The 238843-nt window shown below is 42.0% G+C and overlaps 8 protein-coding genes across 9 annotated transcripts; 5 read left to right on the plus strand and 3 right to left on the minus strand.

Annotated features, from left to right (window-relative positions):
• Positions 1–1527: 1527 nt before the first annotated feature.
• On the minus strand, positions 1528–3737 carry MRPL30 (mitochondrial ribosomal protein L30). The gene is made up of 5 exons (XM_088520124.1): positions 3682–3737; positions 3182–3262; positions 2650–2796; positions 1762–1835; positions 1528–1677 (listed from the first exon to the last, which is right to left on the minus strand). Exons 1-5 carry the CDS (start codon positions 3709–3711, stop codon positions 1545–1547), a joined length of 465 nt encoding a protein of 154 aa, XP_088376250.1. The 5' UTR covers positions 3712–3737; the 3' UTR covers positions 1528–1544.
• Positions 3738–3902: 165 nt separating this feature from the next.
• Positions 3903–6663, plus strand: MITD1 (microtubule interacting and trafficking domain containing 1). 2 transcript variants are annotated; one of them, XM_010217822.2, is made up of 7 exons: positions 3903–4069; positions 4630–4731; positions 4857–4993; positions 5080–5166; positions 5936–6051; positions 6412–6472; positions 6560–6663. In XM_010217822.2, the coding sequence occupies exons 1-7, from the start codon at positions 3916–3918 to the stop codon at positions 6653–6655; spliced, it is 753 nt and encodes a 250-aa protein (XP_010216124.2). In that variant the 5' UTR covers positions 3903–3915; the 3' UTR covers positions 6656–6663. The 2 variants fall into 2 exon arrangements, with proteins under 2 accessions (XP_010216124.2, XP_088380254.1); XM_088524128.1 differs by lacking the exon at positions 5080–5166.
• Positions 6664–10583: 3920 nt separating this feature from the next.
• LIPT1 (lipoyltransferase 1) lies at positions 10584–11738 on the minus strand. The gene has a single exon (XM_088525058.1). The coding sequence runs from the start codon at positions 11730–11732 to the stop codon at positions 10611–10613; it is 1122 nt and encodes a 373-aa protein (XP_088381184.1). The 5' UTR covers positions 11733–11738; the 3' UTR covers positions 10584–10610.
• A 9616-nt stretch (positions 11739–21354) lies between these two features.
• On the plus strand, positions 21355–38441 carry TSGA10 (testis specific 10). The gene is made up of 17 exons (XM_010217830.2): positions 21355–21950; positions 22569–22790; positions 23252–23407; positions 24042–24215; positions 24383–24460; positions 26256–26407; positions 27726–27841; positions 28626–28780; positions 29536–29591; positions 29837–30005; positions 31692–31802; positions 32361–32546; positions 34079–34288; positions 34907–35109; positions 35472–35576; positions 36653–36787; positions 38417–38441. Exons 1-17 carry the CDS (start codon positions 21789–21791, stop codon positions 38439–38441), a joined length of 2415 nt encoding a protein of 804 aa, XP_010216132.2. The 5' UTR covers positions 21355–21788.
• Positions 38442–42533: 4092 nt separating this feature from the next.
• Positions 42534–96834, plus strand: CRACDL (CRACD like). The gene is made up of 11 exons (XM_088522213.1): positions 42534–42621; positions 71644–71720; positions 72681–72849; positions 75738–75873; positions 76238–76399; positions 77039–77107; positions 80376–80603; positions 82626–84261; positions 93758–93957; positions 95760–95927; positions 96718–96834. The coding sequence occupies exons 1-11, from the start codon at positions 42563–42565 to the stop codon at positions 96832–96834; spliced, it is 3021 nt and encodes a 1006-aa protein (XP_088378339.1). The 5' UTR covers positions 42534–42562.
• Positions 96835–114137: 17303 nt separating this feature from the next.
• Positions 114138–173814, plus strand: MGAT4A (alpha-1,3-mannosyl-glycoprotein 4-beta-N-acetylglucosaminyltransferase A). Its single transcript, XM_010217824.2, has 15 exons — positions 114138–114420; positions 137718–137885; positions 140139–140279; positions 142324–142457; positions 151472–151518; positions 151954–152067; positions 152744–152819; positions 154209–154323; positions 159441–159571; positions 160180–160287; positions 160673–160866; positions 170658–170736; positions 172449–172515; positions 173237–173349; positions 173482–173814. Exons 1-15 carry the CDS (start codon positions 114327–114329, stop codon positions 173506–173508), a joined length of 1608 nt encoding a protein of 535 aa, XP_010216126.2. The 5' UTR covers positions 114138–114326; the 3' UTR covers positions 173509–173814.
• Positions 173815–178480: 4666 nt separating this feature from the next.
• On the minus strand, positions 178481–181247 carry UNC50 (unc-50 inner nuclear membrane RNA binding protein). The gene is made up of 5 exons (XM_010217831.2): positions 180968–181247; positions 180688–180808; positions 179095–179234; positions 178917–179018; positions 178481–178793 (listed from the first exon to the last, which is right to left on the minus strand). The coding sequence occupies exons 1-5, from the start codon at positions 181245–181247 to the stop codon at positions 178657–178659; spliced, it is 780 nt and encodes a 259-aa protein (XP_010216133.2). The 3' UTR covers positions 178481–178656.
• Positions 181248–181523: 276 nt separating this feature from the next.
• COA5 (cytochrome c oxidase assembly factor 5) lies at positions 181524–184235 on the plus strand. Its single transcript, XM_010217827.2, has 3 exons — positions 181524–181689; positions 182125–182208; positions 183689–184235. Exons 1-3 carry the CDS (start codon positions 181588–181590, stop codon positions 183728–183730), a joined length of 228 nt encoding a protein of 75 aa, XP_010216129.1. The 5' UTR covers positions 181524–181587; the 3' UTR covers positions 183731–184235.
• Positions 184236–238843: the final 54608 nt, after the last annotated feature.

Consider the following 238843-nt stretch of genomic DNA (forward strand, 5'->3'; position numbering starts at 1 on the left):
GGAAAATACGGAAAATACTTGGAAAATACAGTCATGATGGATTGACTGTAAGATAGTCCTGGGAGAGGAGTACACAGAAACTAAAACACCCAAGCTTACAAACACATTAAGAATCTTAAGAAAACACAATTTCATTTTTTTTCATGAAATCTGCCAGCTTGTCAATGTAAGATAATGTGTCTCATAGCTAATCTTACCCAGAAATACAGACACCATCTGAAGCATTTTCCATTCTCTGTACTTTAGGATTAGCTCTAACCGGACAGATAATGACACCCATTTTAAATTGTGCACAGCACCAAGCTTCCCCCTAATTTTCTCTTCATTAATAATGCTTTTCAGTTCATATGGCCGTGTTGTGGTAGCCTGTGGCACCCACAGGGAGTCAGATCTCCTACCTGCACACATACTGGGTATGACAGCACTGGGGATTCACCAGGCTGCAGTGAGGGGGACCCAACTACTGACTGCAGCTTGTTGAGAAACTGAGATTTTTTTCACTAAACTTTGCATTTCTGCCTTTGGCCTGCGTGTAAGACCCACAAAATTCTTCAATGCCAGGTCTGTAGCTTATTCTTCTTTTCTCCTACACAGAGAAACTCTAATATTTATGTCCCTGTACTGAAATCACTGTTTCTGTGAACTCTTACTGATGATTACTCTTCCCTGCAAGCAAGCAGACAGGATAAACTTTCATTTCAGCCACTGTATTTCTCTGATCTTCTTACAACATACACTCATTAAGATTAACTCCCCTAGAGCTTCTAGTGTGGGAGAGGCTCGCGGCTCAGTAACTCAGACCTGACACTCGCTGGAATGAAAACTACTTTATCATTCGATAACAGCAGCAGCTTTCAGATTTTGACCACAATTCTAAATTGTAAATATTCTTGGAATCTCTGCACACTGTACTATTCAAGATCCTTCAGTGAAAGGCCATACTTTATGCGCTTAGGGCCCATACTTATTAACTTAAAACAAATATGTAATACTTCAGGGTCTCCAGCTTTCTGAAGCCTCCAGCGTAAGCATAGGAAAAGCACTAATTTCCACACAGACTATAGCTCTTAGGCTATTATTAGGAAACAAGTATGTATGCAGTAACAGAACATCTTTCCCAAAAGACAAGTTATATAACCTACCAAAATTTGAACCACTCCTGCTGCTGCTCCCAAAGAGAGTTCAGATATAGCCTCTTAGGCTGCAGAAGAGGCCAGCTGACAGACTTTTGGCTCCATGATTGCCTCCAGCAACGATTGCCAATCCTTTCTTAGGGGAGAAAAGGTGAAATCATGCACCTTCATTTTAAATCTTTACTGTTAACAGCGAAATGCACTACCTAGGAAAGAAAGCCTGGGCAAAGATAAACAACACTTAAATTTAATACTTGTTCACAAGTATTTTTTTATAAGCCTTTTAAACATCTGCATCACTTTTGCCATTTGTAGCAGTCAGGCTAATAACTAAGTTAACATATGCACAATTCAGGAGCTCTAATTTGGGAATTAGATTATTTTATAATATTTAAGTGCAGCCAGCACATCTCATGACTCAGTTACTTTCTGTTCCACAGGTTTCAGGCGCCGCTTAATTACAAGTTCTCCCTTGCTCGTGAGAAAGGTGTCCGACATCTCCTCTTCAGTTGGCAACCCGTGAGGAAGCTTCAGTGGCTGCACTCTATGGGCAAAAGAGTTTGCTAAGTAAAGTTTTGCGACAAAAAAGTTGCATTAAATGTTCCGAATTAAACAATCGTTAACAAACCTTATCAGATGTTTAACAATCTTTAGTTTGGAATTCACAGAAGGGATATTTTTGTGCAGTCTTGGCTGATGTGCCTGTTAAAAAGAAAAACAAACAAAAAGCATAAATTGGCTTTTCACATGGTATTTTCAAAAACCAAATGTCTGTTCACTGAACTTGCCATACCAGCAGTAAAAAAATAAACCACATATGCAAACGTAAAATTTACAGAGATAGCACTATTGTATAAAGAACATACCTTAAAAACATGAAATCAAAAGTGATCAAACTACTAGTTCCAATAAAATGTAAATTCAGCTCTATTCTCATTATATTATAAATAGGTTCAGACTTTTTCCAACTGTTAAAAGTATCTGTATAATAGTAAATAAGTAGTAAATATAATAGTTTAGAAGTGAAACTGTTTACTTCAATTAGATTTTAGATTAAGTGCACTATTTTTCTTCCTAATGTACTTATTAGAATAATCTTCGCACAAAGTGAATAATGGTTTGCACAAGCTCTTACAGTTTGTCCTAAATTTAATTGTACCTTTTGGATTTGTAAGTCTTTTCATTTATACACGAGGCCTATTTACTAACTTGCAATATCCAAATAACATTACCTACAGAGAAAACAGAATTGAAAATTCTTGCAAATCTCTTTTTATTATTTAAGAGGAGCTCTCAAGGTATAGATCTTTTCACATAGAAATGTCATACAACGATATTCTGAGTTCCTAATAAACGATCATTTGCCATTAATGTTCCTCTCAGCTCCTAAACACAGAATCAATTTCTCAGTTATTTTACAGCTGCACTAAAGTAAACCAAGTTTGGAAAAAAAGTCTCTGCTTTGCTGACATACATCAGAAACAAAAGCAAACAGACAACCATCACTCTCACATACTTTATCTAGTCCAAGATCATGTATTATCTTCTTTTCCCAATATGGGCGGCCAATTACACTTTTTATTCTAGTAATAAGGTGGATTTTATGCGGCTGCTCAGGGTCACCTCCATACTTTTCATGATCTTCAGGTCGCGGCTGAAATACCTAGATTAAGAAGTTCACAAGAACACAGGTTTGTTTTTCAAATATTTGAATTATTATTATACACAACTAAATAACTCAATTTGCATCGACATGTAAGAACAGCACACTATACCTATGCAGTATTTAATCCACATGCATCTAGCGCAAGCACCTGTTTAATCTATGATTTCCCCCCCCTAATGATTTCAGGAAAAAAAAATGTGTATATATATATATATTTTTTTTTTCAGAAAAACAAGCCAAACTACACATTTAAGCAAAGCTCCCAGTCTCTTTGGCTGTATAAACTCCTCTGTATTTACAGCCATCTATAGAAAGCTGTTGTGCCAAAGAAAGGCTGGAGCCTCACATCTGTTTTCAGTTTCCCAACCACAGCAGCACATACCGAGTCAGGAATCCTTGACCTGGTAAAGATCGGGCGAAGCCACACAGCACCTGGCCCTCTGTCCACGCTCCTCCACAGCAGCTACAAAAAGGGAAGAAAAGAAAAGCACAGGTTTTCTGGAATGTACTTTAGATTTCTTAGTGTTTGCTAAGGGATTCGACAAACACTCCAACCAAGACTGGGCACGTTCAAGCCCGGTGTTTATTGTACTTTGTGGGGACTGAAGTGTGTGTGTGGGGCGGGGCGGGGGGGGTGTGACGAGGCGGGTGACAGTGGCGCCCCGGCCCCCCCAATGGCCGCTTTGACCCCTAACCCGACCTGTAACCGCCCCTGCCGCCACCAGCACCACGGTGCCCGCAGGGAGACGGTTGCGGAGCGCCCCTCTCTACCGCCCCGCGGCGCCGCTTTGTCTCAGCCTCCCGCTGCTGCGGACGGAGCGCGGGCGGCGAGAGACACAGCCCGGGGCCGCGTAACGCCCGAACCGCCCGCCCAGCCGCTACCTGCCGCAGCGCGCCTCGCCCCGCCGCCATCCTGGCGCGCAGCCTTCCGGCGGGGCGCAGACACCGCGGTACTTCAGTTCCGCACCGAAGCCGGGCGGGGGAGGAGAAAAGCGGAACACCGCGCGGCGCTTCTGTTTCTATTTCCCAGCGGCGGGGGACGGGACGGGGTGCGCATGCGCGCACGGGCGGGCGGTGGGCGCCCCCGCGCGGCCGTTGGCGCGGCCGTTGGCGCCCATGTCGCGGGCCGGGGGCGATGCCGCCGCCGCGCTGGAGCGCGCCGGGGCCGAGACGGTGAGGCGGGCGGTGGAGCTGGACGCCGCCTCCCGCTTCCAGGAGTCGCTCGTGTGCTACCAGGAGGGCATCGACCTGCTGCTGCAGGTGGTGAAAGGTACCGCGCGGGGCAGGCCCCCTCAGGGGCCCTGAGGGGTGAGGGGGAGGCGAAACCTGCGGTTTTACTGGAGTGTGACCGCTGGGAAGAGCTCGGCTTCTGTGTGTTTCCCCTCGAGGAGAGCTTGCTTAAGTGAAGAGGCTGAAGCACAGAGCTTACGAGGGGAGGCTGAAGAAGTGGGCGTTATTTAGTGTGAAGAAGAGGAGACTCGAGGGGAGACCTTACCGCTCTCTACAACTACCTGAAAGGAGGCTGTAGTGAGGTGGGGGTCGGTCTCCAGAATAACAAGAGGAAATGCCCTCAAGTTGCACCAGGGGAGGTTCAAGTTAGACATTAGGAAGAATTTCTACACGGAAGGAGTGGTGAAGCATTGGAACACGCTGCCCAGAGAAGTGTTGGAGTCACCGTCCCACACAGTGTTCCAGAAACATGTAGGATGAGGCACCTAGGGACGTGGTTTAGCAGGCAGGGTGTTAAGAGCTTACGGTTGGACTCGATGATCTTGAAGGTCTTTTCCCACCATAATGATTCTATGATTTTAAATGCTTTTTTTCCCCCAGCTATAAAAGATGAGGTGAAAAAGCAGCATTACCGGCAGAAAATATCTGAGTACATGACCCGAGCTGAAGACATTAAAAAATATATTGAAAAAGAGAAGCAAGGTATGCAGCTGTGACTTACCTGTTTGGATTTATGTTCTTGTCCGTACATAAGTGCTTTATGTGCAAGATAGTTGACACTGAAATTATGTAGTGATGTTTACTGAGAAAGACACTTTTTTTTTTAGATGGCAAATACCATAAGCAAATCAAGATAGATGAAAATGCAACAGGTTTCAGCTATGAAAACCTTTTTCGAGAATACCTTAATGAGATTGTTACTGAAGTTTGGGTGGAGGACCCTTACATTAGGCATGTTCATCAGGCAAGTAGACAGAGGATGCAACTTACAGCTGTAACTGCTAACAAAATTCCTAACAAAAGTTACTGAATAAAATGTGACTTTTACAGTTGTATAACTTCCTACGGTTCTGTGAGATGCTAGTTAAGGGACCCTGCAAAGTGAAAACAATTCACCTCCTCACTTCCTGTGACGAAGTAAGTGTCTAATTTTTTTTATTTCCCCGAGGCCCAGGAGATGCTGTGCATATACATGTATAAATATAGTATGCATATATATATATATATATAGAAATACACGTGCATGTTCTGTGTGTGTGTGTATGCATATATATATATGCATACACACACACACAGAACATGCACGTGTATTTCTATGCACACACACATTTTTATGTACCAGTATTTGATACACTGAGGTTCTGATGTCCTGACACAGATGGAGAATTATGAGATAATTGAACATAAATCATTTTTTAAATCTAGATGGTTTTACTAACTCTTTAACAGATTCCTTTTAAGAATGCTAAATGGAAAAGGATTTTAAGAATGCTAAATGGAAAAGATGCTTTTGTGAAAGTATTGCAAAAATGTCATCAAAACCAACACATCTATTGAGTTGCATTCATTCTCCCACCAGCTGTATACACCTGTCATTTACAGGCTTTCATGAGTTAAAAGATTTCATTCTGTCACCGTGTTTATTTTGATTCAAAAGAAACCTGTATCTACTTCAGGGGGACTGGGAGTAAGCAGTTCCTCTGGGCCCCTTTGTAAGTGGACTTGTAATTTGTCTGCTCTTTATCATGGCCCCAGAAACATAGATCTGTCCTCATCCAATCGACTCTTGGGGCTTAAATTATTATTAAAAAGATTTTATGGGTGAGTTATGGAAGAAGTGACCATATATAGTGAAAGTAGAAATTTTGGTAAAAGGGAAAAACATAATTATTTTTACTTTTAACAGGGCAGTGGAAAAGCTCAACAGATAAGTGGTTTGGAAGAAATAAAACAATCATTGAGGAACCATGGAGTAACACTGAACATCTCTTTTTCATCTTCAATTCATGATCGAGAAATTAGGTGGGTGATGCAAATATCAGTGGATATCAGTTATGGAAATCAAGCTATTTATCCCTAACATTTTTTTGCAGTTTGTAATAATAGTTGAAGTTCACAAAGTGGAAGGCGGTGGCCGTCCCTGAATAAAGTCAGCCCAGCATCGTGTTGTACAGTCTAACTGTGAACCTGCCATAATATTGGGTGTCTATTTCAGAACAGTGTGTTGCATGTTTCATACAGGTAACAGCTGCAGCTGCAATAGGAAATAATTCTGATTAAAACAAGGAGCTTGTTTGTCTTGTGGTACCACTTTTCTGTTTAATGTATTTGTGATTTTAAGATTTGCAAAGGTGAGCTAATGTGCATTTTTTAAAAAAATAGATTCAACAGTGGCTGGATGATCAAGATTGGAAGGGGACTTGATTATTTTAAGAAACCAAAGGTAAGAATGTTCTGACTTCGTTAATTCACTTAAACTGCGAAATAGCTCGTTTTGGGTTATCCATATTAATGCTGTTAATTTCTGTAGGGTCGTTTCAGCATTGGATACTGCGACTTCGACTTGCGACCTTGTCATGAAACAACAGTGGACGTCTTTCATACTAAGCACACAAAGAAGACATGATCATTACTTTTAGTAGTGTTTTTAGTAAATTAAAGATACAAGACTGTAAGGAACTACTTGAACCCACTTTCCACCATCAGAGGCAACTCCCTAATACCTACTTAGTCCTGCACTGACTGACCAGAGAGCTTTTATAATGTGTGTTTTTAAGAATGTTTGAGCCTTTTCCAGACTGAGAAATTACAAGAGCTTGTGGGGAAGGAGTTTTATAACTGATCCTTAATACAGTCTCTGAAAAGCCTTTCTTACTATTATTTCTATTTTTACTATTAATTTTTACTTCTGCATTTTTTTCTTAATTTCTTTAATTAATCACCTCATGAACATATGAGATTGGGCTGTAACTTCAGCCCCTGTTTCATAACTGGCCTTTTTATTTCCTTTAATTCCTGGATTTTAATCATCACTACAGTTCTCCTCTGTTTTGGTTGATCCTGTAATACCGAAATTCGCACCCTACCAGGAATCCTAATTCTGACGCTGATTTGTCCAAGCTCTTTGCATACAAACATGTAGTGTTCAATATACAGGCAGGTTAGGGTCTTTTTCTGCATCTCTGAGTCTTTCTGGCTGGAGAGAGTACAAACTACTCCTTTTTCTATTTTTTTCCCCTTTTTCCCTCTTGTTCTCGTATGTTTGTTCCCTACTAAAATGTCATCACCTGATTTGCATCCTTCACATCAAGCATGGAGAGGTTATTTGAGCCTCTACCCATCTTTTTCTCTGACTTCTGACTAATCATGCCAGTTTCAATTGCGATAAGCTATTTGCTATAAGATAGCCCCCTTAAAAACATTTTTAAATTAAAATTAATAGTTGTGGGGTTTTTTTTAATCCAGGAGGCAGATACCCTGAAACTTACTTCTCAAAAAAGATCATAAACTAAATGCCAATTAAAAATCAAAAAGCTTTTCTTGTGTTCCCTCATCGCCTGGAAACAGCAAGGTGTCATCTAAATTGCCACCTTTCTTACCTGATACAAGGTTTCTTCATCGCTGTCAGCAAGAATTGGGCAAAGTGGTATATTCTGACGTGGAAAACAGGCAGTAACATCTCATCCAGGTATTTCAGCCTCAGGTCTGATAAGTGCCTTATGCTTTCTGCAGCTTGTAATAACAATATGCTTATCTGTCCTCATAAAAAGCCCCCGTGATGTGCTCTCGTACCTGGTGTTCCCTCTCTTGCTTGTTCATCGCCAGACCTGTGCATGTCTTCTGTGCTTCCCTGTGCTGATGGCTGGTGAAATCCCTGACCTGTTCCTCCTGGGCTTGCTTTATTCCTCCTTCAGCTCCCATGGGCTGATGCTGCTGCTGTTTTAGGGTTACTTCTAACACAAATCTGTTCCATAGCTATGAAGAAGCAGAGCTGGTCTTTGCCTTGTTCTGCAGGGCACAGTTTGCTAGTGGCCTGCCATCTTTATCCATCTACATATTAATGTCTCAGCTTTCCAGTCTTAGGTCTTCTTTTCCTCCTCCATAATATTCAGACCTCTATTTGAAGGACCTAAGTGTTTTAATTTCCAGTCCACTGATATCTTTTATAGAGGTTTTATCAGGCAACATTTTATTAACATTTTCCATGAGCAATTTCCTGTGCAAAGCCTCTAGCTGGCTATTTCTTCTGTTAATGCCATGCTTGCAGTTTTCCTTATTATTGCTGTATGTTCAATATCCTTACTAAGGTAAGGGGAGAGAGAACAAAACAAAAAAATACTGTATGTTCCACAGAACTTGTTTGCTACCAGTCTCTCCCTCTAAACATTCCAGAGAAACTCCTCAGTTTTCCAGTCATTGTCATGAGTTTTATTCAGTTGTGTATAATATATGCCTATTTTTTAATGTGCATAAAGGCTATTTTTATTGTTTGTAGTTTTAGTCGTCTGTTTACTTTGCTGTGCTACACAGGGCAACACATAGAAGCTGGGTACTGCATCCCAGATCAACCGTTTGTGGGAGAAGGTTCACTGTATATACAGAGAGAGTGAACCTCCCAGATGTGAAGCTTTAAGTGTTCTTAGTCCAGCAATTTCAAGCATACAGGGGCTAAATAAAAAGTCATCTTAAATATTCTACATCAGTTTTAAATTTTAGTACTTAAATGAAAATATACTGTATTTTACTGTAGTTCAGTTACATAACTAGGGCTACTCATTTCTTTGCAGTATCTGTGCCTGTGTACAGACAAACTTTCAATGAGGAACTAGCTGGAACTGCACTACAGTTTTTATTTTTAAGCCTTTGAATGTGCCTTTCATTATTAGTAGGAGCGGAGTGTGGTGAGAGAAATGGACATTAGTGAGAACATTCTGCATTTTATCAGAGCAATCTAAGGGTACAGTCTCATAATTAGTTTACTAATTTCAGGCCATGTTCTGCTGTGCTGCCACTCACGCTTACATGGTCAGGTGGTCACTTGGAGGAACAGGCAGCCAGCGCTGTGCCCTGTGGCACGGTCATGTGTGGAGGTCACCTAAAACTACCCAGCTGGAGCCAGCTGAGTGTCATTCATTACCCCACTGACTGATCTACTTAGCTAAGGATAAGTTAGAATCATAGAATCATAGAATGCTTAGGGTTGGAAGGGACCTCTAGAGATCATCTAGTCCAACCCCCCTGCATACGCAGGGACACCTAGAGCACGTGGCACAGGACTGCATCCAAGCGGGTTTTGAAGATCTCCAGAGAAGGAGACTCCACAACCTCTCTGGGAAGCCTGTTCCAGTGCTCTGTCACCCTCACTGTTAAGAAATTTTTCCTTAAGTTCCTACGGAATTTTTGATGTTTCAGTTTCCGGCCATTTCCTCTAGTCCTATCAGTGGCCACCACTGAAAAGAGACCATCACCGTCCTCTGCACTCCCTCCCTTGAGGTATTTATATACACTGATTAGATCCCCTCTCAGCCTTCTCTTCTCCAGGCTGAACAGGCCCAGCTCCCTCAGCCTCTCCTCATAGGGCAGATGTTCCAGGCCCCTGATCATCCTTGTGGCCCTGTGCTGGACTCTCTCCAGAAGCTCCACATCCCTCTTGTACTGTGGAGCCCAGAACTGGACACAATACTCCAGATGCGGCCTCCCTAGGGCTGAGTAGAGGGGCAGGATCACTTCCTTCAACCTGCTGGAGATGCTCTTCTTAATGCAGCCCAGGATTCCATTGGCCTTGGGCTGCATTAAGAAGAGCGTCTCCAGCAGGTTGCTTCTACCATGTAGTTTCTATTGGGAGCTGGTCAGCCAGCAATCTTTTAAAGATGACTGTGAAATAAATCTTAAGGCTTTCCTTCATGTTGCTATTATATATATATATATATATATATATATATATATATATATATAAATCTAAAGCCTTTAAGCCTTCCAGTAGCAAATGATCTCCTAGGAGTAACACGAGGAAGCTGTCTCCCCAGCTCTGCGATGCAATTTGCTAATGTAGAACAGGCCTTGCCACTTTTAGCTTGGATACAAGTAGCTATGGCAGCTTTGTGCCAGGCAGGTACAAAGGAGCTTCCTCTGCCCTCATCACGTAACCCACACGCTGCAACTCCTCGGATCCCCTCTCTTTTGCATGGGCATGGGCAAAGCCCTTACCCTGGGAAGGGCCTAGAGGGAGGTGACAGGAATACTGCAGGAAAGGACATTAGGCCAGAAAGGAAGGGAACCACCACCCTCTTCACCCAGTTAATAAGGGTTCGTGCCAGGAGCTGGGACAAGGCCTTTGAGTTACTTCTCTACAGAGAGGGGGGATGCAGGCTAAGAATCCAGTGCAGTCGCACAGTGGCAGGTTTCCCTCTGCCCCATCTTGTCTCCGTCGGTCATTTGTTACCTTCTTTGCTATACAGAATCTATTTGTTACTGGATTAAACAACATTAGTGATTAACAAATGGGAGAGCCCAATGAATTTTAATTTTGTTTGCAATAAATTAGATGAAAAAGCAGCAGAGATTTGACTTTCAAGCAAAAGTCACATTAACATCCTCATGTTCTCACATAAAAGATTCCACTTGTTGCGCAACTCGTCGTCTGGGGGACACGTTCTCAGCACAGTGCTTGCTAGCACAGTGACTTCATCTGGGCAAAACCTGGAGCCAGTGAGGCTCTTTGCCAGCTCCTGGCACAGTCCTGGAGGCAGCCAGTGCTCTGGTGCATTGATGTTACAGACTTCTATTCTTCCATGCTTTACCTCCATATCCACTTTAACCTCAAGAACAGAATCCTCATAGGCCATGTCAAAATACGTGCTAATACTAAACTTTGGTGTCTTTCCATACACCCATTCCCAGGTTTGCAGTTCTTTAGTCTTATTATTGATTCCGGGCAACACAGCCTCATCAGCAGGGTTTATTAAGGTGACGTGATGATCTATTTGGTGCTGCGTAGCATATTCTTCAGCAATGGCCTCCAGGAGCAGCTCACAAGTTAAAGCAGGATCCTCTTCCAAGAGGTTTCTCACCGAGGAAGGCACGCTGGCAGTGGCATTGCTTTTGAGCCCTTTATAAGGGCTTTTCAGCACTGAAGACAACACAGATTTATCTGTGCCACACAGCAAGGTACAGTGGTGATAAGCAGTTGTCCTGCCCAGCTTAGCAGCGGTCCCGGAGATCTTGTAACGCCCGCCCAGCACGATGTCGTACCTGTCTGTAACGTTCACATCCATCTGCGGGCGCAGGGCCTTCAGCACCCTCACAACCAACTTCAGATTGTCCATGCGTTCATATTTTTTCCTGGTTGTGAAGAACGTCAAATTGATATTCCCTAGGTCGTGGTAGACTGTCCCCCCGCCGCTTCTCCTCCTGGCCAGTTTTATGCCTTTCTGCCGCATGAGCCTGAGGTTGCATTCCTGCCAGGGGTTCTGATGTCTCCCTATCACCACAGCAGGCGCATTTCTCCATAGGAACAGCACCTGCCGGTTTTCCAAGCTCACCTGCTCGTGGATCCAGTCTTCCACAGCCAGGTTTTGGTAAACATCGTCCGAAAGGGACTGCAGGATGAGCCCTCCGCCCCCCGCGCCCCCGAGGTGGGCCCTGGGGCTCCGGAGGACGCCCGGGCGCTGCAGGCAGCTCCTCAGCGACCACGGCAGCGCCATGCTCGGGACCACGGCGCGGCGGGCGCCGAGCGCCCGGCCTTCCCCCTTCCCGCACCCCACGGCACGAGCCCCGCGTGCGCTCCCGAACGTCTTCCGGGTCGCGCGAGGCGGGGGAAGGAAAAGCCGGTGGCACACGGGGCTGCAGCGAGTGCCCGCGGGGCGGCGGGCCGGGAAAGGCGCCGCCAGAGCGGCTACAACGGGCAAACGGAACCGCAGGGCGAGCAGCGCACCATGGGTGCAGCTTGTCGCTAAAGGAGGCTGGCGACAGCTTAACTTCGCGCTGGGGTGAACTGCCCTATGATGCATGGGGCACGTTGCTTATAAAAATACCTTCATTTCAGTGTTGCAAGTAGCAGGAAGTCAGGGAGCCGGCGGGGCGCAGGAGTGAGCCTGGATCCTTTCACGCTGTCAGATAAGAGAAATGCACCTTGCGAGATTTCTGATGAAACTAAACTAAATAATAATAATAATAATAATAATAATAAAATGCTAGAGCATTGGTTTACATTTTGCCATTAACTTTTGGAAATTTGCAATATGATGTTTTCCATTTTGCCACGAGGTGTCACTAAAAAGCTTATTCTCGGCTATCATATTGCTTGTTCACAGGCTGGGAGCTGTGCGCTTAACCCAGGGAGTTCTTTCGCTTAAATTAAACTAGAATTTGCTAGAAATGTAAAGTGTGCAGAATAGTAAGTGGACAGTTAAAAATGTCCTGGATCTGCTTCTCACGTGCTGGAGGATAAAATACAAATACTGACAAATACTGTTTCTGAAAAGTGCCTATTGAAGACAAATCCAGCAAAATGGCTAGAAGTATTCTAGCAATAAACACGAAGTATACAGTTATGAACAGGAATAGAAGGAGTATAAGGAAGCAAGAAATCTCCATGCTTGAGTATTTAATCTTTAGGAAGAATATTTTATTTCAGAATATTATGTAAATACCTTAAAATAAATGATGAGAGGTTAATATAGGTTGCTGTAGCAATTTAATGTATGTGGTAAAAACGTGTTGCCAGAGAACTATATAACAGCAAACCTTTATCAATGTTAAAATTGTGTTATAATTGCCAGTTGATAGGTCCTGAAATATAATCCAACAGAATTTCTATTATTAGACTTAGCTTGGTGCACAAAAAGTAACGCAACTGTTTTTCTAACAGCACTAGCCAGCATTAATGCTTACAAGAGAATTCCCCATACATCACTTAGAGAAAAACACAGAGATAAACAGAACTAACTAAACATACATAATTGTTTCACTCCTGAAGTGCATTTAATGGGGAAGAGTTTGGGTAAAGTTATGAAAACTGAAATGCTATCCTTCTTTCAGAGATAAATACTAGATAATGCAGAGATTTGCCCTGATGATTTCCACCATACCAAGGTCAGAAAGTAAGAGCTGCCAGGAACACCAGATGGGGAGAGAGGAAAGAAAAAAAAAAAAACACGTTTATCTTGCTCCTTTTCTTGAAGTTCAAATCTTCCAGTTTCTTCATTGTCTTTGGGTGGAGGTTATGTTTCAAAACACACCTCCAAAAAGGGACGCGCTCTTTCTGCAAATGCTTCATGATAGCAGTTTGCCTAAAAAGCCATTTACCAGGTACCATTCTCCAGAATGTAAAATCTGTGCTAATGCCCATTAGGGAAGGAGAACATTTTTCCTAGTCTCTCAGCTCAACTTTGTCACTACCCAAGGTAATCCCTTGCAAACACTCCTCTGTTTATACCCATGCCAGATACAAAGGAGCAGGCAGTAGGAGTCATAGGATTCAAGCAGCCTGCTTACCCTGTCACTTGTGTTAAAGGGACCAGAGCCTGCTCAGTCCTGTCCATGCTGCTCCAAGAGGGGACATGCAGGAGGTGTTGTGAAGTAGAGCTCCTGTCTTGGGGTATAAGAAAACACAGGAAATCGTTTCTTTCATAAGATGTTGTTAGTGGGATAAAGAAAAAAAAGACATAATTTGCCCTGTTATGCCTTGACTTTTCAACTTTCCAATGCTTGTGAATCAGTTAATAAGTTAGGCTTAGCAGCAAGTACCCTGGAAAGCAGTAATAAGCTCAGTCCGAGGTTTTATCTTATGTGAAAATCTAATGCTTGACATCATAAAATAGGTGTAAAGGTGTCAATAATTTATTTTGGACCATGCAACTTGTATATAAATCTTATAAATGCATATGTGAATTGGATGGGTTTTGTAGGTAAGATTTAATTAAAGAAAGGCTGTTTTCCTGAGATTAAAGTCTTTCTTCTTTAACACTTTTCTAGTTTTCCCAAACCAGCGCAATTGTATGTCATCTGCTAAATTTTAATCAGTTAGAATGTCTACTTGGATATTGCTAAGGAAAAAAATATTAAGCACATACCCTGTAGGTTATTGTACGAAAAGAAAAGAAAAGAAAAGAAAAGAAAAGAAAAGAAAAGAAAAGAAAAGAAAAGAAAAGAAAAGAAAAGAAAAGAAAAGAAAAGAAAAGAAAGAAAAAAGTGATTTTACTTTCATATAACTGCTTAAAAGGATAAATGTGATTAGAGGGATTCGACTGACCTATCTGTGTCTGTGTGTGACTATCTTCCTTTGGTGACCCCCCAGGGGACAGTTTAATAGCAGTCTTTCCTCAGGGGACTGAGCTGACAAGGCATGACTTTGATCTTGGAAATCTTCTAATTTGCCAGATTTGCTCATGTTGCCTTTCAGTGTCTCTCCCTGAGACTTCAGCCTTCATAAAGGGTGAGGACTATGCTGCAGCTGTGCAAATGTGACCAGGCAGGTCTGAGTTAAAACTGGATGATTTAGGGATGATTTAAAGCGAGATTTCCACTCAGACCAATGGCATGAAATACTAGGTGTTTTCGTATGGCAAAACATGCAAATCTGTGATATTCACCCATGTCTCTGTCTCCATTAGCAAATACCTCTGAAGAATGGGATGAGTTTTGGAGCAAGTCATTTTCTTGTCTGTGAAGGTCCGTAGTAGAAGAGTTTGGCTTCCCCTCTCAGTGAGATAGCAAAGTAGCAAGCAGTCAGTCAGAAGTAATGTGCCTGCAAAACTGAAAATAAGCCTGGACACCTTTTTTTGAACTTAATAAAGTTTATTTAGGAAATCTATCATAAATCAGAAACACAGTTTCTTAAAGTTTACTTTTGAAATATACAACTTAAAAACCTGCCAAGGTTAAAAAAAAAAAAAGTATGTTAAAAAACTTATATGAATTCATTATTGATAAATATTCACATGTGTTTATATCAGACTTATCAGAGTAAAATATTGCTCCCATTAATTTCATATAGGAGTTTACAGTGCGTGTGCTCTTACATGTTTTGGCCTCTGAGACAGGTTTTTGTATGATTTTTTTTAAAATTTCTTCTCTCTCGTTTAGCTTTGCTGCCAGCGATTCAGTCGCAGGTGACAACAGGCATCATGATCACCTCTGAGAGCAAGACCAAAGCGAACAGAAACAGCCAGGCTGCTGTGTTACTGTGTCAGCAGTGGAGATGTCCCTCAAAACCGCCTGGCTTCTGCCCCGCACCTGAGGGCGAGGGTAACGAGGCGAGGATTTCACGTTACGCCGAGCTCCCCCTTCCAGCGGCGAATGCCAGGACGGGAAAGCAAGTGGGGATTTCGGGACAGGCGCCTCCCGCGCTCGTGGGGCCGTTAACGGCGCGCGGAGGCAGGGGGCGGGGGGCGGCAGAACGAGCAGCCGTTGGGCGGCGCGCGGCAGCGGACGCGACCGTTGGGGAGCCCCGCCCCCTCCCTGCTCCCCCCGCCCCTATCCCTCCCCCTCGCGGTGGCGGCGGGTGAGTGGCCGCTACCGGCGGGGAAAAAAGGAGGGAGGAAAGGAGGGAAGGAAGGAGGAAAGGAAGGAAGGAGCTGTGGGTGCCTCGGCGGTCCCCGTAGCCTCCGCGAGGAGAACGGTGACGGAGAGGGGCCGCCGGCAGAGCTGCAGGTGGCCTGGTGGGGGCTGAGCTGCCGTAGGAATGGCTTGGAGCGGCCGATGTGCTGCTTGATGCTTAGCTATATGTATCTAGCCTTTTGCAACTGGACTTGCCTTTCCCGCATTCCTCTTTTTAGCCATCAGCGCGTTTGCAGCAAACGTGGGTAAAGCCCTTCCCATATCTTCGTTCGTGAAGCCTAGCCATGATGATGATGATGATATTTCTTTAGGCGTGTTTAGCGTCGTGCTGATGAAATGCATAATATTCAATGAAAAAACATCATTCATCAGTCCTGAGTAAAAATCACCTGCTTACCGTATCACTATACATGTTATTTTTAAGTATATTTATACACCCGTATAAATACACTGTTTTTAAAGGAAAGTATGTTTCGCTGTAGAGAAGCAGGCTTCTCTGGGGCACTGTGAAAAGTACAGTTGTTTTTGTAGGATAAGCCAGGTTCGCTTTAAAGTGTGTAACAGTATTACTCTGAAGAAGAAACAGGACGAGTTAGAGATCAGCATGCAGTTACAACATGTCGATCTCACTGGGATCACAGAGGTGTGGTGGGATAGTTCATACAGCTCATGGGAGGGCTGCAGTGGGTGGAAATGGGCTCCTTAGGGAGGACACACTAGGACAGGGCTCTTTAGGTAGCACCCACCAGGACAATGAGGAGGAGGTGTCCTTCACATGAGAGAGCAACTGCACTGCATGGAGCTTGGCCTAGAGCTTGCTAATGAACCACCTAAGAGCTTATCCATGAGGATTAGCAGGTAGACTAACATGTTGTGGGCATCTGCTACAGACCCCTTGATCAGAAAAGGAAGGAAGCCTCATGTTCACAGACTCTGGGCCTTATGGAGGGCTTTCACCATCTGATGTTTGCTGGAGGGACTACACAGCAAGGCATGAGCAGTTCAGGAGGTTTATGGAATGCATGATGACAGTTTCCTGACACAGGTGTTCAAGGAGTCAGTGAAGGGAGGTGCTCTGTTGGAAACAAGAAAGAAGCAGTTGGAGACAGAGGATGGGGGCAGCTTTGGCTGCAGTGACCCTAAGATGGTGAAGTTCAGGCTCCTGAGAGGAGGGAATAAGGCAGAAAGAATCACACGCCTAGATTACAGGAGAGAAGACTTTGGTCTGTCTAGCAATCTGCTTAGAAGAATTCCACAATAGACCTTCCTGGAAAGAATAGAGGTCCAGGAGAGTTGGTTGATTTTCAAAGATCTTTCTCCAGGCTCAGAAGTCATCCATACCAACGAGGAAGAAATCAAGCAACGGTGGCAGGAGATTCTACGTAGATAAATGAGGAGCTCCTGACACAGCTCAGAGATACAGGAGATGGAAGAAAGATCAGATGCTCAGGAGGAATACAGGAATGTCCAAATGTGCAGGCCTGGGTTTAGAAAAGCCTAAAACCATTTGGAGTAGAGTCAGATGAAGGCCAACAAGAAAGGCGTCTATAGGTACATTGGCACATAAGGAAAATGTGGGCTCACCACTGAATGGGGTGAAAGACCTCATGGCAGAGGACAGAAGAGCCTGAGGAATTCAATGCTGCCTATGCATCAGGAATCCTTTGTCTCTGAGAATACTTGGAAAGGCCTGGAGCATGAAGTGCTTGCCGTTGGAGGAGGAGGATCACATTAGGAAACACTGTCTGGATGCCTGCAAGTCCAAGGGATGAGATGGGATGCACCTGTGAGTGCTGAGGGAGCTGGCCAGAGTCATTGCAAGGCCCTTGGTTATCCTTGAAAGGTCACAGCAGTCACTAAGGTTGCTGAGAACTGGAAGAAAGCGCCTATCATTTGCCTGCAGGAAGGGTGATCCAGGGAACTACAGGCTGGTCAGTCCCAGCTTGATCCCTGGGTAGGTGATGGAGCACACCATCCTGAAACCATTTTGAAGGATATTAAGGACAAAAGGGTAGTTGGGAGAAGTCAGTGGGGATTTATGAAGGGGAAATCATATTTGATCAACCCGATAGTCTTCTCTGATAAATGGTGTGTCTTGTTGAATGAGGCGAGAGCAGTGGATGTTGTTTACCTTGACTTCAGTAGGACTTTCAACACTCTCCTCTAATGTCCTTATAGACAAAGGGATGAAATACAAGCCAGGTAAATGGATAGTGAGATGGACTGAAAGCTAGCTGAACTGCTGGGGTTGGCTGTGAGGGTTGTAATGCACCTCGAGGACAGTGACTAGTGGTGCACTCCAAGGGTCAGTCCTGGGGCCAGGACTGCTTCACTTTTTTATTAATGACATGGATAATGGGACAAAAAGCACTCTCAGCAAGGTGTCAGATTATACGAAGTTGGGAGAAGGGGTTGACATACGAGATGGATGTGCTGCCGTTCAAAGGGACCTTGACAAGGAAAGAACAAGTGTTTCACTGGAGAGGAATAAGCCCATGCACCAATACATGCTGGGGGTGTGAAAAAGCAACTGAAAAATGACTTTGCAGAGAAGCATTTTGGGCTGCATGGTGAAGGGTGTATACTGGAGGATTGTGGTTGTTCTCATCTGTTCTTCACTGGTAAGGCTGCTTGTGGAGTCCTGAGTTGTCCTGTTCTAGGCTCCCCAATACAAGAAGGGCATGAACATACAGGAAAAAGTACAGCAAAGGGCCAGGAATGAAGAGAGTCTGAGAGAGTTGGGACTGTTTAGCCAGGATAGGGGAGGCTCAGGGAGATCATGTACATATGTGATGAGAGGCTGTCAAGAAGACTCTTCTCAGTGGTGGCCAGTGATAGAATGAGAGGCAGTGGGCACAAGAAGTTATATTTGAACAAGGGTGTTGGGCCATTTGTTTTCGAGGTGTTCAGTCTCTGTTGCAAATGATTGTGAGTTAAAAAAAAAAAAAAAAGAAAGAAAGAAAAAAGAAAAAAGGAATGGCTCAGCTTTGGGTGTTTTTTGTTTCATTTTTTTTCTTGCTTCCATATCTGTGGTTGGATCTCACAAGTTTTATCACCGACTTTAGTGGGAGTAGAATTTAACCTTCAGAAATACTTCTGTCTAATAAATGTTAATGTACTAGAAAAAAATGTCACATTCAGTTTAGTGATTTTTCTTTAAGTGGGTTCTTTTTTGTATGTGTGTGTATATGTCTTTTGGTTGTTTGAACATATTATTTAATGCAAGTGCGGTCTTTTGAGGTGCCTGATAAAAGTTCTATTAAATTTGCCAGAGGCAGGATTTTACCTCTGAAATTCTAATCATTTTCTATGTAGGATTTTAGAGGAAAAGGTTTGTGTGAATCCAATATTTAAAATGATTTTTTTTTTTTGTATTCTAGAGTCTAACTACACTGTCTGACAGCATTGATCAGAAGCATAGCACACAGGAAACATTTCCTGTCCAGGAAGGTCCAAGTTTGCAAATACTTGTATGCAGTGAAGCTAAGGGTATTAAGTTACAGTACGTCAAAAGCATATAATACTTTGCTTTAAAAGTATTATACCAAATTATATTGCCAAAACACTTGAAGTAATTACACTGATTTTTATTCTTTCAAAAGGTAACAATAAAAGAAGACAACCGGGGTTTGGGAGAGCCATTTCTGAAAGTGAGAAATCTTCTAAATTGGAATGCTGGATTAAGAACAAAAACAAAACAATCCATAAACCGAATTTGAAGGTTCTGCTATACTTTTTTTTTTCTTCCTTTTTTTTTTTTTGGTCTGAATTCTGAAAATCTTCTGAAGAAAAGGGGTATCTTAAATGATTAATCTCAGAAATACTTAGGACCCCAATACAGTGCTGGCTACTAAATCAATCTAAAAAAGCTACTAGCTGTTAAATCTTTTGGTCACGCTAAAAAGCCTGCAAAGGCCATGTAGTGCTATGGGAAGCTTAGAGTTGTCTTAATGTAAAATTTCATCCTGTTGGACTTGGTTGCATTATTATAGTTCAGAGGGTGATGGCTAAATGTGTTACTTGTCGCAGATAAATCCACTTTATGCCAAGCATAAAAATAATTATTTTAGAAAGTATAAATATTATCATGTCTTTCAAAAAAGTTCTCTTTCACTAGGTGAGTAAAAATTGTATTTTGAGGGAACACTTCTCTGTCTGTGAATCTGAGTTCTTAATGCTCAGTGAGATACTGAAGGTCTTAAAAGCTTAAAGCTTGCAATTCTCTTTGATCTGTTCTGTTTCCTTCCTGGGAAGGCTACAGAGATGCGCATAACTGCAGAAAGTTGTCAGCTTGTCTTTCAAGGATAGTAAAATATTAGGCTGAGGTTCGCCTCATCTAATTTGTTGCAGGAACAGTGATGATGTGTATCCCTAGAGGTAACTAGGCTGTCTTTACTGGCAGAGGAAAGAAATAGGTATTTCTGTGGCATGGTTCATTTTAGAGTATGTATCTCAAAAGGATCATGTGAATCACATTCTGGAAATGCTTCTTATAGATACTAAAAATCAAGTCAGCTGAATGTTACTCCTAAAGAATGCTGTCATATATGTGGATGCTTAAAAGCCTTGAGGCTTAGTGACTGAGAGGTGATTCAGATGAGGTTAAATGTGGTAGTGGTGTGACTCAGTGCCCTAAATTTCCTGGAAACCTTGGAATATGACTGTGGAGGAGAGCTGTTGTGGCCATGCTGGTGATGATGCAGAGCTTCAGTTGGTAGAAAATTGAGTGTTCATATTTTCTTTTTAGATCTGTTGCCTATATTCTATATTCTAATACCAGTAGCAGACTGACCCAAGCGTTAGGCCTGTGAAAAGTGTGGTAAAAAGCGGTCAAGGCATCTGTGCTTGTATGACTAGTGTAGCAGAGGTGCACTTAGCATTCACCCTGTCTCACTTTGGCTCTTTCATTCTTTACTGTGGGATTCACTGCTGTGACCTAATTTTGCCATAGTTATTCTTAGCAGCCACAGAGCACTAAATTTTACCTTGCATTTTTATTTCAAAGTCTTTGTGGAGTTGTGATGAAGCATAGGCAGTAGTACTAGGAGCTAGTGATAATCAGCTTCATATCCCTATCTTAAGTTGGATACTGCTGTCTAACTCTGGAGGTTGAATGGAATTTGGGCATACAATTTTTTTTCTGGCCTTATTTTCTATTTGAATGCATCCTGATAGATGGAGATAATTTTACAAATTCTGTACTTGTGACTTATTGATATATATTTTTTTACTTTTAGTCCTGTGCTGCTACTGAGTGATACAACAAAAAAGAAAGGAATGCTGTCAATAGTATCATTCTCTTTCCCAGTTTATATTGCTGGAACAGGCTTTCATGAGCTAGACAGAGTGCAAAGACATGACAGGAGCAAAGGTTATTTGTACTTCATGGTTTCTGTTAGTTATGTATTTTTTGGATAATATGGTGCTAGTTTTTGAGTCTATAGAGCCTTAAGTGATTTGTAATTTTTGTCTGCTTAGACACAATGTGTAATCTAATATTAAGGCATGTAATTAGTTAAGGAGTTCAAGCTGAAATTCCTGTTGGTATGAAGGAGAATAAATTGCTAAGAGAGTTGCTGAACAATTTTGTGAAGAACAATTAATTTGTCAGTAGTCTAAATATGGTAACTCTGACACTCCTAACAGTCATAGTTATGGTATTGCTATATTGCTGTAATAGTATTGATAGTATTGTTCTAGTAACAGAACTGTAGTGAATAAGGCCTTGAGAGACATTTCCTCTCCCAGTACTATCATAGAAAAACTGTAGCGACAGCTCAGCTTCAGAAAATGACTGTCAGTCTGCAATATTGAAAGCTATATCACACCTGAGTCCAAATGGGAGCTTATGCTGCATGTAGAGGGGACACTGAAGAAAGCTGCTGATCAAAGCCTAAAAAGAATAATAAGTTACTTAATTTTTTGTCCTGAAGATAAAGGATCTGACTCTCCAGTGTCTGGGTCACTTCAAAGTTAATCTATTCAAAATAATGCTAGCAGTGCATATATTTTTGATTTGTTAATATTCTGTACTGATTTTTTTCAGTAAGTTAAAACAGACAACCAGTAAGTCTAAATTAGTTTTCATTATGAAATATTACCTGCAAATCCCTCATGATGAAATATAATTCTTTATTCCTCCTGGTCCCAGTAGACTGAAAAACTGAAGAAGAAAATACATGATGTAAGGACAATACGTCATGCAACTGCATGATTGGAAGCAGGTGGCTCCAAGTCAAGTGGACAGTTTGACATGTAAAAATGGCCATCTACATAAAGAATTTGCTGTAACTGACACACACTCTGAGCAGCTGGAAAAACAACTCCTGTTCACTCCCACTGATAAGATTGAGGAAGAAAAGGTATCTATTCATTAGGATTAATATTGTGGAGTAGACCCTTGGGGCTGAATTTCTAAAATTCATCTCTACTTTCAGGATTATTTACTGGGAGGAAGGAAATGTAAGTTCTGGACTTTTTTTTTAATAAAGAATGTTTGAAAGATGAAAATCTCATTTGTGTTTAGAAGAATGTAATTTCAGTCACAGCTGATTTTGATTTCATGGTATAATGGAAAATTGCATTTTATGCACATATAATTACATGATTTACTTGCAATATTTGGATGGAAGAAAGGATGTTCTTTGTTTGCCATTAATGCAACTACATACTTATTTCTTTATTCCCTAGCTGTAGTCAGGCTGTCCAATTTTCAAGTTTCCTGGTAAAACAAATCTGGTGAAAGTTATCCTTTTCTTCCTTTTCTTTCACTCACCTGAGTATAACTCATCATACTCTTTTTTCTTGGATCTGGACTGTATCTGAAGACAAAAATCAAATGATCAATTAAGTTTGCTCTTGCTAAATAGCATGTTTTCAGCCTGGCCAAACTAGAAAATATGTCCAATTTTTTTCCTTCAGACTAGAATGATTAAGCTAATTATATAAAAAAATGCATCTTTCTCTCAATTTTTTGCTAGATTCAGGTTATTTTAGAAACAGAAGCTGAAAAAAAGCAAGGGGAATCACCTTCAGGGTTTGATGCCTTAAGTAAGACACTGCAAGAGGACAGAGACCACTGTAAAAGTGAGGTGGAGAGTTTGCAGAAGAAACACATCTTCAAGACACTTAGAAACACATCTTCAAGTCTTAAACAGAAGCCTAATTGTGGCAGAATGTCAAAAAGATTTTCAGCCATCCAGGTGAGTTTCGAAAACACTGTAGGACAGGGCTGCCTTTTTTTTTTTTTTTAAGATTCCTTTACATCATGCCAAACTACCACAAGTACAATGCCAGTAAGAAAAACTAACTGACAGAAGGTTACATATGATAGGAAACAGCCAATAATATGTAGCTAATTGCTGCTTCACTGGGAAAAGTATATATATATATCTATGTATGTGTATCATTTATATTTTAAATATTTAAGATGATAGGACAATTTTGTGATGACCTTTTGCTCTTCAAAATAAATATATATTTTAGAAAATGGTAAAATGTTTTATATATCTGCACTCCAATACTAAGAAAGATGTATGTACAGCCTTGATTGTCTTTAATTTTTTAAGTTGTAGGATCATTAAATTCCAAACCAGAAATACTAAATAAGCGTATCTCATTTTGTTTTTCTCTACTTTAACCTTACATAAAATTATTCTTTAAGGGAGCAAGTTCTGATCCAGAAATTTTGAAAATATTGAGAGAGTGTGAAGAACATAAGTCAATACTGGAAAAATATGAGCGCCATGTGGCAGAAATTCAGGGTAACATCAAGGTTTTAACAGCTGAAAGAGACAAAATTGTCAATCTTTATGAACGGGTAATTTTATTTATATTAGTGTGACTAATGAAATAACTTAAGGTGATGTACAAAAAATCTTTTTTTTTTAATAGACTGCAAGGCATTTCTATTAAAAAAGTTTTGAAAATTCTGTGATTTAAGTCTCACTTAAATACAATTTTATAAGATTTGAGTAAGAATTATTTCCTGAATCAAAGAATGTATGCTTTTACTTTGTTTTGCTACTCTTCAATTTCCGAGATGCTCTGCATTATCAGATGTGTATTTCATTACTAATTCCAGTTATAATTTTTCCCCATACCAGAACATTTTACAATAGTGAAGTTCAAAACAAAAATATTTCTACCAACCACCTGAAACGGTGCTTGGTACTGAACAGTCTCATGAATACTACAGGTTAAGTTTTTTGCTCTTTTTCTCTGCTGCAAACCTATTTCATTGTTAAAAATGAAATCTTTTGTGATGTGAATTAAAAAGATAATGAGCATTTTCCTCCCTGATGATTGCTTTTTGCAAGCTTTCTGGAATGAAAAGAAGTACTGAGTAGTTCACATAGGAATTCTGTAACCAATCCTGTCTGTAGTTTATGTATGCATTAACACCTTTCAATGGCTACTGCTTATTTCCAGTATACTGTTGTTTTTAATAACAGGCACAGGAAGAGATATCTCGCCTTCGTCGGGAAGTTATCAAATGCCCCAAGAGTACTAAAAACCCGGTGACAGCTCAAGCTATCCTAAGGCGTGTGGAGACAGAAAGGGATACGGCGCTGTCTGATTTCCGAAGAATGACTACGGAACGCGACAGCCTCAGGGAGCAGTTAAAGGTTTTTTTTCACTCAAGCTTATTTTAACATGAAAGTTATTTAGCAGTGTAATTAGAAATAGTAAAGATTTCTATTCTAATATTGAGATGTAATTACATTATGTGTCTGTGGTGAGTTCTGACTTTTTCTGTGTTTTTTTTGTTGTTGTTTTAAATGGGTACTTGCAGATTTCTCAAGAGATTGCATTTAACGAGAAGGCTCACTTGGAACAGAGAATTGAAGAGCTGGAAACAACAGTTCAGAATGTAAGGGAAAGTGGTTATTTATGAAACTGTAAATGGAATCCAGATGATATTTGTGGTTAATCTTGGAGAACCAAACTGTTCAGCAGCACAAACAGCACAAACTGATGTTGTGATCTGGATGAGTGGACAAACGGATGGGGAAAAAAACTTGGTTGGCTCAGCAGGTTAATGGTGTGGATCATATTTTGCCTGGATGCTGGTAATGTGGAGTACCCGAGGGTTCTGTCCACAGGCCTGTCCTGTTAATGTCTGTATCAATGCCCTGAAGGAGGCAAGGGACTGTGTGCTTGCAAAACTTGCAGATGACACTCAGTTAAGGAAGTCAATCAGTGCACTCAAGAACTGAGTTGCCATCCAGAGGTACCCAGGCAGGTGGGCAGAATGCCCTAATAGCAACCTCATGAAATTCAACAAGAACAAATGCCACGTTGAACGTCTGAGGAGGAAGAGCCTCTGTCACCAGTACATGCACAGAATAGATGGTTGGAGAAGAGCTCTTCCAAGCAGCTCTGGGTATCCTGGTGGACAGTGAGCTTTGTATGAAGCCAGCAGTGTGCCCTAGTAGCAAAGAAGTCCTAGAGAACACTGGGCTATATCAACAGGACAGTAGATTGAGTGAAGCGATTGTCTCTCTTTCCCCTATACTTACTGTACCACATCTAGAATTCTGCATTCAGTTTTGTTACCTACAGTACTAAAAAGACATTGCCAAGTTGCAGTGAATTAAGGGAAGGACCCCCTGCGTGGAAGGGGCTGGAGTCCCTTTTGAGCCTCGTGAGAAGAAGCTCAGAGAAATGGGCTTGTACAGCCTAGGGAAGAGGTGGTTACAGGGGCATCTAAGAGCCAGCTGTCAGTACTAGTCTGTCAAGAAGACAGAGCTCTAGCCTTGCAGGTTTTCAAGACTCCTGTGGATTAAGTTGTGAGCAACCTGGTCAGACCTCAGAGCTGGCCTTGCCTTGAGCAGGAGGTTGGATTAGAGTCCTGTAGTGGCACCTTCCTACTTGAACTAGTTTATGATCCTGTGTTGTGAAGACCAGATCTGTAATTGTACAGTACTGCTAAGTCATTTTTAAGTAAATATGGTTTAAGTTACTTATAGGTGCAAGTAGAAAATAAAGGTATTAATAAAATACATCTACATATTAAGTGTATATACAATCTCTAGATTTTAATTTTAAAAAAGATGAACAGTGATTTTTTTTGTAGCGTATCTTTCTCTTAGATCATGTGCTTAGAAAGTGATCACCTTTGTCTTTCCCTTTCAGCCTGTTAAATACTACCACGCTTAAAAATGTAGCTCAGAGATTATAATATTAAACTGTCTGCATCCATAATGAAGAATATATTGTAGGTTTAAATAGTTCCGAGTGTTCTGAGCAGTAAATTAGGTTAAATCATGTACTTCACATACGGTGTGTGGTGTATTTTGGAAAAAGTCCTGTTTTAGCTACATTGTTTTCTGCCTTCAGTTCATTTGGTAACATTTGAGGCTGGTACTTCAATACTGATGAATGCCAGACCTTTTTGTACTTGGGCATAGTTACAAATCTACATGAATAAACCTAAATATTATAGAGATCTAAAAGCTATAGGCAATGGTTCTACTTGAGGGCAAAGCAGGAATCACATTTGGGTTCTTGGTCACCTGCCTTCATCGGGCCCTCTGAATAAGGGAAGCACCTGTAGAGCTGTCCTTCAGGAAAACATTTGTGGTAAAATAGAAGTTGAATTAATAGAAGAAATGCTTTATAGAAATCATCTTTTTGCAACTATTAATATTTAATTATATTTATAGCTAGATAGGGAACGGCTAGAACAAATGTCCAGACTGGCGTTAATGAAAGACACTGTGGAGTCTTTGGAAACAGAGATGAAAACGTTGTCAGGAAGAGCACTAGACTTGGAAACGGAATTGAGCCGACAGAAAGTTGAATATGTCTCACTTAGGTAAGTAAAGATATATAATTACCTCAGTTTAATGAATAACATGAGCTTGTTGGGTTTTGTAGCTGTTATTTAGGTCAAAGCAAAAGGAACTGATGTTGGTTGTTCTTATGAGCCATCCCAATTGAAATGGACTTGCTTTCCTTATGCCTTATTTGCATGTAAAATCTCTTGGCTTTCTTATATTCAAGACATGCTGAAAAACACCTTTAAGTATAAAAATAAAATTCACGCTAACATAGCTTTAGGAACTCTGTTACAGGCTTAACTTAGTGGGTTTTTTGATATTATTGAGTAGGCATCTAACTTCTTAATATAAATTTCTTTCAGTATTTTTGTCTGTTTTACAGAAGCAGGCAAACATAATCAAACTAACAGCTTACATGTTTAGTTAGCTTCAAATGTCCTTTTCTCGGTCTCAGATTGTTTTCAAGAAGATGAAATTAATAGAAGTCTTCCACAAGGTTTGCCTTTAGAGAAGGTAGTCAGTAAGTGCAAGTTAGAAAGGAGAATTTACTTAGTGGAGGTGAAGATCAAGCGTTTGTGAAACTTGTGCAGAGAGAAGAGGACCAGGTCTTAGAAGCATCTGTGAGCTAGAGTGTGACCAGATTGCAAGAAAAGATGTGTTTCTGAATCTCTTTAAATATAATTCAAACAAATATTTTTCAAATCCACTCTTTCCTTACATTTCCTTACATGGATGTAGTTGTTTCATGGCTATTGTAGCTTTTTGTTGGACTTTAATTGTCAGGAAAGCTGGATCCTAGAGTGTGATATGATGGAACCTAGTGGTGCTGGCCCACAGCATTTCATTAAGGATGCTATGATTTCTAAAACAACATGAGATCCTTTGAAAAATCCAGTTCTAAGTTATTGTTGCTTTCTAACAAGTTCTTCTTGAGATTAATTGCTGCTAGTAAATTAACTTTTTCCTCAACACCATGTTCAATATTTCTCATCATTTACTTAAATGGTCTGAGAAGGCATTAACATTGCTACGTGGAATTCACACACACCTCAAGCATAACTTGAAACAGGTCAAGCACTCCAGAGAATGAACAAGTAAAATTTTTCTTTTTTTTTGGATATGTTTAGAACAGGTGGACCAAAAGAACAAATATTACTTTTTTTTTTTTGTCATCCATTGCAGAAATATTCAGACTTTAATATTAAGGGATTAAGGTTAAACACTAGTGAAATATCCTAAGTAATATAAAATATATAGAAGAATCTTGCTTTTTCTTAACTTTTGCAGTTTTAGTGCCAAAAAGGAAATCATATGTGAATGGCTGGATTCTATTTAATACTTTTGCTTTTCCAGTTTATTGAAAGAAAAGACAGAACAGAGTCTTTCAGAGTCTCAGCAAAGTCTTGCTAAGAAAAAATATGAATTACAACTTACCCAAGAAAAAATTATGCTTTTGGATGAAAAAATTGGTGAGTGTCAGATGCAATTGTTTTAATAAGATTATTTAAACTAATTGCTGTGTGTGTGTATATATATATATATATATATGTTTTTTTTCTTTCACTTCTTGTGGGCTGAATAAAAATGTGCTCTGTGGAAAAAAAAAAGCGGAATATATGCTGTATATTATGCTCCTGCATGACAGAGAGATAGGTGATTTGACTTTGGTTGTTTTATCTCCTGAAAGGGGTTAATAAGTATCATTTGATAAGCCTAATTACACTGAAGTCTTTACATTTTTTTTAAGAGATGATTAATTTTATTTTAAAAGTCATGCTTATTTTTGTATGAAATTCAGTGGAATCAGTTTCTGGAAAAACAGGAAAGCATCAGGATAGCCATCTCTAAATATTCATGTCAGTCATTACAGGATGAGATTTATATGTTGCTACTGGCTCTTGCAAATCTGTTCATTAAGTCCTTTGTTGTTATAACACCCGAGAAAATTGTTTTTAATAATGTGAACATTTGTTGTTTAAATCAAGATAGATTATCTTGAGTCAAATAGTTTAAGGCATTGATGAAATAAAGAATGCAGTTCTGTAAATATCAGTAGGTTTATTTATATATTTATGCAAAAATATATGCTTCAGTGTTTTCTTGAAGGGCAGCTTTTTTGGTAGGTCTTTTTTTGTGTGTGTGTGTGTGTGTTTTTTTTGGCATCATCTTTGCTTTAGAAGTATATCATATAATTTTTATTTCCAAGAGGTTGAACTGAGTTAATAAAAATGAGTCCTTTCTGCTTGTGTCCAGATAACTTTTCAAAACAAAGTCTTATACAAGAAGAGGAAATTGGTGCTTTGAAAGCAACAATTGCACAACTTGATAAAGAAAAGGAAACTTTGCAAGACTGTGTCAAAGAAGGAAAAAAAATGATCGCTGCTCTTGAAGAAAGCCTGACAATTAAAGTACGTTCTAACATAGAAGTAACACATAAACAAGTTATGGCATTACAAAAAATCTCGACTCCTCTGGGTGTTGGGTTAAGCTAAACTAAATATGGTATTTTTTACCTTGTATAATTGTTAACGATCTGCATTGGTTTTAACAAAGTTACGTAAAGAAACCATTTTGCAGGGTTGGCCATAATCATCTTGACATTAGCATCAAGTTTGCATTTTTAAATTGTAAAGTGGTGGCCACTTTAGGGAAGAGATAGCTATATGTCCAATATTTCTTTTGTTGACAATGAAAGACATTTCTTTGTCTCTTTTTCTTTCAATATTTTTATCCAAAGACAGTGGAGAAAAGTGATACACTTTGTGCTAGCATCCTTATGAAAATATAATGATGAATTTTTTGTTTTATAAATTAAAAACTCATGGTTTATTCATTATAGAAAAGCCATAGTGACTTATCTGATAGAAGATACCATTTAGTTTTGGGACAGTGATCCAAATACTAGCTTTAGAACTACAAAGGATAAAGAAAATTTAATTTAGGAGGGTTATAATTTGGAAAAGTTACAGTACTTTTTCCTTTATTTGCCAAAGTAGATTATCAGAATTTTCAACTCTAAGTGTAATAAAGCTTGGAAAAGGGGAATCCTTTTTGCATTAAGTAGTTAAGCTGAAAAATAAAAGTTAACAGAAGGAAAATATATTTAGACATTTATATTTATTAACTGCAGATTTTTTTTAAAAAAAAATGTTTCTTTTTTAAGGAAAAAAACATTTCAGATTTCAAGATTCTGATTTCCGAAATGGAGCGTTCTGCAAAGTAAGGCTAACATTTCAAGTACATTTAAAATTGTAATTAATTTATGACATCTATAAAAGTACTAACTCAAAAATTGAATCATAGAATGTGCTAATTATGTGCTAGAATGTGCTATTTTACTCTAAAATATTAAAATGTTAAAACTTTGTTTCCTTTTTTTGAAAACTTAACTGCTGGAAAAGCTGTCATTTGTATTAGGTTGGGCGATATTGTTGTACCTGAAATATTTATTATTTCCTGCATAGAAAATCTGCTGAAGCTCTCTGTATCTGTGAGCAAGATATCACCAGTTTGCACCGACAGCTAGAAGAAGCCAATGATGAACTTGCACAGAGTAAGAAGAACAGAGAATCACTAGCTCAGGAGAATGACAGGTTACAAGAGCATCTTTCTAATATTAAGCAGGAAAATCAGGTATATCTGTATTAAAAATAAACTTGCCTAAAAAGGAAAACTGTGTATTGTTCAAGTGATGCATAGAACATGTGGGCTGTCATGTGAAAATATACCTGCAATCTAGTTTTAATCTCATTTTTTCATACTCTGATTTACCTTATTTTTCAGCTCAATTGTATAAATAACTGTTTTTATGTAATGGTATTAATATTTATCTTGAGGATCAGCTAATTAATCTTTACATAAAAATCACTGTGGCAGTTATGTCTGCTACTTATATGAAAAGCACTGTAAAGAGGCAGAAGGTGTATGTGCCTGTCCCGGAGCATTTCCCAGCTTATAAATTTGACTCATTAGTAATTTTAACACCGTATGTATTTATGATGGCTCAAAAATTTATTGACAGGGTTGTGTTTACTTTCCTTTGAAGTTCCTGTTCGATAAAACAGAAGAACTATTTAATTATAACACAACAGCCATTATATAATATTTATCTGTTATTTATGTTATTAATGACAGTTGTTAAACTAAAACGCCACCGCATGCACATAGATTGCTTGTGCATCAGTGTGTTTTCAAGGCAGCTGGAACTTGAGTTTAGGACTTGTGATAGGTCATCACCCTATGATACTCTGATTCTTTTTTTTCCTTCTCTTTGTTCAACTTTTTTCCTAGATTTGTGGTTTTTCTGATGCATTTTCTTTTGCCTTAACACTTGTTTCACTGTTTCTCCTTGAAAGTATTTTCCTCTCTCCTGCTTTTTCTCATCTTCTGGAATTACCTCCTGCTATTGAAGGACCGGTTTCACCTTTATACAGTTTTAGCTATATAAAATTCTTAAGTCATTAAGGCTATATTTTTGAGTTAAGAAAAGTTCTCCAAATAGAAGTTCGTCCCATCCAGGTATTTGAAGTAGCTCATTCTACCTCTCTCTCTTCCTCCATTTGTTATAGAGGAAGCGTAACTAGTTTAGATCAGATGTCTGATTCTACATCACAAAAATTAGGTGCAACAACTCCTGTTCTCAGTAACTCTTCTCTCGCACATATTAGTGTGTTTCCTCTAGAGCCCCTCCTTAAGTACTCCAGGGAGCTCCAGGTCTCTAGGATCTTTAGTTACTGAAGGTAGGTAGTATCTTTGCAGACATGAGTTGCTGAAGGAAATTACTTCAATGACTTACTCTTCTGAACCTTCTCTCCTAGAGCCCAGTTATTACTTGTGATCAGCAGGTTACAAAACAAAGGACTTGTGGCTTTGTTTATCCTGATTAAGATTATCTAGTTGTTATCTAGTTGTTGTCTAGCTGGTTATCTAGTTGTCCTCTGCTTTCTGAAGGCCGGATTTTTAAGAAGGACCTGTCTCTGAGTCCTGATCCTTGAAGGGGGCAGGCCATTCTCTCAGCCTAAATACATGAATACTAAATACATGATCCATCTTCTGGGTGAATACATTTTACGAAAGTTTTTTTCTTCTTTTTAAGAATACTAATATGTTCTAAAAAAGTGAATATTTTTCATAAATGCAAAATTTTGTTTGTAGACACATACATGATTTGGATTTCATTTAGCCCTTAAAAATCTAGCTAATAAAGCCATAAAATATGCACTAATGAGTTAATGGATTATGCATAAATTATGCACAAATTCAGCTTTTTATAAAGATACCAGCTGTGCTTTAACCCTCAAAACAAATCTTTCTTTACAGGTGCTATATAAAAAACTAGCAAAGTACCAAAATGAGCTTGATGATGTGAAGATGAAAGTCCAGGATTCAAACAAAGATATTGTCAGGCTGAAGGGTATGCTGAAGTCTAAAGTGAGTATGTAGATCTAACATGTTAATAAAAGCTATTGTTTTAACAAAAATTGAAATTCTAACTATATTTTCATGGAAGATTTTGCTTCTTAACTGAAACTTATTTGAGTTCTGCAAGTAAAGAACACATTTTATCTGACTGTTTTTGCAAAGCACTAATGAAGTGTATTTCACAGATTTTTCTTTTTCTTTTTTTCTTTGTGCACATGTGTGTATTTGTTCTAAATTTTAAAAGTTAAACATTTGGAAATGTTTCATCTTTTTTACCATGTGGCATCAATAATAAATAAAGTATTTCTGCAATATATTGCTATACCTTCCATTTTTATGTTAATTTAGCCATTTTTAACAGATGTCTTGAGCATCAAAATGTGACTGTCATGAATAAAACACTGATTCCTGAGAAGTCTTAGATATTGTATTAGATTTGCCATTTAGCCAGAATTTTTCAATAGAGAGAGATAAAATCTAATACAATCTCCTACCTACAGATCTATGAATATTCCAATTTAGTGAAGCTTATTAGGAATAATTAAACAAACAAACTTTATGTTTTAGGAGAGAGAGAACTGCGAGCTTTTGGAGAAATACCACAAAGCCTGTGAAGAAGGAGAAAGCTGGGAAACCAAATGCCATCAAGCAGAAGCCGATTGTAGCTCTGTTAGACTGGCGTTAATCAGTGCAGAATCTGAGAACCGCAGGTTGAAAGAAAGAATTGAGTCCCTTGAAATAGATATGGAACAAGTATGTTGAGATCATTATTTCCATAGGTCACACTAGAAATGGTCTGGTATATTTTAAGACTGCAACTGTTTAAAATTAGGTAGGCTTAAAACCACTTCTACTCATACTTTAGAGATAGTTGCTAAAATGCACTGTATGTAGTTTGTGTTGATAATATAAACTAGAATTCCACTAGTCACACTGGTAGGGGGAAAACACATACACAAAACCCCCAAACAAACCTTAAAAATAATACCATACTTAAAAAAAAAATAAAAAAGGTATTCTCTCATATTTGAAAGGAGTAGGAGGATCCTCTTCCTACTTGAAAATCTGAAGAAAGACAAGAGAAATGTACAGCATGACTTTGAAAATACGTGATAGATATAAAACTCATTTGAGGTTGTTACAGATTTTGCAGCAGATTGTATCTGCTGTCTGAATATTGTATATGTTGAGAATTAGCCATGCACATCAGATACTCAAGAACCAACATGCTGTTATTCAGAAAAGGGATGGAGACATAGCAGTAGCAAAGCAGCACAGGAAGATTTTATTGGAGTCCAATTGTCTTTTAGAGTCTAATAGAACTGGTACATAATTCTGTTTTGTCTAGGTAGAAGTCAGAAGTCTAGGTAGAGTTGTCAGGCACGTTTCTTGGAAGCAAAAGATTTTATTATATATTTTTTATAAAAAAAATGATATTGATATGGAGTTGGTATTGTACATGCTTAGCACTGCCCTGCACAATTTGTACTTTTTTATGGTATGAGTTTAGTTTCCAAAACTTTGAACATTGGTAACACAGAAAGCTGGAATTGAGAAGATGCTCCCTGCACGATCATTCCGTTTTGACCTTGCTCCTAAGAAATCCTTTAAGGAAGACACTGTGCTTTACCTCTCTCTTAGCTTTTGTCAGTCTTCCAGACTCATTCTGCCAACTGAAAATTAAGAGGTGCAGAGTAACCAGAAATGCAAGTCAGATGTTGCTGGAAAAGTTTAGGCAATTTTTGAAAAGCCTTTGTTAATATAAATATAGAAAAACCTAAATTCGTCTAGACAGAACTATTGCTGCTACTTTGTCAAGTTCTTTAGTGTGACTTCTGTCATCTCTTAATTATGCCTGATTTTATGTATGGCAGCAGTATAAGTATTACTGTCAGGATCTCTATATTCATTGCTTTTCTACATGCAAGAATTAATTTTATTGTTTGAATAAGAGAGTCTATTTTGAAACTAAAAAGGGAGCCATAAGCAGGGCCTTTGAACCTTATTAGACTCTGCAGAGAAAGCAGAATCCTAGGAAGGGAGATGGAAATATCAGAAGCTAATTTTGCTGTCAGAAGCAAAAATTCTTGTTTTCTAGTCATTTTTTTGTTTTTTGTTTTTTGTTTGGGAGTTATTTAAAGAAATAATTTTAAAGTTTAATTCATAATAATTACTTCTGTCTCTTCAAATTTACCACAGCTATATAGACTCTTTTAGGATATGAGGAACGGTTTTGTGTTTTCTTTGATGTACAATTTTAATTATGTGACAATGCTTGTTTACAGAATTTAACAACAGAAAAAGCATACAAGGCTCAGATTTCTACCTTGAAAATGACTCTTCTGAAAATGGAAGGAGAGCTTCAAAACTTACAGCGGGAGAAAGTCTCTATCCTTGCAGATCTCAAATCTACACAAGAACTTTGTATTAAATTGGATGCTGGCAAAGAACTATTAACCCAGGAGTTAACATCCAGAGCAGAGGAAGTAGAAAGGGTACGTGAAATATATTCTAGAAACAGTTCTATGTTGAAGATTATGCATGTGCACCCATAAGGAAGAACTGCCTTTTCAATGGAACGTACTAGTTTTATACGTAATCTTTTTCACATCCCTCAAGAAATATGATTGTTTAACCTTTGTTTTAGAATTTATTCACTGTGAGACTAGTGAGAATTTTCTGTCTTACTGTCTTTTTTCTTGGTGCTCCTTTAAATAAAATAAATATAATATTACCCTGTTGGAGATATAAGTATTGGTTTGTTAGATCAGGTTTCATTTTCTAAGCAACTGGTTAAGCAACCATTTCTCGCATCAGTGAAATGCAATGTTTCCCTCTTCCTCTCTGATAACTCTGTTTTTCACATAAAGTATCTGTGTCTATTGATTCTTGTGTTTCATAGCAGTTTGTAGCAAGTATACTTATAATCATATATATAACTTGGATAAATTAATAAAGCTGATTTTAATTGAGGTCAAATATAACAATGACCAACCATCTAAACATGAGAACAATTTTGGGTCTTTGATCCCAGCCTTTTCTTTAAGGTTACCATGACAAATGGCTGGAAGGCTTAATAGGCGTACATCTAAAAGTTTAAAATTTTTGTTTAGCTGCAGAATGATTGTGAGTCATCCCATTCTGAAATAGAGCTCCTCAGGAAACAACTGACAAATGAAAGAGCATCTCTGAAAAACCTGGAATCTTTGCTTGTGTCCAGTCGAGAGAAAGAATTGCAATCACAGATAGCAGAGCAAGAAAGAGACACTGAAATTCAGCTTCTCAAGGAACAGCTTGTTTTAGCAGAGAATAAGCTGTGAGTAAATGACCAATAGAATACTGAAGTTTTTTGAGCTGAATTTTTTTTTCTTTCTTCCGGTATATGTATACGCATAGATGGTCCATATCGAGATGCATTTGCAACTGGTCAGGTATCTTGGTTATCTTAATAGCAGAAGATTCTAAAAATCTGGTGCTGATTCCTCAGCTACACCATAAAGGTTTTTCCATGGAGAAAAATACATGGGATACTTTACTATGGAGTATATCTTACTCCATAAAATGTTCTTAACATAATTTGCATTCACAGCATACTGCCCTTTTAATTTTGGATAATTTTATTTGGTAACATAGTAAGAGGTTTGTGATTGCTACCTAATTATTATATGGACTTCACAGTGCTGTGCAAAGTCGAGATTTTACTCAGCTCAGAAATACAACAGCTCAGCTAGAGTCAGAACTTGATATCACCAAAAGACAACTGGGAACTGAGCGCTTTGAAAGGCAAGTACATGCTTTTCTATCACACTTCCTGTATCTCATTTGGATGAAATGCAATACTAGTATTAAGATTTAAACTATTTAAAAGGATAAACAGCACACTCCTGAACAGGTTAGAGAATCGGGGTTCTTGCTTGTAGTAAATTACTTTGTTGATGTTCTGTTCTCTTATAAGCAAAAATGAATATTTTGAAGGGTGACATACACCTGAGGTCAAGCCTTTTAAAGATTAATTCCTTAAAGATTACAGTATGTTTTGATTTCAAAGTGTCCTACTTTACTCTGAAGTTATAGCAAATTTGTCAAACTTTTGAGTTAGATTTGCAAGTAACTTTAAAAGTAACAGCATTTTTTGCTTCTTCAGATGTATAAAATATGCCAGACTGTATGCAAATACAAGTGCGGGTCCGGTATCAAGAAATAGGGGCTAAAAGCTCATGGCCAATAGCAATCTTATTGGGTTACTACCTCATTTATAAGCAAACAACGCGATACATGTGTCTTACGTGCGCCCTGATAGCCAATCCAGCCTCGTCTGAGGCTTGCATAAGTTGGGATATCTAATCACAGAAAAGGTCAGCTTTAACGTGGTCTTGTGTCTAGTCAGTAAGCCGCATCCAGCCGGAGCTGGGTTTGGTTGGTTCTTGTTTTTGCCAGTTGGTACCTTTTGCCCTTTTGCCCTCTCCCCTACATACAAGAGCACTTTTGTTTTGAAATAAATTTGGTCTTCAAACTGTGTTTCTCTACTCCTGCTTTGTGAGTACATCCATCTTAGGGTATATAGATTCTTCCAGACAGGTACTGAAAGTGGTTCTCCCTCAAGTGTTCATCAGCCAAAAAGTTGACACACTGTACACACTTAATCTCTTCACCTAGTTAGGGAGCATGAGTAGCTTTCTGTCTTTTATGGAAAATACAGGTAATGGATACACCGAGGAAGACCTGGATAGGAATGATACAGAAAGAGTCATGATAAGCACCTCATATCTTATTTTTTTGATCATCTTTTATTTTTGATAGTGAGCAGGAGATCATTTTTACGAAGTGTTTAGCCTCACTCTAAAATATTTTTTATTTAGGGAACGTGCTGTACAGGAGCTTCGACTCCAGAATCTTACAACATCCTATCAGTTTAGCTCCACATTAAGAGCATCATCACCTGAACGTTGCCACCATCGATCTCCTGACTGGTCTCTGGACCGATCCGTAGAAGGGTACGTAGTTCAACAACTCAGTTCTTAACACAGAAGAAAAATAGACAGATGAAATCTGATAATTTCAACAGGAAATTAAATTGGACTTGAAAACTTGGAAAATTTAAAGAGATTCAGAACTGCAATCTTTTCATGATATTCCTTGTGTTTTATTTTATTTAGCTACATCAGAATTATGTAGTTAATAGCAACTACATGTACTGGAACTGCTGTAGCCGTAATACCTTCTAACAACCATAATGTCTCGGAGAATTCCAACTTTACTTACCACCTTTTTGTCCAATTTTTGGTATACATATTTAGATTGCTCCTACAGAAAAGTTCATAGCTATCCAGCTGTTTTTTCTTGTAGTAATTTTCAAAATGTTTTTTGCTTCAAAATGTTTTTTTTTCTTTAAATATGTATATACCTGCATATTAGCATATTTCTACTGAAAACATAAATGTGTCCTGTACATCATCAAACACATGTAACCCTTAGGATGAACAAGCCCAGCAGTCTTCCTTTTCGGACAGCAAAATGGAGCCTTCACAACATGCTTCCTGGCAGTTTAAATCTTAACTGGTTTTTTTTATTATTATTATTTAAAATAATTCAGATTGAGAGGGAAAAAATCTCAATTCGTGGCTTCCAGGAAATCTTCTCTGCTTATGAGATGATGATGTTTTCTGAGATGAATTTCGTTAATACTGTGCTGAAGATTTTGAACTTGGGCACTTCATTCATCTCCGTTATCAAAGGCATCTCTAAGTACATAGGTCCCATGACTGCTGTGCAACTCTCCCTGGGTCAGAAGCTGGGGCCAGAATGGGAAAAATAAACCATTGTAAAATAAGTGGCCCGGTGAGTAAGGGGGAAGAAACTAAATGCAAATATTTGATGGGTGTATTCATGAGCACAACAGCAGAATTACTTAAGGTGTTCAGATAGATGTTAGGATTTAATGGAACATATTCTAGCTGTAAGCTCCTGTTGGTTTTAAAGTAGAATTATATTAGAAATAGATTTCTAGGAGGTAAAGTTCTATCTATCAGTGGATTGAGGATAGTTTGTCAGTATAACTTGATTGTAACTTGAAAGTAACTTAATGAGAGAGACTGTAAAAATAAGTGCATATTCATAGAGAGACTTCTCAACAGCTAACATCAGATTCGACAGTTCATAAATACACCAAGACAGCAATGCTGGTGTCACCACTGATACACTAAGTCCAATACAGTGTGCTGCTGCTGTTTCACCAGATAGGCTGTTATGGGAGATCAGTCAAGTTATTTGTTTATTGTATAAAGATTGTGATAATCAGAAATAAATTTGACAATAGATTTTCTTATTCTCCCATTTTTTGTCTTTACTGCACAAGACTCCATGTTTCACTACAGTGAAAAGCATGCGCCTTGTCATGCACACCTGGTAGGAAAGACCTTTTTTGTCTGATTTTCATAAGGGATAGCATGCAATAAAAATTATTCCTACAGAGCATCTGATTGACTACGGAAGTGTCTAGGAAGCCTGCTGAGAGTGCCTTCAAAAATAAAACCTTGGGTTTTTTTGCATGTAGAAACATTAGAATGTATTTCTATATTCACTAAATGAGAAGCGCCTAACTTTCCTTCTTTCTTTTTCCCTAGGGATTCTTCTTTCAAAGACTTTTGATATTATATTCCTGATGGCTTATGAAGACCATACACATCATCTGGAGTTTTAGAGTTCAAATATAATTCTGGGCTTGTCATTCTTTCCCGTTTTGATGATACATTTCATTAAATATATTTCATGACTTGCTGGACAATTTTTCAGACAATGTTGTTCAGTGGAAAGAAATCTGTCTAGATAATTTCTCTGCTCAATCTTTTATTACTGGGGGATATGACCCATCTCAGGTAACAGGAAAAAAAAACGCAAGTTTCACGAACTGTACTGATAGTGTGTGACTGTTCCATTATTAAAAATGTATTGATATAACTGGAATAAAGGAATGGATATAACAGTATCAGGGAAAAGAAGTGTCTATATGCAGATGTTATGATCTAAATATATTTTTGCTGGATTACATGAGGATTATGCTTGAGAGAAGATGTTATACTGTCCAATGAAGGCAGGGATTATTTTGTTCTTCAAAACCTCTCATACTTCTCAGTTTGACCAAAAATGGATACTAAAGCCAGGGGATATCAGAGTGTTTTGGTACCCATCTATGTTATGTTATGATGTGGTATGTTTTTGCGTGTTTCCAGTATACATGTTTGAGAGGTATTTAACTTCTAAGAATTGTATTACTTTTTTTTTTTAACAGAAAAATAATTTTATTTACAACAATTTTATTACAACTGCACTAGCTTTCTACTTTTTTTTAAATATAAAAGAGTACTACTTGTATGATAACAAATACTGATATTTTAACTTGCTCAGAATTTCTGCTCTCTAGGTCATAATATTTATCAATGTTACACATTTTTGCACCTTAAATGCAGGAGAAGATATAGCTTTCTCTCTTGCTATAAATCTTCTGGGAAGTCTCTTCTGTACTTGGAGACAGCAAAATAATTAAATAATTTCTGTTTAATTCAGTACATTATTCACTTTTTTAATAGATTCATCCTTGTGCCTTTCTTCATGAAACCTTGCATGTGTTGCATACCCATTCTGTTTATGATAACCTGACTACTGAGCATTCAGATTCCTAACTCAAATAATGAATGAAGATACCAGAATGTGTACAAATGCTGCTTGCCTCCTTTTAAAACCCACTGGTGTGAAGTATAGATATGATTCTGTGTTGCTTTCAGGAACAGATCACCTTAAGAAGCCCTTAAGGTTATTTTAATAAATAAAACCCCCTCCAAAATGATAAAATATAAATATATACTGGTAACAAATTCTAGAATTAGCTTTCCAAAACAACATAGTAGTAGCCTTAGGATTTGAAGTGTTTGTCCGTTGAGAATTGCACAAGCTACTCTTTTAAGAGTATATTCTAAAAACCTTAAAGACCATTGCTGAATAGGAAACTTTTCTTCCTCCTTGAAGTACAAAATAGAAAATGAGCTCAAGTAGCATATTTATAGCTCTCTACTTCTGATTGGAGGCCCTCTAATTTTTAATAACACTTTTTTTTTTTCCCTAAAGCAGGAAGTCCTATTGACTATGCATTGAAACGCATTACAGTCTTTTGGAGCAGCATCTATTTCCTTGCAATGTGGGTTACTGGTGGTAGAATATTTTTCTTTTTGCTTTATTACATAATTTTGTTTGAAAATAAACATATACCTCCCCCATTAACATCATTCATGTTTGCATTTGTGATGCTTATGGACAATACAAAATAATATTCTACTGTATTTAAAATTTATTTTTATATGTTTTTAAATTATCTCTTTATTCACAGTAATATTTGTTACATGTGCAAACCTAAGAATAATGACTTGTGATTTTCTTGTGAAATAAGAGTGTATTAAACTAAATTTCAGCTATTTTGTAAATTTTGTAAAATCTGTTTTGCATAACAAAGAATGCTATGAAATTTTAAAAAGCATCCTTCCTTTTCTGTAGCAATATTTTAATCACTTTTAGCCACTGGTTATGGATTTATGGATTTATTTCAACTGATTTTGCTGACTCAAAGTAGTGGAGACTATCACCATTAACCAATGTAAAGTATTTTACTTGAGCACACATCCTGGTTCCCAGGATTTGTAGAACAAAGAGCACAGTGCCTCTGGTATCTTCCCTTCTTTTTCTTTAGCCCAGAAGAAATAGGAGCTACTATTTATACAGAAGACTGTCTCCACTACTAGTGGTGGAGATACAGTTGTACTAATGAGGAAGAACTCATTAAGTATTTCTGGGTAAAACTGTTTCAGAGCTTTTCAACAGCATTTGGAACTGTTTATCTGTGCTTTTACCCTGCTGTTTCCACTCGAAACCATTCTTTGCCCTTTCAGTCACTAATAAAGCTTGATCTTTAGAAACATGTAATCAGTTAAACTTCTGCTGCCAGTGCTAAGCCAAGTGTTTTTAGCCTTTATCTGTCTTTCACATTACCAGATCTGAAATGATAAAACACATCGAAAGCTAGTATATAAGGAATGTTTAACCTGTCAGTTTTCACTGTTTCCATACGTCTTAGTGATTTCAGTAAGACCGAAGTATACAAATAATTTTGTGCAAGGAACACGTGTTGTGTTGCTGATAGTGGTTGGATTGTCGCTGAAGTGTAATCCCTTAATAAAAGAAGCAGGAGTTTGTTCCATGCATCTTGGGCTTCTTTTGCAACTCATCTTTCCTCGGATCCACTGGATCTTCTCATTCATATCCAGCAGAGGGAGTGTACAAAATGAAAATGAAGGAATTATAGCTGTTGTGGTGTGAACATAATGCAGTTACCTGAATGTGTGGAAAGATAGAAAGATATATCGCAATTGGTTTCAAGTTTTGGACACTTTCCAAACAAAAGAAAAGCATCTTGGTAAGTTGGACAAAATGTTTATGTGACTTTGCTTGACTAGATTGAAACATATATCCTCATTTCATGACAGGGATCAGATCTGTTTTATTAATGGATTTTTGAAGAAAAAGTTTATTTTATGCTGAAACATTATGTATAAGAGACAGCCTGAAATAATGTTTCCTTCCAGCAGGCATTTTTTTTCACTAGGTAGAGAAATCCAAGCTTACTTTCAAGTCTTCTAACTTGTATGTCTCATCTGTATTATTTTCAGAGTTGTTTTTTCATTTCCCTGAGGTGGGGAAAGAACAAACATTTTTTTTTATCTTGAATGCAGCCTACACCCAGGCAATTATGTAGAGTACACAAAGCAGAAAACGTTGCCAGAGCTGCAGCTTCTCAGGTTTGCTTCAGCCACCTCCTCTGCTGCCGGGTGAGTGACGACGAGATCCGCAGAAGGCAGCAAAATAAACACAACACGAGACGAATGGAAGCAGTAAGAGTTTCCAGCACCACTGCTCTTCTCTGTTCTGCGGTAAAACTGTACTTGTTAGTTAATTCAGGTTGCATCTGAATTCTAACACTCGGAATATAACATCAAGAAATGACCATTTTTACATTATTGTTATGACTAATAGAAAGTAGCCTTGCATTCTTGCTGAGTATTTCATTATGCTCTTTATGGTACTGTACTTTAATTTTATTTTTCCAGCAGGCACATTAGGATAAAAGAGGATATGCAGGAAAGTAGGACCTTTTTAACAAACAAAACAAAAAAACTACCTGTCAGAAGTGCATCCATGTTTTAAAAACAATGCTTCTTAGAAATAAACTCTGTAATTTATTTTCTGGCCTGCAGCAACTACTCTAGAAATAATGTTGAAATGATTCTTATTTTAAGACTGAATGTACACTTTTTTTTTTTTCCAATTTCCGCTCCCTTTATTGCTGCAATAAGACATATAAAGCAGGCCCTATGGCATTCTCCCTTCAAAAACTCAATCTGGCGGTTATGTGTTTTTCTTCATTACCTAATATGGCAAGGTTCAAATCCTCTAACTGCTGGGCTCCCTTCCTGACAACTTCTACCTGCCGCGTTCACCAGTTTTTCCAAGTCCAAACTGGGCTGCCAGGGCCAGACAAAAACGTTGTGCCCGCCCCTGCTGCCCCGCGGCCGCCTGCGCTTCTCCACGCACCGCAACCAGGCGCCGCGCACAGCGCCCGCGGGCGCGGGCGGCTCCTTGCGCCGCAGGTGGCGGCTGCGCCCGCCGGGCCGGGGCGGAGCGGGGGCGGAGGCGGAGGCGGCCGCGGGCAGGTGGCTGCGGCGCCCATGGGCCGCTCGCTCCTTCCCGCCTTGCTCGCCGCTGTTGCCGGCCTCGCCGCTCGCAGGTGGGTGAGGGCAGCGCGGCTTCCCGCGGTGCGGAGGCCTCCGCGACTCGTGGCGCTGCCGGCGCTCCCTCTGCCGCGCGCACGGCCCGTAACGGCCGTGGGCGCCGCCCCGGCCGTTGGTGGCGGCCGTTAGTCGCTCGTGGCCTGCGGCAGGAAGGGCGACGTGCGCTGGCGATGGTGGCGACAGGCGTGACCGGCTCGGGGAGCGCCGCATGGCCGGCGGCGGGGAGGGAGGCTTCGCTTGCTCCTGGTCGGGGGCCCGGAAGGCTCACCTGGATGCTCGCCTCGTACTTACGTGTTTTGTTTTTACTTTATTTATTTTATTTATATACGGTGCAGGGAGTTTCTTGTTCTGAATTAAAATAGACGTTAGCTTTTTGAAGTTTATCGAAGGCACGTACGTGTAAGGGTAACTATACTTGGCACTCCTGTCGGCTTAACGTGGCTTTGAAAGAGAGACTTTGTGTTCCTAGGTTTGTTTTGCTGCTGTCTTTTCTGTGGCTTTTCCAGCCTTTCCCCAAGAACCGCTTAGTGCCGGTTGATCTCTTGAGATAACGCACATAGTGCCTGGAGTTATCCCTGAGCGTGGTGGCTGCTTCTCCTCCTCAGTAGGTTGGGGACAGCAGGAGGGCAGCTGCACTAGCCCAACTGTTCGCTGCGTTACTGAGAGGTTGCCTATGTACGTAACCCACGTGCATTGAATTGTAATTGGTCTTTTTATGTGGCTCGTGGCAGATCTTAAGTTTCATGTCCCTTTCTCTATAAAACTTCTGGAGATTTCTATGGATGCCTTATCCCAGTTGTGAACGCGTTATTAGACTGGTTTTGTCATAGAACAAATAGAAAAAAACCACACATTTTAAATATGCAAATGTTTGATGCATTTATGCTGATATTTCACACTAAGTTACATTTTTTTTCCTGTAACTTGTTTTACTATATTTAATTTCCACAGGATCATGAATGGGTTAGGCTTTGCATTAATATAAATTATATTTAAAACAATACAGATATCAATCAGAAGTGTGTAGTGGGCTATATCTTACATCATATGTTCAGAACTAATTTGTTATTTCAGGTTGACATATCCAAGATGTTCCATAAGTTTTTCCCTCTACTGTGTTTCCATTATAAACCTTAGATACTGTAATTACCTTCCATAAATATTTCTTCAGCTGGGCCTTGTGTTCCTTGCTCCTGTGCATGGTGTTCTCCTTATTTGTCAGTATGAGAAACCTCGTTTGCTTTATGACTCGCGTATTGCTGGCTTTCAAAGGCAGTAACTGTGCTTTTAAAGCCCACGGGATGCTGATACAAGGCCGTGCCTTGTTTTGTATGGCAGTAATGTCTCATTGCTTGTATCACCGTGCCACTAACAGTCCTTTTCCATGCAACATGATACGGCTTGTTTTTATGTAAATTTTAAGTGGAGGCGAGCCCTCATCAGCAGTTTCTACGGGGCAAAGATTAGGTTACAGGAGGAAATATGTGACGTTATTGCTGGCACTTGCTCTCAGGCTCTTTAATCATTGAAAGAAGGAGTTGCATGAGTTGCTTTATCTTCACAGGAAGGGGAACAGGTGCAATCAGCTTGATGTGGTGATGAAGCAGGCATTTCTGTGGTTGAGGTGAGGGGAATTAATTTGTTTATAAATAGACATGAGAGTGTATAGGCGGTCTTTCTCCTTTGTTTTCATAAAAACAGTATGAATTTTACTTTTAATGTGCTTCTAATTAAGAGTACTTTCTGTAGCGTGAAGTATGCGTGCAGATATGCAGAATCTGATTCGTCCCTTGGAAAAAAATGTATCCCTGTTGGCTTCAGTAGAGCTGCTTCTGAATTACTGACTGGAAACATGAGTGCCCTGGAGGAAAGGGGCCTTGCTCATGTGCAGCCTGTAGTAGTAGGATGCCTCTTTGCAGTCCCTCTCTTCAGGACCCCATCAGCTGTGGGTTAAATGTGCCTCGGCTGCCAGACACAGTGCTTGTTGTCTTGATCAAAGAGGAGAAAAGGGTGAGCACCATAACAGCAGAGACTAGACACTGAGCTGTAACCAAAGGACGTTAAAAAGCATCAAATTATGGAGATGTCTCAGGCAGGTGTTTATTGCAGTAGCAAAGCTGCTTTTCAGATTCAGCAGGACAGCCCAGCATCACACAGAATCGCAGAATGGTTGAGGTTGGAAGGGACCTCTAGAGATCATCTAGTACAACGCCCCTGCTCCAGCCGGGACACGTAGAGCATGTAGGACAGGGTCTTGTATAGCTGGAGAGCATCAGTTCTCATGAATTGAACATGTTTGTTCTGTATTGAACCAAAGTATTAAAGAGCATTTTTTTAAAACGGAGATTTTTGTTGGAAGACAGCAGAACAAAGTTCATACATTCTGGGGTTTAACATGCTTGTGTAGAAAAACTTCTTCAGCTCCCAGCTCTGCATACTCTGAAATAAAGTTAACAATCACAGGAGAGAGGAAATTAAATCATAAACCACTAAAATGTAATGTGCCCAAGGTATTAAGTCTAAAGTGCTCTCTTCCTGAGAGATTTAAGGTTCTGTATTATTGAAGAGAAAATATGCAAGGAGTCAAGGAGGGAGACCATTTAGTTATGCATTTTGTTGTAGCAAAATATCCATTTGGAGATGAAATTGTCCCTTGAGGAAGATGGCTTCATTTCATTCCCTGACAGTTCTGTGGATTGCTACTCACGTCAGTGCAGCAGAACTCCCTCAGAATTATTATTATTATTTTTTCTCTTTCCTTCAGCTCTGGATTTGACAAGATTGGGTCCTCTCAGTTTACATTTTTTGAATCAGCCAATACTTGCACAACTCCTTCTCATGCTCCCTAGTGCCTCCCCAGTGCTCTACTGGAGCCTCTTCCCCACTCCATCACCCCATAGGGGGAGGGTGTCCTATTCTGGTGTACTCTAGTTAACCAGAATTTGCAGTGTAAAGAATCCTGCGTTTAGTTTGATGAATTGTAACCTCGGAAGTTAGCCCTTGGATCAAGAAGGAATTGTATTTCTTGGCATCTGGGAAAAACTGGACAGCAGTTTTGGAGCATATATAAATGCACCAGATGTTTTCTGCTGAAGAAACTAGCAGTGCAGGTTTTTATGAAGCTGAGATTTAAATAATTGTTGCTTTGATTTGAAGAGTAATCTTCTGTTGTGCTCAAACCTCTTGCAAGGTGCCCATACTCTGTATAGCCTCAGCTGAGACCAGTGTAATTCCCCATGGCAGTCATTGCTTAACCTGTCGTGCTTGGAGGCATTTGACTATCAGGAATACATCTTGGGAGCCTTTAAAGAGCACATGGTGCATCTGCCTTTGTAGAGCATATTGAAAATGCAGCCTGCAGGCCAGTTTTGCAGTGTGTGCTTGAGGTGGCTTAAATTCTGTCAATTTTTGAAATGATTTAAGAGAAAATTTAAACTGAGATATATGAATCAAAACAGGTGCAAGAGAGTTGAATTTTTTTCAGCTGTTTGTTGGCATTGACTCTTAGTGACCTTGAAAAAGTCTATTAAAGAGCATTAGGGTATGCAGGTTTTGAGCATATGTGTTGCTATTTAGAAAGAATGAGGTAAAACTAATTTATTTAGTTTTTCTTCTGTTTGGTTTTGTTTTTCTTGACATTCTCAAGGTAGGTGCACTTTCCCCAAGCTTAATGGGGATGTGTGAAGGATAATTTCTGGGTAAGACAGAAGGGACCTTTAAAAGACTCCTCCAAGGAATGCAGCTTCGCTTTGGTCAAGTATATTTTCCGTTATGGCTGCACTTAGGGGTTTAGATGATGTATATTTAGATGTACATCATCTAAACAGGTATAGATATGCATCTAAATACACATGTAGATATAAATCTAAAAATTGTAGATATACGATTTTAGATGAATTAATCTGTGATGAATTAGTCTGAATTAAAAAAGGAAACTCTAGGGAGTGCATGCAGTTACAAAAAGTATTTTGGCTCTGCACTGCTAAGCTACAACCTCCATAAAGAGTTTATGAAATCCTGTTGATAACAGTATCTATTCATTCCTCTTTTTTTAATCAGCAAAGGAATTTTTTGAAAGTCAGTTTGTTTTGAATTATATTGTTCAATAAAAACTCACTTCACTTTGTTTTCTGATGTGCAATTCATGACATCCCGGGCAAGGATAAAAGTTGCGATATTACCCTATGTATCTGAAAGTGAAAAGTAAGATGGAAAGATTACCAAGTTTCTCTGTCTTCATTTCATTCTTCTTTTATCACATCAGCTTTAGCCTAAACTTTTCTATTAGAGAAAAATAGATAACAAAAGAGCAGCTTCCTTTTCAAAAAACTCGTTGTCTAATACAATGCTATCGGCTTCCTTTATTTTAGAATTATGTGTTTTATTTGATGCTACACATGACTAGATTTCTTTTCTTAAAATATTCTAAAACTGAAGAAGGAAGCTATAAGTACCTTATAGCAGGGAGCTTAAAGGAAGCAGATACACAGATAAAAGGTCAGTACGTGCTATCAAAAATAGTTCTTAAATCCTGAAATCTTAAAATTGTGTCATTCTTTCCTTAATGCCGAAATCAGTATTGCTAAGCTCTTTGCAAGGTATTAAGGATTTTGTGAAGCTTTAAAAATCTCTAATTCTGCTGGCCCCGTGAAACTGAAGCTGCCTCACCACTGCAGTGTGAGCCTATGTTAGCAAAACACAGACTTCCTAAAAATACACCAAGTGACTCTGTACAACCTCTGAGTAGGTGGTTGTAGAGAGTGATGAAGGGAGGCAGGTTCGGTGTTTGTAGCCATCAGTGCCTAGGTGCAGCATATGCCTGGAGTCTTTGGCTTCAGTGTGACTTTGCAGGGAAATTTATATAGTGCAATGCTGTGCTATATATGTGCGAGTTGATGCTCTTTGTTGTCTTATTTCTGTTCTTCTGTGAGTAAAACAAATGTGGTTCCTGAAGGAGTCCTCCCCAGTGCTGAAGGAGAGCAGAGCAGCCTCGGGGCAGCTTCCCAGTACAAGGTTTTCTTCAGAGGGAAAGAGGGAAAGGGCAGAGACACAGGTGCTTGGACAAAGCAGCAGTTTAGGAATGACAGGCATGCTGTCTGTCCACCACTACAGTCAACTGCCAGCTCCTGAAGCTATGGACTTTCTGAGCTGTTCCTCAATATGAAGACATGAAGAGATTTAATGTCATTGCTTAGTGGTAGTAATCAGAGCAGAGGAAGAGAGTGCCAAGGAAATAGAGAAAGCTGCAGCTAGTTGGAGGTCTCTGTGCAGTTTCTCTCACAGAAACTTTGGGTTCTGTTTCTCTCTCTCTCTTGCCTGGCTGTGTTGAAGCTGTTGACAAAGCAGCAAGCTCAGACACTCTCTGATATTTGGAAGTGACCACTCGTGCTGGCTTGGTGAGCACTAGCTTAAGAGTCGTCTGGTTCTTTTCAGACCTGCCGATGACGAAGTGTTTCACAGAAGGAAGACAAGAAGAGCTAATGCCCCCTAAAACCTTTTATTTAACATTTCTCTTTTGGGAGTGCAGAGTTTTATGAGACAGTAAGCATGTCTTTTATAAAGCTAAGCTAGTATCTAAACTATGCAGGAGGAGTGTGGTGTTCAGAAAAACCGTAGGTGGCAGCATCATAATAAAATATGACATTATGGGGTTTCTTTAACCAAACTGAGATCAGTTCTCAGTTGCTTCACCAGTGTGTCATGAAGAAGTATACAAAAGAGTGGGAATAAAAAGGAGCAGAAGGGAAAATTGTTGATCATTGATAAAATAAGCAATTAACATAAGGCAATAATCTCTTAAATCTGTCTGTCCTCAGAGTTGCGAGCCTGAACGAACACGCAGACGTACAGAGATAGTGGTGTGTGTGTCTTGCCTGTGTGTCTGGGCCAGCTGTGGAAGCTGGGTTTTGCTAGCTTGCTGTGTAATCCAAGCATGAAAAAGCAAATGGTGTGCTCGTCATCAGTATTCTTCCGGGATTTTTAGAGGAGCTTTTGAAGAAAGACAGGTTAGAGTATTTGAGTGAGTTAGTGTTTTGAATTTTCATAGTGCTAGTGGTTTGGGGATACTGCATCTGAACTGACTATAGTTGCCTGACCCCCTTTCTTTTTCTTTTTCTTTTTTTTTTTTTTCAAAAAGCATTGCTTAACACTTTCTGAAAAGTAAGCCTATTTCAGCTATCTTAAATTTGACTTCCAAAAATGAATGAATCTCATTTATTTTTGGGGAAAAAATAGACCTTTGTGAATACCCCGTTTACCCTGTCTGTTTGTGCCCCCAAACAATTTCAGTTGAAATTGTTTATGTGAGCTTAAAGACAAATCTGGTTTGGAGGCTTTCTTGCTCCTCACAAACCTACTTAAGAGGAAGATATTGTCCAGTTTGCTGATCTCGTTTATTCACGTCATGTATGCACTTATCTCAAAAGTTTTGTGATTCAAAATAATGGGAGCCAATACATACAATTATTTTTATCTTATAGCCTTGTTTTTTCACATCTTTTTTTTTCTGAGAGAGAAGGAAGTTGGAAGAATGCTGCACCCAGTAAAGTCAGCTTAAGCACTTACTGCTAAATGTATTGATAATGACTGTTTTGTAATCCAAGAGGTGTGATTCTTAGCTTTTTTAAAGAAAAAGAGGTAATCACTGTATACTGTTTCTTTTAAATGGCTTAGATTGCAGAAGTCTGGTTAACATGCACCAGTAGGGGAACACTGGAAAGAAGCTGTGTCACTGTGAAAATTAATCTGGTCTTTATTTTTTTTTGTGACCTGGGTTCCCTTTTGATTGCTTGCTGAAAAGCCCTTCCACGGATGATCATCGTAGCTTGCATTAGGCTGATTAGCTGCTGTCTGTCTTCTAACTAACTGCCTCATGATGTCCGGCAGCGCTGCAGCTGGCTTCAGCAGCTTCCAAGGAAGTCCAGCTTATTTGCTCATGGATAGGCCTGAGCAAGGTCTCCAAGTGGAAATATGCTGGCACTGTTACTTATTTACTTGGGAGAAGAGGGAGACAGAGGAAAACGCTGTTTTTTAGTAGTGTTTTCTTTCTGCCTTTCTTTCATAAAGGAGCAAAATGGATGTGAGGCAGTTTACTTGGGTGCCTAGGAATAACAGAAGCATCTGTCTTTAACAGAGGTGCTTGATGTTTTCAGGAATATAATTCCACTCATCTGCAATGAGATTTAAGCACCTTAACTTCTGAAAATGCACTACATTATATATGTCAGCTATTCGTGTACATTGCAAAGGGTGTTGGCTCCCACCTCCATCCTTAAGCATTTACTGTCTCTGAAAAATTGGTTCTGTAGAACTACATCTAAATAGTCAAAGGTGTTTAACTGAGTGCAGGAAGTTCCAGGCCTGCGTCACAGCTGTGCTGGGCCCCCTTTTACCTGTTTAGATGCCTTGGCTTTCAAGGGAGGGAAATTTCAGCCTGCGAGCCCAAAGCGGGCTGCAGGGCAACCTGGACACGTCCCAGACCTGGATGGTTCGGGCATCTGGACACTGAAGATTTAACCATGCTACTAAGTGGTGCCAGGGTGCCTTCCTGAACGGAATTCCAGATTCAAAGTGGAACTGGATCATCCGTGCTTTTAAATTACTGGAACAGTGCTGAACGAGGCCCTGGAGTTAGCCAGGGTGATGAGTGTTTTCAGCAAGCGATTTGGGTGCGATTTTGGTAGTGGAGACCAGGAGAGTTTAATAGAATGGTGACAAGCCTCAGTGCCATGGGGCTGTCCTGAGAACATTGGATTTACTAGAACAGATGTCGCCCGAGGCACAGAGGCTACCAGATACGGGATAGATTATGTCAATCACAGCAACCAAAGTGATTTTGTTGTCACCCTGACACATGTCAGTAGGTGAGGGCTTCTTATGGGGGGGGAGGGGAAACTGCTGATTATTATTATTTATTTGTATTTTTTCAGTACTGTAGGAGTGATCTGTGTTTGATCGCACAGTAGAACGATCATTTCTGGTCGGTGGGGCAGGAGAGCTCATCTGTGCGCTGCTGTGAGAGGCCGTGCGAGCAAGTGAGGAGCTTCCCACAGTCACAGATAACGCTTCTGAGGTAAAAGCCAGGCCAGCGGGCAGCAGGGAGCTGATAAAGGCAGGAATTCCCCGCCGCAAATGAGTCTTGACGCAGTTAATGCTTATCACAGTGTTATTTTTTTTCCCTGTCAGATTACAGCCCTTTCCCGCAAGTTGTAGCACAACGTTGTTCTGACTGCTGCTGCAAGCAGAAGGTGTTTGGGGTATAATGGGGCTCTGCGCACTGGTCATATGAATCTGATAAATTCTTATGACAGGAATTGTGGCTTTGGGGGTCGTTATGGAAGCCAGATTGTGCCTTGCTTGCTGTTAAGGCATAATGGAAGCGCCCATTGATTTCTCTGCAGCCAGGTCCCTCAAGGGATTTATTCATTCAGGGATTAAAATTGTTCCACGGTTGTCTGATTTGTTTAAAGCTCATGTTTTACTCCTAACTGGAGACAGTGACCTCAGAAATAACTGTAACCTTCCATTATCCTTAATGTGGAAGAAAAAGGTATACAAAAATGAATATTCTACCTATTGGAGGCTTTTATATCCCTGCTTTTATATCTCACCACTTCTGCTTGTCTTGAGTCACAAACGAGTTGAAATATCTGCCTGGTGAGTTAGTTTGGAGTGGAAGGAAGCCAAGAATTATTTTAACAAATGTTGTAGCTTGACACTACGACACTACATGGAGGCTTAGCTTGCCAAGCTGGAAAAGTGAATAAGCAGTTTTTGTGAAGCTTGTCTAGGGTGTGGGTCATCTTAAATGTCAGTCCCAATCAGTGTTACGCATTTGTAGTGGAGCTTATATTGTGGATGAATTGACATTCTCGCCTTTTAAATTTCATATTTCTCGGATACAACTGAATAAGCCTGAGAAACTTGTGGCACATCCTGCAGCCAACTGAGAAGCCGAAGGGACTGCAGAAAATCCAATCTCTTCTCAGCTGGGCAGAGCCTCACATGTAGCTGCTTCCCTTGGATCAGTGCGTGAAGGCCATGCTGGGTGCTGCAATGGGCCCGCAAGAGCTCTGATGGAGGAGCCCCCTGGCTCCTGCCATAAGTAAGGGAACAACAGGGACCCTTCTCACATGGCTCCTGCCAGCGTATAATTAAAGAAACCAAGGCAAGTGACATTATCATCTTGCCTTTAATAAAATCACTGGCTGAATGCAGAAGCCTGAACGGAAGTTAATCAAGAAATAGCAACACTCTGTGTTGCATAAATCAATGTTGGTTTTATATAAAAAGTCAAAGTTGTCAATAGTTTATGTAGAACTGACAAATTCGAGACTTTAAAACCAACATAAATAGAAAACCATACTTTTTCTCGGTTTATATGTCCTTGGAGAAATAAAAAGTATTCAAATCTCTTATCTCGAAGACACCGTAGAATTTAAAAACTTATTCCAGATTAGCAAAACATTTTGCTCTGCTACGTGATCATCAGAACATATATTACTTAGTAACAAGACCATGCCTAATCTACTTTAGAGAAAAATAATTAAAAGAAATATAAGTAAAACATCATTACATTAGAAACAAAACAGTACATTTAGAAAAGCAGAAAGCTTTTCTGATCCATTTTTGATGTTCAGAAAGGTCTTTGGGGTGTGTTTAGGACTTATCAACTCCATTTTGTTTCCTGCCCCTTTCCTTTTTGCCAGAGCTGTTTCTGGCCTCTCGCAGAGTTCAGGGAGAACCTGCACCAGGAATGAGCTGTGGAAGTGGATCGTATGTACAGCGCTGTCAGAATCGCAAACAGAGGGACCTGGAATATGTGGCAGGGGGGAGAGAATAAGAGGCGATTGCTAAAAAGAACCGTATTCGTAGTGATTTTTCACAACGGTGCTTCAGAGGTCCCACAGAGCAGCAGTGCAGATGAGGGATGTTTCCTTGGTTCCCTTCGGCTTCCTGCCCGGTCGTTCGGCACAGCAAGTAGCTGCGTGCGGAGCTGCCGCAGCGCCGCTCTTGCTGGCCTGGAGTGGTGAGGGAAAGCGGCTGCGGGGCACTTCAGCTTCATTGCGGGGAGGGCAGGCCACCAGCCACCAGCACTGGGGGGGCAGCGGGCACACGTGGGACGAGGCAGGTAGTGCTGCTCCCCAGTCGTCCTGCTGTGTTTGCACTTACTTGCTGCTGCTTCCCCTGGACCTTGGCCTTCTGCAGGTTAGGACTTTGATGAGCAATTAGAAGACAGTAAAGATTGCAGAAGTCTGCCTAGATTGGATGCAATTGCATTATCATAAAGGTATCCAGCATATATTCATATGCACCTTGTACTTTTATATCCTGTCTACCGGTAGCTGCACAGCAGGTCAGTGCTTTTTATATTTGATTTTTTTCCAGCACTGTGCATATGTTTATTGGTAATATGACTGGGTAGGTTTGCCTCAGCCTAGCTGGAACAAGTGACAGTAGCAGTGAACATGCAAAGACATGGACCACAGGGCAAGCTCGACAAGCCTTCTGGGGACTGAATATGTTGATGAGCCCGTGTCACTTCTTTTCCTCATTTTTGATGTTATCCATGGTGAGCACAGTCCCAAGCTGTATAATGTTAGAGCTATTTAGCCTTAATGAAAAGGGTGAAAGAATAAAAGTCCTTTGTTCTCCATCTAGCATTCCATTCCCCAAGAGATCCTCTTGTGTTTATCCATGGATAGGTAGACTGGTGGTACAGTCATCCCATCCTTTACTCATTGTGCTCTCTAACACCTGTGCAAATGTAGCTTCAAATGCAGATCCAGCCTGCATTGTATCTGACTAGATCCGGTGTTCTTTTGCATATTTCTGCAGCACATTTTTAGCTGGTTGTTGTTTTCCCTTCTCAAAACAGATGTAGCATTTCAGAATTTGTCACTGAATTTTCATCCTTACATTCACAGTGACAGCAACCAGAAATCTGAGCATTGCTTCTTTTTGAGCCCCTAACATGAAGCACATGAAAGTGGTTTGGGAATTTCGTGATGCATTTCTTGGCTCTGTTCCTTTGAACGCTGGATGTAGGAAGCATCAGGTAGCATTGAGACCCAGGGAAGGTGGGTCAGGACACAGTGGTGAGGGGATTTGCATTGCAGAAGAACTTACACCTCTTGCTCATCTGTTGCACTCTGGTCTAACTGTGCTTCATTTAGCAAACCCTGACTAACCAGGGAATCTTCCTTTTGGCCTCAGTTGGTGTTGAATCAGGGTCAAAGAGCTGACACAAGTTTATTAGTTTCATCGTAAATGTGGTTGGAAGCCCTAGGTAAACTAGGGCCAGCTCTGTAGGGTCAGCATTTGTCTAAATGTTACAAGATTTTGATTCTCACACCTCTTCCTCAGCGATGCGATGCAGAGCTTAGAGCTGGCAGGCTCTTTGGATAGCCTGAGCTGCCAAAAATACAGGAGAAACAGAAAAAGGCAAGTGTGTATGCAAGCTTAAGCAGACAAAAAAGTTTCAAATTGAGAGTTCTTGATTTTTTTTTATTCACTTAGGTGATTTGGATGAACAGTTTGCCTTTTGTGGCATACAAATATGAAGCAAAATGGATATTTGTTCTAGAAGTGAGTGTGCGTGTGTGTGTGTGTTTGTTTTTTTTTTCCTTAGAAGTACCTTTAAGAGAAGGCAACAATAATAATGAGAGGGTTCTCAAGTATATTGGTGAAGAATGTTGCTGTGACTATGGACTGCCCAGAGCTGTGCAGTATCTTCTCGGTATGGATAGCGCTAAACTTTACTCTTCTTGTTATTTAATTGTGTTCGTGTAGCCTTCAGAGGACTTGGCAAGACAAGGTGCTGTTGTGCTTGGAACTGTGCAGATATTCACTTGGGACACCAGGTCTGCTCTGAACATATCTGCATAAATCAGCAACACGGAGAAAGTGTGCACATGCAGGCAGCTTGGAAATACCTGGCTGGTGGGCACTGAGGTGGGGTAATAGCAAGACTGTTTGGCACCTTTCCCGTCATCATCCTCTTCCTCATGTCCTTTCCAGCCACAGTTTTACAGGCTTCTGTCTTGGCTGCCAGGGCTCCGGACTGATGAGCCTTCATTTGCCATCCCCGCTCCCCAGGAAGGGGGACCCTTGTGTCCGTTTGGGCCAAGACGTGTTGTCTGTACGTCATTGCTGAGAAGAGAAAAACAGTTCTCAAAGCCTCTGAAAAGCAATTTGAAAGACCTACGGTCCCCCCACCCTTATTTATTTATTTTTAATAGCGCATTTGTATTTCTTGGAAGTGTTTATGCAATTCTGTACACTATAACACCTTTTCTTTGCGCAAGGCCTCACAATGCCGGTTGCTGGGGCTGCAAATCCCGCTTTGTGGCAATAAATGCTCCGGAGTCCGTTCATTGTTGAGACAATGATGTGGAGTTCACCTCTAGCCATCTTTCATTCTGCCTTTATGCTTCGTTCCCTCTCACAGCTTTACTCCTGCTCTTTGTGAAATGGCTTGTGGAGACCTATAAAAAATAAAATTCCCCTTAGTAAAGTCTGTACCCAGACCTGCCCGTCTGCCTGTCATACTGTTTTGGATGCCGAGTTGACAGCAAAAATGAATCGATACTGTGAGATTGAAAAGGAAGTTTATCATTTAGCTGTTTGGACCAGCAGATGGCAAATGTAGAGGAAAGAAATCAATCTGAGAGGCAATGCAGGGAATATACACTAAATAAAGCCACCTGCCAAACATATGAGGGGAAAGAAGGAGACAAAACCAAGTTCTGCCTTAAATATCTGCTCACAGCTGGGTTGAAGGTGCTGGGAATTTGTGTCAAAGGAGGGCAGGATCTGACCCTGTAGGAGGTTCTTTGACAGTATTGATAAAATAGAAATGAGTTATTAAATTAAGAGAAGACAAAAGAAGCAGTGTTTTGTCATTGGGAGGTCTCAGTGATGCTCCATGTGGAATAGCGTAGCAGCATTGCTTACCCTGCTCTGATACTGAGAAAACCATATCTAAGAATCTGTTTTGTAGAAAAAGGACCAAGAAGAGCAGGGCATAAACAGGGAAGGATGGTCTACCATATTCTAAGTTACAGAAGGCATTGGTAAATCTGTTGTCACGCTAACACCATCACAATTTGTTGCTTTGCTCTGCTGATTTTATTCCTGGGAAAATGTGTGTGGTTTGGCATTAGGCTTCTGCATAAAGTTTCTAAAGAGAAAGACGATTCCTTGAAAAGGGAAGTGGTATCTTATGTAAGTGCTTAGCCTTTCCCTTGGGAACTTGCTTTCAGAGAGTGGGATTTCAGAGCCCAGAAGTCCAGCAGACACGGGCAGAAGTAAGAGTCAATTGTTTGTTATTAGAGAATTGTTATTATTAAAGAACTAGAGAATGCACATAACTGCTGGCCTATCCTTTACATGATGGGGAAAAAAAAAGTAAATTCTGGGTCTTATTCTAAACTCATACACAAGTTTTAATTTTCATTTGGTGGTAGAATGCTGGAACACCTCAAAAACTCAGGTTCTCTAGTAACAGAGTTTTATTGGCAAACTGTGTCATCTCCTTATTCCCCTACAGAGCAATAGTGCATTGTTTTACAATGAATTTTGATCTCGTCTTGATGTCCAGGCCTGTGGCATTAAGTAGGACAGAGACTACTCAGAGTTCAGTTGCAATAAAACAAGATTCAGTACTGTAACCTTAGTCTTCAGTGCTCTTGTTGCGAATAAGGTTCATGTAGAGAACATCATAGTTATATTTCATGTTTTAACTAATAACAGTTTCAGACACTTGCATGCAAAATGGTTGCCAACTCACTTGAAAAATTCTTTAAGTGAATCCCCTTCATTTCCATCTCCTCTGTGTTAGTCCTGATGAGTTATTGTCAGAAAGCTCGGGGAAAGTCCAGTTGTCTTTATTTTCCCTTAGCATCTAGCAAGCAAACTAACAAAAAGCCAGTATTTCCATCCCTCTGCTCAGATGAATAATTCATTACCCTGCAGGTTTTGTGCTGAATGTATTGGAACTAATTCTCCCATAAAGATTCTCTGAGATGGCCATGGACAAACAAGATTTTTTTTTTTTCCCCCCAGCCTTCAGCCATGTCATCGTCTTTTCACTGAGAGGTGGAAACAGTTTATTCCTATTAAATTAGGAGTGAAGGTTTCTAGCGTTTCTAGCAGTAGAGGAGGGCATCCTTTAATTAGGGTGCCCGGTGGCTTTTCAGCGCTAGGACCGGGAGCTGCCGTCTCCTCTCTGGGATTTGTGACAGCCTGGAGCGAGGCTGCCATGTAGCTTGGGTCCAGCTTGGTTCTTGGCACCTGTGGAGTGTTGTTCTAAAGGTGGTTTTATGAGTGTGGGCAAAGTGAGGAACTGCCTCTCTCCTCTTAATAGGAGGTGGCCAGATCTTCAGCTGGTGTAAAATGCAGCCCGTGGAGTTACGCGAGTGTACACAAGAGCAAGATCTGACGGGTTATTTTTAATAAAATGCAGTGGCTTTTCTGTACCCCACCCCAATCCATTTCTGCTGCTCACCCGTTGTTTTTGATCAAGACGTGAGCACAAGAAATGTTGAGAGGGAGGAGAGGTGGCAGATCCAGGCTTGAATCAGCGTTCCCAGCAGCAGTGCTCCTGTATATCGCCTTTTGCTCGCTCCTGTCTACAACCGCTCTGTAAGCCAGCAGGTCTCGCGGTTTCATTGCTTGCTTCCACTCTGTTCTGTACACCACTCCTGCCCGTGGAGAAAAACATAAACTTTACAGTGAGTCTTTACAGGATTTTGGTTATGCTTGAGATAAGTAAAGAAAATTAAGGGTTGCGCCACAATCGGCAGCTTTGCCAGGAGCTCCTGTGCCAGGCCACCCACTGGGCTCACCCCTGGCCAGGACGTTGCTGGGTCCTGGCACCTACCTGAAGCATTTCCTTCAACACCAAACATCTCTCTTGGCTGTCTAGCCCCATAACAGTCCTGGTAAATGCACTTCCGTCTGTATAGAGACTTCTTTTTTACTTTTTAACATTCTGCTCAGTTAGCACCTTGTGTGATTGCATTTTTTTTTTTTTTTTACAGTCTCGCCACTGTTGTAATGTCTCTTTCACACTTGAAATTCCTGGCCCTTGAAAGAGCTTCCCTTTCCCTCTCTCTTCCAGGCTCCCTAGTTCTCCATTACCCATTTCTGTAATTATTTTTCTTTGCCTCTACTAATATCCTCCTTGGTGAGTGCTTGTATTTGCTGCACTTTTTTTTTTTTTTTTTTTTTTTGCCAAGTCTTCCATTTTATTTAATTTCTACTATTTATTATCAGCTTATTGCACTGCAGAATATTAAGGCCATGTTGGAGAATTTGTATGAAAAAAATGCACTGAAGTGATTTCCACTTGATTTCATTTGAAAAAAAAATCCAGAAATCCAGTGCTATCTATAATACAGCTCTTTTTGTGGGCAGGTGCTCTGCATCATTCTGCCCACTGATTGTGGTATCTTTAGGATGGCCTTTCATATAAATCATTGCAGAATGCCTGTACTTAAAATACAGTTGCACTGCACAGAGCAATGATTTCCAAATTGCATTCAGTATTGTGTTACATGATCAACTTTGCCATAGTAGTAGGTCAGTATATGTTTAGCATTTTAAATTTTTGAAGTTTTCTTTTTCTAAATGTTGCTTGGTTATCTGTAGCGATTATTTTCTTTTGCAACCTGACTTATTTCAGTTTTGCTGTTCCCTGAGTCAAGATATCCGTAACATTTGGAAATTTAATTTAATGATATCCATAATATTTGGAAATTCAAGTGCTGTTGGAGTAGGACTCAGCATTGAACTCTTCCTGTTTCTACACGAAGATAAGAGAAGAGAAGAACAGAAGAACTATAATTTTCCTATCACATCTTGGGGCTTTGTCTCTTCTTCAGAAATCATACTTTAAGCGCTGTGAGGTGTAACTACTACTGGGCAGCATTAATTACTGCAGGAATAGACAGATTCCCTGGGCAAATATAGATATTTGTGGGAAAGGGAGAGATTTCAATCATAATTAAGAGAGTGTTTCCTAACCGCGTGCTGAGCGCAGTTTTGCTGGGCCGCTGCATGGGGCTGTACACAGGATCATCCAGGGAGCCATTTTTGGAGAAAAAAATGGGCCATATTTTGCAGAAAGCATTAGGAGTGTAATCGTACAGCTCCCGTGGTCTGACGTTTCTGCAAAGATGTTTGTGTCCATACCTCTCCAACTCAAAACGTTTTTCTTGCTTTTAATGCACAAAATGCCATAGCAAGTTGTAGAATAATTCCTTTTTAAGGCCATAACTGGGCTTTTCTAGACGTGATTTGCCAGGCAGTGTCCCTGTGCCCTAGTCCTCTCGCTAAAAGAGCTTTTTCCCAGATACAATTCATCTCTTTTACTCGGGACTGTTACATTTGACTGCAGTGAGTTGTGCCCAGGAAGTGATTATTTCTCTCCTTTTACTCTAAATTAGGCTCGGTTGCAGCCCATGCCAAGGTGCTGGAGTTTCTTCAGCTTTTCAGGTCTAATTTGGCTCTTATCTGTCATCTTCGAGTAAATGAGTGCTGAGGAGGTTACAAAGTGAATACTAAGGTGTAGCAGTAACTTCAAATCTTAAAAATACAAACAGAAACAAAAGAAAGCAAAGTTGTGCAATATCATTAACTCACCTATTTGCTTCTGCTGAGTTTTCTGCTAAGAGTTTGGCTTTTTAGCATATGCAGAAGTGAGGAGTCTTAGCCAACTTGTTTCACTGGGATGACTTTATTTTTTCAATTTTTGCATGTTTAGTATTCTGTCATTGCATTTCCTAGTGCTCAGGCTGTGAGAGGTGGATGGTTTCTTCTGTGTCTTGTAATGACAAGTGATTAGAGCAATACCGGGATCTTAATGTTCAAACTCTTGTAGCTTTTCTGGAAGCCGAGTAGGAAATCCTCCCTGGTTTGGGGTGTTTTTTTTGGTTTTTTTGTTTTTTTTCTCCCACACTTTGGCTGATGGGTTTTCATGCCAGGTGCCTTTTTGCTGTAAAAGCAGTTTGACCCTGTGTACTGGGTGGCTTTTAGAAACATCTCAGTCCGGAGCCGCTCGCTGCATCCCCGTCTTTCCAAAAAGAGCCGGAGCTTCCCGAGCAGCATCGGCTGCGGCTCAGAATTCAGGTCAGGGACTCCCTGCCTGTTCCCTAGCAACTCGGGGCTAGCGGTGCCTTCCCCCCGCCTGCCACCTTGGGCATTTACCCGTGGGATTGCTCCGTGGCAGGATCGCTCTGTGGCGGGATCGGGGCAGCGCTGGCAGCTCACGCTCTGGGGCACGGAGCCCGGGGTCTGGTGAGATGTAGGGTGAGTTAGACCCCACTGAGGCTTTACGGACACCTCCGTGCAAACTTGGAAGCGCCTTTCTGTGTTTTGTTACTGCCTCATTGTTTGGCAAGGTGAGAGATGCCTGTTGAAACACCGGCTGCCTTTTTGTGTTATGTCAAACCTGTCAAGCAGGAGCGTATGCAGGTAAGCAGCTGAAGAAGGTTCGTGTCTGACTTGCTTTAAAGGTTAGTTTCCTACAGGTGTAATGGGTCTCTTGGTTACATGGGTGCACAATATGAGGCTGTGCAGGTGTTGACCTGTCTTTGTACTTATTAAAGTTTCATCGGATGGTAAGTGAGGAAAGTTAAGCGGAAAGATGAACTGTCTTCCCTTGTTCCTTGCTACTTCCACTTATAAAGCGCTGGAAACAGCCTTTGAACTTCCCTAGTTAATTTATTGTGGAACTGGCTAATGCAAAAGCCGTAGGTAAGCAAGAGCTCCTGGCTGCCACGCGCTCGCTGCAGCAGGCTCCTTGCAGCAGGCTTGCAGGGTGCAAAGGAGCAAGCTCCGCTTGCCCAGGATCCTTTGCAGGGGCTGGCGGTCGTTGCCTGTGCTTTGTACCCCAGGAGGGTTTGGTGCTGCTTTTTGTTTTACTGTAGCAGGTTGCAAGTGGAAAGCCTTTGACAAATGCATAAATTAAAGCACTAGGCTGTTCTAAAAAAAGAGAAAGAATAAAATGGGAGCAGAAGAAGCTGGCGCAATAGCCTGCTTGCTTTATTCACCAGTCCCGGAGGATCATGGTGTGCGTAGCCGGGCGCATTCCTATGCATGTTCATATGCTTGTACAGAGGTAGCTTGGCAGTTTCTAAAGAATTGTTTCCCACAGAAAAGAGTTCCCATGTTTTCAAGAATGTGGAAGTGAATGTCTCCAGGTGTGGGCCACCTAGTTAAGTAGCTTTTTTGCAGAAGTGGGTACACACTATGTTCCAGCTCTTCAGCAGTGTGGCTTGGCACCACTCCAGCTGACTCCAGCCAAGTGGCATCAGGTAAGGACCTGACTACAAATCTCTAGGGCAGATGCACTGCAAGAGCATTTGTAGTTTTGGTTTCTGTGTGTGTGAGAGAGTCTGTAGAAGTGAGTTCTGAATAGAGATGTAAAAGAGCAGAATTTTTTAAGCTGTATTTTTAAATTATTCCTAATATGAAGCTACTTAATTTGAGTGCTGACTTGAAGGCATTCAGGACCCAATTTCTTCAGAGTGACTGAGAAAGTGCAGTTTCAATTGATATTTTCCACTCCCAGTATTCAGAAAAACAATTCCCGGAGTCTCAAATTTCACCCCTGATGCAGTGGCTGCTTTTCAGAGTGGTACTGTGTAATTTGGGATCCCAGGCTTTTTGTCTGTATAATAATACATAAGGGAAAACTCAAGCAGGCACTCTGAGGACCCATGGCACACATGCCTGTTTAAGAAGAAAGAAAAAAGCTTTTATCAAGGAAAGATCTTTGTGCTGGCAGGATGTTCTTTATTGCAGAAGGATACCCTAAGCACGTAACTTCACACTGCTGAGCACTTACGTGATGTAGGGCAGAGGGGGAAGCAATATTTGAGGAGGTGCTTCACATTTCACTTAATTGGTCCTGTCTCATGGACAGCAGCTTTCAGGAGACAGTTACAGTAGAGTCTCTTTAGCCACTTTCATCTACCTGAGGCTGGGTAAAGCAAAACCCCCGGAGCCTGAGACCTGGGATGAGACGTCTCTCCTGGCCCATCTCAGCTCACAAGGACGAGCGTCTCCCTAGCAATCGTCCCTGCCGGAGCTGGGGGGCCCTGCTGCCCTTCTCATTCCCTGTGCACTGACCTGGCTTGCTGCAGTTTAAAATGTCTGAAAAAACATTGAACGGAAAAAGGCCTCTAAGCGTAAGGGATCAGATGTTCCTCAAGATTGAGCCAGCTGCGTATGAAGTGCTAAGTATTTTCCCATTTCGCCTCTGTTGGAGGCATCCTGCAGATGGGCAGCCGCTGCAGTCGCAGGAGTGTGTCCTGGCCCGCAGGGTTTAAAAGGAGTCTGAATGGGCACTGCAGCCAGGTATCAGCAGCCAATGTCAGAAATCTCATGTTTGGATGTGTGAAAGACACGAGTTTAGGTTTTGGAACGTGGGCCTTGCAAGGCATGGTATTTCCCAGCAGTAAACAATCCCCTTCAGAAATACCCTTGGACTCCAAAACACAGAAGAGACAAGAGGTGGAAAGTGGATACTTTCCTCACTGCTGCCTGCTACCAACCTTTGCAAGCCTAAGCTGGAGTCGGAGGGCTTAAAACGCCAAGTGACCTCAGCATCATGTAGCTGTAAAGGCCACCTGGGATTCCATATACAGGTCTGAGCATCTGCCTCCCAGAAAGGGTGAGCTCAGGCTGGGACGGCATGGAGAGGGAGACATCTGGGGAACGCGTCTGGCACTGAGGGGTCTTGCGAAAACATAGAGCTGAAGTGCGCGTGTGGGTGAAACAGCTCATGACTATGCTGTGTGAGGCACTGGGCAGGGAAAAGGAAGCAAATGCTGGCCTCCTGGCTGGCCTGGCCTGCTCGGCTGGGGCTTGGGGCCTGTAAAAGTGATCAAGAAAAGCCAGGAAATGCTGGGGTCCCTCAGGCAGGCCATGAGGCTGGTCGGTTTGGGAATGGGTTTTCATTTGTTGCTATGGCTAGGTTTGTACCTGCCGACTTCTCCCCTGCTGCCCCAGGAGAACAAGCCAAACCCGGCAACTCTACGCGGGAAGCTCCCAAGGCAGGAGCGGCCAGGGCAGCGGGATGCGGCAGCCCTGGAGTGCTGTGCAGTGAGATGCAGGCTGATCTTGAACAAGGTGCTGTGTTCTCTGAGCTTTTCTTAGGCCTGCTGCTCTGCCACCCTCTTATCCAGGGTGTCCCCTTCCCGCTTGACAGGGAGGCTGTGCCCTGCGCCGCTCCTGGGCCTCTGAGAGGAGACCCCGCAGTTTGGCACTCGGCTCTAGAAAACCTGCGTCCTTGAGCAACCCACATGCTCCTGCAAGCCAGGTGGAGCCCAAGGCTTGCAGAGGTGGTGGCAGGTGAGAGCTCTTCATGCCATGCTGGATTTCTGCAGCTCGCGTACATGGTATCTGCCAAATTGGAAGCAGGAAAGTTTTGAATTTATGACAAATGCTTCCCAATGGCAGTTAGTTAAGCGCCTGCGCAAACTCAATTAACCATGATAACCTTGTTGTAGCCATAAATTAATAACCTGCTTCTCACGGGTCTCTGAGGAAACACTTGTGAAGGGTTCAAAGGAAGGAGCTCAGTGGCGCCCAGAATAGGTTTCCCAGACGGATCTTTCCCTTTCTACCTCATGTCAACATGGTTTGCACGTTTGTGTGTAGCCTGTGGGGCTTGCTCAGCACAGGGAGTAAGAGCAAAGTAAGAGCGAAGTGTTGTCGTCATTCCTCCATTGGCTGGTGGGGCAGCCAAGAGTGAACATTGCCCGGAGCTCCCTGCCAAGGGGCAGAAAGGGGTGGTTGGCTGGGCGTTCATGGGAGCCTCGGAGGGGAGTCTGGGGGTTGCCCCCCAACCCCCCTTTTCCGCTGTAGCAGCAGCCGAGGCGCAAGGGGCCATCCTGAACTGAGCTCCGTGTCTGGGCCACGCTTTGTGCGGTCCTGGCGCCGCGTGTCTTAGCGGGCTTCAGAGAAAGCTTGCCATCTGCCCATGTGTTGGCACCAATCTGTTCTACAGAAATAACAGTAAGTCCTTTCCTCCTCTGTCTGAATAAGCGTTTAAAGTTGTCAGCTGGTTATGATCCCCATGTTATATATGTACTGAGTGGCCCAGCATAAACTCATCACGGTAGGTTCTGTAGGGACACGTATGGAAGAAATCTGACTTGAAACAAGAGATGATCTCCAGTGAAACCCCACATTACTCAAGGGCTGCTCCGCATCTCAGCTCTTGAAGAAAACACAATTTGGAGTGAAGCGGGGTCCTTCGTGGTGCACCGAGGGAGCAGGGCAGAGGGAAGCACCGCTCAAAACTGCCTCCGAGATGCACCTCCTACTGCAGCGAACCAGGAGGCCCGCAGGGCTCAGCGGGACGGGAACCTGGAATGTGTTTACAGGATAGAGGTTACTGCTGAAATATGCGAGCTCTGTCGCCCCGGGGGGATTTCGGAGGGCTGAGGTTGCGTTGGCGCTGGCTGTACTTCCTGGACAGCCTGTGCCAGTGTCGGGGAAGATACCGGGCCGTGGTGCCTGCACCAGGACATCGGAGAAGGAGAGCGGCAGGAGAAGATGTTCCCCTTTCCCACTGCCTTCTGGTGCCCTCCCATTGGCATCTCTCTCCATCCTCGCTGCTCCTGCCTAGGATGAGCCAGGAGAGCGGCTGCTCCTTGGCCCGGAGACATGGCCGCTTTTTGCTGGTGCATCCAGGGTGACTCCAGGTTAGCGCGTGGCAGCAGGCGGGTCTGCAGAGCCGCGTGGGCCGAGACGGAGCAAAACGGAGGCAGCGATGGCGGCTCTAATGAGCAGCTCCTGGAAGATAAATCTGCTTACGTCTGGTCGAGGTGCAGGCAGGAGGCTGGTATCTCTGCCAGATGGGCACAGGCTTCTCTTAGAATGTTGAATTCCTTGTCTTTGCATTCCATACTTTCTTCCTCTGCTTTAAATATTCAATATTGGAGTTGTTGGGTGCATAGATGATCAGAATGGTTACTTTGTCTCTCCGCTATAGGAATTTCTGAGGAACCGTGGAAAGAATATCCATTTATTTTGTGCACTTCTCCATCTTATTTTATGTTTGGTGTTACCAGACTCTCTTTTTCAATACATTGTTGGCAAAATATTTGCAAATAGCCCTGGGATATAGCTACATTCTGTGTTTGGACAAATGAGAGGTTTGGAAAGATTTATCATTTAACTTTTAAAGAAGTTAATTAACTATTGACTATGTCACACCTGAGATAGCTGTTAGTAAGTACCTAATGCATGATAGGTGGGTTCAGAATGGATAAAAGCTGGTCCAGATTCAGATCTGATGTAAGCAGTTGTAGTTTACTTCATAGTGTGGTTAACTTGGCCTACTAAGCTTTGTTTTGAATAGCAGATAAACCTAAATGAGGATCTCAGTTTGAGTAGTACTAAGCATTTTCTGCAAACTGCCAAGCACCTTAAACTCCCATGGAACTCGGCACTTTCCAAGATATGTTTGCTTAAGTGATGGGGCACTGTGTGTGCAGTTCATCGGGGCTTTGTGTGGTTACAGGTGAGTCTTAATGCCTTTTTTCACCCAAAGGAAGTGTGTCTGTGTGTATTTATGGACATTTTACTCTATTCATGATTCCATAAAGCATTGAAGGGTCAATGAAAGCCCTGTTATGTTTCCTTGAATTTAAAGCCACTGAGACCATATAAACATCATTGATTCTTGTGCTCGTTTCAAATACCAAAGGAACTTGTATGACTGTTTTCGTACAAGAGCTTCAGGAATGTTCCCAGTGCCGAGTTCAAGGGGAACCGAAGGACTCGCGTAGCTGAGGTGCTCTGTATGTGCGCTTGAACTATGCGGCTCTTTTTAGGGTAAATTTTCAAGTCTTTTGTGTGGCTGTTTTGTTTGCTTTTGTGTCTTGTTTAGAGAAGGGCTTTTCCCTTGAACTAAGTGTGGCAAGAGGGTTGTTACTGAGCAGCAGTGTTACGTGTGTGTGTATGTTTCCAGGAGGAAAAGCCCTGCTTGCCTTTCCAGGGCATGGACTGTTGCCTGCACAACGTGGGAGATGAGACTGGGCGATGGCAGCACTTCCTTCAGCCTCCTGCCTCTGTGTGCTTTGCTTGTGGGAGAGCAAACCCTTGCTCCTCACAAGCTGCTTGGGAGGAAGGCTGAGTTTCGTGGCGTGTTTCTCCCCTTTCCTCTTGCTTGCCTGCAGAAAGGTTGCAGGAAGGGAGGTCTGTCAATTCTTGGAAAACACAGGCAGAGACAGCAGGGCTTTTCGGCATCCCTGGAAACGTGCGGTGTCTGCAATAGGGATAGGAATGTGCCACTGGCAGCGGGCGCTTTGCTGAGGATCCTGCTCGGGAACCTGCACGTGACTTGGAAACAAATAGTGACAAACTCACTGGAGCCAAGCCGGGCGGGCCAGAGGGAGGAAAATCCACACTGCTAAAGAGAAGAGAGAGTATTGGATTCCCAGACAGGGAATGCAGTTGCAGAGGCATTCCTGCCCAGCAGCGGCGGCAGGGGCAGCACCGCACATGTGACCATGCGCAGCGCGACGGGGCTGAGCAGCAGCGGTAGGAAAGTGCTGAGCAACACGAGGGTGTCGCTGCTTACACGCTGCTCCCTGCGCCAGAGTTTCCTGATCCTCCACCTCCGGCACAGGAGGAGAGGAAGCGCTGGTGCAAGGAAACAGAACTTCTCTGGAGAAAAAAAAAAGGTGGGGAAGGTTACCAGGGTCAGTGTGAGACTGATGAGGATGGAAGGCAAACTGTTGTGGTTTAGACAGCAAGCCATTAGTGCAAATATGAAGTATGATATATATCCCTGTGGACAAGGAATAGTTTGGCACTGGCACCTCCTCATTAAATTATAAAACCTGGCAGAGAACACTTAAGTCAGGGACTTTCCAAAATAATGTTTTTAGTATTATTAGATCCAAAATATTGTAGCAAATGGAAGGCTGTGGTCAACTGCCCAGCTTTGAAAAGAGAAGGCAAAATTTTATGTAAAAAGTATCTGAATATCTTTTTTTATCCTTCTATTGGCATAAAGCTTATCTTTGATACTTTATATAGGCCTGCTGGAGGAAACAGTGCAATTTCCCAAAGGCAAGACTCCTTTTGATAAAATATTTCTAATACCCATTTCAGAGGGATGGGAATACAGCTAGGACGTGCAGACATCCTACAAGGGCAGCGGGACAGGAGCAAGGCTGGGTGGCCTTGCGGTCCCACCGAGACCCTCTGGGCTGCTGGTAGAGCTCCTGGGATGATTGTGCGAGTGCACACACATGTGCACGTGTTCCCCTGACCTCAAAGTTGGAAGCTGAATACAAAAAAATGCAATTTTTACCTCTTTGGCATAAGTAGAGCTTTGGAGCAGGAAGATGTATGGCTTCGGAAATGGAGGCGAAGTTGTGATCGGGCCCTTGTGCCCTTTCACTCTGCGCATTTTGGATGTGTTTATACAAGCGCGTTTGTTTGCCTGAGATCTGAACCCCACTCATGTCCATGTTCCTTTCAGTGCTCGTCCCATATGAGCCCCTCTCGCAGAAACAAGGCCTGGCAGAGAGCACTGGAGCAGAGAAGCAAATGATTGGCAACTTTGGGAAAGGTTTTGGTAATCGGTTATGTTTTGACAGGTTTAGTTTTGGGTAGCGGAGGCTGAATAAGAAAAGTGAGATTTCTACCTCTTCCCAGATCTACAGAGATGTGTGATAGACAGATGTTCATGCCATGATATTTGAGAGAGTAGAGGACAGGATTCCTCTTGCTTGGAATGGTTATTTTAATTTCAGATTTTAAAAATCCCCCTCCCCTTTTTTTCTTCTTTGTTTATTGGGAAGAGCATGTTGCGATACAACTCAGGAATAAAAAAGTGTAAATTGACATTGTTCAGTTCAGCTGTGATTTTTGGATATCCATGTCTGGATGTGCTGGCATTTGGGAGAGGTAGGCAAGGGAAGAAACACCTACTTGTTCTGCATCTTCTTCACTCGCGCATTCCCAGATGTATTTCTTGCATCTGAGCTCATTTAGGAAGGGCACTCGAAGGAAGGAGAGGGGAAAATGAGTCTCCGCTGGGAAAAGTCCAATATAGGAAAAACAGTGTTACAATCTTGGGTGGTATTTAGCAATTTATCAGGAGACATTCTGTGCTTATAAAATCTCATAATAAATTGATAAACCAGCTATCTCCAGCACTCTGCTGTGGAAAGAACCGAAGATAAAATGTAAAAGGGGGAAAAAAGGAACAAGAGGAAGAGTGTGGAGCCGCCAGGAGGGCAGTAAATCTCTCTCTCCCTCACAAACGGGAGAAGCGGCAGCGCAGGCTGCTCCCGCAGGACTCGCATCCTGCCCAGTCTTCAGGTTGACATTTGGCCTCCAGGCCCAAACCCCAGCTCATGCCAAATACCACAGGTGCACGTGGGGGAGGATTTTAAGCCGCTAGATTTTCCGTTTTCTGTAGTCAGTGATTTGAGAAGCATTTTGCTGCATGCTTGTTATGCTGGCAGCCTGTTGTAGGTTTGAAGTAAAGCTATGAGGAAGCTAAGTTTTGCTGTAGAGTAAACAATCAAATCTCTGTTTATGTCAGGGGAGCAGCAATCAGTCATAATCATACCCAGATTACACTTCAGCCTCTTTTTTTTTTTTTTTAATTCCTCTTAAATATCTTTGACTAATTGAACCTTTCATATGATGAGTCTATTATTGCCAGAGGGTTTGTTATAGGCACTGAGGAAGAAGCTTGAAAGCTTGAAAATCTGTCTCAATAAATTGTCAAAATAGCTTATACAAAAAGGAAAAGGTGACACACAGATAAAACAGTCTTTTTGCATTCATCTATCTGGGAAAGAAAACAGATTTCTCTGATGTCAGATGCTGAAGGCAGGGGGAAAACAGCACTTATCTGATGCTGTTTCAGTATTCAGAGTTTGGAAGGAAAAACAACTTTTCTCTGTGTCAATAAAAACATCACTGTCAATTTAAAGTAGAAATTCCTGTAATCACCTAAAGTTAGGCTCGGTAGAACATGGAGCTGCGCAGTCCTGCCCTTGCAGAAAAGCGCCAGAGATCTCCAAGAACCACGGAGAGCTGAGCAGAGGCCAGTGCTTCCCATTGCTCTCCTGGGAGCTGGTGCAGCAGGAACCTGCACTTGGGAAAACACTGGAGCGTGTGGCTGATTTTAGCTTAGCACTAAGTGGTCAGGTATTTGCTTCCAAGTCAGGTGTGCTAAGAGGATCTGCCCATTCAGAAAGCGCAGTCACAAAGGAGCCGTCGGTGCTGCTGGCTCCACGACTGCCGCCGTGAGCTCCGCGCGCTGGCCCCAGTGCTGCCGCTCGCCAGGTGTTTCGTCATTCCCTTCCTTTCGAACTGCAGCATGATTTGCCCGAGAGCTCCCGTTCCCAAGGTGAGGAGGAGCAGAGCATGCCCGCTCATACGACTGCGCAAACAAATTTTTCTGTGGTCGTAGCACCATAAAACTCCTCCCTGCGTGTTTGGCACCCGATTGTCACCGGGCAGCCCCAGCTCGTTGTCCTGGGCACAACATGTGTTTTCATAACATAGCAACAGCCCTGCGAGCTCCTGCCTTCTGCCCCACTGCGTCCTCTCCTGTCGACAGATGTAGGCCTGAGAGGATTAAATCCACAGGCTCTCTCAGGATTCAGGCTGCAATCTGGCATCTTGAAACTCCAGCAGATCTGAGATCTGTCCCAGGTTGTGAGGGCTGGAAGATTGAAACAAGCCAATGTTCGCTCTGATTGCATGCCAAGTGTAGATACAGTAGTTTTGCTGAAGCCTTGCGATCATTGAAAAATACTAAATATCTGACCCAACCATCTAGCATTTCTTTAAGAAAATGTAAAGCGCCCCCATCCCAGAGGCTTGGTGGAGCTCTCCAGATGCCCTCACTAGAGTCACAGACTGCATGTGCACAGGCTGCACATGTGGGGTTTCCCTCATTACAAGGAGGTCACTCCGAGTGCCTATGACCCTCATTGCATGCAGACTGAATTCAGCAGCTCTCCACGAATAGGACAGCATGAGGTTTTACCTCCAACCGGACGTGGCAGTCGTCAGGGATTACTCTGCCAGGTGGTGTGGATGGGAGCGGGCCCAGCCTTGCGCCCCCCACCCTGCTCAGTGCCCAATCCCGGCTGGCTGGAGTCGTTCCTCGCGCTGTGACTCGGCAGGAGGCGTCTCCAGCAGGGCACCCGTGTGGTGGGCTGCCTTCACCCATGCTTGGGCGCTCTAGAAAGACACAGCAGTTCCTGAAACAACTGTAGAGAACTAGAAAAATGCTGCAGACCTGAGAAATGTTGTCATGTGGTGTCCACGGGAGAATGAAGCAATAGGCACTTGTGCCTGAGAGAACAGATCTCATCCAGGTTCGGTGTCTTTCCGTGGTGCACGGTGTGGAAACACACTTGATGCCCTCAGGTAGCACGGATTATTTATTCCCTAATGTCTCCCTAATCTTCAGAAATCCTTCCTGACATTACGATGAAGCTAACTTTTATTTTTTAACTTTCGGGGACTTGGCTGCTCAGGGGGTCAGATTAGATAACAGCATGTTTCTAGACTGTTAAAAATACATTATCTTCATTAAATTTGCTAAAGACAATATGTTTACAGCTACCTATGCATTTGAAACAAATGCTTCCATTCCATGTGCTGGTGTTTCTCGCTCTCTGGTCCTGCCTTTCAGAATTGTATAGCATATAAGTATTTGGATTAAAAAAACAAACAAAAACCCCAGACTCTTCCCTGACTTGAATGCATTGGAGCTTTTCCAGTTTGCCACTGCTGGGCATCTGAATTACAGCATCCATAATTTATAGGGAGACCGTAGGATCCTCTTTCTGGATGTGTATTGCTCATAGGTACTACAGCATGTGCATGTAACAGCCGGAGCCTATGGAAGTTTGGATTTGCAGGCCTGTCATTGCTGTTGCAACATAACAGAGTGAGACCCCCAGAGCGTGTTTGATAAGTGACTAGGGGTGCGTATTTGTCTGTCGCTCACCGTGGCCGGTTACGTTTTGGATACCTGCATAATCCCAGTGTGTTGTGACGCGGTTCCTGCCTGCGCCGTGGCGCGCTCCGGCCCGGAGCAGCCCGGCCGTGCCAGCGACCGCGCGCACCGGGGCACCCAGCCCGGCAGCGCCCTCCATGGCTTCAAACCAACTCCTACGGCCTCCCCGGTGAAGGAAGGAGAGCACAGACAGACGTCGGCTCGGAAAATGTGCTTTGGGTTACAGATATTTCATCCTCAAGCTTGAGATGTGCACAATTTTGGAAATGTTTTTAGGCACCTTAATGGGTGAAGTAATATCTTGCTTCTGTCTTTAAAAGTTATTTTATTTTTATCTGTATTTTTTTCTGCTGTCTGTATGAACAAAGAAATAAAATTAGTTGTTACCTTTTCGCAAATTTGTTGAAAAAGAAGAAAAACTGGAATCCAAATACTTCAAGTTAAATGCACTCAAAATACCTTCTGTTCTTTACTAATGTTGCTTGCATATATCAAAAACATACTGTTGTTATCTGCACTGTGTTACTGGCAAAAGCAACCGGTGTGATTTGGATAAGAGCAGAAAAGGAGAGCAAGGGAAGTAAACTTCCTGAAGTTCATTCTTTCAGAAGCGTTGGATAATCCCATTAAATGTACTTTTGAGTCAGGAGATATTACTAGCAGTGCCCTGGTTAACTTAACTGTAACATACCATTCTCTTAGTAAGTGGAAATATTCTATGGAGTTTATTCCATAGTGTCCATAGCCTTCTTTTAGGCTCCATATACTGTAGCCTAAGAAACTTTGTCCTATGGGAAATTGTTACTTTTTAATAAATACTTATTTAAATATAAATACAGTGTATATATATTTATATTACAGTGTATATTTATATACAATTCTTTTACATGTATAATATTCATCTATTTGTGTATTTTAGTATCTTGCCTATATAAGTATACATAGTTAAGTAATATTGTTTCTGTGATATGAAACATGCTTTTTCCACTTCCCATAGTGACTGTCACACAAGTTCCGCCAGGATAATGGACCCTAAGGTGCGAGAGAGTGAAGGATTTGGAGAGGACAATTCAGGTAAAATTGCTGGTTTCCCCAGTGAATGAAGTGTTACGACTTTCTGAGCTTCAATATCTTAGCTTAATCACAGAAATGACTCTTGCTTTTTTTAGAAAATATGTCTTCCCCTTTTATTTTTCTGTTGCCAGGGCTGTTCCATCTTTCACCTTGTCAGCAGCTTAATATAAGATTTTTGTAGCATCTTGTGGCAAAGTTAACTTTTTAAACAGAACAATATGATCCAGCAATGTCTGAAGCGCTGGCAGGGATGTCTTGCATTGCTCTCATGGGCACTTATTTGGGCCATGCACAGGTTATAGGGATGTTTTGTCCAAAATACTGGTTTCATTTTAAATATTTTTCTTCTTGGGTTATGGAACTGTTCCTAATTCGAGTCCTTTCTCAGTGAAGAGACTAGTATTGCCTTTCAAGACTATTGCCTCTTTCCTATTTTAATACTTTGTGATCCATTGAGTCTCATAATTACCATTCAAAATATCCTGGAACATACAATAAAGCTGATATTATAAAAGCATTAGCCTCCTGACACTGTACGTTCCACCTAAGTAAGCCATTTCTACATTTAAATTGGTTTTGGTAACAACATTGTCCTTATCTTTGCTATTTAGCTTGCTGAACAAAGGCAGTGATTCCAAGTTGTAATTTCTTCCCTATATCCCAGGCAGTCAATAACAATTTTTTTTTTGTGACCTAATTATCTCAAGAGGCATGTAGAAACTCTATTAGAAAATATCCTACATTGTACATTACTTCTTATGTGTCATAAGCATTGCAATCCATTCTCTGAGATAACAGTAATTTCATGGTAACTGTACAGACCTGAAAGATTTAATACAACAGTGGAGTGTGTTGCCTCATCCAGAAAAAAATCCACTTATGAATTTATATGAGATTTGTTATTGTTCCTAAAGCTCACAAATGCTACCAGTAGTGTCATCTTTGTGTTTTGTTACTTAGGAAAGAAAAAATCCAAGTTCAAATCTTTCAAAAAGTTTTTTGTTAAAAAGAAAAGGAAAGAGACGTTGTCGCCTACCGAAAACAGCAGCCTGAAGCTCTTCCAGTCCACGAGCGATGTCGCAGCGTCACAAGGGACGCATGTTAGTTACGATTCTGAGGAGGAACTTGAGTAAGTCTTTGAACTGCGTCTGCTAAACCAATGAGGAACCATTAGGGTGTTTATGGATTAAGGAGACCCCCCCCCAAGTTTCTTCCTCTTTTTAATCATATTGACACATTCTTGAACAGTTGTCTACTTAAGGAAAGTACAAATTAAAGTGGCTGATGAGAGACAAATTACAAGTGTGGCGGATGGCTTACAGCAAGAAATAATAATTTAAAAAGCTTTCATTTAAATATAGATAAGCTTTGAGTTATCATTTCAAGAGAACGTAATTCCCCGCTTCAAGTATGGATTCGATACTCAGTTTATGTCTTACCAGAACACTGTTGTGCCTCTGAAGTGCATCTCCTAAGGACGGTTAAAGAAATTTAGAGGTCTAGTGTTTTATGTACGTTTTCAAAAGCAAGGAGGAGATAACGGAGAGAACCCCACAGAAACCAGCAGGAACCACAGCTTGTGTGATCTTTATTTGCTGTATCTGACCAAAGGGTAGATTCTCCATCTGTGTTAGTCACCACAGCTGTCTTTTATAGTCAGCAGAGGGAAATCCGCATTGCTAAGATATAACTCATGTCATTCCTGTGCAGATATCCAAGGTAGGTCAGATGAACTATGCCCTGGAAGTGCCTATTTCTCACCACTGACTGTAAAGAGGGGCCTGGGGTGATGATGTCTGCTATAGATACCTATGTTGCAATATCTGAAGTTAAGTGAGAATAGCAGCCTGGGTACCTGAACGCCTCTGAAAAATCTCGGGCACCTCCAAAAATCTTATCTATAACTTTTCATGTGAAATTTTCGTGTGAGAAATGTGATAAAAAGCTCAAATGTTTTATTGGATGGACAGATGGATAGAAGAGCCCCTCAGCTGCCTAAAAAGAGAGTCATGGCATTAATGGATGCTGGCTCTCTCAAGTGCTGGCATCGGTTTTCTCAGGCACTGGCAACTACTGAAGAGATGCTGTTTTGGGTAGGGACTGGAAAAGGAGCCATCCAGTCCATTAAAAAAGACGTCTTGCAATATGGCCACTAGGCAGCGCCAGACAACTGAAAGAAATCTGTCAACAAATGGGGGTGTGTGTGTTTAGCAGTAATGGCAATAGTAATATTAGTCCAGCCTGATCATTGCTGCTACCCTGGAGTTTGCAGGCTGGTAGCACCAGGTCTCGGGGCAGGCTGTAGCATTTTTCTTCAGCAGCACCTTCTTGGGAACTGCATGGGGAGATCAGCTCTCCTGCACAGGCCGTGCAAAAAGGTCGTGTCCAGCTGCGTGCAGTCCCTGCCTCTCCTGGCCATGTTCCTGAGCCTTATTGGCAGCGTTATTACGTTATTGTTTCTTAATAATTGTTTAAGCAGACAAAGACCAGGAAATACTTTGAAAGAAAGGAAAATGACTTAGAGCACCTGTAATCCGAGGAGGCCTCCAGGGAACCCCCGGGACGCTCTGGGGGATGCGTGTCCTCTAGGAAGAGAGCGGCAGCGGTGGCGTGTGCTGCGCTACATGGGCACGTGCAGCACTGCTTATCTGCCTGCTGGTTCTGGCTGGGTAACATGGTGCATTGAGCAGCCACGGCAGCCCTGATTGGCACTTAGCAAATTGCTATAGATCCCTGTGACCTTGGATGCATTACAGAGATCACATTTTCACTTAGATAAATTGTTCTTCTAATGTCTCTAATGTATTAAACCAAAGCACTAGGCTTTCCTTCCTTCTGCAGCAGGAATACAGATGAACTTTTTCCTCCTGTTCTTTTATTAAGCATATTTATAGTGGCCATTGCAAGGAAAATGTCACTTTCTTCCACGTTTGTTTATGTTTCTGAATGTCCTTATGACAGCAGTACCTCAGATCCAAAAATAGTTTTGCTCTCTCTCTCTCTCTCTTTTTTTTTTTTTTGTCTAAGTAATGTCTTCAATTAACTTGATATTTGCTTGAGTCCAAACAATTTGGTATTTGGATTTGCAATTTCATAGCTGTCTTGTGTAAAAAAATTTAAAAGAGGGGCATTCTGGAAGAAATGCCATGTGCCTACATTTCTGGCCCCTGCTCAGTCAGGCTATGAGCTAAGTGGAGGAAAATGAGCACCACAGATCTCCTAGCATCTCAGTGAGCGCACCGGGATCTCCCCTGGAGAAACCAGATGTTAACCCCCCATGTATGACCTTTTCAGGAGGAGTTACATGGTGCATGTGTCAGAAGTAGGACAGAGACTGCAAAAGGAGCTGCCTCTCCAGTTCCTTTCTCTAGACCACAAAAAATGTCCTGCAAACTCACTAGGGAAAAGCCCCATGGTCTGGATACAGGAGGAACTGGGAAGTGTTATGTGAATGATTCTATCAGATAACTTTATGGCCCTGGGTTGTTTTTGTTAGTGACCAGTATGGCGGGTGTGTATCAAACCCTGTGCCACACTTAGACAAGAGGAGGATTAACGTTCATGGGGAACGTTCAGTCATTTCCAAGGCACGTCCCTACAGCAGCAAGAAGCTGGCCCATCTCAGCTACAGGGCGGCTCACGGGAAGTCGCTCCGCTCCGCGCCGGTGCTCGCCCGTGGCGGTGCCACACGGCGCCAGCGCTGCCTTCTAGCCCAGGGGCAGCAGCTTTCCGTAGAGCACAGCCCAGCTGCTGGCGCCAAACCGTCTCCAACTGCGACTTGGTTTGCTCACCCCACAGGTGCAACGTTGCAGCTGTTGGCCTAGTTTTCATGGCACTACGTAGCCTGGTCAGCATGCCTGTATTGTGTTCAGCGAGGGGTTTGGAATCGCAGGTGTGATGTGTGGGGCGATGCACATTCATCTTGTGCTCCATTTTCAAAAGCCCATCTGAGTTAAGATGGCAAGAGGACTGACTAAATGTGCTTATTTACTTTCACTGTTGGTTGTGTTATTCTAGGACCCACAAAGGCATTATGGGGAGCAGAGCTTTGTCCCATGACAGCATTTTCATCCCAGAGACTGGGCAAGAACCTGCCAGGCCAGTAAGAGTGTTTTCTCAGGAGAACGTTTCTGATCGAATTAGAGCTTTACAGGTAATGGACACCACATACATCTTTTCAATGCAAGAGATGGGATATCTTTCCAGGCTTTTTTTTTTTTCTCATAGCCTTTGTAGTTGAACATTTGATTACTAAGTGATTATCATTTGCAGACTACATTCGATGTTGAGTTTGTTAACTAAAAAGCCATATTATATCTTGGTTCTGCTTAAACAATAAGTATTAATAGATGGGTTGATTGTCTACCTAAGAAAACCCCTAAAGAGAGATTGCCTGTGCTTAGCATCATTCAATTGTAAAGTTAAAATAAAGGTAACTTATTATCATGAACCAAAAAAACGCAGTGGGGACACCTCCATCACTTTCACATGCTAATGTATTTTCTACCATGTGGTAGCTGAAACTACAGCACAACATGAAACTGGGGCCTCCACCCCCATCTGGACTTTATGCAAAGCGCTCGGAGGATGCTGGCGCCAGCTCTGAAGATGATGGATTGCCCAGGAGTCCTCCAGAAACGTCTTTGCTCCATGAAATCCTAAATTCAGGCACGACGAGAGTGAGTAGTTCGAGTATTGACAAAAGTCAGTGTTTAATGGCTTATCTCAGCCATGGATGGAAGGCAGAAAAAGATATTTTGCTTGCTAGACATATTACTGCTTCATTTCTGAGCCATTCATATATATCTTACTCAAAGTGGGAAAGTGGTGTCTCTGGTCTCTGTGCAAACAGCTACTAAAAATCTCTCTTCCTGTTGAAATATGAAGATCATGCCATGCCAGAATATGCAGAAATAGGAAAGAGAGGGTTTGTTTTTGTGCATAGGTTTGGGGGTGATGTGGGTGTTCGGGGACTACAGATCACAGCTCAGCATAAAAAAGGCCAAAAAATCTGTTGTCTCCCTCAGGCATGCTGATTAGAGTCTCTTCCTTAGTATTTTTCTCTACTGCTATGGTAAAAAGAAATATTGAAGAACCTGAACTTTTTTCTTTTAAATTATAGTTTTGTTACAGATTATTTTGTACTTTATCTGCATGTCTTTATACTTTATTTGCAATGTCCTTGCTGGTCCTTAAGACTATAGAGAAAAGCAACTTACATTTGTTGGTATTGTATGCACTTTGTGTAGATGGTTTCTGCTGGTACATCCGACTCATTTGTCATCTTTACTGAATCTCTTCCTCATTCCACCCCACAGTTCTCTGACTCTCACAAGCACCTTAGCTCTTTGAGTTTAGCTGGAACAGGCAGTGAAGAAGAAGAACAGGTAACTTCTGCCAAATGTATTAAGGGCCAAGCAATTATGTATATTAATCTTTTAAAGGAATGTAAGGTATAAATATTACTTCATTGTCTGTCAGCTGCAAAAAATAACCTTCTGTGTATGTAATTGCATGCCTATCTGCTTTGCTGTTTCAATGGCTATCTTTCTAACATTAAAAAGATGTGATTGTTTAGCAACATAGTTCTCCAGCACCAAATAATCTCCTGCTAATAGTAACTGAAACTTCTAACATATCTCATGTCCTTCAGAAAACTTGACAAGTGTGATTTAATCCTCAAAACCAACCAGATTTAGACGCAAAGAGAAGTGGTATCCCTTGTTTAAAATGAGAAACTGCAGTAGAGGGTAGTTAAGTTATGCACACGGGTTGAGGGAGGAAGTTTGCTAAGAAGACATGAACAAAATGTAGATCTTTCGGTATCCTCCCAGACTCTTAAATTAAGTACAGTATTGCCTTGCATTGGTACGGAGACACTTTTCCTGATGACAGAGATTTGATATTGCTGCTCAGGATACTGGGATTCAGGCGTTAGTCAGATTTTGACCACATGGGTCAGTGTGAGCTGTGAATTCTGCTGCAATGATGTTTTCAGGACTAAACAACAACCAAATAGATGTTTTTCTTTAGTCAGCAGTTACACGTGGTGGCTGATTAAAGAGTGGTTTTGAAAGGCTCTGGAGAGTCCCTTTCAGTTGTCTGCAGCTGGAGTCATGGTGGAAACAACACAAGGTATAATGAGAAACATTTTCTAGAAATAGGAGAAGGAATAGAGGAAAAATGCAGAAGGGAAATAAAGAAGCTGGTCCCAAGTTGACCATTTCTTGGTAATTATGTAAAATGCATTTTAATGCCAGCTGCAGCAGGGCTCAGCAAAGATTTCTGGCCCCACTTGTTAGACTTATTTGAAGGTATTTGAAAAGCTGCTTTATACAGTGAAGTCTTTATATATCTTAAAGAAAAAATGGAACATATGAAGAAAGTATTTCTTGAAAATCAGTGTAGGCTTACAGTAAAAATATTTTTCCAGTCCAGATGTGTATTCACTAAAGGAGCATTAATGGCTCCCCATAGCTCCATTAGCATCTCCCTGTGGCTGCGGAGCCGCGGTGGCGACTTTGGTTGCGCAGCTTTTCCACATCCCCCATGAATTAGTTCGGAGCTCCGGACAGCCCAGTCCCATCTGAGAGTAAGCCAGACAGCAGCACCACACGAGCACAGTCCTCCCCAAATGCGGAGCCCAGTGGCATTTTGGAGGGAGCAGACCTCCTTCCCGAGTTAGGAGGAGACACGATGGCCAGCCAGTAGGTGCCTGAAGGGCGCTGCACACATCACAGCTCTGAGGTTTTTCGTGGCAACAAGACCTTCCAGTGCCTTGGAAGCTTTTTTAGTTGGAAGGGAGAAGGGAGGGTTCATGACCATCCACATGCGCGCTCTGGGAACTGGGCTTCCTCTTGGCCCCACACGTGGTGATACCCAGTGCAAGCAGCTGAAGCGGAGGGCAGGGTAGGGGCCCTGCTGGCCATCCCTCTCCCACCAGCCTTAGCCAGAGACAGATTTTATAAGCCAGGCTGTCTCTGCAGCCAGCACAGACCTGGCATTTGCTCAGCCCGCTGAAATTTAACTGGAGTAGCCAACCAGATTCCTGCTTTTCTAGTGTAATGACCAACACTGAGCATTGATAATGAGAAGGGCAAATTCTTAAGGCAAAACGGAAGCCAGGAAAGGGAAAAAAAGAAAAAAAAAAGACAAGTAAATAATAATAGGCCTTGAAAGAGAACATGGGCTGTATCTTTATCAGGCAGCTGAAATGTCAGTGTATTCATTGCTAGGCACTAATGTATAATGCAGCCATGTATCGTTGTTGTACATTAGTCATGTTTGAGTACGACATTGCAGATAGTGCAGAGAAACCCTACCGCAAATTAGCCAGAGCATCCATTATTCAGCATGGCTGAGCAAGGTGCTTTTTGGTGCTGTTGTATCTTTTTCTTCATAGAAAGCTATTGGAAGTTGTGGATCCAGCCTCCATTAAAATCGGTGGGAGTTCTCCGCCGGATGTAGAGGAAGCGGTAGCAGGCCCTGACTATATTCCAGATTATCTTCTGTCTGCAGTGCATGTGCAGAACTCTGCACGCAGAAAACGCTGATGCTTTTTCCTGCCTAAATAAAATAAACACTGTACAGCTCTTGCTTTCCCCCAGCCATTCCCTTCAATAAAATATGACTTCCAGAAGTCTTCTGTCCAGCTGTATGGGGCATGACAAAGAAGGAAAATTTCCATAATGAAAGGCACTGGAATTTCAAGCCTTCAGAGGATTGCTATCAAGAGCTGGCAGAGGTCGTTTTAATATTGTGACAGATGTCTCAAAATAGTACCATTTTACCTACTTGCAAAAACTGAATCAAAGAGAAAAGAAAACTTATTTTTAAAGAGTCATTTTCGTAAGGTTCAATCTTTTTGCATCGGCCCCAGGCTTGGGTGGTTTTGCTGAGGCACTCAGGAAAGGTGAATTTCAGCATCACGAAAGTACAGCTTCCTTTGGGGGCATCCAGAAGTTATTTCTGGATGGGTTACGGGTCAGGTTGGAAGTTCCAGGCCACTAGTAGGAATTGCCCACCATTTCCTTCCCTAAAATAGTCTATACATAAAATATGCTTCAGGGTAAACTCCCTAATAATTTTGCAAATACAAATAAATTATGAAAAAGAGGAAGGTAACTGAACTGTTAATGCCATTGATGTTTTATTCTTTTTCTCGTTAAGAGGATATTGTAGAGTTGGAAGGAAACTGATAAAATGTAGAAAGTTAGAGGTGCTCTGGACCAGTGCAACTCTGGGTAGGAGTCCGGACAAATCCTGTAGGAGAGACCCAGAAAGGAAATTTACCCATTAGGACTGGTACTCTTCATAACTGCATTTGCTAAAAACATGCTGATTGTGTATTTCTATGCTTTAGATCTTTTAGTTAAATGTGACTTGTTCTCTCCTACTGGGATACATAGCGTGGCATTCTTGCTGCTAAAAATGCAAAAATTGCTAACACATTGCTAATATTCCATGTGCAACACTAGGAAATGCAGTGTATTTTAAAAAGAAGTCAGAAAGAAACCAAGGCAATTACAAAATGCCACAAAATAAACCGAACTAAAAACCACAAAATAAACACACCTCCTTCCCGGTCTGTTGTTCTCATGGCTTGTGTTTTTTTTGTCTGATTCTCCATTTGGGGAATCTCTATTTTTGTTTTAGGTCACGCTGAGTCCATCTAGACCTCAATCTACAGCCGACCAGCGGTTCCCTAGGCAGGGAAGTGCTAAAACTGGAGCTCCCCGGATATCTGACAGCAGCATCTCGCCCACAGCCAATTTTGATGCTCCACCTGAGCTCTCCTCTTGCTTGGATAATTCTGCTGCTAAACATAAACTTTTAATAAAACCCCGGAATCAGAGATCCGGTAAAATGAGAAGATTTTCTCAGGTAATTATTAAAAACAACAACAACAACAACAAAAAGCAAGAACAGTGTCATTATTTAAACAAAATCTGGAATTTCTTCCTGGATTTCATATGCAAATTCAGACGGGTTAAGAAAAGTCAGATGGGTGCATGGTTATTTGGTTGGGTTTTAATAGCTTTATTTAATATGTATCTGGAGTAGTCCGTAAGCACAGAATAAATATTATGTGATTACTTGTTACTTCTCTTGATACAGCAGTTTACGTGAATGGTTCTTCATAACATTACTGTGCAGTACAATTTAGTATTTTGGCTGCAATGAAGTTGAGGCTGACTGCTTCTATTCTTTCTTTTTAAATTTTACCTTCTCAAAAATGATCAACTTGTGGACTTTTTCTGTCCTGAAAGATCTTGTAAAATCTTGACACTTTGAGAGACTTTGTATTTCTTTATGGTTTTGTTTGTCTGCCTGTTTTTTTTTTAACTTATCAAACATCATTGGGATTATAGTTTCAAAAATTGCAGAACTAAGTTATGACCTGCACTTGGGACCAAAGAGTGGTCTTTAGGACTTCTGCATTCAGCCTTCTTTCCAAGCTTGTCCTTCTACGTTCTCTACAGACACTTAAAAATATGTCTTCATGGAGGAAAAATGAGTATAGCTGAAACTGTTGGGTTCTAAACAGTCCTTCAAAACACTTCTTATTTGCTTTTTTTTTGCATCTTATGACAAAGATTATTTAATAATTCTTCTTTTTCTCCCGTTTTCCACCTAAAGTTTACAATTCTTACTACAATATTTGCACTTTATTATCTGGGATTTCCTTCAATGTTTTAAACACACTAAAGCCATTAAATTGGCTTGCTTACCGTTAAGAACATCATTCCTTTGTCTATTTTAAACTGCCAGATGATTGAGCCCTCCTGGTTTCCCATAGAGAATGTTTATACCTATTGCTAAAAATTACAATTTTGAAATGTTTCCCTGCCCACTTTCACCTGTGCATTTTGCTCCTGGCTTGCTAACTAACATCATCTGCTTTTGTATTCCCGGATCCTCAGTGGATATGGACTGTGAACAAAGGTGACATTCTAGGGTTGTCTTTGCAATTGTATTTGCAAATCTGGAAATTATGTGAGTCCTAAAAGTGTTTTCAGACTGCAGGTCTTGTGTTCTTAGAACTAGGGCCTGCACCCAAAACACATATTTACCCAACAAACTACAGTGATTCAGTAAGCCAGTAATACAGGCACCATATGAAAATGCATATTCAACAGCTTCATAACATGCCTTGGAATAATCCTGTATATTTAGCAATCCTAAGTACATATTTATAGAGGCTTACCTGAAGCTCAGTCACAAAGATTTCACAGATGACTGTACATGTATTTTAAACTTTGATCAGATAGCCTAACTTTTAAAAAGAAAAAAAAAAAAAAAGGCTTCACACAAAGGAGACATTACTTTAATGCTATGTCAAAGTGACTAGACAATTGCTGTATGGGGATAGATACTCAGCTGGCATAGTGTGTCATAACCTCAAGGACTTATTCAGTAGATTTTTTTTTTTTTGCTCTTTTTTTCTGTGTACACTTGCCTCTTCAAGGTCATATATGGGAAAGAATGGGTAGTTTTATTTTTAATCCTGTAATGGAATGGCAAAATACAAAGGGACAGATTTTTCTCTTTCAAGTGCTGCTTTTTGCCCAAAAGCAACACAACATATCCAGTATGTTCTAGGGCATCAAGTGCCAAGGACAGTCCAGTGGCCATTGTTTTGATGAACTCCCTATCTATAGAGGCATGAAAGCACCAGTTGTGCAGAAGGAAGTGTCGTTGATTGCTTTTATATTCGTTAAATGCATTATACCATGATTTCCTTAGCCAAATAAGCATCCTGTGTGTAGGTTATGAAAACAGCATGCTCATCATGGAAGGCAAGTACTGCCTTTCTAAGATATCAGCTGTAAATACAACAACAGATGGGAAAGAAAAAGTGAATCTGCACGTGGTAATGGTGTTTTCTGAATTTCTTTGTTTCAGAGGACCCAGTCTGAATCTCTGTCTGATTTAAGCTGTACACCAGAGGAAGAGGAGGATGATGGCAAAGAGATGCAGATAGACTTGCCAGATACTCCGCTGAAAACCAGTGAGCAAGAGCTGCCGTGCGGTGCAGCTGCAGCACAGGATGTGGCTTCCTGGCAGAAGCCCAGGGCACCCGAGGACCTTTTCCCTGGTTTGAGACCAGCAGTGACTCATCCTGCTCCTGAGTCTGCTGCTGTGCAGGAAGCCCTGCTACCAGAGAATAAACCAGAGCGCTGCCAACCAATGCAGGAAACTGTGTGCACAAAGCCTGATTCCTCATTGCTGCTGGAAGGTGAAGACCACACAACTTCTCCCTGCTCCAGTCTAGACACAGAAATACAGAAGCGAAAAGATTCCTCGGAAGCACTGTCTCTGTTGTCTGGAGATAAGTGTGATGAGTCAGTTGATACTCTAGATCAAGAACATAAGGAGCTTCCTACTGTATCTTCAGTATGCAAAACAGCATCCGAAGAAGATATTTCCCTTAATAAATATAGTCTTCTCTGTTTGGACAGTTCAGAAGAAGGCAAACAGGAAGATCAGACACATGTGGAAATGCGCTGTAATAATGTGGAAACACCCTGTAATGAAGCAAAGAAAGAGGTTGCTGTGTTATCAGAATCTACCCAGCAGTTTCCCATAGGTTCTTCCCAGAATATGGACTCATTTGCTTTCCCTTCCCATATTCCACATCCTATTTCTTCAACAGAGATGAGATCATCTGCTTCCTGGGATCTAGAGAAAACAAAGAATACACAAGAGGTAGTTCCTTCTGATAAGAACTGTCAGTTATTGGCCCACAAAGAGGAAATTTTGGGGAAGAAAGCGGAAAAAGCAGTCAATGAACTCGATGCCTTGAGAAAATTTTCTGTGTCCTCTGCACGAGAAAGGCCAAGGACCAGAAGCCTACACTTCCCAGAAAGCTCAACAGGTGAGAATCCATTGAATACCAGATTCTTCCTGTCCAAAGCAAAAACATCCTTGAGAAATGAGATGTGGAAAGATTTGCAGGTGCCATCAGATCCGGGGGAGAGGAAAGACAGCGACAAAAACCGGACTTTGCTGCCAGAGGGCAGCAGTGAGAACACAGGCCAATCTGCAGAGACGTGGGCTGGCTGTGTCTCTCAGGCTGTTGATGCGGGTCCAGTCTCAAGTGATTCTTCTGTGGTATCGCAGAGTCAGCCTGACTGTGAAGATAAAAGTCCTTTTCAAGTAAAACTTAGATCCACCTCACTCTCCTTGAAATTTGGAGACAATTCTTCACACGAATCAAAAGGGGTTAAGAGGTACAGTGAAGAGTTTAATTTGGAAAATGAAGGATTGACTTCATTTCCAAAAGGTGAAAAGGCGCAGATCAGAAGGACGAATGATACAAATATTGGTGGTTCTTTAAATGATAACATCAAATCCAAAGCCAAGTCCTCTGATCAGATTAGTGGCAAACCTCCGTTGCCGAAGAAGCCTGTCTTACAAAACATAACTGTTCCAAATACCAATGCAAGCAGGGAGAAACAGGACAAAGTCACTGAGTCTGCTGAACCCAGAAATGAAGAAAGAGACTTGGAGAAAAAGTCAAGTCCTGGTAAAGTGCCTGGTAAGACTCCTGATGCTTTATAAAGCTCTCTTAACTCTTGAGGAATGGCCCTGCTTGTGAGCAAGTGTGAGGCAGCCTGTGGTGTCCAACACAGAGGTGAGGAGTGTGAGTTGGCAGCCCTGCCTCCCGTGATGTTACTGCCTGACTCTCCCTTGCTGAAAAGACCTATCAAAACAACAGCAGGAAAGAAGCAGCAGATGGAATAAGATATTTTAATCAGGATTTTTATGTTTCAGGGCATTGTTCAAATGATATTCAAAGTGACACTTAAATTATCAAGAGTGCATTAGCCAATATTGTAAAACAAAACCACCAAGCTCCCATCAAAACCAGCAGCACTCAGTAAGCATAGTGCTCTGTGTGGGTGGGTGACTCAGGCCTCTAGACCTTCTACACCATGTCACGGAATGAGTGGTGGTGGGGGTGAGTGACACAATGCACTTCACTCGTGGGAAAGAGATAGGAATAGGTTTTATTGGTAATGACAATGATTTCACGAGATTCTATGGGAAGGTCACTTATTAGTTACTGCATGGAGGTTCAAGACACACACAGAATTGTCAAGGATACCCTCCCGTTGTGTTACGAGGTTCAGATTGGACCTCGTTGCTTTCCAAACTCCTTCTGAGAGGAGTCTGGGTGCAGCTGGATCCAGTCCTAGTCCCAGACCCGGTCAATGGTTTATGTCTAAGGGACAAAGTTACAAAGTAAAGTTTACAAATTCAAAAAGAGAAAGGCGCGCTATAGTCACTTACCACGAATCTGTAGTGAGAAGGATCTCTTAACCTCGAGATCCTTGAGTGTCTTTTAGAGGCATCCCTGCTCAAGGGGAGATCCTGGCGTGCAGCCTGCTGCCATGCAAGGAGAGCTCAATGGGCTCTTGGGCTGTCCCCATATTTATGGGATAAGATGATTGATTGATAGTCATTCTTTCAATTCAGAAATGACTGTTGGCTGGTGTACTCACAGTTAGCCTTATCTCCCCATCAGGATAGGGTCATCAGGACTGTTATTGATGGTTAATGTCTGGGTGGGGGAAGAGATCAGGGAGGCAACTACCAGGATCAGATAATGTGGTAGTTAACACCTGAACAGGGCTACGTGTGAGAAGTCAGGATGAGCTGGGGAAGGAGCATATCCGTCACACACTGTAATAGTGAGAGAGAAGTACTACTAGTTGCCCAGCATGCTCAACACACTGTTTATCAACTCCTGTCTGCTTTGCTTACTCGTTTATCTGTCTTTACCATTACTTACTCCCTGTTTAAAGCAGAATTTAGCTACCCTGTGGCTTCTTGGAGGTTAAAGCCAGAAGAGACCATAAGCTCATGTTTACTGTGGAGTGTTAAATTTCACTCCACTGTCCACATTATAAGCCAAAATGTAATTAGGTTAGGGTAAAAAATCCAGTCCTCTGGAGACTAATTTTGTGTGCCACAGGCAGGGAATAGAAAAGACCAAAATGACACCGGTGTCTGAGGTATTTGCAATGTCAAGAACCGAGTTAGGTAGAATACACTCAAACAGTTCTAACAGGAGACCTCTGCTCTTTGCTTCAAAGAAAGGCCAAAAGGCAAAGCGACTCTTCAGATCTTCTGACACGAGGGGGAAGTTTCTGCTCTGCCCTGAGTCCGTCTGGTCACGGGGTGGCTGCCAAGCATCTGAGGCAGAGATGGCAGCCAAGCAAGCAGAGAGGTCTGTGTGCGCCGTGGCGCCGCTGCGCCCCGGTTCCTGCCCTCAGGCTGCAGTCGGGCTCTGAGCACGGTGGGATGAGCCCAGCGTGGAAAGACCTCGGGATGCAGCAGGGCACTTGTCCTGCAGGGTGACAGAAGCCTCTTCCTGGCCCCACAGGCAACTTCCTGAGGCCGCACATGAAAGCTGGCTGTAGCTTTGCAGATGTCTTTGCAGGACTCCCATTTACAAATTCCTGTTCTCCTGGCAGTTGAAGGAGGAGATTCCTCAGCTGCCTGATGGGACTCCATGGCCACCCAGGCAGCCTCCCCACAGGAGAGGAAGTCTCCCTTCATGTAATCGCTACACTGCCTTAAACGCATTTTCCGCACTGCACTGCCTTAAGAACAGTTGGTTATTTATAACGACCCTCAAATCTTGTGCAATCAATGAAGACAGGCTGTGGTCAGGGTTCTTTCATGCTGTTTTTAGGAGTGTCACATTGAGAACAAAGGAGGAAGAGACCTAACACTGTAGGGTCGGGCCTGCTAGAAGATGGAGGGATGGGAACAGACGGCACTGGAGTTGCAAGCGTTTCAGTGTAGTCTGATGTCCCATTTGTCCTGCTGAGTCCCAGGTGCCTGGAGTGAGTCTTGGTGCAGGAGGAGCAGAGGAGACAGCAGGTACTGGAGGATGGGGAAGGTGAAGAAATGGGGCTGGAGGGATTGCTCATTTTTCTTGCGGCTTCTTCAGTGCTTGTGCAGCCCTGGAACTGAGGGTCCTGTCTCCATGTTCAGGGATGTCCTGTGCAAGGTAGTGCCTGACAGCAAGAGCTTGGCAGGGGTGCACGGTCCTGGAGCTTGATGTGGGGCTGCTTGGTGAGAGCCCTGTTTTGAATGTGCTTCTCTCTATCTGACATAATTAAAAGGAATATGTATTTGTAAGGCCTATGATTGCAGTTCAGGCTGATCTCCAATGGTAGTTCATCTTCTTCCTTATGTGCTGCCCCACTGTTGTTACTCCTGAAGAGTAACACCTGAAGCAGAGCTGCTAATTTTCCACATGTTTCCAGCCTGGAATATCTTTGTAATGGATTCTAATATTCTGGAGTGCCTGGGCTAAAAAGGTTTGGTTTGAAGCATGAAACAGACTGCTCCGGGTTGACGCAACTTCCTCTTTACCTCCCTCCAGGGCTTCTCCTCAGACGTGTGATCAAATACCTCATTGTCCTACGTTATTGCATGAGCCTGAGCTGGCTGCCCTCCAGTTGCAGGGGAGTGAGTGGTGCCGTGTCTCTCGTTGCCCTGGTGCAGCAGTAACTTTGGCAGGGCTTTTATACAGCTCCACCTGAGGAGAACTGCCCTGGGGTAGCTCAGCAGCAGCACGAGCACTTCCACGAGGCGTGAGAGTGCCACACGATACAGTGAGGGAAACGATTTATACCCCTGCACTTTAAGCTCCATGAAGCATTTCCCTCAGCCTGGTGGCTCTGGAGCACGTCTTTGTAGCCACAAACAGTGGCCATCAGAAAAGCATGGCCAGCACAGGGCTTCTATGGGGCACGTGGTTTAAGGACAGCCTCTGGCCTCAGGGTTTCCTGAGCCTTCTGAGCCACCCCCGTGTTTTGTTTTGTCGCCCCCTTCACGCTGGCAGCCGGCCCACTCGTCCCCTCCAAGCTGGGAGCCACACGTGGGTCTCTGCCCACCATGCCGGGCGAGAGGACACGCTGGGCGACGGCCACGCAAGGCCCTGCCGCCCCCTTCCCACGCACAGGCACCTCGGAGCAGTCAACGCTCTGCTCACAGGAGAATGGGAGCGATTGGGCTCCTCTACTTCCATCTTGAGCTTGCGGCGCATCTGGAAAACTAACAGCAAAGGCTGCTGGTGTGCCAGCAGGAGCGCGGGCAGCGGCCCTGGTCCACAGTGCTTCCTGTGGCCCTGGCAGGGCTGTGTGGGCGTCCAGGCGCTTTCTCTGAGTGGGGGAGAGCAGGGCCCCGTTATTTTGCAAGAACCAGCAGCTAAAAAGAGTGTGCGGTGCTCTGTGGGGCTGTGTATCTCTGAAGGAGCAGAGCGAAAAGCACAAACTAATGGGTTGTTACAAGAGCAAAGCCATCAGCAGTACCTGTGTGAACGTGCCTGTTAGGACATAAAACGTTCAGGACTGAGGAGCTGCAGCAGGGGGACACTCTTCTAAAGAGAGGAGGAGCTCGGAGAGGGATGGTGAGTGCTAATGGTGAGAGAGGTTAGTGCATGTTGTCCAGCAAATCCAGTCTTTGCAATGACAAGAAAAACATTTCTCTCCACATAAAGGACATTGCTTTAATGCTGTCCTGTGTATGGCTCAAAAGAAGGCTCTCTCTTTTCCAGAAGTTGTTTTTTTTTAAGGCTGTGTCTGGCAACACAGCTGTTTTCTAGCAGTAACATAGCAATTTCTTGTGTTAAAAAGGCTCTGCACATCAGTGTTGTACATCCAGCCGAAAGTCACATCCCTTCTAGGTCAGCCTAGAGGAGAAATAAACATCGGAGATGTTTTGCCACGTGTTTTTAGAATTGCTCTGTTTGAAATTAAGGCTCTGGGTGTGTATACTAAGACAAATACAGTGATTTAGTAAACAGAGGCAAATATTTAGGCTAGGGTATCCTAAATGCCCATATGCATTTTCAAAACCCTGCTTAAAATAACTGATGTTTTATTAGTGTGCAAGGATGCAACAATGTGGAGTGAAATATGCATGAAAAACTAGTGTTAAAAATGATGACACTGTTGTATATAGGGAGTTTTATCTCCTAGTGTAAAGTTGTTTGGATTAGTTCTGAATATGTTTGCTTTTAAAATATGCAGGGAACACAGAAATTAGCTTTGCTTGCTATTAGAGGCATGACTTTCCAAAGGCTCTAATATTCTGCTTCTGACCTTTTGCATGCACAGATGTACAGTAAGAGTACCCACTCTTTGCAGCCCTTGTAGGTGTTAAGATGTTCATTTTCAGATACCAGAAGATTTAAATGTTGAAAAATGTCTCTGCAGTATTTCATGCACATAAAGACTCTCTGATTTAAAGGAAACAGGTCTGGTATCTGAGACCATCTCTGAAAAATCATCCCTAAAGCTCAGGGTAACGTTTAAGATACCTTGGCCATGGCTGTCTATATGTGCTACACATATATACAGGCATACTTATATATCCCTACTCACCCTCCTACACACACTGGAATATACTGGGTGTATCTGTCTGTCAGTAGACAGTTACATATGGATTCCTCTTTCTATACATGTGTGTATATACCAATATACAATAATAAGTTAACCTTATGTCTCCTCTTTTACATAAAAATGAATGTTGTATCTTATTGTCCATGCAACTAGTCAGAAACACATTAAAACATAATATCCCAATAGCATCTGTACATGCTCATTTCTGTGGCCAATGGCCAGGAAAAAGTCCACCTGAAAAATCCGGTCTCTACTCTTTAAGAAAAACCAAATTCGGCTTTAATAAGATTTTGAAGGAAATAGGTATGTGCAGTTAATAGGACTGCTGTGAGATGTTTTCCCCCTTAAAGACCAACAAGCTTGTGGCCAGTCAGCCCAGCTGGTGTCAGATGCAGCAGAGAAGGGGTCTCATCCTTCTTATCCAAGCATGGGAATTAGGAAGGTGGGATACAGCTCATGCTGCTTGAGAGGCTGTCTGTGGTGGCCAGCCCAGAGGCTGCAGGAAGTGAGGGAGAAGCTGGCTTGAAAGAGCTAGGGGAGCTTGGAAGCTCTCGTGCTGGCAACCCGTGCAGCTGGTCCTGTGTTTGGGGACCGAGTGTTGAGAAGAGTTAAAGGAATGGCTTTGGAAGCCTTTGGAGGTGATTTCAAGTGGCAGCAGAAGACCTTAAATAGGCTTGAAATGCTATTTTTAATAAGTGGTGACATGATGCGTGGAGCAGTTTGGCAAGTTCTTACCTGATGTTTTCATGGTTTTTGGTGATTTATCACCATGCTTCATTCCAAGGGGAAGAAGGGAATCTTCTCCCAAAACACCTCAGGCCAAGTTTCAAGGATGCAATCACTAGATTAAAAGTATGAGTGAATGAGAAATAAACTGCCAACAACAATCTTTGTTATTTTAAGTAGTTACAGAGTAATAAGTTGGATAACGTACTGTTTCAAATGTTGTAATAAGAGCTAAAGTACATGACTGAGAGCTCAATTTTAACCAGAAAAAATCTCAATACTGTAACAAGCAAGAAAGGGAGCTGAAACACAGAGCATTAGCCGGGTTAGGGGCATGTGCAGCTCGGACGGCGCTGACCGAGCTCGCCTGGGCCTTGCCATCGGCACCGTGGTGTCCACCTCAGAGCGGCCTGCCCCGGCGGGCAGTCCCGTGGCTCTGGCCCCGAGCCCAGCTGAGCTCCCCGCTCCGCGTGTGCCTCACGCACAGGCGCAGGGATGGGCCTGTGCCCCGAGTGCTTTGGGGCCGCCCCCGTGGGCCCTGCCTTAGCACCGGGCCTTGCCACGCGCTGGCTCCCAGGGGCACCAAGCGCCTCGGGAGTGGTGGAGGTGACATGGGAAGGGCTCCTTCGCCGTGGGCAGCTCACTCAGCAAGACGTGCAAGCAGTCACCTCCTAGGGAAAGTTCCCAGCCTCCTAGGGCTCTTCAGGACTCCATAGGAGTCTTGGAGAACCTTCAACTGCTGATCTGTTTCACCTTCCTAGCTCCTGCGTTACTTCACCCTCTCATATTTCGCATGTACTGGAGCAATCACTCATGTCTGCTCCCAAGCTACCTTCTCTAGTTGGGGATACACCTCCTCCTCTTATGCTGCCCCTGACTGACCACCGAGGCAGTACATCTTGCACAGATATTGGTTGCTTTGTGCTGAAGAAAACACAATTCTTCTCTCTTGCTGGCCTGACTTGCTTTCTCAAGGAAAGACTTTCACAAGAGCAGGTGTAAAACACGATAACCTAGGGGAACAAGGAAGCCTCTCCCATAAGGTAAGCAGAGCAGCTCGTGCTCCTCGGTAGGTATTAGCGCTCTGCTGGCCTGAGTCAGGCCTATGTGGATGTAAATAAACTCCTTAAAGGTGATTATAAAGGCACATTGTGTGTGTCACAGGCACATTCTGAAGCCATCTCTTAAGGCATGATACATGTCTCTAAATTAGCTACCTTTAAATTTGCATGGCTAGGAGATCTGGTTTCTCCTTGGGGAGAACTGTGGGAAGAACCAAGCTGCCTCATGTCTTCCTTTACAATATCTGCCTTATGAAAAGCCTTGCTGTAAAGCGGCCTCCAGTCACGGCACTGTGAGACTGGGAACCCTGTTGTGCCGGGGAATACACATCAGAATAACAGAAAGATGTATCCTGAATACATGAGGAGAACGGATAAATAAGAGCACAGGTTGGCAATAAGCCTGAGCGTAGCAGTCGCTTTGTTGGGATTGCCTTGTGGGAGCTGAGCAAGAACGTGTGGTTCAGCTGGGGTTTGGGGAAAGCTCCCAAGGTTGTGACAGGGAAAATGGGAGAAAACAGAAGAGGTGATTTTGAATCACAAAGACCAGAAAGTAACATCAGGAGCAGAGTCAAGGCAGAAGGCAGGTTCCCAATAGTGTGGAAAAGCTATTGGGTGGATTGAACAGGGTAATGACTCTGGTTTGAGAGCACAAAGGTAGTAGAGGCAGTAAGGAAGGTCAAAATGTGGTGATGGGTGAGGAGAAAGCCCTGATAGGGGCACTGACAGGGCGGTCTTAGGTTTGGCACTGTGTACTTTATATAAGGCTGTGGATGAATACAGCGTGTGCTTGTTACACTTGCAAATGTTAGCGAGCTGGAAAGTATGCGGGCACACTAGAGGATGAGATGAGAAATCAGTTATCTGGAGAAACTGGAAATGTAGTCTGAAAAAGAACATTTTCATTACAGACAAATACCAAGTACCGGTATATGTGAAAAAAAGAATCAGGCTCACAAACAGAAATGGGGACTAGGAGAGGGGAAAAAGCAAGAGTGAAAGCTTATGAAAAATATGAAACAACAGAAACATAGTCCTGAAAAAAAGAAAAGGTCATCCTGCTGAGTGATGTGTAGAGGATACCACCTCCAAGGCACCCGGGGTGATCCTTCCACTTCACCTGATGCTGGCAGCATTTCCTCTTGGATACTATGTCCCAGCTTTGAGCACCAGATTTTGAAGAAGATCTGGGCCAAATTAGGAGCAAAAGTGATTTAGAGAACGCAGCTAATCAGAAAAGGTTAAAGAAAGAGGAAGGACATGTTGTAGGTCTTGAAATGCATTAAAGGCTACTGGGAAAAAAAATGTGAGCAGTTTGTTCATGGACATGTTGGAGGAATTATGAATTTAAACTGAAGCTAAGAAAATTTAGCTTAGCCAGTAGGGAAGACGATTGGTAGGAAAGGACAATCGGGTCCTAGAGTAGATAGTGTGGGGAGACCAAAATCTCTGTCTCTTCTTCAGAGGCTTTTTAAGAGCAGATTAGACACCCATTTGTCAGGGAGCAGTTTACAAAAAAGTGTCTTGCAACTGATATTGCCGTAGAGCTGAAGGATGGCCTGGACGACATCTTGAGATTTTTCCCAGCCTTATTCTCTGTCATCCCGTAAAATGAGACAAAATGAAGCCAGACAGTGTATGGGAGAAGGGGAGAAGGTTCTGAGAGGCTTCCTGGCTTGTTCCTCTCAGAAGTTTGCCTCCTAGATCCCGCGAGGGGAAATGTGTACGCTAGCAAAGCATCTTGCTCTGCTCTTTTGCCATTCTTGCCTCTCTGCCTGCTTGCATCTTGCTCTGCTGTCTTGGCTAACACGTGGAGTTTGTTGTTGTTTTAGATGATTTAGTCCTTACAAAGTTTTCATGCTCAGACAACCAGTCTGTTTCTGGCGAGGTGCAGTAGTAGTGCAGGAAGATGTGGGGCAAACAAAGCCCTTCAGAAATGCCTGTCACCTTGGGGGGTCCTTGCCACCAGCCTCCTCCAAGCACGGCAGAGTAAAAATGGGATCTTTTAATGTCCTTCCTACTTGAGCCCCTCTCATTCCTGCTCCTTGCATAGGCTGCTGACTATGTAACAACGCTTGTAGAGGCAGACTGGGGTGCTTAATGTCTGCTCTGGAATAGTCTCCCATTGGCCTGAGGACATGAGTGACCAGAATTGGATAGAAAAGCTTAAATCACCTTCCCCTAGGACCCTATCATCACTCCGACCACATTGTTTGCCATTGCTCTCATTCCTCTTTTAAGCCATGCAGGCTCCAGCTTAGTTGGGAGACTGAAATTGTGAGTGCAGCGTAAGCCAGGGAGAAAGTGGGGGACGTGGGGCTGGAGCCAGCGGGGAGGTGAGGCTGTTCCCTTGGGCCAACCCTGTGGTCTCTGTGGTGTTTGTGTGTCCAGACGACACGGGTGGCTGTGCTCTGCGGCCTCCTGTGGCTGGGGGCAGCCGGGGCTGCTGCTGCCACCGCCGCCGTGCCCTTGTGTCTGGGGTTGGAGCAGCTCTGCCTGCCGCTACGGCAAAGACTGTGAAAGGGGCAGAAGTGGAGGCTGTGGAAAGGTGGTAGTGTAGTGAGGCTTGGTGGGTGCTTTTGTACCTCCCTCATGTGGTTCTAGCTGAAAAAAAAAAAAAAAAGAGAGAGAGAAATGTTGTTGAACAGTAAAACGGTAACTTAAAGTAATGGAAACAGGAAGCTTGCTTCCTGGAGACCAAATAAAAATTCCTATTTATCTTGGCTTATCACATTTCTTCAAATCATAGCATTGAGCAAGCGAGAGCCGAAGTTAATTGCAACTCTCTCTCAGATAACCATGTATACAAATAATCTGCCGGCAGAGCGAAGCGTGCCTTCCCTGGGGACTGCTGGAGACTCCGGAAGAGAACCCGACATTCCCACAGAGCCAGCCTGGATCTCCATCGCCAGGCAGAAGCAGAGAGGCCCACACCAGGAGCAGGAGCTTAACAGAGAAAAACTGGCACCTCCGGATGTTAAGTCAGATACAGAAAAACACAATAAGGAGAAGGAAAGGACAGAGGTACTTGCGGCATGAGTTTGTGGTGCTTTCTGCATCACATCCCTGCAGTATTCTTTGGATCCACTGCTATTATCCCTGTCAGATGCTGTTATGAGTAGAGATACTTGACAAGCGTAATCATAAGTAACAAACTCTTGCAAATGTGCCCCCTGATTATTCAGATAAGTAACTTCATATCTCCAAGAAATCCTGGAACTATTCCATGGGTGTAAAGTTTCTTGAGTGTCCAATAAATGTTTACCAGATTTAACATAAAAAGAGATATTAAAATAACCAAAATGAGGTGCTAAGCTGTACAATCTCAAGTACCTCTCACTGCAGGAGAATACAGTCTCTTTGATTCTTTTAAGCACATGTTTCACCGTGTCTCCCATTCCTTTTGACGGATATAATACTGAATGAACAGCTTGGTCCTAGAAACTCCTAGGTAACAATTTTTAGAGCCTTGAGAAGTGAAAGAGGATAAAAATAACTTTTTGCACTTGCAGATACTGCCAAGATATAAATTCTGGTTCTTTATATACAGATAACTCAGACACATGTGCTGGCAGGGAAAATGAGCCAATTCCAAGATCCCTTGCACAAGAAGGCTGTAGCAAGTGGTGTTCCCAGGTGGCAAAGCTGTGCGAGCAGCATTGACACGCTTGGCATGAACACGCAGGGCTGGTGCAGGAGCGCGTGTGTCCTGTGCCAGCAGAGCATTCCCAGGGCAAATGGCCTGTTTGCTTACTTAGAGCAGTTCTGCTAGAAAGCCAGAGTGCTGTGTTACATTTTTGAATAAGAAAAGATCTCTAGATGGTGAAAACTGAGCGTGACAGAGCCCTGGAACAGGCTGCCTGGAGAGGTTGTGGAGTCTCCTTCTCTGGAGATCTTCCAAACCCGCCTGGATGCCACCCTGTGCCACGTGCTCTGGGTGTCCCTGCTGGAGCAGGGGAGTTGGACTAGATGATCTCTAGAGGTCCCTTCCAACCTCAACCATTCTGGGATTAAGAAAACCAGCAGCAGTTAGATTAACAAGAAATCCTACCTAATGAAATGCCTAGGCAAGCCTGTAAGCCACAGTAATGCTGAACATCGCCACAGCGCTTAAAACACCAGGCATTTAAGTGATCCCAAAATACAATTCCTGTGTCAGAGCAGGAAATTCCAGATTCTAGCTGGCAGTGTTTCCTGAGCTTCATGCCATGCGTTTCGTTTCCCTCGGTAGCTAAGGGATCAATATGCCGAGCTGCTCCTGCCTGCAGCGCGTGAGGCTGGTGCCATTGCGCAGCTCCCACGTCCTCCCATCTGCCACCAGACACTGCTGCTTCCCAACAGCTTTTGCTGGTGGCAAGAGAACTCCTATGAAAATGTGCTAAATTTCCTTTTTTATTTTAATGGAAATCAGTTTACCTTTGACCCTCCCAAGTCCCAGTGCTCTAAAATACAAACTTCGGGAGGTGGAAGGGAAACATGTGAAGGAACCAGGCTCTTTCCAAATGCCACCTGTGTTAACAGAAGAGTGAGAAGGGCCTGGTAAATGCTTTGCATTGGAGATATAATAATAATGTACTCATAGATGCCATTATGAATAAGGTGAGAGACAGAGGGGCAATTTTAATCTGTCACATTCAGCATCTTGGAAACTATGGGGCTTTCTGAGCAAGTAAGGGGCTCAGGTGAGTGGAGGGGAAGTGATGAGTAGCGAGCACGCTTGGCTTTTGGATGGTGGCAGGCACCACGTCCCCTCCTTTTGCTTGCGTTTTTCCACCACAGTTTCCTTCTGCCTCCATGACCTGCATTTTTTCCCTCTCTGTGCATAGGGGTTGGTGAAGCAGCACCGGAGCAGACCTTCACACATAGCACCTAAAACCTTTTCTGAAGAACTGAGGAACGAGACAAAGTCTGAAAAGAAAGAGCTGCTGCTGAGGACCAACTCGCTGTCTCATTCTGTGCCTGGTAGGAAAGAAAATGCTTTAAATACCGATATAGTCTGTTATCTCGCAGCCTTGTCAGAAGACATCATCGTGCTTGGCTGTGCTGGAAAAGGAATAGGGCCTAGATCCTAATCTCCTCCCTTGTTCAAAACCAACAAGGGCAAAGTGTTTTCTCAGCCCTCATGTCTGCAATTTTGTTTGGTGGAATATTCCTTTTACCACTTTGATTTAAGTTAAAGACCTGTTATATAAGCGTGAATCAAAAATGCAAGGGAATTTCTCAGGACTGGGTCCCAAATGTCCTAGTGTGAAAAGCAGAATGAATGCAAAATTAGCTTCAGTAGCATTCAGTTTGAAAGTGGGTCCCTAAGCAAGGAAGGATGCTGTGATGCAGACTGTCTGCCTATCAGTCCTCTGAGATATCCTTGAATCTACTGGGTGCATTCAAACCTGAAAGCGGGGCACAAGTCTGAAGGGTGATCAAATGCCTCTAGGCTGAAGGCTGGGTAAGGGAGGAAGTCTCACACGAGCGCCCTCGCGGACTGAAAGACTCTTGTTGGGCCCTGGTGCTACCTGGGCGAGGGCAAGAGATGGAGATTATCATATGTTCTGTAGCAAGCTTAAGGGACAAAAGCTGTTAATTAGAACAACAGGTTGTGTTCTCTGATGCACACAAGGGCTAGTCCCTCAATAATAAATCATTAAGGAGACTTTTGTGTGAAAAGTAGAGACTTGCACTGTAGGGCAAGGCCTGGGATGTTCTTGGTAAAAGAGCTAGTGTGTACACCTGCAAGCTGACATCAAGCACCCCTGTATTTTATTCACAGGGGCTCCGGTGGATAAGGAGGAAGCGAGTCAGGTCAAGAAAGCCAGTGCCGCCGTGGCAGCCCAGCCGTCCTGGATGGAGCTCGCCAAGAAGAAGGCGCAAGCGTGGAGCGATATGCCACAGATCATCAAGTAGCAGCGTCCTCTGTAACTGTCAGCTACTCAGTTTGGACTTCTGCACACCAGCTAATCCCAATGAAGAATCGCTGATGCAGGCGAAGGGTTTTCTTACACAGCTGTGGAGACAGCGTGCAATAGGTGCAGTCAGAAAGTTTACCTTACACTTCGTAGCAATCAGGATTGCCATGGCAACGCGTTACTTAAATTATGCTAAGGACATAGACTTGGCACAATAAAAATTCTGCTTTCTGTATTTCATGTGTTTTTTCCTTTTAATGATATTTGCATCAAAACAGTATCTTTGCTGAACTTTTGTTGTTGGTACAAGCTTCTATTTGTTAATTTTTTCCTCTCTTTATAAACTAGGCACTAACATCATGATTCTGTTAATTGCCTGACACTTTTCAGCAAGGTTGTTTGGACGAGAGAAGTGCTCACCAAGAGCCACTAGCAAGTACCCCACTAAAGCGTGTGGCGTGAGGCGAGTGCTTCTCTAGCTGGGTCAAGATACCTCAGCTTCTGGGTTTAGGTTACATTTTATGGGGCGCAAACATGCATGTTTATGCATGACCACGAGTAAATTCCTTAGCTTTTTCTGTGAGCAAACTCGGTTCCACAAGGTTGGCAAGATAAGGAAATGCAATGAGGAAACGGAAGGCAAATTGGCATCTCATTAATGCAGCTGCTGTTACTTTTCTCCAAAAATTTGTCTGGTCATTGCTGTTATTCCTGTGCGTGAGATCATCATTCTCATTTAGGAGCATAATACTAGTAGCAATAGACAATTTATGAATTCAGTTAAAAAAATAAGGACTGGAAAGCCAAACTGAAATGTTGGAAAACTGTGAATTTCACCCTTAGGGTGTCAACTGCAAACATCAGCCCCTACACAATCCTAGTTATTCTCCTTTTAAAAATAATCCCTGTACTTCACTACATTTATGTAATATTCTCATGCCGATGCGACTTGAGTCCAGGATCAGTCTGGGACTCCTACTTTTCTAGGCTCTTCACTTCTTCAGCACCACTGACAAGAGAAATAATTGCTGCTGATTGACCCAAATCACTATGGATTCTGGCCAAAATCACCTCTCAGTAAGGTACAAGATTGCAATTATAGAAGGCAGCATCAAACCCTGCTAGGGAATTGCTTTAAAACTAATGCCCCACTGCTAAGACAAACTCGTCACTGTGTGTGTGAAGCATTAGCTTAACACCAGCTTCCCCAGGGTTCTTCATGTGTACCGTTGTGATCTTGTTCCCATGTCGCATTAACATTCTTTTCCCCCCAAGGAAATGGTGACTGTAGGAAACGCAGGATTTACTAATGTAGAGAGTTGTGCTTTGGAAATCTTGTCTTCCGTGAGGAGGTGGGGGGGAAAACCTGGACCCCTCAGGAAGGACAATTATGTTTTGCCACAAGAAATGAAACAGGGCGCTGGAAGACGTGAACACCTGAGACTCTGATAATGGTTTTCAAACAGGTCATCTCCCGTCACAGGAAATCGAAGGAGGAAAAACGAGTTTTATAGAATTTTTACAAGGCTTTTGGAGAAAGTCTGTAGATCTGCGCTGGCTTCTGAAGGCAGCGCCTGCGCAGACGACGTCTGCTCCCCTCGTGGCCTCAGCTGCCGATGGCCGGCTCTCAGGCTGCCTCTTCCCAGCTGGTCTGGGTGTTTTGTTTTGTTTTGTTCTTAATTCAGATCTATAGGTTCTACGGTAGGAACAGGCATATTTTTGAGGCACAATAAAAATCATCCTTACTCCCCCTCTCTTCAAAAATAAATAATTCATTAGCATAAAGTGTCATTGAAAATATGCTATTATGAACTGTAGCAATTGAAAAAATGGTTTCTATATTAAAGGGATGCACTACATACATAAAAAAACCTTTTTGTATTCTTTTATAGTTATTGTCATTCCCCCCATCCCTGTCCCATGGAAAGAGCACCGTGTTTTCATGAAATGTGCTTGAGCTATGGCTGATGGGCTAGCCTCTTTCCTGAATTCTCTCAATTTTTAAAATTATCACAGTTGAATCGTGCCTGAATTTCTGGAATGCAGACGGCACAATTCTCTTGGCCCAACCCCTCTTTTTTATAGGCAGGTGCTCAGGAATTAAGAGAGGAGAAAGGTGGAGCAGCAGATCTTTGATCTGACCCACTAAGGGAGTTTTTCTTTTCTTACGGCACTACCTGGATCTCTCCATTTCCAGGCAGAGGAGGGTGCTGCCAGCTGCCAAGCAGAGCAGCTGCAGAGCCGGCGTCTCTTCCCTTGGTCAAATGGTTGGTTTCTGGCCATGGCAAGATGCAAATGCAAAAGACCGTCCTCTGCAGTGGGATGTGATTTATGTTTTACTTTTTATATCCCTGTCACAGCCTTTCTGCTCGGCTCATCTTTCCTAGGGATGTCATTGCACTCTCCCAGCTGAGAAGTACTATCACCAGCTCACGCTGATCTGTTTGCTCAGGCAGCTGAAATATATAGCGTAGGTAGAGAGCATCTAGTGCTGAAATAAAGTGCAAGAATTCTGTCTTTGTTCATGACTCATGTGCATAAGGTAACGGAGTTTGAAGTACAGTCAAGGAGCAACAGGAAAACAGGTCTGAAAGACAGAGCCGTTCTTCCCCCAGAAGAGCTGCGTGCTTCGTCGCTGCCTTCCCGCTTAATGAGCAAGGTGACATTTTGGAAGCAGTTGCCCTTCCCAGCAGCAAGGTGCTGCATGCAGCACAAAGGGCATTACGTGGTATATGCCTTTCGGTGCAAAAAAAGCCTAGATTTTGTGGTAAACACTTTACTATTTTGATTATTAGAACTAGCTACCTCCTAATGGTTAGTAGTTACGTGAAAGATGACAATGAAGTGATGTTTGATGTTGTATAGCAAAGAGCAATCATTTTTTTAGGCCAAAACATCCCTCTGGCCTTTACTTTGATATGGTGTCTTGCACTGTAATGCTTCTGACAGTAAGATGTTTACTAAATCTATTGCATTTTTTTCAAAGATGAAGAGGAATATAAAATCATGTTGTCAGTGAAAATATCCAAGAGCAGTTTAGCGAGCAGCTTGCTCTAATTTTGCAACGCCGTTAATACCCTCTTAGTCTAGAGAAGAATAATAAACTTGCCAAAATGTTTGCTTTGTATACATGAGGAGTAGCGCTCTTCTGAGGGCAACAAAGGTTTAATTACAGGATTCTGTGTTGCGGTGGGAAGATAACTCTGTGCTGCTGCAGAGCCAAAAGGAACTGCAGTCATGCAAACACCAGCCAAGGCTCAGTGTATCTCGTAAAACCCAAGGGTGAAATGCAACCCTGGCTGCACTGCTTCTGCACAGGACTCATTCCTGCAAGAGGAGGCACTTCAGCTTGAACCAGGCTTCAGTGTCAGGCTGTCCCTGCACCCACGAGTGAACTTCACCTTTGCTTGAGAGCCCCAAGAGTGCCCCAGCCATTCAGCAGTTCACAGGAACCAGTGTGGTCTGATGGCATGAGATCTGTTCATGCCTCATCACAAAATAAACACTATTATTTGATGAATTTTGCGGATTCTTACTCCCAGATAATCCCTGAATCCTGTCGCTCATTGAGGCTGGAGAGCAATGCGACATGTCGTCACCCCATCCATTCAGATCTTCTTCCTTACAGGTACTTTCCTGCCTCGGCTTCACCCATGCAGTCCAAGTCTCTATGTTCACTGGCTCTATACATGGCAGAAGATTCTCCTAGCTCACCTAAGGCAGCTTAAATAGAGGTAATGCCAGAAAATGTTGAACTAGCTCCTCTCTCCAGGATCCCAAATGTCTCAAGAACTGTTATGAATGCAGGCGTGTATTTTCATGAAGCAAAGTGATCCCGATAACCATTTTCCATCTCATACACCTTTGCATTCTGTACTTTCAGGGTTGATTTCTTTTTAACATCAAAACAGAATTTTATTCCTCATTTTGCAATATTCATTTAAGCTTTTGGTTTGTGAGGCTTTATCCTTTGTTCATGTGAAATAAAACAGTATGTGTGGCTGGTTAATCATCCCCTTGAATCATATTCTGTCCTCTTCAAAACTGCCAAGGCAGGTAAATGGTATTTGAGTGCTTCCTTAGTCTAGCAAGCAGTCCTCATTCCTCCTCAGATATGCTCTGATTTCTGAGGTTTAGATTTAATGTATATTACTTGTAAGTAAACTCTGCCTGCAACAGATCCCAACAAAAGGAAAAGCTGATATCGGACTGCCCAGAGACAAGGCCACATCATCAACCGGTGCAATGACCAACCCAAGAATTTCAACACTGTGTCATGAACTGGAAGTCACTGAGCTGGACATTCAAGTTTGGCCCATCTCGTAGTGTTTCCCAAAGAAACACCTCCCTCCTCACTTTCTTTTTCTTCCCTCTTTTCTTCCCTCTCTTTAATGAGACTATCAGTAAATCCTTCAAAAACATTGCCTGCATCGAAGAACCAACTGGAAAATGCAGAGGAAAATACCCAGTGTTATGAGGAGAACTCAGTTAGCAGCAGCTGTGGAAAACAAAAGCCACCTTTCTCAGCAGGAAGAACAGAAGTTCCCTAATAAGCTGTTGGCTCTTCCTCTTCGTGCTCAGCACAGTAGATGATAATTTTTATGGGCACGTTGCCTGCAAACAGAGTAGAAGAATCATGCCCTGAGCGTGTCCAGACATAAAATGCACTTCCCCAGGTTGGCCACTCCTTTAAAAACAGGTTGACGTTTTATACCACTTTGTGTTGTCTTGTGGTATTTGCCCTACGTTTACCAGAGTGACCATTCTTGGCTTTGTGAAGCCTTTCGGTTGCCACTACACTGGTGCCCTACAAGCTGTTCCCTACACTGGCAGTCCAAAACCCACCGCCCGCCCTCACCGACACTTGGGCTTTGGGTGCTTCAACGATGGATGCAGTAAACGAGGCTCCCAGCAGCAGCCTCGAGATGCGCCGGGTGAGCAGTGCCTGCGCGCGAGGAAAGCCGCGTGAGGCAGCGTGGCCCGAGGTGACGCTCGAGCACGAGGCACAAACTCGCGTTTAGCCGCAGGCTGCCGAGTGCTCTGTCTTTGCTGCCTCCTCTCCCTCCTCAGCGGTTTTCTGCCTGCTTTGCTGGTGAGCTGCCTGCACATCTTCAAAGTCAGGCTCAGCTACTGCGTCTCCTCCGTCGGAGGAGAGCAGGGCACCAAGCGCCTGGGGCAGTGGGTTGCAAGTCACTTTTGATGGCGGATCACGCTGTCAGCTGCTCTCCAGAGGGACACTGAGCTTTTGAACTCTCTTTTCACGCTACATTTTCCCTTTGGATGCCTCGATTAATGCAAGGATATAAGTTATCTTTTACACTGTGATCATGGACTGGAGATCAGGGTGGGCAGATTTGATTTTGACCTACTTCACCAAGGGAGGGTTTTGGCGCAGGAAAACAGCAGTGCTCCCCATCCCGGTTCATTTATGTCGGCCTACCTTTTGGTGTGGCGAAAAGCAGGGGGTGGTTGCCTGGAAAGGTAACCTCAAGCTGCTTCCCCATCCGTTTCTCTCTGTTGCACAGGTAGTTCCCAAATCTGCTTCCCCTGATCAGCTCCTGTTTGACACGACTGCTGGCTTGTGGCTACAAAGCTGTCTTGCTCAGACTGACGCTACAGCAAAGGGAGCTGGAGAGGTGGTTTCTTGGCTGCTTTTACGTGGGTTGATGGACAAAAAGGGCTTCTCTCAACTACAGGCATGTCTCGGGACCTGGCTCCAGACAGGTTTGAAACCTGGGTACGCTCTGATGAGGGTAGAAGGACACAAGGTTGATCTGCTGCATAACACCGCTGAAATACAACTGGAGTAGAAAGTTGAATCAAAAAGACCAGCCTGCCTAAATAAAATGACCTTCAAATAACCTTTATGCTTACCATTTATGCAGGCTAAAAAGTTCAACTCATGGAAACACTTGATTTTAGAGTGGGAAGTTTGCTTCCAGCACCCAAGACAAGCTTCCTCCTAAACTAGTCGCTGGTTACTCCTTTGAAAGCTACCAATTTCTGGTCCCGTGCAAAGGCCCCCGGGAGCTGCCCCTCGAGGAAATTAGGAAAATGTGGAGCTTCTGCACAGAAACTAATGTGGCCAAATCCGAATATTTTATTTGACAACCAGTGTCCTCCTCTCTCTCTGCAGCTGGTGAGTTTTACCTGAAGCCTGTAAGCCCTTGAGTACTGTCTCCCTGAGCTTGCCAAGATACAGCAGCTAAAGTCTTGTATATGTTTAATTCTTGTTTGCTCAGTTGCCTGTAGGAGTTTATGCTGGTATCTGCCATGTTCGGGGAGCTACATTAGAGCAGCATATTTTCATTACTAGAGCTAGCTGTAGTTACTTGTTTGCTTCTGACTAATGTATTTTATGCATTTTCCCTGTTGTTAATAAATGAAGTGGTGTTTAATTATTGAGATGTTTTGTGAAAATGTTTTTGAGCAGAAGACAAATTTTTATGTTCTGACTAAATAATTAAGCACTAGGCAAATGCGAACAACCCCAGCATTCTGATTGTGTGAAACAATACTTGGACCACGACCCCGTTTGCACACAGAATTAGTATTGCTGGGCTGTAATTAGCAGCAAAGTATTATCTCGATTTGAAAATATAAGCTGGTTTGGATAAACCGGAGAGCAGGGCACGGGTTAGGGGATGCGTATGACGCAGGGACATTTCCTTGGAGGACCATCTTCTCATGATCATTCCTGTGGTCCTGGGAGAGCAAGGCCAGGGCTGGGCTCACCCTCCTGCTGCTGGTGCCTGAAACAGGCTGCCCAGGGAGGAGGTGGAGTCACCATCCCTGGCAGTGTCCAAGAAACGTGTAGATGGGGCACTAGGGGACATGGCTTAGCAGGCAGGGTGGTGATGGGTTTACGATTGGACTTCATGATCGTGAAGGTCTGTTCCAACCATAACAACATCTCTATGATTCTGTTCTACCCTCTCCCAAATGCACTGCTGGAGATGAGGTGATCGCTTCCCGCGCTCACCCGCGCCCCAGGGGATGCTCTTTGCTGCGTCCTTGTGTTTTTTCCCCCCACTCAGCACTGGCACTTGGGGATGAAATCAGGTAGTTTTAAGGTTTAATTATCCATAGGCATGCTGGTCTCGGGATGAGTCGTCCCGAGGCCTGGCTTTGAACATGTTAGTGCACATAGGCTGTAATACTATAACCTAGGGTTAAGATGTAATTGCCCTAAAAAACAAAGGACTCTGTAATGTCAGCATCATAATTTGTTACAGCTTTGTTCCTCTCAGGATAGAAGTAACAGCGTGCGTGACACAAAACGTATCCGTGATACAGCTACTGTAGTTATCAAACTTGTCATCTCTGGCGCGTCCCCAGCTTCAGGAACAGTTTATTAATTGCACAGTGAGCACTGGCTGCCAGCAGAACTCACGGCTTTGACTGGTGTCTGCTCCCAAGCCCTGTCCCGGTTACTCTACCTGTGTGTTCGGTGGGTGGGATTTGCATTTGCCCACACGGGCGCACAGCATGTGGCATCACACAGGGAGCTGTCCTTCCAAAAAGCGACCTTCTCACTACAAAACACAGTATCAACACACTGCTCTTCAGCTGCTCCTTTGCATGCTGAGTGATTTTCACAGTATTGAGAGAAAACTGAACACCTCGTTTGCACGTGGAGATGGGAAGCTGGAATTCCTCCTGAAACTGTGGAGAAAGGAACACAACACTTCACTGAAAAATACATCTCCCGTGCCCTTTATAGGGGACGGACACAGAGCTGCTGGAGAGTTATTACTGTCATTTTTGTTGCTTGCTGGTGCTGCGGTAGTGCCTAGCTCGTCACTACTTACATGTTATTCTGTATCTACAGACATAAAGAGAGGGTTCCTGTTTGATTCAGGTTCTTTTGTCTTTCTCCTAAAACCTTGGTCTAAAAAGTCCTAAAAGGCAGGAAATAGCACTCATTCTTTTTAATGCTATGAAGGATACTCCTGTCCTGTCCATGTTTTCCTGTCCATATACCATTCTTTCGAAGCCACATGGATAACTACAGGTTTGCTCTTCCAGGACGAGATGGGATCCTAAACTGAAAGAAAGATAGTCTCCAATGAAAGAGATATCACTAAAGCTCTTAAGGGCAGGCAGAATGACTTAATACAATATATTGAATTCCTGTGGCGGTGGGGTAAAGAATGAGATCTCTTCCTTAGAGCAGAGAAAGAGCTCTGCTACTTTAAACGGAGCGCAGCTCTGATGGGTATTTTCAGTGCTCTGGAGCTCACATGTACCTTCTGCTCATCCTGCCCAAGCTATTTCGGCTACTCGGGATTTACATCAGGTTGCCTCTGGCCCTGCTGCAGAGCTGAGCGAAAGACACTGAGAGGTCCATGTTCAGGGTCACGTCCAGAACGAGCAGATTCCCGTGGAGAGGGGCAGGGCAGAGCTGTGAGCGCAGAGTGTGTCCACCACCAGCATGTCCAAGGAGAGGCAGCTCTGCCTACCCTTGGGAACAGCCCCTGTCTTGCAGCATGCCTGCTCTGCCATCCCCTGCTCTCATCTCCCATTAAGTGAAGGTGCAAGAAAGCAGATGCAGGAGCTTTCCATGCCCAGCTCCTCTGCCTGCAGAGCCGGTGGGGCAGCACAGCCTCGCAGGCTCCTGTTGCCCTTGTGAGCAGCACACAGGGCGCAGCGACTGCCCTATTGCAGCTCGGTCTGCATGGGGACATGCAGAGCCAAGCTTTGCTAGCAAGGGAGTTAAGAGTGGAGCTTTGTGGAGTGCGCATCCCTGGCAGTGTCCAAGAAATGTGTAGATGAGGTGCTTAGGGATGAGGTTAGCAGGCATGGTGGTGAAGGGCGTACGGTTGGACTCAATGGTCTTGAAGGTCTTTTCCAACCACCATGACTCCATGATTCCCAGAGCAGGCAGGGACAGGTGCTGGGCAGAGCAAGCGGCACATCCCCTTGGCCGCGGGGCGAGCGCCGGAAGGAGTTGGTGCCTCGCAGGCGGGTTCAGCAGCCGCTTGGCGGGTGGTTTTGGCTCCGGCAAAGCAGGCTGAGGCGCTGCCCGCACAGCCCTGCCTCGCTGCAGGGAGGACGCTGCAGAGGCAGAGCCAGGCCGGGCTCCACAAGGAGTGCGGCGAGGCCGAGCAAGCAGCGCGAGCGCAGCCAGCCCTGGCGAGGGGGCCCATGCCAGGAGCCCCCCGGAGCTGGCAGTTTTCTTCTGCGCTCTTTAGCAGGCAGAGGGCTAGAAGCTCTGTGGCTTCTGCAAATCTCCACAGTTTTAGGGAATACAATAGAGTCTTAGCTGGGCATGCTGTAAGTGCATACGTGGGCATCTGCAGTGGGCAGAGCTAGAAAATGTTTATAGATTGTAATAGAATCTACAGATTCTATTATGTTTACATCTATGTTTACAGATTCTAATAGAATCTATAGATTCTGTTTATATCTATGTTTATAGATTCTAATATTTCTGCATAAAGTTAAGAGTTACACAGGGGCCAGCACCCTCTCAGCACCTGAGCTATGTGTGTGGCAACATTGCAGATTTTGAGCAACCCTTTCAAACTACCTTATTTTCACCTTTGTAAGTTGATTTAGACTCTTTCCCAGTGCTGTCTGGAATTACATTTATTTTCACTAGAAAAAAAATATCAGTTTCCTACCACTTTCAGAAGCCTATACTCACTGAGGGCCTCATTCAGACCTCCTTTCACCCGCTGATTCCTTAATTCAGCAGATCAACCAGCCACATATGCCAGGATCAGTGAATGGGAACTTCCTCTCAGGGTGTTTTGCCTAGGATGATGTGCAATGCACTAAGCTCAGTCCTCAGTTTCCATGAACTGCACTACGATTACAAATTGGGACAGAGAATAGCATGATACTGGCACATGGCACAAGAGCTGGCAACAAGAACCCTTTATTCTTACCATGGTTTCCTTTTGCTTGAACTATCAGAAATGTCTTTTCAATAGAAAACACCTCTGATGGTTGTTAACGCAGGGATTGGACCTCCTTACTGTCAGCAATTGAAACAAAACAAGGGCCATGGCTTCCAGTTTTATGTTTACGTGACAGCAGGAACACATTTAAAAGTGTCTTATTTCAGAAGATGGATAATGCACAAGCCCATTGCCTGGATCACAGGGCAGAGGGATTTATGACTCACAATGTTACCCCAGTCACAAGTGAAACGGGGAGGCTGGTGCAGAGCAACAAGAGTTTGCAGATCAAGCTGTATCCCCACCTCCCCAGGAGACTTCTTGGACAAACTATTTCATCTCTGCCATCTTGGCTTTAAGTCCATTGGTAATTTGCCTACCGGAAAGGAATCCTCAAGTTTCCTCATGGCACCATCCCACCTGGCTTGCAAGTGAGACGCAGGTCTGTGGGGAGAAGCAGCATGACAGCATGTAACAAGATTATTTCATAATGCATTCCCAGAAAGGCCAGAATAAATGTTTGTTTAAATGTGGTAATTTCCCAGGTACTAAACATTTGTAGCTACAGTGAAATTAATGCAATTTTCTACATGCTTTTTTTGTTGTTGAGTATCAGCGCTGTAATAGGTAACACCCAGGCCACACATTAATACATAACTGCACAACTAGCAGCTTCATGGATAAAAAGTTTACAGCATTACAAAAAAAACCTGTTTTTGCAAAATAGTTCTGTTGCTGAAGTACCCATTTGTTTTGGTTTATGTCTATAAAAACAAGATCTGAATTTGAATGAGCATCAAGCTTGCCTGAGATACAGGCATCAGTTTATCTACTCATCCCGAGGGGATTTTAAAGCCTCCCTTCCCTTTCCCATCAGCTCTGCTCATCTCCTGTTCCAGTGCTAGGTTTGCTCAGTTAAACTAGGTGAGTATCAGGCTGCGAATGCATCCTCTGAGACAGGCAGCAGTTGTCAGTCAGCAGATGGACAATTCAGATCGCCGTTTTTCACTGTGCAACCGTCAAGACTTCCACTGCCCACTGTCAAGGTCCTCAACCTTTTTTTTTTCTTTTTTTTTTCCCCTTGCATCTTCCTTAACATTTAGTAAAACCAGAGGGTTAGCACTGTGAAATGACAAGAATGATACTTTCACTCTTCCAAAAGAGCCAACAGGAGGGTTTAGATTTAAAAAAAAAACAAAAAACAAAAAACAAAAAACTCCAAATTCAATGAGCGGTGACAGTCTTGCAGCTTTGTAACAGCAGAGCGACCAGGTGTGCCAGGAGTCACTGCGACACACATGACAGCATCACAGTGTCTTTCACCATTCTCTCTTAATTCTGATATTTAGGTAATGCCCTGGTGCAAAAAATAAGAATAGATACAAAACAAAGCAAAAATCACAGCATGAAATATTCCCCATGCCAAAACACAACCATACACCACAGTTAGACACTGCTGGTACAGAACAACACGCTCCTTAGGCTTCTTTTCATGAGGAACATTTTAGGGTTTAAGCTTCACAATTTTAGAACAGCTTCTTCTGAAGTCCTTCCACGTTGCCTGTTACAGCATTCACACCTTAACAGTTGCATTTAAACATGAAGCATTGGGAATTAAGTCTCTCCAACTAAATTTCTGCTTGATACTCCCATGGACTCAGGGCGAAAGAACATGCAGCCTGTGGAGATCGGCTGGCACTCAGAGCTGGCCAGGCCCGAAGGAGGGCTGCCATCCCCACAAGTAAGGGAGCAACATTTCAGTGTGTCAGCTGAACTGTCCCCGCTCCTCAGGCAAGTACACATTTTCCCTTCTCCGTGCAATTTTTCTACACATGCAACAGTGGAACCTGCCATGAGACACTTGATTCTTGTTGAAGATGGGCAAGGGTAATGGATTTTTTTCTATCCTGAACTTTGTTTTCCTTCCCATGAAATTAATTTCAGGGCAAGAAGCCAGAGAAACTGAGAAATTCACAAACAATGAAGTGGTATTTCTCTGGGTAAGTTAATAGTTAATAGGATACTGTCAAGGTCCACTTGACAAACATTCCTAATGCAAATTTTTAATCACTGAAAGAAACAGGAAGGATAAGACAGTCATCTCGAAATAACTGCCATTAAATTCATCTCAGCACATTCACTTGAGTAATCTCTCCCGACAAAAACACTTTCAGGTAAAAATATGGTTTTTTTCCCCCCCCAACACAAAAAAATCAAAACAAACAAAAAACCACATCCCTAAGCAACACTAATTTATTGAAGGCAAACAACAACAGCTCTGCTGCTCTTAGCTTCTTGGGACTTTACAGAAGTTCTGTAGAAGATGAATGCATGCATATCTGCGTACACCCATTGTACTTGTTTTTTAAAACAAACAAAACACTTCGCAAAAAGCAGATCTGAAGCACATGCACAATAAATTCTCCCCATTTATTTAACAAAAAAATATGTAGAACAAATTTGATGTCAAGAATTTGCAAATCCTGAGCCCATTTTCATGTGTTCAGTGCGAGTTGCCACAATCTCTTCTTCTCAAGCTTGCAAAATCACCAAGGGTTGCCTGGCAGTTGTCTGAACATGCAAGAATATTATAAAATGTTTTTGTTAAAGAATAAAAAATATTATAGAAACTTTCTAAATGTCACCATTTAAACATAAAGACTTGACAACTGATTATAAAGTTCTGGTGGGGAACTACCATACCATAGCCAAGGTAAGAACCTTAACTGAGAGCAAAAATTTCTGCAACACTTTGTCCAAATCACACAGAAGATAGGGAAGAAAAGGTGGGAGAGGACTGAACAGGGCTGATCAATCAGCACAGGAAGAACATGGTTTTCATGAGAGCATCTCACCCTAACCTGGAGATGCTGCTTAACCTCATCGGGAGCTGGCAGAGCCTGAAAACACTGCCCCAGTCCAGGGCACCTGAGCTAGTGAATGAGACTTCCTGAGCACAACACACACCATGGCAACAAGAACACTCTTCCCACATCCAGATGAGGCAGTGGCGAAGACCAAGCATTTGACTGTTGTGAAGCAACAGGCCAACTCAAGCTGTTTGCCCTGGGAGACATGAGCACCCACAGGGGTGCTTCATGAGCCCCACATGCGCATAAGCGCCTGCTGTATGCTTCACGCAGCAGGAAGCCATGGGCCGAGCTCAACTTCCCCTCAAGAGCACGAAGCGCCCTTTCACTCTCCATCAGTGCCCCAGGCCAAGAGCAGCTACCACCATGTCCTCCTCAGGAGTGAAGCACCCTAAGCAGGTGCCAGGCTGCTAAGCCTTTCCGGGGCTGCCTCCTTCAGGGGGAAGAACCGCAAACAGCGGCCTCACAAGCACAGGCAGGCTTAACAAAATAAAAGAGAACTTAAAAACGAAAGTGCGCACCGCACCCACAGCACCCAACGACCGCAACGACTGAAAGAGGCCTCGCGAGATTGAGCCCTTTTATAGCCATGTCCGGCGAGAGCGACGCGCGGCTCCGCCAATGAGCGCCGCAGCGCGGCGCGGCGCCCCCGCTCCCATTGGCCGCCGGCGGGGGGAGGGGCGGGGCTCGCGCCGCTCCGCGGAGCCGGGCGCGGGGGGCGGTCGCGCGTCGCTGACGAGGGTGGCGGGGAGCGGGAGTTGCCACAGTTGCTCTCGCTGCTGCCGCCGCCGCCCGCGGCTCCCCCTGCCGGAGCGCAGCGCAGCGCGCAGGTGAGTTGGGCAGCGGCGCTGCCAGCGTCCTGCTTCCCGCGGCGCTCGCCGAGCCCTCGGCTGCGGACTCGCAGCCAAGGCGACGCTCTCTCCTTGTGTCACCCTTCCTCCCCCGACTTTTCGGGACCGCACGCCGGGGTGGCCGCGGTGGGGAGGGAGGCGCGGGGCCGTCCCGCTTCCCCGCGCTGCCTTCAACACCCAGCCGCACCTGCGTGGCGTGTCGCGGAGGGTCGCGACTCGTCGCAGGACTTGCTGCCGCCCCCAGGGTGCCCGCGGCCCGCGGCGGGGCGCGCTGCAGGGCGCCGCGGGTGCGGAGCGGCGCCGAGATGCTCGCCCTCCCTCCGTTCCTCCTGCCCGGCCCAGCCGGGGCGCTGGCACAGCGCTGCCCCTTCCCTCCCTCGCCCTTCCCCTCTTGCTGCGCTGCGCGCCCCGAGGGGGGTTATTTTTATTTTAGCAGAGTTTGCAGCTTTCCATTCCCTTTTCCTCTCCCCCCGCCCCGCCGCCCCCACCTTCGCCCCGCTTCCCAAAATCTCCTTCCAGGCGCCGCGCAGGTTCCCAGCGGCGGCGGTGGCGGCGAGACGGGCAGCGCAGATGGCCGGCTCGAGACGCGCCGCGTCTCCGTGTCCCCCCCTCCGCCACGGCGGGGCTCGGCTGCGCGCAGTGGCAGCGCGGCGGTTGGGGCGCGTAACGGCCGCTAACGGTCGGCGGCGGCGCGCGCCGCGCGGATGGGGGGATCTGCTCTCGTCTGAGCGGTGCTTTGTACGTGTCGCAGGAGTGTCTGGGGACACACAGAAACTTCGTAGTTTATTTAAGGCGTGATTCAGTAGGGTGCTGCCTGCGAGATGTCAAGTGCCGTGGCCGTCGGCACCTAGCGCGGCCGTTCCTGGTGGCAGCGGCGAGGCTGAAGCCGTATCTGTGCTGGGAATTTTCACAGGCTTCGTGTATCTAGTTATGCTCTGCTATAACATAGACTTAAAGTGGATTACCCCTCGGCTAAATTAGCCTAGTTTGTGGTGTAAATTATTGAGCAAATCTAAAGTGACCACCTGGGGGTTAAATAATTTATGTGCATCTGCATGTGAGTTTGTGCTGGCTTAGCTAGATCAATTTTTAGAAGCTGAAATGCTTCTAGTACGTGTTGAAATGCTTCTAGTACCAGTATGGCCTTGATGTATGCAGTCTGATGTAGTGAAATACCTGAATAATCATCTAAGTGCTGTTAAACTGTAGCTTTGCTGTTGATGCCTCTGTTAAGAGGAGTAGGTGAAGGGTGCAGAACCAGAAGACTCCTGGCATTGCATAAAATGTACAGAGAATAAGGATAAAAGCATAACCAGCCCACTCAAAACCATGATAATTTTTAATTTGATACAGTTTTGTGCATGCTTGCTTGTAGTTTAGTCATTCTACTACTGGTTTCTTCCTCTTGCTTTTTTTCTCTCTCTCTCTCTTTTTTCTTTTTTTTTTTTCTTTCCCTACAGGTGGTGTTTTTCTGTAGCTTTAGATAGCTGCAGTGAGAAGCCCTGATAACAACTTCTAGATTTTATGGCAGCAAATGTAAAAATGACGCACAGATTTTCTGGCAAGGCAGGAAGTTCACTTTTCTTGCATTATCAGATGGCATTTTTACTTTCTTGGCTGCCCTGCCTGGCTGCATGTTGGACCAGCTGTATGTTTCCCCTGCTGGTATAATCCACCTGGCTTGTATCCTGCTCCTTTGTGTACACTTGAGTTGCTCTGGAGGGATGCGACTGCCGCTAGAGTAAATAGCAGTTAAGGCAGGCTAGAGCTGAGACATCCCTGCTTCAGAGCAGCTGCTAAACTATCAGTGTCACTGGCATTGTCAGTGTCCTAGTCGCTTATTCCAGTAGTCGGGAATGACCTGAGCTGTTTATGCAGCCAGGCTATATGAAGCTTTGGAGCCTTGAGATTCCTTTCTATCCTTGCTATTAAAGTGCATCCAGACTTTTGTCTTCTGACCTAATTACTGTTGTCTACCCCTCTAACTTTTATGGTGTCCAGCTCCTATTCAAAGTGTTTGTGCCTGCTGATATTTCCTGGCATGCTGTGCTTTCTGTGTAAGTTTTCTTTATATCTCTCAGCTGTCTTTATCTTTCGTTGTACTGAATTCAGATTTCCCATTTCGTAAAGCCTTGCACAGTTCTTTCTGCTCCTGCTCATTATTTTGTTTCTTGCTGAATTTCACTGTCTACTTTGTCCACTTCCCACATACACGCATTTATCCTGTACCTCATATGTTCTAGGTGATTCCCAAGTTAATGTTTGAAGTCCAAGTCCTGTGCATAAAATTCCTCAAAGCCCAAAGCTCATTACTAGCACTGTACATGAAGTATGTAAGTAAATCATCATAGTCAGAAGGTAACCCCTTCTTGCAGCCTGGAAGTTGTAAGCAAAATTTGAACACAAAAAAAAATATGGTTCTATAACTTTGTTGATGTCTGCTTTTCTGTTGTGAACCACACTTGTTGTTCATCCTGACTTGTTTCTAGATTCTTTGGTAAAGGTGTACTGTAGTAGCTCAAATTTGACCTGAATATCTTGGTAACAACGTAGTAAAATAAATATATTTCTGCTGTTGTTGTAAATATGCCCAGGGGAAAGATTGACTATTTGTAATGGGAAAATTCTTCGGGAATTTTCCTGAAAATAAAGGCAGTTTATTTCACGAAAAGAAAGGCAAGTCTTTCTTTATTGGTGGGTTGCATACCTGTGTCAGAGGGAACTCGTCATAGGGAAAACAGGCAGCACCCTGAAAGAATGTCAGCTGGTTTGGTTCTTTAAAAGCAGGGCATGGGTTAATTTACTCCCCTATTCTCTTTGTCATCCTTGGTTAGGATAATGGGTTTGGATGCTGACTGCATTGGAACAGTTGGGGATTTCCTAGTTAGGAAATGGAACCTCCATTTGGGACAAACTGGAGCTGTAGGATAACCTTGTACTGTGCCCTTGTTCACGTGTGGTGGGAGGCGGGAGTGATATGGTCATAGTAGGATATTTTCATGCTTTTTGTGCATCGCTGCCAGCTGTTACAGATTGAAGAATGTCTGCATGTGTGACTGTAATCTGTGCTTTAGCTGAAGTTATCTAGGAATTTAGCCAGTTAAATTGGCTGTGGATGGGTCAAATACTTTTTGTACTGAGCAAAGAAAGATAAATGATGTAGATTTAAACATGGTGTTTAAAATGCTAGTCTCTCGATTTACAGTGGGTAGTTCCAGCACTGCACTTGCACTAGGCCTCACTGATTTCTGAGGGATTTTGCCAAAGTGAGGACTTAAAATGGGCCTCCAGTTGTTCGCTTCCTGAAAGTCTTCTCGTATCTGCCAGTGTGGCAACCGATTTTGCCTCGAGGTTATGGTAGAATTGTAATATAGGCCATCTGTGTGTTTGTCCTTTATCAACCAAATACATGTGAAATGCAGTTCTTCCAGATGCAGGCGGTTCTAGAGGAAAAGGACAAACTAATATAACAAGTGCTATTCCCTGAGCTGAGACCAAGGCAGTGTGTGCAGGCCATAGTAATGAGTGTGTAGTAGCATTTCTTTGCTCTATTTTGGTATGTGAGGATCTCAAGTAAATATTGTTTTGTCTTAAACTTTTAACATTTCTGTTTTCTTTAAACAGGACCAGAAGAATACAGAGAAGTTAACTTACCAAAAGTGATTAAAAAAAAAAAAAAAAAAGGCTGAGCAAAAGCTGAGTTAGGAATGGATTGATTTATGAGAAGTTTGATATGTGAGAGCTACGGTTTGTGTTGCTGTGGGCCAGCTGCTGCTGCTGGTGGACTTCAGCTGACTTCATTACAGCAACCCCAGCAGTTCCTCATCGCTAGCAGAAAGTCAACAAGTGTGATGCTGAAATGAGATGAGGCTCCGAAATGGAACTGTGGCCACCGTGTTAGTATTCATCACTACTTTCCTCAGCTTGTCCTGGTATACTGCATGGCAAAATGGGAAAGGTAAGGAAAAAAGGCTATGAAAACAAACTGTGGCTTTGTTTTCAAAAGCCCCAAGCAAGTGTTTGTCACAGGAATAAATGGTACAGCATATTTGTTGTTGCTGTGTGTTAGTAATCTGTAAGCATCTCTGAAGTATCTCTGAAGCAGAGATAGCCAACATACAATTGCCTTAGTGAGGAAATACCCACTAGTGCATTTTGAAAACTAACTGAAGGGAATATTTTTGTTTAAAAATTCTCTGAAGAGTATCAAATCCTGCTGTTTGACTTTGGGTTTGGTTCATACTGAATAGCTCTTTTATCTAGTTTATGGCTTTTGAAGAAACAGACTTTTCTGGGTGTTTTGTTTTTCTTCCTATAACATATGGCCAATGAACTAGGCTGGAGACTTGTTTTTGATGCTGCTTCCTATCTTCCCTAATGATTTGGTAAAGGCAAATGGCCAGTAGACATCGTTGAATGATATTTTTCTTGCTGTCTTTGAATGAAATGTACAATGTTTCTTGTTGGAGTATGATTTAAGGAATGCTGTAACATGAACAAGTTGACCAAGTAATAGGAAATATAATGAGTGATCTTATGAAATAATTGTTATACATGACATTTCTTCATTATTTCCTTTTTATATATGTTTGTTAATCATATTGCACTCCCGATGAACCTTGGAAAATCCTGGTTTTCTGATGGTCAGAACTGTTTATGGTGAATGAGATGTTTTGGGCTTGTCCTTCAGGAAAACAAACAAACTTGTTCAGTAATGGTTTCTAGAAGTAGGATATTTGTTTTATGAAGACTAATCTCTTGAAAATAATAGGCTATGTCCATCAAAGATAAAGTAATTTTAAAATCAGTTCTGTTTTAAATGAGGTCGTTGCATGGTTTGTTCTGCTGAGAACCTTGTCTTCAGCTGTGCTTTGGGTCCAATATGGATAGCGGGCTGCGAGTTTCCAGGAATACCGTCTGTTGTAGCACAACCAGCTTGCAGCCGTTTTTGTAAGTGTAAAAGAAGAATGACAAAGATCCTTTGGGAAGAAGCAGATGAGTTCTGTGGCATATTGACTATTTTTTTCACTGGGCATTTGTAGGAGAAGCAGATGCTGTGTGGTCTGATCTTTGCTGTAACAGTTGGTCAGTAGGCTAGGCGAATGCACAAATCGGTACAAAGAGAAGGTTCTTGAGGTTGTGGTAAGGTACGATGGTAATTTGCAACGGGAAGGTAAAAGTGCCAAAGACTGACAATAAAGGTTTTATTGTCTTTTTTCTTTTTTAAAAAATTTTGGTTAATATCATACACATTCTGTAATTAAACTTCCTGTTACTGATTCTCTTCTCACTTTAAAAAAAGGTCACTGTTGAGACAGTACAGGTCTATATGTTACTTGGCAACAGTCAGTGCATATTTAGGTTTCGGTTGGTCAGACAAGTCTGGCTTTGGTACTTTTTTTTTCTCCATCTGACTGTTCAGAATAAATACTTCCTTTATGGTAGTGTAAAAGTTAGGCTTTTTATCTTTCCCCAGGTCTTCCTGTTGAACGGTAAGATGGTAATTTGTGAAGTAAAAGTCAGTGTAACAAGATGTCAGCAATTTGTTAAGTAATCATGAATTGCAGTTATGTAACTATGATCTATAAGCAATTTAATCTTCAGGTGTTCCTTCAAGTAAAAATTATACTTATAAAAGTGTTTAATTTCATTTCACTTTTTTTGACGTAGACAATCTGTGTGAATTAATAAGAAACTAAGTCTAAGACTAACGTAGTTTTGAGCTGTTTTCAGTACCACATTTTAAACTGGAGACGCTTCCACGCCAATGTGAAAAGCTTTGGAATATCTATATGGGTGTGTGTATATATGTATGCACTTTAAGAATTCATTTTTTTAAGCTTGAAATAATTTTATGTTTATTTAATAAGCCGTATGGGATGATCTTTTCTTTCATTACTCTTTCATTTCACATTGACTCAGTTATAAGCAAATAAGGCAGTTGTTTCTACTCATGAGATGCTCTGAGGTTTTACTACTTTTTTTTTTTTTTTAAAATACATTTGTGTGGTATGTGCTGGACTCCTGTAGGCATTTGTTGGTCTAGGATAGAAAAATATATCTACATTTAAAAAGTGCTAAAAAGGAAATACTATTAGAATTTTAAAAACAAAAAGCAACCCTACAAATTTATAGTTTCTAAGTGGTAACCAAGCAAATTTTGCTTTTTAAAAACAGAAGCACAGGGCCTTACTCCAACAACCTTAAACCATTCTTCGGACGATTCATTTTAACTGAAGAACTAAGAAACCGCTGCATAAAGACCTTGGATGACTGTCATTTAAAAAGCAGAACCATTTGCACAATAGTGATAAGTCTGGATTGATGTGCTATGGTACTTCTGCAGATCTTATCTTTCTGTAATAAATATATGTGGTCCTTGTCTGTGAACATACTTGTACAAAGTAGTGTTCAGGCATCTTAAGCTGGTACAGACTTTGATACTAATTTAAGGAACAAAATTTATCTCTGGAAACCAGTGCTCTACAGACTGTAAGGATATGATGAAAAGTTGTTAGGAGTTGAAGTAAATACTACCTTTGCTAGGAAGAACATGACTCTAGGTTAGTCTGGTGGCCAGGTTATATAAATAGCAATGAACTGTCCTGTGAAAGGTTATTTGGATGAAATGGCCAATTAAATGTTTTTGTGTTTAAAGTTAACTGTGTTCCGAGAAGGTCGACTGAATAAGTTCTTACCTCTGAAGGGTATCTTCAAAATTAGGACAAGATATTTGTCACTTCCTGGACCCCATGTGGTCTGTAGAAATGCTGGAGCAGTAAGAAAGTAGTATAAACCCTGAATATACCTGAGAAAAACACCCTTCTGTGAAAAGGATTTGTAAGGCTGCTTGTCTGCTTTTTTGGTGTTAAAAATAGGCTTGGATGTGGTTAATTGATAAATGAAATACAGAATTTGGAAATCTAGTCTTATCAAAATGGAGATTACTTGGGAGCATTAAAAAAGCACTTTTAAAGAATCTGCGTTGAGGAGTGCCATTCATTTGTTACTTCATATTGACAGATTTTTAGTACAACTTAAAAGGTCCTTGAATACCTCCTAGGACTACTCTCTTCTACAAATAACAATTTTATGCTTAACATCATCTATTGTGACCAGATCATGCTTTCCAGTACTGTTTACCTATGCAGGGTTGCAGGATTTCAACACCTAATTTTTGAGCTACTGAATTATAGTCTTCTTTATCCTAAAGGTATACTGCTCTTAAGAAGATCCAGCTAGTACAAGATATTTCTCTGTACCTATTATACTCCAAAATTTCATCAAAGATGTGATGTTCTGTACAGATGCTCTGTCTTGATGCTTTGTCTTTAATGCAACTAGTAGTCTGAGCTTGAATACATAGTGATCCAGAAGAATTCTGCTGGAGAATCTGCAGGATTCAGCTAAATTAGTGCTGATGACATAGAGGGAACTTTCTCAGCAAATATATATCTACTTTATCACTTGCTTCCCACATGGAAATTCTACCCTGACCCTATTGTCTTTAGTAAAAACTCAGGTTTTTGTTCAAAGCATGCTTGCTTATGCTTGTTGAAAGACAGTAATTGACAGTGCCTTATGCATGGCACTTGTCTGCTGGAAGTAATAAGAACTTGTACAGAATATGTATCCAGAAAATCTGAGGCAACTCATCCCTTCAGGGCTGTCTAAATGATGTGGTTCCCCAAGCAGTCCGGAACTGCCATCATTTTTCCATGCAGAAGAGCCTTTTCTCACATGCAGCTCATGAGATAGTTAGGCAGCTTTCTAGGCTTGCTGAATATTCACTCATGCTTAGGCAATGAGTGGGAGCTACTTTAGTAGCAACCATTGTAGTAAATTTTGGAGTTACTGTTGTCTTCTTGCTATTAATGATTTCATTTTCTCTCCTCTGGAGAGGTTACTAAATGGCCTGATCTGTATAATAAAACTGCTGTGTCTTTCCTCTTCTATTTTCATGAAATTAGAATAACTTTACTGTGATGCTCAGCTGTGGTAATTGTAAGTGCTGAATGATAATTCAAACTTTAACTTAAGTATGGGGGCATCAGTTACGTGAAATTTTGCAGTGAGAACCAGAAATATTCCTTCTTGGAGGAGAAAAGCTCTACAGAACCATAGAGGAAATGGGATAGAGAGGAGAGGAAATAATTATTTTTTTTGGCAATGACTATGCTTATTTTTCTTTAAAAATAGAATAGAAATCTGAGAGATGCATCTAAATGCTTTGCAGCCATAACTCATTGTAATTCATACTTTGATCCTAGAAGAAGTTATTGGAGTAAATGCTGGTTAAAGTCTTCTGGCTGCCCGCTCTCTTGTCAGTGTTTTGTGCCGGTTTCACAATGATGTGCATTAAGACTAATCGGCCAAAAAATATTAAATGGGCAGTGGATGGGGAAGCGTGGAGCTGGAGTAAAGGAAAAGGAAGGAATGGAACGGTAAATTAGAAAGTATGTATAACAGTTCATGTCAATTTGTTTAATGTGAACAAAGTCTATTTCTTTTGCATAGAGAGGAAGTGTTGGTTTCCTTTAGAAATGCTGTTGCAGATCTTCTAAGAGCTGATTTGAAAGGAAATAGTTTCCTTTTTCTTTTTAACACTAGCATTACTGAAGTTTTAGTCTAACATACACTTCAAGTTTGTTTTTTGAAGTTAATAAGTTTGCTTATGTCTTATTAATATTGGAAATATTAATTGAGTTTCATGATGGCCAGTCAGCAATGTACCTTTGACATGGTATCGTGAGTCCCTTGCAGTCAATGAAAGTGCAGAGGAATCAAGTGGAAGAAACAAATGCATCAGCTGCTCAGGCAGGCAGACCACAGCTATCATAGCACTTGTGTAGCACTGCCCCAACCCTTTGTCCTGTATTTCAGTAAGGGGCTAGCTAGATTAGCACAACTTTTTGTGAGTGTCTAAAACTTGCTTGCTCCTACAGTATATAAAGTGTTAGCCACACTATATACTAACAGTTTGAGATGCTGTTTTTGATTGTGGGCCAGCCCTCAGAGTTGTGGAAAGCTGCTGCTTCTGCTCTATGTGAGTTCTTTTAATAGCTGTTTAGCATGAGTCTTTTATGCTTGCCTGACTTCTCCAAAACAGTCTGTTGTCCTCGTGCAGATGATATCGCATGAGTAATTTAGCTTAGCAAGACAGTTGCCTCTGACATAGCTGCTCACACCGAAACAACTTAGCAGCAAAACCTAAGCCATTTGTCCTGAATTGTAAGCCAGCATTTATCTTCTTTCTTTACCTAACACTCCCTTTCTGGAGTAGTTACCAATAGATATACCCTTACATTTTTAACAGTGTGCAAGAGTAGCTCTTCTGTGATCTATTCTGGGTTTTCTGCTTTCTACCACCCAGATTTACTGGTGAAAGCAGCAAGTGCACATTAAATTTCAAGTTGCACCTTGCTTGTAAGAGCAGTAGTGTTTGGCTGAAAGGCTGACATTTACAAATGTTTTCTGCAAATCTGAGGCAGTCAAGAATGGAGATGAATGGAGGATTGGGACAAACTCTGCAGAAGTCAAGTGGACAAGATGCTTCTAATGAAGAGTTTGGTGACATGCTGGAGTATGGTGTTGGAAGGGTTGGGGAATTTGCTCTATAGGAATGTTTAAAAGCAGATTAAAGCAGCAAAGAGAAGTCAGTCACCAATGCCGTGCCTGGTACCAACAGAGACCTGGGCTAACACAGAAAAAGTGAGCTGTACTGTTGTTTTTTTTTGTTTGTTTGTTTTTTTTGTTTGTTTGTTTGTTTTTAGTAAATTTGACACCAGGAAAATCAAAGGTGGGGAAGAGCTACAGCTGAGGTAGATTATATAACTTTGAAGCCAGAATGTCGAAGCTAGTTTTGAGCATGAGGCTGGACTAGATGACTTCTGCACATCTTTTCTAACCCAAGTTATGCTCCGTATTCTTGCCCTGGCCAGGTTTGTCACTTCTTATGGTGAGAGTGACATGTCAGTGCTTTTCATTAGTGACTAATATTCACATTTGAGGAAGATAATTCAGGAGTTGTCCCTTATTATGGTGACCGCTTGGTCTCTTGTATTTTAGCAGCTTAACATATTATTGTTAATGTTCACAGACCTTTCTATGCATAGAAGCCATGAAAATATAATTAGCATAATTTTCAGAAAGTTGCTTGTTTTTAAGTGTCATTTCCTCCCACCTCCTTTCAGAGTAGTATCTCATTCATCAAACCGAATTCTCCCTGTGTAGTCTGAATTTTATTTGCTGTATGGATAACAAAAAAAAGCTTTTTTTTTTTTTTTTACACATAATCCCTTCAATGAGAATTCTGAAAGTTGTTCCTTTTTAGGGCAAAACTTTGGTAAGAGTACAGTGTAGTTTTGCTTGTTTATAATGCACTGTTTTTTCATTTTCCATAAAATGGCAGAAAGTGCTTAGGAGGTGGTTCCTTGCTCACAGTGCAAGGCTTTCTTCCAGCCTTCCTTGTCTAAAAAGTGATTATTCTAGAAAGTCTTCTAGTGCTGTGCTTCCAGCTCTTTTTTTGGGATGTCTCCTTGGCTTTCACATAGCTTTCTGTTATTTTCTGCTGATACTGCCTACAAAAGTGGTATCTGTCCATCACACAACAGGAAACCCTCTTTTTGCATGTGATTGTTACTTAGTTTTAATATTTTATTGTCACTTAACTTTTTTTTTTTTCTCCTCACTTGTCTCACTTAAATATTGCTATCGTGGCACCACAGAGAAAGGCTGAACTAGATCTTTTTTTCCGTTGCAAGCTATGAGTAAAGTAATTTGTAAATAAACAGTCCTCCTATTTAGTTGTGCAGCCCCTAGAGGCAAACTGTAGGGGTACTGGAGAGAGATTTGATTGTAACAAATCTGATGGGCTCAGATGATGACTTATGAGGTGGTTGTTAATTTTCAGCCATGCAGGTGCAGGACTAAACTTTGATTCTGAATTGTTTGCAAAGTGGACAGATTGGAAAGAGTCTGTACTTGGAAGCTGAGCTTGTTCAGCACACAGTCACTGAAGCACAAATCAGCAAGGAACACATCTACCCACTGGCATATGCAGAATCAATAATCAAACTTACATGGCACTTCAATTTGTTTCCAAAATTTTTGGAGGATCTGGAAGTTTCAGCTCCTAATATAATGTTAGTAATCGTGAGGTTGTAGCACATTTTCTGACCACTGTTATCTCTTGCTAAGCTGAATTTTCTCCTAATGTACTGGAGTGTTAAACATGGGAACATTTGACCAAGCCTCTGCTGTTAACTAATTTTATTTTAATTTAGGAAAGCAATTTTTTTCTTTTTGTAATTGCTGCTTTGTATGAAGCTTTTATTGGCTTCAGAAGGGAAGGCAAAGAATGGTTCAACTTCCAGAACAGAGTTATTGACAATTCTGTACTAGAAGTAAATCACATTAGAGTTTTCAGGAGCTTTTTCAGGCTGTCAAAACTGAATGGTTGCTTTTTCATTCTGAGTCACGCTTTTTGTTTCCCTGTGAGCCACTCCTGTGCCACATTGATCTGTTGCTGAGTTAATACAACTGAGAACATGCAGCATTTCAACTCTCAAAATCTGAACCCTGAATATTCAAACATTATGTGAACCTAAAGTAGTTCTTGAAGATGGGTTGGAGGCACTATACTTCTGGTTTTGCCCGAACATAATGTCTTTCTCTTCATGGAAATCTGGTCAGGGCAGAAATTCCTCAGATGCAGAGTCTGAGTTAACCCTACATGGATGGTGCTGCACAGACACTTTCTTGCTGCCTAGATGACCAGAACCCCCAGTTTTGGTCACATGGGGTATTTAGGCCTTCATGGTGGCAATTTTGGGAAGCTTTATATAAGTGTGTATTTAAGTAACTAGTTTCTGATCAACTGATTGCACAGGAGTCCCCATGGTCTGGGGATGCCTCACAGGGGTCAACTGCAAACCTGGTAGGTTTCTGGAGAACGTATAGCTGTGCATGTGGTGTGGAGTTTGACAGTGGAATACCTGCGATCTTCTCTGATGTAAATAGGACATATACCTTCATGGGCAGAAAGGACCTTTGTTAGGTCAGGACTCTCTTTTATTGTTCTCCTCTGCATAGCTTTATTGAGGAGGCAATTGCATTGATATGAATGTGCTTATATATATATATATAAGCACATTATTTTATATATATATATAAATAATATATATAATATTTAATAAAATATATTATATATATATATATATATATATATATATATATATATATAAAATCCCAAGAAACTGGAAAAGAGACCAATGCTTTGCACTATATTTATTTATTGCTGTTGCTTTAAGTCTAACTATATCTAACTTAGTTTTACATATTTTGACTAGGAATAAGCTAAAAGAAGATGCAAGAATTTATTCTTTCTCTTATATTTTGAAGAGCTGAGCAGAGTAGCACCCAGTTTGGTGGTTCTTTAGTTATGTGTAGGTTGCGTTGGATGTAGTGAGAGTTTATTGTCATGTAGGAAAATCAATTGAAAGTAGAACTCTTATGAAGTGCCCTGCATTGAGTGTTTTTTTGAGTAGTGCCTATGACTTTTCCTTGTTCCCTATAATAGTCATAATAAAACTATCTACTTGAACACATACTGAAAGCAAGATGGCTGTGGTTAACATTTGAAATGTTAAAATATCATTGCAGTCTCTTTCTGTCTTAAAGCCTGCCTCTCTATTCTTTCATTTTTTTTCCTCCCTTCTGTCACTCCATAACAATTTCTTTAATCCGTGCTGCTTAGTTTCAATTTGGTGTTCTCAGCAATGCCATGTTCCTGCAAGTTTTGAGGAAATGGGGCACGAGGAAGAGGACAGCCCCTGCTCAGCCCACAGCAAGCAAAGGGAAGCAGGTAGCTGAGTAATGGAAGTGTAATGGGGAGATGTGGAAGAAATAAATGTCCAAGGAGAGAAGCAGGGTGGGCATGAGGGTTTACGTGGTGATGCAGAAGTGAGGGCAGGTGCTTAGAAGTGTAGGCAAACTGCTTATGAGTGTGTTCATGGATGTATTTTTGCATTTGCTCTCTTCTAAATCAGTGGAGAATAGCCTGCTGATTCTGGCAAAAGTCTGCACATAAGCTGCCTGCTTTAATGTGCATCTAGTCTTGTTTGGTGTCTGGCAATGGATTTCTTGTTGTGAAATGCACCATACAAGGGAGAAGCCTTCATGGCTGCTTTGCAGTGTTATTTATTGGGAAGTTAATTTCCTTTTCTAAAAATGAAATTATAAATATAGCAGCTGTTGTTAAGTTTTTTCAGGTAAAAATAGGTGTTGCTGTTTTTATCATAAACTGTATATAAGTGAAACTGTTGAGCTAGCTGATACAGTCTGTTGTTCATTCTCACCGATTGAAGTGTTGTACATATATTGCAATAACAGGTTATGTAATGGAACACTTATAAATAAAAGCTCATGATGCTATTGTTCATATCTTTCAAAAGTAGACACAGGCCTTTTACACCCACATTTTTTTATAATGCAAAATAGGTTTTTGAACATAATTTTAGCAAAAAAATCTTTCCTATAGAGAAAAAAATATTTCACTTCATAATATTAAAATGGAGTTTATAGGTAAATGATGCTTCTTGCATTTCTTCTTCCTCAGGAGTGGCTCCTACACTGAGCCACTTCCACAAACCCTTAATTTTGTCCTTAAGTAAGGGAAGGGACCAACAGCAAAGTTACAATTCTGCTTGGAAGTCTTAGCCCATTTGCAATACAAACTTATTTGAACTGCATTTCCATGTGGCATTGTTACATCAGCAGCTAATGTTGAATAACATGAAGAATAATATAATGGGGGGAGGGGGGAGAAAACAACTAAACCCACATAACTGTCAAATCAACATTTTAATTAAAATGGCTAGTTTTTTCACACTGAATATATTGGAGGCTTTTCTAGTGGAAAGTATGATATAAAAATACATAAAAATGGACATCATTTTTAACTTGTTTTCATGCTATTGCTAATTCATATGAAAGATAAGGCTGTGAAATGCTGACTAAACAAATAGAATGGATTGAGTCCATTGAGGACTGAGGTTAAAAACTAGTTTCAGGTGTTCAGCTAGGGGTCAGTTTTTGATTGTTCCAATGCCATGATTATAGGCCTGAGCATGATCACCAGTGATCCCAACTGCGTATCAGTAGGATGATCCCTTCTAACCCTGGCTACCTGCTTTTGCAGCTCTGTTCGTCTGTATTGTAGTGACTCTCCAGAATATTGATGACAGATTGAGCTCCAGCAATTGCTTAGCACAGATGCTTTCTGGGTGAGTGGACTAGAACTTGCACCTTAATCTCAAATTTTAAACAAGAATCTGTGATTTTTATCCTTTGAAATAGGGAGTCCATGAATACGAGGCATCTTAGGAGGCAGTGGCTAGCCTTGGTTCCAGTTGTATAATTAACACTGTATAACGTTAGCAACACAACAGTTTTACTTGTGTGTAATGATAGCTGGAGAAGGGAAAGAAGTGAGCTGTTTTCATATCAGTTGATTTTCTGAATTTTCTAATGTGTATTACTGTATGACTACCAGGAATAATCTGTGCCACCTTTGACTAAAACTTTACCTGCTTAATTTTAAAATCTAATTATAAGTGTAGCTGTCAAAGCAAGAAGTAGATGTGGGGCATCGGTTACACAAAAGAATTCAGGCTTTTCTCAAGATGAAACTGACATGATTAGAGGAAGCTTGAGTGATTACCAAATTGATCTGGAAAAATAGTTTGCTGTTTGTACATTCTGTATTTGGATTTTCAACAAAAAATGTTCTTGTTATGGTGCTCTGTAGACTTTTTTCTCTTTTGGCTCCATTTTGCAATTTTAATTTACTTATTGAATCTATAAAACGCAAAATCGAAGACCCAACTTTTACTTTCAAGTGTTTTTATAGTGTTTTGAATTAGAATTTTGTTAAAGAGGTGATACACAGAAGTATTTCTTAAAACAAAAACAAGTGTTTAAGATGACTGGACCACAGGTGTATTTTGTTTAGATATCTTAAGATTAGTGCACATAGTTGTTTGTAGAAAGTAGCTGAAAATATTGGCTGTTCAAGGTCTGAAGAGAAACACAAGATGTCACAGTTGATTTCTTCTCCTAAAGCTGACTGCAAGGAGTTGAATTTCCTAAAGGGTAATTACATTTGTTTACACTGTCAGCAAATCTTCTGTAGGTAATGCAGGTGAAAGGGTTGTCTCTCTTGTTCTCTTATGGCAGATATGAAAGCACAGTGCTCTACCAGGGTTAGCTTTCATTATTATATTTAAGGTTAAAATTATAATAGCACACAGAGCTAGCTAGCTATTACTGCAAAGCCAGGCTGCTGGAGTCTGCATGGCCTTTGTCAGAGATGTTATTGGAACTGAGCCTAATTAGCTTTTATATGTAGTTTTCAGAAGATGGTTTCAATTACTGATACCAAAATATATAGATATATATGAACTAAATGAGACAAAAGTATAGTGAAAGGAGTAAGCATGTTAAAATGGATGCAACATGTATGCTTAATAAAGCTCTTTTTGTGCAAATGTAGAATGGATTGCTTATTTTTTGTATATTTAAAAAATGCAATGTAAATGCTTTCCTAAAAGCATGTACTTCAGCTTTTCAGTGTTAACAACAATACAGTCTAGATTTCAACTTAAACATACCTTGAAAGCAAAGTGTGTGTCAATGCTGTGATTGTGACTTTTACCCAACTGGAACTTCATGCTTGCTTAAGCAATAGCTCTGCATAAGTGTTTTGTTTGTTTGTTTGTTTGTGTTTTGTTGTTGTTTGATTTTTTTTTTTCCTCTCTCTGAGTTGTAGCACAGCTTTTTAACTGGTAGCTTATTTAAAAACAAAGTAATCTTTGTAAAACATGCAACTGGAAATTATATTTCTGAGTTAATACTACTTTGCTATTGAACATTTCCTAGTTTCTTTTGTGCTGTTGTACGTTGAATGTTATGTGAGTAAGAAATATTAAAACGAAGATTTTTGTCAAAGGGTATTTGAAGGTAGTAATTTTGTGACACTAAAAAGTTAATATCCAAATCATGCAAATTCAATGTATTGCATGTTCTTCTAAGATCTTATTTTATTTTTTCCTAGATGGAACTCTTTGTGCTATTTGTTCTTTTGGGGTGAACTCTGTGGAAGATGCTATAAACTTAAAGTAGCTGAAAACACCTCCCATTTTGAGGAAAAAAAAGCAGATAAGTGTAAAGCTTTAAGTGCTTTGATTCCTTACCAAACTACAATGTAAGATACTGAACTTGCTTGGTTCAGAAATGTAGTTGGTGGAAAAGTAAAACAATCCTCACTGATTTTATTCTAGAACCATTGTTTGTAGCAGAGTGTATTTTATAAGCATTGCTTGTGTCGTCTTTTTGGTCTCTTGGTTGCGTTTTAATAAAATGAAGCATGTTCCCTCAAAAGAGAAATCTTTATTTGTTCTAATGAACTGAATGTAACTTCTTTTAAGATATTAAAAAAGCCCTGAAGATATAGAAAATTGCATGAGATATTGCAAATCTAATATAATATTTGATTTTTGTAGTATTGCATGAGCTGACTTCCCTTATGCATAGGAATTCTTATATTATCTTTATAAACTCTATGCAGATGCATTGCAAGGGGGAAATTTGTGTCAGAACTGCTTTTCTTGAAGTACTTGCCTTTTTGTAAATACAATGTATGAAGTTTGTATTAATTCCTTGCTGTTTCTATTCAGGGCTAGAGACATGTTAAAATGCTGATTGCTAGTTGTGGGACTGATTTAGCATGTGATTCCAGTGACCTTTGTATATCACTTTCCATTTAAAGAAGAATTGCAGTAACAGTCGGCAGTGCTTCTTGAAATGGAGTATAAAACAAAAACCAAATAGCCGGCACCTGAAAGCCCTAAGGATTATATTAGTCTGCAGAATCCTGGACAGTGTCATTTAATAGGCAAAGAAATAAAAACACTAGCTAGATTAACAGTCAGATCAAGCTAAAGACACTGCAAATGTTAGATTTCTTTATCTTTCCCCCTTCCTGTAGCTTGTTGGGTTTTGTTTTAAAAGAGCATCAGCTAAAATGCTGCCAATAACTCTTCCCAAGCAAATTGTGGGTTTAATTATCCTTATTGTCTGAAGCCAATGCACAGACAGAACACCATATGTTTCTTCTGACTTGACCTCTTTAGTCGTGGGTGTCTGGCTTTCCTGGTATTCCTGTGGTCCAAAGAATGTTCAGAGCCTCTGTCAGCTCTCATCTGTTGAGGTTTGAGAACAGTGTCCTAGTGGGATTTTTATAGCATTTTAGAAAACTTTCTAGATTGTGACCTTTCTGGATTGTACAATTTGTATAGAGAGGCAAAGGTGATTTGTTAGAGGTGGAATCATTTGGAACTGTTCCTGTTCTATCCAGCTACCAAAATGCCCCTCAGGAAAATCATTCATCAGCACTTTACATGCATTTAAGTTCAGTGATCCTTCTGAGATCTACATGTGTACTGAGGAAGTAGGAATGGTTACAGAAGGAGATGAGGATGACAATTTTGTTTCCTTTGAAGCTTCTTAGTTTTTACTCCCTGAGTGGGCCCAAGCTATACAAGTGTTTTCCTTTGGGGTCCAGCAGGATTTGTTGCTAAGAGCTGCTCAGAGGTGATTCAAGTAGCCGGTGAACATAAATGTTCGTGTCCATGTACTCAGGCCCATCAGCCAGGATTTATGATTTGAGAAGGTCTGTTAACTCCTGAAGTTAAAGAGAATAATAAAATAAGCGATCGTTCATCTTAAAAAGAAATATGGCAGAGATGTTGCATAGCTGTTTATTGCCCTTGTTTGGCAGCTAAATATAAACACTTCACCTTACAAACTCTCCTTGATTAAAAATATTTGAAAGCTGTTGTGGTCTAATCTGCATTTGAATCAGAAGTGAATGTGCATGTATTCACCAGAAAAGTGAATCTCTTACTGAGGAAAGAGGAAGGACTGGAGTATCCCTTCTACTGCATCAAGGAATTGCTTAAAAATGAGGACAGAAGTGGAGCAAAGTCTGCACGGCCAGTTGCACCACTGTAATTTTTCTGCCAGTGCTGTGGGACAAGTCATAGAGGACAAACTACTCCTGGAATTAGTTGGTTGATGCAAACTCAGGTGTGTCCTGCAGTTCTTCTCTCATATTATTACTTTGCAAGTGATGTGATTCTGCCTCGTTGGTGTAAGGTGCAGTATCAGTGGAAAAAATGAAGCTACTGATGCTCTATTTTACTTGAATAACTTGGGATTCATAGAAGGATAGTTTAATGCAATAATCTATTATTATTATAAGGGAGTCTATTTGCCTTTTTTAATTAAAAATGGCCCTGGTTTATATCATGAAATCCTTTGAAAATTTCATGTGGAGGAAGCTGCAAAATAGTAAGGAAGGTTTACATTTTTTTCAAACTTGCATGATTTCTGTGTGATTTTTCAAGCTTGTATGATTTTATGGTGCATTTTTGCAGCCTTTGCATTTTGAATTAACAACTTCATTTACCGAAAAAAAAAGAATTTTGCAATATATGAGCCTCTAATAACTTTGTACTGTTGAAAACATCTGAGGTTACTTGTTACCTTCCCATGCTGTAACTTTCAGTGATATTCTTTCACTGCTTATACAAAGTTTGTATATCAAAATTTTCGTAGTTCTCTAGGAAGATACTTTATTCTCTAACAGTTATTATTGCTGAGTTACATTTAGTATATTTTTATTAAAGATCTATGGGAAATGGGGGAAGGTAGGTTGCAGGAATCTCATCTGTTTGGTACTGCCTTTTTAACAACATGTTTGCAAGTAGATCTATTCTGGAATTTGCATTTCAAAATAGAAAGGTTTTAGCAGGAGATATTATAAAAGATCACATTCAGATGTGTTAACAGTTTTAGTGAAAACAACTTCAGCTCCTGCTGAAAAGGAATGTTTAAACAAAAATATCTGGACCTTGATTGGATCAGGCCCTAAAAATTTCAAAGCAAACACTTCAGACGTGTGCTGGTGTGTTAGAATCAGTGAGAGAACAAAAAACAGTCTTTGTTTATGCTGATTTGAAGTGCAAATTGTGAACAAGTTACAAGGAAAGAATAAATAATTAAAATTCTTTCCTTTTTAAAATTAAGTAAGGAAAAGCTATGAAAAAGTCATTTGAAAAGACCTGTCCTTCATAGCAAATGCTACTAGAAACAAGAATTTATTTTATAATACTTTAAAATCTAATAAATGCATTTCTATGTGCAAGACAAGGGTAATGAATAGTTCTACCAGATTGAAATACCAGATTGGCAAAAATTCATGACAATTTAAATCTAAAAATTAGACTAAAATAATGATTTGCCTCCTTGCTTTACAATATGTGCTTTTATACTCTTTTGTGAAGCAAGAAAACTTTTTTTTTGTGATGAGCAGAGTGCATGTTAGTTTCGTGAATTATCTTTCTTACTTTAATGCCTTTAATTCCATCGAATAGCAAATTTGCAAAACAGCAGTTGTCTAATTCTTTCAAAATAATAATTTTGTGAATAGCCATATCTGCAAACTTTGCAACTAAAAAGGCCAAAAGAATACAATGTAGGGCTGGTTTTGACCAGTTTCCTTAACAGTTCTTATATATAGCATGTCTGTTGTTAGCATTTACAGTATATTGCCTTATTCTGTATTTGCATGGCTGATTACTTTTCTGCTTCAGATTTCATAACTCATCATAACTTGCTTATAAAGAGCTTCATTTCACTAAGGAGCAAGGAGGCTAATTAACTTGTAGACAGTAGTCATCCACGTTAATGTATTGTAACCCTTCAAGGACTCTATGCACTTTTAGGCAGTTTCAAGACAGAAGAACAGCCTCTGATTTGTAAGCACCATTGAAGATTAGTTTGACTTTGCCGGGTAATGACTTGTGCCTATATGCAGTAGGCTTAGTGTCTGATAATGCTGTTTAGTATAGTAGGAAGAGTTTTGTTTGATTTACTGTAAGAATTCAGTCTCTTTCTCTTGATTGTCACTGAAAAAGATTTTTTTTTTTTTTTTGCTGCATATTAGCAGAGGAAGATTTTGATTAAGAAGAATATCTGGGCATAAGGCAGAAAGATGACTCCTAGGTCAGGTGATATGATACACGTCCTAGCTTGAAGGGCACCTGGATATTATAGGTCAAGCATTGTCTCAACAAATACATGTTTTGTACATCCCTGTGGGGATGAAGTGTGGATCAGTGCAGGTGCTGTCATTGGTTGGATACTGCTGTACCTCCCAACATGAGCTGATGCATCACCTAAAGGATCTGAGCTCATTGTAGAGCCAATGCAGAACTTATTTTTACATCTTACGTAAGAAAAATAAAGAAACCTTCTTGTAATAGAAGTGCCAGATTAAATTGACTGGCATGTTGACAACTCCTAACTCAGTGGGGAGTAACATGCTCTTCCCACGCTTACTGACTCTATATAGATCTCGGTGCGGATGATCTCTGCCCGCCAAGCCCTCTAGTTTGCATCAATTAGTAAATTAACTTTCTTGATGCAAGTGTAACTGGAATTAATTCATGAAGCTTGTTAGTGTCTCTGACACATGACATCACAGTAATCAGGATAGGGCTTTTTTTAATGGCAGGAAAAGGCTTTGAGTGACTGATCAGGTAAATGACTGGATTAGTACTTACTGTTGTGTATTCCCACAGATGCAAGCATTTATTTAATTGCATTTTAATAACTTTTCAACAAGGTACATAAAGAATGAGCCATTTGCTGTTGAAATTTTACTTTGTAGCTCAGATCACAGAATGATTGAGGTTGGAATGGACCTCTAGACATCATCTAATCCAACCTCCATGCTCAAGCAGGGACACCTAGAGCTTGTGGCACATGGTTTGTTGGTTTCTGTTGTTCTTCTAGTAAAAGGTGCATGCCAGGTTGGTTTTTGGTAGGAGGAACCCTGGAGATGGAAGAACAACATTGAAATGGTTATCACCAGTTTCCAAAATGCCCTTTGGTAAAGGCAGGAAGTACAAATCAGGCCTATGATGTGCTGAAACTCTGCACCTTCTCTACTTGCCTTGTCCCCTTCACGAGTGCCAGCTTAGTGCCTGGTGATCTGTCCTTCCTCTGTGGAGCAGATCTATTGCTGTGAGTGCTTAGCCCATTTATGCTTTGAAGGAGGACTCCGCTGTCTGTTGTTGATATGGAAAGGTCATAAAACCTTGCCTGATTTTCTTTTCTGTTGCATCTGCCTTTGGAGACAGGCAGCCACAGAGCCCTCAAGCAAATTACAGCCTGCTTTTTAAAATACAGTCACCTTAGTTCAACATGTCCTGCTTCCAGTTCTGGAAATGGCCTGTGATTTAATACACTTGTCAGCCTGCTTGACTGATAAGACAAATAATGTCTTGCCATGCTTTCATGGTGCTTTTCATGTGGCAAGTAGTGCTTCTTTTAGCAGCCAGTTAAGGCCTTTCCTGAAGGGAGAACAGCAGCATTAACTGGTAAGAATGTCCTTGTCTTTCTGGGTGCTGGAGCTCTTGAGCTGCTCTTCAGTTTGTAAGGAATAGTAACACGAAGAAAAAACCTGAGAGCCATCGATGATTTTAGCAACACTGAAGCTGAATATTCATGGAATGGCATAGGTTGTATTCTCAGAAAATTGTAGTCATTTTGTTGTTCAGAATATTTTTCATTTTGGATTATAATATACTGAGCTTTCTGCCAGTATAGGTAATTAGCCTGCAATTCGATTCCTTTTGCTATATCAGTCAAGCTGAGATAATCTACAAAATACTTTCATAAATGGAAACCTCAGCATGTTTTCTTATCCCTTGGCCTCAATGCGCCCCCCCCCTTTTTTTTTCAACCCTAAAGGAAATCTCTCTTTGCTGTTAAAATCATGGGTTGAAGTACACTGACAGATTAGACTAGATGTACAAAACCCAAAGCTTAGAAACTGGCTGTATACCTACTAAGATTTTCAGAAACTCCTTGCTGTGTTTAGAAAATTGGGATCTGGTTTAGAACTTGGCTTATGAACTACGTAAATTTGGGGAAAAAAATCAAATTACGTAGTCAAGAAAGTCTGTGACTGAGAGGAGAAGGAAACGAGTTTGACTTAGGCTAATGTCTTTTTGTGAAGACAGTAGGTTTTTTTACAGTAGTTTTACAATTTTTTTGCAGTAGTTTAATAGGAGAACTAGCTTCTTCCAGAGGAGGAAATGTAGGCTACAAAAATGAAATTCCATCTCTGGTCAAAGACTTGCAAACCTTCACAGTCTGGTTTGAATTTTTAATTTTCAAAATATGATGTCAACTCTCAAGTGAGCTTGTCTAAATTCTAGCCTCTGCATATTTAGGAGAACAGCTTGCAACAAGGGGAAAAAAAAGTTGAGAAAATAAACTACTGAATGAGTTGACATAGTGTTAATTTTCCAAGAATTGCAAAGCATCAAGCTAGCTAAAATATTTAGGTTTTAGCTTCTGGAATTTTGCTGAATCCATTAAAGTTTAAATGAAAATAACAAACAATTAATGCTTTCAGTTCTCAAATAATTTCTTAACAAGAACGTTTTTAAATTAAGTGTGAGAGTTACTTATTTTTATTTGATGATCTTGACTTCTAGAGTAAAGTATAGAAATGAATCACCTCACTTCAATATAAAGTGGGGTATCATTCTTAAATAGAAATATGACTATATGCTGAAACTATCAGCGACCAAATGTGTTTGACCTTTGCTGCTACTCCTCCTAAAGAAGGATGTTTTATTTGTCAAAAGACAGAAATATATATTTGACTTTATTTTTCCATCAGTTATTTAAGGTCAGTAATATGCTGTCTGAATTCCTTCCTCTGTTTTCCTAAACCAGGCTAGGTTTCAGCAAAAGAAAAAGGAGAGAGAGACTCATAATACTTAAAGTAGTATCAGTTATTTTAGAAACTTTTTTTTCATGATAGAATTCACTGATCTCTGTGGCTGTTTCTTTCATGTTACAATGGTGATGGGAAAAAATGAGTGTTTTGTTTTTTAGATTTTAGAGAAACTTTGAACAATAAACCAGAGTAAAACATTAAATGGCTAAATATGTTCGAAAACATTGGCTGGCTACACGATTTACTCTTTTTTTGATACATGAGGTATATGTTAGGTTTATAATACACAACTATTTCAGAAAGAGTGCCTCAAATTTCTGCAGAATACTTCTAGAGTCATTTGCAGTTTTTGATTCTCTCCTCATTGTGAGGAAAGAAATATACTTTAAAATATAAATGGGACTTTTATATAGTGTAGAGCCCTTCTCATTGTGAAATCCTACTTTTCAGTGAAAAGATTTTACTAATAATTATACGAGAAATGAAGAAAAACGTCTTCAGATAGGAAATATCAAACCAGAGCTAAGTCAAAACTTATATAAAAATAGATCCTTAAAGTTAGTCTGGTGCACTTGTGCTGAAGTACCTAATGTGATTTGATTTTTCAGAGTTCTAGTTTTAAACTCCTGGGGCCCTCAGGGACATTTGCCTTTCTAAAGTTAGGGCATGTGGATGACTGCTACTGGTGGTACTGCAAGAACCTAAGAATCGTTTTCTCCTTTAGAAGTACATTTCAGTATGAGAGAAACTTTTCTGCTCTTGCGTTTATCTGAGTGGTTGATTAGTGCTTTGAAATACTACCTGAGTCAAAGACATAACTCTTCTTAAAAAAAAAAAAGCTAAATATTGTCAGGAATGTTTAATTAATTTTAAACTACAGGCCACTATAAAGCTGGTCCTAAAAGACCAAAATGTTACTCTCCACATACAGGAAAAGTGCTAGTTCGCCTAGTATTAGAGATGTAGACATTTTTAAAGACTTCAGTTCTTACAAAGAATGTTTTTTACTTCCTTTTGCTTAAATAACTACAAAAAATATCTATTAGGGCAGTGGATTTAAAATATGATTTTGTCTTTGCTTGTCTGAATAATATTTTGACCTAGCAAAGAATCAGCAATGGATTTTTAAAGGATGGGTTTCTGGAATTCAAATATCTTTTATAACTGTCTCCTTAACCCGAGCATGCCTGGTTGAAGGAACTGTGAGAATCTGACTAGTTTGGATCAGCCAACTAATATTCCTTAAAGGGATTTGGGCTTTTGAGCTCTATGATAACATGAAGTTCCTATCAGTACCCATTCTCTGGAAGGTGGAAAGCTGTGCTGCTATCTATTACCTCTATCAGGTAATAGAGGTAATATTTGTGCTGCCATCCAGAGAGACCTGAACAGACTGGACGGCTGGGCGGTGAGAAAGCTTATGAAGTTCAACAAGGCCAAGTGCAAAGTCCTGCACCTGGGGAGGAATAGCCGCAGACACCAATGCAGGCTGGGGACTGACCTTCTGGAAAGCAGCTCTGCAGAGAGGGATGTGGGCGCCATGGTGGACAACGAATTGACCATGAGGCAGCAGTGTGCCCTCGTGGCCAAGAAGGCCAATGGGATCCTAAGGTGCGTTAAGAAGAGCGTCTCCAGCAGGTCAAGGGAGGTGATCCTGTCCCTCTACTCACTCCAGATGTGGCCACGCCAGGGCTATTGTGTCCAGTTCTGGGCTCCGCAGTACAAGAGGGATGTGGAGCTGCTAGAGAGTCCAGGCAGGGCTACAGGGGCGATCAGGAGCCTGGAACATCTGCCCTATGAGGAGAGGCTGAGGGAGCTGGGCCTGTTCAGCCTGGAGAAGAGAAGGCTGAGAGGGGATCTGATTAGCGTCTATAAATACCTCAAGGGAGGCAGTGAGGAGGATGGTGCTGGCCTCTTTTCGTGGTGGCCACTGATAGGACTAGAGGAAACAGCCACAAACTGAAGCACCAAAAGTTCCACAGGAACCTAAGGAGAAATTTCTTAACATTGAGGGTGACAGAGCCCTGGAACAGGCTGCCCAAAGAGGTTGTGGAGTCTCTTTCTCTGGAGATCTTCAAAACCCACTTGGATGCAATCCTGTGCCACGTGCTCTAGGTGACCCTGCGTGTGCAGGGGGGTTGGACTAGATGACCTCTAGAGGTCCCTTCCATCTTAACCTTTCTGTGATAGGTCATGGAAAGAAAAGTTTATTTCCATACATATCAAGTTTCTTTAAAAAATAATCAATTACTGAATTCCCTTTTTTTTTTTGAGGTATTGTATTAATCATGAATTAAAGGTTTTGTAACAGTCACTTTCTCAGAAAGTATCTCAGTATCTCCTCAGTAAGTGATTTTCATTTAGAAATTCTTAACACAAAATTATAGTTGTCATTCATTCACATTATAAAACTGCCATTTCAGCTGTCCTCTTATTATTATTTTTTTTCATGGTTTTGCAGCTGAAACTTTTAATCTGCTGTGGAGTTTCTAGAGTCCTGTAAATTTCTGTTTTCTTACTACCTACCTAGATCAGGTAGACAGAAAACGTTTAGACTCTGCATATAAACATATAATCACAAATTATATTTGTAATTCTTTTTCCATTATAGAGTTTACTTGGTGAAGGTAGCACAGATGTGTTGTCCTTCTCCCCTTTGATTTATTCCTAGGTAAATTGTTCTCTGCAGGGCTCTGCTATTCCTTATGGCAGCAAAATGATGTGAACACTGTGAGACATGCGTTTTGTAGTGTAAGTGTATAAAGAGAAGCAAGCTTTGCAAAAACGAGACTTTTTTAACTAGTGGCAGAAAAAGCTGAGTTCATCCTACCTGCATGGCTCGAGTCCGAACTGTAGGTGCCGTGGGCTGGGTTCTCTCTGCATTTCCCAGAGAAGTAGAGGCTGTGCCATAGAGAATTCTGCTTTTGGGAGCAAGCAGGCAAGACAGAGAGAAGCACTAAAGTTCCTGCTCCTTCCCCTGCAGCACAAATATGGGCAGGAGCCAGGCACCAAGGCCATCCACCATCCTGTGCGAGGGAAGGGCTCAATGAAACCTTGGCTGTCCTTGCCTGGTTAGACTAAAATTACCAGAGGTGTCTCTAACCTGCCAACACTCACTCGCTTGTCAGTGGGAGAAGGGAAAGGTGCCTTTGGGAATAGCATTTGCGTGGCTAAAAGTATGCCATCTACGCTAACACAGTTTCACATTAATTTAGCTTTTAGAACGTTTCGTAGCTTTAATGTAACTGGTTTGCTTTCTTGGAGTTGCCATTGCTAGATAAGAATGTCCTTCATGCTAGAAACTCCAGAAATCTCTCCTGGCCATCTCGATACTGCTGACAAAAGCAGCAAGGCTTGTTTCAGATCGCAGTCTGGCCTCATATTGTAACGTGGGCCAGCATCTGCATTTTGGCCTTGTTGGCACAAAAGCAACAACCATTTGGTTGTAGTGGGGGAAAAAAAAAGAAAAGAAGGTTGGCAAGGGAAATGTTTCTGAGAGGTATCAAACTATGTTTTTGTTTTTCTGTCTTCTAAACACAGGACATTTTAGTTAATTATGTTTTCAAAATATAATTAGAACAGTACATCCACACACACAAAAAGTAAATTGAAAGAACTTGGAGGAAATGCAGTCTGACCAACACAGGAAAGCTGTGATCCCTTCTTTACCCCATGCGCTACTGCACTGTATTTGCACCAACACAAAGAGGTACCAATTGCTTGTAGAAAGTCTTGCTCCCCCAGCATTGTAGGGCTAGGAGCTAAGGATGGAGAGGCAGCAAACACCAAAGCTCTGTTTGTGGATGTCACTGTGTGTTTGGGATATGGATGAAAACTATTAAATTACTTAAGATACATCAGTCAACATCTGTATTGGTAAAAAGAGCGGTGATGAGCAGGAGATTTGGGGAAGTAATCAGTAGGAAGAAGGAAAGATGCACTAACTGGAGAGAGTCAATTTGCTGGATGGTGAGGGAAAAGGGGGCCAGATGTAGACAAAGAGTCAAAGAAGTTTTAATGTTTCCTTCTGCCCTTAGGTCTCCTTTTGAAGAATGTGCATGCGTGTATCTACGCAAACAGGATTTTGATCCAAATTTTCACCTTGCAGGCATTTAAATTAAAACTTGGGCTTGAAATTAATGTGTTTGATATATTGTCAAAATCCACTTTTTCTTAAAAGTATTCAGAGAGGTCTTTTTAAAGACGTACCTATCCTTTGCAAGTCACCGCTCCTTTCCTGCCCTCTAGAAGAAAATGTTGGTGGGCATCTGTTTTGAGAAAGGACTCAAAATCACCTTGTGATCTTGTCCCCTGTTGGATTGGGCCGTAGGTGTTTATCCTTGAAAAATAATCAAGATCATCTTTTATCCCTCTAGAAAAGTTGATTGCATATCAACGGGAATTTCACGCTTTGAAGGAACGTCTTCGTATAGCTGAGCATCGGACGCTGCAACGCTCTTCTGAGCTGAATGCAATCTTGGAGCAATTCAGGCGTGCAGTAGCAGAAACAAATGGGAGTAAGAATGCACTGAATAATTTTTCAGGTACAAACCATGATTGACTTTTTTTTTTTTTTCCTCTCATAACTTTGGACTAAAAAATGATAGCAAGAAAGCTGAATGAAACTGTTCAGTGGTGCAAATAGCTCAGTTATGTAAAACAATAGATCTCTTATTCCCACTTTTTTTTTTTTTCATTTTCTATTCCTAATGATCCACCCACTCTTCATTCTTATGTCTTTAGGGACTGAATACTTATTCTTTGCCTAGCTGCAAAAGTTTGGAACTTCTGGTTACTTATTTAATATACTGCAGATATTTTGACAGTAATTTACATCACTTTTAAAATTAGCTTTGAGGAGGAAAATGAAAAAGTGTTTAAGAAAGTGATGAACTTGAAGCAATTACAGTATGTTCAAAAATCTACTGAAATATAAAAAAAAATATAGACTATATAAAACATGGTTATAATTTGTAAAATGGAAAGGTAACATGTTGAATGACTAGTGAGTAAATATTAAAATGATATTTTTAACCCATTTTTGAGGTTGAAATTCAAGATTAGTAGAAACTGTGTTTGATAATATTAAAGAATGCCTTAGCACAACTCATCAGATTCTTGCAGTTACCATTTTAATTCAGTCCCACTATTTCAGTGATTTTGATTTACATCAGTGCACTAGGTCTAATGAGAAAAATAGCTGCATTTTTTTGAACTACCATATTGGATTTTTTTTTTTTTATCTGTTGCGTGGATGGATTTGCACTGTGGATCTTTGTATATTTTTGATCTTCCATTGAAAAATATCTTTCCTTAGAGTTATAATCATAGGCCTTCCATGCTGATATTAACCAATGCTCTGACATCAATGGTCTATCCATCTTGATCTCTACTTGTCCTCCGGATTTCCAGGAATGGTACAGCAGCGACTCTGTCATTTTCTTTGCTTTGTAACCTCATGGAATTCCAATTCATACAGGTACCTTTTGGGCCTCATGGATGTCTGAAGCAGCATATTTTTAATTTGATGGTTTGGGGATCAGATTCTGTGCTTCAGATGCTGTTTCAGAAATTTAGAATTTGTTTAACTAAATTACATTGATGCTTGGAATCTATTATTAGGTAGATTTTAGTATGTTAAATGTCTTTAAATATACAGAATACTATGTAGCATTCGCAATCTTCAAATCCGAAAGAAACCCAGGTTGTTTTGCATAAGTCATTATTCATTCATACAAAGAGCTGTCACATTTTGAGACTCTGACTTTTGCATTTGAAGCTAAAGGAAATGTTAGCAGAAAAAAGTAAAACTGCCTATGATGGAATCTATCAAAATTTGCATCTCTACTTTTGCATATATTTACAAAGTGTTTTTCAAGATCAGAAGCAGTTGGGAACTTTGTTTCATCTGTAAATAAGAAAAAAAAAAAGTCTTTGAAGAAGCTATCTTCAGAATCTGCAATGAGACACATCTATGGAATTATTCTCCTTTCCTCTCTTCTGCAGAACTGAATTTTTTTCTTGGGAACCTTGAGTCTACTTTTTGACCTAACCTAATGCTATTAGGTTCATAAGTTCTCAAAGGTCCCTGTGCTGTAGTGCTTTTCATGTCTTGAAAAAAAATGTTGTTTTGCACTTGATGCAAGAAAATTGATATGAATTTCAAGGAAACTTGAAAACTATTATTTGCAGCTTTGAGAGTCATCTGAACAGTATATTCTAAAAACAGCAAGAAATATTTTAAATATTCTAAATGGATTAAATTAACTTTATACTGGTGTCTGTTTTATTGTAGAAATGCTTGGATTCTTAGCATATTGTATACTTAATGCTTTTTTGTTTTGTATCTGACGTTAAATGTATTCTAATATGTACTTATAGTTTCAAAGTTATTTATTTGGTATTTAAATTGTTACCTGGTGATGACCTCTCTAAATGTAAAAGGAAAATCATCTGGATAAGCCTCTAATTTTTATCCCTTGGAAAATAAGTAAATGGAGTGTTCTTTACTTTTGTGATTACACAGTGAAAGTTCTATGTGATTAGGTAAATATTAACTGTATCGACAACAAAGTTACTGGATAGAAAGCGGTCTCGGCCATATTTTTTTTAAAGTAAAACTGAAAAAGATTTGTGTTGTACACAAAACTTGATGTGTCATTAAATTGCATCATTTGTTCTGTTTTTGTTTTGTTTTTAGTTAAGGATCAAGCTTGGTATAGTGCATGAGTTACCTACCACTCAGTAAAACATAGCCTTTGCATTTTCTACATTACTGATTTCATATATGTTTGCAGATGAGACACTAAAATTGTTAAAAGAGCTAACAAGCCGAAAATCTCTCCAAGTGCCAAATATCTATTACCACTTGCCTCATTTGTTGAAAAATGAAGGAAGCCTTCAACCCTCTGTGCAGATTGGCCTGGGAAGGACAGGAGGTATGCTGATATGGTGCTTATTTTATGTTTTCTTTCTTGAGGATTTTTAGTTATTGTTATGCATTGCTTGTTAGATCAAGGACATCTCATTTTACTTGTGTGATATTGAGATCTCTTACAATTTGCTCTCACCCCGAGATGAAAGGAGTTTGGCTTCAGTTTTGCTCTTTTCTGCAGAATCTCGATCACATCCCACCCCATCTTAAGATGCACATTAAGAAGTAGGTGAAATTCTGTAATTAAGTAAAAGGGAAAAAGGAGAGAAATATTACAGATTCTGAACTGTGTATTGGACACATTCCTTTAGCTTTCCAGATCCGTGGGGCAACCATGTACAGATATAATTATGGTAGACTGGGTGTTTATGGTGTTTTGCACAACATATTTCAGTGTATAAGAGTTGGGAACACAAGGATAATGAGTCATAATTGCATCAATAAAGTGGGGACATTGGAGGAAAAAGTGAATTAATTCAGCATTGTGCTGCAATACTGGTGATCCCTTTTCCTTTTAATCCTCACAAATTCTGAATTGTTGTTATTAGGGTAGCTCCACTGAATCTCACTTTGGAGTTCTAGCAAAGAGATAGGGTAAAGCCCAACCAAGTTTAACCGCCTCAGAGCATGTGCATGTGTGTTGTCTGCAGGCAGTAAGGCTCCACCTGTGAATCCTTGTGTCTCTGTGTGCCCTCCGGTATGAACGGCTCATGTTCTTGTTATCTGGATCTCCTTTCTTTTTTTCTTTTTTTCTCTTCTTGCCTTTTGAAAGACGTTATTAGTTATTCCTAGCTTGTATCTGTTTTCTTTACAGCAGTAAGTTGTAGTCCTCCTTCCTTTAACATAAGGCATGCTGTGTGTCAAACATGGGCTTAAGCCAGAGGGCCCTCTTTCTGACTACAGACACTGTTTCTTTCAATGCTGTCAATCAGAAAGGAAAAGACTCAGTCTTTTTTTTTTTTTTTAAACAAATCCTGCATTATATCATGCTGGAAAATTTTGACAGAAGCTTAAAATCACAAAATAAAAATTGGAATCACTTTAAATAAAAAAAGGAAAAGAAAGAAACTTTGGATTAAATTTGCTCCACTATCTTCCCCTTCGTGGTCATTGTGCTTTTGGGGTATTTGTTTTAATAATTCAGAACTTGTGTGAAGTTTCTAGATGAAGCGGATTTTATAGGGGCTGCTCACTAAAACTGTTAGTATTTGTGGGTTTTGTTCTGTCTTAGTATGTATATTTATAATGTGGTAAATCATTTCACACAGATGAGTGGCCCCAGTCAAAATAACCAGAGTGCCAACTTCTGCTTCATGCAGGCTGGCTCGTGCTTTTATTGCCCACCTGCCATGTGCCTTGTAGCTATCCAGGCCTGTGTGCAGGTTGAGGTGCAAGGGAGAAGAGACTCAGAAGAAGTTAAGGAACATAAGAATTGAGGGGTCCTCTGAAAGACAGGGTTAGCAGTACTCTATTGGGGATACTTTTATTGGGTATGAAAGCTTTCAGTGAGGGGTTTTCAGGCTTTCCTGATGACTTCTAGTTCTATGCATCCAGAATAACTCACATGCCAGGGAAGTAAGAGGAGGGTTTTTTTTTTTTTTTTTTTTTTTTTGCCATGTCACTTTCAATTGCTTCTTCTGAGAATATAAAAATACGCACTTGCGTGGACAAGTGATTTGTGGAGAGTGGTTGTGCCTTTCTGAAAATAAAACTAAGGAAGGGGGAGGCTAATGAGTCTTAAGTTTTGGTGCAACCTTTCCTGATTACTATCAGGGTTATGGATTATTACATACGCAATAGTTGACATGTCTAGGATTGCTGTGGTTTTTTTTTTTTTTTCCCCCTGTTTGCTCTGTGCATTGGTGATGATTGTTAATCATGTTCCTGATGATGCTGGTATATTTTTAAGTTTATTTTAATTACTGTGTTATCTCAGTCTTTTAACCCTATGTGTTTCTGAAGCAATGCTATATTATGAGGCAAAATATTTTTTTCTGTCTTGTGTATTAAGTTACTGGAATCATGTTTCTGGTTTATTTTGATTTCAGTTTCCATTGTAATGGGAATTCCTACAGTGAAAAGGAAAGTCAAGTCTTACCTTACAGAAACTCTGCACTCCCTTATTGATAAGCTGTCCCCCGAAGAAAAACTGGATTGTGTTATGGTTGTCTTTATAGGAGAGGTAAGCACTTTAATATGTTTACTCTGTTTCTAACCTGCTTTTAATCAGAAGTACCATTCATTTTGGGAACTCATTGGGTCATCATCTTCTCCGCATGCTAAAATTACTGTCTTTTCCTTCTACGGAGAGGAGGCAGCATCATAGTCTGATGTTCTTGAGAGAGATAGTCCTGAAGAGCCCAGCCCTTTCTATTTATCAGACCAATAGCAGACACAAATTCAATGGATTGGTTATTTTGCAGATCTTGTACCTAGTGACCAAGATGTGCTAGTCAGCTTGTTCCTTCAACAGCAAAATGATGTTCAAGGAACTCTGTGGTGCTGTGGAAGTGAGTCTCCTTGCTTGCTTCATGCTATTGCTTAGCTGTGATGCATCAGATGATACAGCTGGAGGTGCTAGGTTGCTGGGATTCTTGTTTGTTTGTTTTTCTGGACATCCTGGATATTTTGAAAGTCTGGACAATTTTATTTTGCAAATCTAGTACAGATATACATATGGGTACTTCTATTATTAGCACATTTTAAAGCTTTCTTTTTAAATGAATTTTACCTCTACCTGAGAACTGATTCAGCTGGTCTTCTAATATATATTCCATTGTTTTCTTTTTCCTGCCAGTCAGCTGAAACGTATGTGTCTGAATAGATGCTGTCTTCTGCAGAAAAGGTTTTTTTAAATATCTGCTGGTTGAAAATATCAAGAGATAACATTTTTTACCATATTTTATATTTTCTTAATTTCAGTAACCTACAGTTTGTTCTGAGAATGCTACAGAAAACTCAATAAAGTAGCACAGTAAATACTGTGCTACTGTCCTGATATATACTGTAATTTTTCTGAGCTACCCTGTACTTTTCAACTTCCTTATGTATCCTGAAGAATGTAGGACTATTGAGCATTTTCTCTGTTATATCTCTGTTCTTAATGCAATAGTCCTTTCCTTTAAAATAGCTTTGACTGCTGGAGCCTTCGTAGCCTAAAATGCATCAGACTATTGCTATCATTAATCTCTACCTTAATGAAGGCTTAATTAATATATATGTATTAGAGCTCTGATCATCCATGCTTGTATTTAAAATAGCAGCAAAATTTGCTGATAGGAGGACCTCCACCAAGCAACTGTGCAGTTAAAGTACAGAAAGAAAGGGTCAGTTAGAGGCTATTAAATTTTACCAATAAGCTTTAAACTGTTATCTGTGCTTTGTCTGTAGTCTGAACCAACAGAAAAAATAGTAAGAGTTTACAAAAGTGTTTTTTACAAAGGAATTATATAGAATGAGGTATATTGAAAGCCTCATGCTAGCATTTTCTTACTCGGTTTATTTGAGAAATCAAGCTGACAGTGCTTTAGAAGCATTGCTAGGAGTTGCTGTCACGGAGTATAATCCTTTGTGTTTAGCATCCTACAAAACTTCTGGAATTCTTCCTCCCCTCCCCTTCCCCCTCCCGAAGTTCACTCCTACTCCTTTCTTAAATTTGACTTCTTTTTATGGAAAAAGCTAATGACCTAGGCAAACAGTATGAATAGTGTAAACATGAGCTAGTAAATACAGCTGCATTATAGTTGCTGAAGAGATTTGAATATTCATTTATGCTATGGATATTTCCCAAATATCATTATACACAGTAAATTTCCAAACCGGAATTTCAAGGAATTCTAAAATATCTGGGTTGATGTGATACCTAATCACCAATTTAAATGATTAATAGATTTGCTTGACAGTAAACTGTGGCACGTGCACCAGTAACTGACATATATCTGTTCTCCAGTTTGTTAAATATCACTTCATTGCCGAATAATTTGCAAGTACTCATTAGGATGACTAATAAATAGGCATGACTCATTATACTGCTATACTAAAATCTTTTTACTCTCTTTCTATGTAGCTAGTTCATGTGCTCATGAGAACTTGAATCGACAGTTCAAATCTCACAAATTTTCTTTTTAGGTGATTTTCAGAATAACCTGTAAGCTATGGGTTTCAGTAACTGTGAACTCCCCATTAAAATGACTGCCCAGTGTATTTATTTGGTAGTGATTGTAATTAGTATGGGAAACATGGTTTTGAAATACTTTACAGCATCACAGCTGAACAATAGATATAATATAAAAGAAATGTATAGTACTGAATATGAGAGAAAGTACTTTCTGGTATCTAAGCAAGATTTCTCCCTGTGGAGAGATCTTGGTTCCCATGAAGAAAATGGGCTTATTCTAGAGAGATTTCTGTCACAAATAATTGTCTGTTCGCTTCAGTAATCAGCAGCTGCTCTGAGCGTAGCCTTTTATACAAGTAATAATCAATGTATATTGAAAAACTATGAGCCCTTGATTTCACAAGAATATGAGAAAGGCAAATTATTTCAGATAGAATCGTAAGATACTTTAGCTATGCAAAATCATTTTGTTAATACCATGTGCTCCTGATTACGTCTGATGGGCAATAATTGAACAACCTTTTGTTCTTGGAGCACTGGCGCTTGTGTTGTATTTCCCTGCGTGTTTCTTATTCGTGTCCGTTGGTTCAGGTAGACTAGAAACCTGTGGATCTTGAATGCCTTTTGCTCCTATCTTATCAGCTCTTTCTGCAAATAGCTGCTGCTTAATTAAAAGATGTTAATCTTTGATAATGGTTTCTCTGTCCTGTTTTTGTGGAGAGCAGTTGTTTTCTTTATTGCTTTGGTGGAAATTTTTCTGCGTTTGCTGGGTCACAGTGTGACCGAAGCACCCAACATGGTCTCATCCTGTGCACTTGTACAAACAAAACATGAATAAATATCTCATTTGAGTGCACATACTTCATTAAACCCCGCGAAACCTGATTTGAAAGTGTTAACATTGGAGTACAGTGTGGAAAATGACTCCGGCAAAATAAACAAGCCTGGATTTTTCATCTCTCCTTACCGTGGGCCTGAACTAGAGACCTGTTTGATCAGTAGAGCTCTCGATAGAAAACAAAGGGGTATTTTGGTTCTCTTGCTCTCAACCCAGATATCTCTATATCATCCTGGCTACAGAAGACTTTCCATTCTCTCTGCTCTTCACCAAGGACTTGAGAGCTGCCTCATCGGTGCCTGGCAAGAGTGTTCTTGCCAGGTGTCCCCAGATGACCTGGCTGCATGAGTTGGAAAAGCACCCACAGATCCTAGCATGCTGTTTGTTTATTTTAAATTGAAGCTAGAAAGGCTGTTGTGGCAAACTATCCATCATCTTCATGAGGAATTTTTAAAGGCCTACATAGATGATAGCCTTTGCTTTGGACATCTCATTCAAAGCAGATCAAGATGAAAAAAAAAAAAAAAGACATATACATAGCTATACTGATATACTACCAACTATATATAGTTATACTGCCAACTTTTGCATCTGGAAGTTTAGCTTGGGCTCTCAGTGAGTATTCGAGGGATTTATTTAAGCTGCTGTTGGAATCCCAGCTTCTATGGCACCCAAAATGATTGAAGAGTGCACATTGCTGTTACCTGGCATCATCACAGAATTTTGTACTCATTTTTTCCTGGCAGTGGCTAGAAAAGTTTGAAATGGGATTAATACCAGTGATACAATCTCCTATAGATCTCACAAGAGGATCTTGATGAGAATCTGGAACTTGCCATGGGCCTGGAACAAATTCAATAACTTCAGCAGAAAGATAAAGTTCAGAACTGTGCCCTTGACTAAAGCCCTACATTTCCATGGCTAAAGTACTTCTCTTTATAATTTTTCTTTTGAGATGCACCTGGGCATTAAGATTTGATGTTTGTGGTGAGGAAATGTTACCAGTAATAGGCAGAGTTGTGTTTTGTCTCTCTGGTAACATCCAGAACATCTGTGAGATTGAAAGTAAAAGCAATAACCTATTTCTGAAGCTTTGTAGCAGACGAGCGTGTAGCTGGATGCTTGACTGAATTTGCACCATGTTTATCAGTAGGTTTTGGACAACATTATCAAACATCTATCAGCCAAACCAACATCAAAGATTCTTCCAATATCGCTAGCAAACTTTTCACAGGACAGGTAGGGTGAGAAATAAAAGGAAGGACAAGAATCTCCCACTGTGCAGCTGTCTGAACTTCAAGGCGTTTTTTGTTTCTTCAGTACTGTTTCTTCTTCCCTGACAGAATAACCATATGGCCTGATGCAAGCAATTTCTGTACTTACTCTGCCTGCATGCCCAGTCACTGGCAGTCCTCTTTGGACCCACCCATGGTGCTCATTCTAATTTTACATGCATGGACTCGACCTGATTGTCAGTTTGACATGATGACAAAGATGCAACCTGGATGACTCGCTGGGTGAAATTCAGAAGCAAAATCTAAATTTTTTCATGAGGGTATTTTTTTCACTAATCACAGAACTAAATTGTGGACCCTGTTACTACAGGATATTGTGGAATATAAGTGAATGAATTGGTTTTGAAAAGAATTGAGAAAACTAACTGTGAGTAGGTCCAGTAGAAGCTACTGAATGTAATGATATGGATACAGTTTGGGCCTAGGGGATTGTGAACTGTTGATTACTGAGTACTTGGAGGTATACGAGGGAAATGCTCATTGTATTCTATTTTTTTTTTCTGGGCATCTGCTGCTGGGCAAGATAGCAGATGAATTCTTGATCTACATAGTACTTTCAGTATAAATTGCCTTTTTTTTTTTCTTGCATTTTAAGAAGTAGCCCATCTTCTGTTGTTCTTGGAGGCATGAATAATATTTAACAGTATGAAAGAGTTGTTGGTTCTTAAAACTAGAAATTGAGGTTTTGGCTTCCAGTTGTTCAGCCATCAACTGAAACATCCTAACTTCTCACTTTGCTTGCTAGAGAGTATATTCCCTACTACTTTGCTATGTATACAGTCTGTCATAAGCATCAATAAAAACAATTGGGGAGTTCATTACTATGCTGCTGCTTTGTGCATTTTTTATAGATAACAGGCAAACCGTAGAATAACTGTAGATTAGAAATATATACCCATGTAAACTAGAGAAGATTCTTTAGGGAATTGTAGGGCAGCATTTTACAAAGATTGAAGGAAGTTAGAAACTTACTTCACTAACACTCCAAAACTTTAGTTTATTCCACAACTGACTCCTGTTTTCTCCAGAGAGATTCATCTAAGCGCTGTGTGTGTTAGTCATCAAAACTGCCAAGGTGAGCAGTTAAATCTTAGTTGCCTTTTCTGTGGAAAAACTCTGTAGGTTTCATAAGCAAAAATGTCCTTTCCCGCTGAAAGTTTGCATGGGTTCAGGAGATTCTGGGGAAGTACATGGAAAAGGAGTCTACTGAAGAGTGATATGTACAAAATCATGGCCGGCCTGGGAAATTTCCAAGTTGAAGGTGGTTGAAGCATGGATAGCATGAGGAAGAAGTATTATTGCGTATACTCATTTTGTAATTGCTCTTCTTTGTGTCTCCTTTCATGATGTCACTGTTGGAAAGAAGTTGTTGAGCTAGCTGGATCTCTTGGCTGATCTGTTAGGAATGAAGAATGGAGGGTGTCTTGTTCTGAGCTTTGTGCTTGCTCAGAGATCAGAGATTTCATATGGGTAGGAAGAAAGAACAATCAGGAAAGATTTGAGCTGATGATATTGAAGTAACCACCCTTATTTATGCTTCTCATTTGCTTCCAGAGATCTACCTAACAAGACAAACTTGTTTATGAGGCCCTAAGTGATTCCTCGATAAGGTGCATCTCTGTGGCCGGCATCATTAACTCTTTGCTTGTGGCCTATTACAACTCCTTATTTAATCACTTTAAAAGGATTCATTCTCCAGGTGTTCAGTTTTGCTTCCCTTTCTCAGAGTCCCAATTCCTAGGGATTATTTTATGTTCACCCATAAGAGTTTTTAACAAAAGAACTTTTTTCTTTACTATTTTCTTCTAAATTGGCAGACATAAACATTCATTGCTGTCATCTTAAAGGTTGTGCTGCTTGACTGGAATCACCAATGATGCTTCCTTTTAAGAGAAGCAAGCAGCACTGATAGCATCAGACAGAACTTAAATTTTTCATAGCTACTTCAAGGTCAGGCTGCTCTTTACCAGATCATGTCCACTGGACAGCTAAAGAGCAGTTACACCTTTTTTTTTTTTTTTTTTTGACAATCTGGATTTATCTTGTCCTGTTTAAGAATCCTGAAGAAAACAAGGGTTTTTCTCCTTCATATTAGTTTATGCTTATTTTCAGCAGTCTCATTCTGCAGGTGGATTAAAGAGGATGTTAGGTTTTATTTTGCTAAGGCAATGACCTTTTGAGCACCTTCTTCCTCAAAAAAATTGACATTTTTGGTCAATAATAGAGTTTCCATGATTTTTTAGTTGTTAGCTGAATTTAAGACGGAGCTTTAGGATAGAGCAATTATCTGGTCGTTCCCAGTTCCATGCACTTCTTCCTCCTGTGTAGTTAGCTCTTCCCTGAGGTGAGGTCACGGCTTGACATAATTCACTGCATGGTCTCATATTTTGTTACATCAGGTTGTGTGAAATCATTTACAGATGATGCCTTCTTGGGACATGTCCACAGCTGAAGCTGAGGCAAAGATCCCTCTCAGTCTTAGGTTGGGTAATGAAAGGCGTTTGGTGCCTCTGGAGGTGGGCATGTGGAAAGACAACAGTCAGCCTGCCCTCTTGAGGGGAAGGATTTGGTGTTGAAATCCTAGCTCTGGATTTCAGACACTGCTTGCTAATAGATGAAAGTAAAACTACTTTGAAATAATGGCAGAATATCCTATTTCAATGTACTCACTCTTGTGAAAAATGACAGTTTTCAAAATCTTGATGTTCTTTTTCATTCTTAAAGTGGCACCTCCTCTTTCCCCATGCTAATGCTGGTTCAGTAGGCAATCTTCCCTCTGAATCACCACTTAGTCACTTAGTTATCTACTGTGCAGTGTGGCTAGGCCAGACCATCTTGAATTGGTTTGACAGGAGACCAGATTGCAAGATGAGGTTATAAGTCTGCAGGGTACAATTTTTTAACATAAAGCTAGGATGATAGCAGCTCCCCATGGGAAACTGCCAACCTTTTGCATGAGGGATGCAAACAGATGGGGAGGGGCAATAAGTAGAGAATTACTATTGCAGAATGTCTTTTCTTCTGCCTGCAGTACCTTCTGTGTAAGCATGTCATTTTACAAGCATTATCAGGACCTCGTGGTGTATCTGTAGAATAGGTCAAAATTATATTCATTTCAAGGAAGGCTAAACTAAGGCATAGGTTTGGGGGCCAAATATATGCTTTCATTTAGGATCAGACTAGGCATTTAGTTTAATCTCTTAGATACTTTATAGATACTTTTATATTCATGTGTTTCTGGTATACATATGATTTTTTTTTCCTACGTTCTTCTATATGTGGAAATGATTGCATGTCTTGTTTAACAGGTATTTGAGTTGCTAAGTATAACCAGTATTAGACTGGTTATTCACAGTACTTGGAATGTCAACAGGAAATTCAAATTACTTTTCTTTTCCCATGCCAACAAGACAGCAGTTTCTATATTTTACAATGTTTCAAAGGAAAAGGCATGAAAGGAAATGTTTCAGTGAAAGAGGGATGTACTAATGGTTGAACTATTTGTAGGTAACAAATAGGTCATTGATTTGAAAGATTGAAAACAGAGAAAAAATGTTATGTCCTGGATTCCATCCTGCGATATACGTGTATGCAGAAACCCTATGTGTCTTTAACAACTTAAACTGATGCATCAGGTTCACATTGGCTTATGAGTTTGCTTGTGAGGAACTCATTGTAGGATGAGTTCTAAGTTGCCAAGACCTTAAAAGAGAAACTTCTTTTTAGAGCAATAATAAGCAATAGTAGTGCTTATGAAGAGAATGTTTATGGAAAAAAAATATGGCAAATGTTTTTTACTCACATTTTCTTATATATCTTCAAAGCTGCTTTTGGAGGAAAATTATTCTTGTCCTTTTTAGAGAAGCATATGTTATTGGCATTATGTTGGATTTTATAAAAAGAAAACTTTGAAAATAGGAATGGTGATTTTTAAGATCAAAGGGTAAGAACCTTTATCAAACAAGATTAGTAGTTCCATAGAAAATCTTGGAAGGGATTTATTCTCTGTGTGTATAATCCATTAATGATAATCTGCATTACAAATTCACCAGCAAAAAGTGTGAACCGTGCCTTTGTTCCATCATTTCAAAGGCAGCTGTTTCTGTGAATCCTTGTGAGCCCCCAAATTATAGACCTGAAATTATCTCCTCTGAAAACTGACAAATAGTATGTCAAGTTGTTAGATTAGTCAGTATGACAAAGATAAAGTTTTTTGTTTGTTTCTTTGTCCTTGGTGGTGTTTTTCACTCTGATTCATAAATTTAGAAACTTCCCTTTCCTGTTAGGCAGGTGAATGACCAAGTGAATAGGCTGCATAGTTGGCCAGTTCTGGCACATTAAGTGATCAGTATAGCTATCCAGAATGTCAAGATTTATGTTTTACCCAGCAATTAATTATCAAAATCTGTACAATTTTAAGAACCAGGTGGCTGATAAGTCCTTTCAGTTTAACATTTGATGAAGAAGAGCAAACCTAGCCAGGAAAATCCTTGTTGTCTAAAGCAGAGCATCAATCCTGCTTATCAAATGTATTTCTGAAAGAACATATGTATAAAGACCTATTCTACAGAAAATCTCTTTCGTAATATTTTTGTATATATTTTGTATAATGTCAATATCAACTTTTTCCTGCACAAATATTCAGTGATCATCTTGTCATTAACAGAAAGAAAATACCAACAGTTGGGTTAGCTGCTTTTAATAAACAATTCTATAAGGCATATATTTCCTGTGTGTTTATGCAGAAAATTGTTCCTTTCCCTGTTAGACCAAGGAGTGATATGTTCGTACGTTATTCAGGAATTTTGCGTACTGTAAGTGATGTTCAAATACAGCCACTGTTCAAATGTTTCTGTTATTGTTTCTTTATACCCTTGTGCTCTTGTGCTGTTCATGTAGCTCTGAAGCTGATGTGTATTTCATTTATATATTTTTTTTCTTCCCAGACTGATCTTGATTATGTAAACAGTGTTGTAGCAAGCCTGGAAAAAGAGTAAGTTACAGCTTTTTTTTTTTTTTTGGTCCTTTTTCTTATGCTTTTTGTTTTTCTTGAATTAAGCTGTGATATGTAGTAGAAGTTAATATAGGAAAATGAGGGTTTTTTTCTGTGTCTTGTGGGCTTTGGTTTTTGAAGAAATAAGTAAAAGATGATAAATTAAGGGGAAGTAATTCCATAAAATTGTAAAACAGCTATTAACATAATATTATGCTATGAACATAATTTAAGAATGTCACTCCATTAGAGGGAAACCCATTTTTCCGTGAAAATTAGGATAATATTTTGTACAGGTAACCTAATCATTTGGAACATATGCATAACAAATGTGCGTTATATCAGACAATAATGGCATCAACAGTAAGCAAGCAAATGTGAAGTCTCCAGCACTCAAGATATTTCATGTGCCTTCTGGCGTGTTTCTTTTGGCAGATTTTCTGCAGAGATCAATTCTGGCTTGGTAGAAGTAATAGCCCCTCCTGCAACTTACTATCCTGACTTGACAAACTTGAAAGAGACCTTTGGAGACTCAAAAGAAAGAGTCAGGTTAGTTTAATCCCCCAGATCATCCCTCGTCTCCTCTCACATCCGTACTTTTCTTGTTTATGAAATAGCAAGTGGGATGTGAATTCTTGAAATGTTTTCTTACTGCAATTCTTCAAAGTGTGGGGATACAAAAAGAACTCTGTGAATTAGTCTTGGTTCTATCTGCATGCTGTTCTCTGGAGAATTGGAGCCTAATGTCAATCTTGGCTGAATTCCTTTAGTGTTAAATTCTGGGAGGAGTATTGGGAATTCACAAGATTTTCCTTTTTCTTTCTTTTTTTTTTTTTTTTTTTTCCTGTTGATGGTGCATGAGTTGTATGTAGATATTTTTGTTTACTCTTGTTTCTTTTGAAATACAGTGTAAAATCCAATAGTTTCTGTTGAATAGTTCTGTTGCACTTAAAATACAAGTGTATTTTTAGTGAAATGTCAGATTGTTTTCATGTAATCAGATTCAAATTGAACCACTTTTTTGTCTGTATTAAAGCATAAGGAGAAGGCTTTGCTCTACTTTTTTTCAGACAGAGGATTTCCTGAGGGAGCAGTGCCAAAAGCAGTTGTCCTAAAATTTCAGTAATATGCGTCATCCGTCGTAGTGTGATGTTCTTTGCATTGCCAGTATGTGTTGAAATAACTATTTTTTTTCCTAATCCTTAAGTTTTTATTTTAATTTCAGATGGAGAACAAAACAAAATTTGGATTACTGTTTTCTTATGATGTACGCCCAGAAAAAGGGGGTTTATTACATTCAGGTAAATTTCTATTCTTTATTTTGAGACAAATTTTCAAGTGAGTCTCCAGAAATTGTACTATTGGGCACATCACCAAGACCTATGCAGAATGGAGACAATGCGATTCCATAGTTGCAGGAGGGCTGTAATTGTGGTTATGTTACATAAGGAGTAGAGGTTTTGAAGCCAACAATCTGAATGAGAAATGAACTTGTCCTTTCTGATTTATTTGATATGGAGATACTTACCAGAAAAAAAAAAGGGGGGGGGGGTGGAGGGGGGGAAAGGAATGCAGACTGTTCAGTTGCTGGTTTTCCCTTGTACCCTGTTTAGAGTTGACTCTCCTACGCATAGAATCAGCAGCACAGTGAAAGTCAAAATCCATTTTTACTTTCTTTTGAAGACATTTTGAAGTGTTGCTTTAATATGGCTCTATATTCTATATAGCTGTATTTTGAATGCATCACTTGATTTCTTAAAAAAAAAAAAAAGAAAGAAAGAAAGAAAATAAGAAAAAAGCTGTTGAGAAGAGGCTTAAGCAATTAATTTTAAATTTGATTTAGCTCAGAATAGTTCCAGAAAACCAGAATCTTGGTTTCCTGCTTTGAAGTAGAAGCAATACCTACAGGTATCTCAGATCTAGATAACTGTGTTTATGGCCTTTCTTTAGTTTTGGAGACTATATCCTTTGGATAGAAAGCTCCATCCATCTCAGTTCACGCAGTTTTTACCAAGAGAGCTGTGCTAATTGCTCCCTGGGAGCTGTTGAAGACTCATCTCTCCTGGAAGCTGTGCATCCAGTGACATATGAGAGTCTGTACAAGACAAGGAGGTGAAGTAGGGGAAGCAGGATGCTTACAGGTTTCCTCTTTGTTTCTGGAAGTTAGTCACATGAAAAGAAACCCAGCTCTGTAGAAAACATATCTTTTAGCTTTTTGTCTCAAGGGAGAAATTAGTTCTTTTAATGCTAGTAGGTAAACGAATAAACAGTCATATTTTGTCTTATAAATAACACAGAAATTCTATATATGTTTTCGATATAAGCCATTGATGGTGTCCAAAGTCTAACAAGTTGTTTTGTGGATGATTCCTCTCTGACAAGAGAAGCCAGAAAAGCAATGTGATTTTACTACCTAGTCCACAGCTCTGTGTTCTCAAGTAATTTGTTGAGATATAATTTTAGACTTTTGCTATAAAAGATTTTGGGTTAGTTTTCTACAAATAAATGGTGATCCTTGCTTCAATACTAGTTGTTTTTATTTACACTATTTAGATTTTATAGCACTGCTTATATTAGGAACATAGGGAATGTATTAGCAGTATATTATAAATCTTTTTTTTCCTAGCTGTACTTTCCCTATTGCTTTACTGTTTTTGATTTATGTTGTTATCCCTGCTACCTTCCTCTAGCTTGAAGATGACATTGTTGTCAAGCAGAATTATTTCAGCACAATAAAAAATTTTGCGCTTCAGCTTGCTTCTGAAGATTGGATGATTCTGGAATTTTCTCAGCTGGGTTTCATTGGTAAGAAGATACACATTTTGGCACTTAAAAACTGCATTTATCTTCAGAATCTCTGATTAATAGTGATCTGACCTCAAAAGCTATATTCTTTCTACTGGAAATAGACCAAGGAGTAGGAATTCAATGGTTCTCTGAGGGGTTTTGTGGTTTTAACTCTTTTTTTTTTTTTTAATATTGTTTCGGCATTTTGTTTATGATTGATGAATGCAAACTGTTGGAAAGTGGGGCATTTTTTTAAGCAGAAGTTTATTTGTTTTTAAAAATATTAATAATCAAATTGCAAAGAATGATTTAGTTTGAATTTAGCTATAATTAAAACTAAAATGTCATTTAAACATGACTCAGTGTGCGGAGTAAAAGGAGGAATCGCAAAACCTAACTCAGCCTAAAACAAGCTTGTTGGCATTTGAACCAGAGCTTGACAGAATCAGAAGACATTAATTTATCTTGTTAGCAAAACTGTTCTATGTTCACCATTCTACTCCATCATGGTAGTTTGCAGCTTCTTGGAGACTGCTCAAGTCTGTCTGTCATTTACAATGATGGGACTGACACGAAAATAATGTATGGTTTATTTGTTCTCTCTTGCACTGGTATGTTTTTACAGAGAGGTCCTAAACTAAAAGAAGAGCAAAGAAAGGGAAGTTTGAAAGGGAAACCTGACAAATTGAAAGCCGGTTCCGTTACTGCAGTTGCCTGTCATGGCCTAATTAAAAGCACTAAGCTGGAGATGTGTAATGAAAAATTTAAAATGGAGCCAGACTGTGGAGTTTTCCTGTATTTAGTCAGCACAAATGATTCCAAAGCAAAGGTTGGAAGTTGAGCTCAGAGGAGGAAGACTCTGACATGTAACAGAGTCCCGTCATTATCTTGGAAATTCTTGTTGTTCTCTTATTTTTAATTTGGATCTACTTTTCCAAAGAAGGGTTTAATTTTAGTTCTGTGATCCATCATCTTAGCAAACAATGGATACACATCTAGATTGCTGAACTGAGCCCTTGGCACTTGTGTGAAGGGCCGACGCTCCCCCGTTCCCAGCTCAAGGTCAGGTGTGCTGCTGAAGGGCTAGTTCCCTGACTTGGGGCCTCTCGCACATTCCCTGAGTTGAAGGGGAACCAGCAACCACTTCCTCTCATACTGCATCAGGGGGAGAATGGTAATTTTGTACATTTAGCTGTCAGTGTGGCCTGCACAGATGATGGAGAGATGGACAAGAGGAGCTGGGCAGAGTGAACTCTAACCCCCTCACTGGCTGCCACATAATCACCTTGCTTGCTTGCCTTGGGCTACTAGCAGAATTACTGTTTCAGCTATAGTATCAGATTAGCTTTATGGCTTGAGGTGGAAGGAAGAAAGAGGAAAAGGAGCCTTCTATAATGGAGCCATAAGCATTTAAATCATTAAATTACTGCAGGTTTTGCCTTAAATAGATTTGTCTCTTTGGGAGACCCGCTGCCAACTCTTAGGTCTCTGTGATTATGTGGTTGGGGAGTGAGATTGAATACTAGAATCTGATTAAATGTCATTTCAGCTTTTGAACACTTAAACTTTAATTGTGGACTTAGTTGAGGCTAGAGTTTTAGCTCTGGTACTAATTGCTCTTTGAGAATAGACTCTCTATGAAGTTCCTGGGCTATAGAAATAATTTACATTCATTTTGCTTGTACTTAATTAGCACGGTACAGATGGAGTAGTAGAGCGTATTCATTTGCAAATTGCAGTTTTGTAAGACTAAGATGTCAAAATAGGCATAAAAATGGGCATGAAATCAATTTACAGTTTAGGAAGTTGAGGAGGTACAGGTTAGGAAGTCTCCTCCATGGAAATATGCTTCCAATAATTTATGTGTATCTCGCCTTTCACGTTCCCAGTGCTGCTTTACAGGGAACAGTGTGTAAGCTAAAAGGGGGTAACTGGATCATTTTTTTCTTACTAAGATTTGGCTTAATTGTGATTAAAAATATTAAAAATATTTTAAATGTTTTTTTACTGGCTCTTCTCAGGATAGGTTCTGAAAACAACTGTAACTAGATTTAGTTATTACATCCTTCTGGTTGCTTCCCTGTGCATTACATCACACTTGCTGGCTTCCTTTTAATTGAGTGCTATCTTCAGTAGACTTTTGTATGGGTTTCACTGTGGCTGCACATCTTACTGTTGCTTTTCTACCAGAAAATCTGAAATTCAATTCTCTCAATTTAGCTGCTTACTCTGGTTTTAAGTTTTGAGAGAAAAATTAGCATTTGTGGAAATGACTAATACCTCTACCTTGGAGACACATAGGTGTGTTGTAACCATATAGTGCACAGAAACTTTATGCACGTTTTTCCTGATGCAGAATTGTCTTGTCTCTACTACCGCTTTGTGGGATTTGATGCAGGCTCATGCAATGATAATTTGGTATCGTGAAGAGATATGGAGAACAGCAGAAGTTGTTATTCGTATCTTTGCATGAGATTTGTGTGTCTAAGACAAAGTAGAGCATGGAATTGCCTAGGCGCTAGTGATTTAGAAATAACCACTGCAGTAGAGAGGGGTGTGCTTGATTTGCTGCAAGCTTTTGGAAACCTTGATCAACTTGCAAGTTCTGCTAAGAAAAAAATATGTGTGTCTTTGAGCTGTTCATTTGTGAGCTGAAAGCCTAATTTGGGCATAGGTATAATCTATGGGCTTTATAGGTGGAAAAAGTATTAGATGAAGAGGTGGCAAACAGAGTTGTTTAATGAAGTGTTCAGGCTGACAGCAGGATTACAGGATTCTGTCACCTCTACCATAGAGCAGAAGTTGCTTTCTTTAGCTTTTTGATGCTGTAAGCGCAGCCCTAAGTGCTGTCAAGTAGCTAATAAATAATGGGTGAGACGGAGGCTCGTTCCCTAAGGAGCTCTGGGGAAGGAGAAGCTTGTCTCTCTCCTCTGGATTCCGATGTGCGCTACTGTCCCTGGCATAATGACACAGGAAAGTCCTAGTGGCTTTTATGAGAAATACCAACCTGTCTTCCAACTGCCTGGGAACTGAAATGTTTTCCAGAGTACACAGTTAGTGTGCAGACTTTGAATGGAGGGATCTGAAATCAGCCTCCTACCTCTTACATAGTTCCCCTGAATCTTACTGTGCCTCCATGTCTTAACTACTGTTGCTCTGGTATTAGTGAGTTATTCAGATTTTGGTATTGCTCAAATTGTCTACATAGTTGGAGTTGAGGAAGAATAAATAGATCAAGGCATGTATGTGAGACTAAGCTCTAATGAGATTCTGCATTTAATGTTAGCAAATTGCTTGTCATAAACAGGTAAAACACTTAACGGCTTCAACTACAGTTAGGACAGGCTCTTGCTGTCCTAACTTGCAATAGAGTTATTGTTAGTACATGCTGTGAGTATAGCTAACATCCTGCTTTTGCAGAAGACTAAAGGAATGATCTAGAGCTCTGCAGTGCAGAGAACAATAGAAAACAAAGTTTTTGTATGCATATTGTGCTTGCATGTTTGTACAGCAAAATACTGTGAGATCAAATTAATGAGTTCACTAATGATAGCATTTATATGGACTGAAAATCAGATTGAAATCTTGGCAAGATGCAATAAATAGCAGATTTTTAAAATATATATTTAATATGTATATTTCTCAATCCTGACCCTCACTTTTTTCTGTATAAATAAAACAATAATATGGAGAAAATCTTCCTCGTTTTATAAATCCCTCTGGTTTTACAGAACATGGTGTTATGTTTAAGTCTTACTGGTTTGTATTTTGAAATTTTTTCCCAAGTCTAGATTGTGAGTGTGCACAGCACCTGAAACACTAAAATTTTGCCGGTACTACCCTCTCAGTGTGTCTGTTTTCACACACTGTGCCATGTGTGTGAACATGGTGCAGGACAAGCCATTGCCTCAGGTTTCTCACTGTCTTCTGTTTGAGGCAGCGTTTGCTTAAGTCTCTTTGGCTTGATTTTTTTTTTTTTCTGCGTACTGGGGAGATTTTGAAGGTATCTTACAGTCTCCCTGATTTTTCTGTCTGCTGCAGCTGCCAGAGAGTGGTGGGACAGTGTGGCCTGGCCTGCTCCTTGGCCTCCGGCCGGGCTGAGGCCCAGGAAAGCCGAGTTGCTGCCAGCCCCATCGCTAGCAAGCCCCTCAATGAGGGGTTGCCAGCCTCAGCAGGCTTGGAGGCCAGGGCAGCAGCTCTGCAGCGCAGGAGCTGGTGGAGAAGGAGGTTCTGTGCGAGACGTCCCGAGGCTGTGCTGTGCTCTACTGGGAGAGGAGTGACAGAGGGACTCTTCGGGGGAGGCTGCTCCAGAGTGAAGGCCGTGCCAAGCTGGGTGCTGAGGGGGTGGCAGCACTTCAGCCGGTACTGCAGATACGGCTGCCCTGGCTGAGGGGTCATAGTGCTGGAGGGAGGCTTGAGGAGCAGGATGTTTATAATGTCACCTGTTAGTTCTCCCTCCAGCACTCATCCCGAATTAGAGAGGGGCTTTGCCTACACTGATGAACCTCCCTGGGGTCTGGTAGCATAATGTAGCGGAGTTGGTGGAGCCTGAAGGAGCTCATGCAAGTACCCACAGCCTGTGCTTACCTAGGGTGTTGGGTTTTTTTGCAGCTGGGCTTGTGTCTGTTTTGGCTTTGTGTGCGTGTGTGTGTTTTCTGGCATCTTACAATGTCACCATACTGCCTAGATTCTTCCCTGAGCGGGGGGAGGACTGAGTAGCTTACAGTAGCATGAAGATCTAGACCTAGAGAAAAGTCCTTCGGGGCTTATGTAGGTTTGCTATGTGGAAGTAAGTTTCTATTTGCTAGTATCCTCTTTCTGTTTTAGACAAAATTAGGATAACTTAAACCAGGAAAAAAGAGTAAATTTTTCCTTTTAGGGAAGCTGCATTGTATTTTACATTGCCATATACCCTGCTACCATTATTCAGAGTTCTCATTTGAATAGGTGTCCATTTTAATTATTTTTGCATAGCTGGATGATATGAACATTTTAATAATGTCCAAGAGTTCAAATTGTTCATTGCTAGCATATCTTGTCTTGCCACAAAAACACCATCTCTTCTCTCACTGATTTCAGAAGGCAGTGTTACCTCTAATCTAAAATAATGATAGTTATTCTTAATGTCATCATAGGTAAAATGTTCCAGTCTCCAGATATCACTCTTATTGTAGAGTTCATATTTATGTTTTATAAGGAGAAACCAATTGATTGGCTACTGGACCATATCCTCTGGGTGAAAGTCTGTAATCCAGAGAAAGATGCCGTAAGTTTATTTTTATTATGAAGCTTCTAAAATGGTTTTGTTTTAATGAACTATTATTTATGAGTTGGAAGCTAGTATATTATGTTTCATGGTTTCTGTGTATGCCAGTCTTGCTTCTCACTGAAATTTTAATGTCAAGCAAAGCTTTGGAGACAAAGTTCTTAATAACAACAACTATAATGCCTCTGTCTCTCCAGATCTGGGAGACAGAGGTGATAGTTGGGAAAAGCAAAAATCCAGTTAGTTTCTGTACCTGTCAGTCCTGGAGTAATGTCATTTTCATGCCTTTCCTCTGAGACAGTGCAGAGTACTAAAGCTTGGAATAACCGTCATAGAGAAGGTTCCCAGGGGGAATAAACTTTGGTTCTTCATTCCTCAGGTAGTGCCTTTCAGGTAGCGTTCTTCAGCCTTTTAGCCATAAGAGAGAGATGTTTATTTCTTCTTTATTGAATAATTTTTATGGGCACAGAGATAGTGCTAGATTTCTAAGAAGATAAAAACTGGGTAAATAGGTCCAGGTTCTTGTCTCTGGATCATTGACATACTGTTATTAAATCTCAGCAACTGTTTGTTGGATTACTAACATAATTTTTTTTCACTTGCTTCAGAAACATTGTGATCGACAGAAGTCTAACCTGCGGATACGCTTCAGGCCTTCTCTTTTCCAGCATGTTGGCCTTCACTCCTCCCTAGCAGGGAAGATCCAGAAACTCACGGTTAGTAGCTAAAATTTTCCTTTCTTTCTGCAGCAGGCTAATTTGATGAAAAAACTTGTTAGCACTTGAGAAAACAAACCTTTTCTTGTTGTGAAGCATTTTCAAGAATATCATGTATAGCTCTAGTTAGATTATAATCTGATTTAAACTGGTTACTAATTTTTTTTTTGCATATATGTTAGTGGTGTTTTTTTTTTTTTTTTCCTAACTCTCTACCTTTAATGGCATGATAATCTTATTATTCAACACAAGTTCTGATATATCTAACAATGAGAAATACATTCATTTTCTCTTTTTTTCCAAGTATTTGTTTTGAGTGTAGCCACTTAGGAGAAGGCATAATGGATTGCCCACTCAGTCTGATGTTTTTCTGTCTTTCAACTAGGATAAAGACTTCCTGAAACCGTTACTGCATAAAATCCACGTGAATCCACCTGCGGAGGTTTCCACGTCTTTAAAGGTCTACCAAGGGCATACGCTAGAAAAGACATACGTAGGGGAAGATTTTTTCTGGGCTGTCACACCAGTTGCTGGGGACTATATTCTGTTTAAATTTGACAAGCCAGTCAATGTAGAAAGGTTAGTAATCAATTATTTACCTTTGGTCTCATCTCTAAAGCCAGTTGCTCTCCCAGAATTCTTCCAAATAGAATTGGGGGCTGCTGTGATTAAGCTAAAGTAGAACAAAAAGCTTACATATAGAAATGGGTCTTTGCTGTTCATCTTAAACTGTGTTCATCAGTGGCTTTCCCTCTAATTGTTTTACTGCTTTACATTTTATTTATCTTGTCCTGTTCTCTTTTTTGTTCGTTTTATTTTTTTATTTTATTGTATTTTTTTAATCTGGAACTTTTTTGACCAATGCAATTCGAAACCTGTGCTTCTCTGGCAATTCTTAATTCTTACTAGAATTCAAAAGCAGGCAGTCTGATTCTCAGCTTCATTGGCCTGCTTCTAATTACAGAGCAGTTATGCAGCGTGGTGGATGGTACAGCGTGTTGTGCCCTGCAGCCTTGATCCCCTGCTTGTCCAGACCAGAGGCTTTTCTGGAGCATATTGCAGTGTTCCCAGACCTGAGAGCAGCAAACCTTGAGCAGTGTGGCTTAAGTGCAGCCTGAGGGCTTGGAAAAATGTGACAGTGATAATACTCCAGGTAGACCTACTTAAAATCAGCAACAACAAAAGGTAGAGTTTAGAACACAAATATCAGTTTGTTGGAGGACTAAAGGTGTCTTTTTTTAGTTACTAGTCCAATTAAATAAGGATAATGGAGTTTTTGCTTTGGAGTTTGAGTTTTCCTGTAGCTGTACTGAGACTTGTTTGCTTCTTAGCTTTTCCTTGTGTTGAGCTAGTCCAAGACTAAAACAAATCCTTTATTTATTGCCCCTTTGCAGTTGCTATCTTAGTGGATTCCTTTGTCCTTTCTTCATGTACCTTCTGTACTCTTTTGAGGCCAGTGCCTACAGCCTGGTAGAGTTAAATTTCCTTGGATAATTGGACTGCATATGCAGCTCTTTTTACAGTCTTGAACTGGATCCAGTTAGTCAACTTCTTCCATGTCTTGGTACCTAATCAAAGACTAAGTCTCCACCTTGGCTGGGCACAGCAGGGAGGATCAGTAGTTTCCTTGTTACTATGTTCCAAAACTAGTCTGATCTATGAAACACAGTTTGTTAGGCAAGATTTCAAATTGCTCTTTGAGTTGATTGTTATGCTTTAAAACAGAGTTTTCTGGTTGGCTTTCCAAGAAATGTGTGTTAAGGAGCATGTTTGCTACACCTCATCAAATTAAAAGCAGAATCTTTTTATTCTCTGCCAGCAATACAATAAATGGGTGCTTTCAATTCAAATGTAGGAATTCATTGATTTTTCTATCAAATTTCAAAGTTATGAAATGAACATTGTCCCATTTGTATTTATTTTTACGTTATTTTTTCTCTCAAGTAGTATACGCATCTTTAGGTTATGAATAGAGTAATTGTAACAAGCAACTGTTGATTTTGGGCAAAGTGTTGTTTCATTAGGACAAATCAAACTCACACTCCCCTGGCAGCTTTGGAAAGCATTGCTAACAAGTGTTGTAATTGAGCACTGTGGTTCAAAAGACCAGCATGTGTAGGTCTGAAAGGAGTTATTGATGTCCGTCACCTCAATGATGAGAGAATTGGGAGAAAGAATAAGTAATAATTATCTGGAGGAAAAAAAAAATGGGAAGAGTGTGTTCATTGTGATACTCTGTAAAATTGTTGCTGCACCTAAGGAGGTTGTGCCTACCTGCTGTGTTAAAATCCATTCCAGTAGTTGAGGATTATGCAATTTTACTTGTTTCTACTTACTGAAGAAAGTCGCTTTAGTTTTAGAAGAAACTTAACATTTGATACTCTCTTGCCTTCCTTAAAGGAAGTCCAGCAAACAGAAATTACCTATTCACATTTAAAATTCTTAACCTTGTTCGATCTCTCGATCGAACTGGTTCTCATTACTGGTTCTTTCAATATTTATTATGACTTGAGCTTCTATTGCCACAGGGTCCTCAAAAGTGCATTATTTTACTTTTCTGAAGACTGTGCATGATTAGGGCTGCAGGTCCTGTCCCTCAAGGGTCCTTGCTGAGGCAGTCGGAAATCGAACTGGGAGAAGTGGGATGAAAGAAAGTGGGATGAAAAGGGGCAACAGTCTGAATGTCAGACAACGTCATCTGATTAGGAGAGATAACTGGTTGTGGGAGATATGTCTGTGAGATAAAGAGCAGAAAAAAAGTCCTTCTGAAAGCTATCAGGTGTTTGTGAAGGGACACGGAGCAGGTTTTGTTTTTTTTTCCCCTTTTCTTTTTTTCATTTTAAACCGATAGAAAAGCTCCTTGAACTTGCACAAAATTTTGTCTGTCAAGGCATTTTGAGGTGTAGCTGCTTAATAGCTCCAGTAATAAATTCTTGATAAACAAGCTTTTTAATGGAAATATTGACCACAGGTCTAACAGAATGAATGGTGAGTCTGTTACAGTGTGACAGAACACTAACTTTTTCCTATAGTTTATTCTTGCCTGCCAAACTTCTTGCTGAACTGCATTTACATTTTTTCTGGAAGCAGCAATTCCAGGAAATTTTCTGTAAATCTTTAAATATTTCATTTTTGAGAGCTGGGACAATTGTTGGGGTAACACTGGCAAGGATTTCTTAATAATCCCTTATGATCGCAAGGGAGCAGATCTCGCTTTAAATGAACAGAAAGTAACATTTGTGGCTATTTTGTGAAAGACCAAGTTAACAAATTCCCTGAACATTCAACAGCTAGACAGATGCTGCTTGTTCTAAATTCTGCTTGGTAAAGAGGTGTGCGTAAACTGGTGTCATTTGAAGCTCTCTGTTTTAGTAACAGCTCTTGTACTCCAAGTTTTTAGCTTCCCCTACTAAGTTCTTCAACCAGAATACTGCTGTTCCCATCCAGGAAGCTGTTTCCGTGTTTCCATTCTTGCCATAATAGGAAGATGCCTCTGTATTTAAGTAGAGTATCCTTGAGAAGGAGAAAGGTTTCACTGACTTTCTTCTTAAGAACAAATTGCACACTAGTTCATTGTGTGAGATTTTGGTATTTTTGTTTTGTTTTGTATTTTAGTAAATGTGTGGACTTTTCTCTGAATGCTCAAAATTCCACATTTTAAAAAACAGAAATTCAGGACATTTCTTATGCTTTAAACTGTTAAAGGATTATTGAAGTCCACTTTGCTATTTTGATATATACCCTGTTATCCCAAGCATACATAACTGACAGTCATATTTAAGAGTTATTTTATAAACTTTGCATTATCACAGTAATGTAAGTGCATAATATAAATTTATTTTCAAAGCTGCAGATAAGAGATTCAAGATGTCTCCTTTCTTTATTAGTGACCCTTTTCCTTCAGAGCTATTAGTGATGCACCCAAGCAGCTCATTTAAAGACTGACTTCGGACAGTCTTTGTTTGGTGCTTTCTGGTTGGCTCTGCTTGGGCAGTGATTTGTCACACAGAGACGCTCCCTTGCAGCTCCTCCTAAACGATGCTGCTGCCCAACACACTCATAACCATCTCTTTTGGGACTGCCTAAGTTTCAGAGCTGCCATGTAGGCTTGACTGGCACAAATTGGATAATGCGGATCTTCCTTGAAAGCAGTAATTAACACCAAGGGAGCCCTTGGAACCGCACAGACTATGGCCATTTTGATCTGATTATTTTAAATTTGTCAGCTTTTTTTTTTTTTTCTAGGAATTTCTAGGAATTTCGAATAAATGTTCATGAAAGTAAACGAGTTTTGGTTTTGCTTTCCATACAAGCAGCTTCCAAATGCTGCTCTTTTTTTTTTTTTTTTTTTTTTTTTTTTTTTTTTAATAAAGGAATGTGGAAAATGCCAAGGATATATTTTATTGTTAAAGTGAAGGAAATAACCCACCTTCACTTTAACAATTAAGCAGGTTTATATGTAAAGAAAATAAGACTCATCCTTTCTTGTATGCAGCTGCTTGGGAGTGCTACTTTGAATATCTTCAAAACGATCTCTAGACTTTGTTGTTTCTGTTTGTTCCTTTTTTCCCATAGTACTGTCTTTAAATCAGTCGTCTCAAGTTGTGCTCTTGTTTTGGACACACTATTAGGTGCTCATCCCAACGTGCCACTGATTCTTCATAAAGTGATTTTGTCAGCTAGTACTTACTTCCCAGAATTTCTGCTTTAAAATGAAATCTTTTAATATTTTGGCAAATGAACAAGTGGATTACATTTACCTCTCTGTTCTGATACTGGCAACCCTGATTGATGTGCAATATCCTCCACTAATTACCTAATGTTCCATGTTTTTGACACTGGAATCCCAGGAGAGGTGTAATGTCAACTTTGCATATTTTTCCTGTGGCATCCTCACACAATATAGAATTTCCACTCATGCAAGAAACGTCTATTTATTTGACTATTTAAACTAGAAATGCAATGTATTGAGTGTGAAGAGTGCCTTATTCCTGGTAGCTAAACATACACCTTACCTTTTCTGTATTGCAGTGTGCTACAATTGTAACTTGTCTGTGACAGTGTTGCAGATTACCTGCATAGACGGTGAGGGTTGCTTCTCCGCTATTCCTGCCTTTTCAGTGCAAAGGGAAATATACCTACCTTTTAAAACACCTTGCCTAGCTGTGAAATTTAAAAGGAAGGTTTTTTTTTTTTTTTTTAATAGAGTTGAATAGCCAGTCATTTAAAATATGTATCATCTATGTATGTTTCTAAAATGTGGGTAAATACCCTTCTTATTGGATGCAAGTCCTCCTGTGGGCCACCGAGTCCAATCCATTACCGAGAAGAAGTGAGATTTTAACAGCTTTCTAAAGCCTGCGATGAAGCAGAGCTTTCTCATTGCTCTCTCTTGCAGTAAGAACCACTTAAATCCTCGGGAGCATCTTTAATTTTTTGTACCGTTACAGGGTAATTTGACTGGCCTTCGAGATGGTCTGAGTTCAGACTCACTGTGTGGTGTAGAAACGCTCCGCTAACACCCCGCAGTACCTTCCAGCTCTCTTGGAGAGTTTTGACTTCACACATGTGCACACACATACAGACTACTAACTGCAAATAATTTTTGCTCTGATTCCTAAGTATATAATTATACTATAAGCTGTTGAAGTCTAACAATATCTGTATTTTATTAGGCTAAAGTGGTGGCTTCCATTAATAGAAAATACTTGAAAGGCTGTAATTCCTTATTTTAAATGGTTTTGGTGTTAGTGCATTTCAGGTGGGTTAGCGTTTGCAGTGTGCACACAGAAAGAGAGAATCAGAGGCCTTTGCCTTCTGCGTTTGCCCAGGCTCCCACAGTCAGGAGCAGAACAGGCTGGCACGGCTTCCCTCGCAGGGGCTGTGGTGGCCGCTCTCCCAACCGCTGCAGCTCTTTGCTCCACACGTGGAGCTTCTTCATGGGAAAAGCAAGAAGAAAAGCGTGACAGAAGAGAAGAGCTACTTCAGCCAGGGACATACTGCTCCCTCCTTAAGGGCCCTAATATTCCAGATTTATGTATTTGGCAGCGTTCCTGGGCTTATAGTTAGTAATCAGAAACACCGGAGGCTTAATGCAGCCGCCTTAATGTGAGGTTATGGCAACGCCACTGGAGGCAGCCCAGGATACTTCAGCTGCTTCCTGAAGGGCATGAGTCTCTGATACATGTCTGAATGACATCTGCCAGCCTTGTGAGGAGGCCTCTCATGCCCATGGCACCTCAAACGACAGGAGGGGCCTACACTTGAAATGGGGGAATGGAGCCCTTGGTGTCTGCGCTGCTGAGGAAATCAAACTGAAATGTAAGGAAACTCTCCCCATTTCAGGGGACTAAAAATTGAACAGATTTAATCTTGCAGAAGAGCATAAAGGTCATCTAATTAATATCAGCCAGCTCGAAAAAATAATAAAATTCATAGAAGGTCACAGCAAAGAATTTGAGTGAGGGAAAAACAACCTCTCCCCCAAAAGAACCCAATGCCCTCCAAAATCGAAACAATACTGCTCAGTTTGAATCTGAATGCTTAGACTGGTTGGTTTTAGCAGAGAAAATAAAATCTTACCAGGCATTTGGCATAAAACTTAATGGGGCAAAAGTTCCTTTTTAAAGTATTTTCAAAACAGTAACTTAGTGATAACAACATAGAAAAGCTCTCGTTAGATTGCTTACTTTCTATGAGTACTTGATATATAGAGGATTTAAGAACTAAACTTTTCTTGGTAAGTATGAGCAATTTGCAGAAAGGAGTGGATCAGAGGTATAAAGATTAGGAAAAGAAATTGAGCTGGGGAAAAGGAAAGGAAGTTATTCATCTTCCATTTGTATTTTACCACATGAAAGCTTAGAAAATATGTGTGGTCAGTATCTGTTTCCTGTTACACTAGGGCGATATTTTCTAATGAGGATTCTGGGAAAACAATGGAGAGGAGGTAGATTTGGTTCCTTTTACCACATTGTTTCCAATGATCAAAATTACTGGATGGAGGCAATGAATAATAACTCTCGCAATTGGTTGCAGCATCTGCAGAGACATAAATTTGCTGACTGAATTCTGCCTTTCTATACAGTCCCTTGGTGCAAAGTTAAAAAATCTGTTTTGCTGTAGATTGTTGGCTGATGCTTTGCTCAAATGTGCAAGAAAATATTTCCTTTCTGTCTTCCTATCTTTTTTTTCCTTTCTAGAAAATCAGAAATAATAAAATATATCTGATAACCTCCTTACAACTCCTTTTAGTTATAGAAAGTGAAAGATTTCATTCCTGATGTTTACGTAGGAAAAGGTCTGTGCTCATAAATAGATTCTTAGAATATTTGTGCTTATCTTTGAGTGAGATAAGCCTCCTATTTCCTTCAAGACAAAAACAAACATGTTGATAGGGAATTGTGCTTTTTTTTCCAGAATTTTTATGTAGTATTTCCTTTTATAAAGCTGCCAGAATTTACTGAAGTTCTTGTGTTTTGTTTTAATCCCATCATTTTGGCTGCTCAGTAGTATAGAAGATGCATAGAATCACACTTCACTTTCTATGTAAAGAACAAGAATCAATGCCACTGCTGTATTTGTTTATATAAAATATAAAATACGATAAGACAACTTGTAGCTAAAAGACAACAAATCAGTGGAAATAAGATTCTCTGTCCCTAAGGATGCTTTAATGAGGAAGAAGGAAATTTTATAAGATGGCCTCCCGGGCAAAATCAGAGAAGGATAAAGAGGTCTGCATAGTTGCCATTTGTGTTGAATTTTTGCCCAAAGTATATGTGATAAATTAGTATTGACAGATGGAAAAAAATAGCTTTTCAATAAAACAAGAATATTAAAGCTCCCAGTGTGCAGTAGTCTTGATAGGGGTTTATATGCATCGTTTTGTTATAAAAAAAACCTGGGAGCTCTGCAAAGAGGAGAATGTTTCTAAGCAGTTCTGAATCGGAATTTTGCCTTTTCAAGTGTCCGCAATAGCTCCCCGCCTTGGCAAGCTCGTGGTGCCTGGAGTTTATTACTACAAGTGACGCTTCCTCCTTCCATTTCTGAAAGGCTCCTGTAGCCAGGGATCACCTGGGGCCTGAGCTGCTTTAACAAGAGGCTGCCAGAGGAAGGGCGCTCTCAGGGTTCATACACACGAGTCTCCCAGTTACTTTTCTCTGATGCCTTTCTTCAGCACATGCGCCTGTTTGTGTTTTGTAATAAAAAAGACGAAGCAATACACAAAGAGGTAATAGTATTTTGTAACTTTGGGTGCTTTTTTGTTTGTCTTTTTTGTTGCGTTGTTACATGTGGAGGTCTGCGGCTTTCAGGATTTTAACTTGAAAGAATCGTTCAGAAGGATTAGGTTGAAAGGACAAGAGGGCAATATCTAGTGATTTGACCCTGAGAAAAATGTGAGCCAACCAGGGAAGAAAAAAAAAAAAAAAAAAAAAGGCATTTTTACTGTTTATATGGACTGTCATCCATAAATCCCAGGACGGCTGTCAGAGTAACTTGTGAGCCAAAGGCTCCGCTACCCCTATGTCATTCAGTTTCTATTCCCCGGAACATCTTTCATAGCCTGAAAACCTGGCAAGTTTGTGATTTATCAACACGTCACGGAGGTGAGCTTTACACAGAACAGCCAAATGGCATTTCTTTGAGGAACTGTAGGAAATCCATTTATTTGAAGTTTTGATTTGTAAGCAAAAGGTTGCTTATAAATATGACTGACTGTGAATGCACGTTCATACTTCTATTTTTAAACTCTGTATAACTTTTGCTGTCTTAGTTGGTGTTTTCTGTCAAGTGTTCAGGCAAGGCTTCTATATAAAAATATCCCTTCCACTATAAACTTAATTTTAAATTGTACATGAGGCACCTAAGGACATGGTTTAGCAGGCATGGATCAACTAACCATTATATTAAACTAGTATGGAAAAACTTTTTTTTTTTTCTTCCTGTGAGTGCATACCGCACTGAAGCTACTGAATCCAGTCTTGTTTTACCTCCCAATTTATGCAGTCCTACTGAAACTGGAGCAACTGAAATCACTGCAGCTTTCCTATGTCCGAGTAGGTGTTTTTATTCCTGTGATTTTAGGGCCAGTGAGGTTTTTAAGTTGGGGCAGGAATGTTCTTCTTTTCTTGGGCTTCTTGTCTTGTTAGATACATATAAGATATGGTGGATTAAGGCATATACTTACCCAGATTCAGATGTATTGGGTAAAGGCAAACTGGAAAGTAATCTCCAAATATGTCTTAATAAATTGCAAATTGAGCTATTTTTTTTGTAATTTTAATCAAGTGGAAATTCCTGAACTAATTTTGCCCCTGGCTGGTGATGTATTTAGTGTGGAAGACAGCGCCTGCTGCTCCAGGCTCCTCTTGAGCAGAGGTATGCAATGTGTTGATAGATTTTTACATATTCAGTTAAACATATTAAAAGTAAAATGAGAGTGTTAAAAGTGACATCTGAGTAGGGGTAATTTACAAGTGTAAAGTGCTGTCGTTTCCAGACAGCAATCTAAATAAACCCGTCTGTGATTCTCCTAGAACAAATAATAAAAAAGGACACATTTTCAAGCATTGATACCACCTAGTGGTAAAGAGATACTGTCACTTGTTTACCCAGCGTGCCTGTCTATTCACTATCCAAGGAATACCAAGTTTGTGTTTCTTAGGAAGAACGGGAGATTCTACAGTTATTTTTTGTGACTGACTATGAGTTACAGTACTGCAAAAGCTGAGATAGGTAGTTACTTTAAGATTTGTAGTTCATTGCTTGCTATGTGCGTGGATGGTTTTGGTACAGTTTGAAGCCACACTTGTTCTGCTATGTTTAAACAGTGCAGGTTTATTAAACATGTACTTGAGAGCAACAAGAACGTTTTACAGGTATAAAACCATGGTCTCACTCTGTATACGTGTCAAGAAAATATATGTGCTTTTGTAAACAAACAACTAAGCAAAATAGTTGTTTGAGTAGGAGATGGAATTTGGCACTGTTAGGCTATGTGGAGAGCTGGGCTGAGGAAAGCCAGCCCAGCACAAACGCTGCCTCGGGAAACTTCCCCGCACTGGCCAGGCTGTGTCCGCAGGGCGGCCGCGACTGTGAAGCTGCAGCGCTGGTCGCGTCACCTAATGCACCCGAGCATGGTAAAACATTGTCCAGACGTTCCCTGAAAAACCCCAAACTTTAAAGTAGCCCTTTCAATTGCATTAGTGTGTGAAACCAACTTTTTTTTTTTTTCTCATCAGCTGATGTCCAGTGTAAAAGTTATACTTGCCATTGCAACATCTGCAATGGGATTATAAACACATAAGGTGGCGAATGAGCTAGTTCTGCCTGATGTATACAGACCACTTGTTCCTTTTCATTTGCAGATACTTGTTTCGCAGTGGCAATCCAGAGCACCCGGGAGACATACTTTTAAACACAACTGTGGAAGTCTTGCCTTTTCAGGTATGCATTGACTTTTCTGTGCTTCACTGGAAGATAAAACCAAAACCTCCCAATTTTAACGATTAAAAAAAAATATGATGAGGGAGATGTGATCACATTTTTTTAAACTGTAAAATTTTAATGCCATTTTCTGAGGGGGGGGGACCTATTTTGAGAAAACATTTTCCTTGAGAGTGCAGTCTGCTGTAAGAGTTGCTGGCAGTTCGGAGGTGAACAAACATTCGGCTCTTCTTCCTCCTCATTGTTATTATTTAAAACAAAACAAACAAACGCACAATCCTCTCCTCTCCCTCATGTTATTTTGGAACATGATAAAGCTAAGTAAATCTCCTGTTGGACTTGGTAAATGTCTTGGTTCAGGAACTGTCACACATCTAAACCCTACCACCAAATGTTTACATACCTAAATTCTCCAACTGCATCTATTCCTTTCTCATTCCTTTCTCTTAATGACTTTTTTTTTTTTCCTCCTATAAGCCAGTCTGAATTTTATCTCCGGACGGTGTTAAACTGGCTCAGGTATATTCTTGGAGCCAAGGAGACGTAGATTCTTTTTCTTCAGATAGATATTACACCTAACCATTTGTATCACAAAACTATGTGTGAGGATTAAGATGCTACTTCAGACAAATTTATTTTATTTAGTATTAAAGTAGTAAGTTATTTCTGTCTTCTCCCATACATCTGATACAGATATCTTGAAATTTGTGACTAAATCACCTTACTGAATCTCTTAAGTGGTCATGGGCAGGTTTGCTTTTCCATTCTTGTAGTCTACCGTCCAAGTAGCAAATACAGGAATTTCTGAACCTTTCCCCCTGCTACCTCCCCCCAGGTTTGTCAGTTTGATTCTACTTATGCAGTGCAACACCTGGGTTTTCACACCTTATAAAGCTGATGGGGTTTGTATCTCAAGACCTTTGGAAATCTGTTCAGTCACAAAAGCTGTGGCAACCTTTTTTTTTTTTTTTTTTCCCCTCCTTCTCTGTCTTCCCAGCTTCCCAGCAGTCTCCCTTAAAAGTTCTGGGAAGAAATAAAGGTGGATTTCATCTTGTGTGTGTGTCAAGCATTTTTAATTGACTCCTAAGAAATTCTCACAGTAGGTCTTTCAGTATTGAGTCATGTGATTCTGATTGTAATTCTCAGGCCACTGTTTGAATCTCTGGTCTCCAATTTCGTTTTTCTGTGCCTTTTAAATAAGCTTATATATACATCCCCCTTTTTTTTACAATCACTGCCTTTTAGTTAGGCACTGGATGATTGAAATGCTTCCCTCACTGGTCTAACAACTTTTCATCCCACCCAGTTTCTCACATCAAAAAGTGAATTAAATTTTATTTGCCCTGAGAAAATCTCTGGTTCAACCACAGGAAAAGAAGGCAAGACTTTGCCTTTGATTTTTCTACTGCTATTTATGCCAGTATCTGCTATATATTCTCTTCATGTGGCAGTTAACATGCGAATTACTTGGGGCACTTCAAAAAGTATTCCTTTTTTCTGCTTTGAAGCTAAACGCAGCTCTGTTCTGGAGCACGGTTGCTTTTCTTTCTGTTTGTCTAAAGCTCTAAATAACTATCCCAGGCTGATTCATGATCAATTAGGATAGATGGATTCTCTGTCATAACAAGAAGGTGCATATGTTTGGCTTTTCCTGGTGAAAGTTAGCATGTGAAAATGAATGATCTCATTTACGCTGTTTTGTTTTTTTCTAGAGTGAAGAATTGGTATTAAGCAAAGAAACCAAAGACAAACGCTTGGAAGATGGTTACTTCAGAATAGGTATGTCATGGGCAGCAGTGGCTTTCTGTTATACATATAGGAAAAAAGGTATTTAGTTTCTATTGAAACACCTAAAGTATTTTCCTTACAAACAAAGCAATACTTAAAGTGAAATTTTGTTGACTCATTTTGGCTGAATGCCCTTTTATGCTCTACTTAATATTACTTTCAGTATTTTTTCTTTAAGGTAGTAATTCTTCTTTAGCACATCTTTAGCTGATGTGCTAAACAAAGTTCTGTCATGACTGTTAGTTATGGTGCAGTTACATCTGACTTGTCTGTCAGGACAGATTCCCCTAGCTCTCTGGGGAGGTTCTCCCAAGTGGTACGAGATCCCATCTGCTTCCTGTGGCTTCACCGGTGCCTCTGTGTGAGCTGTTGGGCTTGCATGAAATTCCATGCCAGAATCCTCTCAGATTTTCAAAGCAGACATAGCCATAAGTAAGAAATTTCCAAAGTTTTTGTTCTGTACTGCACTACTGTTGTCAGCTCTGTGTGATCTGATGTGCCCCGTGGGGTTTGCTCCTGCAAAGATGAATCTAGTGTCAAGAGTCACTGCCCATTTTAAGAGTATTGCTTTAGCAATGGATAGCAGTCAACCTTATCTCCAGCAGTAGGATCAATCTGTGAGTTGTGATACTACAGATATGCTTTTCTTCTGACCTCAGATTTTATATTTCAGTTTGCTGAACTGGAGTTAATTGAGGCTATGTTTTTACAGGAAAATTTGAAAATGGTGTAGCTGAAGGAATGGTTGACCCAAGCCTAAACCCTATTTCATCATTCCGGCTCTCAGTAATACAGAATTCAGCAGTGTGGGCAATTCTGAATGAGGTAAGGTGCTATAACTCTTTAAAAATGAAACCAGAAAATGTGAGATTTCTTCATTTTGTCACTGTTTTTGAAGCTATTACTGAAAATAAAATGACTTTCTCTCTCTCTTTTTTTTTTAACTCTGTATTTCAGATTCATATTAAAAAGGTTACAAACTGAGCAGCAACATTTGCTTTGGACGGAAAAGAACCTTTGAAAACTTTTCCTCTAAAATCTGACATCCTTAACAAGTCACAAATTGGAAATCCTGAGCATGCACCTTATTCCAAATTTCTTTCATTTTCACTTGAACACTACCTCTTGTGAAATCTACTGTAGATGAGAAGATTGTACTTACCCCCTTCTTATCCGATCCATCGAGAAACTGATGCTTCACGCTGACAACGTTCATCTGAGGTATAAGTTGTCCTTCACTTTAAGGTGACTTTACCATCTTACGGTTGCAGAATCTTGCTACTCTTAACCTGTACTATTTTGATAGTATAGTAATATAGAGAAGTTGTACATATTGTTACATTCCTTGAAGAAGAAAATATAATTATTGTTAAATACGTTTTATGAAGGGGGTACTTTCGGAGTTCAATTTATTTTCTATAACAAGAACCCTCTTTTATAGATTGTCAGGGATATATATTAAAAATGTTAGGGATATTTAATTTATTAAAATAATTTGAAAGTACATATTTTTATGCAGTAAAATTTTAAATTGATATAGTTTTTTTTATGGATTATCTAGTTTAAGTTATCTTTCTACATTTTTCTTTGGAGATGCAAACATAAATTAATACCATATTTCAAATATACTGCCGTGTTTAAAAGAACTAGATTGAGTTTCTAAATTAGGTAGTTTTGTACACAGAATCTGGATGATGTTCAGAGGCATTAACAGAGTTTTGAACAACATAATTCTTTGGGGCTCTAAAATTCCGCTATGTACAGTTTGTAGCCACAGAAAAACATGTTGAAATGTCTTGATATTTCATATTATGTGCTAAATCTGTGGTGATTTTACATTTTATCCATTGCATTTTAGGAGAATTTTCAATTGCAAACTGTTCTTTCTAAAACCTTTGTAGACAATTCATAGCCTGGACAAATTCATTTTCTGTATTGAAAAACCATTCCCCAGCCTTGCTTTGGAGTGAACAGGAGTTACCTTCTATCAAAAAATATTAGTCACAAGATGCATGTGATCTACAGAGTTCTCCTTTTAAAAATGTCTCCTTCCACAGTGTTTGTTTGGGACACCTTGCCATGATTAGTTACGGCTGATTTTTATCCTATTCTATTGCTTGAGGACAAGGAGCTTTCAGTCCAGCTCTTTTATTGATCAGCATAGTTATTCCCACCAATGGCGAGTTGGGCCTCACTTTCGGCCTCTTGTGCTTCAAGGGAAACCGCGGTAGTGTTCAGCAAGTCAGAAGGCCCGTCAGGAAAGGAGAGCGTGTGGTCTAAGTCCGCAGGAGACCGTTGCAGCGCTAACACTGCCGCTGTCCTCAGCAGCCCTTCTGCTTATGTGGCCAGGGGAAGATCTAAGTTACCCCATGGGAAGCGGTCAGGAAGAGGGGAGGCAGGAGGCACGAGGTGCGCAGAGGGAGGCACCTGCCCGGGGCTTGGGGCCTCTCGGCTGGCTGCGAACCTGCTGCCTGCATCTGCCACGCAGGGAGGAGCACCCTGGCGCCCCGCAGCTCTGCGCCCGGAGCTCTGTGCGCAGGCAAGGCTTTCCTGCAGAGTGGGGATCTCGGATTTGTGTCTCCTGTATGAGGATGCTTCCTTCTAACGGACTCGCTCTGCTTTCATGAGGTGTCAGCCCAAGCAGAGACTGCTGCTGCAGCTCTGCCAAAAGCTGTTGCCACTGGCGTGCGGAGTTGACTCGTCTCGTGCCCCGCTTTGTTGGCAAGTGGCGCTGTAGCGAGGACAGCGCTCAGGTTTAAGAGCTTAACTGCTTTTAAAGACTGTGGCCATTTTGTTTTAGCTGTGTTATCTGAGGGCAAAGAGAAGACAAGATTTCTACATGAAGGCAAGATCTTTCATTTAGATTAACTGGTATAAGCTGAAAAAGTAGATGAGCTCCCAGGCAGGGCTTGTTTACTTTTTCTTTGGGTTATACCAGTTGGTGTGAATAAGATGTTGCATAAAAAGTTTGTCCTGCCCCCGGAGTACCTTCTTGGATTTAGGAACATGGATTGATAAGCTCAGAAATCCCGAGTGAATGGAGCCTGTTGTGGTGCCACCGCGCAGTCTGCGAGGTGCAGTGCTTTCAGTCACGGCATTCGCAAGTGAGGGGGTTTCACAAGTCTGCCCACCTCGTGTTACTCTCTCCACAGCGGTGCCTTGAATGGACGGTGTGGGCGATTTAAGCTACAGCTGTCTACTACAATTAAGATGGCAGAAATAATGTTAGGTGTTTCTGACAGTTTCTCAATGTAAGTACGCTTGTTGACCCACCCTTCACCTTTTGCTATGAAACAAAAACAGTTTATTATTGCTTATTAAGAGCACTCTGTGCTTATTCCCAAAGCATTGCTCTTCCTAGAGTCTGATGCTGGGTAAGATGTAGCACTGATGATAAATCTAAACATATGGGAACCTTACCAAATTGATTGCAGTACTGTGGCATTACCAGTATGTTTATTTCTCAAATACTGAGATGAAATTTATCAAAAAGCACATTAACTTATGCCTGATAAAGTGTGTATGTGTTTTTTTTTCCTAAAGATTATTGCATTTTTATTACATTGTACTATCAGAAGTTGGAAATCGGTCTGAAACCAATTACCTGTTTTTTTTTTTTCCCTACATTTATTTAATCTCACATAATTTTTAACTTGGCCTTTAAAATCTCTGGTAGGTCAATAAAACTTACAGTAGTTAAACAATGGAAAGTGTTTCAAAACAATTTATATTATCAGCTCCTTCTGATGTTAAAACTTCAGAAAATATGAGATTTCTCTGAAATCAGATACACTTCCCTATGCCTTCATTTTCTGGGCATATTATTTTTAACTGTTTATTTTGGATGCCAAACAGATGAGCTTGATTAGAGCACTGACTTTTCCAAGCAGATCATGATTGCTGTGCAACAGGGAAGGATTAAGACTGTCAGGACAGAATTAATCTTGCTTTGCTCATTCAGTGGCTGGGGCTGCTGAACACTTCGTAAATAGTGCGAGCAGGTTGCAAGCCCAAATCAACACTTTTCCTAGTAGTAATAGTTCAGAAGCACTGTTCAGGCTTTTTGATATTGCAGGCATCGAAAAGATTTATTTGCAGTAGTAGCAAATGCTCAAGTAGATATATTTATTCTTAAGTGAAAGGTGGCTTAGAAAAATTAAAAGTCATAAACAGTTAACTAGTAGACCAATAAAAAACTGGACTCTTCCATCATATCATTGCTTTTTGAGCTCTTTCAAAGGCAACTTTAAATTGTATCTAGGTTCAGTTTAAAGCAATTTATTGTTTGCTCATGTGAAATATGATTCCTTGAATATGCTAGAGTGTGCTCAGTCTTTGTCAAGATCAGATGATTTTGCAATATTTTTGCTCATTTTTTGCAAATAACTGAAATAATGTATATCTTAGGTTTTTTTTCTGGAAAGATTTGCTCAAGATGATGTATTGTAGCAATTTGTAGTTTGCTTCTAGTGCAGGAAACATTACACTTGAGTGGGGGAGGAGAGGATCTTTCCAAACCCTTCTCCCCTGAAACAGATAAACCTAAGTTTAAGTCTTATAGTTGCTCTTATTAGGAAAGATGTATTCTGAAAAATCTAAAGCAAACAGTAGTAAGTGGGGAAAAAAAAAAAAAAAACATATAAAATCATCTTTGCACTCACCAGCTTAGTGCTGAAAGGCTGTTACATAATTATTGTTTCCAGAACAGCACTGATTGCTGACATAAACACCAGGAAAGCCACTGGGCACAACAAACTCGTCTCCACGAGCAGAGCTTTTTGACCTCCCTGTTCCCTTAACTTCTTTTCTGATTTCTGCTGTAATCAGTGGGCTCTGCTTTTACCCAGCTTAACTGGGAGAATGAGGAAGCCTTGTTTAAAGGGGACAAACTCAGATATCTCTCGACGGAAGGTACGTGGGCCCCGCGTTCTCCACTAATTCCAGTGGGATAGCCCCAGGGTGCTACCTACCACGCATTTTTATTGCTTAACTTGAGCAGCTGATCACTGGTGCTAGGATTCCTGCTGAGGAAAGCTGGACAGTTTGGGCTGTAGCTGCCCACAGGCCAGGAGCTCATGCAGTTATGCCGGGGTGATCGGGCTTCTCAGCCTCCTGTGGCTCAAAGGTTTGAGGGCAAATGGCAGAGAGGGAGCCCCACTTCTCCTCAAGCCTTAACGGTGGCTGAATACACAGTACTGTAAGATGCACTGCCAGCATATTTGGTATTTTAAGCTAAATGTAGTTTTTCCTTAGCGATCAAATTCTAGTATTGAGATACAAGAAGACTTGATAACTGGTTTACTGTTGTGTTGTTTTTGAAACTGAACCCTAGCGCTCCAATTTTAGCCTGAACAGGATGCTTTAGAAGTTGCCCTCCTCATTTTTCAGAAGGTACCACTTGTGATGGACAGTTTGTACTCCTGCCTTGCAGACTCAACAGCTCTGGGCCTTGCAAGGGGCCTGTGTAGCCAAACTTGATTTGTACTTTCCCTCTGCACTAAGCAAGGAACTGCTCCCCCTAGCAGGTGCAGTAACAATACCCTTTAGGCGCCTCCAGATTGGGTTTAAAAATTTGCTGCTATCTTTGAAACCTGGTATGGGTCATTTCAATCGTGCCTTTCATCACTGTTTCTTCTGTGTGCCACACTTGTCCATGTATATTTGAAAGACATGAAAATAAATCTGTCTGTAGAGGCAAGTGTTGCTTTACTCTTGTGTTCACCTAGTCCTGAGGCCAGCTATTCCCCTCTTAGTCTTGTTAGGAAACTGCTTTCCAGTGTCACTTTAAAGAAATCAAACCAACTTGTCTTGTGAAGCTTATGCCAGTACGTGCAAAAGAGCTGCAGCAAGAATTATGCTAAGTAGATTTGTCGCGGCTAAACTTAAGCTACAAACATGTACAAGTAATTTGGTTTTAGGAATGTACTGCAAAAGTATTCAAACAATTGCTAACATGTTTACTGTTGTAAATATTTTAATAAAAAATGACACTTCAAGCTTTTTTTTTACATAATTATCTACAATAAAGAGAAATTTACAACCATTTACAAAAAAAAAGTTCTTGTTTTTCTTTTTTTGTCAAGACAGCTAAGATTAAACCAAACTAAACCTTAGAGACATTAAGTTCTGTTTTCATTTCACTCTGTATTTATAAAAAGAACAAAGCATCTTGGTGAAGTTCCAGCCCAATGCTAAGGAGATCAAGTAGAGCACAATGAGCAGTGCGAAGGGATACAGAAGAACAGCCGTGTTCTTCAAGAAGGGCAGTGCTGAAAGAGAGGTGACAATCCCTGAAGGAAGTGTAAAATACTTCCCTGCCCTCTTCCTTGAAATGATGTTTGCCACCCCTGCCCTATTAGGGCAGGGTAATAACAAGTGTCACCTCTACTTACCGCTGTATCCTAGGAAGGTCACGTAGATGTAGTAGCCGATTGCAATGAGCCACAGCGTATTCCCAACAAAGTACCCAATGACAGAATCGGATACGATGACATCTGAAAGAGGCAACTGCCCTCAGCAGCGTGGACAGGCATGAGGGAAAGCAGAGGGCATGTCAGCTGTTCTACTCACAATTGATGAAAAACAGCTGGATAAAGTGCAAAATGACCAGCAGTGGATAGAAAGCGTTCAGGTGGACATCGAAGGCATATCCCCACTCCACGTCATAGTCTCGGTTCTGCTGCTTTACCAAGTACTTATTAGAAATGAACCTGCAGGGAAAAACAGGGAGAAGGTCCTTGATGTAAATGTCTGACTTACGCAACTCTGGTCAAGGTAGCGAGCTGCGTGGTAGTCCAGCTCAGAGCAAAGCATGGAGAATAAGACATGCAAGAATCACATAGACCAGAGCACTGATAAACTTCTTTCATGCTAAAACTACTTTTTTTTTCCTCCCCTGAAATATGCAGCCCAAGAAAAACAGTCCCAGCTTTGTTTTATTTTGTGTGTGTGTTTTTTGTTTAGCTAAGTGGAAGAATGCTGCAGTTTATGGATGCAGTTACACATTATGAAGCAGCGTTGACAGCCCTGTACCAGGTCATTTCAGGAAAGTGCTTGCACATTGCCTCACATTATAGAGATGTTTTATTTCATTTCTATGAAAATAGAAGCCCTTTGAGGCAGAAAAAGGTAAATTAACACTCTTCCAGTGAAACCATTCTCTTTATTACACAAGCAGGTGCTTTGCCTTGCATTTTAAAATTGAAACAAAAACCTCAAGACCTTCTGTTTTCTTCAGCCAAAGTCTTGCTGCTATCAGGAAGTTTATCTCATTTAGAACTGGATCCAGAAGTCAACACACACACAGAAGTCAACAGCTGGAAGTGCAGAACCTTGCCCACTGCAGCAGTGTCTGAAAAGCAAGTGAGCTCCTACCGTCTGGTGGGTCCTCTCTGACCTGGCAGGCGCCTGTAACACGCTGGGCCTGGCCTACGAGCTCCCCTGCCACTGTCTCTCCCCTCTATAAGCCAAGTGGAGGCAAAAGTGATGGAGGCAGAGCGGCCACATGGAGGCAGCCCTCTGCCACGCTCCTGCACAGCCACTGCTTCCTCTTCCTCAAGAGATCGCGAAACAGAGACAAGAAGGGACACGGCTGCTTCTGCCCTTGCCTCCTGGCTTCGGCACATGTGACTGCAAGTGAGAGCTGTCACTTATGTGCAAGGAAGGAGGAAAATCAGCCCTCTACCACAGCACCCTGGAGAATAGGAAAAGCAAAACCTAAGATGAGGTTGTTTTGCTGCTCCTACATGGCTAGTAGTTTTCTCCTTTCTGGCCTTCTCATGAAGGGTAGTGTGCGCCTCCGTGTGCTACAGGTATAAATGGCAGCAGTTACTGCCATCAAAACAAGCTGATGTGTGTGAAACAGTCAGAAGTAGCAAGCAGTGTAGCAGAAACAGAAGCAAGGGCCAGTTTTATGTTGCCCCACTTAAACATTATCATTATTAACCTTACATTATTTAAGCTATTAACAAAAACAAAGAGTGAATGATTTTTCTGATCACTGTGTTTGGTATTACTGCTGACCAAACAGCTCAGAAAGAAGGAAAGTACAAAACGTTGAACATAACATAAACTTTCTAAATATAACTAAAATAACCATCTTGCAAACGAGACTATGATGACCTGATGGCAATGCTAAATTCAGTTTCATACACTACTACTCACCACATTAACGTTGCTATCAGAAGGCCAACGCCTACACAGTCTATGAACACCACCCAAAGTAGTAGCTTTATTGTTTCAAAAAACCCCATGTCCAGCACAAATCCAAATCCTATGGTAGACACTGAAAAGAGAAATTACATATATATTACAACTAGCTGCAAAGCAAGAGAGATCTTAAATTGGTGTGTTTTTAAGGCTCATGGAATGGCAGAGTGTACATTTGCTTGATAAAAGCTAAGAAAACCCGTCCCTTCCTCCCTCCCTGCCGCCGGGCGCTTACCGCACAGCCAGACACTGAGCAGCACCAAGAAGGCAGGATCGTCCCTCGCCCACTGGTCCTTGGTCTGCTTCCTGTAGTGGAAGTTCCTGTAGACCCGCTGCGGGGAGGTGAACAGGTAGAGCATCTGCCAGAGCGCGAACTCGAAGTCCATGTGGCGCAGGCGGAGCAGCCTGCGCAGGTACTTGGAGCGCTTCGCCCCGGCCGTGTGGCGCGCCGCGTCCCTGCCGCTCAGCGCGCCGTTGCCCTGGCCCCGGCCGCCCAGCGACGTGGTCGGCAGCATTTTGCTAAGGGGGAAAGGCGGTTGAAAACACTCGCAAGGGGCGCGAGCCTCGCCCCAACCGTCCCAACCGCCGCGCAGCGGCGGTTGGGACGGTTGGGGCGGGACTCGCGCCGCCACGCGGGGATGCGGGAGAGGGCGGGGGGGGGGGGTCTCACCTGCGCTCCCGGGCGCGCCGCGACCTCCGCCCCGCCGCGCCCCGGCGGCTTCCGGCAACGTCGCGCGCCGTGACGCGGCCCCCGCCCCGCTCCTTCCTGCCGCCGCCGCCGGAAGCGGGGCGGGGTTTGCGGGCGCCCGAGATGGCGGCGGGAGGGTGAGCGGGTGAGGGGCTGCGCTCGCCGCCATGCCCAAGTACTACGAGGAGAAGGAGGTGGACGGGCAGGCGTGCGCCGGCGTCAGGGAGGATCTGCGGCAGTGCCTGCTGGAGAGCGCCTGCGTGCTGCACGTGAGCGGCCGTTGGGCGACCGTTGGGCGACCCTCTCTCGCCCTAACCACCCCCCGTCCCGAACCCCTCGTTCCCCCCCACGCCTGCGGCAGTTGGGCGCTCTGCGCCCTTCCTACGCGGCCATTGGGCGCCCCGGAAGTTCTGGCTAACCTTTCTCCGAAGTATTTTGATGGCTTTTTCCACTGCACAGGTTTATTGTTATTGTTTTGCCCAGAGAGGTTGTGGAGTCACCTTCTCTGGAGATCTTCCAAACCCGCCTGGATGCCACCCTGTGTCACGTGCTCTGGGTGTCCCTGCCTGAGCAGGGGGGTTGGACTAGATGGTATCTAGAGGTCCCTTCCAACCTCAACCCTTCTGGGATTCTGTGACCATTCTGTGATTATTAGTATTATGGTTATTATGGTTATTTTTAATCTCCCATTTTTCACCTCGCAGGAGAACAAGAGCCCTAGACAGTGCTTGAAGGAGGGCCACTGCAGAAGTTTGCAAATGACATTTTTTGCGTGTAAAAGGTCCATGGTAAGTGCGTGTGCGGCGCTTTCTAGGGCCGGTGGCCACCTTGCTTTCATAGAATTATTAGGATTATCACAAAATTATTATGGTTGGAAAAGACCCTCAATATCATAAAGTCCAAATGTGACCCTTCAAACACCGGCCTGCTAAACCATGTTGCTAAGTGCCTCCTCTACACATTTTCAGAACTGCTTTCTCTCCCTGTCCTGATTTTTTTTTTTTTTACAATAAAACACACTTATATTCAGTGAAGCCTGATGTTGTGAAGCAGAATATTTTTTTTCCAATCCCATTTAATACATGAATGTTGTACAGCGTTTTCATCGATCAAAATAAAGTTTCATGGAATGTGACTATGATTTAAAAGGTGCAAATTTTAAGTGGGCTTAGAATATGGCAGTAGGTTAGGTAGATGTTTTTTACTATTTTCAATAGAACTTTGATTTAAATACAGTATACCTCAGTAGATGAGGTAATTGTAAGGTATAGACTTAAGGGGCTAATTTTTGTCTGTAAGGTCATTGGGAGAAAAACGGTACAGTGGATATTTAAGCTGAGAGGATGTCTTGTTGAGAGAGACTGTCAAAGCCAGCCATTGGATTTGACATTAGGACTAAATGTATGATTGCATAAATTTATGCTTAAAAACTGTCTATTTTTCTAGGGAATTAGTTATTATCATAGATGGTAGCAGGAAGTGTAACTATAGAGTTTCCTCATTTTTGATCGGAATTCCTTGTGCAGAAATGTCTTGTTTGTTGTATTGCCATAATATAAAAAAAAAAATTAAAATGTGGCAAAACCCATTAGGGTTTTTGCCTTTTTTTTTCAGTCAGAGAATATATTCTTTTGTTGGAGGAGTAAACTTCAGTATGGTTGGGTACTTAAGTAGGAACAGGGTTTAAAGTGGAAGCTGCTTGGTGATTGTATCAAGCTGTACCATCTAATCCTGCTTTTTAGCGCTTTAAGTTTATCACAGTTCTCAATTTTGAGAGTTAGGTGTCTTCTTTTTCTCCTGTAACTCTTTGTCACTAAATTGTATTCTGTAACTGCAATCTAAATTCAGAAGAACTGCCCCAAGATTCAAATATATTTTTCTGCTATACTGGGAAAGAACTTGGAATTTACTTTCAGTAAGTGCTGTACAGTAGCTTTATTTTAGTTTTACTGCTGGTTTTTGTCTTCCTTTAAATGTCTTTTTTTTTTTTCTAACTTCCAAGAGTAAACTTAGTTTTTAAAAGTTGACTATTATGTCATTTTTACCCATATTTTTCAGACATTTTTATTCCTGTCCATACAGAGGTTTGCAGCGATTCCCACTTCAACTCAACCTTCAGTTTATTGATTCAGTTTGGAAAAACAGACCTAAGCAGATCCTATTCTGTGCTTTTCTCTGATTTTTCTTAAGTGCAAAATAACACAAACTCTCTGAAGTATTTCTTCACCAAGTGTGGTATGTTACTAACATGTTGACTTGAATCTGCAGCTGGATACCAGAGCAAGGTTCCGAGGAAGGAAGGGCTACTGAAGCACTCGTGAAGAGAGTGAGCTCTGGGACATGGCGTTTTGCCAGTACTTTAGGACAACCAGAGCCTAAAAGTAAGAAGATGCATCTGCTGTGTCCCTGCACGTGGTGCTTTCGTGGAAGGCATCTGCTTCGGAGGATTCTCATGGCTGGAGCTGGATGTGCATTTTAAATTTTAAAAAGAAAAATGCCAAACTTAACTTTTGGCCAAAATAGGTACCTTTCATGCACTTGTAATAAAATAGATAAAATCCCAAATAAGCTGCAGTTACCTTGGTGTTTTGAAGTGAAGTTGTCTTTTGTTATGTTATTTTTGATAATTTTTATTATTTACAAATAATGCAGAGATATGGAAGTAGATAGTTTACTCAGCTGTTATCTTATAGGATGCCTCAGGACAGAGCTGTTGCTTCCAGACATGAAGGGCTGGCTAAGGCTGGGAAATATGTGCACTGGCTGCTGCCTTCCCAGCAGCTTTATTAGTCAATGAACCTGCCCTGAGAGAAAAGGGTGATGATGAGTATGCAGTCCACAGAGGCAATGATGGCATCTCATTCATTTTGCTGCAAATTCATTTTAATATGGGAATTGCTCATTTTCGCAGTCTGGTCTCACTGGACGACTAGATTGAACTTTGGTTTCTCTAAAGTATAAGGTGTCTGATTTAATTTACTGTAATCTGTCTCTTCGTTGTATCAATGCAGCTACAGGAGAACTGTAGCATCATTCTGCTTAGCAGGCTGAGTGCTGTTTGCCAGGATTGCCCTTATGCTAATTATATTTCTTTGGATGGGGAGAGGAAAGTATATAAATACTAATCCAAACACACACACACACCCCTCAGGAATGATCATTTAAACACTGTTCCTGGAATTTGCATTCCACAAATTTACTTTGTAATTCATGAGCGTTTTTAGTGTTTTTACTTTGTCATTTCTCTAGGAATCCTTTGGTTTGTGTATATGGGTGTAAAAGATTAAAATTGCCCTTCATAGTCGTATCTATTGTATACTTTTAAAAAAATATGCTGTTCCTTTTGATTTTTTTTTTTACTTAAATTTTTGTAAGGTGTAAAATAGCTGCATTGAAAAAGCAAACGAATGGAGGAAAACACTGTGCTGCAAGATGATGGTGTTCTTTGAGACATAGGTAGATACACTGGTCTCTTTTGGCCCAGCCTGCTAAGAAACCAAGATGTACATTGGTGACTATCATTAAATACATCAAAAAGTGTATCTGTAGCCAAAGCTTAGTGATTTTATTTAAGAACTTGCTTCTGAAGAACATTCCTCCTTAGCGTCCTTGCTTTGTTCTGTGCCTTTGAACCATGCAAAAGTAAGTGATAACATGACGTCTGTATGACGTCTATATATGAAAATTAAAATAATTTCTGACAAGCTGATCAGAAAAGTTTAGGGAATAATGAGAGGAAAGATGTTTGTGGTAACTTTGGTTTTTTTTTTTTTTGCTAAGATCTGTGTCAAAGTAGCTCATTTACACTTAGCCTGGGCAGATGCATACAACACTTAAGGTGTTTGGGAAACGAGTGCCTTCAGTGACTGAGTGCAAAGTGATGGTGTGATTCTCCTAAGCAGCTGTTCTGTGCCAAGCCCAACTGTGATTACATTCCTTCTTGTATGCATGATATTACAACTCCAAGATGGGCATTGGAATTCACATTTTTTTGCAATGATAAATGAACATTGGCTTTACATTTCTAATGTTCTGTTGATCATGCAGAAGCTAGTTTTGTCCAAATGCTGCCAACGTACTAAGTTTACGTGATCTAGTTACCTTATTTTCTGTTTATATATACACTTAACTGACAAATTGAGGTGACAACGTAACTCTTCATAGCCTAACTCTATTTCAAACTGTTGTTCACAGACTTTCTCTTTTCTCCCTGGTGGGAGGTGGCTGGAGAGGGAATTAAAATGAAGTTGATAGCTGTTTCGAAGATGGTTGGATACTGGTTCACAGAGCGGTGGTAATGGTGTGTATTCTGGAAGTCAGAGAGCCTTCCTTGAAGGTGCCTTGCAGCGGGGTCTGGAAGGTTGATAAACGGATCATCCCTTCCTTTCTCTCCGTCCTAATCCCAGAGCTTCACCCGTGGTGTTACAGAAGTTCCTTTGGGAAAGGAACGGGGTCATGGGTAACTGAAGTTTCTTTTAGTTTGTTGGCTTGATCCAACGAAGATTGAGTGTTAAAATCAAGGGAAGTGTTTGTTATTAGATGCTTCCAAATTCCATAACTACTCTACAAAATTACTTTTATTGTTTAATCTCCTAGAACCTTTTAATGCCAATATTTCCTCATCTGGGAAATGACTAGTGTGCCAAGCTATGTACCTAGGCCGGTATAAAAATATGTATACCTAGATACTGAGTTGCTCAAGGGACCACAGTTGATCCATTCCAACACTGTTTAACAAAATACTCTGTCTAAAAATGACTATTTACATAATTGCCTTGGGACTTTGAGCACTGTCCTGCCTGAGAGCTGTTAATGTTTCCTGCATGACTTTTAAAAGCATGTAACCTATTTTATTAATTGAAAGCACTGAGTACTATACATTTCTGCATATGATTCCAGCTTTTCTTCCCAATGCACAGAAATGTTTTCTTTTGAATATTTTGGTATTTTAAAATCATCTGAATTGTGCTCTACTACAAGTTTTTGTTAAATAGATACCTAATCTGTATTGGATCTTGCTAGATTAAAAATTTAATATGTTGGAGCCTGTAGAATTTGAGCGTTGAGGATAAAAGGTTGAAACGGTGCTAAAAAAGCTCTTGCTTGGTTTTACGATCACTTCTATGTGCAGTGCTAATCATTGCTATCAAATGGCAATGCAGTTTGCAAAAAGTTTGCATTGTTGCATTAATATCTTCATGTTTTACATGGTGGCAGAGTAAAAAAGATGCTGGACGCTTCTGACGATCGCTAATGTGTTATGTAATGTCTGGGCTACTGCTACATCTGGTTTTACTGGTTAGGTACCCTTTGTGGTCTGGTCCTGCAAACACATTTTGCAATGTGTGTTTGTTATAGTAAAAAAATAGGTCAGGGTCAGATTCTCAGGCCTGAAGAATCTTCAGGACCTCAGTTACATTCTCTGAAGCTTGTATGATGTGTTGAGACGCTTGTATAAGCAGAATTTGTTTAATGACAGCCCATATTTGTGTACTGAAAGGTGAGAAAAAGGGGTTGGGGCTTAACAAGTATGCATTTAGCTAGCGTATTTTTTAACTGTTAAAATGAAAGCATTTTTTATTGTTTTTGAGAGCTTCCCTGCTTCTACAATGTGTGTATTTTGTGTTGCAAACAGCTTCCTTATTCATCTGACAAGCACAAGAAATTGCTTGTTTGCTCTTTAAGTTTCTGGGGAGTGGTGGGATGGTAGTCTTCATTTTCTAGAAGATATTTCTGAAAGAATACATACTTTAAAATATATATATATTTTGGTGCAAATCCAGAGCAAGCTAGGCTGTTATTCATTAGCCAAATGCTTGGTGAAATCATCTAAATGGTGTTTGGATCAAAGAGGCCTAACATTTGTCAGGCACCGCTTGCCGCCGAAGGCTCTGCTTCAGAATCAGCTGTAGCTCTTTGATGGCTCTAGCCATGGCTCTTGGAAATCTGGGTTGAGAAAATCAGTTAAGTTGTCCGGTCACCGGCAAGCTGAGGAAGATGAGGGTAAATAAAGAGCAAGTGTTCGCTTCGAGAGGCTCACTGTAAGTGCAGATGTTATATAAAGCCCTGTATGAGCTGAGACCGGAGCAGAGCCTATGGAGAGCCCTTTCTCCTTGCTTTATACTAGGAATTAGGGCAGCAGGGTTTAAAGCCGGGCTCCAGTCTGACCCTTGATCCTTATGTTTTGATGCTAGAGAAAAGCATTTTCTTGAAAATGGCAGGAGCTGTCACCTATGACTAATTTTGATAAAACATTTCAATTATAAGAAAAAATGCATGCCTGGGGGTCAGAGCTTCTGTGGCTCCAGCTGCCACCTGCCGCGGAACGCTCTGCAGCCGAGGGCCGCGGGTGGCAGGGCGGCGTCTCCCTTTTCTGCCCATCGGGCCTCCATTCCGGGACGTCTCATTTGTCGCCCCCTGCCCCGTTGCCGGCTCAAACGGCCGCCACCGCCGCGCGCCCGCCCGCCTCCTTTGGGGGGCCGCTGCCGGCGGCGGGCCGGGCCGGGCCGGGCCGAGCCGAGGCGGGGCGGGGCGGTGCCGCCGGGCGCTGCCGTCACCAGCGGGCGGGCGGGCGGGCGGGCGGGCGCGGGGGAGGCGGCTGCCGCGGCGCTGGCGGCGCGGCGCGGAGCGGAGGTAAGGGGAGCCCGTCCGCCCTGCCCTTCCTCCCTCCCGCTGCCCTCCTCCTCCTCCTGCTGCGGGTCCCGAGGATGGGGGCGAGGGGCGCCCGGGGCGAGCGGCTGGCGGTTGGGGCGACCGTTGGGCCGACATGGGCTGGGGGGCGTCGCGGGGGGGCCGCGTAGCCCCTGGCCACCATTTTGGGGTTCCCCCATGTTGGGGTGCCCTCCATTTTGGGGTGGCGGCGCCAGCCGCCTCTGCTGGCGCGGGATGTCCGGCCTCTGCCAGGATCCATCCCCGGCATCCACGCAAACTGCGGCGGCAGCAGCGGTGTTGGGAAGAGAGACAGCAGCTGTGAGGGGAAAAAATAAAAAGAAAAAAAAAGAAAAAAAAAAAAAAGAAGGGATAATGGCTGCCCGCGTGTGTCTCTGCATCCCCGTTTGCAGGTGTCTGTGCTGCCAGCCCGGTGCTGCTCGGCGTTGGCCTGGACACCTGCGCCCGCCGCTGTGCTCAGGGCCGTGGCTCTGCAGAGGCCCCATCTGGGGGGACCGGTAGCCCCTTCCCGCGGCCGCCCGGGACGGCGGCACCGCGGCCTCCGCACCTGCGGGTGCCGGGTGCGCAGGAACGGCCTGGCGCGGCAGGAGGAGTGGGAAAGGCAGGGTCACGGTCTGGCCTCGCAGGTGCTGCCTGGCTGACTGTAGTGCTGCCCCCGAGGTCTTCTGCGGGGCTTGCTTTTTTTTTTTGTCCTGCAGCATTGCTATTGCTCAGGGAGCAGGAATTGGAGAACAAAACTTGGCGTGCAGTGTTTGTGCGGAAACTGGAAGGGTGATTGAGGGTGTGTAACCTCTGTTAATTTATGGCAGGCAGCTTTTATGGTTCCTTTCCCCTGTCAAGATACCTTAAAAGGAAGAAGATTCTCTATTTAGTTTAGATTTTTGCCCATTCGCTATGTTAGAATATGGTTCTGGAATATCGTGGGAGCATTTTACTGCCTGTGCAGGACTGATGCGTCCTCGCACCCTTTGCATGACTTAGACGCAGGAACAGCGCAGGAACCAAGTTGTGGCTCCGTCCCCGTGGTACACAGTTCTCGTGCACAGAGTCAGCGAGCAAAATCGATTTATGTGAGTCAAAGTGCAGCCTAAACCACATGCGCAGCGTAATTGCACGGGCGATAAGAGAGGCTTTTCTCTGTGTGGTCAAGTACTTGGGTGTTGACTGTAGCTCTCTATCTCTGCGGGCCAATATAATTCTGTCTGCAGGAGTCTGCAGCATTGAACCCATCTTTATGAGCTATAGAAGTAGCCAGGACAATTTAATTTTGTTTCTTAAGTGGCAGCACCAGAGCGGCTCTTAGGTGTTTGCTCGCCCTCCAACTCTAATGCAAGTGAGATGAGCTTGCAAAACCCTGTTGTCCTGGAAACCAGATTGTCTGTTTCCCCTTGAGAAACCGCTGTGTGCTCATGCTTGTTTCAAAAGCTCTTGTTTTAAAAAACTCAATTATGAAGGTTTTCTGTGCTTGGAAAACCAAGGTTTTAATTCAATGGTTTGCCTTGTTTCTTGGACCTTGGAGGGGATGCTGGATCTTGTTGGCTTTTTCTGGAGTCCATCTGATGTTAGGAGGGAGCAGATAGTGGGGGAAAAACATAATAAATCTTTTGCAAGAATCTGAAATCTGGTATTCTTTTATTTAAGTGTCCGGCATTTTCTAAGCTTTGAGGTGGGCAGGAACTCTTTGATTCATCACTCCATGTTGACAGTACCAAGTGTTACAGTTACATACAGTCTTTGCTTTCAAGCATCCATACATAGGCTGTATGTATTTTTTTTCTCAAAGCGTTAGAGCTCTGCCTGTGACTTAAGCTACCTGTAATACCTTAAACGCCGAGGGTTCCCTCTCAGTTTGTTTCTTCGTTATATTGAATTCAGGCTTCTAGTGAAGCCCTTTGGTGCAACAAGTTTAAGTGATCTAATTAGTATTGCCCAAGATGCACTATTTAGTTTTAAGGATACTTTTCGGAGCTCCCTGGATTCCTCCGGTGGAAGGGCTTCCTCGTCTCCTGCCCTGATGGTGCTTCTGCCCCTAGTCCCTGACGAGAGCGCGGTGGTGCCCATGCTGTAGCAGGCCCCGTCCAGCCTCGTGCGCTCTTCTGCCTCTCGCTTCCCTTCCTGTTTCTCTTTTGGGCCATCTACCTAACTCCTGAACAAACATTCTTTGTAGACATGTTTTTAGAAAATGCTTTTGGCCTTGGAAAAAGAAAGATCTGGAGCCTGTCTGTCTTGTCCACATCAGTGAAGCGAACAGGCCTAGCCTGCAATGTGTTAAATCAGATACGTTGCTGTTTTACCTAATCTGCTTAGCTTTTTACTGTGGACTGCTCTTCACAGTAGATTCCTTTTGGCCTTCAGATACAAGGCAAATTTTTCCACTGGATTTTTTTCTTTTTGGTCTTTTTTTGCTTCACAGCCGTCCCCTGCTGCTCGTTCTCCTTTGCTTCCCTTCATCGTCGTGCACTCGCTGTGAGGACGCGGCAGCCACGATAAGAGCCAAGGGCCCGGGAGCGAAGCCGGCTCCACGCGAAGCCGCGAGGGCTCGGAGGCGTCTGCTGCTTCCCCGTGGGCATCTTGCCACGTTCGCTGAGGTTTTGGTCTTTATTTCTCGCTAAATCGGTTGTGATGAGGAAAGCGCAGTGCTTGCTCCGCACTGGGGAGGCCAGCTTGCAGCCTGGGTTTGCGTTTATCCGTCTCACGCGTTGGTCCTTGGCAGTCTCAAGTTTGGGTTCAGGCTTTAGGAGAGTTTCCTTGAGAAGTGTCCAGCCTTCGCTGAGGGCTTTAACAAGACTTCAGCGTCAAAGAACAGTTCTGTATTAGGTGTCTCAGAAATACTTGCCTTTGAGCAAATACTTTGAGCCTTCTCTGATCTTTTTTCTGGCTTTCTCTGCATGTTCTCAGTAATGACTGTGTAAAAGGAATAAGCCTAGTTTGCTAAATCTCCAATTTCTTTATTTAGTATTTAAAAAAAAAAAAAAGATTTTTTTTTTCTAGTGATGCTCAAAATAGTTAATGACAGGATTCTCCAAAGATCTACTGTTTTTTTTTTTGTTGTTTTTTTTTTTTTCCCTTACCTTCCTGAATTTCTCTATGCATCTTGCTGCCATGCATCTTATCTTGACACTGACAGGTCTTTTGATCCCGTAGCTCCTTCCTGCACTCGCTAAACTGGAAACTGCCGCCTCCCACAGCAGAGCGGGTGGAACGAAACACGTCCCTGCACTTCAGCAGCTTCACTTTTAGTTTAAACTGGAGGTTTGACATTTCTGAAGAGCGTTCACGTGATCTGGCCCATTGACTTTGCTTGGGAGACAGTAAACTTCTGCAACAGGCTGGCAATATGTTAAACCACCAGAGCTGCTCGCCAAGCTCTATGTGCTGTTTTTCTGTTGTATTTTTACCACTAAGTGGTAAGTATTAATGCAGTTAGTTCTGCTAGCAGTTCTCAGAATATCAGGATTTATTTAACACTACACATTTATTTATTATTTTTTTTTTTTTAAAAAAAGCTTGTGTATATTCCTGTGGAAAATGCTATGTACAAAATATAAAATCTGGGATGGGTCTTTCTGCCCAATTGCAGAGGTCTCCAGAGCATCAGTCAGGTGCTTTGTGAGTGTGGCTGTTACTGCACAAAACAATTATGCCATGGGTATTTTATGCCTTTGGTTTGTGTGGGTCACTTTATGCGCAGTTGTCCAATATCATATGGGCAGGTATGCCGCAGCTAATACAATAAACACTCATTTCAACAAAAAAGCCATGTTTGCGTAGCCCTCTCTAGGAGTCAGCATTGCTGCTGGAAAGCAGGAGATAGTGTTACATGAGACAGCCCCTTACGGGCAAAACCCGCCTGGATGCCACCCTGTGCCACGTGCTCCAGGTGTCCCTGCTGGGTCGGGGGGCTGGACTAGATGATCTCTAGAGGTCCCTTCCAACCTCAGCCTTTCTGTGATTCTGTGACTTGTAAAGTGCCGGTTCATCCCCCAGCTTCTTATTGCGCCACTTCTCCCAGGCAAATAATTCCTGCCCTTATTTCTGGCCCCAGACCTTGGTCACGGCCTTCAGCCGCCTTCCTGTTTTGAGACCAACTTTGCCAGGATCGCTCTTCTAATCTGTCGCTCCTTCCCCTCCTTCTCAGGCCCCTTTCTCCTTGCTTTCAAGCTTGGCGTCTTGCTCTTCTGTGGGCCGGTCCTCGCACCGCGGGGTTGCTGGCCCTGCCCCATGCATGTGCGGCTTGGTCGGCTCTGGGAAGCAGGAGGGCTCAAAGCAATGGCTTGGCACCTTTGGAGATTTTACTTGTTAGCAAATCTCCACCGAATCTGCTTTGACGCTGACTTTTTAAGGCTTAGGATACAAAGGAAGGATTGACATTTTTTTTTCTTTGACTTATGCATAACATTTTTCTCTTAGCCTTTTTTCTTGGCAGTAGCTGAACATTTTTAGCTGAAATTAATGAATTTTTTTAATCAGCCCAAGGCAAACACTCGTCATGAAAAATTTTGGGACATGGGCTTTGAGAAAAACAGTATGTAACGTAATGGCATAGAAATGATTTTTAACACAATGCTGGCCTAGTGCTGGCATGTAAGTGGCCTGCCCAGAGGAAAGTGAGGTAAATTTTGTGTGTGAGGAACTGCTTCCAGTGCAAACACACAAAGACTTTCTTATTGCCCCCCTTTTGATAAGGATGATGGAAACGTGCCTCTTTTCCACATACCCAAACTAGTTAGTTTGACCCAATACAGCCCTCTCTATTTTAGTAAAATTAGTGATGTCTGTGTCACGGTGTCCACAATGTTCTGTGCTTAATATATCAGCGGGAGGTTACAACTCCGTGTTCCCAAGAGGAAACACAGGCCGGGAGAGAGCAGTGTGGTGTGACCAGAAGGATGTGTCCTGTTTATGTGCTCTATAAAAAGACAGCGCTGCGAAATGCGGTCAGGAAGAGCCACACGCGAAAGCTCCTGTAGTGAATGAGTCCGCCGCGAGAGTTTTGGATGCTTGTGCTGTACTGAACCTGGAGAGCATGTTGGATTGAATATGCGATTAATGTATTGAGTGAGTGTGCCTCTGGAAAATATTTTGCATTTCTGTTGGATAGCAAAAGTAGCCCGGTTATCAGTAGAGAGGGACGCATCCAGGTGCTGTCAGAATGGGGATCTTTAGCACCCTGCAGGCTTGGATGTGAAATGAGCAATTACACGAAAATGTGCTGCATAAAATGAGCGTGCTGCCAAAAATAAGCTGGTAGGATGTAACTGGAGCTTTCAGAAGGAAGTCATCATGTGCGGCCTCTCGACACAAGCAGGGAATCGCGCTGCTCTTCAGTGGGTGCAGGTGGGCGCTCGGCTCTTTGGGAGGGTGGTCGCGGCCTGGGGGACGAGCTGCTGCTGGGTGGAGGTTTCTGCTCTGCTGTGTAGGAGCTGAGAAACACAACGGTCCGCTCCGCCAAGGTGCATGTGGCGAGGCTAGATGGCCCCAGAAGGAGCTAGGGCTAAAACCCATCTCCCTTTCCATGCGGTGCCTGGCAGGGAGGGCTGGAGAGCGCAATGAGGCTGCTCCTCTCTGACAGAGCGGTGCTTCTGCAGGGACCTCCGGGGGGTTTTCCCTCCAAGTACGCAAATGTATTCAGCTGTGTGTGAACTTTGTTCCTCCCATTTCTTACCTCTGGCTCTGGAAACTCGCATCTGGGACAGGCGCCTAGGGTGAGTTTTCAGTGAGAAGGTGCTGGGAGGGGGAAGGGAAGCGGCTCTGGGTCGGTCTGGAGAGCTCCGTGAGCGGCTCATTGGGGAGGAAGCGTGGCCCTCTTATCCCAGGTAAGTCGGATCACGGGTGATTCTGCCTCAGGAAAAGGGAGCTGCAAGGCCTGACTTCTGCGTGCAGCAGTTGAAAAAGTTTCAGGGAATGTATGTGGCAGTTAAAAAATAAAAAATGAAAATTTGGGCTGCTCCTACAGGCAGCTCTGTGCTCCTCACTGCCAGGACGAGGACAGCCAGAGGGGAGCGCGGCCAGAGCACCGTGTACCCTGGTGACTTCCAGCTGGGACCTGCTAGTGAGGTTGATGAATTAGAGCTCCGGAGCAGCTGGTTTGGCTTAAACTGTGAGGTTTAAGGCTTGGAGGAATCATGAAGTGGTAAAAATCAATCTTTGTCCTTTTCTGAGTTTGTTGTCTGCTTGCTGGCTGGAGGAAGGAGCAGCCCATGAAGATGTCAGTGTATAGAGCGAGAAATGGTTACTGGCCCTGAAGCGGGGGAGAGCTTTTGGTTCTCCTCAAAAGCACCAAGCGACCTGGAGGCAAAAGAGAAAACAGCAGTGGTCTAGACATGGCTCCACTTGAAGCAGTGAAGCTGCGCAGGTGGAAAGAGGCGTCAGAAGAGAAGGATATTAATGAAGCACAAGTTTAGAGGGCTGAGCTCTCTGTGGAACAACGATGGGGTTGGGAAAGGAAAACCACACATATCAGTTCTGCACAGACAGGCTTAGAAAAAGATCTTGAAATTAAATTACGCAGCAGCCGGGGGCAAAATCATTTATCCATTGTTATTTTTAGGATGTTGTGGGTGGGAAGGAGATAATGAAAGATCCTCTAGAATTATGGTGCTAAGAGCATGAGGGCAGAGCTGCAAGGGGCAGGACATTAAAAATGGGAGAAAATGGAAAGAAAAAACAAGGAAGTGGAACTGTGAACTTGGGAGGGAACTTCAGTAGTTCTGGGGTAACAGAATTAGCAATCAGAAAGTAAAAGCATCCAGATGTCTTAAAACCAGGAGATACACGTTCCTCAGAATGAAAATGAAAGGAGAAGCAGCCCTCAGCCCGATACAGCCTCAAAACACCACACTGGTGTGGGGAGTCCCTCAAGGCCGATGTGAATCAGCGCTGTGCAGGGGCAGTGTGAAATTGCTAAGTGGTAGGAATTGGCATTTCTTTTGGAATCAGGCAAAGCAAAACAGGAGGTTGCCCCACTGGCTTCTGCAGATACCTAAGTCAAAGGAAACTATTGATTGCACTTAATACATCTAGAAACAATATTTCCCTTGGCAAAGTTGTCCTAAAATATTCTCTTGAATGCTTTGTTTTTAGTGTGGTAATTGTTGAGAGAGAAGCTTCCTTAATGGTCACCCTGTGGGAAAAGACAAGTATGCAAATTGAATTAATTTCCAGAGAAGAAGAAATATGACTTAAAACTATGGTTGGTTAAGGGACTATTTCTTCAAGAAGCCATTAAAACCAAGGGAATTAGTAGTTAATCTGTCAGTGATAACCTGCAATCATGATTTTATTTTTCCCATTTCCACAAGCCCTGAAATATATACCGATTTCTTCTGTCTCCATCCAGATGAGTTTATTTCAGAGCAGATATTTGGTTAGGATATTTTCTAAGATGTTGTTGCTGTGTGTTGAAGTAGGAGATTTGATGTGTTACTGAAATGTTGGCTTGTGCTTCCACCAAGAGTAGCCTGCTTCCCTCCGAAGAGCATTTGCTAACGAAACTGGGATAGGGATTGTCCAGATGAAGGCAGAACTTCCTGGAGCGGCATCCGCATACCTGTCAGAGCTGGATTTTCCTGACTGCCTGAACCTGAAATCTGCTTATGTCATTGCTTCGACTTTCCAGACTTTAACTGAATGGCCATGATCAGAGCTGTTTGCTTTTGGACAGGGAGACAGAGTTCCCAAGTGAGGAGTCAAAATGTGCTGATGTCAGCACCTTCGCTTTGCTGGTAATGCAGCTCTTAATTATGGAGTTCTTAATTAACTTTATAGCCTGTGTCCGCTGCTCGTTGCCACAAACATAGTGTGGTGCAATGTAAGTTTGTCCCTGTTGGAGTGCTGAAAGTTGGAATCAAAGGGGAACTTGTGAGGTGGGGAAGACTGGTAACACATTTTACTAGCACATCTAAATACTTATTTTAAGATGTGGATGTAGAATGTATCCAAATTGATTTCCTCTATTTTTAATGTGTTTTGATTTGATATAAGAATAAGAATATTGAGGTGCTTATAAAATGGGCATGCAGCACTGGAGGTAGCATTGCACAAGCTTATAGTTTGTTTGCTGGAGCTTTGGGCTTTTTCTAGAAAAGGCCATTTGCTGAATGACACTTTGCTGGATCTAACCTTCCTGTTTTTCATCCCCGGTAGAAAGGGCTGGCTGCGGATAAGGCCTCGGGATCCATCGGCACGAAACGTTGCAGATGGTCCCCAGCTGGCACGCACGCGAAGCTGTCCTCACGGCTCTCTACTGGCGCCAGAGATGCTGAGTTATGATTTTGGTGTAGCCAAAGCTGTTTAATTAGTCCTGAGTGACGAAGGGTGGCGTGAGGCCCACTCACTGAGTCATCTGCAGGGATGCTCTAGCTCTGCTGATTGCGGATACTTTTCCCAGAGACAAAAGGGGCCTGTGTTGGACATGTGGGGAGCCCTAGTCAAAATGATCGTTTGGAAAGATAGCGATACAGATATTTTTTTGAACTACACGTGTATGGGAATTATCCATTGTAGAAGGGTTCCATGGCACCTTGGTTACAAGCCAGCTCTCCCCTTGATTAGCTCTAAGGTATCTGTGGATGTTGCTTCTTTTTCTTTTTTTGCTGAGACTTTGAAGTGCTGAGAGGTTCATGCTTTGACAGCTCTGAAGAATTAAGTCTTAAGTGAATAGTGTATAAAGTTGGAGCACCAGCAATGTATTTTCCTCACCCTGCAGCTCTTGAACTGGACGGCCTGTTTTTAATGAGAAAAGGCACCCACAGAGAAGAAGGCCTCTTTGTTTAGATCACCTTGGTTTCGTACAAACATTGAAAAGATCATTTTTCAAAACTCCTGTCCAGAAATATTTCTTGAACTTACAAACTCAACTGAGCAAAATGGTTTTACTTTTTTTCCATTAATTCAGACCAGCAGCTTGCTTTAAAGAACATAAGGTACTCGTCTTCTGTTTGGATTTAATGTTTCTGCTTTTAAAGGAGTCAGTAGGTTTGAGGAAGAGCAGATTTCTTAAGTTCACATAACAATACATTTTGGCAAGATGTCCTTGAGTTTGGGGTGTTTTCTTGGTGAAAAGCAAGTTGTTAGAGGTCAAGCATGGGACAGCAGCATCTGTAGGCTGCTCAGATCCCTCATTCTCTGCTGGTTGACTGTGGATTAAATAGAATAAGACAGAGAATGTCTGTGTGTAATTAATAAATATGTCTGATTAATACATATCTATGTCTCTTGCATCTAACAACGGTGTTTGCAGAAAGTAAACGTATGTTCTGCCATTTCTAGGTTTGACATTGTTCTATATTTTTTGGTGATTTGATTTTGGAATACTATAAAAATCCTGTCCTCATTTTAGATTGTAAGTTGGTGCCGATCCTTCTCTTCTTTTCCAGATAGTTCTAAATTAAATGTATTACACTATGTTTTTTTTTTTTTTTCCCCTCCTCCCCTCCCTTCTTAAGTAAAGAAAACAGATCCCACAAAACTCATTTGGTATTTTTGGTTTCCCACATCTATTTTTGGCAGCTTGGATCATGAGGGGAAAAATGCGACGTGGCTTGTACCACGGTGACATCCTTGCTATATATGTCTGTGGAGTGGTGAGAGTTGTACTCGTTTTTGAACTTCCCAAGTCAAGGGATATGACAGGCATTGTAGTAGTTGTTCAGGCTTTGGAGTGTTGTTGATTTCTTGGTACAGGTCACCATCTGCACTCGAATTTGCAGGGTTGGAAACAGGTCACCCCAAGAGGCTGGGGTGCCTCCTTCCTTGGAGATGCCCAGAAGTCATCGGGGCAGGGTCCTGTGCCACATGGTGCTAGGTGACCCTGCTTGAGCAGGTGGGGTGGGACAAGGTCATCCCCAGAGTGCCTTCCAACCTCAACCCTGCTGTGATTCCGAGGTGGCAGCCGGGGCAAGTGGCTATGGGCGAGCAGAGCCTGGGCCGAGCCTTTGGCCTTCCCGTTGGTCCCGTTCATGACCGGGCTCTTGCTACAAAGGGTTCCCTAGGTTGTTCCACTGGACATTTTCAGTTAGCAGCCAAGAATGAAGGAAATGAGAGTTGGGGGATCCTAAATACGACTGGTATGTCTGTAATGGAAGCTTGGCTTTACCCAGGGCTCTGAGGTCTGCGCCAGTGACACGTAAATACAACATGATCAAAGGTGATGCTGCCTCGGGGAAGGCACGTGGGCTTCGCCATGTGATTTTTACTCTATAATGTGAATATAGACCTTAATACAGAGAATTGTTGTAATGCATGAGGAATGGAAATGAGGGCTTTTTGTTGCTTAAGGAAAATGAGCATAAAAAGCATAAAAAGGAGACAATGCATGACAGTGAATTATTATGATCATTTGTTTGTTGGATGGGAGTGTTGCTACCCTCGAGATTTGCTTTTAATTTCAGTGAAAGTGGAGACAGTTGGGAGCAGTCTTGGAGAGTGTGTTTTTCAGGAGCTCTTTACAAACAACAAGAAGGCTTATCAAAACATTATGTTTTCATTCTTTAGGCCTGTTGGCTGCTTTTCTTTTTGAATGTGACCTGATAATGACAATTTTTTTGAGAGAAATTCTGAAAACCCACATTCGTTATTTTCTGGCTTAAACTGCACAGAGAACAAATAAATAAGGACATCAGTGGGTGGAATTCTGCTCAGAAATAGGTGTATACACAGCTCTGGGAGAGAAACATTCACAAATATGTGAACTAACTTCTGCATAAGCTGCGTATGCACACGCAAACCTTGCATTCAGCTGCAGGATCGTAAGGAGTGCGCGTTCATGTAGTAGCAAGAGCAGGCTAGAAAAAAGTTGAAGGTAAGAGAAGACAGGATGAAGTGATGTAATTTTTTCCAGTCTTTTTTTCCAAACAGTCTGTTTTTAAAGAAGAATTATGGGTTCTGTTTTGTTGCTGGCATATAAATAGGTCACAGTGCGTGAAGAGAGGGAACGATGTTAAGTACACAGCGAACTACGACTGCACTAAAATCAGCCTCGTCTTTGCTCATGAGATCTGCCAAGGCTCAAGCTCGGGCATCTTTGTTCTCTGTCCTGTTCATGTCATTAGATTGCTAAAGCCAGGCACTAAACGGCTCAGAACAGACCTTTTGCAACCAGGATATTTTCCTCTTATTATCGCATTTATCTCTTCCGCCGACATCCCTGAGTTTTGGATCAAACCCTTATTGCTGTGAAACTCTTAGAGGCTGGAGATGAAAAAAGTGCCTTTAAATGTTTGTTGCAGGAAAAGTGTGAGGAACTTAGGCAGGAAGGAGTTTATGTTTTTGAAACCATCTTCATAACTTTGTATTTGTAATAATTGTTGCATTTGTTGCAAGTTCATTAACTCACTTCATAGTGTGAATTAACGTGCAATTAAGTTAGTATTAGACAGAGACAGATGTCATCAACTGTTTTACAGGGAAAGGTCACCTTGTATTAGCACTGCAGACTTCAATTTCTGCCCTATAGACTTAGACTTCTGCCTCTGAAGCTGTGTGACCTACAGAAACCATGGAGTGACCATCTGAGCCCTGTAGTGGTGTTCAGACATCCACAGCTGTAAACAGGGCAAAATCATGTTGCTTCCTAATGCACGTTCTGCTGTTTAAGTACAGCAGGATGCCTTATATGTGATTTGTGTTTTAACTGAAGGTCCCAGCCTAGTGATTTTTAACATGTGATGACTGCTCTTGCAACGGCAGAGCTTCAGAGCAAAGCAGATTGAGAAGGAGGGAAATAATTTGTGATTCATCCTGTGAACAGACTGAGGCTATGGCATAGGATATTGAGGATAATTATAAAAATGTGTGTAATTGTCTTTTGTGGTGTATATAAAAGGAAAAAAAAACTTGCACTGGGCCACTGAAAGCAACCTGTAACTGAGCTGCAGTTGTTCCCTGCTGGAATGCAAATGCTCAGAAAGTGTGAAACAGGTTGAGCAAACACGAGGAGAGATGACGAGCAATGTACAGGGAACAAAAATACCAGTAGGACTTTCAGCTCTTTAGGTTTAGAAGAGAAAAAAGTAATTTATTTCAAACTCAAACAGCATCATGTTCTGATTCCCCCCCAAAATCTGAAGGGGTTAGTGCCTGCAGGTGGGTGTTTTTAGCGGGCAACGCGTAGCCTCTTGGAGGAAGAGGAAGGCACTGCTTCAACTTCGGCCTCTCCTGCCTGCCTGCAGGCTTCTGGAACGGGGCAGCAGAACACAAGGCTGGTAGTTAAGCGTGGCTTAAGCAATGTGAAGAGGTTGTTATAGCCGTGGAAAGCAGCTGATGGGCTGTGCTTGCCTGCTTTGGCATCGCCGTTTTATTGAGGAGGTCTCTGCCTGTGGCGTGAGCCTGGCACCGGGAGCAGGGCGCGAGCAAGGAAGCGCCTCAGGTTACTCCGTACTCAGAGATGTTAGAAACTCCTGTAATAAATCAGTGAAGATTCTCATGAGATGACAAGAGGCCATGACATCTTTCTGATGAAGGGTGCTGGGGGCATCCTGAAGCCACACATGCAGTCACAGGAGCCTGAGGTCTCTGCAGAGTTACCTGTTTTTTGTTCTCTTCATGCTTTTAGTCCCTGCTTTTTAAATCCCTTTAAAGGAGTTTTACTGTTACACGCATGAAGCAAGGAAGTAGTTGTTAAAAACGTGTTAAAATGTGTTAGGCTTTGCTAAGTCCTCCTTCTGATGTGCCTTGGGTCGCCGCAGATTCTTTGGCACACTTGTTTTTTATTTTGTTATTAATTCATTGCTTAACTGAGTGCTTCAGCCATACAAAGTGAAGCGATTCAGAGCAAAGTGGACTGATTCGGTAGAAATACTAACTAGTAGAAATTACTTACAACCACAGGGAAGGCCGGTTTATCCCTGCGCTTTTTTCAAGGGCAGATTGGAAAGAGTTACCAGAGGAGCTGTGAAGTAGGCTTTGTTTTTGGGTGGGTGGCTAAGAAGTCTGAGCTGAGGCATCAGAGGGCAGAAGTATTTAGACAGGGATGACCTTGTGATGCAGAAATGTAAGGGTAATGCCTGTGGGTAAAAGGGGTAAATGCAAGGGTAAAACCACTGTGTTTTAGGGGAGAGTCTCACAGTGATGTTGTCCTGCTTCTGAGAAAAATGAATTTTATTTGATGTCATTTTATGAAGAAAACTAGTTCATTTTTTTTCTGTGGTTGTGGGGAAAACAGAAGTGAAAGTTCATCATGAAGAACCAAAAAAGCCATACTCGAACTGCTGACATAGAAATTTACGGTGCTGTCAGGTATAGATTGTGTAAAAATAATGCTAAAAGATTAAGTGTAGTTCTCTTATACCATCACAGGAATTTTGGAATATTGTAGGAATATTTTAAGAATTTTGTTCCAGGAAACTTCTTCAAAATAACCACCTGAGACATCCAGTGTATTGCTGATTTGTCTGCAGAACTATTAACTGGAAAACCTCTGCTTTATTTTACAGCTCTCTTCTTGAAATCTCCCTGATCCTGGTGACAGTAGTGGATTAATGGAGCTGAACAACAATCTCGATACTTAAAGGAAAGCCTGCCGAGTGGTAAGCCCCAGTTTTATCCTTGATTCACCTGTCTCATTTTTTTTGCGAGTGTTACCGTTACATTCACCGAGCAACAACATCTCCCAATCTGATGGGTCAAAATGTGTCATTCCTTCATGGTTTCAGCAGTGCCTCTTCTGTGTACCTCCAACTCATAAAAGCTGCATTTGGCCTGCTTTACCTGCTCAGGTCAGTGGCTTGAGGCCTGTGCTCCATATCCTGTTGCTGCTCTTTGAGAGCCTAGCACAGAGTCCCTGTGCTCTAGTAATCTTATACAGGTGTGTTCTTACCTTGCTGCAAAGATAAGGTAATTTATTTTTTCTTTAGCTCACAGCAGTGTGAGGTTAAGCCAAGTGACACTGCTTTGTGTTTGCTGTGGTTCAGTTGATGTGCTGGAACTTGTTCAACTTACCTTGATCTGGAGCTTTTATCTTTGTAGTCATAAATGCTGCAGGTCTGATCTTCTTGACAGGCAGCTCTTTGGACCCCGAGAATGGCATTCCTGTCTGTCGCATCAATGGTTTTCCTGTGTCCAAGATCTTGGGCTGTTTTGATTCTAAGCACTGTTCTAGTATATCTCTCTGTATAGATATATTCCATTCTAAAAGTGCTGTTTTTATGGAATTATATTTTTGTAGGGTAGTAGGCACTAGTTGTATCTGTTTCATGACATCTGTCATCCTTGACTAGGCCCCTATTAATATCAGTCTTTCAAAGGACGTTGTGTGTTTTAGGAAAAATACTGCAGTGTCACTACACTGAATTAAGCCTTACTTTTGTGTGGTTGCTGGTTACAAAAAGAGGAGAACATATGGTTGTGGGTAGGACCTGCTCTCTCATCCTGGAGGTAGGAGGTGTATGTTTCTATATGGCTGCTTTAATTCTCATGTGCTTTTCATGTGAAGAGCAGGTGGCTGCAATGTTAGGATTGCTCTGCTTGCTCTTCTGCTGCTGGACTTGGGCCAAATACAATGCAATGCTCTATTCCAGGGAACTGGAAGCTGTTTTGGATGCAGCTGCAATGTGGCCAGTGGTCTAAACTCGCTATCTGGGATCGTTAAATAGCCACAGGGGTTAGCAACACATTGGTGAGGCCTTAAATAATCCTAGCCTGGTGGTTCTTTGAATTGAGTTACAGTTACATCACTTTTGTGATCCATGTCTTCAGACTTCACTTTGATAAATCATGAAAGAACAGATGTTTGCAATGTTGGTTTCTTAGCTTTAGAAGATCTGAGGCTTTCCCCTCATCTCACAGTGTTAGAAACTGAGCCTCTAAGGAAGACACTGAATATCACGAGGTTTGTCATTGCTGGTGTGGTGTACAGTTTTGCAGCTGCTTTAAAACCTCTGGTGCTGCCCCACCTCGCAACAACCCAGTGACTGAGACCAGTGACTGCACCCTGTCAGTACAGTGCTCCTCCTTGTGCTTCCATCCTCAGGTGTTCTTCTCCTTTAATGCTAATTTTCTTCACATACATAGCTGTATTTGGTCTGATTTTTCCATCTCCAATGTATCATTAATCTATAGTGGATGAGTATGGACCTGTGCTACTTGACCTAAACATATGTTTACTGTATTTGACAAACTTGATTTTAAATGATGCTAGATTTGTAGTCCATGTAGCTTCCAGTTCTGAGCAACATTCTTTTCAAGAAATCCTCTAAAGGATTTCTTATAAATACAGGAATTACTTCCCTGGCATAAAGTTTACTTTACTTAAAAGTTGTCAGGAGAAGATTCAGTTCTTGCCTTTAAACACATGCTTATAGGCATATTTTTCAGGTAGGTAATCAGCTCTGCATGATTTTGTGAGAGATTTATTTTAATTATTTGAAAAGTGGCAAAACAGATACACTTGGCAAACTAGAGCAAATTACATAAGAAAACCTATTCAACTGATTTTATTTTGTGTTTTCAACTGCAAATAAGGGTAGGGGCTTGACTACGGGATGTAAATCCTAACTCAAACCTGCAAGTCTCTCAAGTCTGTCTTTGGCACCCATGTCTTAATTGGTGTGCTGCAAAAAAAATGAATTATATTTTGTTTGTTCAAACTAATCACATGATACGTATTTTCCAGAAGACCGAATACTCTTTGGTTGTTTCACTGCATAATCTCTCTCTGAAATAAGACATACAAGTTTAATTTAACTACTAATAGGATTTTTTTTAAGGGATGTTAACTCTAAGGCTTGAGGGACTGAGAGAAAAGAGGAGGGAATAACGGTTTTCCTTAACTGGCTCTTACTTCTGCATGTAGATGATAGTAGGAGGCCCCTGGGACTTGATATCAATTTAGTGATAAGCTCAGAGATCTGTTCTGCACCAGCTGCTCTCAGTGTTGTCCCAAATTGAATAACTAGGATGCTAAACTGTGGCTTGTGTCCTGCCTGAATTAATTCCAGGCTATTTTGAAAAACCCAGACTGCTCAGCTTTGGTGTACAAACTGGAGCATGTTGAGATACCTGTGAGCCAAAGACAACTATTCCTTCTGACTGATGCTTTATTCTCACAGTGCCATGTCTAAAATAGATTCATCTTTTCCTTCAGTTGTTACTGCCATTACTTTTTGGAAACCAGTATTTGAGACAGGAATACCCTATTTCTGCCTATTTACCTACTTGCCCACCTTTTTCCCCACCCCTGTTCTCTGAACTGTGACAAACTGAAGGTTGTGAGAAGAAGGGAGCATGAGAGACTCCAAAGCCTCCCAGGATGGAAAGCAGCAGCCCTGTTACTTACCCCTTCCTCCCATTTTTGTCATCCATCTTCCCAAGAAGGCTCCGTACCTTGCAGTTCGTTCTGGCAGTGCTCAGCTGAAAGAGAGCATAACAAAAATAAATCAGGAAGAGGACCCTGGCGGGAGAGTGTTGTTGTTCTTGACGTAAGCTGAGTTCCACCCATACTCCCAGGCAGTGTTTGTCTGCCTTTTACCCTGTGAAATTTAGTCTTTACTGTATAAAGGTGTGTGAACTGAGGAGGACAACAAACTCTGAACAATATCAATTTTGAAAAACTGCGCTAGAGCCAAACACCGACATTACACTTTGAGAAAGCTGCAATGGCTGTCAAACAGTTATTTCTCTCATGAGCCAAAGGCCTGGTAGCTTCAGGAATGGGTGACCCACGACTACGTCCAAGCTCGATGTATCGTGTGTTTTCTGTAACTGAGCTGCAGCGTGGGCAGGGATCAGAGGAGATTTGCTTATCTGCTGTTTTGCAGCTTTAGTAGCCAAACGTGGGCATTGCTTAATGGCAGGCCTGGAGTTCTGTGGTCCACAAAGAGGTGAAAAGCTACATAGTGTTGCTTTCCCTTCTACGCAGTTACATTAAAGAGGCCAAGCAGACCTCAAATACTTGATGTTATGTAGCGCTTGTTTTGAAAGGACTTTCTTTGGTGAGGAGGCTGAGCCTGGCTGCATGGTGGGGCAAGGCTGCTGCAGCGCCACGGCCCCAGGTCCAGCCAGGAGCAAGGCTGAGAACGTCATCTTGGCAGACTCCCACAGCACATATGCAACAGATATGTGCCTGGGCATATATGTGTGGATATACATGGTAGGTCCCCCATGGGCTTCTCTGAGCAGGTATTTGGGGTTTCCCACCTGCCCTTACAGCCTGGGTTCCCCAGCGCTGCTGCAGCTGAGGCCTTGGTGGGCTCAAGGGCCCTGCTGAGATGGGCCTGGGAGCGCCAGGGCAGGCTATTTCTCAGGTTCCCCCACCTGCCCTGGACTCTCAGTGCTCCTCCGTGCTTGGGGTTACGAGGCTTTGGCTGCACAGCCTAACGATGATAAGTGATCCGGCCGCCGGGATGAGGGAGACTTGCTCGCCTCAGGGAGCCGCCTTGGAACCTCTCGTGTTGTCCGGTTTAGTTTCTCACCTGCTTCCTGTGAGTCAGACTCCCGCCTCTAAGGAGTGCCAGGTTCACATCTGAATGCGTCAGCAGCAAGACGCGACTGGAGCCTTTTTCTGAACCCAAACCTGCGACGCTTTGGTCATCTTTGGCAAAAAGGGAATTCGTTACACTTTGAAAGAGCATAGTTAAGTCCTTAACGGCCTTAAAAATAAAGTCAGGATGAGGGAACGGAGCTGAATACCTTTTTTTTTTTTTTTTGGCAAACCTACTTTCTTGCCAAATCAATCCTTTTTTGAAGCTTTTCTGATTACCTCTTCCCAGGTTCTCTTGGCTCTGTTTCCCCTCTCTCTTTACCACTTAAGAGCTTCCCCAGGTGTCTCGTTTTCTGGTGTTTGCCTTCTTTTTTGCTTGTTTCTCTTTTCAGCTCCTTTGCCTTCTTGTCTCCAGCTCCGTGGTGCAGCCGCTGCAGAGCCACCGTGGTGCCACTTGTGTCTTTCCTTTTGAGACCAGCCGCTAGGAACTGCTCTCAGGCTGATGTAACTGCAAGTCTTGGTGCTTACTCCTTCCCTTGACAGTAACTTAGATCTTCTTTGCCTTCCTGAGGATCTCGATTCCCCAGCTCTGACATTTCCTCTCTTTCTGTCTGACACCGTCTAAAAACACCTCATAGCTCGCAGCCAAATCCTGCTTCCCAGATGTATTCTATTTTGAGCTCTGCTTTGCCAGATACCTCCCTATTTAACTTGAGCACTTAAGCTCCTGCAGCATTTACGTACCTCTTCTGTGGATTTTTTTTTTCCAAGGCCTAATTTGGGACATTTTATCACCACACAGTTAATGGCGGGAAGTGAAAGCTTCCAGGGCGGTGGTTGCAGGCACCTCAGTTAGCTCCTGCTTAGCCTCAGTGCTCTGAATTACACTCTTTATTGTCTAGGGTCTAAGTAGAGGGTTCAGTACTACATTTTCTGGCTTTCTCAGGCATTCTTCAAGCTCAAATTGCATATAATGGGCATATATGGATTGTAGTAATTTTTAGCCTATTAGAAAGATCAGAGGCACTAGAGAACCTGAAAGTAGGACCTCCTATTTATGTTTCTATTCTTTTATTCCCTATTGTGGGATGCATCTGTAGGAAGAATCAATATATTTGTGGGTTTTTTTTAACTTGATTTATGCAGTTCCCACTTTTTATAAGAGAATTTGAATGAAATTTTTAAACCATACAGACTATATTTTCCCCTTTTTAGTAGCTACATTACAGTTGTTAGACCTTGGCAATATGGAACATAAAAGCCATGCTGCTGAAAAGGTTTCTCTCCAGAAAAAACAAATCAGTGATCACAGGTAAAATACCCCAAATCTATTACTTTTGTATGTGGAAAGCTTTTTATGTAGATTAAAAATTATTATTCCCTTCTCTCTCTTATAAAAGCTGTAATTGCTAACAATTTAATTTAGATAGGCAAAGTTTATTATTATTTGTAAAAGGCTCAGCCAGGTCTCCACAATATTTTTTTGAACCTGCGATCAATTATTTTTGGGAGGAGGGAGCAGGGGGTAAAAAGTAGGTAGAAATAATGTGCGATCACAACAAAATAAAAAAAGGGGCCTGCATTGATAGGTGCTTTCTAAATTATAGTCCATAAAAATAAACACTAAGCTCATTTTTGTGATAGCTGACAAAATGGGGTGCTTTTGGAATGCTTTGAACAATATTTGTGTGGTTTTAGCCTGTTAGCTTGATTCCTAAAAAGGCAGGCTATTGAAGAACATTGCATAATAGGCACTGCCTGTAGCTTATCGCTTTTTAGATTTACTGTAAAAAGAAAAGTCCTCGCATTTTTGGAAAGGGCTTAGTGTGAAGATAGCTTCCTTTAATTGTAATGTGTCAGTTCCATTTTGCATCTTAACTACTGCCTTTAAGCTGAATTACAGCCTGTGTATTTTAAGATTCCTTCCATCGCTATGGGTGTGGATCTCATCATTTCTGTCCTCTGTTGTGCAGGGGTAGAGTAAAGGAAACTGCAGTTTGGTGCTGGTATTTGGCCTTGCTTGTGATTTCCTCCCTGAGGCAGTTAACTGAGCTGGAAGTAGTTTGGTGGTACTCAAGCAAAGTGGGTAGCTCTGGATATAAAAAGGACTTCTTGGTCTTACTGAGACCATGATGAAGATCGAATCCTTTTCCTTCAGTCTACTGTCTCTATTCACTCTTGATATATCTGGCAAAGAAAAGTGTCCTGTATTCTATTTCAGAAGCCCTTTCATGAAGGGTGGTTAGAATTATGTTTTCCCAAGAGAAATTAGTGGAGCACTGATGCTATTTTGCATTGTAGCAATCGATAAAATATTTTTACCTTTCTTGGCTTGGTGGTTCTTGCTGGCTTATATTTATAACTATTATCTTGTGCTTATTGTTGGCTTTTTTTTAATACTTTCAGTAGGTCTTCTGTAGGTCTTCCAAACTGATTTCATGAGCATTATGAAATCCTCACCTTTCAAAAGTAAACGTACTTTGGAGCATATGCTTTATAAGTGTGTGACTGTCATTTATTCTTCGAGATAAGAGCCTTAGCTTGGAAATTGCCGTGTAATTATTCATAAGGAAACTGAGCAATCACAAAGGCATTTCATAAAGGAAACATCATGGTGACGTTGTGACCACTGTCAGAAATATTGTGATATTCTGGTTAGATAAGATTTCCTTTTTTGTTCCTTAAATATTTCTATGCTGATTAAACCAGCTTTACAAGCATTGGGTGATGGAGAAACACATTTCTTCCTTCCAAAACAAGGAAGTGCCCCAACATAACTCAGTAATACTTCGCAAGAGAGTTTATCCCATGTTTAGTGCACTAACCAAAACTTAGGATTCAGTTACCAAGACTCCTTTGGTAATATTAGGCAACTAATCAAAAAAAGTGCCTGAATGTGAGGTAGGCCCTAGAAACTTCTGTGCATCAGACTGTCTGCTTCAGTTGTCTATTTGTAAAAAAGGTGAACTTTATCTCCTTTTGCCCAGGTAAAAAATGTGCATTTTACTGCCTTTAATGTAAAAGAATGATGTAAATGATCCTACCAGTTTAGGCTGGTAGAAGAGTGCTACGGCCTGGAGGTTGTATTTAGAGCTGTGCACATCATTTTCCTGCAGAGCTGGAATTTTAACATGGCTTAGGTGAATCTAGTCAACAACGGACCGAATGTCTGGCGTAGATTTGATGGGAACCTGAGTGGAGGAAAACCTGTGGAATCACAGTGTATGGATGTGAAAAGGTTGCACCTAAGTAGCAGTTACTAATGTTTTCCATTGAGTCATGCTTCCTTACCCAAGCACAAAAGTGTCGATGGAAAAGGTCAGCAAGGCTTTAATAAAGCATTAAACCTGATAAGCAGATGATGCAGCGTGTCCAAATGTTGTCTGCCCAACCTAATTCCCTTAAATTCAAAGACTCTGGGTTCTGTCCCAGAGTTCTTAACAAAATATACAGAGCAAATTGGAAAATTCTGTAATCTTAGGTTTCCCATTACTCTCTCAGTACCTTTTCCTTTCTCACTGTTAATACCCCATGCAATGAGACCTTTAAACTTAGAACAAAGTCAAAATAAATAAATAAATATATATATAGCAACACATTCAGATTACATACCAACAAATGAAATTGATTAAAAAAAACACACACAGCTCAGGTATGTCACTTAATTTTCCACTAGGTACATGGAAAGAAAGATGTCATATCTGTAGGAGGTTCATGATGATCTGTTTGGGGCAATTAGTCAATGTGTTTTTGAACTTGAAGAAAAAGGATATGGTTGCTTTAATAAGGAGACTCTGAAGTGACTTTGAAGCATGCTTATTTTACGTATTTTTTGCCTTTTCTCTTATTACATATTGGCTTACATTACATTACATTGGCTTACATAGATCTGGGGCTGACTGCTCTTAGAATAAAACATACAGCATTTGATATTAAGATGTTTTGAAACCACATTAATAATGCTGAGGTGTAATTTTGTGAGCTTTCCATGGCCTAATTTGTGGAAAATCCCAAATGAGTTGAAGCCAATTAATTTTGGAATGTCAAAATTTAGATTAATCAGGAAAGAAATAGTTTTCTATTATGAAACATTTAATAAGTCTTCCCCACCCCAGGCTCCTGCTGGTCCAGTTTTGGACACACTCTTGAGCACATGGTGTGGTGGTTGCTCCAGTGGCTCCAGTGATCCTTGGTGGCATTGATCTGGGAAGAGTTTACAGCTCAGCACTAGTAAAGGTTGTATTTACACCTAGTGACTTAAAATGTGCAGGTTGGAGGTAATTCCTTGCAACTGAATTGTTACCTCATCTGTTTTGTGAGGAGAAACAATTATCTTTGAGCAAAAGAAAAATAGTTCTTTTTTTAACTTTGTCCTTTGTGTTTGTTATTAGAGATGCTGCTGGCCGGCATATGTTTGGGCCCTTCTCAGCTTTCTGTACGTATCTGCCTGGTTAAGGGCATAAGGTCCCAAGAGCAGGAGTAACAGAACTAGGTTCCTTTTTATGGCCTTGTTAATGAGGAATATACGAGGAGAGGATTCCTCCGTTTAAAGCAGGAGCTACATAACTGGCAAAAGATGAATTGAGAAAATGAAGGCCAAGTATCAGACGTCTGTTGTGTAAACACAGCAGCCTTGCGTTATAGCTCTTCTTTCCCAATGCACACACAGAGGAGGGAATTTTGTAAGAAATGATGAGGAATCATCAACAAAATGATTCTGCTTCACAGTTAGTTTTATTGTCTTTTTGGTTTAGTTTACTCAGCACAGCAGATGGCCCTGGGGAAACAATGGGTCTTTGCATCTACTCCAGCGGTGACAATTGTCCTTTCTGAGGCGTCTGAAGAACCTGCCAGTGGCAGTGGCAGGTCACAAAGGCGGGCAGGGGGCGGGTTACAACGCCTGCCTTTGTGCGGACTGACAGGAAAAGCTTCTCTCGGAAAATGTATGGAGTGTGTTGAACGAGCAAAATAAGGAGATGGAGACAATTCCCCCAAGAGTGCAGCGTTTGGTTGGACAGTGCAAGGAGCTGTCGTGCTTAAGCCATACAGTAACATATGGCTGCCTCGAAATGAATCTGTGCCTGGGTTTGGGTGTCTCTTTTGTTAGAACCCACAGATTAATATTCAGTTGAAATTATTGCATGAGTACAGAAAATGGAGGAGGCTGGTGTGAGACAGAGAGGTAGTTATGCATTGTAGAGAAAAATAAAGATTGTTGGAAATCAGAATAGTGTAAATATGTTGATACAGCCGATTATGATATATTTAGTTCTTGAAAGCTTGGGGAGGCCAAGTGTTTTCTGAAGAGCTTTTCTGCTTTCCAAAGCAATCTATAAGGAGTGTGCATAAGACTTGGGATAACAGATACTCCCAGACTTGCTCTCTATAGTTTTTTAGGGAAGTGACGTAACTTTGAATTTAAGGGGTATTAGATTGGGTGGACAATGATTGGAAATGATGCATCTTTTAGTTACTGGGTTTAATGTATTTTTATTGTCTTCTTGGCCTTCTCTATCAGTGCAAAACGTGGGCAGATGTTGGCCTGAAAGAGAAAAAGAGAACAAAAGTGGATAGATATGAGCAGACCCTGGCAAGCCCTTGCCCGAAGCAAACGTAGCAGCACCAGTATATGCAGAAACCACAGCAGTGTCTGTCAGCTGGTTACTTCTTTGGTCAGGATGTCCTTTTCTTTTGCTATGAGATATATTTTGCTTACCTTTTTTAGCTGATTTCTCTGATCATAATCTGTCAGAGTCTCAGAATTAAATTCTTGTTTCATCTCTGGGAACAGAGTGTAAAGAAGAAATGGGTGTTTAGGTCATCTTGGGCATTTTCAGCAGGTGCACAGAAGTTCTTTCCTCTGTGCAGCGTGTTACAGGCTTCTTTTAAATTTGTGGTTTTCTTCCACTGCAGGATTTTTAGCTTTGTATATTATGAGAGTAAAAAAAAATACACTAGAAATGGATCGTGGCTGCAGAAGTAAGCAAGCTGAGAAGGTGCTCTCTTGCAGAAGCTGTGCTGGAAACATAGAATGTTTCCAGCTTGTTTTGGAGCACTGTGTTGATAGCTCCTATAGGAAAGCCTTTGTTTGTTTGTTCCCTAACGGAGAAAAAGAAAATAAAAACTATTATTTGGACTCCTTAAGGAGTGAAAAATAGCCTATAGGGCCTTTAATGCATAGTCTCTTGCAGCAATATATTCTTAGCGGGCTGCCTGGGCTGATATTCCTACTCAAGGTTTCATCTGCATCAGCACCACTTTTCATGCTTTTACCTCTTCTGGGGTCAAATTCTTCAGTTTTTTTCTCCCTTACCAGCTCCTGAAGATACTTCGGGTGATGGATAGGATACTAGTGTTTCTAGCTGTAAGAGTTTAGTTTAAGAGATTTTTCACAGGCACCAGCTATTCTTCATCCCCCTTGCTTATGTTAGCTCCATGGCCATGCTTCATGGGCGGTTTTGCTCAGCTTGATTCCTCCTCATCTCTCGATTGCTGCCAAGCTGCTGTTCTTGGCCTCTTCCAGGCGCGTGGGGAGAGTAAACACTTCCCATCAATAGCTTGGAGTTAGTTCAGCTGCTCCGGTGGCAGCCAGAGGCAGCCGTGGGCAGCGCCTGCTCTGGATGCAGGGGTGGCCCAGCCTTTCCGATGAGTGGGTTTTGCAGAGGAGCTCCCCAGCTCCCTGGGGTGTCCACCTGAAGGGCTCACAGGCAGGTCTGCACGTGGCTGCGGTGCTTTTCCTTGTGCCAGTGGCTGCTCTTCCCAGGGATTTTCCCAGAACTCCTGCTGAGGTTTGCATCTGTGTTTCTGACCTGCTGGATTGGCAGGAGGGAGGTTCATCCACCCTTTCTGATTGCTGGATTTCTCACCCCCATTGCCACTCGCTACAATACACAGCTCAGAAGCCAAGCGCAGTCAGTTCAGCAGCGCAGGGCCACGTTCACAGTGTCTAGTGTTAAGAGCCTCGCTCTGACCCAAATGCCAAAAGGACACAGGGTTTTGTATGTGTACATTCCCAATCCTGCCAGTGTCCCCCCTCACTACATGCAAAGCTAAGTTTGTCTTCCTCAAATTACTTACTGAGGGCAAAACACTTCTTTAGCAGCTTGGGGTGAGTTAGTGGATATTGTCCTATTTCAGCTTCAGAATATGCCCTGGGGGGAGTCGATCCTGCCCTGAGTCCTGGTGACAGCCCGGACTTGGGCAGGGCGCCTGATGCTCGCAGTAACGTAGCGCTGGGCAGCCCAGGATAAAGATACTTAGAGCAAAGGAGGGACCACCTGCATTCCCATCCCACAAATAGCCAGCGGGCTGCCCCACTGAATCTGCTCGAGCTTGCGGCGGCAGGCGACAGCCACGGCGGGCCGGGAGCGAGCGAAAGGGAAAGCGAGCCCTGAAACTTAACTCCTCCTGCAGCTCCGCATGTGCCCCGCGTCACGGGTGACGCCGGGGCGCTCTCATGGCGCCGCTCCGGCCGCGGCCTGGATCCCTGCAGCGGCCCACGCTCGCGCCACGGGCGCCTCCGCCGCGCACGGGCCTGGCACGGGAAGCCCAGCCGAGCGCTGCCCTCACCGGCGCCTCCACAAGGTGAGGCTGCTGGGTCGCGGATGGCGCGGGAGGGGAGCGCGGCGCCTGCGGCGGCGGGCGAGCGCCCTGCTGCCCACGTCCACGCGGAGCGGCGTCCCCGCGGCCTCAGTGGACAGCTCTGCCCACGGTCGCGGCCGTTACGCAAGGCGCGGCGGCCATGTTACGGCGCGGGGGCTCCTTCGAAGAAATGCCGCTCGCGCCGACGAGCGGCTCTTCAGCGCATTGGAGAGCACTGCTGCAGCTCCCCAGGGCCTGCTTAAAACCCAGAGCGCTGCCTCGACAGTTTCTGGGCTAATAAAATAAAAAAGCCACGTTGGAGACAGTTGGATGATTGTTGTTTGCCCTTAAAATGGTAGTGGTTTTGCCTTAGTGCACAGACCTGCGTGCACTGCCTGTGTGTACATCTCACCTGCGTAAATGAGCTGCCTTGGACAGTTGGAACAATACTTTCAGATGCTAAATATATAAAAATATACAAATTTTACAGGATTTTCTGCCACAAAAGGCTGTACATGCTATCCTGCACTGCCAATCAGTTATATACAGAAAATGGGACATATTCTAGTTAGAGTGCACATATGCGGAAAGAGGAAAACAATTTTTTTGTAGTGACTGCAGTGCTATTTTATTGAGTGCTATGTTTTTGATGTGGTCTAGGCTGGTGCTGCCAGTTATCCTCACACGAATAGTGAGTCTTTGCTCTACTCTCCATAACAGTTAAATTAGAAAGTTTTTTTTTTTTTTTTTTAATGCAGCACTGGATTTATTTTGAGTCCGTTCTTTTGGCAATTTTTTATTTATTAATTTGTTTCCCAGGCAGTGTCCGTTTCATGTACATCTGGCAACTCTCTTAATAACAAGGGAGCCTAGTCACGTCTGTGTATTGTTTTCAGGGTGAGAGAAAGAGGATGTGTTAGAGAACTGATCATTCGTTCATTACCCAAAAGTACCATTAATTGCCTTGAAAAACTTACCCAGAAATGCCTGCTCTCTCCCTTCAAGGAAATATTGCAGCATACTTTAGGTTCTTTTAAAAAATGTACTATTTGCTAGTTTGAAGCATTCACTGATGCACACTGTTATGTCCTCAGTACAATAAATTAAATAGATCTGGCATTATTTCCTTTTATTAATGATTTGGTCTCTTAATAAAATAAAAAGTCTATTAGTGCAGCAGTAGCATCTTTAGCATAATAAATACATGTGATTTTAGCCAATATTAGGGTTGGCTTTAAGATTGCTTGGTAATTGAGGCTTGGCACATGGCAGTCCTTTCCCCTCGCCTTCTAAACAGATACTAATAAAACGCTCCTTATAATCCTAATTTTCCCATTGCTTTGCATCTGAGTTAATGTTTTCTGAGACTGTTTGTGAGGATTATGGTTACCGTCAGGTTTGTTTTTATGCTGGTATGCTTTTAGAGTATGCTTTCTGCGTTGTATGTGTCAAATAAGAATAAGTGATTGTAGCTTAATTATCTCCAGTTGAGTTTACATAATTTTTTTAATTAATGTGGATGAATTAATAAAGATTGTGGCTACAGTTAGGTAATTAGCAGTTAGCATTTTGAAAAGAAGTTGCATGACTGTGTGTAAGGGAGAGGATGAAAGTTGCACCCAAGTTACTGTAACTTTGAACACGGACTCTTCGTCCTGCTTGTCCAAAAGCTGGGGTTTTTTGCCACTAAAGAGAGCTCGCTCCGATTGCTCTGGTTCTTGAGGTGCCCCTGGGCCCCTGCTGCTTGTTTAGTGGAATACCCCTGAATGTAAAAGAAGAAAAAGAAAGCTGAAATAGAAGAAAAAGTCTGGGAAGAAAAATAGACATGTTTTAGTGCTGATTTTTTACAGTTTTGCCTTGGTGGTTACCTGCCTTCTTTCAGAGACAGCGACAACTCATCACTCAGATGTGAAAAGGTTTGTGCAGCGAAGAGACCTTGACTTTTCCTTAAGTGCAACGGAAGCGGCTGCCTTCGCTCCTTCTGCTGCAGGGACTTGGTCAGGGACCTGTGTTCAGGCTCGTCCTTGTTGCTTCAAGCCAGCTCTGCAGGAGGCTGTCAAGGCAGCGTGGGGCAGAAGCTGTCAGCAGCTTTTCACCTTTCTTCTGTCGGGACTGGAGGTGTGAGAGATCACCATCTCCCTGGCCCTTCCCTTCTGCAGTAAGTGCTAAGGTTCCTCAAGCAGCAGGTCCCAGCTCGCGCTTCTCCCCCGCTGCTTCTCCTCTGCCGCCTGCCAGCCCTGCAGGCAGCTGGATTGCTCATCTCCGTGTTACTCCAGAGCCCGTGTTTCGTCACTCCTGCCCTTGCTGAAGCTCTCACAGGCAGCTGGGTGAAATTTCAGCTCCTGCTCAGCTCACTTCAGCTGCTCCAGTGAAGCAGAGCTGTTTCATGCTTCTTCTCCCTCACTTTTCAGTATACTAAATAAAAGCAGAATATTAGTATTTATTTAATCTTTCAGTCTTGTGTGTCAAAGCAGCCAAGCATGTTTATTTTCAACTCAAAAAGTGAGAAAGGGGGCGGGGAAAAGTTCGGCTTGGGCTGGATACAAGCTTTTCGTTTCCTTTTTCTCTATCTGCTACAAGTAACCTATGAGAAACTCGGGTTTAGACTTGAAAAAAATCCTTGCATGTGAGCGGTACAAATAACATTGTTTTCATACTTGTTTGTTGGAACTCTTCTTTCTATTTGAATAATTTTTAAAAATTACACCTTATTTGTTTTCTTGGAGACGGGCATCCTGAAGAGTTTCCAAATTCCATCGTTTTTCCTGCGTTCCGAATAAAGCTGCATGCTTGGATTGGATTTGTTCCTTAGGTTTTAAAAGGAGGTGGAAAGAACTGTTAAATTTTTGTCTGTCTTGTGTCCTAAAAAGCTCTTTGCTCCGGCTTGGGGCAGTGCAAGCAGGAGATGAAGTGGTGACAATGTCCCCTTGCTCCAGGAGGTCCACGTTGTTAGAGAGGTGCTGTCTCAGCTCCACATGTTTCTCAGTGTTTTCTATCATGCAGGAAAAGTCATGGTGCCAGGTTTTTGCTCCCCAGTACCTTTGTGCACCCTCGAGCATGCACAAGTTTAAACAGAGCAAAGGCCACAGCTGAGGGTTGTGAATAAAGCAATGAGGGAGCTTTGTTTGCCCTCAGCGTCTCCCTTTGCTCCATCCCTCATGTCCACAACCCCTCTGCCCTGCCCTGTACTCAGCGCCAGCCTAAGGGTGAGCCTAGTTCAGTATGCTCTGGTTAAATGAGATTAGGGACTGGATTATGATACCATGATATTTCTGTGCTGCTTTCCCTGTATAGGGATGCAAAGATTTGGGATTAGCTCAGTTCTCATTGCAGTTTGATGCTTCACCTCTTAAAGCAGCAAGTTGCTCTGCGTCTGCAGTGCAGCCTTGAGCAGGTGGCAGTGAAGTGGTTGGTACGATGTCTCGCATGATGCTGTGGTGACCTTATGTGCTCAGGTAAAACACAGTTTAAAAGAAAAGGCTTCATGATTCCTAACTCAGATTTACTTTCTCGGTAAATCCCTGCTGGTGCCAGATGGCAAAGCTGCTGCAGGCAAAGGTGAACTAAGCAGTGTGCCCACTCGGGCAGGGTACTGCGTGTCACGGAGAAGCCAGTAACTTCAGCAAGTTCTCAGCATGAGATAAATGTGTTTTAACCCTCAGATTTTGGAAATAGCGCATGCTCTAAAAGATTTCTCCTATCCTATTTCAGGAATGGAGAATAGTGGTCTGACTTTAATTCTAAATAGATTTATTTTCCCCAGGCATTCATGTTATTTTTGCTGGGCAATAGAAGGTCTCTCCGGAGGACGTGAACCAGCACCGTCAAATGCTGATTCTTTTGGTGTACTTTGAGACATGCAGTAACACCACCACGGGGCCATTTTCTTCCATTGCTTCGGGAAGCTGGGAAAGAAGAGCACGTTGAGCTCTGTCAGTAAAAGGATTCATATGAAAAGGATCCCATTCTGTGCACTGGTGTCAGTAAATATAAGTATTGTGGGTGGGAATGTGAGCTGCACAAATGCAGACTGCCGAGCTGCCTTGAATGAGGTCTTTCTGCTTTAAACTTTCTCTCAAATGTGGACATTTGGGAAAAGTTCATCATATGAGTCTCAGATCCTGAGATAAGCGGATGACTTTCAGTCATATTTCAGTAAACAAGAGTTGGCGAATAAAAGGAAGAATAGGCTTTTGTGAATTTTGCCTACACAGGAAAGATTTCTAAATATCATCTTATGCCTGTGTAGTTTCATTGGTGAGAACATGACATTGAAAGCCCTGATACTGCTACGGGGGGTGGGGGCGGGTCATTTGACGCAGAAAAGTCTGTGAAAAAATGACTAGTTTTCTTAGTACACGTGCACTGAGGCAAACTTGTAAACTAGTGCATCAGAAACGGCTTTGGAAAGGCAGGTGCATTTTCGTGCCTCCTCTGCAAATCCAGTATTGAGATTTGCTACTGGAGGGCGCGTACAAGGCATGTGTCTTTAGCACTTCCATAAATACCTAGTGAAGTAGCCTCTTACGGTCGTGGTAATGCTGCCGCTTAAACCAGGAAATGGGGAGCTGGCGGGAGCACGGCTGGGTGGCGTGTTGTCCTCGCGGGAGCACGGCTGGGTGGCGTGTTGTCCTCGCAGGGAGGCTGCCCGGCACTGCCACTCGGCAGGCTGCTTTCAACGGCTCCCTCTTCCCTCCCACCACCTCGGTGTGGTGTGTGCATTGCCACCTGGCAAAGTGGCATCCCCTTCTGTCGCCTCCCTTTCACTAGCATCTTTCGCGTATGAGTGTTTTTGTCCCTTGAGCTAATAGGCTCTGAGAGGTAGTGTGAGGGCTCATCCTTCATGAAGGAGCCAGTGGTGCCCAGTGGGAAGCCCAAGACCTGGCCTTGTGGCCCATGGAGGGCAGAGGCACTTGGGCGTAGGAGGGACCCACAGCAGCTTGGGTAGACAGCCCAGGGAGAGGGAACTGGAGGCCATCAGCATGGGGCAGTTTTTCCCTCAGCAAGAGCTCTTGTGTAGTGTTTGAAGACACCACATCACCTCAGTGCGTGGGGGCAGTGGAAATGGCTGAACACACTCAGGCTGCAGTGAGAGGTCAGGGAGCACTCGATGATCTTGAGGGTCTTGGAGGGATTGTCATCTTCTGTAGGTGAAGGAGAACAACACACATTTCTGTGCTCCTCAGTAAGAGTTATGTCTCACATATGAAAACATCCCTGCAGTCTTTTACTTCCATGGGAGATGCAAAGATGTCCCAAGGGGCCAGTGGCGACATCTAGGAAATGGGAAGGGTAGTTCCTCCTAGCCCAATGCCTACATGTCACCAATGACACCTGCAAGTTCTGAAAGGCTTCTAAGAGGCGGAAGGGAGGTGGCCAACAGGCATTTGGGAGGTCTGTGCTGGCTGATGGAGAGGGGAATACTCGGTAGCATTTAATCACTTCAGCTTCCTACAACTTGCTGGGTTTTTGTTTGTTTGTTTTTGTTTTGTTTCCTTTTTTTCCCGCATCCATCTGTAGTCCGTGTCTCTGGCACCCCAAAAGCCAATGTCTTGGCTACAACCACATGAGTGTTTATGGGCCGTCGCCAGCAAGGCAGCCTAGAGCTGCCCGTGCCGCCCTGCCCATCTCCTGGTGGGAGCGCTCGGTGATCCCCGTGACATCGGTTCTCAGGCTGCACGTGAGGGGTGAAGATAACATCCACCAATTGCTGCTTGGATATTTAGTTTTAAAACAGAATGTTGCTTAGCATGAGAGCCTGGCCTCCAGGGGTTAAAAACAAGCAGAAAAAAATAAAAACCTAACCAGACACTTGGGCATTCAGTAGCTAAGAAAAACATGCCTTACGGTGGCAGCGATGAAATAAATGGAAGACGGGTGTAGGATTTCTAGCTACTGGGCGCCATTTTACTGTCATCAAAATAATGAAAATGTTCAAAACATCTCAAAAATGTTTCCTGGGCGTTCTTCACACACCTCATCTCTTTGGCACAAGTATTTGATAAGTTGTCATGCTTGTAATAGCAAACCAGGGCCTCACCTTCATATTTAAAATGCAATATGAAATGCAGAATCCACCCATGTAAACCGGTTTGACATCGAGACTGTCCCTTGTAATCTCCTTTCTCCTCACTTCCTATTTTGCATGGCAGCTCTGTAGACTTGTTAGTGACAGGGACTTGGGGAGGTGCTCATGTTCCAGCACTTCTGTGAGGAAGCGATTTCGCGTCTGGGAAGTGCCGTGGCTTCTGGCCCTGTGTTTGCTTGGACTGCGGAGAGATGGCGCGTCCCTTGGTCATCTTTCCGTGCAGATCAGCTGCGGAGCAGGACGAGTTGTGACTCCGCGTGTGCCCGACACGTAGCCGCGACTCACCCGGGCCACGCGACTGCGTTTAGGATTGCTCAGGGACTGCTGCATGAGGTAACACAGAGAGAGTCGTAGATGAGTGTCTGATTTCCTGCCCAGGGAGAGCTGAGCGTAGCTGAAGCGTTAGTGTTGGGAAAGTACAGGTTGGATATATAATGCAAGCGAACCTGAAATAATTCTGGGGGAAGTTAGATGAAGACAAAGTTTCCTCTTTTTCTGCAAGGCAGGTTTTGATGTAATGGCATAAATTGCATCTTCATAATTTGTACCTAATATTAGTATTTCAGAAAAAGTTGCCACATTGATCACAAAAATAAAATTCTAAGAAGAAGAGTGTTGTTTTCTTTAAAATCCTGACGACCAGTGTTTTAGAGTGGAGTATGGAGGAAGGCTGGAGGAAATCACAGATTCTTAGTTTGCAGAAGACTATAAAGAGCTTGGCCTTTACTGCTCATCTTGGAGGTGGGATTGCTCCACAAGGCAGAGAACAAGGTCAGCAGAGCACGGGGGAGTGCACAGTGTATTTTCACTCTGCCCTGTGGAGGGTTGTGGCCCTGGTCATAGCTATCTCGACCTAGAAAGGCACACTTTGCTCAGGCTTGTAGACTGATTATTGGAAAGTAGAGCCTTTAAAATATATTTACAGGAAATGTCTTCTGGGCTATGCTCAATCTGACAGCCTGCTTTGAATGAGCATTTGTTTGCAGCTCTGCTGTCGTGTGGTTCATCCTCAGCCGCTTGTCCTCTGCAGAGGTTCCTGTTCCTCAGATTTGCCAGCATAAACAGCAAAAAAAAGTTGTTCCCCAGCTTGGTTTTGTTTATGTGATCTGGCTTAAATTGTGCCTTCTGCATGCTGTTCTGTTTACCTTTTTTTTTTTTTTTTTTTTTCTTCTGTATTCAAGTAGTCCATTAAAAAAATAGTCTAGGAGGTACCAGGCTGTACAGATATGAGATGGGGGAAAACGAGGACAAGCTGCCAGGGGCCAGAAACTCAGACTGGCTCAACTCTCGTGGGAATAGCATATCTTGTGCTGTGCCGAGGTGAAGGCTATAAGAGATAGGGCCTTGTCAAAGTAGCTTTATTTTTTTCCCCACTTAACTAAAGGACAAAATCACAGCTGGTGTCATGGGTTCCTGTGATGCTTCAGAGATGTTGACAGTGCATTTAATTGCAAAGAAAAAGGATTAGTCATTTGTTCCTGCCTGGACAGACCAAGCTGCTTGTTAGAGAGTGAGAAAGAGGGAAGAAGCATAGGGAGGAGGAGAAAGTGGGGATTTTCCTGGAGAAGCATGTGTTTTCCCAGCCAGTTCTGTGTTTGCTTCCTGTCTGTCTTTCAGGAGGTTTCTCAATGGTGCCATATGCTTCACTTGCTGCAGCATTTAGGAATAAAGATACAGCAGATTTAACTGAGAACTGGTGTTCTCATCAGTTTGCAAGTGTGGCTGCAAGCCTGCAGGGGCTGGGGAAAAACATCCTTCTCTCTATTCGATAATATAATTTGCTTATAACCAAGGATTTGAGTGGCTTTTAAAATTTGGCAGCAAACACTAAAGTTTGAGCTGCCATTATCAGTCATTTGCAAAACAGTTTCCACATAGTTATAATTAAGCAAAAACATACTGCAGGGAAAGAAGAAGAAAAAGAAAAGATTTAAAGACCTTTTCTGTCGTCATTTCTGCAGTTAGGCGTTACCACGCTCCACTGTGGCCTCGTTGCTGCTGCAGTGATGGAGTGTAAGGATCTATACAACCTATAGAGTGCAGAGGAGAGGAGTTTAACTTGGTGCCGTGCTGGATTCTCTCCGGTGCAAGTGACTTTGGGCTCTCAGGCCTCCTTATCTGGGCCCCTGCTATGATGCTCTCTGTAGCTGGCGGTATAAAGCAAGCGCTTGGGCGGTTCACAGCCATGTGCTAACCACGGCAGAACTGGGATGCAATTAAAAATATCAGTAAAATGGTGTCAGAGAAGAGAACTCATGGGCGGGCTCCTACAACCTGGTGTTTAAAACAGAGTTTAATAACCAGAGCTCCTTTCAGCAGGCGGCCCCGAGCAGAGGACCCCTGAGGGAGAGCAGAGCTAACAGGGCCATCGGTTGGCGTGACTTGCCTTCCCTGTGCAAGTTGCCTTATTTTGCTGCAAATCTCATGGTTGGACTAATTTTAAAATGTGTCACTCTGCATGTGTGACATCCAGTGTCGCTTTGCCACCCAGGTGCGACTCCCTGGTGCCAGCGAACAAGGTACAGGTGTCGTCTGCCTGCAGAAAGTCTGCACGTAGTCGCTAAGTGGCCTTGTCTCTGGCCTCTCCCAGATGTGTCAACTGAGCTGCAGAGACGAAGGGCCTTGCCAATGGCCACAGATCCCATTGCTTTTTGTCATGGTTAGGATTGTAAATAGGATTTTTAGATTCATTGATCTCCTCTGCCATTTTCTTTCTTTTTTTTTTTTTTTTTAAGTGAAGTAAGGAAATGATTTGTCTGGTTTGAATATTTGTAGTAGATGCCTGAAGGTAGATGATGGTACAATATGTTACGAGGTTATACGGTAGCAGGTCTGTTATATCAGCTCCTCATCCTGTGACTCTGGCTGGCTGTGGCTTCCAGGTTCCTCTCTGTGAAAGGCCCTGTGGTGTTGAGCAACTTTCGTAGTACGTGCCCTGCTTTTATACTGGAAAAAGAAAAGTAAATATACAAAAAAAAGAAAAACAAATATACAACATTCGCACAGCTCAAGTTATAAAAGATACCAACTTGGAATGCTGTGTGCCTGTGCTGAATTTACTCAAATAAAAATGATGTAAAATAGTAAGTAACTGTGCCAAGAACTACTGCGTGTCACACGTGAGCGTGGGCAGCTGCCCAGCGCGCCGGGCACCGCTGTCCTTGCGGGGGAAGTGCCCGGGAGCTGGTGCCAGTCAAGTGCCTGTGGCTTCCGCCGCCGCAGCCCAAACGTCGCGTTTCCTCCTCCCTCGCCTTGCGCGGACGAGGGAGGAGGAAACTTGTGCCTTCCGACAGGCCAGTTCTGTGGAGAGCTAGAAATTTGCCGGCAATCTTGGATACCTTGGATGGTGATGAGCGTGCAGATGCATAGGCCTGGATGGAGCTTCTGGAGCTGCTAAGTGTTTTCTTTTGTACAGAAACCAAACTTTGCCTTGTGTGCCTAGCTTTTTTGGTTGCTGTTATTCCAGCTAGGTGTAGTTATTTTACTAACGTATTTATCTTAACATATTTGCTAACATCGTATTTTTTCTTAACATATTAACACAGATCATACCTGCTGCTGTCCTGGACTCCGTACTGCTTGAAGAGTTTTTGTTTTGTCCTTCAGATATAATGTTTGATCCCTAAAACTGTTTGCTACCTCCTCGGCATGCAGTTAATGCCTTTGTGGTACAATTCTGGCTGTGGCTGGACTGGGGAAGATGTGAGATTGGAACAGCAATCTGTGCAGTGCGTCATTGTGCAGTAAGGAATTGCTCATGTATATATTGCTTATATAATATATACTCCGTCTTGTAACAGGGTAAACATAAAGATATGCCCGATTCTGAAGTTTCTTTCAACTTTATTCTTAAGTCCTCAGAATTAATCCACAGTCCAGGTTCTATTTCAGTCAATGGAGGTACTGCATTATAAAATGTTTAAACTCTGCATTTTGCATGAGGTTTTCTGCATTTTTTTTTATTTGTCCCTATATTTGTTACTTTCCAGAGTTGTTTCTTTCTCTAATTTTATGTTAATTTAGATCCATCCAGGCAGAAACCCTTTCTCCTTATTATCTTTCAGGGTTTATTTAAAAAGGAAGGGATGCCAGATTTCAGCTATGAAAGATAAAGTAATATAAGTAAGGTGATGTGGCTCTAGGGATTGCTGCCGTAACGCATGAGGATCTCTGGGCACTGAATGCCACGCTTCAAAGATGAAATAAACTGGAGGCAGAGAAGCACAGGGACCTGCAGCCTCAGAAACGAGGTGCTGACAAGACCCCGTGCTCGGGTTTCTGCGATGGGCCCGTGCTGTTTTTAGTAGCATGAGAGCTCCTGGCGTTGGGCAGAGGTTTTCTCCTTTCCTCGCACACAGGCTCCGCTCTGGAGCCACAGGAGCTCAGGCTGGACACTGTCTAGCGAGAGGGTCACTTGTCTGTGGGGAATGGTGAGGCTTAAAAGCCCAGGCTGCTCTGAAAGGACAACTTTTGTAGAGTGTTTCCACCCTAAGGGCGACCTTCACAGGCGGGCAGCGTGAGGCAGGTGCCCGAGGAAAGGGAAGCCCCGGGTAGAGGCTCTGCTGCCCCATCGTGGGCAGCGGAGGTGCCGTGTCCCTGCTCAGGGCCCCACAGTTTGTCACATGCAGACATCAGAGGGAAACCCTCAGCTTCCTCTCTGCTGGTAGGGTCGCAGGGGTGACTCTTTTTACAAAGATCAGCAAAAAATGAGCGCCGTATTTGACTGTAATGCTTCTCTGACATCCTTTTTCCTCCCGGCTCCGGCTATGGGGGAACAAGCTCATGTGCAAGATAGCACATTCGCCAGCCCAGCCTGCTCGTTCTCATGCAGTGTTTGCTTTGCTTTGCTTTGCTTTGCTTCTCTCAGCCACGCAATCCTGAGCAGCTCAGTGAAGAACAACCTGGACGTCAGCTTGCTCGCTGTTGCGTGTCTTCCTGGGCTCAGGGAAGGCAGGGATGAAATGGCCAGCAGAAAATTCGCACTGCTGGGCCCCAGGCCTAGGCAGGCTGTGGCGCAAAAGGGTTTGCAGTCATGCTGGCCTTTCATGTCATCCACCTTCCTTCTAGTGATCGTTGTCTGCCTTGGGAAAGAGGAGCCTGGGGCACTCCTGCATTTCCCTCCACTTTGCTGCTTCTTACCAAGGGATTACGAACGAGTATCCTTCCTCTCCCAAATTAGCCATGTCTTCTTCCTCGTGGGGTCTGGATCCACACTCTCAAAGAAACTCATCGCCAACAGGAAAAACAGCATTTGAGGCTCCCATGGAGGGAAGCACGTCCCCCTAGTGAGGGGTTTCTTCTCAGCGCAGCCTTGGCTGTACAGTCAGCTCTGCATGGGCATAGCCCGCTCCTTGTTTCACACACACACACACACAGAATCACAGAATGGTTGAGGTTGGAGGGGACCTCTGGAGATCATCTAGTCCAACCCCTTTGCTCCAGCGGGTCTGAAGCTTTTCGATAAGTCTGAGGAGCTGTGGAAGAAATAGAAGGCAATGCTGTTCACAGCTTCCGCTTGCCTGCGTGCTCAGTGCTTTGGAGCCTCCTTTAACTGACGAGCAGCTAGTGGCTTCCTCACTAAGTGAAGCTCACGGGGTTGCACGCACAGGGCTCCATGTGCCTTGGGCTGCTTAGTCTGGAGCAGCATTTATACTACTGGCACCCTGATTAAGAAGCAAATAAGTCGGTTACCTGAGTGGCATCCGTACACATCTGCTCCACCAAAGCAGCCGCTGGTGCTGCAGGTGACTGGCAGAGACGGTGTGTGAGGGACCCACAAAGGAGAGAGTGTTGCAAGTAGCACCATAAACTTCTTTATGGCTGTTGCCAGTTCTTGCTGTCCGTTAACTACCTGCTTTTTTGTGATCTTGCATTTTGTTCTTTATCAAAAGCACCATTTGTTAGTTTGTGCCTTGCCCTCTTGCTTTTCCTTTTCTCACACCTCCTTACCAGTTTACAAAGTACACTAAAATGCAGAGCAGACTGTGTGCGAATACACTGCGATGTTGTATCTGCAATGACCATGTTCCTTAGGGCCTCGTGTTCATCATCCCCTTGGCACTGCTAGACTAAGAGCACCTATCGCGCCTGCTTGGTATGTGGCATTGCAATAACCACGTGTGCAGTTATTGCAGAACGTGAGGTGGCCTTTCAGTAAGATCATATATTTCATTAAGTGCTTTTTTTTTTTTTCTCCTATTTAACTGCCGATTCTAGTCTGTGGGGTTAATCAGGACTTTATCTGCAGAAGGGAGAGGCGAAAGGCTGAATCTGGGTAATATCTTGAATGAAAACAGTAATCAGATTGTATAGAGCCTGAACGTGGGGAAAGGGACAGAGAAGAGGGTCAGGGGACACGCTGCTACATAGCTAATGGGAATGACTGTAAAGGGCAGGGAGTTAGAGAGAAAAAAGAAGCAGAATTTCAGATGTTTTTAGTGTCTGGAGAATTAAATAATCTCTGGGGTATTACTTTGTTTCTTTACCAATACTGACTTTTGTCTCTTTTTACAAGTGTTTAACCCACATTATGTTCTGTGCAAGCACAAGAATAAATTAGAGATTTTGTGGAATTAAACGCTGCCCTTATATCAAAGCTTTACAAGATTTTGGTACATTATCCTGACCTAGTTTAAATTCAGTTCAATGAAGTATTCATATTCTGTATTGTATGTTTATTTTAAAGCTGTTAATTAAAAAAAATCCAGTACCTAATTGTTAATAATCTCTACCTATTGCATGGAAAGCTGTCACAGACTCACTGTGAACATTTTGGGAATAACTGTTTCACTAAAACACACTGAGAGGATTAGCACTTAATCCAAACTGTCTCAAACTGCCTTCAGAATCAGCTGCCTACAAACTGCTTTAATTTTTGGAAATTTTGCATATCTTTTATTGTGGAACTTGTCTGCAGCGCTGTTTTCTGGATAGCCAGGAAGGTAAGAGTGGAAGTGACCCCGTGGGTCTTCAAGCCTGGATTTTCAGGCATTACAAGGCCTGGCCTGTGCAGTGCAGTGGAGGCTCTTCCCAGTTGCTGTCCTGCTTGGTCCCAAGTCAAGGCACAACGTGATAGTCTGAAGCGCCAGAACAAAAGACAAAATCTCACAGCCGCATCGTGCCTCACATCAAGGGCATCACCAGCAAACCAGTCTCTGCAGAATAAATAGCAGAAAAGGTTTCTAGTAATTTTTAGCTTTAAAAGATAAGCTTTAAATACCTGAGCTGAATTTTACATCTATGAATTCCATCTAAACTCAGACACTTCAGTAAAAGTCTCTTGTAGACACTGACCAGGTGAAGGCCTCAGTGAAGTTGTGGGCTGTTCTCCATGACCAGGGTCTTCCAGGAAATCAGAGCAGTCTTAAAATTCTGATCAGTAGAAATCTATTTTTTTTTCTATTGGTTTCAGTAGGGCTGCAAAGCATGTGCACATGTGCAGTACCTGTGCTGAGAGGCCTTGCTCAACCTGAGTTTTTTAGGTGCCCATTAATACAGATTTAGGCAAAACCTAAAGTTTTAACTGTGATTTTCAGAAGGGATCTTATCCAGCAGTTCGTTCTGAACACTGTGCGACGGGGACACCTACTTTGAAAGCACTAGGATGCACTACTTGCTTTTATTGTTTGAAGAATGAATCCATAAGTATTTCTGTGTGCAAAGGTACCTGCACAGCGAAATCATCTTTAAAAATGGGGAGCAAGGTGCCTGAAGGAGGCACTGAACGCAGATGCCACATTTTAACAAGGTGATTGCTCTCAGCTCAAGGTAGAAAAATGCCAAGTTGCATCAAAGACAGCACTTTAAATTGCAGACTAAGGGGATGCTTCACGTCCGTTTAAGGCGGTTTTGCAAATCTTTTACAGCAATGGGTAGGGTGAGGTGATAGATGTCCAAAAGCAATGAAAGAATAAGAAGCCTTGTAGTAGAAAAAGTCTGTACATCCTGCTGCACGTTTTTCTTGAATGGATAATTTGTCTTTTAAAGAAACTTTTGCTTTTTGTTAGGAGAATGGTGCTTCAAAACAATAACTTGGAGTGGGTCGAGTGTTTGAGAGGCCCCACAAAGGAGGACGTCTGCGTGAGCGCGGTCAGCAGCTGCGAGCACCTGGGGGCGGCGGTGCGAGGTCCTGTGTAGCTCTTAAAAGGAGTTTGGGTAACACATTGCAGAAGCATCTTGCAGATTTGCGCAGATTTGGCATTCGTGTCGCAAGTTAGACGAGGCCTGAGCTGTGTCTTGATATATATCTTCTCACTGAGGGTCTCCGGACATTTCAGAAATCTCAGATATTTTACTCATTATTTCACATAGTTTTTTTTTTTTTTTTTTTTTAATCTCAGAATAGGCATCCAGTTTTTGAATTTCTCATATTTTAAAAGCAATCACCCTTTCTGGCTGTCGGGGTGACTTCCTAAGTTGCCACAGGAGTGGGATTTCTTAAATGTACCTGTCTTTTTAAATACATAATTAAAACACAAGCCTGTTTCTAAAGCTTTTCAAGGATTTTTGTAGCTATAAACTATTGAATGTAATATGTGTTTCTAAGGGAATGGAAAGTATGATCTAGGCAAACTTTAAGTTTGGTTATATGACCTCGATAACCCTAGAAAAATTCTGAAGGAAAGAATACTTAAAGATGTGGGAGGTGAGCGGAAGGAGAATGAGGCACAATCTGTTTTACTCAGGTAGGTCATGTCAGAATGACCTAATATCTTTTCTTAAATAAGAAAACAGATTTTCTAGAAATGGAAAAATGTGTTAGCTCTGGTCTCTCTGGATTCCTCTGAAGTTTTTAATACAGTACCGCATGGGAATTACTGTTTAAGGTGAAAGAAGAGTTGATTAGTTTAAGAACTGTAAAGTCAAAGAACTGGCACAAGGGGAGATGACAGGAGGCGGCCCCGCGAGCGGAGCTGCTCTCTGGAAGCTGGCTGACTCGTTTCGTTTTCTGAAGGTTGTTTTTGTTTTTTGGAGTTGATGCTGCTATAATGTTGTATTGAATGTGGGCTGTTGAGGCCTCTCCCACGCGCTGGACCCTGCAGGGGCAGCCAGACGGACGTCAGGCGACGCGAAGGGGTAGGAAGGCAGCACAGTGACTTGTCAGGCCGTGCGCAGGGAGGAATTGGCTTGTGAGTTAATGTTGGTGTAATCAGCAGCCTGGGTTCTCAGGTGATCAGTGGAAAGGGAGAGACTTTGGATCGGGCACCCTCCTCCTGCCTTTCTCCCTTGCCACATACACGCCTGGCCCAGGCGTCTGCGCCAAGCGCTTGGAACTGGACTGTGCTGCTCTCCGTGCCGGGGATCCCAGTGCAAGGATTTTTCCTGTGAGCAGCAAGTTCAGCACTGGAGAAACTTCAAAGCAGAGAGGTCTAAGTGAGGGTAAGCGGGTTGCAGTTTGCCTCCGCTGGGCCAGCGTGCCAGAAACGCTGGGTGGGATCTAAGGAAGGGTCAGGAGAGGCTCTGGAGCGCAGGTGGTGCCGGAAGGACTGACGTGCCTGCAGCGGCGCATGACGGGCGCTATACTGTAAGTGACAGTCCCTGCCCCACTTACCTTCGCAGTTGGAGAAAATTAAAGCTTAAACCTTCAGCTGTCTGTCAGTGAAGAGCAGCCCTTTCCCGGGGCGCAACGCGGTCCAGCAGCCCGGAGGGAGCCAACGTGTGGAGCGAGGGTGAGTAGCCGGCATTGCGCCCCGCCGCAGACCCTGCAGCGCTCTGGGGGCCCTCATCAGCGCTGCGAATGCAGGGGAAAACATTGCAACGAGGAGCCTTCCCTGCCTGCTTCTGGCCACCCGGTGTTTAGTTCTGCAGCTGTTTGTTTATTACTAAGTGCTTGGCCTGTGTTTTTGAGGTTTTTAAGTGCTTTGGAAAAAGAAAAAACAACTCAGGAAAGAATAGTGCAGCATCTCTCTCTCTCTCTCTCTCTTTTTCTTTTTCCTGCTTGCTAATTAATTTTTATATAGAGGTACTAAATAGTTGGTGTTTTGTGGTAAAAGCAATAGTGTGATGGCCTCGCAGTCCTGACGTGGAAAACTGCTGCAGTTGAGAAAAACACTGTTCATGGACTGAATTGCCCGTAGTCTGGGGGGAGGGAAGGCACTGTTGGAAGTGCAGTGCTCTCGCGGACGGAGCGCAGGGGCTGCAGGGGCAGGACTGGGAAGGCAAGCATCAAAATGTGTGAGTAATTTTCAGGTTTACCTGTTACTAAAGAGTCACGGTCCATTCCTTGTTTCAGTGAGAAGTAAAATATACTTAGAATCCTTGTTCCGGTTTGCTTCTGTAGGAATTAAATAGTTAATGTAGAGTGTACTAATAAGCTAGTCAATACTTAGTCTCATAGTGCAAGGGCTCTTGATCAATGGCATGACAGGTGGCTCTGCGTGGAGGGGTTGCCTATCCAGGTGTCCCAGTCAGCAATAAAATATAGATAACATTGACATGAAAGAAGAACAGGAAAACGGGAGGGGGAACATTTTTGGGGTAAAAACGGTATAAAAGAGGGACGACCGAAGCGGTCGGGGTCCGTGGTGTGACCCCTGCGTGGGAAAGCCTGGACCCCAGCTAACTGGTAATACTTATTATCTTTCTCCTATCATTAAAAGCGTAACATATCGATGGTGTTTGCCTCTTTCTCCCTTGATTCGAAAAACGGACCCAACACTTCTTGCCTTGTTTTTCTGTACTTTGGGGGTTGTTTGAGTGGGAAATGCGTTTTTCTGGTTAGGAAACACCTTGGGGAAACAAGGCCCAGAAGGACTGGAAAAGCATGGCTTGAGGTGGTTTCTGGAGAATATAAAAAGATGATCAGGAACTTTCCCCTTCGGGCTTCAGGAAAGAGGCGTCTCATGCTTCTGTTTGAGAAGGAAGGATGGAAGAAAGAGGAAATTAGAGCAAATGTTTCCTTCCCATTGCCATTCCCTTGGTGGGTCGGAGGAAATAAATGCAAAACAAAGAGACAAACAGAAGCACCGTCAGGTCTGGATTGCTTTCCTGGTTTGTCCAAACACTAATGTAGATTCTTATTTAACATGGGCTGTGAAGATAGGAATTTAATCCAATTTCATACTCTCTTAAAATAGCAGCTTGTAAAAATTGGAAAGAATTGCCTTCTGAAAACTCCTAACCCTTGCTTGGTTTCACTGCAGTTTGGTGATATAGATCCCATCCAAAGAGTGCAGCTTGCATAACCTTTCTATAAGGTGTTCTTTGGGCATGGTAAGCACTGCTCGTGTGGTTTGGTGCTACAGGTTCCTAAGCACTAATGAAAAGATGAAATACTTTCATACTATTAAATAGGCCCTACATGAGCTGCATCGCAGTTAAAAAATGTGTGTGATACCAAAGAGAGGGTTTTTCCAACCTATTTGGATCTCTCTCTAATAGTATTTTGAATAGTATGTTTTCTGTTTGGATAGGCTATATACCACAAAAACTAAAAATAAAATGTGCGAAGGTATTCTGGAGATTTGCAGATGAGCATGCCAGATGGGCAGAATGTTAATTCCTTCTTTGTTATTGCTTTTATGCTAATTTTGCTTTGAAACGAAAGTGTATCCATTTGGGAATAGTTGCATTCAAGAGCGCTCGCTGGTTTCCGTATAACACAATCTTGGTGCCACTCTGGCTCAGCTTTAACCCTCCAGATACCTCAGACGAGCGAGTCCTCTAGTCAGACCTGCTGGCCCCTGGGTAAGGAGGTTTCTGGTGAGACCTCTGCCTCAAGGTGCTTTTCTCCAGCTCTCGCTTCAGCCGATTCTCTGGTGTGTCCTCACCTCGTCCCCTGAGCTGCGCAGGCCCCGTTTAACAAGTGAACACTTTTCTGCACCTTTATTCCTTAAATAAGTGAGTAGAAACCAGGATTCTTTTCCTTTAATACGCAGGCCTGCACGTTAGCATGAGAAGTCTTTGATTTTGGTGTAAAGACGATGAATAAACTAAAGAGCATAGCAGGGAAAAAGGTTAAAAATCATGTCTGATTCGTGACTTAAATACAGTGATAAGAACCTGTTTGTAATCAGAACACAGGAAAGATGGTGAACAACCAGATTTGCCTTGATACTGTATCCTACAGCAACAGTCATTTTTTAATATTGTATCTACTATTACTCACTGGGAGAGGAATTTCTTGCTTTCTAAATATATATAGATATAAATAGTCTAGTAGGGTTCTCGTTGCAATGTTTTCTTGCTACTTTTTTGTACACTGTAGCAGAAGAACTATGGGTGTTTTCATATCACAGTCTTCTAAGGCTGGGTAAGCTTGGCACACATTTGCAGTCCTCAGCAATATGAGTGACTTCCGATGTCTTCGTTATTAGCATTAAAACAAAAAATGCTGATGCTTTTGTTTATTCTCCTTAGTTTCAAAGAAATAAGAACTAAGGAAAGAGACAAGTCAGAGCTTTAGGTGTTTTTTTAAATCTCTTGACCAGTAAGAAAGTAATACAAAATACTCCAGATCACCTGAAGCACACTGAAAACTGCTGAGTTTGTTGCTAGTTCAAACATGAGCTCCCCAGCAGTATCTTTAAATGGCTAAGAAGAGAAACTCAGAATGTCTCTTGCAAACATTTCTGACATGCGTAGCACTTAGCAATAGCTTGAAAAGCGCCATTTCATTAAGGAATTGTAAACATGAGTATTTTATGGTTTATTTGCATCCCTGAGAACTCTCCCTGAATCAACTTTGAAATCTGTGTGATATAAGGGGCAGAAAAGCCTTTTGTATTTTGGATTCCTGAGCACGGCAGTCAGCATTATTTTAAGTTGTGCCCCTCGGTGCAGCTTATCCTCATGCCGTGGGTCACGGGTGCCAACTCATTTGCTTTGATGGGGTAAATGCTGGTCATAAAGGCAAATGAAATCGCCACTCGTGTCTTTTCACTGGTGAAAGAAAGGCAAGAAAGAGATGCTTCCAGGTAGGATTTGATGTCAAAGGAGGGAACCAGCTGCATCCTTCGCCAGGGAGTCAACACTGGCATCTTCTAATTTCTAATTCTAATTTTCCAGTGACCTGAAGGGAAGAACTGAAATGAGAGAAGAGGCTGTGGCTTTAAGGATGCCCCAAGAACAGACACAGAAATGGCCACCCAGGCAGAGCTTTCCCAGAACTGCGCAGGAAATCCGAGCAGATTTTAGACTACAGACTCCTGATGTCAGCTCTATAATGTTGGGAGATGGACGAGTGCTTTTGTAATATGCCAGATTAGGTGGGAAAAATCCATTTAAATAAACGTACTCTTCCATAGCAAGCTCTCACTTGCTCCGCTTACCTTGTGTGACTTGTAGCTGAACTCCCCGTGGGGCTTTGGGTCGGATGCAGCGTTGGAGTGCAGCGGATGCTGCCCCGGAGCTCTCGGGGCTGCTCTCGGGGGAGTAACCAGGTGCTTTCTGCTTGCACAGTAATACACATTGCTCTGCATCACCTTTTAGCAGCCCAAATTTTCATAGGGATTTGACGTTGTTTCTGCTTTGCCGTTAAAATAGCCACTGATTTGGGGTCAAGTGGTAGTCTCACGTGTTTTAAGCAGATGTCCCTGGCGTCATTCCGCACAGACGCTCTGATTTTTGTTTAATTAACTCTTAATGCTGTTAGCAAACTCCTTGTTTCCTTGCTTTGTTTTTATAAGCATACATGTACCTCATAAGGAACTACTTGCCTTGCTGGGTTTCAGTTACAGAATGTGTTTATTTTCTGTGTTGAAAAAATTTGTTTCTTTTTAATAGGATAAAAGGTTATTATTAGATTTTCCCTTTTCAGAACTGGAGAGCACCCAGAAAGGCTTTTGCTCACACTTTCCAGTACAAAGTGACTTCTAGATTGAGACCAAACATGGAAAAATTGAGAATGGGAGGTGAATATTTGGTGAAGTTCAGAGTAGATGGAAACAATGCAAAATGAAGGGGAGGGGGAAAAAAAAGCAACCTTAATGGCAATGATTGGAATGTCATTGATAGGGCGATTTTATAATGCCCTATTTCTTTAAAAAGAAAATTTGGAGCTGTTTAAAGGAATGAATCTTTCCACTTTTTTTTTTTTTAATCAAGCAATAAAATACAGTTAAGAAGTTACAGTTTTATGACATATACTGAATTTTTTTATTGATACATTATAATTAATTGTGAGATCCCCATAAGCAGATGATCATGCTGTGTTTTCAGGGAAGCAATATACTGTGCTTGAAAAATAGATGTTATGCTCGTGAATTCACTGGCCTGACAAAGCTGTGTCTAGCTCTTGTTCTCCTATCTACACATCCTTAAAAATGTGGAAACAGTAACATTAGTGCTGTTAACTGCTCAAATTTTATTCTTCTAAAATACAGGATAACAATGGAGAACAGTATCTGTTGCTACAAGTGAGGAGTGGGAAAAGGGATCAAATTCCACATTTATGCCATTATACTCAAACTTATGTTTACAGGCAAAGAGGAGACATGTAAAATCAGGAATTTGTTGTTATTATAATTAAAATCTTTATGTGCTAATCCAAGAATCATGATGTATGCACATTGTTGTTACTTGCAGAAAAGGAAAGTCCAAATTTTAGTAGTAACGCAGACAAAATTGTTGTTCACACGCTCAGTATCTTCCCTCTTTCCTGCTGTAACACTCACTCACCCTTCATCTGCTCTTCTGGGCCCAAAGACCCCCTGCGGGTTTCACTCTGATGTTGGGGGACCTGTCGGCATCTGAAGCCCAGGAGGAATATCCGTGTCCGTGTCGATGGTCTCTTCTTTCTCACTCTTATATGTTTGGGAGATATATCCATATGTTTGGATGTTGTTTGGAGAAGACTTCAGGCTTCACTAGCCTTTTGGTCTGACACAGCCCCTACATCCAGCTTTTCATCCTGCCTTTCTCGCAGAGCCAGCAGACATAGGCACTTGCACCCACGCTGAACTTGCAGCTCGATATCTTAGTTTCAGCTGATGTCGAAGGCAGCTTTGATTAGATGGTGGCCTGTGACCTAAAGTGGCTGAAATGCAGGTAGGTGCCGGTAGGAGAGCAAGAGGTCATAGCCGTAATGCAGTCATCCTCACGGGAACGTCGCTGGACTTGGCACCACCAGCTTCTCCTCTCACTCCTGACGTCCTCCTTTGGGGAAGGTTTGACTGCTGAGGTTGGCAGGTTGCTTATGAGCTTCTGGAAAGGTGTGGTGGGAAGAAGGCAAATCCTCCTGAGTTGGGAGGAGAAGCCAACTCGGAGAAGCTGGCCCAGTTGCTCCAGCTTTCAGCAACAAAAAGCAGAGAGTCGGGCACATCAGTCGTGAGGGCGAGCTGCTCATGCGTTATTTATTTTTTTATAAAGAAAGGAAAATATCTGGGGATGCTTTCCCAATCTTCTACTGCATCCATGAGAAAATTACTTCAGAAAAAGTGATATTTGGATAAAGTTGGTCTGTATAAACATACCAGTTTTATAAGGCATTTCAGTGCTTGGAGCATTGACAATACTGTGACGTTCAAGCTCATGTTTTTGAGCGCTGAATGCTGTGGTGAACTCAGCACTAGTATTTGCCCTTTGTGCCTGCCCAGCATTCGTGTCTTCTGTGGTTGTTGCTACCATCCCTGCTGAAGTTTTAGTTTTTTAGTTTTGTTATTGTTTGTCTATTTTTAAATAAACTTTTGAAACCCATTAGATGACATCAGTTCTAAAGACTGATCAGAAGCTGTTGCTGAAAACAAACCAGTAGTTTTAGGCTACAGTTACTTGAAAATTGCAGTGAAAAGCCTTGGACTCTAGAAATGTGAAGTCTGTGGCCATTGTTTACAAGAGCCTTGATTCTTCTCTGTTATGTTTGGTCTGAGAATGAAGGAAAAGAAGGTTGTAGCAGAAAAAGAAAGTTTTGCACAACATGCTCTGCAGCTACCTGAGCTAGTGCTGCCTGCTCTTCTTGAACAACCCGCCTGAGTCTGTAAAATGTTAAAGTGAAGAGAGATGAAATTCTAAAGAAACACCGACAACAGTTCTATGAACCCTGCAATGGTTCATGTGCTTGATGATTTTACATGTTAAACTGACCAGAATAGTGGAAACGCTTTTCAGTGTTCTTTCAAACAAGTTTGGTGATTGTGTTGTGTTGGAGACATACTTGTACTCACAGTCATAGAAATATCCCAGTTATACTTGGTCTGATTTCATCTTAAGAGGCCATGACAAGGACATGCAAGGCACTTTGTCTCTGATTTCTTGCTCTGTTTTTGTGGGACATGTACTTTAGGCTTTCTTATTCCAATTTTGTGTACAGGCTTCTTTAGGCTTTTAGCACGTTTTGCATTTCCTATGTCTGTGAATATATGTGCTTTTTTTCCATAAAGTTGTGTTTTGGTAGCTCAGCAATAAGTTAACAGTTCATTTAGGATCCTGGTAGTTGCAGTTCAGTTTATAGTTGCAGTGGACTTTGCATTTTGCAAATCTGTTGGAATGTCCTTTCTCTTAAAATTCAGTCATAGCTCTTCTGTGTTAAAAATATATCAGCAAATATATTTGCTGGCAGATCTGTTATCTGAAATTACAGATGGCAGAATCTAGCTTTCTATGAACTGTCTCGCTAGGCCCTGCTTATATATCTTGCAATTTTTTATTCTTGTCTGTAGTGGTATGAAATCTAGCCTTACTGTCTGTATTAGGTATTTGTGCCTTCTCTGCTTTCTCCCCAGTCTCTCTTCATAACTTTGTCCAGAAAATGAACCAACCATGGGGGTCTTTGGCTGAGATCCTAGAAATCTGGCCAGGCTTTTGTGGACAAGTTTGAAGTGCTTGACAGTGCCAGCAAAGTGGGGTGCCTGTATGCCGACTAAAGAGGTTTTCAGGGAAAATATTTTAAAAAATGGCAAGACACTGAGACAGCAATTGCACCCCAAGCCTTTATATCTTACCGGGCAATCTCACCTTCAACCCGCAGGCTGGATTTGGCCCCCAAAAGGCCCCTTTCACCCTTGCGGTGGTGGCTGTGGTGGGAAGCGCAGACTCTTGTTGGAGCGTGTGAGGACCAGCAGCTGCTAAATGTCCGATAGCGTGTCCAGGAACTTCTTCTTGCAGCCTGCCAACGTGCCGCCACTTGGGCAGAGGGGGCTGTTTGCGTGACCTCCGAAAGGAACCGGGCAGGAGCCGCGCGTGAGTGTCTTGGCTCGCACCTGGCATCTGTCCCATAGGGAAGGACCGGGGCAGACAAGCGAATCATATTGTCTTCCAGGAAGCAGAAATGAAAGCAGCACTGAGAAGACAGATACCTGGAAAGAAAAATATGAAATTTTACCATTAGAAAGGTCATGCTGCTTTGTCACTACTAGGCATAATCTATGCATGTACTGTATAGAAAAAAATTAATGTGTCACAAATACACAAAACACAAATTAGAAGTGCAAAACAAGTGTTTATGGAGAAACATGTACTGGCACATTTGTATTAAAAGCATAAATCTCCAGTTTTGTTATGCTGCATAAATCTGGATAATAACCTTTGTGGAATATTACTCCCACAGTTACATGTATTTTGAAGTTTCTAAATGAGTGCCGCTAGTTGTTTGGTTTCCTGAGTCAGTCAGTCATTTCATGATGAAAACACGTGTGCTAGAGACAGGCTCCACACGTTTCTGGTTTGCCTTTTGACACTGTTGTGTGTTTGTAGTTCACACAGATGTTTTCACAGTGAGCCAGAGCAATGCCAATGCAGAAGAGTGCTTGGAAGATACTCCAAGATACCTTTGACGTGGTCGAGCAGCCTTTCCGTTTGGGAAAAGGTAGCGTCAGGAAAACACACACAAACGTGGGGCCTGTGACCCCAGAGGAGAGTCGGAGGAGAAGGTACCAGCGCCCAGAGGGCAGCGTTAACGTGTAGCGAGCGCTGCGGTTCCCAGGGAGTCCCAGCCACCAGGGCCTGGCTTCAGTTCTTGCTAATTGTGAAGTCTGTAAGTACCAGAAACAGGCAGATCCGTAGGGTTTTTTGCTGTGACCAACGTTTGCCCAAAGCTTCTGGTTACAGTTCTAGCCCCGGTGCTGTCATTTGCTCCGTGTTTCCTGCCGCACATCATTCCCTCTCTTGCGGGGGACTCTCTGAGTGGCCTGAGACCCGCAGGTCACAAGTTGGAGAGAAGCCACCCTGTGAACTGGGAACTTTGCCAGGATGTCACCTGCGTGTTTCCCGCGAAGGGGGTAGAGTCTCTTCTAGAGAAAAGATGATTTGTTGGCAGTTTCATGCGGCAACAGTGGAGGAGGCTGTGAGGGCTGAACCTTTGGCCGCTCTGTAGCGTGGCAGTGCCTCCGCGCTCCTGTACTTTGCACGGCTCCGTGAAGGCTCTTCTGCAAAAGGCAAGAGCTGAGCTCTGCCCTTTGCTGCTCCTGCATGCAAACCTCAGCGCTGCGAACGCGCCCGGCCACGCGTGGGCCTGCGCATTTCTGTGCTTGGAGAGGGAGTGCTAGAGAAATAGAAATGTTGTGATCGCAAGTGAAATTAAAACTTTATTTCATTAAGCTAAGAATCCCACTGATTGTGTTTAAGGGGTTGAAATTAAGACTTTTTGTCTCTAGTCACAAAGGATTAAGTGGCCCAAATTGCAGTTTTCTGTCAAAAGTATCCAAATATACTAAGAAGATAGAATTAGGTTTTCTGAAGCCTCTAATAACTTAATGGGCGGGAAGTGCTCTAGAGGAAGAGGAGAATGATTTGGTGTGGGAGAGGGTGGAAGGAGAAACAAAGCAAAAGAAAGCCACTTCCTGCTACTGAAATGGCGTTTTATCTAAATGCCACTGACAGGCCGCATTTGGGGATTTCCATGCTGCATCAGTGCATTCAGTGTGTCTTGCAGTATCTTATTTCTTGCTCATCTTAAAGACTTTTACCTGTTCTTGTTAAGATCACCCACCTCATGAAAATTCTTAGGGGGACTTTAGCAAGTGGCAAGAAAGACTGTTTGGGACAGACTTTTTCTTTTTTTGGTTTGTCTTAGTCATGATTCTGGTCAGGGCAAGATGGGACATCAAATCACTTTGTGAGGGGAACGTAGATTTAAGGGGCTGAGTGAGAAGAGATAATGATGCAGCCTCTTAGTGGAGGGGAAGGACTAGCACCTGCTGAGGATGTTCCTGGTGGGGAAGGAATTTCATTGAGAAGCAAAGGGCCATACTAGATGCTAGGCTTCCTTCATCTTCCTCACCACTTGACCAAGTCTTCCAAGCCACTTGGCTTCCTTCATCTTCCTCAGGGGACATAGTAAGGAGCATGTGGTGAGTCATGGAGGGAGTGAAAGGAGGGGGACTTCATTGCCAACCCTGGAACAATGTCTGGCACCGAAACAGCTTACGCGTTGGTCACCAGCTGTGGCTGGACTGTTGGTAGCTCAGGGAGAATGAATGAGTAATAGCAAAGCTGGCATTTTAGGAACTCATTTCTGAGTGAATATTGCATTCATCTGCAGTTACTGCCTTTGGTGCACGTCTTGGAGCACGTGAACAGGCTGCCTTGTGCCTGACCCGTAGTGGTGCAGCGCGCTCTGGTAGCACGCTCAGCGCTCTCCGCTCACGAACGCGCGTCCAGTGCGCAGCGCCAGTAGGCTGAGGTAGAGCCTCTGAGAGCACCTTGTGTGGATGTCCCTTCTTTGGCACCACCTGCTCGTTCTACACATGTGGCTCTGCCAGGAGAGCATGCTTAGACAGAGCCTGTGCTGCTGACC

Source organism: Tinamus guttatus, unplaced genomic scaffold, assembly GCF_059628265.1.
Source record: "Tinamus guttatus ecotype Peru unplaced genomic scaffold, ASM5962826v1 Tinamus_guttatus_pri_ptg000002l, whole genome shotgun sequence".
Lineage (NCBI taxonomy): Eukaryota > Metazoa > Chordata > Aves > Tinamiformes > Tinamidae > Tinamus > Tinamus guttatus.

Bases quoted from the DNA above. Each gene is read 5' to 3' on its own strand.
- LIPT1 (XM_088525058.1), bottom strand. From the start codon at position 11,732: ATGGCGCTGCCGTGGTCGCTGAGGAGCTGCCTGCAGCGCCCGGGCGTC.
- TSGA10 (XM_010217830.2), top strand. From the start codon at position 21,789: ATGCAACTGCATGATTGGAAGCAGGTGGCTCCAAGTCAAGTGGACAGT. The intron at 21,951-22,568 runs GTATCTATTCAT...ATTTTTTGCTAG, and splicing joins ATAAGATTGAGGAAGAAAAG to ATTCAGGTTATTTTAGAAAC. The intron at 27,842-28,625 runs GTGAGTGTCAGA...GCTTGTGTCCAG, and splicing joins GCTTTTGGATGAAAAAATTG to ATAACTTTTCAAAACAAAGT.
- UNC50 (XM_010217831.2), bottom strand. From the start codon at position 181,247: ATGCTGCCGACCACGTCGCTGGGCGGCCGGGGCCAGGGCAACGGCGCG. The intron at 179,235-180,687 runs GTGAGTAGTAGT...TTTTCCCTGCAG, and splicing joins CTGATAGCAACGTTAATGTG to GTTCATTTCTAATAAGTACT. The intron at 178,794-178,916 runs GTAAGTAGAGGT...CCTCTCTTTCAG, and splicing joins GACCTTCCTAGGATACAGCG to CACTGCCCTTCTTGAAGAAC.
- CRACDL (XM_088522213.1), top strand. From the start codon at position 42,563: ATGGGCCGCTCGCTCCTTCCCGCCTTGCTCGCCGCTGTTGCCGGCCTC. The intron at 72,850-75,737 runs GTAAGTCTTTGA...GTGTTATTCTAG, and splicing joins GATTCTGAGGAGGAACTTGA to GACCCACAAAGGCATTATGG. The intron at 84,262-93,757 runs GTAAGACTCCTG...ATCTGCCGGCAG, and splicing joins AAGTCCTGGTAAAGTGCCTG to AGCGAAGCGTGCCTTCCCTG.
- COA5 (XM_010217827.2), top strand. From the start codon at position 181,588: ATGCCCAAGTACTACGAGGAGAAGGAGGTGGACGGGCAGGCGTGCGCC. The intron at 181,690-182,124 runs GTGAGCGGCCGT...TTCACCTCGCAG, and splicing joins AGAGCGCCTGCGTGCTGCAC to GAGAACAAGAGCCCTAGACA. The intron at 182,209-183,688 runs GTAAGTGCGTGT...TTGAATCTGCAG, and splicing joins TTGCGTGTAAAAGGTCCATG to CTGGATACCAGAGCAAGGTT.
- MITD1 (XM_010217822.2), top strand. From the start codon at position 3,916: ATGTCGCGGGCCGGGGGCGATGCCGCCGCCGCGCTGGAGCGCGCCGGG. The intron at 4,070-4,629 runs GTACCGCGCGGG...TTTTTCCCCCAG, and splicing joins GCTGCTGCAGGTGGTGAAAG to CTATAAAAGATGAGGTGAAA. The intron at 6,052-6,411 runs GTGGGTGATGCA...TTAAAAAAATAG, and splicing joins ATTCATGATCGAGAAATTAG to ATTCAACAGTGGCTGGATGA.
- MGAT4A (XM_010217824.2), top strand. From the start codon at position 114,327: ATGAGGCTCCGAAATGGAACTGTGGCCACCGTGTTAGTATTCATCACT. The intron at 114,421-137,717 runs GTAAGGAAAAAA...TTATCCCTCTAG, and splicing joins TGCATGGCAAAATGGGAAAG to AAAAGTTGATTGCATATCAA. The intron at 172,516-173,236 runs GTATGTCATGGG...ATGTTTTTACAG, and splicing joins AGATGGTTACTTCAGAATAG to GAAAATTTGAAAATGGTGTA.
- MRPL30 (XM_088520124.1), bottom strand. From the start codon at position 3,711: ATGGCGGCGGGGCGAGGCGCGCTGCGGCAG. The intron at 3,263-3,681 runs GTAGCGGCTGGG...CCCTTTTTGTAG, and splicing joins GGCGAGGCGCGCTGCGGCAG to CTGCTGTGGAGGAGCGTGGA. The intron at 2,797-3,181 runs GTATGTGCTGCT...TTCTTAATCTAG, and splicing joins GGTCAAGGATTCCTGACTCG to GTATTTCAGCCGCGACCTGA.